At 40.0% G+C, this 288,358-nt stretch overlaps 2 protein-coding genes across 5 annotated transcripts; one reads left to right on the plus strand and one right to left on the minus strand.

Annotated features, from left to right (window-relative positions):
- Positions 1–6,568: 6,568 nt before the first annotated feature.
- LOC111155573 (ELOVL fatty acid elongase 6) lies at positions 6,569–139,471 on the plus strand. Its single transcript, XM_022515821.1, has 4 exons — positions 6,569–6,748; positions 98,938–99,069; positions 129,374–129,525; positions 137,071–139,471. Exons 1-4 carry the CDS (start codon positions 6,660–6,662, stop codon positions 137,493–137,495), a joined length of 798 nt encoding a protein of 265 aa, XP_022371529.1. The 5' UTR covers positions 6,569–6,659; the 3' UTR covers positions 137,496–139,471.
- A 47,861-nt stretch (positions 139,472–187,332) lies between these two features.
- LOC111156359 (epidermal growth factor) lies at positions 187,333–288,303 on the minus strand. 4 transcript variants are annotated; one of them, XM_022517165.1, is made up of 25 exons: positions 287,628–287,754; positions 265,378–265,577; positions 262,955–263,136; positions 262,359–262,586; positions 260,944–261,146; positions 249,145–249,270; positions 247,913–248,035; positions 230,394–230,516; positions 229,379–229,504; positions 228,154–228,290; positions 225,951–226,099; positions 221,589–221,693; positions 220,106–220,329; positions 215,990–216,157; positions 214,951–215,100; positions 211,501–211,611; positions 206,956–207,072; positions 206,146–206,271; positions 202,709–202,831; positions 201,097–201,241; positions 196,236–196,400; positions 192,981–193,098; positions 189,915–189,992; position 189,394; positions 187,333–187,574 (listed from the first exon to the last, which is right to left on the minus strand). In XM_022517165.1, exons 1-25 carry the CDS (start codon positions 287,752–287,754, stop codon positions 187,333–187,335), a joined length of 3,597 nt encoding a protein of 1,198 aa, XP_022372873.1. The 4 variants fall into 4 exon arrangements, with proteins under 4 accessions (XP_022372873.1, XP_022372865.1, XP_022372894.1 ...); XM_022517157.1 differs by lacking the exon at position 189,394 and having other exon boundaries at positions 189,887–189,992; positions 287,628–288,303; XM_022517186.1 differs by lacking the exon at positions 249,145–249,270.
- Between the last annotated feature and the right edge of the window lie 55 nt (positions 288,304–288,358).

A 288,358-nucleotide genomic window follows, 5' to 3' on the forward strand; every position in this document is an offset into this window, starting at 1 on the left:
CCCTTAGGTTATCGGCCTGGAACAGGCTGAAAAGATACGTCTTTAGGAGTTTAATTGGTATTCACTGTTAATAAGTCTTAGGCCAAGTCACAAAGGTGGTAAAAGGCCGTCCTAAAACGTACATGAGAGTGACCTCCCTGCTCTTCCAAAGGCCCAGTCACTGTCCCCTGCCCCGCCATGATGACTCCAATGGGTGAAGGTTGGATCATAGTGGGAAAGAGGCCCACTGAGACCCTCCACTTTCTTGAGGCGTCCTGTAGAGTTTGAACCGGGGCACATCAGAGAGAGAGCAGCAGAAGGTTTGGCTATTTCTTGCTAATTCAAAGAAGTTTATTCATCGTTAGATACTTTCCATGCATTTTCTCTTTTTCTATTAACACAGATAATGAGGAGTAAATGTAAATTCCTAACAGCCAGGTCATTAAGACCTCTATCCATATATAGAGAGAGAAGATGTGAATGAGAACGTAGAGGTGAGCTCTTGAGGTTTCCCCTCAGAGGTCATTGACCAATTTCCCCCCAGAGGTGCTATAATGGTCCTAATAGCTATGATGAGAAATCTGCTTTCATTATCAAATCGCATTCTTCGGGTTTTGATTTAGATCTCAAATAAGTTTTTGTGCTACGGCATAATTCCGTGAATTGACTCTATACAGGGAAAGTGTATCAGAATACATCTGAAATAAAGAAAGCAGAAGACAGGTAGAAGCCCGTCAGCCCCTTGATCTTTCCCAGAGAGACGCTGAGTCCCCAACGGCCCAAAGACAAACTCATCCCCTGAATCTTCCTTGCCCTCTGCTGTTCACTACCAAAGTGAAAGAGTCTTGGCTTGCAGACTCCAAATGGTTCAGATAGTTCCAGGCAGGAATTCTTCAGTGAGGCAGACACGTGATCACAGGGTCGTGAAAACCCCAGGGTAACACTGGACTGGTGAGCACCCGTCACATTCTCTTATTATTTCTTAAGTCAGATCCCTTCCTCTCGAACTGCTGTGCTCACTGTTCATTTAGTTAAACTTCTATAGGTATCTGTTTTGGAGTGTGACTCTATTTTTACCTAATTATTTGCACTTCTCTTATTTACATAAATTAGCTGATGTCTTTTATATTTATCTCAATCCCTCCAAGATCAATAAGGAGCATTTGTCAGTATAATAAGCTCTTTTAAGACAGGTCTATTTGGGAAAGTGTTTGACGTAACCCAGAGTCCTCCTCCCCACACCCAAATGCAGAGTCAAGAGAAGGAGACACTCAGAATTCTGATAGTGAGATTGAGGATACAACTCTGGGCATCCCAAAGCATCCCTGGAGCCCTGTGGGTAGCAGGATCAGAAGGTGGGTGCCTGGCTCAGCCTGGGAGAGTCCTACCAGAGTCTTTAAGTAAGCTCTGGGCCTCAATGTCCCTGTTTCATCCAAAAACCTTGAGAGGAGGTAGAGAGCCATCTCCATTCTCTCAGTTTTTGCTCAGGAAAGGGTTAGGGGTTGGCTAAGGGCTTCTTGGCTTCTTTGATTTATAAATAAATTATGTCTTTGAGGAAAAAAAAATTCTTCCTAGGATTTAGGATTTTCAGAGAGGTCTCTAGTGAAAATGTTCAGGAACCAAATATTGATTCTTCTTCTCTATGGCAGTTATCAGTTTACAGATGAGTTTTTAATATGCAATATTAAGAACACAAAAAAGCATTTCTCTTTTACAAAACAAGATGCTGTCCAACTTTTTGAAAATATCTCCGATAAACAGAGTATGCAACTCTGGGGCAACGTGGTGGTTTGTGGTGTTTGGTTATAGCAGTTCTAGCAAATGAATACGATAAAAAAAAATCATCCCTGCCCTTAAGGAAATTTATAATCTCCTGTATGGAAGTGGATGGCTCAAGCAGGGCCTTAAGAGCTGCACTAACAAGAGCTTCAAGAGCATAAGAGGCAAGAGTGAGAGAGGTCATCTCTGTGAACAGGAAAGGCCTCCAGTATGGAGTAGCTTGTGATTATCTGAAGAGTGGGCTGAATTCGACAGGTAGAAATGGGGAGTTTGTCATGGAATGGTATTCTGAGCAGAGGGAGTTATGGGAGAAAAAGAGCCAAAACTTAAGATGTTCAGAGGATCTCAGAGGATTCAGCTTGGTTAAATTCCACCTATGGAATAGAGTTCCAGAAAAGCAGGTTAGTATTACTAGAAAGGTCCAGAAACAATGTGTGTATTTTAACATATTTCTGTGCCAGAAAAATTTGAGCTGGTATCAGAATCATCCAGCCTAGTACTGTCATTTTATATACAGAAAGGGAAATTAAAGGCTCGGTTTACTCTCCCAAGATCAGATAGCTAGATCTGGAATAAAGTTAGTACTAAAATCCAAATCTTTTATTTAATAATTGAGTCAGCTTTGCAGTAAATTTATGACTTTCAGAAGTGCTTACTCTCTGGTCTAACTTTTAAAAATTTTACTACTAAATATCAATTAACTGTGACTTTTTGAGCCTCAGTTATTTATATTCAATAGTAATTACTTATCCGGTTATGGGTCAGAAACACACACAATAAATCTTTTCATAAAAATTCCTAGTGGTGTTTCTGGGCGCCCTCCCAACCTTCCACTCCATCTTTCCTAACCTTCTTTAGACCCTAAAATAAGTCTAGCAAAGTCACCATTTAGAAGGTTTTATTTCTAATATTATGCTACCTATGAAATCTTTCAATACAGAAAATTAAAAATAAAAAACTGATCCATTATCTCACTACTCTGCTAATTCCTGTTGACTTTTTTTAAAATGGAAAACAAATACATCATAAGAAAACTCAAATACTTCAGAAAAACAAACCGTATAAACAGGAAGTGGGAACTCCTGCTTGCTCCCAGATCTTGCTCCAAACATACATCCCCATCGAATTCTTGTTTGTCTTTCCAGGGAAAAAAAAAAAAAGTGCAATTGTAGATGTTTTTCTATACACAATGTGCTGTGCCTTGCTTTTTTATTTTCCTTAAACATATATCTGGAATCCTTCAATATTACAACCTATAGAACAATTTCTTTTAACAAAGCTTTATAACATACCATTTTAAGGATGTGTCATCATTTTGTTAACAAGCCCCCATTATTTCCAGTGTTCTGTTACTACAAACATTGCTGAACAATATCTTATACATACATCTAGAAGGTTTTTTGGTTTGTTTTGTTTTGTTCACATCTAGAATGTCTTTGCGAGTATATCTTCAGAGTAAGTTCCCAGTTGTAGAATTACTGGGAATTATCATGCAATATTCCTGAACTAAAGACCCTTTAATGCTCCCCCACCCCACTGCAGGTAGAGTCAAATCCAAACATCTTGGTTACCTGGCCTGCCTGTCTCTTTAACCTGTCAGTTACTCTTTACTTAAGACCTGGGGACACACCAGCATTTTGCCCTTACTCCTGCAAAGTCCTTTCTTTCTTTCTTTTTTAATTTTTTTTTTTTTAATTTATTTGACAGACAGAGATCACAAGTAGGCAGAGAGGCAGGCAGAGATAGAGGAAGGGAAGCAGGCTCCCTGATGAGCAGAGAGCCTGATGTGGGGGCTGGATCCCAGGACCCTGGGATCATGACCTGAGCTGAAGGCAGAGGCTTTAACCCACTGAGCCACCCAGGAGCCCCTGCAAAGTCCTTTCTTACCCCAAGACAAGACTTTTGTACTTCTTCTTGCTTCTCGTAACTTTCTGCAAGATGTGGTTGCCTCTTTGTCACTCTGGTTTCAAATCAAAGTCATCTTCTCTGTGAGGTCTAAAAGGGCATTAAAAAAAAAAAATAAAAGGGCATAAACGAGCACCTCTATTCCTTCACATCATACTGATTTTCTTTCTTTCTTTTTTTAAAAGTTCATTTATTTTTGAGAGAGAGAAACAGTGCGCACGTGCATGCTCATGGGGGGGATGTTGGCAGGCCAAGGGGGGGGCGATGGAGAGGGAGAGACAGTCTTTTTTTTTTTTTTTAAGATTTTATTATTTGAAAGAGAGTGAAAGAGAGAGCATGGGAAGGGGGGGAGGGCCAGAGGGAAAAGCAGACTCCCTGCTGAGTAGGTGGCCCTATGTGGGGCTTGATCTCAGCACCCAGAGATCATGACCTGAGGGGAAAGAGACTCAACCCACTGAGCTACCCAGGTACCCCAGGGAGAGACAGTCTTAAGCAGACTCTGCTAAGCCCAGAGTCTGCTGGAGGGCTGGATCTCATGATCCTAGGATCACTACCAGAGCTGAAACCAAGAGTCCAAGGTTTAACCGACTATGCCTTCCTGGTTAATTTTCATTTTAGTGCTTTACTCTGCATGAAATTGTCTTCCCCTCTGGAATGTGAGCTCAAAAAGAACAAGAGCCTTATCTCTTTTCTTCACCAAGACCCAAGATCTCAGATGAACACAGGCTTAAGGAATATCTGGTGAAGAAATGGGTAGAGGGTAAATGGGTTTAAAATGACCACAGAGGCAGCCAAATTGCTTTCAGGATAGTCACCTGTTTTTATTTCCACTAGCAGGGCCTCAATACCCTTGGAAGCAGTTAGTACTGCTAAGCATTTACCATTTTTTGTAAATGTCCATTTTAAAGGTCAAAAATAGAGGCCTATCTCCCGTTTCAGAGTAATTTTCTTTAGACGCTGTTAAGAACAAATCAGATATTTTAATATAACCTCATATCCATCTTCGAAAAATAAACAGACAATAACAACCATTATTTGAGTGAGAAACATAGTAAATGAGAATGTTTCATATTTGTTTCAAATTGGTGTGATGACTCCTAAGGGCACTGAATTTGAAAATCAAATCTTTTTAAGACTAAAGACTTATCCTTCCAATATACAGTAAAACGTTTGCTGGAATTTGATTCCTTTCTCACTTCCCTCACCTCTTTCATCTATTTAATCATCTTACAAATATTTATTGATTGCTCACAGGCCCAGGTACTATAGAAAATCTTTCTCTCTCATCAGACCACACCCATCTTCTAAGTCAATATCACCAAGCCTTCATGCCTGGGCTTTATTTTTAAATTCATTCTGACTTGTACTGCAGAAGTATCTAGAATGATAACCCTTAAATGGAGAGACAAGGAAAGTCTATACATGAAATCTTTGGGAGGATCGTCTCAAAAATTACTTGTTAATCATCAACCAATCTAGCCCTTTAAGTAATATTGTACTGGATTTTAAAAACACTTTCTTTAATTTCTTATTATAATTTCCTCCTTTACAGAGATATTTCTCCCAGTTCCCACTTTTCAGTGGTTTCTGGTAACCTAACTTTGAATGAAAATATCCTCTACTAGGACTACAGGTAAGGTGGGGAAAAGAGCACCCGAGGAAGGAAGGGAATTTTCTTCTTGGTCCTAATGTCCACCTAATTTTTAAAGCATAAGTTCTTGTTTCTAGTTTAAGCTTACAATTACATCCATAGATTAATTATTAGATACCTCCATGTCTCCTATAACTCATTTTTCCGAACATGTGGGTAGTGAGTGGAGGGAGGGCACCAGCAGAAAATCCTTTTCCTTCTGAGAATTAAGAGAGATGTAAACAGAAGCTGAGTTTAGGACACTGCTGAGACTGGGGGTTCAGTAGGGGTCAACATTACGTTTAGCCTTCTCCTCAACACAATTCTCTTCCACCTACCTGTGAAATATATAAAACGAAATTTCTCATGCATATAAATAAAGTTTTTGCATTGGACCAGTTGGTCCAGTTCTCCTACCTGCTAACTTCCTTACCCGCTTTGTCTCAGTTCGTTATCTCTACCTCTCCGCGTACCCAAACCCTCCACCTAGCCTCTCTCCCTCTTCAGGCTACTGGTTGCTCTCCGCTTTCCAGGTCCTCAACCCCACCATCCCCAGCTCGAGAATGGTTGAGGAGCTCTGGGGGCTGCCAGGCCCCAGGTTTGCCATCGCTCTGGGGTGGGGGACCCCGAGAGTACGGCGGGGGCAGGGGCAAGGAGGTGGAAAGCGCGTTCCTCTCACGGGTAATCTCAGCACAAATTTGCTTGGAGCTCTCCCAGCGAAAGAGTTGGCAGGCTTTACTGTTTCTTTACCGCCTACTAGCCAAGCTTGCAGGTCGCGCGCCTATGAGCCGCTCCTGACAAGCCGAAACCACATTCAAAGGCAAGGCTAGGCTGCCCACGAGGTTGGGATTGGGGATTGTGAATGACCTCGAGGTCATTTCCTCCTTCTCGGCGCCCTTCCTCCACTCCCCTAGTCACCTTCGCGTCAGCAAAACTGCCCCTCGGGGCGAGAGGTGTCGCGCTCTCTCTCTCTCTCTCTCTCTCTCTCTCTCGCAAAGGGTTAATTTTCCGATCGCACGAGGGGGAGGAGATTTCCCCGTAGACAAGTAAAAAGGGTGATGGACAAACGTGCGGGCACTAAGACCGCAAGGCATTCATTTCCTCCGACGGTGGATGCGGACGCCGGGAGGAGGAGAGCCGCGGAGCGAGGAGCGAGGAGCTGGGAGCCGTGGCACAGGCAATGCTCGACCCTGGATGTAGCTGAGAGAGGCTGGGAGAGGCCGGCCCCCGCAGATCCAGCGGAGAGGGGAAGACCTCGGGGGGTGGGGGGTGGGGAAAACAGACAGGAGAGCACTCGAAATCAAGCGCTTTACAGATTATTTTATTTTGTGTAGAGAACACGTAGCGACTCCGAAGATCAGCCCCAATGAACATGTCAGTGTTGACTTTACAAGAATATGAATTCGAAAAGCAGTTCAACGAGAATGAAGCCATCCAGTGGATGCAGGAAAACTGGTAGGTGATGCTTTCGCGTGACACTCTTCCCCGGAGCCCTGCACGTATTCCCGGTGCGCCTTAATGTCGGTGTTTTCTGTCTGGGGCGTGAATGGGGCGATGAATCGCCGGCAGCAGAGAGCTGGTCGCTGAGTTCCCGGGTCCCCCGGGTGCAGGAACCACCGGGGCTGCATGAAGCGCGTGGGTCTGTGAGTGCCCCTGTGTGAACCGTGGCTACACATACATCTTTACCATAGATTATATAACATAGAATATACATGCGTGTACAGAGTAGATGTCTGCGCGACACGGAAGGCGGGAGAGATGCCCCAGTCCAGATTCTGCACCTGAGCTACCTTCTGGTTTTCATCTAGATTTGGGTTTTCTCTCTTGGCCTCCCGCAAGCTGAGTGTGAAAGGCAGTGGAGGAAGGACCCAGGCTTCTGCTCCGTTTAACCCTCTCCCGCCGGCGCTCTCTGGTCCTCGCCCTCTCCCCATCCCTCGTGTCCTTCCTTTCTCCTTGCAGCCCTCCTACTTCACTGCCCTACTCTCTGCAGCTCCCCGGCCGGATTTCTCCTTTCCTGAACCCCTCTCTCCACGCGGATCCCTTTCCGGTTTCATTAAGAGGCGGGGGCGGTGGGGGGAGGGGACAATGAAAACAGTAATAAAAATGAATGAACCCGAGCGAGTGGAGCCACGCCATTATTAAGTTTCTGTTTTACGGGAACGCCTTTTGGACCCACTCAGTTCTAATTCAGTAGGAAGCTGTTGATTGGAGTTGAGACACGGATTAAAAACCCCTCGGTCCGCAAAGTCCTTGGGGGCTCTTCCCCAGACACACTTCTAATAGGGAAAGAGTCCTGCTTGTTTAGTGTGTTCCCTCCGCCAGTCCTTTTGAAAAATCCCTGTGTGGGAGGAGATCCTGTGTCACCTTGCAATATTTAACAGGGGAGGGTGTGCTCATCTCGCTTCTTTCTTGTAGACCAAGGTGCTGGGGCAGACATTCCGGTCCTCTCCTTGAGCCCGGGTCTGGCGATCAGTAAAGTGCACGCTCAACAACCCCGGAGCTGGGCAGCGGCCTGCAGCCTCCCGGGGGCTGGATGGGAGGGTTGGGCTGAGGGGCTCTCCGGCGCCAAGGGATCCCGCCCGCTGCCGCGTGCGCGAGTGCGCGTGCCCCGCGGCGTCACGACCTGCCTTCCCTCCCCCCTCTTATCAATGGGAAACGAAAGACGCGGGCGCGCCGCGGGCCGGGGCTGGCTGGTGCAGTAGGAGGGGGTGCCGCGGGCCGGAGCCGGTGGAGGGAGGTTCAACTTCCTTTCCTCGGTCCCCAGTTGCGACCGGCCCGGGGAGTCTGCTGCGGTGCCTGCCTCCTCCCGCTCAGCCCGCCCGGCCGAGGCCCGCTGGCCAGTTGCGGCTGCAGCCGGGCCGAGCCCGCCCCTTACGAGGGGCGCGCCGGCTGGGCCCGGCCCGTTGGGGGCGGGTGTGGAGGGCTCGGCGCACTCACACCCGCTCTGGCTGGGCTGGGGACTGCACTGGGTGCGGGGCGTGAGGGGGCCCGAAGGCCGCGTCTGGCCGGAGCCGGAAGCTGGCAGGGGGACACGATCCGCTCCGAAGCCCTGGTAGTGCGGCGAGCACTTGGGGCGCGGGGCTGAGGCCCCTCCTGGGCGGACGAGCGCCGAGGGTGGGTCGGAAAGGTGATGGTACACCTTCTCGAGGCTGGATCCCGTAGGAGTGCAGACACTGAAAGGCCTTTGGCGCTTGGGGAGGCGACCCCTCTCCGCCCATGCGGCCTGTGGACCTTCTCCGGAGGCACTTCCTCCCGCGTAGAGGGTGGTGCTGAAGGCGGGGCGGGGGCGGGGGCCTGAGGCTGCCGGCGCTCGGAGCGGCGTGGCGGGCCCACTGTGCTGCGGGGTCTTCTCTGCAGCTGTTTGTCATGTTCTCTTGCCATACCACTCGAGCCCATCGAGTCTCCCTTGTCTCCAGCTTGCTGCACCTTTACTGAGCCTGCCTTTCTGGAACCGGCGTCCCCTCGCCGTGGCTACCCCTATTCATGTTTGGCCAGCCACCCCTTGCACCACCAAGGTCCATAGGTCCATATTTATGGGTTGCCTTTTCTCTGAGGCCAGGTAACCATTTCCCGCTTCTTTTATCCATCCACTCAACAAGCACACAATGAGCCAGACAGGGCCCAGCCCTCATTGGGACTGAAAATGGCCAAAATGTGCCCCAAAGTTATTTTCTCCTGTTGAGCTCTCACCACTGGTTTCCTTCTAGCTCTTTACGAACCGTTCTTCTGGCAACATCTTTCCTGGCTTTTTACTCATATATATGAATATTTACATGTCTGCCGGTGCCTCCTTCCTACCAGACCATCAGCTCTTTAGGGCATGGTTCTTGTCTCATTCGGAGCACGTTGAAGGCGCTTTGTACGTGGCAGATGCTGGGGGAGATTCTTATCCAGTGAGTTAAAATGATTACTGGTGCCCATTTTGTTGCCAGCACTACCTGTTAATACACGAACTTTAGCATATTTAGCTTCCCCCTGCGTTTGAATACTATATCATAGTCACCTACTGGGATTTTTCCCTTTCTTTTTCTTTGTGGACCCTATTTTTTTAGCTTGCCTTTTGCAGTGAAAAAGCCTTTCAGGCTGTTACTCTTTGCATGTCTTCCTGACCTTAATTGTCTTGCTTTCTCCTTTTTATGGAGGGGGTGTGTGTGTGCATTTCTCCCAATATCCTGGGGATCCAGTTTTCTAAACCTCCCAGACCCCACCCCCAAATCCCAAAAGCACAAAGTCTTGACTAAGGTGTGTAAGAACGACTTTTTTTTTTTTTTTTTTTTTTTTTTTTTGCCCTTGTTAACAGGAGTAGGGAGCTCCATAACCCAGGCTTAGACCACCCCTGGGGGCAGGGGAAGTTTAGGAAACCAAAGCCTTACCTGTTCAAAATGGTTTGAAATAGCTTCTGGGGGAAAAACAAAATGTTGTGAAGCATCTACTCTGTCATTTGAGAATCATTTGCACTTGTCCTTAAAAATGTCTTAGATATGACTTCAAAAAAAGCTTGTTAATTTAGAAAATTAAAACTCCTCTCTCAAAGATGAGCTCATTTTGAAGAATTGTGAGAAAGGCCAGGAGTGCTGTTTTGTCAGTATGCTGTCTGCCCTACTTTGCATTATTTAAGAGGATCTTAAATAAGTGTAGTTTATTAAACATATCCTATAATCCATATTCATTACCTTATTAAATATTAATGTTAAGGCTCCCTTATTTTGGAGTGGTATTTGTATAAACACTACAGTGTTCAACTGTGGCAAGCTTATCAGGTTTATTGCTGCCTTAACAAATGATTAATCCTATACTCATTGTTCTAAACACAGGATAAGTACTAGAGACCTTTTTAATTTTCTGTCAAATAGTTCCATGTATAATAGAGCAGCAATTGAAATGCAAAGTAATAAATATATTTCCTTGGAGAATCATCCTGAGACCTCATCTTGAAACTACACGGCAAGTTAAAAAATATCTCCGGTAACGTTATCCAATACACACGACTTTGTTAGATGAGGTAGAGGTAGAGGAAAATGCATGCATGCCCAGTAGCATTTTTGACTGCCAGTTCTACACTGAAAATCTCTGTCTGCGATTTCACAACATTGAAAAGAAAGGCATTTTGTCCTTTAATGAGATGTCTCACCTTTACCTGTTATTTTCACCAATAGCTGATTTAATTTATAAGTGCTGCTAGCAAGGGAGTGAAATCACATAGTGACTGGTAAGGCCAGGCGACATGAAACTCATTGAGTGAGAAGGGCAGCTGGGCTCTGCCTTCTCTCTCAGCAGCCTGCCAGGTTTGTGCTAACAGCGGTGGATGCTAGTTAGTCGCTCCAGTTGTAATTGTCTGGCCAGTGATGATTATCTTCTGATGTCGGCTGACACGGTGTTCACCAATAGGAAAACAGGAGGCCTGTGCTGACTGCTGTAACATTATGGCTGTGAGGTGACGTCATCACAGGGCTTGCCTAGAACCTCATGAGGCCCTCCCCCGCTCCTCTCTGGCATCCTTCACATATGCAGCCTTTCAATGCTTTGTATATTTTTCTGACTTTCTCCACTCCTCCCACCGAGGTATTGGTTATAAAGGTTTAATTGTTTACATTTTGTGTTCTGTATTTTAGGGTCTACAAGCTAGTGTAGGATTTTTTAAGATTAAGTACTACCCAAGGAAATCTTGGGATCCTCAAATTTGTTTTGACTAAGAAAAAAAATGTAAGAAACACTATTTAAAAGGAAGTGTACATTGTTATATGGGAGGCTCAGAAAGTAACATGATGTATAATTTCTGTATTAAAGGAACACATATAAGAACATCATAAGCCTTAGTATTTTACTCAAAATAGAGCATCATAAGGCATGTCAAACTTTTAAAATGCAGGCAAATTATTAAGCTGTTGTTTATCCTGTAGTGACAGTTGTTCTGCATCGATCCCTAAAATCCTTGTGATCTGCTATATTCGTTTATAGAAAACATGGGTGGAGAATAGTGCAGTCTGCTCTCATGAAACAGGAAAGACCAGAGTCTCATTTAATCTGTGCCACTATAGCAAATACAAATTTGGTCAGCTATCTAGAAAAATACTGTGTCCATATAATACTCATGTTTCTTGCCACCTTGGGGAATCACAGTTCATATTAGTCTTAGGATTGAAAAGTCCTAAGTGAGGAATTCAGCATGTCATTCAATAAGCTTTAGAGAGCGCTGGGATATCGGTGTAATAGCACTAGGTTAAGAATGAGAAGACTGAGAATATGTACAGAGAAGAAAAATACAATCTATGTTATGGTGTTAGAAAATAATGAAGTGTGTGGGAGGTCTGATCTGAACTTTTATGTATCTTTTTAAAAATTATGTATTTTCACACAGTCCTTGGTATTTTAGGATTCCAGGGATGATGGAAATTATTTTATGATCATATTATCCATCCCTATATTTGCATTAGTTATAAATAATAGCATGTGATGCTAAAATTTTTACATAGGGCCTTTTGTTAAATTGAAGGTTGAGTTTTGTGAATAAGGCTTGTCGCTTGTTGCTTTTAATGTTAGGTGATGATAATTCTAAAGGTATCAGGATCACATGGTCAGATGTGATCTAAGACCTCTCCAGATCTGAGAGTTATTTTGCATACTTCTTGAAAGAAGATTCTTTCAAGTTAAACAGTGGAAATGTTGTGGGGTGGAGGTGAGGGATGGAGACTTAGAAATACTTAGGAGGGCATAAAATACCCATCTAGTCAGTCTTTAGCTGATGAAGCAAAAAGAAGGAGTGTGACACTATTCAGTTAATTCAAGAATTCATCTTTGCTTCAGTGATCTGGATATTTTAGGTCCAAGTATTTTTTTTTTTTTGAGGATATTTAAAATATGTTTCATAATAGATAACCGACATCCTCTTTCTATTTTTATTTGCATTTATTCTGTGCAGAATTTACTCCTGGGCCATGAGTTTTTGTTTCTTCAGTTTCTTCTGAGATATCTTTTTATTCTTTGTAAGCTCTTCTGGTTTAGGAACAATCAGCTCTTTTTCAGTAAGGAAATCTTGGTGTGGTAAGGAGAGCTCACATATGGATTAATTCAACCACGAGCCTTCTAAGTTCTTTGCTCTTCAATGCATCTTGGGGGCTTAGTTCACCTGGATGTGCTCAGTGACCAGAGAATCGACATCTAAACCCTTAAGTTCAGCATTACTCTCTGATATCAGCACTCTTCTGGGGCCACCAACCCTGTGTCCAGCCCCACTGTTTGGCAAACCTACCTGGGTGCCTGGGCACACCTACCAACTTCACCATGATAGCGACAGAATGGCATTTACTGCTTCTGCAAAGTGACATCTTTCAGATACTTGGTGGCTTTTTGGATATGCATACCCTCATTGGCCTGGGCAGTTACATATATGTTCCTAAAGTGAGTACACAGATCTGAACCTCTTGATTTGCATGATTTTGTAGGGTTTTTGGGATGAAGCATTTTCAGAGGTCACGTCAGGCCTCTTAGGGGAAGAAGTGGGGTAGTGCAAGTATTTTCTGAAATGAATTATCTAAAAATTGACTCAATGATCCACATAATGTTTCATGTAAGGACATAGGTGAGCTGGACTGGCCTTCATTAATAAGAGCCAGACAGCAGTCCACAAACTTTGCCTTAGTTCTTTACCTTTACCTGTTCTATCTTCTAGTCCCTACCTTCAAATCTTCCTGCTCCCATTTACTTTCCACTTACCTTTGTTAAAAGAGCACAGGCATTTAGTAGAAAAATTACCTATGTATACCACAGACACATTTCTATTGATAACCCTAGAAAACTTGAATGAAAATATAACATGGCTTTATTGGAATATTAAGGTTCATAACTTTATCTGTATTCAGACTACACAAACAGGCTAGTACAAATGTGTAACTTTCGGCCTAGTTATTTGCAGAACTTAAGTAGCATCCTTAATTATATTTAACTTACGATCATTTTATTTTAGAAATAGATTCGTTCTTTTTTAAAAAATTATTGTTCTAGAGTCAAAAATGAATTTGTACTTTTAAGCCTGTTGAGTGAAAACCATTGCACAACATTGGGTCCATGTAAGTCATCAAGGTTCAAGCTTGTGTGTTTATCATGATTCATTTAGATACTGAGCACTCAAAATTTTTAGTCTTAAGGTTCTTTACCCTAGTATGTTGGAATGACAAATACTTTTAGGAAAAACTTCTGTTTAATTGGTTACTCGCTGTGAACTTTCTGCAATTTAACTTTAATGCTTGTCTGCTCCCTCCCCTCCAAATGTACAAGTGAAAAAGATTTACACTTTCCTTTGCTGAGATGAATAAGGCATACTGATTACAAGGAATTTTGCTGGATGGATAATTTTCTAATTTTTCTAATAATTTTATTTCCTCCAGATTTTCATATTTTGGTGGTTTTCTTTCTAAAAATTTTATAACTAATTGCAATATGGTTAAGGGAATATCACTGACAGAATGTCTTTTAGGCTGGGGGATCTCAACTGTTTTTATTTAGGTTTATGATCACATATATTTTTTAAAATTTTATTTATTTATTTGATAGGCAGAGATCACAAGTAGGCAGAGGCAGGCAGAGAGAGAGAGGAAGGAAAGCAGGCTCCCTGCTGAGCAGAGAGCCCGATGTGGGACTCGATCCCAGGACCCTGGGATCATGACCTGAGCGGAAGGCAGAGACTTGAACCCACTGAGCCACCCAGGCACCCTATGATCACATATTTTAAATGAAATAGGTGTAACCCCCTTTCTTAAATCTTTAATCTTTCTTAAAGATAAATTTCTTTATCTTTAAATTTATCTTTAAAGATAAATTTCTTTTTTTTTTTTTATAAAGATTTTATTTATTTATTTGACAGAGATCACAAGTAGGCTGAGAGACAGGCAGAGAGAGAGGAGGAAGCAGGCTCCCCACTGAGCAGAGAGCCCGATGCGGGGCTTGATCCCAGGACCCCGGGATCATGACCTGAGCTGAAAGCAGAGGCTTTAACCCACTGAGCCACCCAGGCACCCCTAAAGATAAATTTCTTAAAGATAAACCCCCTTTCTTAAATCTTAAATCTTTCTTAAAGATAAATTTCAAATGTTTTAGCCCAACCTTTAACTTTATTAACACCCATCCTTGGGGCTAGTGTTTTGTTTTGTTTTGTTTTTTTAATTGATCCTTTGAGTTCTGGGGCTGAATTTTTGAATTGACTTTTGAATTCATTAACTCTTAATGGACAGTATACATTATTCTTTGAAGATTATGAAAAAAACCCATGAAATGCATGTTACATATTTTTGTTAGGAGAGGTACAGGCATTTACCTAGAAAAGTACACACATACACATAAGGACGTTAAAGTGACTTTCTTTTTTTTTTTTTTTAAAGATTTTATTTATTTATTTGTCAGAGAGAGAGAGCGCGAGAGTGAGCACAAGCAGATAGAGTGGCAGGCAGAGGCAGAGGGAGAAGCAGGCTCCCTGCTGAGCAAGGAGCGCGATGTGGGACTCGATCCCAGGATGCTGGGATCATGACCTGAGCCAAAGGCAGCAGCTTAACCCACTGAGCCACCCAGGCGTCCCAAAGTGACTTTCAAAAAATGAAAACTGATACCCTATTATAGACCATGTCTTTTCTATTTCTTGCTATTTAAAGAGCACCTTGCTGAACTGGACATACTTCTAAAATTTGCAAAACAGGTCCCAATTTACTTGCTTTTTGTCAATTTTTTTAAAAGTTGGCTCCATGCCCAGTATGGAGCCCAACACATGGCTTCAGCCCATGACGGTAAGATCAAGACCCCAATGACTGAGCCACCCAGGTGCCCCTTGACTTTTATCAATGTTTTTTAAAACTAAGTTAAATAATGATTTTAAGATTTTATTTTATTATTATTTTTTTTATTTGACAGAGAGAGAGCACAAGCAGGGGTAACGGCAGTCAAAAGGAGAGGGAGAGGGGGAAGCAGAAGCAGGCTCCCCGCTGAGCCGGGAGCTCAATGCAGAGCTCCATCTCAGGACCCTGGAATCATGACCTGAGCCGGAGGCAGATGCTTAACCAACTGAGCCACCCAGGTGCCCCAATAATTTGATTTTAATAAATATTTTAAAACCACAAAAATTGAATATTTAATTAATTTGTTCGATCCCGATCAGTACTTGGATTTTTCCCGATTATTAATAAATTTAAAAAATCTTCAAAATAGTTAATAATGGCTGAAACCTTCAAGTTTTGGGTTTTTTGTTTTGTTTTGTTTTACTTTTTGTCTCGTAGACTCAGTTATTCCTTCTGTTCAAAAGCTGGTGTTAATAAAATGTGAAAGCTTTAGGATACTAGGCCCACTCTCACTGGGGTAATTGACTCATTTGGGTGTAGTGAGTTCAGTGGAGTTGAATGTTTTGAAGTTGAGAATTTTATGATCTTGTTTTAGGAGGCACAGTGGGGAAATAGGAGCTAGTTGAAAAGGTTTACTCCCAAAACTTTTTTTTTTTTTTTATTAAATGTGTGAGATTTCTAGTAAAGTCTTTGGGTGCATTAAACATTTAAAAGCTGGACTAGTAGTGGTTATCATTACAATAAAAGGGAAGGAAGCTTAGTAAATGTACTGTAAATATCAATGTCTATAGTTTCCTCTCAATTTTATGACTTCTTGGCAGACTTAATTTAAAGATCTTTAAAAGTAGGGTAGATTTTCTTTATTTTAGAGTAATGATACTAATAGTTGGTACGTAATTGTTTACTGATGGCAGGCATTCTTTTTTATTTTTATTTTTTAAGATTTTATGTATTTATTTGAGAGAGAGCACGAGCAGGGTGAGAGGTGGAAGGAGAGGGAGAAGCAGACTCTCCGCTGAACTGGGAGCCTGTGGCAGGGCTCAATCCCAGAATCCCAGGATCATTACCTGAGTGGGATGCTTAACCCACTGAGCCACCCAGGTGCCCCGCAGGCATTCTCTTAAAATGCTTACATGTGTTAACTGTTACATCCTCCCAATCACCCTTCGATGTATTATGTTTTTTGATTTCTTAGGACAGGAAATGAGGCTCAGTGTGGTTATACAAGTTGGGATTTGCAGGTAGGGATTAAAAATGGAGGAATGGGCTCCAGGCCAGATGAAGAATTTGTCACTGAGGCCTCTATCATCCCCTCATTTGAATAGGAATAAATACTCAATAAACAGTGCACTTGGTCACTTGAAGCACTGTAAACACAGAAGGAAATTGTGGTTTTAGTCAAGAATCTCCCAAGTGCCTCTAAAAAATTTTTCCTAAGGGATCCTGAACACGGCAGGCCAGGGTCACTATGAAAAACACCTCTAAATGTTGTAGTGAACATTAAACTAGGTAGATACATAAGTATCTAAATTAAATGATTAAATGATTAAAAATGATTAAAACAATTAAAAATGATTAAATGCCTTAATCATTAAGAAGTATTTCCTGAATAGTGTGTGTTCATCTATCAACACTTTTAGGAGTGGGGAAAGCCATGTCACCTTTAATGTTGCTTCTGTCATAAACAATTCCAGTTTTGCCACAAGCAAACAACAAATTGGGAACCTTTTGTGTAAAGCATGCTTTCTGTCTGCTTCTCTTCCACGAGCCTCATATATTCAGCTTGGTTCTAGACTCCAGGAATTTGTTTCCACCTGGCGCTGACTATACCCTTCTTTCTTCCAGGCAGGTTTTAGTAGCTAGGGTAAATAGCCACCCACTGTTGCCAGAAGGAAAAAAAAAAAGATGTGTGGGTCGGGGATGTCCCTGTTCTTTGAGGTGTGTTCCTGCAGTGTGAAGAATTAAAATGTACTTTTACTTGTTTTGTTCATGAGTTTTAAGTCCTTGATCTCGTTCTATAGAAAGAAATACTGTAGGAAAAAGACATGAAAGCATTAGAAAACGTAAAGATGTGGGCAATAAAACATCTTTCTTATCCAGAGGCATCCACTGTTCTTTTGCCACATTTCCTTCAGCCTTGTTTCCAAGGTTTTGATATACTTTAGATCATTCAGTGCAAACTGTTGATAGATTGAGTTCTTTATTGCGTGCCGGGACTGCAGTGGGCACTTTACATTTAATATATCATCTCATTACAATTCTTATGTTACATATTTCCCTCTTTACATTATCAACATACCGCTAAAACCTCTCCATAAGTGTATTTTCCATATATGTTATTGTTTGGTATTGTTTGGACTCAAAATTAATTCAGGTAACCATTGCCTACTGTTGAACATGTTAAGTGCCTAAGATTTTGCTATTAGAACTAGTCCTCTGATTATCTTTGCATATTAATTTTTTAACTTATCTGGTATTTTCCTTTGTATAAATATGAACTGTAATGCAGGGGAATTACCTCTTTTTAAGGTTTATGATATCTACAGCTTGGCTGATGTGTAGAAAAGTGGAACCAGTTTGCACTCCAGCAAGGAAGGACAGTTTTCATGTCCTTCTTAGCCCTAAAGATGATCACATTTTAAAAATCTTTGATAAGTTCATGCACAATAGGATATCTCATTGCTTTAATTTATATTTATTTGTTTTGTAGTAAGATCCAGACAATTTATTTGGGTGTATTTTCCACTTGCTTTTATAAGTTCTCTCTACTGGGCCTTTCCTAGTTAGCTATTATTTGCTTACACTTGGAATATATTAAGGATATTCACTTTTGTCCAGCATGACAACTTTGTCGTGAATAATTTCTTCTCTAGAGTGACTTCTGGCAACTAGTTTAATATATGAAATAGAAATGTATTTTTCATCACCCTCTAAATTAAGGAAAGCAACTCTGCTTCTCTCTCTATAAATAACCTGTAAGGCAACAGCCCCAGGGAAGAAGGGAAAGAGGGGAGAAAGCCTGGAGACTGGGCTTCAGTGTGGAGGGAGAACGAGTGGCCCCTTGGACATCCTACACATTTTTAGACTCTCTTATTTGCATTTATTTTTCAGTTTTCCACAGGTGTGGTGATGAGTGTGCGCTGTGGTATTCTAGCGTGGTGGTTAAACCATGGTATTAAACACTTGGACTCTGGAGTCCAAGTTGGTATTAAACACTTGGACTCTGGAGACAGTGTGTCTGGGTTCAAGTCCTGGTTGAACCACATAGCAGCTGAGTGACCATCTCTCTAGCAGATGAATTAGCACCTCTGCATCAGTTCCCCCATCTTTAAATAGAGAGATGATAATAATAGTATTGGGGATGTTAATGAAGGAATCTACGTTAGCAGGTTGGGAGAATTATTAGACAATTTATTACACATTAAGTCCTTAGAACAGTGTCCAGGACCATATATAATTTTTATTATACCTTTAGTGTTGTCTGCGCATAGACTCTATGGCATCAAAAGAAAAAGGGAGGAATCATAATTAAATTCTGGTAGAACTGAGGTCACCCCAAGTGGCTATGCAGTCAGTTCTCCAAATATGACAAAAAGGCCCATTACCCAGGGGCCACTACCAAGGGATAGGCACTGAGGGAAAAAAATAAGAAAAAGAAAAAAATCTGACGACTTTGCCGTCAAGAAACCTATAATTTGAACGAGCCCAGCAAGAGAATATATTGTTAATAAAAATGTGATTTTTAAAAAAGTATGGGGGGGGCCAACTCTACCATGAACATTTGGAACATTTTCAAAAAATCTATGCTTTATCTTCCATCACAACGTAACGAACAGTGTGAAATCGAGGCAGTCCTGGGAATAGATGCTGATTACTAATTTGTTTCCTATAAAACACCTGAGTTTATCTCATTTAATAATTTATTCAACAAGAGTATGATAGTGTCTCTATTGTGTTACACACACTGAAGGTAAAATCACTATATCCATAAGTGAAATTATAATGGCTGAAAATTTTGGAGTTATAAACTCCCAAGTTTGGGCTTCAAGTAAGTCTTTGGTCACTGCTCAAAGATATCTATCTATCTATCTAATTTCAATGAAAGAAGCATGGCTGTTTGATTTCTTAGTGAAGTAAAATAAGGGAGGATTACATGTCAGTTTTCTCTTATGTTCCGGAATCTCAGTGAGCTCGTGGTGGAGAAACTGAAAGGGAGTCCTTTAAGGTTCCCAGTTTTCTCATTCTTGAGACAAGGAGGTCCATTAGGGGTTCTCAGGGTATGGGGGAGCTTTTCGTCCATGTGCTTATTCCTCTCTTAGCTCCTGTTGAAGGAGTCATCAAGGGTACATGTCCGCCTGTTGACCCTCAAGCTAGACTTGGCATTTGCAGGATCATCATTCCCTCCCTTGTTTTTGAGATGTGTGTTCCTCCCATTGTTCACATACCACAAGCCACTTCAAGGATGCAGCCTTGAGAGAGTCATGTTTAGGGAGACCATCTGGACTATATACACAACTGAACCCCGTGAAGGCCTTTGTACCAACTCTTAAGATTCCGGCAGGCAGGGGCGGAGATCTGCCTGTCTTGCAGCCTCTGAAGACCAGCCTCATATGTAAATTCCCTTGCTTTTTAAAACGGCCGCATACCAGTCTGGAGTGATCTGCCTCTTTCTTCGGGCTCCAGGCACAAGGGACCAGTTTTGAATTTCACCTGGAGGACTCCTGAGGTTACCAACCAACAGCTCCCCATCCAGGCCTGGAGTTCGCTTGGCAGTGGGCAACTTGCACCTCTGTTTGTGATGACAGCAGAGGGGAAGTGTGCTGTGCTCTTAGAGGTATCTTATAACTAATTTCTAAGATAATAAATATGTAAGTTGTAAGTGGACTGTCCCCTTGGCCCCTATCAACTGTAGAGAAATTCTTCTTTCAGACCTAATGTTGTAGATACTTGGAATTTGTAGATACTTGGAACAGTAGCAGTTAAATGTGGAAAATGACCCAAAGGTCCAGAAAATGAAGAAATTTAAAATTTTTTTTCTGAGGTCAAATTTGAGAAGCGTTTATTTGTCAGAGCGATTATACTGTGCTTTCTCTTATTGTCCTGTAGGTAGGAATTTTCATGAAGTGTAGAAATTCTGCTCTGATGAAAAATGGCCCCATGAAGGACTATAACACTTAGTATTGACATGAAATTAGGAGATGACTAAGGTCTAGGGACATTGTGATGTCCCTAGACCTTAGTCAGAAAACCCAGATAGTTTCATGGAATATTCTAGATTATAGGAGTGTGCTTCAAACTTTCTGCTCACATCCTCCTAAAAGACGTTTCAAAAGCTATGTACTGTCTGACACATTTGAAATTTTTCATTATAAGCTGAATTAACTTCTTAACAGTTAGAATAAATAAATGAGGATTAGCTAGTTAAAAGAAATACTTTATGATGTGCTACTTTATTGAAAAATACACAGTGAATCTGAAATTACATAAACATTTTTATCAATGCTTTTATTTCATCGATGGCTCCAAAAAACATGACACATTCCACAATAAAAGAATCAGTGGCATTAACCTATAGGGCTTCTGTTCTGAGAATTCAGAACATCTCAGTGTTCATGATGTAAAAGGCTCTAAACAGAAGGGAAAAAAATGAAGATTATCTTTCTGCCTCATCATTGATCATTTTTACTTTGGGGGGCTAGAAGGAAAGACCTAGGCAGGCTATCAAGTTTTGGGTTTTTTTTTTTTTTTTTTAAGATTCTATTTATTTATTTGAGAGAGGGAGAGAGAGCACAAGCAGGGGGAGGGGCAGAGGGAGAGGGAGAAGCAGACTCCCCACGAGCGGTGAACCTGATGTGGGACTCGATCCCAGGACGGTGAGATCATGACCCGAGCTGAAGGCAGATGCTTAACTGACTGAGCCACCCAGGCACCTGGCTATCAAGTATCTTAAACTATGTTTTTTTGACTGCAGAGAAGATTATAGATAGAATTTCCAAATGTTTGTTAGGACTAGTTTTCTAACAGGGTAAAGCGATTTCTTTTTAACTTGGTCACCTATTGTCAGAACCTGAGGATGTTCTAGAGAAGCCTCCTTCAGTCCATTCCACTGGGGGTGGCTCTGACTGTTGAAGGCTGTTATACATATTGACCTGAAAGTTGAGTATCCTTGTCATTCCTCCATTAGTCCTTGTGCTGACTCTACCTGTATTTAATTCCCCCTTCCAAATGACCGTTTTGTATGCATTTGAAAATTGCTATTATGCCCTCTGTAGGTTTTCTTTTTTTCTTTTCTTTCTTTCTCTCTTTCTTTCTTTCTTTCTTTCTTTTTAAAAGATTTTATTTACTTATTTATCTGAGAGAGAGCATGAGAGGTGGAGGGTCAGAGGGAGAAGCAGACTCCCTACTGAGCAGGGAGCCCTATATGGGACTTGATCCTGGGACGTTGGGATCATAACCCAAGCTGAAGGCAGTTTCTTAACCAACTGAGCCACACAGGCACCCTGTAGTCTTTCTTTTCTAAGCCATTTCTTGTGTATTATTTGCAGCCCACTGATAATCCACATGGACACTTCTGAAAAACAAAAAATTAGGACTCCCATGCTTTTGGTTTGGACAATTCAATGTGACCAACTAGGAAAGTGCTAATCAATTTTTTTAAGCTTGGTACATATATATTAAAATGAGAAAGTCTGTATTAAAGAATAGCGGTGGGGGAGGAGAGAATTATAATTTTAATCTACCGGTAGGTCGGCCATGTGGTCCTTTGGAACATTACAAAGCTCTTATTGTACATATGACATTCTGGAAATTTTAAGGACTCTCAGAGAACCTCAAGGGTTATCTTGAGTTGTAGTGATTTTCAATTACTGCTCATGCATTCACATTTGCAGAAATCCTTTTTTGAACTTGTACGTTCTGATTGCTGACACTGTTTGTGGTGACATCATTTTGATTGGTACTTAGTTTTTTGCAAGTACTGAGTTCTTTTTCTACTGATGAGGGTAGTTTGGGGTTAAGAAAAAAAATCAAGAACCATGTTGTGTCCCTGATCCTTCAACAGATATTTTGGCCAGACTCAGTTAGAGGAGATGGTTTCTCTTCAGAGTACACGAGCAAGCTTCGTGTCAGAGATTGAGAATGAGTATGTTCATATGAGTATGGAGGTGCCCAGGTACAATGAAAGGTATTCCCAGGTAATTGTTACTGGGAGTACTGCTTGATGATGCTGATTCCATCCGACATTCTTTGGGTTTGTCTTCACAGGCCATTGATTTCACAAACTAAACTTCTTCCAACTTGCTCAACTTCCTTTGTTGTCTGCTTCAGGGCAGCATACCAAGACCTTCGTGATCTGGCTCTCAGGTCATTTCTCTTGGCTCAGGGCCATTATCACTGCTCTCCTTCAGTCTCCCATTCTACCTTTTGTCTCCTCACTCACTTTCCTCCCTCTATTGTCTTCCTAGTCTTTCAGCAGAAGTCAGATGCCATCCTGTCACGCCTGCCCTACAAACCCCACTGTCTATATGACTAGTCCACATTGTTTTGGTTGTTTTGAAAGGCCATTTAAAACCTGGCTCCAAGGCCCCTTCCTAGTGTTACCTATGGCAGTAGCCCTCATCCCTGGCTATCTATTCAAATGCAAATTAAAATCCCTTTTCCTCCCCACCCATCAAAATCCACTGGGTCTTCCCTTGTGGTTTGCAGGAACTTGACTCATAACTGGGTGAGTATTTTTTTCTTCTAGCTTTGAAACCAGTGCCTGTCACTGAATTTGGCATAGTTGTATGCTGTGTGTGTTAAACAGATGAATGCGTATTTGTATGGATACTCAAGCCTGTATATTCACTTTCAAATATATCTGATTTATTATCCAGTACACTTTATATTGTCCTTAAGTGAATCATGGGACACTGTCCAGTGCCTTACTGAAACAGTAAAAAACAAAAAAAACTTCTAATTTTATTTTTAAGAGGAAAGGGTATTAATTTATCATGACTAATTTTTAGTGAAACTGTGCTAATTGTTGGGGATTATTAGATCTTTTCTAGGCACTCAAGCCATCTACTCCAATCAGAAAGAAGTTAAAAGACTTACCTACAATGAGGGATGGGTAGGACTGTATGCACAAGGAACAAAGATCAGGAAGAAAATAATACTCAAATGGTAAAAGATAGTTGTACCAAGAGGTTACTTGTCCTTTTGCTTTTCTAGTTTTCTATAGTCATTTTTATGTTATACCCTGAGTATGAATGGGTGGTATGATTATGCATGTGGTCTTACTTTTCCATTTTTTTGCATTAACTATAACATATTTACTGTTTTTATAGTAGAAGTTGCATTTTACAATGGTGTATTTAGTATCAGGTAACATACTTCTTTTTAAACTAATGCATTTTTAAATAAACATTAAAAAAGCAATATGGTTAAACAGAAACACAATTTGTGGACATTGAATTGCACAATCTTCCTTCCAGTAACTACACTTTCTCAGATTAAGGTAGACATGAGCCATACTAATGATGTCACAAAAAATTTCCTTCACTTTCTCCAATTGTAAATTACACAGTTTGCTTATTTTTTAGTAGGGAGGCGTTATCAATCTTTAAGTGGGTGCAGGGGGGGACAGAGATAAAGGACATTAATTTGACTTTAACATTACAACTTTTATGCTTTGGCTTCCAGAATATATCTAATAGGGCAAAGTTTCCCCAAGGACAATAGTCCTCTAATCTAACAGAGATATAAGATTAAACATAAACCTGTCCCTAGAAAGAAAAAAATGAATAGGATAATTGGCTCAAGGACCTTGTGGCCCCTTGGAACAGATGCTGTACACATACCTGGAATTCATCATTAATAAGTACTTCCAGAATTGCAGAATGCCTGGAAGATCGTATCTCGTTGAGAAGAGCTGGAAGGATTTTGTTTCTTTCTGGAATGAAGGCTGAGTCCAGAGGCCATGCTGTGTGGTTCCCCAGAACCTGGTGTGTCTTAATCTGGTGTGAAGTCCCTGGTAGGAGGTTAAGAAGAGTGTGACAGAGCTTTTTAATAGGAGGACTGCTTTGCAGAGATTTTATCAACCTTGGGCATTGCTTTGAACTCTTGCTTCTTCTGGACTTCATCTTAGAAAAAGATGGGGGGTTGCCATTTGAATACAGGAAAAGTAGTATTTTGTTTTGTTTTCATGTTACCAGTGTTTAGAGAGACCTGCCATTCCATATTAGTCTTTTCCTCTACATTGTCTCAGCCAGCAAACAAAAGGGCACAGGAGAAAGGAAAGGGGAGTTGGAAGAGAATGGTTCCAAATCATATGGGATACAGTTTTTAAAGGTCTCTGTAAATGATCTGATCTTTTGGTTCTACCATTTCTGTAAATTTAGAAAAAGTTCGCTCTTAAGCTATAGACAACTTAAGTATTCTTTCTGGATGCAAAAAAAACCCCAAAGGATTGGTAGAAATACCCTAGAGAAGCAAAAAAGAATATTAAGTACTAAGGAAAATATTGTATAATTACTATGTTTCAGGTTTTTTAGACTTGATTATTTTTAAGAGCGTTATTTCCTCAAAAGATATTTTTTCTGGAAGTAAATTTAAATATTTAATCTATTAAACATTTGTGACTTTCTTTTCGTCACCTAAGACAAAAATGTGTATTTATCTCCTTTCAGGTAATCTCCTTTCAGGAAACTTTGCCCTAAGGAAGTTTTCTGCTGCTATAGACATTTTTTTTTTTTAATTTTGAAAACCACCCCCAAATAAGGCATACATAGTTTCATATTCTAGAGCAATGTGCCTATATCAGCCTAATATCAAAATTACAATTAACTAACCATAAAATGTTCTCACTAGCACAATCTCTGGGGATACTGTAGATGCAGTTCCTGCCAGGAGAGAGTAAGGGCTATATGATTGTATTTGACTTTTTAAACATTAAAACAAAATTTTTCACATTATAAACTTTTTTTAAAGATTTATTTATTTATTTATTTGACACAGAGGGAGAGCTCAAGTAGGCACAGTGGCAGGCAAAGGGAGAGGGAGAAGCAGGTTCCCCAGTGAGTAGGGAGCCCGATGTGGAACTCCATCCCAAGACCCTGGGATCATGACCTGAGCCAAGGACAGACACTTAACCAACTGAGCCACCCATGAGCCCCTCACGTTATAAACTTTTGATAAACTTAAACATTCAGGGGTGCCTGGGTGGCTCAGTGGGTTAAAGCCTCTGCCTTCCGCTCAGGTCATGATCCCAGGGTCCTGGGATCAAGCCCCACACCGGGCTCTCTGCTCAGTGGGGAGCCTGCTTCCTCCTCTCTCTCTCTCTGCCTGACTCTCTGCCTACTTGTGATCTCTGTCTGTCAAATAAGAAATAAATAAATAAATAACGTAAACATTCAGACAAATTTTCACATACTATAAATGCATATAAATATTCACATTAATTTTGAAAATAAGCTTCAATTTTAATGCTGTCTAATATGAACATTGTGGTGATTTAAAAAGTAAACCTCTACTAATTACTGGGCTTTTTTTTTTTTAATCAAACGAATGTTGATGCTAATCTCTTTTTTTTTTTTTTTAAGATTTTATTTATTTATTTGACAGAGAGAGATCACAAGTAGGCAGAGAGGCAGGCAGAGAGAGAGGGAAGCAGGCTCCTCACAGAGCAGAGAGCCCAATGCGGGGCTCGATCCCAGGACCCTGAGATCACCACCTGAGCTGAAGGCAGAGGCTTTAACCCACTGAGCCACCCAGGCGCCCCTGATGCTAATCTCTTATTTAGTTCTGCTGTGACAATAAGAAGTGGTCAGTGCACTGTAACTGGTGGCTGGGCTCAGATGGTAGATGTTATTTCACGTGAGTAATTTCGGGCAAACCAGACAGTTGTTTTTCTGAACTGGCATTGCCTGGATGAAATAATACTCACAGTGGAAAACTACATGAAATAAACTAAAAAAAAAAAAAAAAAGGATTGCCATGTTTTTGAGAATTCTCTCATGGCTAAAGATGAGTATGGTTGGCCTCAGAGATCTAAGAGTTCATCATCTGACTAAACTTTTCCATGGAGAATATTTCTTCCCCACAAAGCATTTGGTGTCCAGAGCTCCCTTCTTTCTCAGAGATGCTGGAGAGATGGACGAGGTGTCGGGATTCAGAAGCTGGTAAATTGTGCTTGTCCTTTGTTCCCACAGTGGAGGACAGAAAAATGACAAAACATGGTACAACTGGATGCTCCTTCCAGGATTAAATTTCCCTTAGTGGAAAGAATACATAAGTTCTTTTTTCTGTTTATAGTTTCTCCTATGTAGATGGGCTGTAATAGATCAAAGCTGTTTTTCCTTAGGTAGCTACAGTGTAACAGTTCTTTTTTATATGCCAAGTCTAGGATATTTGGAATATAGTAGCTTTCCCAAATTTTCTATAAATTATATTTTCATTGATCCGGGGCCAGACCATCAATAGCTTGCCATTTGTCTTTAGTAGATGAAATTGTTTTTCTTCTTCTTTTATTTTTTTAAAGATCCTATTTATTTACTTGAGAGAGACCATGAGAGGGAAAGGGAGGGAGTACAAGCCGGCGGGAGGCAAGAGGCAAGAGTACAAGCAAGAGGGAGAATGAGAAGCAGGCTCCCGGCTGAGCAGGGAGCCCCATGGAGGGTTCCATCCCAAATCTCTGGGATCATGACCTGAGCTGAAGGCAGATGCTTAACCGACTGAGCCACCCAGGTGCTCCTTAAAGTGTTTTCATGTGAAAATGAGCAGTAACACTCTTGTTTTCTCATGAGTTCAGCTGAGTTTAAAGGTTTACTGTTTCTACCATCCTTCCTAAAATTGATGTATATGTTGTTCTGCTTTATCAATGAAATTGTATGCACACAGAGGCCTAGAATTATGGAGATATACTTATAATCTTTATTTTTTTTTCCTAGTGATTTTACTTATGTAGAGAGTATTAGGATTTATTTTGATAATGCAAAGAAATATTTTTAAAAGCAGTAAACTTCATTCAGTTGTAGTTTCTTCTTTCAGTGGATAGACCTGGAGTAAGTAAGTTTTAAATAACACTTAGAAAATTTAGGAAACCACAAATAAGCAAAAATAAGAAAATAAAATGTTACCTTGACATAAACACTAACATTTTGGTGCAAATCTTTTTAAAATTCTTTCTTTCCATCAGTCCATTTCTGTTTTTCTTCTTAACAAAAATAGTATCAGAGTTCATTCCATATTTTTCTATACCTGACTTTTTTCCCCCTTAATATAGGATGGACATTATTTCATATTGTCAAATACTTCCCTTACCTAATTGTATTTGAGAGAATTATGTTTCTTTATTGTGATATTCCACTTAACATGTGAAAAGTTTGAGGAGACACGTCACTCTTTTTAATCAGTATATTATTTTTTGTCATTTTTAGAAGGAAAAAGAAAGCTAGTAACTTTATTTTTTTAAAGATTTTATGTTTTTGTGTGACAGAGAGCGTGCGTACAAGGGAGATGGGAAGCAGAGGGAGAAGCAGGCTCCCTGCTAAGCAAGAAGCCCAGTGCGGGCTCGATCCTAGGACCCTGGGATCATGACCTGAGCCGAAGGCAGATGCTTAACTGACTCAGCCACCCAGGCACCCTGATTATTTCTTTTTAGTTTGTTAATTATACATTTTACTTAGAGTACAAGCAGAAATTAAAAATACCTGGAATTTACACATTCTTAGCTTATATGGTCCATAAGGTCACATTAGAAGTATGGAGAAGGGAAAGGAATGACTGGCTAATAGACAAGTATCCTAGAAGTTGATGCACTCAGAAATAATGGTGTTTTTTCACTGCATTAAATTTGGGGATTGACTTAAATGCATGGATATGCCAGCTCTAGGGTAAGAAAGTAAAAATACAGGTAAAACTCATGGCATATTATGTGATAGTTTCCTGTGCTTTAAATCTATTCTGTGGGGGCGCCTGGGTGGCTCAGTGGGTTAAGCCTCTGTCTTCGGCTCAGGTCATGATTCCGGGGTCCTGGGATCGAGCCCTGCATCGGGTTCTCTGCTCAGTGGGGAGCCTGCTTCCCTTCCTCTCTCTCTGCCTGCCTCTCTCTCTGCCTGCCTCTGTGCCTACTTGTGATCTCTCTCTGTCAAATAAATAAATAAATAATTAAAAATATGTATATATATATTCTATGCCTGTAGATTTGGCACCTGTGACTACTGCTAGGTCTAATACACGGGAAGCAAATCCAGTCTGGTGAACATGTGTTGACACTAGGAATGTCCAGCTCAGAGCAGGAGGGAACTGAAGGTCAACAGAAAAGTCTCAGTAAGTCCAATCTGATTCAGTAGGGCCACAGATGCCATCCAAACTCTTAATTTTTTCTTTTGATTCATGTTCAGGAGGAACAGTATTCTTCATTATGAAGATATGTGTTTAAAATGGCTGAATGGGGGGAGGGCGGTGCCTGGGTGGTTCAGCTGGTTAAGTCTCAGGCTCAGGTCATGATCTCAGTGTCCTGGGATCACCCTGTGTAGGGGTCCCCGCTCAGCCGGAAGTCTGCTCGTCCCTCTCTCTCTCCTCTCTCCCTCCCCCTGCTTGTGCTCTCTCACTCTCAAATAAAATCTTTAAAATAAATAAATAAAATGGCCAAACCGTTTTTGCATCCGCATATTTGGGATCTCTTTAGTTTGCATTGAAGGCAATGTCATTTTATTGGACTCTTTTTATAGTTCAGGGAGTTGTTTTGACAGAAGACAGCCATTAGCTGAGTGGCATGGCCTATTTAATAACAGGGTAAATTACATTCAGGTGGCTTGCTGCAGATCGAGAAATCAGGTGAAGAATCCATTCTCATTGTGTCTAAAGTTTTAGATGCCGGTCAGGAGTCTTTCGAAATGTGTCAGATGTGGTTGTTCCAGGTGGAGAAAATGATGAAAGGGGATGGTTGAGGGTATCATTCGGAGCATTAACACATTAATGTAACTCTCAGAGCAGTTACTGCCATCCTGGGACTGGCGCTCAGCAAACTGGGCTGCTGGGATTGTGTTCTGCCTCCTTCTCTCACTGACTGCTCCTGGCCCTGGACCGCCAGAGCTACATTTCCCTGTTCATGTGCATTCTCACGCTTGACTAAGTCACACCCAGCAATTTGTGTTGTCTCGACAGAGAAGCAGGTCAGAGGTGCTATTTGAATGCATAGATAAGCAGATAAAGTCAGTGGATGAAATAGCATAGTATTATGGGGATGCCTGGTGTGCTTTTTGTACTTCTTAAACAGACCTATAGGTTTACTCAGCGCAGGGCCGAGTGGAGAGTATTGCCTGGACATACACATTGTGTAAAGTCAGTGTAACTGCGGATTCTGCTCCATACTTGGAACCTGAACAAAAGCAGGTTTGGGAGATCCAGGAATGTTGTTGGTTTTCCTATTTGGGAGATCCAGGAATGTTGTTGGTTTTCCTATGGTTACTATATAGCAAGCATAAGGCTCAGATGCAAAAGTCCCTGTATTCTAGGGGACATATGTCCATTGTTCCACTGTAATAAGACTCAAAAGCTCTTTGCAGAGTTCACAGTATAAGAAAAGAAGAGAAAAGAAAAGAAAAGAAAAGGGAAAAGGAAAGGAAAGGAAAGGAAAAAGAAAGAAAAGAAAGGAAAAGAGAAAAGAAAGAAAAGAGGAAGGAGGGAAGAATTTTAAGTACATTGGGATAATACAATTGTTTATTTTTGCAAGCATTTATTTTAAACCAAGCAAAGATCACATTTCTTAAGAAGATAATCACTCACCTAAGCAACTAGTATCAAGTATGGATTATATTCTAGAAAGTTCTTCCTTCCCAGGGTTTGGTCTGTTGCCTAGATAGATTAGTACCGTCTCTCTCTAACCCATGTTCTTTGTCAGAGGTTCGGTCAACTCTCATTATTTGCAGTAGTCACATTTCATAAAGTGTCTGAGAACACTGAATTAGCAAATTCTGAACCATTGCTTGCAGGGGAAGTACAGGGTTAGGTTTCTGCAAGCCTTTGGTCATAACAGTTTTGCCAACTGATCAATATATGACCCTGTTTTATGCGTGCTTCTGTTTAAAGACACTTTATTTAATATGTATTGTTGAGTCATTAACATTAAACTCCCAGCCGTAACTCATGCTTCCATGAAGCTCATCTAACACACGCTTTCTCTGTAAGGCACAGCCTTCTTGCGCTTAAGAGTACTGGACAGCATTTCAGTACTGGGGGCCGTTTTAAATGGTGAAATCACCAACAAAAAAGCACAAAAATGCAAAAAATGTAGCACTAAGTAGACCAAAAAAGGGACGCTTGTTTACTGTATGAGAGTTGAAACAAGAAGGCAGAGTGTTGCCTTGTTTGACCTTAGCTGCGAACGTGGGCATCGGCAAGTCAAATTATTCACTGCTGTGTACGTGACCGTGAATGACCACGGAAGACTTCGAGTATAGAGTTTGGGGTGAGTGATGGACTTGAGTGAGTAGGCGAATTTGCAATAATGAGGATCGCCTGTATTCAGCTGCAGGAAGAAGCATCCAAAGTTCGAGCCTTCATACTGTCCTAGATGAGTCTAACTTACAATGGCAACCCTCAACCTATGTTTAGCAGTGAAAATACTTTTCACAGAATGCTGAGAAGGCAAGTGTCTCTTTATAGAGAGAACTTGTCTTTCCCAATTTACATCACAAAACATGCCTCTAAAGCTGCAGAGTTAAAAGTGTATTTTATTTTTTTAAAGATTTTATTTATTTATTTAAGAGACAGAGCACAAGGCGGGGGTGGGGGTGGTGAGGAGGGGCAGAGGGAGAAGCAGATGCCCCGCTGAGCAGGGAGCCTGCGAGGCTCCATCCCAGGACTCTGGGATCATGACCAGAACCAAAGGTAGACACTTAACCCACTGAGCCACCCAGGCACCCCCAAAATTTTATAAAAGGAGATAACAATTAGGTCAAAAAATTATTGTGGTTTCCTAAGGGAGAATCAGGAGGGAATTTCAGAGAAGAGTGGATAATTGCAAGCATGCGCGCTTACACACCACACACACACAGTGAATCCTTTGTCATTGCCTTTATGAATGTGGAAGGTGATTGAAGCATTTGCTGGAAATTGAAACATTTATTTGAGGATTTCTTTTGGGCATTTATAGGGATATTAGCTAACAGTTATTGAGAGCCTACCATGAGCCCACGGAGGGCTTTGTGAATAATTGACTCACTAACTCTCCATTTTATACAATCTGCTTTATGACTGGGCATGTTTTGCAACTGAGGAACCTCAGGCACAGAGAGGATAAGTAACTTGCAGAAGGGCACAGAGCTAGTAATCAGTAGAGATGGGCTTCAAACCCAGGCAGGCTGGGTCTTCTAGCTATGCTTTATATACTCCCTCTCTGATTTTGGCTAATGACCCCAGCACTTATTGGAAAGATCATAAAAACCATTCCAAAGACAATATTTTAAAGGGGTAGTGATGGGTGGGAGAGCGGGTTTCATTTTGTTAAGGAAGCCCAGATCATGAAAATATATCACATGAAACAGAGTCTTTGAAAAAGTTCCGATTGTATGTTTTGAATTGGACTCTTATTCTAATGGTTTATAGCAATATAATGCTCATATAACAAGCTAAAAATACAGCTGGAAAATGCTGATTCACTCTTGAAAACTTTTTTTTTTTTTTTAACTTGAGTAATCTCTTTTGTGTTTACTTATATTCCAGGCTCTATTCATAAAGTGATACGAAGGCAGGTTCCTACTAAAACATTAATCTTAATTAATAAACACTCCCTAACTAGATCTTCCAACTGGAATCAAGCATTTTGTGGCAAAATCTAGAACTTTGTGCCAAAAATACAAGAAATGACTTTTTTAATTGGCATGACACTTGTCAGCACCTAAAGACCTCAAAAAGTTTTACATACAAACAATAAGTACAGCCTTGAACTTCGATGTGAGCATTCTGTTCTGATGCCTTTAAAAAAAATAAGAACTCTACACATAGATTTTTTCAAAAGATGATGTGTGTGAGTTACTTGTATGTTCTTTTTTTTTTTTTCAGACAGAGATCACAAGTAGGCAGAGAGGCAGGCAGAGAAGAGGAAGCAGGCTCCCCGTCGACCAGAGAGCCCGACGCAGGGCTCGACCCCAGGACCCTGGGATCATGACCCGAGCTGAAGGCAGAGGCCTCAACCTGCCAAGCCACCCAGGCACCCCTTACTTGTATGTACTTGACAGAGATCAATTATAGTCAAGAATATTCTGATGGTGGGGCACCTGGGAGGCACAGTCGGTTAAGCATCCAACTCTTGGTTTTGGCTCAGGTCATGATCTCGGGGTCATGAGATTGAGCCCATCATTGGTCTCTGTGCTCCTCGTGGAGTCGGCTTAAGACTCTCTCTCCCGGGACGCCTGGGTGGCTCAGTTGGTTAAGCAGCTGCCTTAGGCTCAGGTCATGATCCCAGTGTCCTGGGATTGAGTCCCACATTGGGCTCCTAGCTTGGCGGGAAGCCTGCTTCTCCCTCTGCCTCTGCCTGCCGCTCTGTCTGCCTGTGCTCGCCCGCGCTGTCTCTCTCTCTCTCTCTCCCTCTGGCAAATAAATAAAATCTTAAAAAAAAAAAAAAAAAAGACTCTCTCTCCCTATCCCTCTGCCCCTCCCCCTCCCTTCTCAAATAAATAAATAAATCTTAAAAAAACAAAAAAGAATATTCTGTTGGGAAGGCCTTGCATCCCCCTCAGACTCTCTCTCCCTATCCCTCTGCCCCTCCTCCTCCCCCTCAAATAAATAAATAAATCTTAAAAAAACAAAAAAGAATATTCTGTTGGGAAGGCCTTGCATCCCCCTCAAAAAAAAAACACCTTTACCCTCCAAAAATCTTTGGTAGACCCTTGTGTTTTTACTAAAATTATATTACTGAAGAATAGATCTTGGCAGAAAAAGCACATCATGTATGGCCAAGGGGGAAAACTCCTGCTTACAAAACAGCATGACCAGTTTGTAAAACATACACGTTATACATATATACATATACAAATATATGCACAATTTTAACTGTGTGCATATCCGAATTCTAATGATGATCCTTTTGAAGATGGGATTAAGTTTTACTCCAGGGACCCAAAAGTGTGTCTCAGACCACGTAATACGTTTTTGCCAGTGGAGAGACCTTCAGATGACTTGGTCTTCAGCAGCTGTGTGCATCTAGGCCATTCCGTCTGTTCTTGGGTCAAGCCAGCTGGTTATAGTGTGCCCGACAGGCAGGAGACAGGCAGGCGACAGGAAGACAATGTCCTGTGTTTGGCAGAGAAACCCTTTGTAAATATCTCTGTCTGTTGGAATTGTGATCCATTCAGGAAGGCAAATCCACTTGCAAAACACAGGTAGGATGTCGTACAGCCCAGCAAATGCTCAAGTGCTACAATATCGCAGAGAGAGTTATAGTAACTCAGAAAAGAAAATCACTATGTTGTGAGATGTTTAGGATGATTTCCTGAAGCGGCAGGGGGCCTTGAGAGCTTATAGTTGGATTAACAAGAAGGAGGAGTAGTGGGAGTTTACTCTGAAGCTTGCTAGCAAGAGAATCCCGTGTGTTGTCCCCAGTGCCAACCCTAACAGAGTACAGAGTGCTGAGATGGAGAAGTGCCTTCCAGCTGTTTTCCATCAGCCAGGGCGAAAGTAGAAACACAAGAACTCAAGACAGTTGTTATCTGAAAAGAAAGGCAGGTGTCTGTTGCTCAAGAGAGCTAGTTGATCTTTCTGGCAATAAAGGACAAAGCAAGGTCCTCGACCAAAGACTTAAAGTGACCACTGCGGGAAAGTCAGTGATGTAACATCAAAAAACACAGGAGCCCAAGGGCCAGATTAACACGACTGAAGTCACTTTCCAGTGCTCTTACCTGAGAGCAGGCTGGAAGTCACAGTACCCAGGAGAATCAATAATGCTGTCTTTATCTTCCTTTGCTGATAAGCTGGACCAGTAGTGCCAGACTCTGTGTCACAGAGGGAGGAGGTAGTATGGAAAACAGGATCCCCAGTTGACAGTTGGTGAGGAATACAGAGAAGCCATTAGAACAAGTATGTCCTTCTTGCTTGAGAAAACCACCCTTTCTTCCCACACTCCCTGGTGAGCTGAAGGGGTTTAGGCAGAGAACGCAGGATTGTTCTTGGCAGTTCTCGAATTCTCTCCCATGTGTGGGTAAACAGTGGGTTTTTCCAAGGAGGTGTTAACCAGCATTGTCTACCTACCTTATTTGAAGCATCTCTGATAATCCTGACAGGAATCCTTATAATTGTTATTTTATAGTTGAAGAAACTGAATCTCAAAGAGGTGATTAATTCACCTCTACCCGCTAGCGAGTGAGTGACTGATTTGGGATTAGAACTCGAGCAACCCCAGCTCCAGAGACCAGAAGCCACTCTTATCTTTTGTACCCACTTTGCTACAATGCTAGGAAAGCACAGAATTTGATCAGCTTTAGCCATTGAGAGGGGATGCAGCCCGGCCCGAGTGAGGTTTACGTGGAGTTTGTTGGGGGGGGGATGGAGGCTGGATAGGTGAGGGTCGACCGGCAACTCGGGAACCAGACTGAGGAACTAGAGTAGCTCTGGGGCACAGGAAGGAACCACAAAAATCAAGGATGAACAAAATGGTGGAACTTCCCTCTTCTTTCAGAAACCCAAATAATATTGAAGATGAATCATATGAAACTGTCAGTGTTTCAGTATTTTGACCTGTGAAATGGAGCTATCATATGGTTCGATGGAAACAGATTCCCTGGTATAGTTTTATTCTCCTTCTTATTTCACCAATATTTTCACCTGAGAGAGTCCTGGAGACCGTTGCCGTTTTGAGTTTATTGTTTGCAGACACCAAGCAAACAGTCTGTATTTCTTGTCCAACTAGTTAGAAGCCAGTTCTCTCTCTCTCTCTTTTTTTCTGAATAAAGATGAAACCTGCTGCGCGAGCTCTTAAGTTTGCCATAATTTGGAAGGACCTCATAAAGATTGAATGTGCAGAAAGGCCATGCACTGCGTTACTTTTCAGAACTCCTTGCTTTCATCAAACACAAGCAGCCTACCAACCTGCCCTCCATCTTGTTTTCCTTCTTTCCTACAAGTCTTCTTGGCATCTCTAGAGAACACTTACAGTGATAGTTGCCTTTTGCGAATGTGTGTATCTCATGCTGGGGTCCTTGTACTCATGCTAATGAATGCAGTTTCCCTTTTTCTTTTTCTGAGCCATATGGCCTCAACTTCCCTTCCCTCCGCCGAACTTGTTCTTAGAGAAGCCGTGTATGAAAGCCTGGCACCTGTAGATTCAGACTTACCAAATTCTAGTTCCGCCCTTGCCACGTAATGGTTTGGTGAACTTGAGCACTCTCGTTAAGATCTCTGGGTCTCCATTTCTCAGTGTGAAATTGGGATAATCAGATTGAGCTGTGGTTGGGACTCCTTGGTGGTTCAGTGGGTTAAGCATCTGCCTTCAGCTCAGGTCACGATCCCAAGGTGCTGGGATCGAGTCCCGTGTCAGGCTCCTCGCTGAGTAGGGAGTCTACTTCTCCCTCTGCCTGCTCCTCCCCCTGCTTTTGCGTTCTCTCTCTCTCTCTCTCTTTCTCTCTCTCTCTGACAAATAAATAAAATCTTTAAAGCAAAACAAAAAATTTGGGCTGTGGTAAGAACTGAACTAGAGAAGGTGGGTAAATGGCTTACAAAATGCCCAGGACTTTTTCAGCCCTTCATAAAGGGGAGCTTTCGCTGCATGACCATGGGCATCTGTTTTCGCTTTGCTTTGCTTTCAACCTAACAGTGCTCCTAATTGAACGGTATTTTTTAACTTCCACGAAGCATTCAGAAACATCGTTACAACTCTGCCTAAAAACTTTTCATGGCTCCCAAACGGCCTGTTCCATTGATTCAGATTTCCCACTTTCAGGTTTCCCACTCTGATACAGAAGACTTCAAAACATGACTTCAACTCACTGTTCTGATTTTATGGTCATTTTTCCCCTTTTCCTATGAATAGCTTATACCCCAGCATATTTGAACCACTTCCTATTCCTTATGTATTTCCATCCCATCCTTTTCCTTTGTTTCTCTTAACTGGAATATCTGTCCTCTTTCCTTACCTTTTTTTTTTTTTTTTAATTTTATTTATTTATTTGACAGAGAGAGCACACAAGCAGGGGGGTAATGGCAGATGGAGAAGCAGACTCCCCACTAAGCAGGGAGTCCAATGCAGGGCTCCATCCCAGGACCCCCGGGATTGTACCTGAGCTGAAGGCAGATGTTTAATCAACTGAGGCACCCAGGCACCCCTCCTTTCCTTACTTTTAAAACTTACCCAGAAAGCTTAACTTGACCCCATCACCTTCAAAAAACCTTTGAAAGTTTTCTAAATGGTTTTGATATTTGCAACCCCTAACTCTTGTTTACCTCTGGCCGCTTTTCTTGTAATAAGTTTAGTCGTGATTTGTGTTATCACCTTTATCGCATTTTATACTCATTGATGATAAGACTTGACTTGTAATCAAACCTGCTACGATGTACAGTAAGGTCAGTAACTATTTGCAGAATTCCATTTACTCACCAGACACTGTTTCAGGGCAAAGGCTCTTGCTCTCATGGACCATACATGCCCCTGGGACAGAGAGGCATTAAACACATAAACAAATACATAAACAAAATAATGTCAAGTGTTGATGTGTGCTACAGTGAAAACAAAGGCACCTGGATGGCTCAATCATTAAGTGTCTGTCTTCAGCTCAGGTCATGATCTCAGGGTCCTGGGATCAAGTCTCACATCGGGGCTCCTTGCTCAGCGGGGAGCCGGCTTCTCCCTCTCCTTCTGCCTGCTGCTCCCCTTGCTTGTGCTCGCCCTCTCTGTCAAATAAATAAATAAAATCTTTAAAAAAAAAATAATGTTAGATGTTGATATGTGTTACAGTGAAAGTAAAATAACAGTGTGATAGGAAGTAACCAGGGGCCACATGGAGTCCCATGTTTTTAGCCAAGGCTGGGGGGCTGGTAGGGAAGACTTTTCGAAAAGCTATCATCTGAGATGTTACCAAATGAAAAGACCATGCTAGCCCTGGAAGCATCTGGAGGAAGAATGTCCCAGGCAGGACGTAATCAATACAAAGCCTTCATCAGATGAACTGTGGCTTGGCACCAGAGTTGGCTTCTGCTTTCTGTTTTGTTTCCAAACACTGCTCAGATATTGATTGCACATTTTTGTCTTGTTTGGTTGTTTGGAGTTCATTGTATTCTCAGTGTGGTTCTGTATTATTTTTACCTATATGATTGGGTTCATATTTGGTCACAGGAAGCCAGTTTTTCTCTGCACAGCCTTGGACACAGAACATTTCATTTAAATCCTAGCTCTACCATTACTTACTACCAGGATGACCTTCAGTACATTATTCACCTCTTCAAGACTTGTATTCCTTGACTTGAATGAGTATCACGGGAACTGCTTTTCAGAGATGTGAGGATCTAATTAGGAAATGTATATCAAGTGCCTGGCATGGAGTAGAACTTCAGTAAAGAGTAGAATTTACTACGTCATGCATCGCGTTTGGGGAACCTTAAAACATGTTCTTCATATGGAGTTGTAAAACCAGATTCTAAGCTTGTGTTACTTCTGTAGCACTGCAGTTAGTTCCCGTGGTTAAGCATTCATCCTTGTGAAGTTTTCATCTTAAGGCAGATTCACTCCTGCTGAGAGCAGAAGTGTTGCAAGTTTCTGGTGAAGGAGCCTGAGCCTCCCACGTGCCCCAAAAGGAGCTGCTTTGATAAAAGAACTAAGGTGTTAACAGTAGAAGTCGAAACATGTTCAGTGAGGTGGAGAGACTACCACTAGGTCTGTCTGTCTTTCTTTTTTAAAAGATTTTTATTTTTTCGACAGCCACAGCAAGAGAGGGAACACAGCAGGGGGAGTGGCAGGAAGAGGAAGAAGCAGGCTTCCCGCTGAGCAGGGAACCTGATGCAGGACTCAATCCTGGGACCCTGGGATCGTGACCTAAGCCAAAGGCAGATGCTTAACAGCTGAGCCACCCAGGCACCCATAGATGTTTCTTTAACCAAAATGTAACTCAGTTTGCCTTTAGTCCACAGTCTAGATAGAAACATTTCAAGAGCTCCTATTTTGTATTTGCAACAGGGAGATAAGAAGGAAAATGGGAAAAAAAAATTCTGGGGGAAAAATTTCTCCAAAATATCTATATTCAGAAAAACAGTTCATTACAGGTCCTTGAAATAACCATATTAAGACTTTACTGAGTTTAACTAAAAACAAGAGACAGTTGGGTAATTTGTTGTCTATTATCTTTATAATTCGGCTGTGGATAGTCCCTGAAACTATTTATTTAACATCCTACTGTTAGCATTCTTCTTCTTTATTTTTAACTTTAATTTTTATTTCTTAAAAAGTAATTAAAAATAGGCATGATATAAAAATAAACATTATACAAGGGCATGCATGGAAAAGGATATCCAGTGTAAAGGAACATATCCCCTTGCAAACCACAATGCCCTACCCTGTAGATAACCAGTGTACCCTTACAGCTTTATTCTATGCATGTACAGAACAATTACAAATACAGTTAGCTTCTCATTATTTGTGGTAGTTATGTTCTACAAAGTCACCACAAACAGCAAATTATCAAATGCAAAACCATTACACATATTAGGTTCCTGAGAGCTCCTGAGCATTTTCGACAACTGATTAATACTTAACCTTGTTTTATGGTTATATCGGTTTAAAGATATCGTATTTAATATATATTGTTCATTCATTAACATTGAACTCACAGCTAATAGCACTGCAATGCATGCCTCAATGAAGCTTATCTAACACATAAAGTTTCTCCATCAGACATATCACAGCCTTTGCTTAGAAACATCAGACAGTATTTCAGCACTGGAAGTCATTTTAAACAGTGAAATCACTAAGAAAAAGCCACCAAATTCAACAGACATGGTAGTAAATTAGGTCTTGAAAGCGCACTTCTTTCCAGTATGAGGGCGAAACAAGAGGCAGAGAGAACATTGCCTTGCTGCACCTTAGCTGGACATGTGACTGTGTCAGTTAATTCACATTTTTTTTGCCACTCTGTGCATTTCCACGAACGACCATGAAAGTGGTGTGAGTATTGATTTTGGGGTTAGAAATAAATTTCAGGAGCACCTCGGTAGCTCAGTCGATTGAGCCTCTGACTCTCGATTTCTGTTCCCGTCATGATCTCAGGGTCGTGGAATTGAGCATGTGTGTGCCCAGTGTGGAGTCTGCTTCTCCCTCTCCCTCTCCCTCTGCTCTCCCCGCCACACCCACCCTTGCTCATCCTCTCTCTCTCAAATAAATAATAAATAATAAATAAAATATTTTTAAAAAGAAATTGTAGTGAGTAGGAAAATTTGCAAATACAGAATCTGCAAAAAACAGGGATTGACTATTAGTTTTTTCTAATTGTAAAGACACAGATGGTAGTATTGATAGATAATGTGCTGTATCCCCTTTCTTCACTTAACACATCTTAAACATATGTGATACACACGTACATATATAATTCATTTCCATAAGAAGAACTTTTGAATTGTATATTGTTGTCGAAGCTGCAGTCCTCCGTGATGTGGACATTTGTGTTGTTTGCAACGCTTAATTAATGGAGAGATCGTGTATACAGATCTGGAGGAAACATGTGGACTGAATTGCATGCCTCCATGATGACTGTGCATTATACATTTCTACAGCCATTGTAAGAGGGGATGGCATTCTTTCACAAAGCAACGCGCTTTGCTGGTAGTACTGGATAATGGCTTGAATTCTATCTTAACACCGATCTACTGTGTCGGAGGTACCGTTTTACCAGTTTTCCAGTAGGCCCAAGAATCTACTGACTAGAAAACAATAGTTACAACCTTTAAAGAGTGAGTGTATGAGATACTCAGTTCCTTCCCTCTCTGTATACCAATATCCTAAACTTCTTATTTGATACGTGACTGTGCTCAGTTGTTTCACATGAAGCAACTTGTCGTTTTCCACTCTAGTTAAACTCCCTGCAGAAAGTAGTGTGTTTCAAAAGTCCACACACATTGTAACAACATATGGGCAACATGGATGTTCTCAGTATTTTATTGTTAGAACAAGCCTAGAGAGGATAATTTGAATAGATTAAAAATATCTGAAACTTTACTCCCTGAAGTTGGTATGGATCCAAACTTGTAAAATGGCAGAGCTGTACAAATTATTTAACAAGATACCATTTTTCAATCCCTGCCTTCATGAAGGTTACATTTTAGTAGCAGGAGATAGACCGTAAATAAGTTAACTATGGAGTATATGGTTATCTGCCAAAGTTTTTCAGTATACATAGGTTTTCCCCAGGACAGATCTCCCCTAATATGTGTGCCTAAAGATGCAGGTGCAAGAACGTTCTTTGAAGCACTGGTTGTAATAGCAAATAATTAAGGGCAGTCTAGGTACCTTCTAATACAGAAGTGGTTTAATAAATTACAGCACATTGAAGCCATGGAATACTATGAAACCGTAAAATGAACAATGTTAAGCCCTAAGTGCTATCCTAGAAAGACCAAGACAAGGTACACTGTTAAAGATAAAGGCAATTCAATTGTTATATGCATCTGTGTCATGTGTTGTTAAAAAACAAAACAAAACACACACACACATTAAATTTTGTTTTCCTCGAGGTGCCAATTTTTCCATTGTTAAAAGAGGTCTTGCACATTAGTAGGAAAAAGATAAATAACTCAATAATATGGTATGTAAAAGGCATAAATTGGAAGTTCATAACAAAGGAAATGTTTCTTAGCCATGTCTTTCAGGAAAAATAAAAAAATGTCTAAATGAATTCTCAACAACAAAATAAAACAGCAATGAGGTATCACTTTCACCTTTTCAGTTATGAGAGATTAAATTTTTTGAGCAATCTCAAGGCTAGAGAGTGTGGGACAATGTTGGTGGAAGTATAAATTCCTGTACTTTGGGGAGTCCTTTTGGAAGCTAATTTTGCATTCTCTATTAATTGTTAAAAAGACTAAGGTAGATTCTAGTGCTGATGTGAAGAGACCTCAAAGATACATTGTCGTAAATGAAAAACATCAAGATACACAATAGTATTTAAAATAGGACTCCTGGGCCACTTGGCTGGCTCAGTCATTGGAGAGGGTGGCTCTCCGGGTCAGGAATTTGAGCTCCACGTTGGGTGTAGAGATTGCTTAAATAAATACACTTTAAAAAATGAAATATGACTTTTTAAAAGTACATATGTATATATTATATACTAATATGTATAAAAATCTGAGGAGTGGAATTGGGAATCCATGGGAATGGGAAGGAGACTTGACTTTCACTTTGTACTTTTCCTGTATTACTTGACCTTTTTTATTTTTTACCATATGCATGTATTATTATTTTTTTTTTAAAGATCTTATTTATTCGACAGAGATCAGAAGTAGGCAGAGCAGCAGGCAGAGGGAGAAGGGGAAGCAGGCTCCCCGCTGAGCAGAGAGCCCGATGTGGGGCTCGATCCCAGGACCCTGAGATCATGACCTGAGCCAAAGGCAGAGGCTTAACTCAAATAAATAAATAAATCTTAAAAAAACAAAAAAGAATATTCTGTTGGGAAGGCCTTGCATCCCCCTCAGACTCTCTCTCCCTATCCCTCTGCCCCTCCTCCTCCCCCTCAAATAAATAAATAAATCTTAAAAAAACAAAAAAGAATATTCTGTTGGGAAGGCCTTGCATCCCCCTCAAAAAAAAAACACCTTTACCCTCCAAAAATCTTTGGTAGACCCTTGTGTTTTTACTAAAATTATATTACTGAAGAATAGATCTTGGCAGAAAAAGCACATCATGTATGGCCAAGGGGGAAAACTCCTGCTTACAAAACAGCATGACCAGTTTGTAAAACATACACGTTATACATATATACATATACAAATATATGCACAATTTTAACTGTGTGCATATCCGAATTCTAATGATGATCCTTTTGAAGATGGGATTAAGTTTTACTCCAGGGACCCAAAAGTGTGTCTCAGACCACGTAATACGTTTTTGCCAGTGGAGAGACCTTCAGATGACTTGGTCTTCAGCAGCTGTGTGCATCTAGGCCATTCCGTCTGTTCTTGGGTCAAGCCAGCTGGTTATAGTGTGCCCGACAGGCAGGAGACAGGCAGGCGACAGGAAGACAATGTCCTGTGTTTGGCAGAGAAACCCTTTGTAAATATCTCTGTCTGTTGGAATTGTGATCCATTCAGGAAGGCAAATCCACTTGCAAAACACAGGTAGGATGTCGTACAGCCCAGCAAATGCTCAAGTGCTACAATATCGCAGAGAGAGTTATAGTAACTCAGAAAAGAAAATCACTATGTTGTGAGATGTTTAGGATGATTTCCTGAAGCGGCAGGGGGCCTTGAGAGCTTATAGTTGGATTAACAAGAAGGAGGAGTAGTGGGAGTTTACTCTGAAGCTTGCTAGCAAGAGAATCCCGTGTGTTGTCCCCAGTGCCAACCCTAACAGAGTACAGAGTGCTGAGATGGAGAAGTGCCTTCCAGCTGTTTTCCATCAGCCAGGGCGAAAGTAGAAACACAAGAACTCAAGACAGTTGTTATCTGAAAAGAAAGGCAGGTGTCTGTTGCTCAAGAGAGCTAGTTGATCTTTCTGGCAATAAAGGACAAAGCAAGGTCCTCGACCAAAGACTTAAAGTGACCACTGCGGGAAAGTCAGTGATGTAACATCAAAAAACACAGGAGCCCAAGGGCCAGATTAACACGACTGAAGTCACTTTCCAGTGCTCTTACCTGAGAGCAGGCTGGAAGTCACAGTACCCAGGAGAATCAATAATGCTGTCTTTATCTTCCTTTGCTGATAAGCTGGACCAGTAGTGCCAGACTCTGTGTCACAGAGGGAGGAGGTAGTATGGAAAACAGGATCCCCAGTTGACAGTTGGTGAGGAATACAGAGAAGCCATTAGAACAAGTATGTCCTTCTTGCTTGAGAAAACCACCCTTTCTTCCCACACTCCCTGGTGAGCTGAAGGGGTTTAGGCAGAGAACGCAGGATTGTTCTTGGCAGTTCTCGAATTCTCTCCCATGTGTGGGTAAACAGTGGGTTTTTCCAAGGAGGTGTTAACCAGCATTGTCTACCTACCTTATTTGAAGCATCTCTGATAATCCTGACAGGAATCCTTATAATTGTTATTTTATAGTTGAAGAAACTGAATCTCAAAGAGGTGATTAATTCACCTCTACCCGCTAGCGAGTGAGTGACTGATTTGGGATTAGAACTCGAGCAACCCCAGCTCCAGAGACCAGAAGCCACTCTTATCTTTTGTACCCACTTTGCTACAATGCTAGGAAAGCACAGAATTTGATCAGCTTTAGCCATTGAGAGGGGATGCAGCCCGGCCCGAGTGAGGTTTACGTGGAGTTTGTTGGGGGGGGGATGGAGGCTGGATAGGTGAGGGTCGACCGGCAACTCGGGAACCAGACTGAGGAACTAGAGTAGCTCTGGGGCACAGGAAGGAACCACAAAAATCAAGGATGAACAAAATGGTGGAACTTCCCTCTTCTTTCAGAAACCCAAATAATATTGAAGATGAATCATATGAAACTGTCAGTGTTTCAGTATTTTGACCTGTGAAATGGAGCTATCATATGGTTCGATGGAAACAGATTCCCTGGTATAGTTTTATTCTCCTTCTTATTTCACCAATATTTTCACCTGAGAGAGTCCTGGAGACCGTTGCCGTTTTGAGTTTATTGTTTGCAGACACCAAGCAAACAGTCTGTATTTCTTGTCCAACTAGTTAGAAGCCAGTTCTCTCTCTCTCTCTTTTTTTCTGAATAAAGATGAAACCTGCTGCGCGAGCTCTTAAGTTTGCCATAATTTGGAAGGACCTCATAAAGATTGAATGTGCAGAAAGGCCATGCACTGCGTTACTTTTCAGAACTCCTTGCTTTCATCAAACACAAGCAGCCTACCAACCTGCCCTCCATCTTGTTTTCCTTCTTTCCTACAAGTCTTCTTGGCATCTCTAGAGAACACTTACAGTGATAGTTGCCTTTTGCGAATGTGTGTATCTCATGCTGGGGTCCTTGTACTCATGCTAATGAATGCAGTTTCCCTTTTTCTTTTTCTGAGCCATATGGCCTCAACTTCCCTTCCCTCCGCCGAACTTGTTCTTAGAGAAGCCGTGTATGAAAGCCTGGCACCTGTAGATTCAGACTTACCAAATTCTAGTTCCGCCCTTGCCACGTAATGGTTTGGTGAACTTGAGCACTCTCGTTAAGATCTCTGGGTCTCCATTTCTCAGTGTGAAATTGGGATAATCAGATTGAGCTGTGGTTGGGACTCCTTGGTGGTTCAGTGGGTTAAGCATCTGCCTTCAGCTCAGGTCACGATCCCAAGGTGCTGGGATCGAGTCCCGTGTCAGGCTCCTCGCTGAGTAGGGAGTCTACTTCTCCCTCTGCCTGCTCCTCCCCCTGCTTTTGCGTTCTCTCTCTCTCTCTCTCTTTCTCTCTCTCTCTGACAAATAAATAAAATCTTTAAAGCAAAACAAAAAATTTGGGCTGTGGTAAGAACTGAACTAGAGAAGGTGGGTAAATGGCTTACAAAATGCCCAGGACTTTTTCAGCCCTTCATAAAGGGGAGCTTTCGCTGCATGACCATGGGCATCTGTTTTCGCTTTGCTTTGCTTTCAACCTAACAGTGCTCCTAATTGAACGGTATTTTTTAACTTCCACGAAGCATTCAGAAACATCGTTACAACTCTGCCTAAAAACTTTTCATGGCTCCCAAACGGCCTGTTCCATTGATTCAGATTTCCCACTTTCAGGTTTCCCACTCTGATACAGAAGACTTCAAAACATGACTTCAACTCACTGTTCTGATTTTATGGTCATTTTTCCCCTTTTCCTATGAATAGCTTATACCCCAGCATATTTGAACCACTTCCTATTCCTTATGTATTTCCATCCCATCCTTTTCCTTTGTTTCTCTTAACTGGAATATCTGTCCTCTTTCCTTACCTTTTTTTTTTTTTTTTTAATTTTATTTATTTATTTGACAGAGAGAGCACACAAGCAGGGGGGTAATGGCAGATGGAGAAGCAGACTCCCCACTAAGCAGGGAGTCCAATGCAGGGCTCCATCCCAGGACCCCCGGGATTGTACCTGAGCTGAAGGCAGATGTTTAATCAACTGAGGCACCCAGGCACCCCTCCTTTCCTTACTTTTAAAACTTACCCAGAAAGCTTAACTTGACCCCATCACCTTCAAAAAACCTTTGAAAGTTTTCTAAATGGTTTTGATATTTGCAACCCCTAACTCTTGTTTACCTCTGGCCGCTTTTCTTGTAATAAGTTTAGTCGTGATTTGTGTTATCACCTTTATCGCATTTTATACTCATTGATGATAAGACTTGACTTGTAATCAAACCTGCTACGATGTACAGTAAGGTCAGTAACTATTTGCAGAATTCCATTTACTCACCAGACACTGTTTCAGGGCAAAGGCTCTTGCTCTCATGGACCATACATGCCCCTGGGACAGAGAGGCATTAAACACATAAACAAATACATAAACAAAATAATGTCAAGTGTTGATGTGTGCTACAGTGAAAACAAAGGCACCTGGATGGCTCAATCATTAAGTGTCTGTCTTCAGCTCAGGTCATGATCTCAGGGTCCTGGGATCAAGTCTCACATCGGGGCTCCTTGCTCAGCGGGGAGCCGGCTTCTCCCTCTCCTTCTGCCTGCTGCTCCCCTTGCTTGTGCTCGCCCTCTCTGTCAAATAAATAAATAAAATCTTTAAAAAAAAAATAATGTTAGATGTTGATATGTGTTACAGTGAAAGTAAAATAACAGTGTGATAGGAAGTAACCAGGGGCCACATGGAGTCCCATGTTTTTAGCCAAGGCTGGGGGGCTGGTAGGGAAGACTTTTCGAAAAGCTATCATCTGAGATGTTACCAAATGAAAAGACCATGCTAGCCCTGGAAGCATCTGGAGGAAGAATGTCCCAGGCAGGACGTAATCAATACAAAGCCTTCATCAGATGAACTGTGGCTTGGCACCAGAGTTGGCTTCTGCTTTCTGTTTTGTTTCCAAACACTGCTCAGATATTGATTGCACATTTTTGTCTTGTTTGGTTGTTTGGAGTTCATTGTATTCTCAGTGTGGTTCTGTATTATTTTTACCTATATGATTGGGTTCATATTTGGTCACAGGAAGCCAGTTTTTCTCTGCACAGCCTTGGACACAGAACATTTCATTTAAATCCTAGCTCTACCATTACTTACTACCAGGATGACCTTCAGTACATTATTCACCTCTTCAAGACTTGTATTCCTTGACTTGAATGAGTATCACGGGAACTGCTTTTCAGAGATGTGAGGATCTAATTAGGAAATGTATATCAAGTGCCTGGCATGGAGTAGAACTTCAGTAAAGAGTAGAATTTACTACGTCATGCATCGCGTTTGGGGAACCTTAAAACATGTTCTTCATATGGAGTTGTAAAACCAGATTCTAAGCTTGTGTTACTTCTGTAGCACTGCAGTTAGTTCCCGTGGTTAAGCATTCATCCTTGTGAAGTTTTCATCTTAAGGCAGATTCACTCCTGCTGAGAGCAGAAGTGTTGCAAGTTTCTGGTGAAGGAGCCTGAGCCTCCCACGTGCCCCAAAAGGAGCTGCTTTGATAAAAGAACTAAGGTGTTAACAGTAGAAGTCGAAACATGTTCAGTGAGGTGGAGAGACTACCACTAGGTCTGTCTGTCTTTCTTTTTTAAAAGATTTTTATTTTTTCGACAGCCACAGCAAGAGAGGGAACACAGCAGGGGGAGTGGCAGGAAGAGGAAGAAGCAGGCTTCCCGCTGAGCAGGGAACCTGATGCAGGACTCAATCCTGGGACCCTGGGATCGTGACCTAAGCCAAAGGCAGATGCTTAACAGCTGAGCCACCCAGGCACCCATAGATGTTTCTTTAACCAAAATGTAACTCAGTTTGCCTTTAGTCCACAGTCTAGATAGAAACATTTCAAGAGCTCCTATTTTGTATTTGCAACAGGGAGATAAGAAGGAAAATGGGAAAAAAAAATTCTGGGGGAAAAATTTCTCCAAAATATCTATATTCAGAAAAACAGTTCATTACAGGTCCTTGAAATAACCATATTAAGACTTTACTGAGTTTAACTAAAAACAAGAGACAGTTGGGTAATTTGTTGTCTATTATCTTTATAATTCGGCTGTGGATAGTCCCTGAAACTATTTATTTAACATCCTACTGTTAGCATTCTTCTTCTTTATTTTTAACTTTAATTTTTATTTCTTAAAAAGTAATTAAAAATAGGCATGATATAAAAATAAACATTATACAAGGGCATGCATGGAAAAGGATATCCAGTGTAAAGGAACATATCCCCTTGCAAACCACAATGCCCTACCCTGTAGATAACCAGTGTACCCTTACAGCTTTATTCTATGCATGTACAGAACAATTACAAATACAGTTAGCTTCTCATTATTTGTGGTAGTTATGTTCTACAAAGTCACCACAAACAGCAAATTATCAAATGCAAAACCATTACACATATTAGGTTCCTGAGAGCTCCTGAGCATTTTCGACAACTGATTAATACTTAACCTTGTTTTATGGTTATATCGGTTTAAAGATATCGTATTTAATATATATTGTTCATTCATTAACATTGAACTCACAGCTAATAGCACTGCAATGCATGCCTCAATGAAGCTTATCTAACACATAAAGTTTCTCCATCAGACATATCACAGCCTTTGCTTAGAAACATCAGACAGTATTTCAGCACTGGAAGTCATTTTAAACAGTGAAATCACTAAGAAAAAGCCACCAAATTCAACAGACATGGTAGTAAATTAGGTCTTGAAAGCGCACTTCTTTCCAGTATGAGGGCGAAACAAGAGGCAGAGAGAACATTGCCTTGCTGCACCTTAGCTGGACATGTGACTGTGTCAGTTAATTCACATTTTTTTTGCCACTCTGTGCATTTCCACGAACGACCATGAAAGTGGTGTGAGTATTGATTTTGGGGTTAGAAATAAATTTCAGGAGCACCTCGGTAGCTCAGTCGATTGAGCCTCTGACTCTCGATTTCTGTTCCCGTCATGATCTCAGGGTCGTGGAATTGAGCATGTGTGTGCCCAGTGTGGAGTCTGCTTCTCCCTCTCCCTCTCCCTCTGCTCTCCCCGCCACACCCACCCTTGCTCATCCTCTCTCTCTCAAATAAATAATAAATAATAAATAAAATATTTTTAAAAAGAAATTGTAGTGAGTAGGAAAATTTGCAAATACAGAATCTGCAAAAAACAGGGATTGACTATTAGTTTTTTCTAATTGTAAAGACACAGATGGTAGTATTGATAGATAATGTGCTGTATCCCCTTTCTTCACTTAACACATCTTAAACATATGTGATACACACGTACATATATAATTCATTTCCATAAGAAGAACTTTTGAATTGTATATTGTTGTCGAAGCTGCAGTCCTCCGTGATGTGGACATTTGTGTTGTTTGCAACGCTTAATTAATGGAGAGATCGTGTATACAGATCTGGAGGAAACATGTGGACTGAATTGCATGCCTCCATGATGACTGTGCATTATACATTTCTACAGCCATTGTAAGAGGGGATGGCATTCTTTCACAAAGCAACGCGCTTTGCTGGTAGTACTGGATAATGGCTTGAATTCTATCTTAACACCGATCTACTGTGTCGGAGGTACCGTTTTACCAGTTTTCCAGTAGGCCCAAGAATCTACTGACTAGAAAACAATAGTTACAACCTTTAAAGAGTGAGTGTATGAGATACTCAGTTCCTTCCCTCTCTGTATACCAATATCCTAAACTTCTTATTTGATACGTGACTGTGCTCAGTTGTTTCACATGAAGCAACTTGTCGTTTTCCACTCTAGTTAAACTCCCTGCAGAAAGTAGTGTGTTTCAAAAGTCCACACACATTGTAACAACATATGGGCAACATGGATGTTCTCAGTATTTTATTGTTAGAACAAGCCTAGAGAGGATAATTTGAATAGATTAAAAATATCTGAAACTTTACTCCCTGAAGTTGGTATGGATCCAAACTTGTAAAATGGCAGAGCTGTACAAATTATTTAACAAGATACCATTTTTCAATCCCTGCCTTCATGAAGGTTACATTTTAGTAGCAGGAGATAGACCGTAAATAAGTTAACTATGGAGTATATGGTTATCTGCCAAAGTTTTTCAGTATACATAGGTTTTCCCCAGGACAGATCTCCCCTAATATGTGTGCCTAAAGATGCAGGTGCAAGAACGTTCTTTGAAGCACTGGTTGTAATAGCAAATAATTAAGGGCAGTCTAGGTACCTTCTAATACAGAAGTGGTTTAATAAATTACAGCACATTGAAGCCATGGAATACTATGAAACCGTAAAATGAACAATGTTAAGCCCTAAGTGCTATCCTAGAAAGACCAAGACAAGGTACACTGTTAAAGATAAAGGCAATTCAATTGTTATATGCATCTGTGTCATGTGTTGTTAAAAAACAAAACAAAACACACACACACATTAAATTTTGTTTTCCTCGAGGTGCCAATTTTTCCATTGTTAAAAGAGGTCTTGCACATTAGTAGGAAAAAGATAAATAACTCAATAATATGGTATGTAAAAGGCATAAATTGGAAGTTCATAACAAAGGAAATGTTTCTTAGCCATGTCTTTCAGGAAAAATAAAAAAATGTCTAAATGAATTCTCAACAACAAAATAAAACAGCAATGAGGTATCACTTTCACCTTTTCAGTTATGAGAGATTAAATTTTTTGAGCAATCTCAAGGCTAGAGAGTGTGGGACAATGTTGGTGGAAGTATAAATTCCTGTACTTTGGGGAGTCCTTTTGGAAGCTAATTTTGCATTCTCTATTAATTGTTAAAAAGACTAAGGTAGATTCTAGTGCTGATGTGAAGAGACCTCAAAGATACATTGTCGTAAATGAAAAACATCAAGATACACAATAGTATTTAAAATAGGACTCCTGGGCCACTTGGCTGGCTCAGTCATTGGAGAGGGTGGCTCTCCGGGTCAGGAATTTGAGCTCCACGTTGGGTGTAGAGATTGCTTAAATAAATACACTTTAAAAAATGAAATATGACTTTTTAAAAGTACATATGTATATATTATATACTAATATGTATAAAAATCTGAGGAGTGGAATTGGGAATCCATGGGAATGGGAAGGAGACTTGACTTTCACTTTGTACTTTTCCTGTATTACTTGACCTTTTTTATTTTTTACCATATGCATGTATTATTATTTTTTTTTTAAAGATCTTATTTATTCGACAGAGATCAGAAGTAGGCAGAGCAGCAGGCAGAGGGAGAAGGGGAAGCAGGCTCCCCGCTGAGCAGAGAGCCCGATGTGGGGCTCGATCCCAGGACCCTGAGATCATGACCTGAGCCAAAGGCAGAGGCTTAACCCACTGAGCCACCCAGGTGCCCCTGCATGTATTATTTTTATAGTAAAAATGAAATCTCACCAATTTAAATGAGAAAACATTTATTTTTCTTCATACAATCAAGCAAAATAACTTTAGCCATCAAATCATTGTTGTTGTCCTCACCTATATTATTGACTGGTGGTCCCCTGTCTTAGAAATCCCTTGTGATTAAAAGGTTTCATCTGTATTGTTCTCCTGGGTATGCCATGGTATCTTGGCATATGGTAGGCACTTGATAAGAGTTTGTTGATTGAATAAAGGATAAAAACTTTTAAGAGATTTTATTTATTTATTGGACAGAAAGAGAGCACAAGTAGGGGGAGCAGCAAGCAGAGGGAGGGGAAGAGGCAGACTTCTTGCTTAGCACAGAGCCCACTGCGGGGATCAGTCCCAGGACCCTGGGATCATGACCTGAGCCAAAGGCAGATGCTTAACAGACTGAGCCACCCAGGTGCCCCAAGGAAAACATTTTTTAATAAAGTGTCCAATATTCCAGTACCACTATCATTCTGGCAGGTACATTATTGTCTCCGTTTTATAGGTAAAGTAGAAAAAAAAAGGTGTAAGGTCTCAAAGTCAGTCTGGAAGTGACTAGAATAGATATGCCAAGTGAGTTTAGTATTAGAGCAGAGGTTAAGATTTTGTGAGTCATAACTATTTGTTCAACTTAACGTATTATCCAACTTCCTGGTCATTAATTTGAGAGTATTTGTTAAATTTTGTCTTGGCTCTTGATAATTCTTGATAGTACCTCTGGGAAACAGAAAAATGTGAATGCATGTGAAGTTTTTCTTCATCAGAGCTGTGTTTCTGTCTCAGTAAACAAACTAGAGGGAAAGGAATGTGTAGGGTGATTCCATGAGTGGCACAAAGTGAGTTACCTCATGTTTGGTTTAAAGTTGAAAATGGGGTTAAATTATGGACCATCCATCCATACAATGGTCCATTATGCAACCTTACATTTATTTCCATGGGTGAATATGTACTGACATGGAAAGATGTACCCTATCTAATATAAAGTAAAATAGAAATGTACACTGTGATTAAATTTTTGTAAGTAATGTATGTATTAATAAATTTGTCAAATTGTCAATAAGTACAAGAAAATAATGTAAAGATTTTCTTAAACTGTACATTAAAGCATAATTAACTAGCTTGGTAAACCTAGTTTTCAGTGAATATATGCATGAACTTTGGTTTTCCTATTATCAGAAAAGTTTGTTTAATCATTCCTGTTTGCAGAAAAGGATTGGTAATTAGATGTCACAGTATGAAGCATTGACTATTAGTCCACTTCATATCTTCATGAGTATATATACTTCCTACTTCCTTTGTTTAAAAAAAATTTACTTAGCAACAGAATGAAACAAAGTGTCAGGTTAATTCAACAGGTACAACTCTGCAAGATGTTTTTATATCCTCCATAGCAGATAGGTAGCAGATAGGTAGTTCCTTGAGGTATTTGGCACTCAGGAAATGCTTATTGGATCACTGTTGGTTTTCTTCTCAAAGAAAGGTAAGATATGGGGGCACCTGGGTGGCTCAGTGGGTTAAGCATCTGCCTTTGGCCCAGGTTATGATCCCAGGGTCCTGGGATGGAACCCTGCATCGGGCTCCCTGCTCAGTGGAGAGCCTGCTTGTCCCTCGCCCTCTGCCTGCCTCTCTGCCAACTTGTGCTATCTCTCTGTCAAATAAATAAATAAAATCTTTTTAAAAAGAGAAAGGTAAAATATCTTTAAGAAATACCTTACAGATTACTCATTCATTGCCCCTGACCTGCCTCCCCAAATACTATGTAATAGTAGTTTTGGTATCTGATCTGCTCAAACCAGATATTTGTACTTTACATTGCATATGACAAATTATTTTCCCATTATGCTTCAGTTAGCCGTCACTTGGGGAGGGAAAAAGTGAAGTGAAGTTGGTGGTTATTTGATACTAGCGATGAATAAGATGTTTGAGCCTTTCTCTTACTCCCTTCTAACCTAGGCTTTGTCCTTTCCACAAGGAGCCTAAAGGGACCCTGCCTTCTCCTCTTGGACCACTCTCCTCTCCAGATCTTCCCAAAAGACAGATCGTAAGAAGGATTGGCCAGTTTGCACAGGGTGTTTACAGACCAATGAAGTGAGTGAGGAAAAGGCATCTCTTACCAGTGTTGCTATGGCTTCCTTTAGTCTCAAGTGTCCAGCCACGGACTATCATGAAAGATTTTTAGGAATAATCTTGTGCTTTCCATGTGAATGTTGTTTTTACTTTGGTGATGTATTTTATTCCAAGGCAGACACTTATTAATCAAATGTTTATTTAATTAACCAAGGAAGTATGAAACGGCTCAAAGAAACTAATTCAATCCCTCTGTCTCTTCTTTCCTGAAAAAGAAGCCCTGTGTTTCATCACACAGGGAAGCCCCTTCCTGCCTGTTCACGTAGGTCAGTAAAACTGTAGACGGAGCACAGCCGGGCGTGGACATCTTAGACAAGCCCTTCCCTTTCCTTATCCCCTCAGCCCCGGTCCTTCGGGGAGACTCACATCCTAAGTCTAGGTCACTTGTTCCTTAATCCTCTTTCCTGACGTGTCTCACACTCCAGAAAGCATCTTAACACTCCCCGATTATTTAGATTTTACCAACCATGCCGTGTTCCGTAGCAACGGCCAGTCTCTGGAATCTTCAAGGTGCCTCTTCTGGAATCTTAACTCTTCCAGCAGGTTCTAGTTTTCTTTTGTCTTCCTCTTCTTTTTCTGTCCCTGTCTTTGTCTCTTCAGTAGGTATTCACAGAAAGGAAAACAGGCGTGTTTGGAGGGATGCCCAGTAAGGCACTCTTCCTAAGAAATGTTGTTCAGTGTCTTTTTTCACCACCTGTGTGTTTCGTTATTCCCACACAGCATTGTAACAATGAGCACAGTGGTTCTTTGCATGAGTTCCCACGTAGTAATCACCTGGGAAGCTTTTACAATCACCTGAGCAATCACCTTAGCATCTCTGGAGGTGGGATCAGGAGGTTTAAATCTTCCCCAGGAGATGAAGTAATGAGAACCTGTGATTTAGGAAGATACTAGAAACAAGTGGGTCTGTTTATCTGCTCAAGTGATTCTGGTCATCTTAAACATATGGGCAATACGGATCTATTCCTTCATGGTGTACTGAGCTGTCTCTGGGTTCAGATACGAATATAGGAACTAGGACAACTTGGGTCTCTCTTATTGTCTGGAAAGAATGAAATCGTGTTAGAGAAAAAAGTTATAAGTCTTCTAATGTATGCCTTTGGCATAGTTAAATCTTGAAATTCATGATATACATTTTAAAACTTTGATTTGGTAAAATATTATCCAATGTGTGATAGAATGCTCTTAAATATTTGGGTAGATTTATAGTTTTTTTTCTATTATAAACAAAGTTTTGGTATAAATAGAACATTTCCTACACTCTTAGTCCCCCAAGCTAATAATTTTTGGTGCCAATATTTTTAGATAAGTTTTTTATGATATATCAAATACTCTGTGACTAAATGTAAACATTTCTAAAACCACAAAATCATTAATAAATATATTAGGATCACTATTTAATTTTGAGCAAGCAATTATAATAATTTGCCATTTGAAAGACATTAAGAAGTACAGGTTTTCTCATATGTAAACACGTTCCGTATGTACTTCAAAATCATATTTTCATGGAATTTTTAAAATCGTTTACCAGTTGTACTCAAAATTTGCTGAAAACATATTGGGGTTAGTAAAGTATATTACGTCCCTATCATGTATATTAAGTACCTATCATGTGTTTAGAATACATTACTCAAGTCTCAGAATAATGCTACAAGGAGGATAGTATCTCCATTCTCCTGATGAAAGAGCTATGGCCCAGTCACAGAATCAGTAACTGTCAAACATGCTGGATTTTAGCTTAGATCCCTTTTTCTGGAAAGCCCTTATCTTTTCTCCTTCAACCACATGTTTGTCTTTCCAGCTGCTAGAATAACATTTCTCCTCCAAGTTGTATCACAAAAAAGACATGGAGTTTTAGGGTTAGAGAGTGTCATGGCGCACGGTTCTCCATCTTGCTCAGTACGTTGCTGCTTCTCGTTCATGCGGCACTGAGCCATCTTGTCTACCCAGCGGTGACAGCATAAGACAGAAGTTGGCAGCTGATAAAAAGTTCAAACAGTGGGACACCTGGCTGGCTCAGTCAGTAGATCATGGGACTCTGATCTCAAGATTGTGAGTTCAAGCCCCACGTTGGATATGGAGCCCACTTAAATAAGTAAATAATGAATGAATGAATGATTTTTTTAAAAGAAATTCAGACAGACTTTGGGTTTGATGATTAAAAAAAATAACTGGGGGGGCACATCAGATGTTAAGCTGAAGAAATTAATATTGATGACAATGCCTAGCACCTTTTACATTTCTTAACTTTTCTGAGTAAAAGAGGAATTGGTAGTTTTAGTAGATAAGTCTGTGCTTTAGAATAAAATTGTGATTGGAAAAGAAAACTATTTCTGTTTCATTGCAAATGAGGTAAAGAATGCTATTAGGTCAGTGGAGATAGCTAAGCCTTGTAAAGCTGCTTACTTTGCATTAAGAAACTACAAAGTAAGAAACAGCCCATTATTCCATCTCTAGAGCTATTTCAGGAATGGCATTGGAAAATTCAGTGGATCTCATCTTAAACAAAGATTTGTTAGCTTTGTTTAAATCTGTAAAACCACTCTTAAAAACAGGAAGATTACAGTACTTCTCACTTAACTATTTACATGGGAGCATACGGTTTAAAGTTTCAAATTTTCAAAACACTAAAAAGAAAAATTACATACTTTGAGAATGAGATTCATGTGGAGGATAAAATGTATCAACAGTTTATGAATCTTAAAGGAGCATTTATTACTTTTTACTTTCTTTACTTGGTGTTTTCACCTGCCTACCATTGTGGGTTTTATGTCAAGGAATGAATAATTGTTAAGAATTCTACAGATAGTATTTCTCTTCCTGTTCCACTATCAGTTAGGTTTTACCCTACCATCTAATAAATATCTATTTAATTATCCCACTATCAGAGTGTAAGGCACTCAAGAGAGATCTGTAGGTGGTAAATGCTGTCATTCTGTTTCAAAGATAAATACTTTGTGTAGGAAATAGAGTAATATGTAAGGTCTCAGAAGTGATACCGACCACCTACTTTCTACAGAATGGTATATTTCTACTTTTACTGTAATCATAGTTACTTATTTCTATTACTATTTTTATTAACTTTGGAAAATCTTCTCCATGACACCAGGACATTTTCCTAATACACATTTTGTTTGTAATTGTTTCTTCATAACCGTCAGTGTTCTGGCTGCCTACTTACAAACCAACACGGGCTGACCGTGACTTTATAAAGTGATCAAGGGCATAACAGAGAAGTAATTCATCATCTACTATGTCCTCTTTGCTCTCTACTAGACCGGTATCCTTATTCATGGGAGGGCCACACAAGTCTGCCATCCTCATTTTGAAAGACAAAAAATCGTCTTTGCCAATTCGAAAAAGCAAATTTGGAAAGAACCAAATGTTCGTTTGAAATGAGGTTTCTAGGACAGGGTAGGAACGTGCTTCCCCCTTCATCTAAAATTTCCTTAAATATTTTTAGCAGTCTAAAACACACATACACACACACACACACACACACACACACACCTGTGACCTAATTGTCTCCACCCTCACCACTTATCAGCATGATCTCTGTGTGGACCAACAGCATCCCTGGGGGCATTTTTGGATATATAGAATCTCAGGCACTACCCCAGACCTACTGAATCAAAATCTGCATTTTAACAAGATCTCCAGGAATTTCCTATGTTCAAACATACCCAGACTTTGACAACCTGGTATTAAGAAGCACTCATTGCCTGGCAGAAAGGCCAGGCATGGCACTATCAGTATTTTCCCTGAGACAATTCTCTCTCTCTGCTCGAGACGATGCTTTACTCTTTTCTAAACAAGGGAGATCCTGATCTTGGGTAATAGGGAGGTGAGGCTCAAGCAGGTAAAGGTCTTATAACTGTAGCAGTGTGAACATAGCCAGTGTAAAATAATGCCAGGGAAATAACTGATGAGAATCCATTAGGATGGATGAATTTTTTTTCCTCAACAACTTCCTCTTTGATGGTGTCTTTAGTCAACGATCTGTGAAGAGAAGGGCCCATGATCGGGATTGGGATGAGTGAGGTAAGGTGTGACCTATCCGTAGTGCCTAAAGAAAGCTGTTTCTTATTATAGTACGATCTACCAATATTAAACTTTAAAAATATTTTGGGGGCATGTGGGAGTGCCAAGAGTCCAAATCAATAGGCATCAACTATTTAGACTCAAATACTCCTCAGATGAATATTCATTTTACTGTTACCCTGCATTAGCTAAATCTCCCTTTTCTATTTTTAAGATTTTTTTTTTTCCTTAAGTAATCTCCATGCCCAAGGTAGAGATTGAACTCACAACCCTGAGATCAAGAATCACATATGCTCTACTGACTGGGCCCATCGGGTGCCCCTGATAAGTCTCTATTTTATCACTAGGATTTCCATACAGTTTAAAATTTAAAGATGTTCATATTTTCAGGTAATGACTTTCTTGTTGACTGCTGCAATTTCTCTAATAAGATGAATATTCATTCGTGGACCACTGAATGCATTCTGCACAATCCAGTAGATGAATCCTCACTGTACTCCCAGGTGACAACTCTTATTTTCTCCTTTTTACTGATAAGGAAACTAAAAAAGGAAGACATAAGTAGGCTCCCAAAAATGATACAGCTAGTAAGCGGCAGAGGTAGGTATTAAATCCAGCGTCTCCCATTCCAAAGTCTTCTTTTTTTTTGTTTTGTTTTGTTTAATATCTTATGTATTTATTTGACAGAGAGAGCGAGCACATGCAGACACAAGCAGGGGAGCAGCAGGCACAGACAGAGGGAGGAGAAGCAGGCTTCCCACTGAGCAGGGAGCCCAACTCAGGGGCTGGATCCTAGGACCCTGGGATCATGACCTGAACTGAAGGCTGACGTTCAACCAACTGAGCCATCCAGGCGTCCCATGATGTGCTCATTTTAAAGAAAAAATAAAAATTCATCTAAGAATTTGATTAGGAAAGCATTAAGCTCTCAAATCTATAAGATTTAGTCTTCCAAATAATGAATTCGTTTATCCATTTGGGGGTGCTTAAAACATACTCTGTTGGGGGCACCTGGGTGGCTCAGTGGGTTAAGCCTCTGCCTTCGGCTCAGGTCATGATCAGGTCCTGGGATCAAGCCCCACATTGGGATCTCCACTCATCGAGGAGCCTGCTTCCCCTTCTCTCTCTCTGCCTGCCTCTCTGCCTACTTGTGATCTCTGTCAAATAAATAAATAAAATCTTAAAAAAAAAAATACTCTGCATAGTAGGTCTTTTCCCAAGTGGAAATTTTTCTATGTAGAGAGGTAAAGATCAGTGTTAGGAAGACTCTTTAACAGGAAAACATTAGAAAGTAGTCCACATAGAATTCATATATTCACATTTGTTTTATTCCAAAAAGTTTTTCTCTGTCTCTTATAATTGTGTTTCTTTCTCATCGTTGTCATTCTCATGTATGATCTTCTCGAGGTGGACAGACTGATTCATTCTCTAGAACCTAACCGGACGCCCTTATTATGGTAAACGACTCAGTTTGAGAATGGTCTTGGTGGCATTCTTCCATCCGTGTCCTGAGTAGGGTCCGCTGGCCAGGATTCCTTCTGTCTGGATATCCATTATATTTGGGTTTCTCACCTTGTGGAATGAGGGTTGGGATTGCTCAGCTGGAAAAAGATCTTGCCTTGGTCCCGGGAGGCTGGCTGGGTTTTTGTTTTTCCTCTTTACTCCTGCCAGTTCTCTGAGCTCTGTCTTCATCATAATTGCCTCATATCTCTTTTCTATACAGTTGACCTTTGAACATCACAGGTTTGAACTGCGTGAGTATACTTACATACAGTTTTTTTTCCATAAATAAAAGTACAGTACTCTAAGTGTATTTTCTCTCCCTTTCTTAGTAAACATTTTCTCTTCTCTAATTTACATTATTGTAAGAATCTGGCATCTAATTACGTATAACACAAAATATGCGTTAATTGTTTATGTTTTTTTAAGATTTTATTTATTTATTTGACAGACAGAAATCACAGGTAGGCAGAGAGAGGAGGAAGCAGGCTCCCCGCCGAGCAGAGAGCCTGATGCGGGACTTGATCCCAGGACCCCGGGATCATGACCCAAGCTGAAGGCAGAGACTCCAACCCTCTGAGCCACTGAGGCGCTCAAAGTTAATTGTTTATGTTTTAAGTAAGGCTTCCTTTCAGCTGTAGGCTATTGGTAGTTAAATCTGGGTGGGGAGAGTCAAAAGTTAACACATGGATTTCCAACTGCAACAGGGGTTGGTCTGTCTAACCCCCACATTGTTGAACTATACTGTGTCTGTTCTGTTGTCCCAGCCAGGACGTTTCTCTCTGCCAGGACGTTTCTCTCCGCCCTGAACCTCCCTGAATTCCAGCTCTACCTGGCATGAACCCTCTTGCTTTGCCAGATGCTGGACACCAGCTTCCTCAGATGAGGATTTTAACACACTTCTGGGAACTGATGCAGAGAATACAAGTCAGACCAAAAGGAGGGAGGTGACTGTCTGGTGACAAGACAAGAGAGAAAGATTTCAACCATCGATGGATTCCGGCATCTAAAATTAGATCTTTTGAGGTGCTGGAATTTCCCTCTTTAATAATGTATTTCTTGGCAGACATTCTTCATAGTGATTACAGTTGTTCCATTTGGAATTAGTTCAATTTTCAAAGCCAAGAGGCTCTGTTTAAAGAGTTAGCTACGAAATGTATTTTTATTGGCAATGATCACTCCTGTGCAATACCCAAGTAGGAAGACACTAACTGCATCCACCCCAGCTCATTATAATTAGGATCCTCTCTGCAGACTGGGTACCAGTGTAAGGTTGGAAAGAGAAGGGCCACCACTGACTACTGAGGAAGGACCTCATGAGTCTTCTGTGTTCTCCGGGGCTCATCACTTCACTGTTGGTTGACTATTCCAGTTCTATTAGGAGAATGAGGGGTATTTTGATAAAATGTTAACGTTCATCACCAAAAAATTGGAAATAGATGTAAGCAAACATGACTTTAAGGCTAGAATAATATTACATTATATGAATATACTGTAGGCATCTTGCCTAGTTTATTGATTTACAGTGAAAGATATCTTTTCCAGTATCTAAAATATTCATAACTACTCCCCATGCCTCTCCATTTCTTATAAAAGTACCTACATAAGGATTATGGATTGGGGGTAGAATCAAAATGCAGGGAACTACCTAATTTTTATCTGTAACAGAAAGTGACCGACTGTATTGTTAATATCTAGTGGGTCGTGGAGAATACCTCTATGACAGATATCAGTATTTTTGCTTTGAAATTATTATGTCACATCCTTGACTTAAAATTTTCTCAAGATCAATTTTCTTATATTATGAAAATGACTTATTTTTGTTCATGTTGTTATTGTTTTCTTGATAGAAAGCTAAACTTTCTAACATAGTATTGCTCCAATTTTACTATGCATCCAAGTCCTCTGGGGAATCCTGATAAATGTGGACTCGTTTTCAGGAAATCAGTATGTAAATGTATAGATTCTTAGATGATGCTAATGGTGCTGATTGCTACCACCCTTTAAGTAGAAAAGTTCTAGGCATCCTAAGGAATGGCTGACATTTCTTGGAATGGGGCATTCCTGTACAACCTAGCTCTTTTCTTCTGAACTTGGTATGCATTTAGTCTATAAATGCAAAACATGGAATCAGAGCATGAAATTTTTTTACCTTCTGTACAGATTCAGGAGTGCCATTAAAGAATAATTGAACTAACAGAGCACTTGGAAGACATGTATTATATATTGTGTATTATATGTGGAGAAAACTATCAATAGAAAAATTAGGTATATTTATTGACTACCTATAGAACAATATTTATTGTAAAGACAAATAAAAACCAACACTGGAGTCTAGTTCTTATGAAAATCTCACTGCCATTTATTTGAGCTGACATCAATAAGATATTCCACATCTAGCAAGGTGCAATGAGCTTGTTTGTTTTGTCTTTTAATGATGTGACCTCACCAAATCCTGGAATCAGGAGTTTGAGGTCCCTTACACAGTATTATGGTCCACTCTACAAGAACTACCCACTTGATAGGTTAGGGTTAGGGTTAGGGTTAGGGTAGGTAGAGAGGTTATCAACTTTTAATTGGTAGATTTGAGGGTCTATGGAATTTGACAAAGAGACAAGTCATTTTGTGTATGCTCGGGTGGAGGGTGTCTGATAGATAACAGGCAAGCCATTACAGTATGTTTTAGAAGATTTAGCGTTGGTATAATACTTTTTCAAAACGTAAAACCACAATTTAAGGATGAGTTACATTGAAAATAGGTATGTCGTAGGATTGATAACTGGAAAAACTGGCAACACAGCCAGCAAAGCTCCTAGCCAAGCGGAATAAGCAGGAATTAACTAAAGTCAGTAATTATGTTGTTTACTTTTCCAGTCTAAATGAAGAAATGCCATGATCTAACCAAGAGAAGAAGGCGCAGGTTGATTATCAAGAGACCAAGAGTTCATTCTTACTGTTGAAGATTTGAACTTCCTGGTTGTTACATTAATTCATTTAACTAGTTGCCCAGAAATTCTTTAGGAAGACTGAGGAGTAGACAAATGACATCAAATGGCAGAGATTCCACAGTTTAGACAGGCACAGAGGTGGGAATGTAAGAAATGTTCGTAAATGCTAGGTAGAATGGGAGCAAGAGGAACCCTGTTAAGTCCTGTTAAGCAGGTCAGGCAAATTCCTGTAACCCAGGACATTGCTACAAGGTAACAAGGGGCAGGACGTCCAGGATGCAGTCCCTGGACTGGAGAGATCCCCAGAAATGAATGACACCTGATGACCTCTGGCCAAACTGCTGCTGAAGGATTCCTAGCAGTGACATCAGACCCCTTGCCCTAATGCTCCATGCATTTTCAAGTTTCACTTCTTTAGCACCAGTCAAGTGCTGCTAAATTATCAGGAGTTCTTCTCATGCCAGAGTCACCAGTGGAATTTGCTAAGTAAGCTGCATGATGGAGGACCTCCTTAAGAAAATAAAATAAACAAAAAACAAAAAAATATATATTTTTTTGCCTGGAGTAAAAATTAGGAATGCAGTAAATCTTCTTAAAATATAAAGCTGGGAGGGGCGCCTGGCTGGCTCCATCAAGAGAGCATGCAGTGTTTGGTCTTGGCGTCATGAGTTCGAGCTCCACATGGTTGTAGAGAGTCCTTAAATAAGGAAAAACTTAAAATATATATATATATATATATATATATATATATATCAAATATATATATACAAAAAATATATATGTGTATATATATATATATCAAAATCTTTTTGATATATATATATATACACATACACACACACACACACACACACACACACACACACACACACATATATACACACACACACTAGGGAATCAAAACCTTTTTGATTTTGAAGTCTAGTCCCTAGCTATTGTAAACAGATCTAGGAAATGGTAAGAAGAGGGTAACATTAGTGGAATATGCCTCAGGTCCCAGCCCTGCCCCCTGCAATTCATACACATGTAAGTCACATACACTCTGATCATGTTTCCTCATCTGTAAAACTGGTTTATAGTATCAGGGTTGCTGCATTTTTGAAATACAATAAATTAAGTGAAATCACCTTGAATAGTGATAAGTCTTTAAAAATCCACATACAAGAAATCTGCAGATCTAACGTTCACCATTGAAACTGTTTGCATACAATAACTTGTTCTCTGGAGATGGGAGTCTCTAGAATGAGCAAGCTACTTTCCAGGTAAATGAGAGTAACCTGCTCTGCAGCGCCATATCCGGGCCCGCTGAGAAATGCATTCCCCATTTGTTATAGCAGAAATGGTGGCTCTGGGAATGTGAGAACGAACTTACTTCATGATGAAATAGAGAAAAAAAAGACCTGTTACTTTTAGGATGATAATACCCATTTGGGTAATTCAATCAGGAAATATCCCTTTGAAAATAAAAAATTTTGTTTCTATTAGAGAGAATAGCTACTCATTTCAGAATCAGGAATTTTATGATATCTGAATGAAAAAGGAAGCATTTCTATCAAATGAGGAAGAAATTGGGTAAGGACCCAAGAATTTCTCCGATCCATATCAAGTTTCTTTTTTTGTTGTCAGCCTGCCAAATGTGACAGGGATCCCAATGAGCTATGGGATATGAAGGGCACTGGTCATATTTGATAAGAGCTGAAAAGAGGCCATAATGCCACTAATAAGTGGGCAGACAAGGATGGGTGATAGTCAGCGAATAAGGTTCCCAGAGCCCCTGAGCCACTGAGAAAGAGGTGGGAAATTTGGGGGGCAAGTTGCTGGCTCCGAATTGGGCCAAGGGAAGGTGATCAGAGAAGCACGACCAATTTATGGAAAAGTTGGAAGTGAAGCCTGGCTAACTCAGGGCTAAACTATATGGTTGTCATTCTGTTTCAAAGTATATTCTCCCCCATCTGTTGAATTTCTTGTCTAAATTCACCTAAAATTCTTGTAAAAATTCACCTAAAATTCCAATGCACCAGAAGGTTCTTTTATACTAGTACAACACTAATACTGTACTCCTAAAATTCAAATACTTCTATAAGAATTACAGTGATTCTCAAGGCATCTGTAGCACTCCCTCAGATCTTCCACTTCCCCAGCCCCTGGCTTTTCTGGCATATCCTTTTCTGAGTATATGTCTCCAGTGGACCACTGTGCTGTGTTCTTCAGGAGCATTGTGAGTGTCCTTCAGGTGTTCTGGGGCTGAGTATTAAAGTTAACCTGGGCACTGTTTAAAAATACTAATGGCCCATTTTGTCATACACCTGAAACTAATGGAACTTACACCTCATTAAAAAAAAAAAATACAACGTCCCAGTCCTTCCCCCAGACAAGTCAGATGCTCTTAAAGTCAGTTCTCAGATCCTGTAGTTTTAAAAAACTTTCCAGGTGATTCTAATGTGCTGCTAGGGCTCTGACCCATGCAGCTTTAAAGATTAAAAATGACAGCTGTCGGTCATTCATTCTTCAGGGTGAATCAGTTCCTGTAGCTTGAGTTTTTCCCAAACCAAGAGTAATGAGAATGAGTTGAATGAGAAATTTTAATTCTGGTGGTGGGCCATTAAAAAAACCCATACACTTAACAGTTTGTCAATAGGGATAAGAGAACTTAGGTCAATATTTTGTTCAGACTAAATTTTAAGCTCTTTGAGCAGGTTGCAAACCACTTGTAGAAAGAGATCCTAAGGCTTTGTATTCTTCGAAGAGTCAAGAGAGGGATATTACTGCTATTATACTCTCAAAAAGTTGTCAAATGTCTCTTACGTGTTATCTATTAAAGTCATAACAAAAGAGATTGTCTAAAAAACATTAGAAAAACGAGTCATTCCAAAAGCTATACCAAATTATGGTATTTTTATGGTGCTCAAGGGGTGACTTTAATGGATAATAAAAGAATATGCACAGTATTTTTTATATTTTATTAAACTTTAGGTACATCTTGAATGAACACTTTAATATATTCATTAAAAAGTATGACCCTGGATTGCAATTAACAAGTAATTATTGAAGGCACTTGGGCAATAGGGACATGTTCTATCTCACTCCGACATTGCTAAGATTTTTGAGTATCAGTTGATAACCTTAAGAATTCATTAAAAAAAAAAATCTTTTGGTTGCAATGAAGAAGTGCTCAGAATTGAAGGCAGAAAACCATCCAAAAAATTAAAAAGAACTAGAGTCTCAGAGTCAATATCTGTTCTTCTTAGCAGAATAAATGATAGAGATTGGTTAGAATTTGCTACTGAAGTGCACAAAGTTTAGAAGTGAGGGCCAGGAAGCACTTGATCATTGCAACAGTTGCAGAAATAAAGACTGAGTCCAAGCTTCCTCTGGCTTGCGGGAGAAAAAGAAAGAATAAAAGAAAAAACTCCCCACTCTTCCAACTCCCTGGGAAACACAAAGTCAAGTTTGGGACATATAGAAAGTGCTAGTTCTGTCCATCTCCATAGTGGTAGGGGGAATAAAGGCCACATGAGCTAACGCAGCACTTCCCAAGTAAATGAGCGAGTGAGTTCACCCCATCTGTGGCAGCCGGGGAATAGGGAAGTCCCAGACCATCACCACCTGTTAGGTGGTGATACCAGGCAACCAGGGTGGCAGAGCTGTCCCGCAAAATGCCTAACGACTAAGGGGCAGGTTAGGTGGATGTTCTGCCAAGAAGGGGAAGGGACAGGACAACGCCACATCCAGCACTTAGATATCAGAAACAAGTTTATAGCCAACTGCTGTTTCTGAGTTTTCTCCATGAAAATTTAGCAATAATAGAGATTGTTTTAGTCATGTGAGAGACTGACAACGTGCTAAAATGACAGCACTGGCCAAACCTGAATTGGGAAGGGGGAAGAGTTAGTTTAGGAATGTGAAAAAATGCCGGGCACCTGGGTGACTCAGTCAGTTAAGTGTCCGACTCTTGATTTCGGCTCAGGTCATGATCTCAGGGTCCTGGGATTAAGCCCCGAGTCAGGCTCCAGGCTTAGTGAGCATCTGCTTCTCCCTCTCCCCTGCTCCTCCCGCTGCTTGCACTCACACTGTCTCGCTGCCACCCTCAAATAAATAAATAAAATCTAAAAAAAAAAAAGAAAAGAAAAGAAAAGAGAGAGAGAGGAAGGAAGGGAGGGAGGGAGGGAGTAGGGTTGACTACATAGTCATTCCCTTCTTTTCTTCCAAGTCATTTCTAAAAAGAGAAAAAGAGTAAGACATGTTAAGAGAAAAGGTCCAGGCCAGCAGGGCAAGGGCAAACATTTTTACATGCATGATTATTCTCTAAAAGTGTATTTGTAAGCCAAAAAAAAAAAAAAAAAAATCTTTAGGAGGCAAAAATAACTGGAGGGAAAATAGATTTGAATAAGGAAAAGCATATTATGGAGGTCACCGACTTTCTGCACATGTCTGCCTAGCTCTGAGAAGTAAAATATTGACAGCCCAGAGCCCCATATGAGGATAAAAATGTGTATCAAATTCTCAGTCAAATAGGGGGCCTGGGTGGCTCAGTGGGTTAAGCCTCTGCCTTTGGCTCAGGTCATGATCCCAGCGTCCTGGGATGGAGCCCCAGGATAGAGGCAGGCAGAGGGAGGTGGGTGGGGTAGGAGACTCCCTGCTGAGCAGAGAGCCCCATGCGGGGCTCAATCCCAGGACCCTGTGATCATGACCTGAGCCGAAGGCAGAGACTTAACCCACCGAGCCACCCAGGCGCCCCCAAACCAAACTAGTTTGGAGGCTTGCCAGTAAGCAGTTCCTTCTCCCCAGAATGTTCTTTCACTCTCATCAAGGCCAGCACTTTAGGGAGATGCTCTCGTCCTCCCTTTCAAGGGCTCCCTGCCCACGAGCGTTCTCTCTCGGGACTCGGCTGAGTTTTCTCTCAAAACCACATCATAGTCAGTGTTAAAAAACAAAATTCAACAGAGTAAATTTGAAGATCTAATTGGCTCTTCTCAGTGATTCAAGTACCAGGCAGCGCCCCATCTATCAAAGAGAGGGGGGCTCTGAATTGTACAAAATGGAAGGTGGATATAAGAAGGAGTTAGAAACGAAAGGAAAGGCCAAGGCCCGAGTGACAGCTTACTTCATTGGTATTTACCAGAAAATTCCTGATTGTCAGTTTAATACTTAGATCTCTAGTGGCGGTTGAAACTGCAGCCAGGTTGGTATGAAGCCCGGGTTTGGTGATTTGGCCTGGCCCTAAGAACGCCATCTGGGGCTTGTGGCTTTTCTTTTTAATGTGGGTTATTTTTATTTGTTAGTGTCTATCTCTCCCCTTTTCAACAGAACGAGCTCTGTGAGGCTCACAGTGGTGCCTCTCATTTTCAGTACTGTGCATCCTGCACCAGGCACAGAGTCTGGCAGATAATAGGTGTCCAGTAAATGTCTGTGGGATTAAGTTTATATATGTCTCATTAATGCCAATACACAAACATTATATTAGCTTGCTTTATTCTGGTGAGGCCATGAAGAAAGAGAAGTCAAGCTAGATCCTAAGACCTTGAACAAGGCTCATGCTTCAGAATGAAACTGTCCTCTTCTCCAGGTGAATTTGCTCCATTTCTGATTGACTTTGACCTCTGCTTTCCTACTTTGCCCAAAGACAGTTAATCACAATTTTGAACTTCTTAAGAGGAAGCAGCCATAAAATGGAAAATCACTAAAAGCAACTAGCCAGTCATCCAGGCTCTAAGACAAAGAAATCACTGAATTCTAGGGCTGGAGGGAACTAAAATTTACCCTTATTAACCTGTAAGTCTAACCTGAAGTTCTCTTGATTTCCAGTCTCCTAAGGAAACTGAAGAAATTAATTTTATTATATTTCTTGATTATATATAATACATATAGGGGTGTCTGGGTGGCTCAGTTATTAGGCGTCTGCCTTCAGCTCAGGTCATGATCCCAGGGTCCTGGGATCAAGCCCCATGTCAGGCTCCCTGCTCAGCAGGAAGCCTGCTTCTCCTCCCACTGCTTGTGTTTCCCTCTCTCTCTGTCAAATAAATTAAAACAAAACAAAACAAAACAAAACCTTATGTAATACATAGAATACCAAACCTTAAAATTTACAAAGGTGTCACCAGTGTTACAAAGGTAACACTGCCAAGCTTTGATGTGTGTACATATTTCCATGGCACCCTTGGCCTTCCAACCAAGAAAGGTAGGATTTATGCATTTTGGGGAGTTACACAGTTTATTTTTTATTGTTTTTATTTTTTTTAATTCATTTGAGAGAAAGAGCAAAGGAGAGAGAGAGTGTGCACAAGCAGTGGGGAGGGATAAGGGAGAAGCAAACTCCCCACCGAGCAGGGAGCCTGATGCAGGACTCCAGAATCACGACCTGAGCCCAAGGCAGTCGCTTAACTGACTGAGCCACCCAGGTACCCCCACAGCTTTTTAACTGACAATTCTGGAGATATCTGGACATGGCTGTTGTAAGACTTCATTTTCAGGCCCTATTTCTTCATTTCCACTTTTCTCCCATCTTCTCTCTGTGCTCTGTAGGGGGACATGGTGTGACTGTGATCATCGCTCATTTTGTTAATTCGGCTTCAAACAGCAGCCTTGGGGCGCCTGGGTGGCTCAGAGGGTTAAGCCGCTGCCTTCGGCTCAGGTCATGATCTCAGGGTCCTGGGATCGAGCCCCGCATCGGGCTCTCTGCTCAGCAGGGAGCCTGCTTCCTCCTCTCTCTCTACCTGCCTCTCTGCCTGCTTGTGGTCTCTCTCTGTCAAATAAAATAAAAAAAAAAAAAAAAAAATCTTCAAACAGCAGCCTTACGAGTAAATTACCAATCTGATGACCTGAAACACAAAGGTGATATGAAACTCAGAAAACCATAGCTGACCTTGAGCCAGCTTTCAGAGGATAAAATAATATTTTTGAGAGGGTAAAATAACGTTGTTCGTTGTGGGTGTTGGGTGCAGCTGGTATAATTAGAGATTGCTGGCAGATCCTACAAGAATTAGTTATTCTGGGTAAATAAGAAAATATTCATAAACTGATTCCAGGACTACGTCTCCAGTCTATAATTCAGTTTATGAGGAAGTGCTGATTGCTCCTAATTTAGGTAACTATATCTGTCGGTCAACAGAATACGTAATCTGTCCTAGCTTTGTGGATAATGGGGCAAACTGTATGACAACTTTACATTTCTAATGTCTTTAATAACGTATTCAACATACAGTGAACATTTTTTGTTAAAGAAAAACCGCGGGGTGCCTCAGTCAGTTAGGGGTCTGCCTTTCATGCCTCCTGTTGTGGTCCTGGAGTCCCGGGATCAAGTCCCGAGCAGGCTGTCCCCACCCAGTAGGCAGTCTGCTTCTCCCTCATTCATCCTGCCCTTCTGCCCTTCTGCCCTCTGCCCTTCACCCCACTCATGCTCACGCTCTCTCTCTCTCTCTCAAATGAATAAATACAATCTTAAAAAAAAAAAAAAGACAAACCCATTGTGGGAATTCTACTCAGAAGAACTGTAAGCACAGCCTTTAACTTTACAATTGAGTAAACTTACATATGAAACTTAGAAGTACTATATTGATTTTCCCTAATGCAGGACTCCCTGTGAAACAGCATTAATAGAGAGACAGGAATGTATTAGGGTCGATTCCCGTCAGTTTGTGAATGTGTAGTCAGTCTCCCTGATCAGTGCTTTGAAGAAGCCCACTACAGATATCTTTCATATTAACCAGACTTCATCATTTACATTATGCTGATTAAATTAACACCCTAACCCCCACATCCAAGTTGAGAAGAAAGACAACTTTTTCTTTCTTTTTTTTTTAAATTTTATTTTTTATAAACATATAATACATTTTTATCCCCAGGGGTACAGGTCTGTGAATTGCCAGGTTTACACACTTCACAGCACTCACCATAGCACATACCCTCCCCAATGTCCATAATCCCACCCCCCTCCCAATCCCCCTCCCCCCCATCAACCCTCAGTTTGTTTTGTGAGATTAAGAGTCACTTATGGTTTGTCTCCCTCCCAATCCCATCTTGTTTCATTTACTCTTCTCCTACCCCCTTAACCCCCCATGTTGCATCTCCTCTCCCTCATATCAGGGAGATCATATGATAGTTGTCTTTCTCCGATTGACTTATTTTGCTAAGCATGATACCCATCCAAGGACGCCTTTTTCTACTGGACTCACAGTTTTAACATCTAATCGAGGTTGTGTGATGTTAATGAAGATAGAGGTCAGTTTTTTGGAAACTTCATACCAAACTGTGGTCAGACTTCTCCCAGTTCCCTATGATATTTCTTCATAGATCTGATATTTTGACTTCTTGCTCATCTTTGAGGATCTTCTCCGAACACTAAGTTCCCTCTGGTGCCCAGTGTGGGCAGACCCCGCTGAGAACAGGATTACTTCTTTGTTCTTCCAGGAGGCCATGATTGAGGTTGATTATAGGAAGCCAGAGAGGGAGGAAAGGAGGTGGGAAGGAAGAGGGAGCCCCGCAGGGCAGTTCATCGGGTCGTAGGCTCTTTCCCGCGAGGTCCTTTACCTGCCTCTGAGCTTAACCCATTTTTAAATTTGTAGTGCCTTCCCTTCTTGCCTGGACTCCTATCCTGCGACCCAAAACTGTCTTTATGGAGCTTCATTACGTGGGACTCTGACTACTCAGATTTCCTAATTCATTTGCAATTTTCATCCTCCACGATGCTGACCTTGGCTTTGAAGTGAGGTTGGTTTGAAGCCAGGACACTACTACTTGCTAGTTCAGTAACCTTGGGCAACTTACTTAACCTCACAGCTTCCTCCTTTGTAACTGAAGATTGAAGGAGAAATCCTGGTCAGGTTCTCGGTGTAGCACCTAGGAAGTCTCAGCAACAGTCGAGTCTGCTGCAATTTCAAACATCTCCGTTAGGCATGCTCAGATGATTTTCAGTGACTTTCTGACGGCCTTAAGGTAATTCTTTCCTCTTCGTCCAGTCTTACATCTACATTTTATAAAGGAGGGTCACGGGTTCCACATTCCAGGTCTGTTAGTGAATAGAAGTAAAATGAAAGGCCACCCGTTTGTAGCCTGGAATTCAAGGCCCTGCACTGTTCTTTCCCAGGCTCCTTCTTCTGCCTTATTTCCCACATCATCACTTTCAGACATTGAACACATTATCCAATCAGAAATAATCCTCATTCTCTGGACAAACATTCTCTAGCCCTTGTTTCATACCCTTTCTTCATTCTGGAATGCTATCCTCCTGATCTCCACCATTCCCCATCCTTGTCTTTGTTCTAGTCTTACCAAAGGCCTCTCATTATAGCTTGAAATAATTCCTCCATCAGCTGATTTCACACTGTTTGCTTAATAATTTTATTATGACTGACCATGTTCTTCCATGTGTGATAGTTACGACTCATTAGAAGACTCAGAGGGCTTTAACCAAGCTTGGCCGCTGGTAGGTCTCAGTAATGGGGTACTGACAGAAGCAATACATTGCAGGGATCAGAACCAGGCAGCAGTCATGAGTCAAAAAGATTCTCCCTAATCATTTCAAACATTTTTTTCATATATTTCTATTCCGTGCATGAATGGCCTTTCCTGATCACCACGCTGATGAAGCCCTGTCATTCCTGTGCCTTGATTTTGTACATAACACACATTGTTAGCACATTGTCGTGGAGCCTTGGGTTGCTTGTTGGTTTCTATCTCCCACGGGAAGGTAGTTTTCACAAGCTCAAGGATTTTATCTATGTACGTAGGTATGTATTTTTCCCTCCTGACCCAGGACCTCATCTTTTTTTCCCCCCAAATCTTTCTTTCTTTCTTATTTATTTATTTATTTATTTATAGAAAGTAATCGGGGGAGGGGCAGAGGGAGAGAGAAAATCTCAAGCAGATTCCACACCAAGCACGGAGGCCAACATGGAGCCTATTCCATGGCCCGAGATCACCACTGGAGCTGAAATCAAGAGTTGACTGCTCAACTGACTGAGCCACTCAGATGCCCCAGGACTTCATCTTTTTGATACTTATAATCTTTAGCAGAAGCTCATGAAGTATTTTCTGAACAAGTGAATGGATAAATGAAGTAACCACAGGATTTACTCTATCATTGTTCCAGATGTTATCAGGACAGTGTCTAGAGGCCTTTAGCATGGCCCAGCCTTTGACTTATACCATTGTAGGCTATCTTCCAATACAACATCTCAAAGCTATCATTGTAGGCTCTCAAAGCTATCACTGTAGCCTATATCCAATATAGGCTGTCTCAAATCCAAGGGGATAAAATCCCTGCTCATTGTTAATCTCTATACCAAGATGTTTTGGAAGGCAGCAGAGCCCACATATGGTGTGTGCCCAGGCCAACTTTGGGACTCCATACTGTAAGACGTAAACAAAATTAAAGGTCAACAAGGCCTATGTTGGATCCATGTGTGCAAAATATGTGACCAATTCAAACATGCCTTCCTTATTGAGCAGCAGAAAATTGTGAAAGCATTGAAGGCGCATGCAGAGTCAGAAAGCTAAATGACAAAATGGAACCTTTGTTGAGTAATAAAAATGAAAAGGCTCGTTCTTTAAAAAAAAAAAGACGTTTAATCAGTGCTAATTAATTATGAGACAAGGTTTCTATGAAGTGTAGTCGGCTCAGAAATATGTTAGTTTCATTTGGAGTCTTTAACTTTTTCTTTCTTGCCTTAATTTTCTTCTTTCAATACCAAAAGAACATATTGGGAAACAATTACTTCTCTCCAGCCTAGGACTTTGCTTCCTAAGTAGATGCGGGGGGCTAAGTAAAGGGGTAAGCAGAAACTAGGGCCAGGATGAGCCGATCAAGCGACCTTGACTTTTCTTCCCTTCCTTACTTTCTCCCAGGCTCCTGGGATCTCCTCTGCATACAAATTCCATTCCTGTTCACATCTTAATGTAGCGTAACCTTTGTAAGGAAATGGAAATGATTTCACTATGCTTTCAAAGTAGGATGAGACTGTCCTTGAGGCTTGAGGTTTATCTGCACAGCACCAAGCACTCAGGAGACTTTGGTAAATATTTGTTGAAGAAATGAATGAATCATTCATAGAGGAGGCGCTGATAGGCACTCCGGGTCCCAATGGAACACTCTCTGTATCAGCACTTAATCTGACTTGATTGCTCTGTGACACTTGACCCTCTTTCTTTAATGTTTTTCCCGTAGCATTCCTTGGTTCTCTTTTTACCTTTGTCTCTTCTTATGCTTTCCTACTTGTTTCTTTTCCTCCTCCCCACTGAATGGTGGTGCCCCCCCTCCCAGTTAGGCCCCACGTTGACCTTTAGTGTATTCCCCTTGGATGACTTATTCATTTCCATGACTTCAGCCACCACCACTCAGGCCTGGATGACTTCCAAATAGGTATCTTCATTCAGCCCAGTCGTTTCTAAGTCCCATACCCTCTTTCAATCTCTACCAGTAAGTTCTACAGTCTCGTTAACTACTTAGGAATAAATACTGAACTCCCAGTTCTTTACTCACCACCCATTGAACTAACACCAGCTACCAAGACAGAAAAAACCAGAAACTCAAGATTCATCTGTTCTTCTCGTTTGCCTCTCTTCCCACATTAAGTTAGTTGCTTTCAGACCTCTGTTCTTCCACCCTGGTGAAATCATTTCAATAAACATAGGGAATGATTACTGTGAGAGGTTACTGCCTTCTGGATGGCGTTCACCTGTTTGTCTTCACCAGTGCAGGCATTTTCTCTTGAGGAGAAGGGCAGTTAGTTACCTGCCTCTCCACCTCCCTCAGGTTATGTTCCTCCCCGAGGCCCTCTGTGTTGCTGCTGCCTGGCGGCCTTTCTTAAAATTGAATCTGACTCTGCCTCTCCTGCTTCAACCCTGAGTGACCTCCTGTACCTTCAGGGTAAAAAGTTAAAATTAGGCCCATGCAGGCACAAAAGTCATTCAAGATAGTACCTCATCTTAACACCCTCATTTCCTACTCCTGACCCTGTGTTGATTAGTCCAAACTCCCCAGTGCTTGTCCCCACCAACTCCCACTCAGGCTTGTCCCCACCATGCTTCCTCCCATTCTCTAGTTCTACTGGTTAGAGAAAAAAAATCAGGGTTATTTCTGCAGGAGAATTACCCTTCTGCCCACATTTTGATGCCTTCTCCTATCTTCTCCATACTTCTCTGGATGTGTAAAATGCACCGTAAAATTGTTTACTTGTCTATCTCACTAGAGTGAGCTATATGGGGTTTGTGTCCCTGGCATCTAGAACAGTATAGACCAGTGTTTCTCAAAGTGAGGTCCACAGGAACCTCCTATATCATTTAGCTATTGCTAACATTCATATTTTTGGGTCCTCCTCACCACCATAGGACCTAGAGCATTAGAATTTCTGACTTTTTAAACAGACTCCCCAGGTAATTTTTATAACTATATGTATTTAATAGTTTTGAATAAACACATCAGCTGGAGACTTTGATCTTACCTTTTTATTCACATGCACTGCACTAACTTGGATTTGCAGCTGATAATTTTATACTCATCATGTGGTAAAAGGTAATTTGATTCTCTAGAGAAAAGATTGCCTATATGTCTTCAAATGAATTAGGGATTTGGAAATCCTCTGCCCAGTTTTAATTAGTCCAAACAAACAATTTGAACAATCCTGATTTAAAAAATAATTCACCCAAGTCTAGATTAGGCAGCCGAAACCATTCTAGTTCTTGCGGTGAATGTGTTGTCTCCCTGCTTTGGACCTGAATGTCTTTCCGGGCAAATTTGAATCAGTAAGTGCATAGCGACAGGTGGTTTGCGGGGAGTTGAAAAATCACAGTGGCAGACATGTCATAAGTGATTCATTATTTCCAGTTCAATGTCCGAGGTATAGACCCTACACATACTATACAAATTAATCATTTAGAAGGCTTTCTTAACTTTAAAAGATTCTGTTACAAAGGAAATGAAGGAAAGGGGCCCCCAGAATTTCTCCAGGTAAGTGGGAGTAAGAAGTCTCAAAGGATCCTTATACTGTGTTAAACTCACATACCATCTCCTTGAACAGAAAGATGTGCTTTGCTGTGTTTATATGCATTTAAATGACAATATAAATATACACTCATGCACAAATATAAATCTGCTGTCTTTGATATCCTAAAACGATTTCTAGTCATGTGCATAGAAACAACTCTGAAAATCTGAAGCCAGCCAAACGGGTTGTACCTTAGAATAAATATAGCTGTTGCAGCCTTCAGCCCACATAATTATGTTTGCTTAAAGTAAACCGTCCGGTCCCTGATGACTGACACTTGTGACGCGCATGTGTAGTACTTACTGTTGTGCAACTTTAGTGTGCCGAAAATTGTCCACAAAACATTTTCCCTTCTGTTTTTCTGGGAAGTCACTTTCCCTTGGATCCCTGTGTTGCTTCTGCTTCAATATCAGGGCTCCGTCATTTTTAACACTTGATCAGTCAAGCTCGACTAAAGAAGAATTGGGGCCAGAATGCCCCGCGTGTGTGCGGAGAGTTTTCTGCGTTTTGTTTTCCTGCTGTTTTTTTGTAATAACACAACTCCCATGGATCAGGTAGTTTAATATCTTCGTAGATGGTTTGAATGTCACTTTAAAAACATTTAGCTTGGGGCCCTGGGTGGGGGGCCATTAGTCATTAAGTCATTAAGTGTCTGCCTCCCGCTCGGGTCATGATCCCAGGGTCCTGGGATGGAGCCCCACATCGGGCTCCCTGCTCAACAGGGAGCCTGCTTCTCCCTCTCTCACTTCCCCTGCTCATGTTCCCTCTCGCTGTGTTTCTCTGAGACAAATAAATAAATAAAATCTTTTAAACACAAACAAACAAAATTTAGGTTTTGGAGGTAATGGCTTGCTGGTTCTCATCCATGTTATTAAATCACCACAGAATCCCACATACTGAGCAGCAACAGAATTTGGTACATGATTGTTCAAAGAAGTTTCAATAGAAGTCGAGGATGTTAAGAGTGTTGGGCTGGAAAGAACAGAAAATCAACTAATAGAACCTTCATTAAGTAGGAGGATTTTCTCATTTCATTCAACAAAAGTCTAGAATAGAGTTGGTGAGGCAGCTCAGTGATGTTATCAGGAAACCAGGCTCAGCTGGTCTCTCTACGCCACGGTCCTTTCTCATGGCTGCAAGATGGCTACTACCAGAAGTCAGGTCTGTAACTAGGTAGGAAAGAGAAGCACAAATCCGTACTTTCTAAAGGTTGCTTTTCTCCTTAAAGCATGGATATAAAATCTTGGTGACTCAGTGACATGCTTTATTTATCCTCAGCAGTACAGCCTTTCTTAGAGTTTCAAAAAATGTATTCCAGGTAAGCTGAGAACTTGCCTTTACATGTTCTGTCTTATTGACTGGAAACATGGATGACTGTTTTCTTAGTCCTGAAACTAACCTGCATACCGGTAGTTGACACGTGATGGGAGGGGGCATAATTTTATATCTAAGAACACGATAAGCAACAAACCAATGAGGAAATACTATACCTTGCTATGTGCTCAGCACAGAAATGTGTGAGTGGAGTCTTGCAGAAAACACCTGATTAATTTTGTACATTCACACACCAGACATTTGACCATATGATAGGTACTGTGAAAGGACACACCACCCCCCCACCCCACCCCCTCCCCACCCCCACCCCCTGCTGGTAGTGTGCAGACAGGAAAACTTCCTGTAACTACAGTGCTCTCACCTGCCTTTTCCTAAGTTCCAGGACCTGCCCTTCTCTTATCTAAAACCTCTGCCACTCCCTTACTCAAGACTGACTCAAGCTCCTCATTTTTTTAAATCAGTGAGGAATCTTCATAGATCACAAATAAAAGCATGTTGACTTCATTCATTTAATCTCTTCAGTGGCTCCACATTGGTTTTAGGATTAAAAAGAAACTTTTTAACATGATCTATAAGAGCTCTCATGATCTTGCTTCCACCTGCTTCTTGGACATTCAGCTCAGTGGTCTCCAACCTACTCTGGATTTCAAGGTCAAGCACACTAAATTTTGTAAAGTTGGAATGTGCTTTTCTTTCTTGCCTCTGGCACTTTGCCCAAAGCTGCTTCAACCCACCTACTCATCCTGTCTAATCTGAGTTAGAGCGCATTCCCCTCCCCCTCCTCCACCTCCTCCTCCTCCTTCCTCTTCTTCTTCTTTGAATATTTCCTTATTATTTATTCTCCACTTTTCCATGTATTTGTCTATTACCTCCAAAAGATGTTAAAGTCTCCAGGGAACAGGGGAAGACATCTGTTTTGTGAGCTCTCCTCAATACCTTGTACACAGCACTTAATGACTTGTTGAAAATATTTGTGAGTAATGGTATGAAAGAATGAATGAATTGGAATTCTCTTTTCTCTGAGCCCAGATAAACTCTCAGTAATACTAATTCAGCAAAGTTTTGTACCATAAACCATAAGGCTTTGCAAATTTTTTGTTAATTAGGAGGTAAGTAAATAACTTTGGTCTCTGTTATTAAATCATCACCCTTAAAGCAATTCCTGGAAAATTACATCTTTTACCGGAAGTAGCTCATTACTAATGAAGAAAAGTAAATACGTTGTTCCTAGGTTTCAGCTTTGTTTAAAAGGGCAAGGAATCTTTGACTGAGTCAGTGTTTTTGTTAAATTCTCACATAAGTGAGACACTTCAGAAGCTTCGTAAGACGTGGGCTGACCTTCCATTACCAAGGTACCAGGGCAATTAAAGTGCAAGGTGCTGTCTGTATTGTTGATGCAGAGCGAGAGAGATGGTACCATTTGCCCATTCCTTTTGTTTTCCTCTCTTTCAAAGTCTTTCCCAGTTGTACTACACTGATTTTTTTTTTTTTTTTTTTGTAAACAGGATATTAGCCAGAAGTTTTTTTTTCTTTGACTGTGGGATATAATAGATGTTGCTCTATATGAAAGTTGTATTATCTTTGGGATAGGAAATTGAAGAACCCAGAGGGTTAGGGATGATGGTGGCTGACCACATGAAGCTAAATAATCATGATCTTCAAGTCAGACCTCAATCTAAAAATCTCCTAAAAGTCATGTTTAACTACAGACTTTCAGAGCTACTCTTTGTTCTTCATTCAGACTGCTATCATAGACTACCACAGACTGAGTTGCTTAAATAACGGAAATTTTTCTCACAGTTCTGGAGGTTGGGAAGTCCCAGATCTAGATGCTGGCAGATTCATTGTCTGATAAGAACGTACGGCTGCCTTCTCTCTTTGACCTCACATGGAGCATTCTCGGGCCTCTTTTCTAAGGGCACAAACTCCATTCAGAAGAGCTCCGCCCTCATACTCTAATCACCTCCTAGAGGCCTTACCTCCTAACACTATCATATTGGAGGTTAGGATTTCTGCATGAGGGGTGCCTGGTGGCTCCATCGTTAAGCGTCTGCCTTTGGCTTGGGTCATGATCCCAGGGTCCTGGGACAGAGCCCCGTATCCAGCTCCATGCACACTAGGAAGCCTGCTTCTCCCTCTCCCACTCCCCCTGCTTGTGTTCTCTCTCTCACTCTCTCTCTCTGTGTCAAATAAATAAAATCTTTAAAAAGGAAGAAAGGAAGGAAAGAAGGAAGGAAGGAAGGAAGGAAGGAAGGAAGGAAGGAAGGAAGGAAGGAAGGAAAAAGAAAGAAAACGAAAGAAAGAAAGAAAGAAAGAAAGAAAAAGAAAGAGAAAGAAATAGGATTTCTACATGAATTCTGAGGGTGACACAAGCGTTCAGACATAGCACTCTTCTACATTCAGAAGGTCTGAGGTGAAATCCACAGTCTTAACAAGCACCCCAAGAGCTTCTGAGGCACGTGGTCAGTGGACCATACTGAGAAACATGTAAGGTTAACTGGTGAAAGCATTTAGTCAGAAAATGTGAACTGGCAGATGGATGTTAGAGGACCAGCACCTGCAAACCCTCTTAAACTGTCTCCATCATCATAGCACCACTGAGCAGTTAGAAAGTTGAAGAAAATGGTCATCTATCTAATTTTCCACCACCACCCACACATACACTTCCTCGGGAGGCCTCCAGAGAGCCACCAAGGGACCAACACTGAGTTACTAAATTGCCATTAATGGGAATTCCAAGCCTGGCTCCCTTTTTTGATGCCAGCCTCCCTCCCCCTCAACTCCAACTAGGATCTGACATTTTTTGTTTAAGACTGGTCACTATGTTGGGTGCAGGGGAGGGGGCACCTGGGTGATCCAGTCAGTTGTACACCATCTTCTTTATTTATTCATCTATTGATGGACACTTGATCTGCTTCCATAATGTGATGATTGTCAATAATGCTGCAGTAAACATATGGGTGCACATATCCTTTCAAATTAGTGTTTTCATATTCTTTGGCTAAATAACCAGTAGTGCAATTTCTGAATCATAAGGTAGTTCCATTTTTAACTTTTTGAGAGACCTCCATACTGTTTTCCACAGTGGCTGCACCAGTTTGCATTCCCACCAACAGTGCACAAGAGTTCATTTTTCTCCACATCCTCGCCAACACTTGGTGTTTCTTGTGTTTTTAATTTTAGCCATTCTGACAGGTGTGAGGTAACATCTCCTTGTTTTAATTTGCATTTCCCTGATGATGAGTGATGCTGAGTGTCTTTTCATGTGTCTGCTGGCTATCTGTACGTCTTCTTTGGGGAAATGTCTATTCATGTCTTGTGTCCAAAGAGAAACCTTACCTTTGAAGTGTTTAAGTTTCTGCTTTATGATGACTTCCTAAAATTGAGATTGGCCTATTGATTGAAAATATCAAACTTCACCTCAACTCACTTAAGTCCTGCAGTAAAAGACCTAATTTTTTTTTAATGGCAATAGAGAGTTGTCACAGCATATATATATGTATATACATATATATATGTATATGTATATATATATTTGTTGTTGTTGTTGTTAAGATTTTATTTATTTATTTGACAGACAGAGATCGCAAGTAGGCAGAGAGGCAGGCAGAGAGAGAGGGGAAGCAGGCTCCCTGCTGAATAGAGAGCCCGATGTGGGTGTCGATCCCAGGACCCTGAGACCGTGACCTGAGCTGAAGGCAGAGGCTTAACCCACTGAGCCACCCAGGTGCCCCAGTATAAATATTTTTTTAAGTTAGTTCCTTTTTCAGTCTGAAGCTGTATTCATTTTCATTTACCTTTTTAAAAATAAAGTTCTGATTTCCACATAACCATTAGACTTTTCTTCTTAATATGTACATTTAGAGAAATATATATTAGAAAGTCACTTGTGTCCGACACTCTCTTGCTGACTCAGGAAGAAAATGGAAAACCTATTTCCTTGTCCTTGTCAGGAATTATTATCTTTCTTTCGCAATTCGGACCTAAAACCAATTTGCAAGTGAAGCAGAATTAATGTGCTTGTAGGAAATCAAATTATGTCTCCAGTTCAGGAATAATCCTGCTAAATTCTTGAAGAACCAGCCTTTGCTTTTGTATATTCAAGTCTAGGTTTGCAAGAGGAAATCCTGAAAGAACAGCACACACCTTCTTTGTAAGAAAGATTAAATAAATTCATCTCTAGTGTCAGGCTACTTTTAGATCTGTCTTAATTCAAGACTCTACCATGGTAACCTTATAATCTTCTATCTACGGACTGCCTTAACTTCTTTCACAAGAGATCCTATCAGAAATTCAAATGTTCTGGAATGTCTTAGTAACTCAGATGTATAATTATTCCCTGAATGAGATTACTTCTACAAATTAACAAACTTCTTGAAAATCATAGTCTAGGTATTTTCATGCTCATTATTCTTGAATGACATTCATGAATATTCAAACAGTTGTACTGACTTGAAAATTTACTGGAAGAAGCAGAATTATTGCTCAGATACACGCTTATAGGCATATTCTCGAAGGATATCGTTGGATACTGAATTTTCCAAAGACAAAATTGGCCCTTTCCGGTAAACTTACACCCCGGAGATAGTTCTTGCCCTGGCGACTTCATGCCTCATACACTACACCGTTTCCCGCAGCGTTCCCCTCCCTCATTCCCTTAAAGCCTTCTGCTCCAGTTCGCCTGAGCGTGCCTACCCTGACTCTCCTATTTTAAATTCCCATCTACTCCCCACCTCATTTTCCCTTTACACTGCATAACTCTTTCCTCTTTCTGTAGTATTTATAATCTTCTAACATATCGTATTATTTATTGCCTGTCTCCAGACTTGTAACCTCCGTGAGAATAGGCTTTTTTGTCTGTTTTGTTCGCTGATGTATTCTCAGAGCCTTGAATTGCACTTGGCACACTGTAGGTGCTCAATTAATACCTCTTGAATGGATAATTAGGAGCTCCAACTGGAACTGGAAAAGAATATAGAAAATGAATGTTTCTACCTGACTCTTTGTGCTGTCAAAATGTACAACTTCTTTCATTTGTTCTGGCTACGGAGATTAGACATGAGTTTTCAATGAATATAGACCATATAAATTTCAATGAATACATGACTTAAATTGTTGGAGTCAGTCAATCTACCCCCAGAATATATCTGTTTAACAGGAAAAAAAGAATGCTCATGTTGGTGTCATTTAGGTGATGCTTTTGTTTTATCATATATGGATGAGAATAAGGGACCGTGCAGCCTATGTCAGACAAGGCCACGTCATTGACAATTTTATATACTGAAGCACTTCAAAAGGACGTAGCCACAGAGAGTTTGTAACTGGAGGAAAGACTGAACTCCAAAAACAGAGATTAGATTTTTGGCAGCACGAGGCACTCTGGGGATTAAAACTTCCCATTTGTGCTCCTTTGTAGGGAGACCTGTCACACAGATCTCTCCGCTCCATGGCTGTTTAGGTATGGGATGTTCTCGTGCCGCTGCTAAGCTGGAGTTAGCCCTCGCTGCCCTCTTCTCTGCTCCAGACAGCTTCGAGGAGCCAAACGAAGATCCTGCTGAGAAGAGGAACCTCGCAAAGCGCTTTCATAATTTCGGCCCTTTGACTTACACTCTTTTCCTGTAAAGGTCTTAGGGAAGTCGTGGGCAAAAGGCAGCACTAGAAGTTGAAAACCAGTTACCTAAGATCATCAGCTATTGTGAGCCTAGAGCGAAAGGTGCACTTCGGGTCAGAGAGCTGGTGTCTGCAGGGAGGCAGCGAGGCCGGACTCTTGGCCAATAGCTGGTCTGGAATCATCAGATAGGGCCATATCTGTATCCTGCAGATAGCCTCTGAATGTCTGCTGACATCATTGTCTGTTTGACAAATCTGGGTTAGATCAGACTTTCACCTTGCGGCCGGGTTTGCTTTTCACCTCTCCCCTCCAAGGCAGAGAGAGAGCAACGACCTCGAAGGGCAGTGTGACCTCTCCACTCACCCAGGTGCTTGGCCAGCCTGACCTCGCTCGGGCTTGCTGCAGTCAGCATTTTTTAAGTTGTGAAAAGAGGGTCCAATGTGCAACATTCACGTCATAACATTTCATGGGCCTCTTAACTGCCGCATAAATCAGCCAAATGGTTACATTTAATCCCTTTCTTTACTGCTACCCTAGTAATTAAATGACTATAAAAGGGACCATTTTTTTTTCTTCCTCTGTATATAGGTCAGAAAGAAAAGGATATCTACCCCTAACATGTTTATTTTCATTTTACTTTAGAAATATCTAATTTAGAAGACTTCTCTACAGCCATGCTTGTAACGATTCCTAAATACACTGTTTTTTGCTGCTTCAGTTAGCTTGCAGCCCAGCTCGAGTCACCTGCAGGTGTCCCCCAAGGAACTTGTGTCCTGCATCCTGTCTACATGCTCTCTCATGAGAGTAAAGTGCTTACATTATTGTTTCATACTCTTCCTTTGCTCCATATTCAAGCTGAGATATCAAAGTGACTTGTTTTCGTAAGAGCTCTTGTTTACTTGCAAACTTGGATTGTGCTGTTTTGCTTACTGATTGCTCTTTGAAGTATACACACAGGGTCGATACCAAATTCACAGGACTGCTGGGGTCAGGTGTAACCTCAAAGTGACTAAAAATAAATAAATAAATAAATAAATAAACCGACTAAACGGAACTTGAAAGGCTTTTGGCCAATAAAGGCCCAAGTAGCCTGATTTTGCATTTTATTTTTATTTATTTATTTTTTTTTCCTGATAGTGAGCAGTAACATTAGGTATCATCTACTGGATACTTACAACACATCAGAAGCTACCAAGTCCAATATTTTGATGATTTACGATAAGCCTGATGAACAACGGTTATTTTCTCGTTTTTTTTTTTCCGGTGAGAACATTGAGACAGATAAAATTTGTCAAGGAATTTATTCAAGATCAAGATCCCGGAACTGGGGGCTCCTGGGTGGCTCAGTGGGTTAAGCCTCTGCCTTCGGCTCAGGTCATGATCTCAGGGTCCTGGGATCAGGCCCCACATCTTTGCTCAGCAGGGAGCCTGCTTCCCTCTCTCTCTCTGCCTGCCTCTCTGCCTGCTTGTGATCTCTGTCTGTCAAATAAATAAATAAAATCTTTAAAAAAAAAAAAAAAGGATCCCAGAACTAATATGTGGCAGCCAGAATTGAAATTCATGTCTTTGTGACTCCAGTAGGTGTGATGGGAAGTGACAGCTGTAGCGTCTTCCAGTAAGACTGTAGAAATATGTGGAACAAAATTTGTAGGATTTTATATAACATGCAACCACCATCAAAATGCTTGGCATGTTTGTTAGCATTTTGTTTTTAGAAATAAAAACTTACTTTTTGTCAATTAGTTTTATTTATAAAAATCCTCGGGGCGCCTGGGTGGCTCAGTCGTTAAGGGTCTGCCTTCGGCTCAGGTCATGATCCCAGAGTCCTAGGATCCAGGCCCGCATCGGGTTCCCTGCTCCCCAGGAAGCCTCCTTCTCCCTCTCCCACTGCTTCCTGTGTTCCCTGTCTCGCTGTGTTTCTGTCAGATAACTAAATAAAATCTTAAAAAAAATTTTCCCAGTTTTCATTATTAAACTAGTAGAAAAAAACTTCAGTACGTAATAAATTGAAGAAAAGGAGCATGCATAACCCTGTCACCCAGTAATAACCACTATAAATTGGGGGCGGGGCGTTCTTTCAACTTGTAATTATACCATATTCTGCTTTTTTCTTCCATAGTTATTAAAATTATATGCATCTTACATAGCTCTATTGGTTATTTAATCATCTTTTGAGTGAATATACCACAGCATATCCATGACTCTTAAGAGATTTTGTCCACTTTTTCACTGCCAGGCTCCCGTGATCCTTGTGCCTTTCCCATATTTAAGATTGCTTGCGCTAGGGTGCCTGGGTGGCTCAGTTGGTTAAGCAACTGCCTTCAGCTCAGGTCATGATCCCGGAGAACCGGGACTGAGTCCCGCATGGGGCTCCCTGCTCCACGGGGAGTCTGCTTCTCTCTCTGACCTTCTCCTCTCTCATGCTCTCTCTCAGTGTCTCTCTCTCAAATAAATAAAATCTTTAAAAAAAAAAAAGATTGTTTGCGCTAGAGAGATTCCTTGAGGTGGAATTGCAGGATTAAAAGACATGAATGTTTTCAAGTTCTTGATAAGTTTTTCCAGAGACAGGTCGTTTGGCCTTCACAGCTGCCAGCAAAAGCGGCTCCCCTCAATCAGGTATTATCACTTTCTCCTTTGCCTAGCGATAGGCATCAAATGGTATCTTAGAGTTGTCTTTGATTGTGGAATGATTTTTGATCAAAACAAACATGTTTTCTTTAGAACTGTAAAGTTATATAGAGGATTTGGGGTCATCATTTTGGTTTCAGATTAAGCTTAGACCTTCCCAGAATTTGTCTTGGAATGTGTTGGCGAATCATAGATTCTCTTCATGGCAGAAGAGGGTACAGTTATCAGGTGGAAAGTGATGCTACCATGGGGATGGTCTCATTTCACCCCTGTCTATTCTGTCTTTTGCTTACTTTCTGCAAACAGTTCCACTGAGAAAGTAATACATGAGTCTCTGGCCAACAAGAACTAAAGAAGTTGGATCATGCTTTCCCAGCCTTCCTGAGCAGTGTTTGATATAGTAAGCTACTCCAGAAGGAGCATGTCTCAGTAGAAACATAATCATATTTCAAAGAAAGGTGGTTTGTTGTTGTTGTTGTTGTTTTTTAAGCCAACAGTATTGAATTCAGATTAATTTGTAGGATTCTTTCTGCTTCCAAAGGGGAAAAAAAGTATAATAAAATATAATTTTTGCTGTTTGGACTTAGAATCAAGTGGATTTAAAGCACCAATTCAAAGATGGCTTGAGCATTGGTTATCCTATTTAGTCTCTCGGTTATATATCTCTTTCTTTTCCCTTAAAGTATTTCCAAAATTTAATAATATCCACTATATCATTCATCCATTCATATGTCAGGAGCCCACTTCAGGCCAGCACTGTGGTATATAGAAGGGCTTGGGCATACAAAGTTGAGTAAGACACACTTCTTACATACTTCAGGATTATAGACCTGTAAACTTACACTTAAGAGTTATAGACGTGAAATATAAAGGGTAAGTGCTGATATTAGGTACACAAAAGGTATATAGAAAGCTCAGTGGTGATGAAGGATGTGCAATCACCTTGACCTAGAGGCAGTCAGGACATATCTTCCCAGAAAATGATGAGGGCAGGTGGGGGCATTCAACATAGTGAGAATGGCATTGCGCAAATGCAAGCCGGGGCAAAGGTGTGATGTCTTTTGAAAATCACAGTACGGCTATATACATAGAATGTTCCAGGGGAAGTTATAAGACATGATTCCAGAATAGGCAGAATAGCATCATCCAAATCATGTAAAAGCATTTGGAGATAGTCTGAGAGACAAAAATCAAATCAAATCTATTACAAATCTTAGAGAATTTCATGACTGTATGAGATTAATGACATTTCTATTCAAATAGACAAGGTCATTGGAAAATAGGAAGTACTTGTCTTTGTATGATTTAATGTTTACATTTCTTTATAGATGGTCTTGTACATGTGTTCTCAACAATTCGTCAATACTAGGTTTTAGGATCTGAATGCACAGGAACATTGCATGTCCTTTTGGACAGCCAGAACTACAGAAAAGATCAGTCTAAGTGGAAAGACTCAAAGGCAGAAAATTGTGTGATGTGCCAAATATCTTCCAGCGTGTCCAGCCATTAATTCATCAAGGGAAACTGGCTGTCAGCATACAAAACAGTAGGCAAACATGCAGACTGGGGAAGGATTAGCCAGCTTCTAGGGCACGATGACTCTGGGGGAAGCATTGCTCGAGACTTGGACCTGAGAAGCAAGGGTACTGTTTCTAGGTTATCTTCCTCAAGCTCTGTCTCCCTATTAAAATCAATCACCTATGCAGATGACTTAGAAAAAATACTTTCTTGGAGAAAAAGTGGATTTCAAGTGTGAGTGATAATTTACATTTTTGAATTTAAGAAAGAGCAATGAGATGTGAATGGAAGCTGGCAAAGGGAATGGTAAACACCGTTACTATTGAAAGGACCAAGTGAGAAGCAGCATACATTCTAGAATGTCAGTGTAATGTAGTGTTTCAGGGCACAGGCTCTGATCCTTGGCTGCCTAGGTTTAAGTTCAGCACCTTCACGTAAAAGTTCTAGGTTCTTGTTCAAGTTACTTAATCTTGTTTCCCTAGTTTTTGTCTGTCCCCAAAATGAGGACGGCGGTGGATTTTTTGGAAATTAGACAATGGATATCTAAAAAATGCTTGGAATACTAAGAACAAGGCCTGGGATATAGTAAGTGTTCCCTTTAAAAAATTCATATTACTGGGGCGCCTGGGTGGCTCAGTGGGTTGAATCCTCTGCCTTCAGCTCAGGTCATGATCCCAGAGTCCTGGGATGGAGCCCCACACAGAGTCCTGGGATCGAGCCCCATATCGGGCTCTCTGCTCAGCAGGGAGCCTGATTCCTCCTCCTCTTCCTCTCTCTCTCTCTCTCTGCCTGCCTCTCTGCCTACTTGTGATCTCTGTCAAATTAAATAAATAAATAAATAAATCTTTAAAAAATTCATATTACTTTGACTAAGTTGAAACACATTCTGTTTTACTGGTCTGGAGCAATGCACAGGCCTGCATTGCAAGCCAGCCTTCAACTTTGTGTCTATTATGGACCAGTAAGTTCCTTCGTGTAGATAGCTGCAACCTATGCATGTTCAATAAATACTTTTATTGTTTTAAATATTTTACTTATTTGACAGAGAGAGAGACACAGGGAGAGAAGGAACACAAGTGGGTGAGTGTAAGGGGGAGAACCAGGCTCCCCACTGTGCAGGGACCCTGATGCGGGGCTCAATCCCAGGACCCTGGGATCATGACCTCAGTCGAAGGCAGATGCTTAACAACTGACTCACCCAGGCACCCCCAATAAATACTTTTAAATGTTGTTATAGCTCTTAGGTATCTCGCTGTTCTTAAATTGGTTCCAAATGCTTAAGATCAAAGGACATATCTTGAGTAAAGACGTGGCAATCCTTTTTTTTTTTTTTAGCTTCTTTTTTTCTTTTGGTAGGAAACCTTTCTGTGTAAGCATAGCTAAGTAAAGACCATTCCTTCAATATTCTCAAATTTGTTGCCTAGAAAATCAGTCCTGATGAAGAAGAACAGTAGAAAAGAGAATAGTAAAAGCAAAGGCTAAGGTTTATTCTCCAGAGTGGTTGCTCTTTCTTGACATAACACAGGCATGTGGCCACGCATGGTCTGAAGGACATATTCCCTCCTATTGCACACCCCAAAGGGAATTCTCTTGGATGTACGGGAAGACACATCAACTTTCTGGCTTTCAAGGAAATCATGAGTCAGAAGCACTCTCTTCTCTCCCTAAGCATTTTCACCTTCTTGTGAAAAAAAAAGTTGCTGTGAGCATTGATACTTTGAGAATCTCTTTCATCAGATCCCATGCTTCCTCAATCCAAGCTGTACTTTAGTTGTGTCCCAAGACACATCTGATCAACGAGGAAAAAAGAAATTATTTTTGTCTCACAAGCTAGTAGTCCAAAGAAACTTGTAAAAATAAAAGGAATTTCTCTTTCACCCTCTAAAGAAATGGAAGCTATGCTCTTCATGTTGGAGTTTTCTAATGGATCTTGAGATTTTTACTATTACACATTTTTTCCCCAAAAATTTTATCATTTTTTTTCTAGCTTTGAACCCGTGAATGAAGGGGGGAAAAGGAAGCAAAGCGAAGGTCTTTGTGGGAAATGAAGTAAACAGAAAGAGAAAAGGCTCCTAAGCCAGCTTTGGACACGATCTGGCGGGTTTCACTCTGGTTCCCCCTGTAGAAACTGATGACGGGAACATTACAGAAAGCAGCTTCCTGTTCAACTCATTCAGCTTTGTACACAATCATTAGGAGAGAATCAGTGTCTCCTGATGCGGCGAAAATGTTGGAGAGCAAAGGCCTGAGAGTAGGTAATAAAAATAAAGAGTAATTTGTTCTAAGATTTAGAAAATGGCACAATTGATTTTATCACATTTGGCATATTTTATCATATGAGAGCTCCTATTTTCCTTATGAAATTCTGAGGCTTAGAAAATAGAGCTTTTCCTACTGTTAATTTTAAAAAGTTTATGCCATAGACATATCTTTATTGTTATCAACTTATCGTACTTTAATGATTTATGCCATAGACATATCTTTATTGTTATCAACTTATCGTACTTTAATGATTTAGAAGAGAGTAAAAACTTAAAGATCTACATAACAGTTGTAAATTCTGATAATCTAGTTTATTTTTATGGCATTGCCCCATCCAGAGCTAAGTTAGGATTGGCTCTCATGGAATTATCTTATATTGTAGGATTGGTTAGTAAAGAGATGATGGGAAATAGCTGGAATTCTACTTCAAGAAGAATCGGAACTCTGTGGGATAAGGGATTGTCTTGGCAACCTGTCTTGACTAATCTTCCTTTCAGATTATTCCTTTCTCTTGGAGAGATACTATAAAATCATTTCCCAGTGACCTTCACAAGGAAAGGACTGCAAAAAATGTAGAGTTGGTAAGAATTGATCATTCATATCATCACTAGGCTGTACCATGTTTCCATTTTAGGCAGAAGTGAACCTAATTCTAGAATTGTGAAGGAAAAGTTGACACGAATTGGTTGTTTTGTCTTGTCTTCAATGCTAACTTGGACTGCTGATTTGAAAAAAGAAGTTCACTCTGCACTTAAAATCAGTTTGAAGCAATTCAGCCCAAGTGTATCTGAAGCATAAATGATATCATCCCAACTAGTAAATGCATTTTTTGAAGATATATCACATTTTAATATATATTCTCTTGAGTTTTCCAATTTCTCTTCTCTTTTCTTGTTTTTTAAAGATTTTATTTATTTGAGAGAGAGAGAGAGAGTGTGTGTGTGTGTGTGTGTGTGTGTGTGTGCGCACATGCCCACAAGTGGAGGGGAAGGAGGGGAGAAAGAGGGAGAAAGAGACTCCACACTAAGCAGGGAGCCCAACATGGGACTCAGGGCTCAATCTCAGGACCCTAAGATAATGACCTGAATCAAAGGCAGACGCTTAATCGACTGAGGCACCCAGGTGCCCCGCCCCACTTCTAAAGATGGTATTTCTTAATCTCTTTCTTTATATTTCTTTTATCCAAGGTTTCTCAACCTTAGCAATACTGACATTTGGGGCTGGATAATCCTCCACAGTATCCAGGGCCTCCACACACTAGGTACCAGTAGCCAACCCCCATCCAGTTACGAAAACCAAAAATGTCTCCAAACACATTGCCAAATGTCCTCTGAGGGGCAAAGTCATCACCCCCGTTGTGAACCACATGTAGATTAAAAAAAAAAAAAAAAGATCCATAGATTGAGCCCTGGTAACCCTTCAAGGTTAAAGATAGGGGAGATAAAGAGAGAACCAGCAAAGGAGAATGAAAAAAGAGCCGACTGTGAGGTTGGGAAAGAACTAAGGGAAGATAGTATTCCAGAAACCAAGTGAAGAATGAGTTACAGAAAAGGAGTTAACATCCGCATCGAACAATGCTCCTTCTTAACCCCCTGAGAGGAAGACTCATTCTTCAAGGATTTAACAGTAAGAGTGATGAAGCATAGGACAACAGGCTTGCTGCAGATAGGAAAATGTACCAGATGTAGGCTATAATATATATTTTAAGATTTAAATGCCAGTGATAGTCCCAAGCCAAACAATCTGTGTTGTCACAAAAGCATGTTAAGATGGCAATTTAGAACTTGTGACAATGGGGATATGTTGAATACATATTATTTCTAGTAAATTGTGTGTGTGTGTGTGTTACTAGTAATTCCAAGCTTTGGCATCTAGTCAGTTCTAAGGTAAACCATATGTTACTACTAAGAGTTCCAGTACTGATTTGTGAGTTCACATGCATATGAGCCACTTCGGGACAATTGTATGACAGTGTGACTCTCAGGCCCTTGCATTTTAAAGTACTTTCTTTCTTTCTTTCTTTTTTTTTTAAGATTTTATTTATTTATTTGACAGAGATCACAAGTAGGCAGAGAGGCAGGCAGAGAGAGAGGAGGAACCAGGCTCTCCACAGAGCAGAGAGCCCAGCTCGGGGCTCGATCCCAGGACCCCGGGACCATGACCCGAGCCGAAGGCAGAGGTTTTAACCCACTGAGCCACCCAGGCGCCCCTTAAAGTGCTTTCTTAACTTGGAGGAAAGAGGCTGGCTTTGGGTCTAATAAAGCAAGAATAGAAAAGAAAGTTTTGCCCTCTGTAGGGTTGTCTGTCCCCTATCAGTTGCATCAGAAAAATGGCTTTAGACCTTATTATAATTTCAAGTTAATCCATGTGGCCAAATGAATCATAGTCCCCCAAAGACGTCCATGTTTTATTTATGAATTTGTATGTGTGTTTCTCTTCTACAGCAATAGAGAGAGACTGCAAATGCAATTAGGTTAAGGACTTGGAGATGAGGAGATTGTTGGGGAATATCAGGTGGGCCCAATCTAATCATAAGAGTCCTTAAAATTGGAGAATAGTTCTTTCCAGGGCGTGGGCCTGGATTATCTCTCGCACCCAATGAATCTCAAGAGTCCTTAGGAGGGAGGTAAGAGCAGAGTCAGAGGAGGTAATAGGATGACAAAAACAGAGTTAGAGAAGACAATGTGACCTTAGAAACAGAGGTGGGAGCAATGAATGCATTTTGAATGTGGAGAAAGCCAAGGTTGACAGGCAGCCTCCTAATGCCACAAAAGGCCAAGAAAGATTGCCCCCTAGAACCTCCAGAAGGAACACAACCTGGGTACACCTTGAGTTTAGCCCCACAAGACTCATTTCAGACTTCTGACTCTGCAACAGTACGATAATCCAATCATGTCGTTTGAAGCCGTGACATTTGTGGGACTTTGTTACAGCAGGGATGAGAAAGCAACGCAGTCCAATTCGTGAGGCCGATTGTCCTCATTACCGGAGTTCTCAAAGCTAGTGTCTTTGGGCTTTATCTTCTTCTGTCCCTGAATGAGCATTCATATCTGGAAGGAGCCATGTGAATACCCTAATCAAAATCTTGCCGCATTATTATTTTCAAGAGCCAAAGAGAGTTCTTTCTTGGGTAATTGGGTGATATCTCATGGGTGAAAAAAAAAAGTCTGTCATTTCCACTCCCTGGCTAATAATATATTTCTTCTCGTCATTGCCAGTTTTTACTCAGGCTTCGTATCTTATGTAAATTTGCTTTTGGTGACAAAAAACGTATCCGTGAGCTATTCCACGAAATCGTCTTTATCACTTCTGAGCTATTTTTTCTCTAATCCAGAAATAGCATTTGGGACATGTTTTCTCATTGCTTTTCCCACAACCCCTCTTTCAACATTTCTATCCACGGGGAAAGTCAATGCAACAGTCTATTTAATCAACCAGTAGTTACCATGAAAACATGTAGTCGTGGGGTTTTTTGTTGTTTTTTTTTTTATAGTATTTTCTAGCTTCTTTACAGTTGTCTGAAGCAACGAGTATAAACTAAAACTCTCTAAATATAAGGTGGTAGTAGACCGTAGCAGAAATGGATCACTTTTCAGTTCAAACGGTTAGCCCTTGAGTATAAAGAGCTCATAAATTTGAATATGTTTGTGCTGTTATGAGCTGGTGTCTGTGCAGCTGTCATTTTGATTTAAGTCTGGGAAAATTGTGTGTCTGAATTGGACTTAATCTTATAAACCTGAAATCCGGTTTCTGTTCCATTGTGAATAATCATAAATGCTTTTAACAGTGTTTTTTCACTTCTGGTTTTAGTCTCCACCTCTCAGAGTAACCTATTTTCTACAGAACATTTCAGGGCTTCTTTAGGATGAAGACAAGCAGGAAACAAAATTCTGTATTTGACTCTAGTTTTTATTTTTGTATATTTTTAATATCTTATAAAATTTCAAAATTTTCTATTTCTATGGTGCACAGTCCATTAGAATAGATAGCAGGATTCAAAAACTTGCGGCCTTGACCCAAGCCCATAATTAATCATGCTTTGTGTAACTTTGGTCTGAGAAAACTTTATTTTCAGGGGAAAAAAAATCCCTAATCCCTTATTTCTACTTTGTGATAGATTTCAAGACTGTAAAAGGTAAAATTTAATCTGGTAACAGGGAGTCACTCACCGCTCTTATAGCATAGAAGACGTTTCAGAATTTTTTTCTGCTCTCTGTATTCATTATTATATTCATTTTATTCATTATCATGATCTTAACGGGTGAGCATTTCTTCATTGGAAATTCGGATGAAAGCTTTCTTTTTCTTAGAACAAAGGGCATTTCTTTAAGGGAATGAGCACAATGAAAGTGAAGTGCTGATGGAACCACTTTCTGAATTCTCTTTCTGCATGCTGTCTCCTATTTAGAACTTACTGTTTTTTTACACGACCTCTAGAACGTCGTGTTTTGCCATGGCAAGCACCAGGAGCTGATATATTATACAAGACAGTTACTTGGTAACTTGGCAATTCTATTTCAGAGTGACCCTCGGTACCGGGTAATCAAGTTGAGCCATGCTCTCAGACAAACCAGAAACTCCAAATGAGTTTGTTGGTGCCGCAGCTCGTCATTAGTTTAAAGTGGGAGATTTGTCTACCAGGACCCCTGACAAAATTTTTATTCACAGGTGGTCGCAAGCTTTACTCTTTCGAAGGAGATGAGAAACTCTAACCTTTGCCAAAGCAAGAAGTTTAATTATTCCTTTGTTTTTGTGTTCTCGAAAATCTTTAATTCTAACTTTGAACTCGAATCTTTCTGATCAGTTTTCTGAAACCATGTCGTCTGACACAAAGAAAAAATATTCTTGCATCTCTGTAAGATGCAGTATTTTAGGATTAAAAGGGACATTTGCTCTGGAGGACTGTTAAGGGACACTGAACCAAGTATCAGCTTTCTGGAAACAATGCTACGGTTGGCCTCGAAATTTGCTCTTCTTTTCTCAGGACAGGAGAGTAGTCATCTTTAAGCGAATAAGCCTTCAAGTTGGTCCCATCTGATAATTCCTGGAAAGAGCAGCAGTAGTTCATCTAAGAAGTTCCTTCCGTCTGTACCACAGCACTCAGGAACCCCAGCAGCTACCGAGGCTGCCAGTGTGGGCTATGGGGAACTTGTGTGTTGATTTAGAGATCTAGAGTCAAACTTCAGCCACATCTACCCATTAGAAGAGAAGTACTCAATGCCAAGTTTCCCCGTGAACAGATCTCTTTATTCCCGTCCTGCCCCCCCTCCCCATCCCAGCTCAAAGACTTGGAGAGCTCTCCATGGCCTCAACCAGGGCATCGCCATCTATCTTTACTTCCCTCTTCCTCTCTCCCCCAGGGCATATTATGGTATACCCATGAGTGAGGCTATTCTTATTTATTTAAAAGGAAGGAAAAAAAGGAAAATTAAGCCACAGATTCCAGTACTATACTTCAACTACTAGTCATAACCCATTCCTGACCACACACCTCGCACAACCTTGAGAAGATGCCAGAACTTTAATCTGACTTTCTTTCATGTCTTCCCACCCACTGAGGAAACATCGGGTCTGACACATGCCCAGCGTAGCTTATCCCTAGAGGTGCTGCTTTCCTCCCACCCCAAATTCCCACTTACATCTTTCCATCCATCCAAAGCCTCAAAGGGTCTGCCTCAAAGCCCACCCTCCACAGAGCATTTTCTAATCACAGCAGTATCTCCTTCCTCAGAATTTTTAACAGACATTATTATCTACATTATTTACGGGGCTTTGTGTGTATGTGATTTTAACATTTTGAAAGTAGAAAGATCCTATTTCCCCCTGTAAAAAGAAAAGAGAATTCATCAAGATTTTTAAAAAGGGGACAAGGGGTAAAAATGGTATGTTGCCATATATGTACAAGCAATTTTCTGTAACAGGTCTGTTTTAGGAGTAGTGTACTTTCCTAGAAAGAGATACACAGCCACACCCTTTAATCCACAGTACTAAATACAAGTTTACTTTGAGCGTGGCCTACTTCAACAATAGAAAAACTGAATTACAAAAAAATGGTTTTCTCACTTTTTTTTTTTTTAAATAAATAAGGACAACCTGTGATCTTTCAGTTTGCATCTGAGAGGAAAGTAAAATAAGAAAGAGGTATTTGCAACTCAAAAAGACTCAGAACTATTTGGCTTCCTGGGTCACACAAAACTGGTTAGAATAACACCCTTTTCTTTAGTCACGGCTTTGTCTTACAATTATGAAGTCACTATTCATTTGTACTTATTATGGATCTATTTCCACTATTATTCTCTAAATCATTCTTTGTCAGAATTTCTGGGCAGAGTTAATTTCTAGTTATAATTTACTTGTGAATAGCAACTCCTGGAAAATTTCCATTATTTGTAATGTAGAGAAATGCCTGTATGAAGTGTTGGGGGTAATTCTCAAGAATAGGAGAGAATCCAGTCCCAGAGCACAACTTCACCCTCTCAAGAAAACCTTCCTTTATATTCTTACCAAATTATGACCACCGTTGACAATGGTCCACTGAATGTCTTGTTGGCAAAAAGCCAAGTGTTATTTCCTCCATCTCTGGGTCTGTAATTTGTTTGTGGCCTTAAAATTACTTTCAGAAACTTGAATTGCTTCCTCATTTGAATCAGGAGCTGATCTAAAGGAGAAGTCTTAAAAGAGATATGGCCTCTCCAATTAGCATTTTTTTCCCCCAGTTTTAGACTCTTTGGAAAATTTTCTCAACTAGAAAACGTTCGGTGCTTGGTAGCTATCAGCCAAAGCAGGTGAGGTGTTCAGGGGTCCTTTTCTTTTCTTCCTCGAAGTTTTGTTTGCATTTTCACAACCCTTGTACCTTACACATGCATGGTAACCACAAAAACAAGGTCACTAAGGCACAAAGGCGTTCAGGCCATCTCCCCCATAGTGTTCATTAGCAAATACCCTGTGTTGAAAGACTACCTACTTGGAAGTGTCGCCATTCTCAGATGAATTTGTCTGACACTTCAGAAGTGCACAAGTCAGCCAACAGAGATCTGGAAGTGAGTATTAAAGGGACTCAAGCTAGGTCCTGATTTCTGTAGAAGCTCAGGGGTTGGGCGGAGGGGGGAGTTTCAATGTATACACAGTCTTCGACAAGTGTTATTGGTTAGAACACTAAGTACAAATCATTAGCAGCTACTCTGGTGAGAATAGGAAAAACAACACCTAGGAATGTTTTGGATGAGGGTAACATGATAAAGAAGTCCAGCTTTTTGAGGATAAACGATAAAGCCATTATCCGTTCTTATTAGTTATGGGTAATGTCCATTCACATCGATGACAGAAGTGGAAGGGGGGAAAAGAGTGAATATCAGGGCAACAAGCTCAAAACACATCAGTATTTCATTTGGGTGTTCTTTATTTAGTTGGTTACTTTGTAATTATAGCTACAGAAGCACTGTACTGAAAGGTATTGGGCCCCTATGGTGAAGGGTTAGGCTATATGATATACATTTAAGATTCTTTAATGGTAGGAGTCCCTACCCTCTGGAAATTGCTAATGATCCAGTAACAAAACAATGTAGTGTTACCATTATACCCAGCTATGGAGGCCTGCCAGAATATGAAGTATTATTAGATTACTATATGGAAGCATTAGGGAAGTTATCTATCCCTATTAAACAGTAAGTGGGCTAGCAGGAAGTCATTATTCACTTGACAATGATTGAATCTTTACCAAAGAGATGGCAGAACCGAACGGCAGCTTGAATCCATTTAAATTGCCCAGTATGTTAATGAAAATCTTAATTTATTCTAAGTTAAATGGAAAAAAATCATAATACATTCAACTATAAGTGATACATTTGGATTTCTCAGTTGGAAGAGGTAAGAGTTCATGCCTCCTTAGATGACTCCCTCTTACAGAAGAAGTGTAAGGTTAATTCTGAATTAACCTAAAGCATTACATACTTGAATTTTACCACAATAGAAGATTTAGAAAGTATACAATAAGCAATTTATTTGTATTATAGCAGGTGACTCAGATATACCCTAGACAATTAAGTTATGTTTACCTACCTGCTTGAGCAAAATTTTGGTAGTTTTGGCCCATATACAGTGTGTAGCTATGTGATCATAAGAAAGTAATGTCATCCAGCACCACACCCTATCCCCCATTCCCTCTTCTGTTGAACGAGAAATTTGGGCTCCATCTCTCTAAGGTCTCTGGCAATTCTCAGATTCTCTGTGTCTATATTGATTGACTTGGTTGCCCTAGCTATGGAACTGAAGGTTGTTTAGTAAAGATAATCTTTAGAAAACACATGGAAAAGAGAAGGGTCTGTGCCAGGAAGTTAGTAGTGCATTAGGACTAATTCTTATTCTTAGCTGAAGAAATGCAGAGGAAAACATCCTGAGGGGAGATTTTTGTATTTTTCTTGGTTCTTCGAGGCATATTATTTTTCCCCCAGTGGCTAGAATGATAGGATCACATACAGACAGCCATTTAATTTGGTTCGTAATTGCAAGAAACACAATTAATCTAACCATAACCAAAATCCGAATTAGATGGAATGAGCAAGAGAAAGAATGATAAGCAATTTAAGAAAAAGCTTTTGGGGCGCATATATAGTTTATTTGTATTCCCCAGGAGGTAAACAGGGTCTAGATCAAAGTGTTCCAAACCCCCAAAATATGATAGTTGAAACATGAAGGCATGGAGATCACTCTTGGTGTATTCACAGTTTAGCAACGTGCCACACAGTTACACAATGACCATGCAATTCAGTAGGAGGGCTTGTGGAATTCTTCTGTGGCTATAAGATAACACATCAGGTGCACCCTTTTTTCTTGGGAAAGTTTACCACAGGAGAACAGGGAGATCTGAGGCTTAACCTCTAAGCCGGTTTGCTTATCTGTAAAATGAAGACAATGCTGTACCTACATTACGGGTGATTAGGAGGATCAAAGAGAAAGCTCGTTAGCACTGAGTGGCCCCCACAGGACACCCTTCCTGAATCATACCATGAATACTGTCACTCATCGTTACTTTTATAACTTAGAAAAGAACAACAAAATTGTTTTAAAATTTTTAGGAAAGAATACAGACTATTTCATATTACTACGGCTTACATTAACTTGATAGAATTTGGTTTTTCGCGAGTCCTTGCTTAGATGGGTGTAAATGCAGACGGTGATTAGGACTCAATTTAGTGACACACACTTGCAAAATTCATACATAACATATATATGAGTAAACCTACAAACACTCATTCACATTTGTATTCATATTTCTCGGATACACATATTTACAGCCAAAAGTACTTTCTTCTTGAAATGTTTAATAACGTTCCTATAAAACTGTCTCACGTTTCCACCTCTCTTTGAAGTATAGAAATTGCCTGTTTCTTTATGGAGGAAGAAAATGGATCATGTCTTTTCCGAATATTTCATTCTTTAGTAATTTGTATGTTACTGGGAAAGTACAACCGTTCATTCACGCAGTTAATGTTTACTGAGCACCTAAGGACATCAGTGCATAATTATTTTTCTCTATCAGAAAATTTGATATGACAAGACCATGATCATCTAACATTTAGCAAGTAGTGACTATGTGCCCAGGTCCTATATTTCCAAAAGAATCTGCAAACCTCAGTTGGAAAGTGTTTCATTCCATCTTTATGGGTTGATTTCTGGAAATCCACTTTACTGGGTGGTGTTCACCAAGTAGGTCACATGCCTACTAGGTGTGCTGCTTGTGAAAATAATTAGATCCCTCCTTAGTCAGCAACACATACAGGCAGTGTCAGGGAGAAAAATAGGAGGCATTTGCAAAAAACTAATTCATTTTGCTTTTTGTATTAGGCTTATAACTTACTTTTCAATGATTTCCCTTTTAATCTCATCAAGTGGGGGAATATCCATCTTAAGAGAAATAACTGCTTTTTTAGGAAGTTCATTCAGGTGCTTAAATCATTTACAAGGCCTCTGTTACTTTCTTTCTTTTTTTTTTTTTTAAGATTTATTCATTTATTTGACAGACAGAGATCACAAGTAGGCAGAGAGGCAGGCAGAGAGAGAGAGGGGGTAGCAGGCTCCCTGTGGAGCAGAGAGCCTGATGAGATGCGGGGCTGGATCCCAGGACTCTGGGTATCATGACCTGAGCCAAAGGCAGAGGCTTTAACTCACTGAGCCACCCAGGCGCCCCCTTCTGTTACTTTCTATTGAATCGTAGTTGTATAGAATCGTGTTGGTTTTGTTTTTGTTCTTATTGGCATTATCAATAACACTGTTTACTTCTTGGTACAGTAGTAAACCAGCAGGACCTAGAGATTCTAATTAATATTGCTTGGACATTTCTGACTAGAGTTCCACCTAAGCCTGACAAAAAGAGAAAAAGCCTGTATTCCTTCATCCTTTTGTTAATCTGGTTTTATCTCTTTACCCTGAATATTGTCTTGGTTTTATTTCTTTCCTAGAATATTTTTAAACAAATCCAAGACATGTAATTTCACCCATAAATAGTAACTAAGTACTTTTAAAATTATAACTAAAAACTTTCTCATTTTATTAAAAATGTCTTTTTCCAATTGGTTTGCTCAAATATAGAGCCTTCAAAGTCTATCTGTTACCTTTGATTATAGTTTCTCAAGCCACTCCTTAATCTAGAAGAGTCCCGTATTTAGATTCCATACTCCTGACTTATTGAAGACGAAATTTCAGTTGTCCTACAGAAGCTCCCACAGTTTATATTTCCCAAGGATAGGTAGTAAAATCCGATTTTGATTAGGTTCAAGTTCAAGCTCTAGGGCAGGTGTACTTCAGGTACAACCTACATTCTTCTTTTGTATTGTACGATGTCTACCAGTTATCCCTATTATTAATGATCATATTGAAACTTAATACTTGCTCTTTTGGTGGAGAAGATCTCAGGAATCCATACTGGGGGTGCCCTAAGTCAAGTGCTCTAAGTAACTTGATTTTAATGTTTAAATCCCTCAGTGAAAGTTTTTCTTTTTGTACCTTAATGCTATGTTGTTGAAATTTTTAAAGTCATGGAGCTCAAAAAGGACACAGATCTATTACGATATGTGTTGTTTAATCTAGATTGACATAATTTGTCAAGGGAGGTTTCCATGGAATGCCATGCCATCAGAAGGATGTTTAAACATTCTTTCTTCATGAAGGGGCACATTCCCAAGAACATGCTCTCAGCGCTTACGAAGAGAAACTGGTATAAAAAATTGCAAATAATTAGTAAATATAAATTTCTCATGAATAAAAATTAACTGCTTAGAGATTTTTATTTTCTAAGATACTGGGTTTTTGTCTGTTGCAGGAAGAAATCTTTCCTTTTTTCTGCTCTGTATGCTGCCTTCATATTTGGTGGTCGGCACCTGATGAACAAACGGGCGAAGTTTGAACTGAGGAAGCCATTAGTGCTCTGGTCTCTGACCCTTGCCGTCTTCAGGTAGGTTTTTCTTCATTTTCCCCAATGCAATCCATGCATTTCATCAGACTTGGCGGAAAGAAGCAATGCTTGAGCATTTTATAGCCCATATTTTTGATCGTTCAGTCCATTGAAGAGAAAATAAAGCCATGTCCAGAGAGTAGGCCTTCATTGCAACCAACTTGCCATATTATACTCAGTCTCTTCTTTTCAGGCTCTCTCCTTTCTTGTCCAAACTGCTCATGCAATGATCCAGTTAATCTCATAGGCCTAGAAGCGAAGTGTCAATTCCATTATTGCTGTTGCTTAAATATCGCTGAAGGGCTACATGCACAGCCACACCTGTAAACTATGACACAGTAGGGTTTAAATGTGCTGGGCTGTTACTAATATTTAATGAAAAAATGGCACTCAAACACACACGACTGGATACTGGACCCCTGTCTATGTCCAGGATTATTAGACCAGAGAATGCTGTTAGCTCTGTGTCCCCAAAAGCACCATTCACCACCATCGCCTGGAGCTGACTTGCTGACATATGTTTATGCAAACAGTTCTTACTTTGTCCTGACTAGAACGCATCATAGAGGCTGTTAGGACCTGGCCCATATCTCCAGGGGCATTTGGAGCCAACATTCAGACACATTCCTAGAAGTTGAGGGAGCATTTCCAGCTTTGTAGTATTTGGTGATCTAGGCCATCCCAAGATTAATTAGCACACAGCTGGTATCCATCTAAGTGCCAGAAAATACCTACAGCAGTAACAAAGGCACCTGCTCTCTTTGTGTTCTGCTTGTCAAGACCCACAAGTTTATAACTGGGCTTGAGGTAAGGGGAGTGGAGGAAGTAGATGTAGATATCCTACAAATAAATAACTATTTTAATATTTATGAATATTCATTCTTTCCCACTACATATTAACTGTTCCACCACCAAGCGGAAATAGATGGTATCATGAGAAGCCTCATTAGTCACTCAAGGCTTATTAAAAATGATCAGGCACTGGGCACCTCGGTGGCTCAGTGGATTAAGCCTCTGCCTTCAGCTCAGGTCATGATCTCAGAGTTCTGGGATCGAGTCCCACATCGGGCTCTCTGCTTGGCAGGGAGCCTGCTTCCTCCTCTCTCTCTCTCTCTCTGTGCCTACTCGTGATCTCTCTCTGTCAAATAAATAAAATTTAAAAAAAAAAATGATCGGGCAGGAAGAGGATTTTCATAAACTCTGACAATCTGTACATTTCCATTATGTCAGATCTGTACATTTCCGTTCAGCAGGATTCCCCGAATCTAAACACTCATTTGCTTGCTACTACTGGCTGTCCTCTAATTCAGTGCATTTTGTAAGTTCTACATATGAAGTACTCAATGATTTGGATCAAAAAATTCTTCCATTTTAATCTGAATCAGAACATGATTCTCTGTAATACAAAGAGCATTTTCATTTTTGTTCACATGTAAGTTTCACAGAGCCTGCCACTACTAAAGTGTTTTGCTATTTGAGGAAAAAGTTACCTTCTTTTTTTAAAGATTTTATTTATTTATTTTAGAGAGAGCGTGAGCTCAGGGCTGAGGGGAGAAGCAGAGGGAGAAGAATAAGCAGACTCCCTGCTGAGGGTAGAGCCTGGTGTGAGATCATGAGGCGGGAGCTAACCAACTGAGCTACCCAGGTGTCGCAAGGAAAAAGTTAATCTCTATCCTAATGATGCCTTTCAGCATTTCTATTTGGAAAAAGAAGGAAAGAGAAAGAGAACAAAATTTTGAGTTAGAAGAATTAAAAATGTGGGGAAGGGAGGACCAGCAAGATATTTTTTTAATTCATTGAAAATGTGATTTTGTGCGTGTGTGTATTTTGCCACTTAGAAATAATATCTTTCCTCCAACTTCTCAAGCTTGCCCATTAGCTTTCTGTAGGAGCCAGAGACTCAACTCTGACGAATTTGCAAATGCCACACACTGTATTTACTCATGAACTAAGACAACTGAGATGGGAATTAATTTGGATATGCCGAGTACTTAAGCAAAAATAAAAACCCTGCCTTCAGACCAATCGACTTCAGAAAGTGGTGTGGGGTTTTTTCTAGTTTGGCAAGAATTACCTATAGCATATTTTTCTTCTCACTCTCTACTTTTGGATATTGACTTAATATATGATAGTAGCCTTCATGCAAGCCATATACCATTGAATTTATTGAAAGCTGTCTTAAGTTTAGATGGAGTCAGTAGAATATGATCATGACTGAGTTTCCACCGGGACTACAATGTGTTCATTTTATTTAAGAATGATTTCTCCACGGTTTTCTTGCCAGTTTCTCCTCATCACCCAGCACCCGGCACCCTGCCCCACCCTTTCCAGATTCAAACCCCCAGCATCTGGTGTCAGTGAGTCCTTAGTAACAGGAGTGGGCTAAGGACACTGAGCCCTACCCAGATCCCACCCACCCTCAGGACAAGCATTTCCTTATTTGTTGAGCTTGTTCTATGTGGCATTTGGCCATAGATATTTGAACCTTTCCTTAGGATCAATGTTGAGAAAAATCCTGGTACTTGGAATTAGTAAGTCCTTTAGATGAGATTGTTTCTCCCGGCAAAAATCATCAGATGCTTCAAGGTGCCTCTGATCCATTTTTCTCCGACACCGCTGAGTCATTAAATGCTGTTGCTATGGTATCTTGTCTGGGTTACTATAGTTGATTTGTAAAGCATTTTCTAGGCATTTATTTAATAACTCCAAATCCTCCTAGATGGGGTAGAGATGTGTGTGTTTCTGACTCAAGCAGCCTTTATCCCAGTATCTGTCTGGCAGCGTTTTCTTCCCTCTGGTAGCATCAGGAGTTTCAAGGAGCCTTCCTGGTCTCCGACCCAGAACAGGTCAAAGCGGAGGGCCTCGTCAGTGTACATCAGAGTCAGATGTGTTGCATATTTTTAGATGCCAATGTCACACTTGCTCGAGATTTGCTTACTCATGTTTCCTGGTGATTCACTCTGGCTTCAACTGTGTTAGGCTTTATTTGCACAAAGCCAAAGTTTCCATGCTTTGCAGTCTGACTTCTCATCTTGTTATTAACTGGCCATTTGTCCTATTGAGGCTCATTTTTATCTCCTGGCTGTATTCTTACTTTGCCACTAAGTTTCAGTGTTGGCTTAAGTATAAAATATATTCAAGCTTAATTTTTAAAAAATGATTTTTTTCTTTCTTTCATGAGATTTCCAAGAACAAAGTGCTGTCTTTAAAGATAGCACCAGAAACATTTAGAAAAGTATATTGAACAGTGCAGAGCAGCAGATGAATGGTATTTAATCAAATCTACTTGTGATTTTTTTACCCACAGATCAACATTTAATATCTGGAGAATTATTAACAACCTTATTATTATTGTTAAGGCAATAAATATACAATAAAACCAACAGAAACTATTTGGATGAGAAAATAGGACAGCTAAAAAACTTGTTGAAGGGGAAATACATCACTGACCTGTATAATGATAGGACGTTGAAAGTGACAAACTTCAGAATAACTTAATCAATTTAATCAGTTTATACTCAAGCACTCTGGTCTCACATTTTGTTCTGTGGTGGCCAAAAGTGGTCCCTCCTGATCCACAAAGAACAACATTACAGAGAATGATTGCAGTGATAGTAATGATATAAAAGAAATGGGTCCATAAACTATAAATGTAACAGGAGAAAAACTCCTATTGTATTGTAACAGGTTAGAAATTTCACATTTTTAAATGGCACCAAGGAGGGCAAAAGTAACAAAGGAAAAGATAACTCTAGAAAACACATGCTGAGTAGCAAAAAAAGCAATCTGCTGAATAAATATGGGAATGTGATGCCATGTATGAAACTTTCATAACCCATAAATTAACACTACATTTTATTTATTAACATATATGCAGTAATAGCAAAAAAAAAAAAAAAAATGAAAGGTTCAGGCTAATGATTGTCTCCGCTTCTGTGGAGGTAGAGAGAATGATGGGATCAGAGAGGGTCCAAAGGAGTCTTCAACTCTTTTTTTGTAAGGTTTTTATGTCATCGCGAATAGATCGTGAGAAAAAGATAATTGCGTTTGACACAAAGTATGGATGGCAGGTTTTTTTGTGGGGTTTTTTTGTTGTTTTTAAGTTGGAAGCAAATAATGAAAAAAATCTACTTTTCAAAAGAAAAGCTGGCAACTGTACTTAATAAGATTCTGGTGAAATGCTGGTGTACATTAAGTAAAACGAGCTTATATCCAAACACAAATTTTGCCCTGTTGATCCGCACATTTCCCCTCCCTACCTAATGGCAAGTTTATAGTTAGAATTAAGAATATTTTTTGTTTACTGTTTTCTGATAACAATCCTGAGCTAAGAATGTATGTGTGGGGGCGCCTGGGTGGCTCAGTGGGTTAAAGCCTCTGCCTTCGGTTCAGGTCATGATTCCAGAGTCCTGGGATCAAGCCCTGCATCAGGCTCTCTGCTCAGCAGGGAGCCTGCTTCCCTTCTCTCTCTGCCTCCCTCTCTGTCTACTTGAGATCTCTGTCAAATAAATAAATAAAATCTTTAAAAAAAAAAAAAAGAATGTATGTATGGTTCAAGTATAATTTTAGGACCTTTCTTTTCCATCCATTTGTTGTTCGACTCTTTAAAGATTATCTGGGATTTCTATATTGTATAAAGATATATGGTCTGATAAACAACTTATAGACAGATCGAAGCCAAATAGTGCTCATTTAAACATTTGTTCATCGTATCATTTTGTCAAAATGTTTGTGTTTTGTTTTTATGTATAGTCTGTTTGAAAATGTAAAATATGACCATATATATATATATATATATGAATAAATATGGGAATGTGATGCCATGTATATATATATATATGTATATATATACATATATATGTACATACATATACATGTGTGTATATATATATATATATATATATCTCATATAGATAGATCAATACTTTGTGCCTTTCTTCCTCTCTGGGTTTTGTGCCATTTTATCAAAGAACCATAGAAATCATCGCATGCTTTGCTTCTGATGCCATATTTATAAATTACAGCTTCTGTCTCATTTTTTTAAACTGTAATTAATAGATATGTAGAAAAATCTTCCTTCCTGAAGGCAGGGTATAGAAAAGTTTTTGCAGAATCAAACAGATTTTTCTCAAAAATAAACTGTTCATTGAGACGTAAGACCACAGAGACTAGAAATAACACAATAACCAGATGACGTGGTTGTTTCAAAGGTCAGGTCAAAGAACGCCAGCAAAACACATCCTGTTTCCGTTTGCATCAAGAGAAATGTGAAGCATCTACCCGGAATAAAAAGCCCGATAAATTATTAAGGCAGGAAGCCTAATGAAGAGTAAAGGCAAAAAAGTCCACTGCCCTAGGAAAAATCACCCCTACATTTTACAGGGTACTTCCAGAGTTGACTTCCTTCCCTGAAGAAGGGCACCGTGTGAACATGTTCTTAAATGAAGATGACAATGTCGAGTCTGAAAGATAACGGCTTTCTTTACATTTTGAGTTGGATTTGAGTCCCTTCCTACCTGAGAGCTGCTGGAATGCTCGCCACAGTCAGACTCAGTTTGAATATCAATTTTGCTCTTCTGTTAAACTACTTTTTGCAGCAAAGGAACTACCAAATAAATCACCTCTACAGGATAACGAGAACACTTCCCTGCCTGTTCCTCCCCAGCACGTGTGCACATAGCACCGCGCGCGCACGTGCGCGCACACACCCTTTAGGCCTTACCCCTCCACACTTCATTAGCTGTGCCCAGAGCGTAGATAGAGAGGAGTTATAGAACATAAACTACTTCATTAGCATTGTGTTTGTTGTGTAGGTGTCTAAAACTGGGTCCTTTGCCAGAATACACGGTGGCCTCAAATGACAGTGAAGCGACGTTAATTGAATCACTTGACTCCTTTTGAGAAAACAAGAGCAGTAATAAAGATAAGGAATGGGCAGCTCCCCATCCTTGAAAAAGTAAGAGAGCGCTTATAAACTGGAATCTGTACGTCCTCACTTGCTCTGGACAGTCCTCGTTCTCTGCTCCTTATCCCACTGTAATTACTCGCAGTTCCCCTCTCATTCTCACAGTGTCCCAACTTGAATGGGAGATGAAATGGCTCTTCTGTTTATACCCATGAGAGATTGTGTTGGCTCAATGAAACAGGGAAAGGAAAAATGCCAATAATTATTTGCCAACTTTGCCCTAACAAGTTTTTATTTTTAGCATTGCCTCTTACCTGAAACTTGCCCTCCTGTCTGTAACCCTTCCAAATGTCTGGCATATCATCACTCAAATTTGAAATCTTCAAACCAGATTCCTTTTTTGTTGACCCCATAAAATATCTCAAAATTTGTCACCATTTTCTTAGTGAACATCTCTAAGTCTTTCAAAATATACAAATAGCTCTTAACCAGTCACTAGGTTGTATAATTCTTCTCAAATATCTGGTGTAGCTGTCTACACCTCTCCATGGCCACACTGGCCACTCCTGTCATGACTTTCACCACTTCTTGAGTATTTGCTGCCACTAATTGCTCTCTCCCAAATGTTTTCTCTGTCAAAGCAGCTCTACACACCATACCATTTTCCTATTAAAACCTTCATTGAAACTCCTTTACTTATTGGTTAAAACATCAATCTTTCCATAAAAAAATTCTGATCTTACCCTGACCCACCTTTCACCACTGCCCTGTACACATTTTCCACTCAAGCCAACATACGTTTCCATTCTAAACAAACACTCTTTTCCCATCCTCATTTCATGTATTTGGACACCTCACAACCCCTTCTCTTTCTCCATTCTTCCACCTTTTTTTTCCCCTTTAAATATTACCAATCGTTTGGTCTTCACTTAGACTGACAGCTCTATGAAGTCTTAGCACGTATCACTTCTTAACGTATCTCAGCTTCCACCAAACTCTTTGCTATGCCTCATTTAACCAGACCCTATGCTGCCTTCCCCATGAGCCTCCTGGGAGACCATATGAGTTTCTTGGGGCCAAACTGTGTCTGGCTGTTCCTGGAACACCTTGGCATGCGCAGAGTTTCTGAATTAACAGATTTTTTAAAAAGTCTCACCTTTGGACACTCCTCCAGTCACATGCACTCGGCATTTTCAGTCATTTCACTTGTTCACCCTTTGGATTTCTTGTGGTCAGCTGTGTCAGACATGCCCAGTCCAGTCTGCACTTGGTATCATGAGGCTCCATCAGTGAAACTACAGGCACATTGTAGGAAATCTGGAAAAGACGAGAAACACTAAGTGTTGGCAAGGATGCAGAAGAAGGGGAACCCTTGTGCGCTGTTGGTGGGAATGTATATTGGCACAGCCATTTTGGAAAACAGAAGGAAGCATTCTTAAAAATTCGAGCTAGAAATACCGAATGGATCCAGCAACTCCATTCCTAGGGATTTATCTGGAGGAAATGAAAACATTAACTTAAAAAGATACACGCACCTCTATGTTCACTGAAGTAAGATTCGGAAGCAATTTAAGTGTCCATCAGTGGATAAATGGGTAAAGAAGATGTCAGAGAGAGAAAGATATGTTAGTGGACTTAAAAAAATTGCAAACTCATAGAGAATAGATTGGTGGTTGCCACAGGCAGGGGGTAGGGAGGTAGGCAAGAGGGCAGAAAGGTACGAACTGCCAGTTATGAAATACGTACTACACGGGGATGTAAGGTACAGTGTGGTGACTATAGTTAATAGTACTGTATTGCATATTTGACAGTTGCTAAGAGAATAGATCTTAAAAACTCTCAGCACAAGAACAAAAATCGTCACTGTGTTGATGTCTATTAACTAGACTTATTGTGGTGACCATTTTGCAATATGTATAAATATTGAATTATTTGGTTGGACACCTAAAACTAATATAATGCTTTATGTCAATTATATCTCAATTAAAAAAAAAAAAGAAATTTGAGCTGGATGTTATATAATTGCAGGGGCCTTCCAAAGGCCTGCAAAGCCCTACACTATCTGGTCTTTGTTATTCTCTGACCTCTCCTCCCTTCCTCCTCCTCCCCTCCTCCTCTCCTCTTCTCCCTATCTTCCTCCCCTCCATCCTTGCTGTTCCTTAAATGTGCTAGTTAGGCTGCTCCTTCAGGGTCCTCACACTTTCCCTCCTCTGCCCAGAATGCTCCTTGTCCGGGTACGCCAATGGCTTCTCCCTCATCTCCTTCAAGTCTTGGCTCAAATTTTACTTTCTTGGTGAGAACTTCTTCAGCCTCTCTCTCCAAAATCACCAAAGTCCCCACCACACACTCCTTACCGCCCTTGCCTGATTTATTTTTCTCCTTGGCATTGCTACCTTCTAGCCCACTGTATGTTTTATAATCTTGTTCATTCTCCTCCTACTGAACTATGAATGCCACAAGGGCAGGAATTTTTGTCTGCTCTTATGCTGCATCTTTAGGGTCCAAATAGGTGCTAAATATTTATATATATAATATGTATTATATATTATTTTTTTACTATATATAATACATATTACATATATAAATTATGTAAAATATTTTTTTTCATTAAAAAGGGAAATAAATAAAGGGTAGGGCCTTGTAGACAGCTGTTAGTAACTCTCCTTTCCTTTTTTGGAAAGTGTTTCTTTCCAAAGGGGGAAACAAGAAAAATTTTCTGCTTTTCCCTTGAATCCGGGAACTACCAATTTTTATTTCCAAGAGAATAATAAGTAAGTAAATGCAGGATATTTTACTCATTTTTTTTTTTTTTTTACATAAAAATGTGCATTGTGAGGGAGAATTCCAAACTGCTGTGAAAAGGACTTACTGAAAAGAAGCCAGGGAGAGAGGCCATTCTGCTTTGCAGGTGGCACTTTGGGCTCTGCCAGTGGGCAGGCTGGCTCCTCCTGACTTTAGGATGGGCAGTGACCTGCAGGTCACTCTGTGGCTCCAGACTTGCCCAATTTATCTATTTCCTTGCAAATTAAGGGGAAAAAACATCTACTCATTACATAATGATTAAGTCCAGATAAGACATAAGCTTATGATTTATGGCAGTAAGTTATAAATGTAGAAAGTTTAGGGACGGCTGGGTGGCTCAGTTGGTTAAACATCTGACTCTTGGTTTGGGCTTAGGTTGGGAACTCACAGTTGTGAGATCAAGTCCCCTGTCAGGGTCCGAGCTCGACAAAGAGTCTGCTTGAGATTCTTTACCCAAATATCTCTCTCCCCCTCCACTGCTCCTGCTCTCTCTCTCTCAAATAAATAAATAAAATCTTTTTTTAAAAAGTTTATAGAGGGGCACCTGGGTGGCTCAGTGGGTTAAAGCCTCTGCCTTCGGCTCGCGTCATGATCCCAGGGTCCTGGGATCGAGCCCCGCATCGGGCTCTCTGCTCAGCAGGGAGCCTGCTTCCTCCTCTCTCTCTGCCTGCCTCTCTGCCTACTTGTGATCTCTGTCTGCCAAATAAATATATAAATAAATAAATAAAAATAAAAAGTTTATAGAAAACTCAGGCCATCACCATTGTAATGCAGGGAGAGAGCTGAGGTTAATGTAGGCACGGGTAAAGAATGGCCTCTCCTGCCAGAAGGGCAGTCCGCTTGACAACATTTGCCTACTTAAAATTGGAAACACTATTCAGTAGTACTTTTCTAATTAAATAATTTCTTTTTCTAGTTATAAAAGTGAAAAGTCTCTCTGTATAAGACTGAAACTACAGGAAGCACACAGGGAAAGCCTTTAATCTCACTACACACAGATATTTATTGTTAATATTTTGGCACATTCCTTTTCTATAATTTAACACTAAGCTTGAGATTCTTTCATCGTAATTTTAATTCTCTGTAATCCAGTTAATATATTTGAGTTTGGACAAAAATAGGACTTCAATAATATGTTTGTATTACTGCTGCTATAACAACTTGAAACAGCTGACACATAAGACATTTTAAATCATTTTGCCAAAATGAATTAGTATTTAAATAGCTGGAATATGATAGCTTTTCTGAAACTTGTGTGAGAAATAACATGAGCATTCTTGAAGAGATCGCTTGGTAATTTAGGATATAAGTAAAATAACCCCTGAAGCATTTGTTAAGGGTTATTTTGAGTTGAGACTCAGTTAAGAATTACCATGTTTAATCTTCATATGTTACCTCACAAATTTTTAAGCAATCCTGTCTGTTAGCAGGGTGAAAAACGAAACAAAACGAAAAACCAACCAAATAAAAACTCTAAGTTTTGAATGGGTTGATTCCTTTAAAACATGTTCAGACCTAACTCTTTTTGAAATTGCCTAATTGCAGGAGTACCTGGGTGGTTCAGTCATTAAGCATCTTCCTTTGGCTCAGGTCATGATCCCCGGGTTCTGGGATCAAGCCCCACATCGGGCTCCCTGCTCAGCAGGAGTCTGCTTCTCCCTCTCACTCTCCCTGTTTGTGTTCCCTCTCTTGCTATGTCTCTCTGCCAAATAAATAAAATCTTAAAAAAAAAAAGAAATTGCCTAATTTCATAATCTGGAATGCATCAGTTGATGCTGACATTGATAATTTTTAAAATGTTTAAATATTGTAGTTGACACATAATGTTATATTAGTTTCAGGTGTACATCATTGATGGTTCAACAATTCCATATATCAGGCAGTTATCACTATGATAAGTCTAATTACCATCTGTCACCATATAAAGTTAGTATAGTACTGTTGACTATACTCTCTATGCTGTACTTTTCATCCCAGTGACTTATTTATTTTATAACTGGAAGTTTGTACCTCTTAATCCCCTTCACTTAGTTTGCCCATTTCCTCACCGCCATTATTAAGTTGACTTAACCACAGTAGTAGAATGGCTGAAGGAATCCAAAAAAGGAATGACCTGCAAAAGGACTAGAAGTTTATTCTGGAGAGGGTCATTTAGTGAGCAGAGAATTAACTGAAAATACTGAGAGCTGAGTCTTCCTTCCCTTCGTGGTCCACATGTCCTCAAGGACAGTTGAGAAACGTAGAAAAGACATGAGATCAGGGTTCAATAAAGAAACATTGGGGGGTGCCTGGGTGGCTCCGTTGTTAAGCAGTTGCCTTCAGCTCAGGTCATGATCTCAGGGTCCTGGGATTCCAGCCCCACACTGGGCTCCCTGCTCAGTGGGAAGCCTGCATCTTGTTCTCCTACTCCCCCTGCTTGTGTTCCCTCTCTCACTGCCTCTCTCTCTCTCTCTCCCTGTCAAATAAATAAAATCTTTTGAAAAAGAAAAAGAAAGAAACATGGTCACTTAACTAGGATTACCCACTGCGGTTAGGTAACTAAAAGTCATCTTCCTAAATATAATGCTTCTCCCATAGGAAGCAACTATTTTGCAAGCCTCTTCTGACCTCAATCTTAAAAGTATTGGCAGTTCTTTCTTGAAAGCTACCAACTTTTCTCCTCTGGATTTCAACCCAGAACTCCAGACAGTAGCTGCTCGTCTGTTTCTGATGATGCTGTGAACCTGACAGGTGGCCTAGCTCTCACTTGATTTTGCCTATGAAATAGACTGCCTGGGTTCCTCCCTTAAAAACAGCAGTTCCTTTAGTCAGGGCTCCCAGTGGTTTAACTGGTAGCAAGGTCTCCTCGCAACTTTTCCCTACTATTTGTTTCAAAGCATTTGCGGGTGAAAATTAGTGGGGTTGTTTGATCCCTTCTTATCATCACTTATGCTAAATTGTCATGCTGGCAGGAGTCTGAGGTACCCAAGCGAGCCTCACTGTTTTCTCACCCATGATAGTTCTTACAGTTTGCAGAGCCCTAGGATTTGGAATCAAATCTATATAATTAAAATACTTCATCGTTCACACACAGCATTTCCCTAAAAGCATAATAAAGCAGTGGTTTACTTTTCTTCCTTTCATTTCATTACTACTGGTATAAGACAGGTGGCCTTTTTAAATTTTTTCATTCCAGGACATGGATAAGCGCCACAGACCTAGAGAGGATGTGCAGGGTAATTGAAGTGGCCAAGAGGGATTGCTCGCTATTCCTAGGTATTTGTTTTAACCCAGAGCCGGAGCAGAAATCTTCAATACAACTTTCCATAATTGTCTAGAATTGGAAATTATGAATCATTAGCTACTTAGAGTTGTCTTGTGTGGGAGGTAGTGATTTGGGATTTCTGTAAGTGTTTAGCTTTAAACTGGAGTTCTACTAGGTTTGTACTAAAAAAAAAAAAAAAAAAAAAAATCAAAAGGGTCCAGGGCGAGACTGGAGAACTTAGGAGAGAAGGGCTGAGAAGAACACCTAATTCTTGCCTTTAAAAAGAACGTATTTCAAACTCTAGAACTTCTACAGTCTTGAACATAAAGCCTGGCCCGGAAAGATTTTATCTTCACATCTTGTAATGCTTCTTGCCACCTCATATGTTTTGGCTGAGACCAAACCCATTTTTAATCACACCTAGGAGTGAAGGAAATGTACTTGAGTGTTGTCCTCTAATCTGCTGATCGACATCTGTAGGATGTGTATGTAATTTTCTGTGCTCCTAAGGACTTTGATCCTTAAGTTCACAGAGCAGAACTAGGGTAAATTTTGAAGTCATTAGAAGAAAAGGCAGATTCCAGATCAAGATCACAATAGAGGAAGATCCTGAACCCAACTCCTCCCATGGGTACACCAAATCTATAGCTACATGTGGAACAGTTTCCTCCGAAAAAAATTCTAAAACCAGCTGAGAGGGTCCCACACATCAGGCAAATGGGGAAAAAACCCACATTGAAGTTGGTTAGAGTGACTTGAGGCACAGTCTCACCATAAACCCTGCCTTAGGCACCATGACCCGTAATCGGGAAGTCAACTGAAAACCTGGAGCTTTTCCCTGAAGAGTGCAGGGTTTGTACCCCACATCAGACATCCCAACTTTTAAGACATGCACCTGGGAGGTGAGGTCCCAAAACATCTAGCTCTGAAAATGAGGTTTGAGTGCACAAGACCTGCAGGGATCGATCAACCTGACAAGTGGATCTTAAGGGCTTGTATGCTTGGACTTCCCCATCCCACAGCCCAAGGCAGAAACAGCTGATCGATAGGCTCATCTGCTGATTTTAAAGCATCATGATTAAGAGGGATGTATTCGAGGGATGCAAGGATGTTTCAACATCTTCAAGTGAACATGATACATAACATTAACTAAAAGAAGGATAAAAATCATTTGATCATTTTCAGCTGCAGGAAAAAGTATTTGACAAAATTCAACATCCACTTATGTTTAAAAATTCTTAGCAAAGTGGGCATAGTGGGAACATACCTCAACATAATATTAAGACCATATATGGCAAGCCCACAGCTCACATTATACTCAGTGATGAAAAGCTGGAAGCTTTTCCTCTAAGAGCAGGAACAAGACAAGGATGCCCACTCTTGCCACTTTTATTCAGTATAGTACTAGAAGTCCTAGACAGAGCAATTAGGCAAGAAAAAGAAAGAAAAGACATCCAGATCATAGAGGAAGAAGTAAAACAGTCATGCTTTGCAGATGACTTGATATTTGCATATAGAAAACCCTAAAGTATCTACCAAAAGCCTGTTAGAAATAATAAATGAGTACAGTAAATTTGCAAGATACAAAGTTGATATACAAACATTAATTATGTTTTTACACACTTATAATGAACTAGCAGACAGAGAAATTAGGGGAAAAATCCCATTTACAATTGCATCAAAATGAATAAACTGTTTAGGAATAAGTTTAACCAAAGAGGATAAAGACCTACACACTAAAAACTAAAGACATTGATAAAAATAAAAAAGTTAAAGATGCAAATAAATAGAAAGATAATTTGTGCTCATGGACTGAAAGACTTAATATTGTTGTAGCATCCATAGTACCCAAAGCCACCTACAGATTCAATGCAATCCCTATCAAAATACTAAGAGCATTTTTCCAGAGCTAGAACAAACAATCCTAAAATTTGTATGGAACCTAGCAGGTGTTCAAATAACGAGAGAAGTCTTGAGAAAGGAATGAAGTTGGAAGCATCATTATAGCTATATTACAAAGCTATAGTAACCAAAACAATACGATATTGGCATAAAAACAGACACATAGGTCAGTACACAGAATAGAGAGCCCAGAAAGAAACCCACACACATTTGGCCAATTAATTTGTGACGGAGGAGCTGAGAATATACAATGGGGAAAGCATAGTCTCTTCAATAAATGGTCCTGGAAAAACTAGATAGCCAAATCCAAAAGAATGAAACTGGACAGCTATCTTACACCATACATAAAAATTAACTCAAAATGGATTGAATACTTAAATGTAAGATCTGAAATCATAAAACTCGTGGAAGAGAACATAGGTAGTAAGCTCTTTGACATTGGTCTTGGCAGTGATTTTTTTGGATCTGAAACCAAAAGCAAAGACAACAAAAACAAAAAATAACCAATGGGACTACATCAAACTAAAAAACTTTTGCACAGCAAATGGACCATAAACAAAATGAAAAAAAAAAAAAAAAAAAAAAAAAAAGAAAGAAAAAATTTGAAAACAAAAAACTAAAAAAGGGTTAAAAAGAAAAAGGACCATAAAAAAAATGAAAAAAAAAAAAAAAAACTACAGAATGGAAGGAAATATTTTCAAACCATATATCTGATAAAGGGTTAAAATGCAAAATATATGAAGTTCATAAAACTCAATAGCAAAAAAAAAAAAAAAAAAAGGTAATCCAATTAAAAATGACCAGAAGCTCTGAATGGACATTTTTTAAACAAAGACATACATATGGCCAACAGACACATGAAAGGGGCTCAACATCACTGATCATCAGGGAAATGCAAAATCAAAACCACAATGACATAGCAACTCACACTTGTCAGAATGGCTATTAACAAAAGACAAAAAATAACAAGTGTTGGTGAGCATGTAGAGAAAAGGAAACATAATATACATTCTCATTTTGATTCCTATCAAATATTCAAGCCACAACACCATGATGTCAGTTTTAGCGCAAATTCCACACACGGTTCTCTGAAACCTTTGAACAGGAGTGACTGAAGGGACTGGAAGCTTCTGAACCTAGGGTCAGGGTCATGTTGGCCTGGCAATCCATTATTTCTTGTAGCCTTAAATGCTTCTAGGCAAAGGTTGTGAGATGTTTTACAAATTCTAAATAGATCTATAATTTTAAACCCTTCAAAAAAAATTAAGCCATGTATCTGGAATCTTCATTCAAAGAGGCAGAAAAAATATTAACTCCTCCTTCACCCCACTATAAATTTTAAATGATTATTTCTTAATGCAACTTAAGTAACTATACAAACAAGGGAAAGGATAAGTTTCTCTGATGTGACATTAACAGCAGGTGCACACTACAGAGTCATTCAGTAATTTTTAATAGAATGAAGACGAGTGTCAGAGACAGCTGGGTTTGCAAACCACCGGAAGTCTTTTATTGTTTCCTGAATTGGAGCAAGTCCAAAAGGGAGAATAATTACTCTTTCTAACTGCCAAGTTTTCAGGCTGTTCAGATAACCCTGGTCTTGTAGTAGGAAAGAAATAGGAGCCAAGGTACAAGAATAGCGACTGAATTTTATTTAAAAAAAATATTTCTAAGGGAGGAGTTTTCTCAGAGTGATCTGTTTGCTGTAACAGAATATGAAATGAATGACTATCTTATCAAAACCACAAAAAATAAAGGAAAGAAAAAATCAGACTTATTATCCACTCTTAGGCATTATAGTAATATAAGAGCTAAGGATTTCAACCGGACTTCTTTGGGACTTGTAAGTTATTGATCAAAACTTTTGTGGAAGGAGAGGGACAGGAAGTAGTTCTCAATATTAAATGGAAAAAGTTTATCCTTAAAACTCTTCATTTTCCAAAAAAAAAAAAAAAATTTAGATTACTCTGATTTAAAGTGAACATATTCCCTCCCTTGACAATAGAGAAGAAATCCTAGGTTCTATTCTAAATTTCCAAACCCAATAACAAATTTAGATGACAGATACTAGGTGCTTTATCTATACTATCCTCACAACAGACCTATGAAAGAAGTACTACTATAAGGGTGGCCCATTTTTTGACAGAGAAGAGTTTCTTGAAAATTTCAAAATATTCAAGTATTTCAGAACTTTCATAATTCAAAATCTGTTTTCCCGTAGGAATAATTATATTTTTTTAAGTCTTTTTAAACTGGGTGTTATATATAGATAATGAATCTTGGCCCACTACGTCAAAAACTAATGACGTACTGTATGGTGACTAACATAACATAATAAACAAATTTTTTAAAAATCATAAAATAAAATCCTTTTTAAGAAAAATAGGTAATACCCATATTTATTTATTTTTAATTAAGCTGTATGCCCGAAGTGGGGCTTGAACTCAAAACTCTGACATGAATAGTTGCGTGTTCTACTTACTGAACCAGCCAGGAGCCTTCCCCATAGGAATGATTTTAAACACAACAATAAATACATTCCTAATAGTAACTTTTTATTGTGTTGACGTTGTGTTTCTTCATTCCAAAGTTCTTGGTTGTTGACTCATGTTTCTCCATTCTACCCCCACCTTAATGATTACTTGGATGGCATTGTTATAATTCACCAGCAGTGATGGTTTAAGTTACAGCTCAGTAGTCCCCAACAATCACTCCCAGGACTTCTGAGGCACCTGAAGAACAGCATAGTTCAGAAGACGTTGACCAGCGACGGTATTTCTGTTTCCCACTAATATGCTGCTCTCACGTGGCAGTATTATAGTGTATTTCCATTTGGCCATCAGCTTTGAAATTATGTCATTCTTGAGTATATTTTAGATGTAGAGCATGCATATTTCTTCAGATTTTATATGTCACAGGTGTTCTTATTAGTATTGTATATACCAATATTTCAAATTGTCATGACCCACCTCTATGTAAAATGTGCCTGTGTCCCTACTGGCAGATGAAGGAACTAATGCTTAATGATTAAGAAATTTACCCACAGGCGCACAGTTTATAGGCAACAGGATCATAATTAGTTGGTCTGACCCATAACCCATGTTCTTTGCTCAATACACACGTGTACTTAACTAGCAAGGTCAAAATTAAAGGGACCAACTCCAGACAGTCTTTGTGACCTCCATAAAAGGGGGATATGGAAAAAAAGAGGGGGGTGGAAAATGATTTTACAAGACAGGGAAGGAGGAGAAACTTTGCTGAGTTTCTCAAACTGAAACCTGTGGGCCATTTGCATCAAAACACTTGGAATGTCTATTAAAAAATTCCATTTCTGGGTCTTCCCCCAAAGCTATTAAATTGGAGCCTGGAAATTTCATTTTTACGACCCTCCATGGTTCGCTGTAATTAAAATTCTCATGATTTCGGGCATCTTATGTGCTCCTTGAACACTACACTCTCCCCGACCCCTAAATCCAGGGACCCCCTACGCTGACAATCCCTGTTAAATAATTAGAGATTCTGGCGAGATGTTCGGTAGCTAAGAAGTTTAGTGCATGAGAAACTCTGGAGAGGCATTGGACTGTGACTCCGGTCAATTATGACATACTTAATCCTTACTCATGCATTTCTTACTTTGTCTCTGACCTTTTTATAGCCATTTTATCCACCTCCGTGGACTGTTAACTGGGTTCTTGCACCTGAAACAACATCAGTGTCCTGGTAACCTTTCCTGAGGGCATCTTTTCTCAATCATCTTCCTGTTCGACCTAACGTCATCTCCACAGAGCTGTGGATGCCACGGATGGCAGCTCATGGTTCTACTAGTATTTCCTGTTACCAAAATGTCTCCATGACTCTAGCTTCTCCCAACCCACATCCCTCCTCTCCCACACACATATGGTCTGACATATTTCTTGAGTCCCCGTTTCATATCAATCTGCAGTTTCTTCTTTGGATGTCCCATCATGCCTCAAATTCAACATGCTCTGACCCAGAATTTGACGAAAAACGTTCTTAGCCAGCCCTTTAACTCAGCAATTCTACTGCTGAGAATCTATCCCAAGGAAATAACTCAAAACAATGATTTTTTTTTTTTTTTTAAACAAAGTTAACTCACTTGTATAGGCCCCTCCTGGATGAAAATCTTGATCAGCACCACAAACTTCTCTCTGTGTCCCTTCGCAATTATTATTTCCCCAAAAGTAACTGCTAGTCTGACTTCTATCAGATCAATTTTACCTATATTTGAACTTCATATGAACAGTGTACAGTTTGTACTCTGTGTTTCTGGATCCTTTAATTCACTATATTGTGAGAATTATCTATGTGTTTTTACATGTAGCAATAGTTCCTTTGTTCTCCACAGAAAAAATTGGATTAATAGGAAAAATGGAAATGGGAAGCAAGCAAAGATCTGTAGAAAAATTAAGGAACAAAGTGAAATTTTCTTCTCTGTTTAGACCTGGTATACACAAATGTATAAAAATGTGCTTATCTGTGCTATGCTTTTTGTTTCTAAAATTATTTTGTGATTAAATTGGGGCCATGAGTTCCTATTACCTTGTTGTGGAGACTTTGGTTTGGCTGTTGAAGTGTAGGAGAGGGGACATTCTCAGATTCCCAGGCTTCTTTTTTTTTTTTTTTAAGATTTTATTTATTTTTTTTTAAGATTTTTAATTTATTTATTTGACAGAGAGAGAGAGAGAGAGAGAGATCACAAGTAGGCAGAGAGGCAGGCAGAGAGAGAGGGGGAAGCAGGCTCCCCGCCGAGCAGAGAGCCAGATGCGGGGCTTGATTCTAGGACCCTGAGATCATGACCCGAGCCGAAGGCAGAGGCTTAACCCACTGAGCCACCCAGGTGCCCCCAGAGTTTCATTTTTAAAAACATCATTCAAGGGGTGCCTGGGTGGTTCATTCACACTTCAGCTCAGGTCATGATCTCAGAGTCCTGGGATAGAACCCTGTATGGCTCCCTGCTGAGTGGGGAGTCTGCTTCTTTCTCTGCCTCTCCCCCTGCTTTGTGCTCGCACCCACTCTCTCCCTCTACTTCTCTCAAATAAATAAAATCCTAAAAAAATAAATAAATAAAGAGATCACTCAGATACCACCACTGAACAGAGATCATATGAAAAGAAAAGATATTCCTTTCTAAATTATCTTTTGTTAATATTTTCTTTTAAAGACAGGGTTATACAGACCTCCACGGGAATGTCTGGGGAATTTCCCAGAGAATTAGAGGGCCTGAAACAGCTGGCTAGCTCATTGTCAGGTGAACTCTATGTGATAAGGGCTCTGAGAGTCAGTCTCCCCACCACCTGAATTCTTTGCATCAGAAATACGGAAGTTCTGGGGCGCCTGGGTGGCTCAGTGGGTTAAAGCCTCTGCCTTCGGCTCAGGTCGTGATCCCAGAGTCCTGGGATTGAGTCCCGCATTGGGCTCTCTGCTCAGCGGGGAGCCTGCTTCCTCCTCTCTCTCTGCCTGCCTCTCTGCCTACTTGTGATCTCTGTCTGTCAAATGGATAAATGGAATCTTTAAAAAAAAAAAAAAGAAAAGAAAAGAAAAGAAATATGGAAGTTCTCCAATGAGATCAATTCACCACCAGCATTATGAAGTTAGAGGGATTGGACAGACAGACAGATGCGGACTGAAGATCTTCGAACAGATTGCTGGAACACCTAGAACACCTAGTTCTTAGGAGCTAGCTAGTGAGCTCAGAACATTAACTCTGCCACTAAAAAGTGACAGCTGTAAAAATCCTTTGTACTATTGTTCCTGGAAATTGTTGGGCATTTGTGTTGCAGGTGAAACTCAATATTAAACTCTTCTGCTGAAAAGTTGGTGCCCAGATGGGTCACCCTTGAGCTCTGTTGTGTTGGCAGAGTCTACGTAGCAGAGGTCATCTTCTCCCTCAGAAGAAACCCTCAGCAGCACTTAACAGTCCCGAAACTTGTGGCCAATTCAGAATCTCCCATCCTAGAATCGCCAAGATGCTGACATGGCTTTCCTGACATTTATGAACATCCAAACAGTCTGTTCTGAGAGTCTCCCACCTCTAGTTCATGAATTTCTTTTTACTCAATGAAGCCTGAGAATTGGGGCGCCTGGGTGGCTTAGTCAGTTAAGCATCTGCCTTCGCTCAGATCATGATCTCAGGGTCATGGGATAGAGCCCTGCATCCAGCTTCCTGCTCAGAGGGGTCGGTGTCTGCTTCTCCCTCTGCTCCTGCCCATGCTCATGCTTTCTCTTTCTCACACTCTCAAATAAATAAATAAAATCTTTGGGGGCGCCTGGGTGGCTCAGTGGTTTAGGCCTCTGCCTTTGGCTCAGGTCATGATCTCAGGGTCCTGAGATCCTCTGCCTGCCTCTCTGCCTACTTGTGATTTCTCTCTATCAAATAAATAAATAAAATCTTAAAAAAAAAAAAAAAAAGAAACTGATAGGAGTGAAATTTGGCTCAGGGCCTTCCACCTGATTCATACTAAGCATTCATACTTAGTAAATACTTGTAAAATGAATATTGTTTAAATTAACTTTCTTTGGTATGTCTTGTGATTAGAGTAATTCAATTACCGTAAACAACTATGAAAATTAACAGTCAATGTGCTGCTTAGAAAGTTGTAAAAATTTATCTAATGGATTTTTAGATCAATAAGTCCAAAGGAATGAACTGGGCATGTACAGAGCAGCAAATTTTATGACTTATATTTCCTCCCTTTCTTGGAGTTCTTCCATGAATGAGCCCACAGAAGTTTAGGGTTGAAATCCTAAAGGACATTTCCAGTCCCTAAATTTAAGGATGTGGAAAACTGAGAGTTGTGATAATTTTTTCTCTTTTCCTTTCTTCCCCCTTTCCCCTTTCTTTCTTACCTCCCTTCCTACCTCTCTTTTCATTTTATTTGTTTTGGGGTTGGGTTATTTTTTTTACAGTGTTTACAGTTTTGACCTTAGAAAGATAAAAGAGCCAGCTATTTTATCAGCAAGATGAGTTTATTCAGGAATAACAGAATTGCAGTTCAGGACACCCAAACCATTGGCAAGTCCAGAGAGTGGAGGGGGGCTTACTTTCACAGGGGAAAAGAAGAAGCTGGGAGGGGCTGTTATGGCCTCTAATTGACTGAGTGTGGCGGTTTCCCATTGTCTGGGCTGTTGCTAGACCCAGAGAAATTCTTCCTTCCTCCTGCTTGAATATGTAAAGTAAACTTCTTCCTGTTGGGGTTGGAGAATGCCAGATATGCTTCTTATCACAGGGAGTGGTGTGTGGGAGCGCCCCTCTACAGGGCCTCTGGACCTTGTTTTTAAAGAAGTTTCCTTTATTTTACTACAGATAATGTTATATTTCTATTCAAGTGCTCTCCCAATGAAATTTTCATTTATCGTCCCTCAGGAAAAAAGTTTGGTTTCCTCATGTGCCTGTGTGTGCCTATGAAACCTAGTTAAGACTGCAGTGGAGTTAGTGGGGCAATGCTATTAATCTTAGCACTGGAATTATCAGAGTCCTAATAAGTTTGTAATTCCAAAAGGGATTAAGAGTCTTTTCAAAGGAAGAACATTTTTTATAGAAACAAGATGACTAACCACTTCTGTGATCTTGGTGAGATTTTGGCTTCAATATTAATCTTTGCTACTGCCCACATTTATTTTTAGGTTTCCTTTAGTTCATACAACTAACTCACCTATTTTAATTTTCTGCAGTACTTAATTGGGTTCACTACTGGTAGTACTTTATGTCTTTGTTCCCACTGTAAAAGTCTGGAAACCAGCACATTTTTCTTTCCAATGTAGCTGAAAGTTGTGGGCTGGTCTCCACTTGTCCTGGAATGCATTAGATGACACCCCCATCAGCAGTTGAATAAAAAAGATAAGGCAAAGGCAGAAAACGGACCCATCAAAAGACATTAATTTTATGGAATTTAGCAGAACAAAAGGCTTAAAATTCAAGTACAAGGATTCTCACCTAGCACAGCACCAATGCATAGATAAGTAACTTTCTTCATCAGCTACCTCAACAGCTTCTTCCAAAGGTTCATGAAGTAGGAATGATGGGTGAGGGAGGGGAACAGTCCGGAAGGCGTCTTGGAAGGTGAAATCTCCAGAAAGTCCCTAACTCAGACCCATTCATGCCTCCATATCCAAGGTTCTGAACCAGTTCATTGGAGATAGATCCTAGACATTAGAATTGTTTTAACTGTTTTTGGGGATTGTTATATCCAGTCAGGCTGAGAACCATTATGCTAAATGAAAGCCTGGTAGGGAGTCCGGTATCAGCACAGGGGCTGTAGTCAGAAGATTCTGGTACTTAGTAATTGGGTGACCTTGGGCCAGTCCCTTGCCCTTCCTGTGCCTACATCTTTTGCTCTATAACCAGGATAGGGGTGCTCCATGAAGTTATAAAACTCACATTTCATGATGGAGGAGCTCAGTAAAGTTCTTCAAATGTGCAATACTATGCCAGCCTCTAGCACAATGTTTTCACAGGGTCAAGTACTTGTCAGCAAGAATCGAAACTAGTATTGTGTGGCCGCCTTCCACTCTGGCCCTGATGGGGCTAAGGTTACTAGAAATTCCTCTATCTCAGATCAAAACATAATAATAGTAGCTCAAATAATAGTGAAAGAAAATCCTATATTATGAGACACAGTGCAATCTTAAAATTTCAGATTCAAATTAAAATGTTATGAGTTCTATAGCCAGGTATTATGTTTCTCTGGGGAAATTCTAATGAGATCTATTATGGTACCAATTGTCCTTACTATTATTATTTTTTAATCTCCGCTCCCCCCTTTGCCTCCCCACTCTGCCAGGCTGCTTTTTATCAGGTTATTTTTTTTTTTAAACGTGAGCCAGCATTTCTTTGCCTTGTCAGATGTCTGGACTGCAAACTCCAGATTGCAAGGATAGCCAAGTTGCAAACTCCAGATGCGAAGACTGTACCCCAGTGTATTATCTAAGCAATATTTAGACCCACTGGGCTTTTCCTTTTTTTTTTTTTTTTTTTTTTTAATGCTTAGATTCACAAGTTAAGAAAGTAAACTGATACATCAGAAAGTGAATTGAAGTCAACCCATCCCCTCAAACATTAAATAAGGACATCTGTTTGAGATTGATGCTTTCTGACTGAGCGGGGAGATTTCTGGTGAATGGAGAGAGCAGTCCTGGAGGGCTTGCCCGCCTTCTGTTTGTCAGGGAACCATGTTACCCACTAAGATACCTTCTCTGTCGTCTCCACAAGACTTTCCTCACCTACAGCTGCTTCGGTGAAGCCTTCAGCTCTGATGGATTCCACACTGCCACATGTAACATTTTAATTAGGAGCTAGTGAATAGTATTAGCTGTGATACTATTTAACAATTAGGTACCATCACCAGAAACGCGGTGAAACTACTCCGTGCTTCAAAACGTAATAGTTCTCCACCAAGGCCATGTGTATCCTCCCCCTCCTTTTCTAAACTAGGCTCAGCTTTTCTACTCAGTACTTCTACTCAGTTTTAAATTATTTTTTTTAAGATTTTATTTATTTATTTGACAGAGATCACAAGTAGGCAAAGAGGCAGGCAGAGATAGAGAAAAGAGGAAGCAGGCTCCCTGCCGTGCAGAGAGCCTGATGCGGGACTCGATCCCAGGACCCTGAGATCATGACTTGAGTCAAAGGCAGAGGCTTAACCCACTGAGTACCCAGGCGCCCAGTTTTAAATGATTTATTGCTGGTCTTCTTCATGATTGTTATTGGCTCTATGAGTCCCCTCTTGCCCAAAAACTCCATTGAATATGTCTGGCCTCTCAGAAGCAAAGCAGTCATTATCTAAGCAACATTTAGACTTTAACATATCCTTTTTTATTCAGAAAAAAAAAAGGTTTATTTAGCATTAGATTATAAATATTAGAAATGGGCACTAAAGATTAGGTTTCTAATAGCTTCTGAGAAAGAGCAAGACCTGACTATTGGAAAACAAAATTTGAGGAGGAATCATTGTTAACAGTTTGAAGGGTTTTTCCCATAAGTATTTTTATAGCCATCATATATATTTTATAGCCATAAAAGCTTTTCAAAACGTACACTGGTTGGGTTATTCCATACAGAATTTTTTTTTTTAAAGATTTTATCCATCTACCTGAGAGAGAGTGAGAGAGAGAGAGCATGAGAGGGGAGAAAGTCAGAGGGAGAAGCAGACTCCCCATGGAGCTGGGAGCCCAAACTCCAGGATCATGACCTGAGCCGAAGGCAGTCGCCCAACCAACTGAGCCACCCAAGGCGCCCCATACAGAATATTTTTCTCCTTATATTTCTTACTTAACTATCTTGTATCTTGGAGCTTTTCCATGTCAGCATTTAGGGCAGATGTACCTGGCACACTTAGTAGTTGTATTGTGTTCGTTGTCATTTATTTAACCCTTCCCATATCAGTGGGCTTTTAGATTTTGTTCTAGCCATCTTATCTGTATTACAGAACATACAGTATGGTATATTTTTGCAAGTATGCCTAAAGGATACATTGTGTTTCCAACAATGGAAGTACTATGTCATAAGATGTGAGTATTCTCAATTTTGATATACAATATGCAATTTTAGCCTCACCTGCCTCGGTCCACAAATTGTTTGAGAGACTTTCTAATGTAGTTGTCTGATTAAATATTCCAATCAAGACAAAGGAGTCAAACCTAGAAAGGATCACTCATCGAGAGATGAAATTGTACACTGTACTTGTTACTGAAAGAGTAGGGCAAGTAAATTATTAAACACTACTATGTCTATTCCCATGTAACTGCTGATTTATTGGGCAAAAAATGCACACCTTGATGGTTTGTTATATTATTATTATTACTGAAAAATGAATTTTTAACACAGGCTAAATGCTAGACCTGACTTAAGTAGACATTCTCTATTAACCATGCCTGTCATCAGGTGTGGAAAGGTTTTAGAAGCAGGATTGCACTTTGTCAAAGAAACATGATATGACATAGGGATGTCATTACTCCATATCACAAACACTGCATTCCTGTTTCACCTCTGGAGTCTAAGGGCATGACAGTGGATTGGGGGTTGTTGTTAATTTGCTTTAACCTCTTCGGGGATCATTGCATATTCTTCCTACTCTGGATACTGTTAGCATCTATGGCAAATGATAATTCAAGTTTTGTTATCAGGAAAATCAGGGACCTCTCCTAAGTTTGTAGAGTTGCTGCTGTTGGATCAGCTGTTGCCATGTTTTGAGAACTGACAAAATCTCACCCATTTTTTTTCTTTTTCTAATTGTAGAATACCCGTATAATAAAGAGCTTTATTGCCCAGTCCTAAAAGTAATTGCCCCTTTGGTTATTGAGTTAGCGGGCTGAGGGGTTCTGCTGGCTGGCACTTCAGAATACAAACCTTTCAGAAACCCTTGTTTTGATTCCAGAACACCTTGCATTTAAGTTGAGAGCCCATAAGGGAAAAATGTAAAGCTGAGTTTATCTACCGTTGACATTCAAGTTGAAACAATTAAAAGGTTTATTGATGATCTACACCTAAGAGTCTTTCTATCCAGAGCAGAATTCTGGAATTCTGTAGCTGGTATTGCAATTATTCCACTTTGACTTTCAGATGGCAGTAAAATTGGAAGGCTGGAACACAGAGTTATTCAAACTTTTCTCGAGTTGAACAATGATGAGGCCTCATGGTCAGAGCCTGGGTTTGAAAGAAGATTCACCATGTCTCTCACACTTGTTTAGAAAGGACGCCAATACTTGTGAAAGGAAAAAACTGACACAACCTGAAAATGAGAACTTGTTTTCCAAACTTTTGCTCTAAATGTTTCAACATCTGTGTAATGGAGTACATGATATATCCAAAGAAGAATCCCATCCAGATATACATGCATTGTCTCCCAGTCTTTTCTACTAGTCTCAGTGTCCCAGTGTCCTCAAGGGCTGGCTGATCGGGGATTAGGGTTGTATCTCAGTGTCACATTAAAAAGTTTCTGTAAAGCCTTGCAAGCTAGTACCATTGTGATTGGTTAGTTATTATATCAATTGTAGGTAAGCACCCATTTAAAAAAAATTTAATTGTCAATCTGATATATCCTTGCTTTAAAATAAGCAATGCAGAAATGTGTATATAGTATAAAAGAGAAGGTTCTCTCTCCCACCCCCAAAATACTCCCATTAACAGTCCAATAGGCATTCTTGGTACCTCCTTGAGTCCATGTGATGGCAAATGGCTAAAGATGAAGAAACAGACCTCTTCTGGACTAGGACTCCAGAACATTTGTTTGCAGAGAAACACCTTAGCTAATCAAATCCCCTTGCCCTATTGTGCCTAATGTAGCTGACAGAGAGCAGAAACATCCAATTCTCCCTTCACTGAGCTCTCTCCTATTCCACTAACTGTTACAGTCAAAACTGGACTTTGACAAGAAAAATTATATATTCCCTTAAAAAAGATGCCAGTATGACCTTACAACTGGGAAAAGACCTATGATATAGCACTTATCTGCCCTCATTAAACACAATGGCCCAGACTCTCAGCTGGTTTGAGACTATAGATTTAGGATAATCTTTATCCTCTGATCGAAAGATAAATTTTACATGAACCAGATGTTTTTCTATACCAGTCTCCTTGAAGATGTTCTATGGAAAATGCATATTTCACATCCTTTGTGAACTTACTGGTTGTCACTTGTTTGTGAAAATTGGCTCATGAAAAGAAGAGTGGTTGAGAATGTTGAAGCCATGTCCAGGCATGGCCGGGAAGAATGTCAAGATTGATTAGAAATGTCCACCATGAGAATAAGCAAGGACTGGGGGGAGCAGAACATAAGCTCCATATCTATCTTTTACATCACGGTGTCTCTCAAGATGATATGACTTTAGGTGCCTGGCTCATTCAGTGGAGCATGCGACTCGATCTCAGGGTCATGAGTTCGAACCCCACATTGGGTGTAGGGTTCGCTTAAATAAATGAATTTTAAAAAGAGAGAGATGGTGTAACTTAAGAAGGAAAAATGTCTTCTGACCTAAAGTATTTTTTGGTCAAGTATCATAGCCTCAGGGCCTGAGCCTAGATATAAGAAAAGGCCATATGGTTCCAAAGTGTACCATGGCTGAGATGTACCAGGGGCAGAGCTCCTGGCTTCTCACACATAACAATCATCCCATTGGCTAAGCAGCTCCCTCATGCTGCCCCCCCAGCAGGAGCATTGTCACATCACAACAAAGCGCCTTTGCTCACAGACACATAAGCCTGATGGCTGGCACTGACAATTTCCCTGAAAAAATGCATTGCCCTCTGTTCTGAGTCAGCCTTATTGTTGAGAGCTTAGGGAGTGAGGCTGAGGTCCAGATATGGGACGATCATATGTGCTATACACTGATTCCCAGCAATACTGTGGCCACATCATCTCCACACTTATCATGCTGCAGTGCTCTGAAATGACCTCCTTGTACACTGACCCTCAAATTCTGAATCCCTATTTATCCCAACATCAAATCCCACTTCTTCTGATGTCTTCCAGTACCGCCCCCTACCCTAGTCAGAGTTAGCATATGGCTTCTTGTTAGCCCCGCATCTGGGACATTGCCAGTCCATATTTAGCAACTGAAAGAATAAATTAAAGCATGCCAATGCTTAAGAAATGGGCTATGAACTACAATGGTTTTTGAGACCCAAGAAGAGGAAAGGACGGTGACTATTCCAGAGGTGCTTTCTTTGTCTCTGCTCTGATCTTGTATGAAGCACAGAGTCTGGCAGCAGAACAGGAGAGGAGGGTCTCTGTGGCTGTCACTGAGCTGGCATTTAGCTCTGGACAATATGCTGATGGTTCAGAAATGTCCCAGACCAGGGGTTGATGAACAGAGACAGATACATATCAAAAGTGTGTCACTTTTCTGTTTATCTGCTTTGGGCTTGTACCAAAGTCATTGACTTCTCTCCCACTGGCTTATGGAAAGCCGATAACTGATGTAGTCAGGAGCTGACTTAGGAGCTGATGTAGTCAGTATTTTGACTTAGACATACCGTGTAGCCACAAAATATTAACTAGTGTTCCAAGGTCTACCGAAAATCCGATCTTGTGTGTTGTGTCTGCTGGAACACAAGTAAGAGCAGAATTCCAAAGGGCTTAGACAATAAGAAAGCTTTCTCAAAAATGAGAAGCCTTGCAAGAAGGTCACTGAAAGATTGGCTGAGTCCCTCACTTGGTCACATTTTGCAGGAATAACTTCTGTCCTCATGGTAGCTCCCGCCCTCTGGTAAGATGGCTGCCACACCCCCAGGCCATACATAGTAAAAAGCAAGGAAGCCTTCCCACATGCCACAGGGCCCCTAGCAGCCCAGTGCTCACACCACATTGGCTAGAAGTGGGTCAATGCCCACCCCTAACCAATCACCGGTAAGGGAAATGGGATTACTAAAACTTGCTGAAGAAATTAGGATATACTCCTAAATCGAAGATGGTGTCACCTTCCTTGGGCGAATCATGAGTTAACAGAAACTGGACAAAATCAGGCTTCTTCTCAAACGGAGCAAGAGGAAGGACTTGGCTCTTGAATAGGTAACCAACAGCATCTGCTGTGTATGCCTAGCAGAGACAGCACGTCCAGACTTTCGTAGTACCTTCACAGCAGCAAAGTCCAAGGGCTCAATGTGTGAATTACCTTAACTTGGCGATGGTGGCCACTCTTCACATTACCATTTTGCCATCATCCAGTGAGGTAAAGACACACAAAAAATCAATTCAGATAACACAGAAAAATCACCATGACCTGACTTTACCAATGAGTTCCAATTCTCCACTCTCCAATTAGGACAGTTTATTGCCTGTAAAGACACGGGTCGTTCCACTTGGGAGGGGACATTTCTTTGAGATAAGAAACTGGAAAAGGGCAGCCTTGGAGTGAACAGGGAGAAAAGCTCCTTAGGAGAACAAATATGCAAAGTCCCTAAGGCAGAAAACGGAAAGTATAAGAAAGTGGTGGAATGATTGGCTCACAGTGAGCAGGAAGAAAATGGCGGTTGGAAGGGTGGAGACGGGGGACAAAGGGGCCATTCAGAGCCTCGGAGGTCCTATTAAGGAGCTGGGGGTTTTATTCTGTATGCAGTGGGAAGCCACTAAAGGATTAAATAGGATCTCCAACTGTAAAGTGATACCAAAACTCCTATGCAGGATCATTTTATATGTTGGAAAGAGTAATTCCATTTAATGCAGGCTGTATATCATTAGAGAAGCTACTTACGAAGTCCCAACTTAATAAACTAACAGTTGCCAGGAATTCAACTTTATTACCTTGCCTTTAGGCAAAGTGACTTTTAGTTCTAGTTGGCAGACACAAGCTGACGGCCTAGTGGAATGGCTTATTTTGAAGCAACTCTTAAGAACTCTTAAAGAAACAATAATGCCTCTGAGGAGAAATGAAAGCTCCTGTTCCCAATTTGGTGAGGCTGCTACTCGTCTCAGCAGCTGTTCACTGGCTAACCTCCTAACCGACTTGGCCCCTTGAAGGGGATGCTGCCAGAAGAAGGATGGCCGAGTATGGCCCCACATGGTCAGCTGGCTTTGCTTTCAGTCATGCGTGTGGTCCACGTGCTCTGGTACACATGCCTGAGGGATCCCTCCTTAATGGAGACTGCCTGTTCCAGCTGCAAAGTTCTTTCACACTTAAGGTTGCATTACTGAGCTCAACACATTCCAGAGCTCTCCTCTTTCCTTGGCAGTTCCTTGATAAAAGTGCCCGAAGCTAGTTTATTTTTCAATCATCGTTGAGTACCTGCACCTGTGGGGAGGCCAACACGTGACAGGGCTTTGAAGAATGGGGTTCCAACAGGGTTAGCCTGTGGTTATGGGGAGCTCAAGGGAATGAGCCTGACTGGAGAGCTAAGCCTGCTGGCTTCCATGAGAAAGATGGATTAGAGAGTGGAAGGGGGGTAAGCGATGACAGTGGTGGTTTGGAGGCCGCTGCAGGGGTCCAAAAAGATGCCAAGGAGGAGGTCTACATTGATAAGGCTAGTCTAAAGATAAAGGAAGAGTTGGCTGAGAGAAACAAACCGATACCCAGGCAATCAAGCCGGTGCGGGGGTGGGGGAACTTTGAAAATGACTGGACATAGGACAGACCTGAGCTCATTCCAAGAGTTTTCAGCCAACCCCATCTCATCCCCAAGGGAGAGTTTTCAAACTGAAACATAACAGTCACCAGCTTCTTCATGAGATCCTGTCCTGGCTCCATTCCGTTTGGCTGTGACCTTCTTGGTACAGTGATGACATACATGATGGCATCATGTATGATCTTCAGAATAAAGCACTGAGAAGTTGTGTTGCTCTTGTTTACAAAACATTTTAAGATGCTTCTGGGTCAATGCAAATGATTGCAAGGCATCTATATACCTCTTTCCCCAATGGCAGACAGTCTTCTAAGTATGGGTAATGTCAGAAATGAAATGATTTGCCTGAATGTTGTTTTTTTTCTCTTTTCATTATAAAGTATATTCGGTGCTCTTCGAACTGGTGCTTGTATGGTGTACATTTTGATGACCAAAGGCCTGAAGCAGTCAGTTTGTGACCAGAGTTTTTACAATGGACCTGTCAGCAAATTCTGGGCTTATGCATTTGTGCTAAGCAAAGCACCCGAACTAGGTGAGTGTCTTCTCTCCTTCCATTTCCACCCCCACCCTTCTGGGTAGCTACACACCCACAAGATATATTTATTTGAAAACGGACAAAGAAACCATTCGAAGGTCCTATTTTATTGGTTGCAATGAATTTGAGTTCTTGACTAACTTTTCCACTATCTCTTTCTCTCCCCTCCTTCCTTCTGTTTCAACAATTATACGTTTCAACAATTATACGTCCACCAGGACGTCCAGGTGGCTCAGTGGGTTAAGCCTCTGCCTTCGGCTCAGGTCATGATCTCAGAGTCCTGGGATCGAGCCCCACATCAGGCTCTCTGAGCCTGCTTCCCGCCCCCCTCTCTCTGCCTGCTGCTCTGCCTACTTGTGATCTCTGTCTGTCAAATAAATAAAATCTTAAAAAAAAAAAAAAATTATATGTAGTGTATGTGAAGAGCGAAATAGCTTACAGAAACATGCAGACTTCCAGACACTACTGGAAATACACTCCCAGGGGCATATAAAATCCACACACAGTCCCTTCTGTCCAGCACATTAACAACTGTGCTAAGTTGAGAATATGGAAGAATATTCGCAGTGCAGCTCTCTCCCGGTCCCACATGGAAGCAGACTCTCATCCTGGAGTTAGGATTCAGATGAGGAGACTAGGCTTTCTGTTTGGGTGTCCTCCTGTTCTAATTAACAAATGGAAAGCATTGGTTTCTGGTGTTGTTTGATTTGAATCATCTAAGAGATGGGCCTTGGAGAAGAGAAATGTGGCTCCCCTTCTAGAACTGAATCCAAAATACTGGTTATGTACATAGAAGGTTTTTCCGTCAACTCTTTAATGGTCTTGAATATAAGTGTGGTGCAGATTCATAGAAACAGTGGGAAATTCATGGCAAGGTTGTGACATGGATATAGTTCACCAGGAAAATACCTTTACTGCCAGAGAAAGGGATCTGCTGGTGATCACAAACTCTGGACTCATCCATGAGCAGTACTGGCCATCAACTCACAATCTCATATATATCCTTAAGGAACACCTATTCATTCTCTGGGTTTTTTTTTGTTTTTTTTTTTTTCATTTTTTATCAGGAATTAAGAATTGTATTATTTAGTTCAAAAAATTTATTTATAGTTGGGTCCCCTCTCCTGTTTCTCCTAAAAGGGGGTTAGAGGTTGTACTTTGCTTATAAACCACATATAATCAAGCTATCCACAGTCTTTCTTTAAGATGTCTTTCATATATATCCTGGGTCTGCTCACAAAGGATAGGAGGTGTCTTGGATGTGTGTGTTAGAAGCCTATCTATCTACTTTTCTTTTTTAAGATTTTATTTATCTGAGAGAGAGAGAGAGCATGAGAGGGGAGAAAGTCAGAGGGAGAAGCAGACTCCCCATGGAGCTGGGAGCCCAATGCAGGACTCGATCCCAGGACTCCAGGATCATGACCTGAGCTGAAGGCAGTTGCTTAACCAGCTTAACCAACTGAGCCACCCAGTGCCCTCTATTCACTTTCTACCAGCAGCTATACCCCTGCTGTCTATAAAGAGTGGTCAATTGATTTGAACTGTGGGTGTTTTCCCAAGTCAAAGGCAAGGGAAGAGCAGCAGAGGGAAATTGAAAACCTTTGCTAAGAGGAGCAGGGGTATGGAGATGAATGCTCTACAGTCCAAAATAACTAGAGCACTGTTGTTCATGCACACACACGTGCAAGAGCCCATGGAGGCAGACTTAGGTTGAAATGCATTGGTATGGATGTATTCATTCATTCACTTAACATATTTATATTAAGCGCCAACAAGGGATATTTAATAGGGGCTTGAATGGAATGTCTAACTCCTCCAAAAAGAAATTTAGAATATGAATTTTACGAACCAGGCCCCAGGAAGTGATTTTTCATATTTGAATTGAGACCACAAGCTGCCAAATCGTAGGCTACAAAAATGTTTTTCCAACTTGGAGCTACACACAGTGCCTAAGACAGATGTGTTTTGAGGAATTTCAAGATTCTATGCTAACATTTTAATTTTGTGTTTTCACTTAGAGATAAAATAAAAGACTGTCTTGACAGATCTATTTCTTTCACAGTGATTCTTTAGATTCATAGAACATCTGAGCCAGATTACTTTTTCTCAAACCAGTGTTGGTCTGAGAATGTGAGCCTGTATCCTCATGTATCCCCTTGGGGTTCGGTGACATTTTCTTTTAAATGCATACATTATTAATATTTGAGAATTTTTCACTTTGAGAACTATCGATCTCTCCGACTTTTAATTTATGCAGTATAATGAGCATCCTTATGAATCTCCCCATCTTTTTTGATAGAGCTGACTACTACAGCTGTATGAAAACAGTAAATGCATGAACCCCCTGGCTCCCTCTACATGTCAGCACTAAACACTTCACACAATTCACAACCCTCAACATTTTCAAAAACCAGCAACAATGGTGCCTCTATGCTTCTGGCCCTTAAGTCTTAAATCACAAAGTAGCAACCTCAGTCTTTGCTTCTAGAAATCCTTTCCCTTGCAAGGGCTGCTTGTCTGCACTCTGAGTTTTAGCCAGGTGTATTTGAGGGACTTGAAACTAAAAATAGTCCCTTCCATCTTTAGAATAATTTCTTGAAGAGCCACCTCAACCTATTCATAATGGTCATTTTTCTTCAGAGACATGAGTAGCCCTATATTGTCTTGTCCAGCCATCTTCTGTTCCAGACTGACATCAAAGTTTTAGGAGGGTGGACAGAGTTAGAATTTCCACACAAGAGCTATTAGTGAAGCACTTAGAGGCATTTGTGCTGTGTCCTCTGTCTTGTTAGCATGTTAGTGTGGATGATGCTGATTAATCATCTGTCTTAATTTAATGTCAACCCAGCCATGCCACTCCCTACCTCCCCCACGTTGACGTAAAATTAAACACAATTCTATTCCCTCTTGAGCCCAGAAGGAACTGTACTATATTCCGTTGTGCCGCAGTTTCAATAATCCCTTTCCCTAAGAAGCTTTATTCACCATAATGGTTTGTAGGTTGGATATCAAACAATCCATTTCTTGACAGTTAAAACAGGATTGAAGTGCAGACATTGGGCTAAAGGGTTGGAAAAAAAAATAAAACCTTAAACTTGATCTGGTTCTTTAATGAGGCTTCTTCATGTCATTTCAGTTCATTATACAGGTAATTTCATGGTCAGAGTCCCCTTTTTTCAATTTTAAGATATGCCTTATTTTCCCTCAAATGTTCTGGAGCTCATTGACAAATGGCCTTCCCCAACTAAACTGTGAATCAAAATAGGTCCAAAAACCAGATAGCCAGTCCCTAGCCCTAATTAGCACATGTATTTTTTTGCTCTTAGAAGACATTGCTGCTACTGTTTAATTAAGAAAGATCTATCGACTTGGATTATTGAGAACTTTTCTTATTTTTAGGTCCTAAGCTCAGCTTCTCAGTACACTAAGGTCCTGGACTCCCTTATGTGCAGCAGAAAGGGAAGGTTCCCGTGAGAAGAAATTGTTCTGTGTTCAATACCAAAACTCTATTTTCCCACCAAAACCCACATGCCCGCAGTTTTCACTATACTTCTTTGGTGGGGGGGCAGGCAAAATACACATGACATCCGATTTACCATTTATAAGTGTACAAGGCTGTGGCACTAAGAACACTTGCATCATTGCACGGTCCTCACCACCATGCTTCTCTAGCACGGTTTCATTTTCCCCAGCTGACACTACCCATTAACCCCTATCCTTCGCTGAACTCTTAATAGCAAGAAGGGCTTTCTGTTTTTGCAGAAAACAATGAGCTCATTTCAGTGAATTATAGAGTTATGACCCATTAGAACAAATGAGGAGAAGAGAACCACCAGCCCGCTCTGCGTGCCAAAATCTTGTGCGCCTACTGTTTGAGTTATATTAAAACCTGCTGAGATTTGCTTTTGTTAAAACTTGGAAACATCTGCTCCGAGTCTCAGTCCTTGCTCAGTTGAGCTTGTCATTGTTTCTGAAACTCTGACTCAGCAGAGCTCCGGCTAACTGTGAAGAGGGGCATGGCCATCTGGGACAAACCACACAGAGTGGCCTCTTGGTGACTGCGAGCACCCTGGTAGTTTCCAACTGCCAACTGACTGCTCCCCAGTGACACAGACATCTGTACTTAACAGGCACACAGGCTGGAGGCAGATCGTTTGGAAGGGACACTTGGGAATGAGAATACCATGTCCTGCCTGGCTCTTGGCTGAAAACAGCTGAATCAAAAGTTAGAAAGACTGTGGTAGAGAAAACATGAGCCAGTGGCCACTCGAATGGGTGACGTGGCTGAATCATTCAAGAGTCAAAAGTCCCACTGCTTACTGTTGGCCAACATTCTTTCCATAAGGCACCAGATCTTTGACCAAGAAAGATGGGTTGGCCAACATCAAATACACAGTCTTTATCTTTGGTTTGCATTTTCAGGTCACTCGGTAGCTTTTGGCAGGGCTGAAAATACCCTATCTTGGTACAACTGGCTCATGGCAAATCAAGCGTGATATTATGCAGTTTCCATGGAAGAAAAGTAATTTATAACTGCCAGGGTGTTGTGACTGATGCATCTTAGCCGCAGTATCAAAAAAACCCAAACAAACAAAAGAAAAAAAAACATAGGAGCTCTCAGGAAGCCCTTCTGGAACCCCACCAGTTTCCCCTTCTGTTTCCCCATGGGAAACTACCATTCCCTAGGTCAACAGCCTACTTGGGGATAGTAACCTTGATGCAGCCTTGGAGTGGTGGTCCTGAGAGGCTCCAGGGCTAGTATTGGAAAATAGTCATCTTCATTACTCCACCTGCCATCCTGTATGTCTGTTCCAGAAAAAATTCTTAAAGGAATTCAAATTAATTTTGTTTTAAAGATCTCTTGAAATCGGGGCCCCTGGGTGGCTCCGTTAAGCGTTAAGTGGTTAAGTCGCTTAAGCGTCCAACTCAAGGTTTCAGCTGAGGTCATGACCGCAGGATCGTGAGATCAAGCCCCATTTGGGATCCATGCTCAGCACGAGTCTGCTTGGGTTTCTATCTCCTTCTCCTTCTGCCCCTCCCCCCCTGCACTCACCCTCTCTCTCTCTCTCTCTCTCAAAATAATCAATAAATCTTTAAAAAAATAATAAAGATCTCATAACATGTGCTTCATCTCCGGCTCCCCCCTATTAAATGGAAACACGTAATGTGTCTTAATCATGCCGTCTACTCATGAGATCTGAGACCCCTACTCAGACAGGAAAAACACAAAGCTAGTTTCAGTACCAGAACTGTAGGTTCCACTTTTCTTTCCAGGTTAGCCCATTCTAATATGGTCTGTCTTTTGTCCCCTATTACTCTTCTCATACTAAAATTGTTCTTCAGAAAACAATAAAGTTTTAATATAAAAGTGATGATAGAGTCAAAACTAAATCTAAAGAAATAAAATGGTTGAGCTACTTATTGCTCTACAGCAAATAACCTTATACAGTGTGTTTGGATATTGCATGGCTTGTACATTTCTGTCATGCTTAGAGGCTCATAAAAGAACATATTTTCAATTATGAATGGATTTGTTTTTACCATGTAATTCCTTGGACTTCTACCTTCTTTCCACCGCGAACAAAAGTAGGCTGGAATTATTGTGTCTACATTATAGTTTACTGAGTGAAGGGAGGCACAGAGTAGTGATTACAGAAATAGTGGATCTTTGACAGGCACACAAAAATAGCACAGTTTAACACTAAGAAGTAGACCCCAGGTCTCCTGATACCCGTTTTGTCTCTGAAGTACACAAATCAGAGTTACCATCACCATCAATCATTATCAGTCTAACATTTATAGGCATAATTTGTCAGGCATCTCACAAGAGAGAAAAGGACTTCAAAGAAAATTTTATAATATGTCTGGAAATACAGCTCTCCTTTTCTGTCCTAAACAAATATGAAGTACTACTGTTTAACACTTCAGTAGGGAAACAAATGAATAGCTCCTGCTGAAGGGAATGGGGTACCACCTGGTTTATTCTAGCCCTGGCCATTAGAACCTTAAAAATCTTCCCAAGGCCTCGCATTCCTTGACCTTTCCTAGTGCCAAATGGTTAGGACATCGGTGAAGTCTGAGGGATAAGACAAGGATAAGCACTAATTCCCTTTGTGCTTAATTAGATTTCAGAACAAGAAGGACCTTCTAGTTCTCCTTGTTGTACAGAAAGGAGTCAAGTTTGAGTTCAGTAAAGGTCATGAAGGAGGTTGGGTTTTCCCATCCTTGAGAAGAACACAGAGATAGGAAAGAGAATGGATCATGAATCCTGTTTTTGTCCCACATCCCCGTATCCCTTCCCCTTTTTTCATACTTGTTAATGAAATCGTGTGCATTTTTTACTGTGTTTCTCTTTATCCATTTTGTTGTAAGTGTCCTATGGTATATTTTTTGGAATCCCTAAGGCTTTTGAGAGAATCATTACATATAAATAACATCTACCTATCTGAGTACGATTCTAGCTTCTATAACATAAATTTTCCTACCTTAGGGACAGAGGTCTTTTTCTTCAAAAGGATATTGTTAATAATAGATTTTGAAAAGCTTTCTCAAAGTTAACTCTGTAAAAATGTGTGTTGTTCTCCGTTCTTATTATTCAATTCATTGGTATAAAATATTCAGGTTACCATGTTCAGCAAATATGGTAGAGGGTGACTTTTTCTCTCTTTCTCTGTTTTTGCCTTGTTTCAGTTTTACTCCTCTGATTGCCAAATGTCTGCTGAGGCTTCACCTTTTACAGGGAGCTCACAAAGATGGGTTTTTTAGGAATGGCTTTTGCCATATACCAAAGACAAATGGTCTTCCTGCTCTAGTGAGGCCTATGAACGTTTGCTGGGCCCTCGAATTCTTTTTTTTTTTTTTTTTTTAAGATTTTATTTATTTATTTGACAGACAGAGATTACAAGTAGGCAGAGAGGCAGGCAGAGAGAGAGGAGGAAGCAGGCTCCCTGCTGAGCAGAGAGCCAGATGTGGGGCTCGATCCCAGGTCTCTGAGATCATGACCTGAGCCGAAGGCAGAAGCTTTCACCCACTGAGCCACCCAGGCGCCCCTGGGCCCTCGAATTCTAATCTGTCTCTCTCCATTGACAAATGATCTAAGAGAAGTCACTTGACTCTTCCAGATAATATTCCCTAAAATGTACGGTCGAGTTAGAAATTGGGTCACTTGATTGCTCATGTCCCTTCTAGGTCAGAAATTGATAAGATTTTGTGTAAAACAGCCTTCTAAAAGTAACATTTATTGCGTGTTCTCCATGTGCCGGGAGGACACACTGGTTATCATACTTAGCCCTCAGGCAATTCCAATCTACGACTGTTATCCCCGTTACTATCTCCATTTTACAGAAACTGGAAAATAGTGAGGATAAGTAGCTTACCCAAGCTCACAGAGCTAGTAAATACCTATCCAGGATTCTAACCCAGTCCATCTCACACTGAAGTACGAGTTCAAGCTATGTCCTTTCTTGGGAAAAAGATGAATTATCGTTACGTCATGGTCAAGGGGCTCACGTAGGGTTTTTTTTGTCCTTCTCTGTCTTTCAGGAGATACAATATTCATTATTCTGAGGAAGCAAAAGCTGATCTTCCTGCACTGGTACCACCACATCACTGTGCTGCTGTACTCGTGGTACTCCTACAAGGACATGGTAGCAGGGGGCGGTTGGTTCATGACCATGAACTATAGCGTGCACGCCGTGATGTACTCTTACTATGCCTTGCGAGCGGCGGGTTTCCGAGTTTCCCGGAAGTTTGCCATGTTCATCACCTTGTCCCAGATCACTCAGATGCTGATGGGCTGTGTCATTAACTACCTGGTCTTCTACTGGATGCAGCATGACCAGTGTCATTCTCACTTTCAGAACATCTTCTGGTCCTCACTCATGTACCTCAGCTACCTAGTGCTCTTCTGCCACTTCTTCTTTGAGGCCTACATCGGCAAGATGAGGAAAACAACGAAAGCTGAATAGTGTTGGAACTGAGGAGGAAACCATAGCTCAGGGTCATCAAGAAAAACAATAGACAAAAGAAAAATGGCACAAGGAATCACATATGGTGCAGCTAAAACAAAACAAAACACATGAGCAAACATAAAACCCAAGGCAGCTTAGGGATAATAAGGTTGACTCAACCCAGTAAGTTTATGATCCTTTTTGGGTGAGGACTCGCTGAGTGAACCTCCGTCTCAAAGGACTGCTGCTGGAAAACCCCATTCCCTCCTTAACTGTCAGCTCTAGGACAAATGAGAACAAAAGTGAGCCAGTGGCACAGAGAGAGAGAAATAGAAGGTCAAGAAAGGCTATTAACACTATATGAAAAAAAAGTATTGACTAAGTGTTATATTTCTCTAAGAATGAAAGAAGTTTACTTAAACTGTGCGAGCACATACACACACAATCTCTTTGGACACTAAACTGGAGCCAATAGAATAGATACAAAATGGAAGAGACATAGGGTGGATATCTAGAACAATAACGCTTGTGCAAAAATTAAAGCCTTTTTAAGAAAGGCCGTAGCTGTAGCCCCCCCATGAGAAAAGATGTCTTAATCACCTCTCGTGAAGACGGATGTAAACAATTTTATTTCCACTAAGAGAAGGACTGGTGTTTTTCCCTTCCTAGCACAGTCTCGGGCTAGTGAGTTTGCCAGAACCAAATGGAGCACAGTGTTTTTCCGAGGTTCTTCCTGGGAGAATGGGAACGGTGCAGGCCAGTTCCTAAAGGGGCAGCTCTAACTCTGAGCATTTCTGATGGTTTCACTGAAATTTCCACTCTGAAATGAGCTCTGAAGGATTATCTTTGGTTCAGCAGCCCCAGGCTTTTGAGCAGAAGAGTAAATACCGAATAGCAAAGTTAAAACCCGACCAAATGATTTGAAAGTGGATTCTGGATCACCTCTAAGAAGGGTCAGCCCCATACCATTCTTGAGCTGGGAAAAGGACAGTTGGGAAAAAGATGGGAGCCGAGGATCAACCCAACAGATACATTCTGTATTCCCCACTCTATTTGACTTCACACACACACACATGGCTTTCCAAGTGAAGCCCTGTTGTACAGTCCATATTTTCTATATTTTTGTGACTTTAAAAAGAAATCTGCAGGGCTCTTCCTGATATTGGGTGAACACTGTGTTTCCGCATCATCTGCGTCTGCTCCCTGAGCGTCGCAGAGGTGTGTAAAGTGCCCTCTGCTGGTCAAGTGGAGATACTTCAACAAACCCTTCATGGCAAGTTTGGCTGAACAGCTGACAACAAAGCCCCCCTCCCATAGACTTAACCCTTCAAATTTTCAATGATATAAAATACTCGTCATATTTTTGGCCAAATCAGAAGACCTTCTTCCTGCTTCAAGTCAGCTTCAGAAATTTTTTTAAAAGGGACTTCTGCTCTGGAACTCAGAAAACCAGTTTATTAAGAGCCATATTCTTTAAAAAAAAGAAAGAGAGAAAGAAATGAAAGCTAGATAATATAATATTATCTGTCATACTTCAGTCCTTTACAAGCCAAATAAATGTGTAAACATTCCTAGTATTTCAAAGAAGCAATTATGTAAAATTGTTCAATGTGATACGCTAGTATTCTAATTGGTTAAGTAGCTTCATGACTAGACAAACTAGATGACACGATTAGCAGCTACACTGCATAGATGACACGCATCACCACACATACGTGCACACAGATGTGGGGTACACTCAACTTCAAAGCCCAAATGAACAGGAACACATTTTCTGGCTAGCAGAAAAAGAAAATCGTTGTTTATCTTTCTTGCTTTATTTGAAAGTGTACAGTAAAAGGGATTTTTTTCAGATTATTTTTATATTATTTGAACTTTAACCGTGCTGTCATTCATGAAACAGAGCTGCTCTGCTTCTCTGTCAGAGATGACACGGTCTTTCTCAGCATCTTGTTTATGTGTGGAATTTGAAAGAATAAAGTTTTATCCCATTCTGTGTGAATGGTTTGAACAATGAACAAAGAATCCATGCAAACCAAGTCAGGACCACTAGACCGCGGGGTGGGGGCGGGGCCAGGCAGGGGAGGGAAGCTGTGACAGCTGTGTGACATTATTGGGGACGCTTTATGATGTCTTGACATTGGTTCATAGGTGAGAAGCAACTGGTGGATGGGTTGGGATTCCTAGGGTGCAAACTGAGGCGAGCTAAAAGGAGAGGTCCTGCTATCACACCTAGGAGGTTCTTAGGCTGCAAATAATGTTCTTTTGAGCTCTGAAAAGACTGTGCAATAAGCTTTTTTTCTTGTGAAAGAAAATGAGCAGAATAATTCATATGAGGAAAAGGCCAAATAACAACTGACTTGTGTTTAATCGAAGGACCAATTGGAACTTATCTGGCTGATTTAATTTAATGGTTGAATCCATTGATTAATCATTGATCCTTCAATGCAGGTTAGAATAAGGAAATGAGCATAGACCTTAAATAGACTCTAAATGATGCTTCCAAAGCACTTTGATCTTGCTACAAGTTCATACTTGTGTTCACTTGTGAGTTAACTTAGAATTTTTGTTTACAGGTTGAATGTCTAATAAGTAGTTTGTAAATTGGCTAAATAAATCTAAAGGCTTTCCCAACGTTTCTCATAGAAAGAAAAACATTTTTTAAAAAATTCTGGTATTATAGGTTCAGTACAGTGTTTTTAACATCTCAGCTTAACTGCTTAATTATATCAAGATAAGAGGCTGGACCACTAGCCCATGGCAAATCTGAATCCTACCAGAGAACTGACTGCCACATAGAAAATCCTACTGTCAGTTAACATTCCAGAAAAACTTGGGCAGGCAAGTTTTTAAAACTGCCCCACTATGCTGCAATAGATTATCTTTCTACTGGAGATTTTCTACTGCACTCCAGTCCCATTATGGTGAAAACGTTTCTGGATTAAAAAAACAAACAACCTTCATTTCATATCTAAGTGCATGTAATTTGATGCCCTCGGTGTGAGTATCAACCCAAGTCTATGAGTTTGCAATGAAAAAACATTCTAATGAAAAATGCTCTATTCATAGAACAGGAAGTTTTACTGGGTAAAATGAGAGAAGAGTAAGCACTGTGTTATTTACATCCATGCCAGGCCAAAATACCCAATTAAAATCATGTATTGAGGGTATTATTCCAGATAATTTACTCTCACCGTTCTACTCACACTCTACTATATATGGGGGGGAGGGGCGGGAGAGATAATACATACATATATGTTGCTTAAGGGGAAAGAAAACATTAATTAGATCCCTCTCGCTTCCCCACCTCTCTACTAATGTAGCTCAGGCCTGAGTCAGAAACTTCCTGTGAGGAGGGGCTTTGCAGAACTGAATGCAAGAACACTTCCAGGAAAGAGAGCTACAGAATTTTTTTTTTTTTAATCAGTTATTGTGTCTTTAAAATAAAACCTGTCACATCAAAGAAACAATGCACCTGGAGTCAACTACACTGAATAGAATGCTCCAGAAGTCTGGCCTCATTCCTAAACTGCTGAATTACCTGGGAGACACAGCATGTTCAGGTTACAATCTTTTCTTTATCCTGATAAAACAGCCTCCCCTCGGAGACTACGGAGACTACGTGTCGTCCAACTGTCAGCTCCAGCACATTCCGAGGCCTTTTTTTTTTCCCTCAGAGTTGTTGGATGCCCTGTGCTGATTCAATAGAGCTGTTAATAGAGTCGAGAAGATCCAGTAGATTTTTGCCTCCCAGAGCTCAGCACTCGGTTGTATGTGGATGCCCCAAGTGTGTCTCTCTTAGACACTTATTTCCCCGAAAAAGTTTCCATCCCCAAGAGTGTAACTGCATGAAAAATTTCATAATGAAAGCCCAGAACTTTCTGGCATTCCAGTCTCTGTTTCCAGTATTATTTTGCCCTCAGTTCAGGACAACAGAGTCTGTGTTTGTGTTGTGAGTCCCTGTCTTCTTAGCTTTCTTAGGTTGTGCTCTGTCTCATATACAAGGTCTGATTCCTTGTGCCTCAGACCCATTACCATCAAGAGATTTTGCAAAGGATGCCCCACAGGCCTGTCATATACACACCGAAGTGAGAGCTAATAAAACAACCTTACACTTTTATGCCAACAATCAGTACAAAGTGTTAGGTCCCAGTTTTCCAATGAGCCAGTAGCCTCTGTCTGCTGGTACCAATACTTAAGTAAAACAAGTGTGAGTGCAGTTAGAGCTTTTTTTTTTTTTTTTTTTTTTTTTTTGAGTGCCAGTTGTGACAGACTCCCATTATAAACCTCCTCCAGCCACGTGGCAGAACCCATAGCTACATAGCTAAAGAAACCGGCTAAGAACACCTGCGCAGAGTATCAAAGAATCTTTGCGAACCTGTTGAATCATCCCATTACTTTCCTCATCCTCAGATACTTTGAAAATTCAGGGCTCACAGGAGGAGGAAAGATAATTCCCTTCCTCCTGAATTACACTTAGAAGTGGAAGAGAAGTTGTCCTCACACTGAAAGAGAGACTGTGGGAGCACCTCCCCCATGTATGGGTTTGGGAAGGTCTTAATAAAGGCATGTTGACGTTACGTTGGGCAGGCAAAAGTCTTGCAGTCAAATACACTTCAGTGGACATCCAAACCCAAAATGACATTGTACTAAACTTTTCCTGAAGCAACTGGACTTGAAGAAACTGGTCCCATAGGTCAGGGTCAAGCCATTACTACAATCCATTTAGGCCAGCATTGCGGGGTCCTGACTCCTGTCAGTATTCAAACACTGTTACTTTCCCAACACTTGGTGGCACTTGAAAGGTCTCTCAGGGGGCCGAAATCAAGAACTCTCCAGAAGTAGCCTAGTAGTGCTCCCCAGGCATGTCGGTTTCAGACAGGTCTGACTGACTGGGCATGTTCAGGTAGGAGGTTGCTTGCTGCTAACTTGAAAACCACTGGGAGCTTCAGCCTTTTCGGGGCCCCAGAGCCTGTATTCAGATAGACGTTCACCCATATAAGCCTCACAGAGCAAATCACAGCAATGTTGGAATTGTTATTTTCAAGTGCTTATTTCACGACATTCAAAGAAATATTTTTTCTTGGTATATTAAAATTAAAAATAAAATCATAACTTTTGATGTAAAACCAAACAGTGTGTGCGGTTTGTTTGATCTCTTGTTCTGGGCAGTTCGAAAGGGGGCATCCTGGACACTCAAAATCTCAGAAAGGTCATTCCGTACTTGACACCAACATGCTCAGGGAGATGCAGTGAGTCACCCCAATTCTCGAGTAGAGCTCAACAATGATGTAGTCCCCAAATACCACAGGTCTAAATCCCACAAGATGCCTACCCTTCTGTGGTGTTTGACGGATATAACACTTAAGAATTTACGTGCTTTCCAGACCTATTAGCTCACCACAGCCATCCTCACAGGGCAGACAGTCCCAGTCGGATCCCCATTTTACTGATGAGGAAAATTTTCCTGTTAGATCAAATGTCACAGAAGTAGAAGGAATGGAAAGTTCACATAATCTTAACTTCAATTTCATTGTTGCCATTCAAATCTTTTGAAAGAAGTAGGGTATGAATGAATTAAATTCTAATACTCAGCCCTGAACTAGGAAGCAATTTGCCATGTCATTGAACAAAGGATTTCAGGGCAGAATGTATGTTGGGGAAAATATTTCGAAAGCACAGCACCTCCTTCCTAGGAAGGCACATTGCCTACACACACCTGTGGGATATTAGCGAGCGCAGTCCCCCGCACTTCAACTCCCAGATCCTAAAATTTGACCTTCAACTGCTGGTGTTCTCGTATGTTCTAGCAGGTCCTCTTTAGGTTAAATGTCTTATGGTGTTCTTTGTGGTTTGCGGGGACCTAAACAGTGTGTACAACAGAAATGCTCCTGCAGGATCGATATTCAAAACCAAGAACCTGCCATTTGGGGATGTTTTCCAGCGCCAAATTACAATGAACGTGCCTCTTTTCACAGCATCTCAGAATAAACTTTTGATTTCTTTCATAACCTGTTTAAGGTGTGTTCTTAACTCTGGACAAAATGGGAGGGGCCCTCTGCTACACACAGTATTTTTATTAACTTCACTAAAAAGAGAAAAAGGAAGGAAGGAAGGGATTGATGTAGGAAGGGAGAGAGGAAGGGAGATAGAAGGAAGGGAGGGTGGGAAAGAGAGGGATGGAGGAAGGGAGGAAGGAAGGGAGGAAGGGGCAAACCTAGGAGGTGTTTCTGGTTTCGCGAGCGCTCTCAGAAACACACTACAAATGACTACACCATCATGTAACTTCTGATAAAAACACAATCTGATACAATGCGAGCTCCAGAAATTAATAAAGCATTAAAACATGCAAGCATTTTACATCACTGTCTAACTAATAAAAAGACTGTACTTAGGTAATTTCAAAACCAAGAAATTTACTACAGCAGTCTTCTTAGAAATGAAAACCTAAGAATGGGATCAGAGTACCCATATTTCCACAACATGAGCACTCTTGGCTGCTTTTTGTTTTTCAAAATGAATGAAATTAATTCGAGCCTGTGAATGCCTTAAATCAATGATCAGGACAGTTAAAATAACTAGAAGAGCTCCCCACTGGTCAGTCTCTAGCTGGTTACTTTCCAGCCCTCGTAGATGTGGAGCAGGAACTCAGTTACTGCCAAACATTTCTCCTGGGGCTACAGGGAGGCATGCCGAGAAGCAGTGGCCATCCGGTAGTGGGGAGGGATAGGATGTGCCACATGACCGCCCCCCAACCCAGACACACACAGCTAGATACTCACACACAGACAGAATTGCTTGTCCTAGCTGTCCTAAAACATCATGTCACTCACTAATAAAGGACCCCCGGCAAGATGAGAAGCTCTGGGTCAGGGAAAGATCTGATCTTACTGATGTAAAGAGACTGTTTCCTAATTCACTATCTCATTTTATGTGGTAATCTTTTACATTTCCTTCTGCTTTTCGTCATTCATGCCTATGTAATAATTGAAGGGGGTAAGCTTTGGTATTTCACCTTATTTATATATGCGTGATAGGATATGTAGTTATAAGGAAAAGATCACACACCTTCATGCAGGGAAACAATATTGCAGCCTAAGAGTTAAACACATGTGACAGCCCCTTCTTGACACCAGCGCTCCCCCTCCCCCACCACCAGCACTGTGATCTCACTACTGGATTCGGCAATCTTGGGTATTTTCAGGCCCCCAGGGTGAAAACCCTATGCTAGGGTTTTCTGGGCTTTCATACACAGCCCCGTTTTCTATGGACTACACTAATTCCTTTCATACTAGAGGGGAAAAGTGCCCCCATGGGGTTTCTCTGCTATGTTTTATTTATAAAACTCTGATGGGTGTTTCTTAAGGCAGCCAATATCTCTCTACAAAGAGAAGGCAAACAGTGTTCTCCCTGTATCCTCCATGGCTCATAGTTATATGGGAATTACTGTAAAATTCCAGAGCATTTTTGCAAAGTGAAAACTTTGTCTCCACACGAGAAACCATTCTAATTTCAGCTTAGTCTTAGAAGACTCAAATCAGTAAAACACAAATAAAGGTTCTGAGTTTCCAAGCGGACTTAGGCAGCCACGCCAATGCATTTGTTCATTCACATGTAACTTGAATTTCCCTGGGACCCACCAGCCAGTAGAGACAAATTGTACAGTCCAGACTGCTCTGTAGCTCCCACTGATGCAGGACCTCTGACTGCTTGCCAAGTCCCTGGCTTCTAGCTCTGGAAACCGCCAAGAGGAGTCTCACAGCCTCTGTCAGGCGATTCTGTTATGCCCCCAACTCACCTCCTCTCCTCCCTCCCATTTCCACCAGGCCCACCCGCTGCTGCATCTCCGCACCGGCCCGAAAATCTTGGTTTCTGCGCAGCCAGCCTCGGGTCCTCAGCAGGCCACCCCATCCATCAGGAGGGCAGAGGCCCTCAGCTCTCCTATGGGGCGAAACGCCTTTTCTCTTCGGTCACATGTTCTGTGTGAGAAAGCTGGCCTCCTCTGCTCAGGGGTCAGATGTGCCTCCAGGTGACAAATCTGGGGAACAGCCATCAGAATGTCTCTTTCCTCCACCACATGGGCAAAGCCTCTCTCTGGCTTGGGCTGAATGAACCTAGTTCCTTTCTCCACTTGGGTAAGTGCCATCCCTGCAAAGTTCGTAGCCCCATTGTAAATGGGCTCTGGGACTACCACAGACTTGCCCAGGCATATCCAAAGCTTAGCGGAGGACACAGGTAGAGTTCCTTTTCCAGAAGCAGACTCGCTATTATCTGTCTCCACCATAGGTAAAGACATTTCTGTGACTCACTTAAATTCAACCCAGGCACCTTGGCCATCCACACAAATAAGTAATGAAATGCAAACATATCTAAAACAAGTCTTTTTCTTCCCATTAAAAACTGACTTTTGAATTAAACAGGCAAACTGCGGAAAGTCGTGATAATTTCTTTGAATTGCTATGTTAAATCCTGACTCACAGCCTTCCCATGAGCCCGTTTCCTCTGCCTCAGAGTACAGGTTAGTTAGGGTGCTTGCATTTTCCTCTCGCATTTCCGTGCGTTTCGACTTGTTGGAGCTTATCATCACAGTAATGAAACGATTAGTTATCTGTGGACTGTTTAAAGTCAGTCTTCTTCAACAGTCGTGAGCTCTGTAGGACAGGAATCAAGTTTGCCTGTTCCCCCTAGCAACACCAGGGCCTGGCAGAGGGCTGACTCCTTGTTGAAAGGATGAATAAATGTTAGTATGTAGTTGTGGACGTAACCCGTGCCATTTTAGAACTCATATGGTCTGTGTGTTTAGTGTGTATGCATGTAAATGTGTGTGTTCACATCTATTGGGAAAGTCCTCAGACTTCTTCGTTCTGTACTTATGGATAGGATGAACTGTATTTTCAACTCTTGGATTATTTGATTATTTACTTCCTATTTGCCCAATCTACTGGAAATTTTAAAGTCTCGTGTAATAGAGCATTTGTGATTCACAAAAATTCTTATCTAGGACTTCAGAACATAGGCTCTGGAATCCAACTGCCTTGTTCTGCCGTCTGCTTGGGAGTAGTTATTTGGCAATTCCTCATTTCCTCATCTGGGCGAAGGGTATAAAATGACACCAACCACACAGAGTTATCAGGAGGATAAAATGAGATAAACCTTATAAAGTGCAAGCATAGTCCTTGGTACAAAGTAATTGCTCAGTAATTATTAGTTAATACTCCCACTCTTGTTAATGTTATTTTTACCTTCTCTTTTCTGGATGATCTATACATGAGCCTCTCTTTGTTCTTCACCATGAGCCTTGAGACATTCGCCTATAGAACTTCTCCTGAGGCCACAGGAGACCTGCTGAGAAGCAGTGGCGATCTCAGGGATGGCCACCATCCCTTAGAGGGAGGGGATGGTATGTGCCACGTGACTGCCCCCCCTACCCAGACCCACACAGCTGGATACTCACACGCAGACAGAATTGCTTGTCCTCGCTGTCATTGCCTTATTATTTTTTTTAAGTTGTTTATTTATTTACTTTAAGTAATCTCTACATCCAACGTGGGACTTGAACTTACAAAACCAAGATCAAGAGTTGTACCCTCCTCCAACTGAGCCAGCCAGGCACCACACTTATTGTCTTATTATTAAAAAATGTTCTATAAACAAAGAAAGTACCTTTTTCAGACTAAGAGAGAATGAGATGCAAGGCAAACAATTTATTTCCATTACAGCAAATGTAAACTTCTTCCTAACATTTTTGTTTGTTTCTTTTGGTATTTATTCATGATTAGCAAAAACCCTTGAGAAGAAAATATCTTTCGCCTAAGCACCCACTGTTTGTGTCCAAATATTACTGTAACCTGTCCTAAGAGATCATTTTTCACCAAAGACCTACTTTTTGCATGAATATTGCAATAAAAAAGAAATTCTTGGGGAGGAGTCAAGATGGCGGAGAAGTAGCAGGCTGAGACTACTTCAGGTAGCGGGAGATCAGCTAGATAGCTTATCTAAAGATTGCAAACACCTACAAATCCAACGGGAGATCGAAGAGAAGAAGAACAGCAACTCTAGAAACAGAAAATCAACCACTTTCGGAAAGGTAGGACGGGCGGAGAAGTGAATCCAAAGCGACGGGAAGATAGACCGCGGGGGGAGGGGCCGGCTCCCGGCAAGCGGCGGAGCAACGGAGCACAAAATCGGGACTTTTAAAAGTCTGTTCCGCTGAGGGACATCGCTCCAGAGGCTTAACCGGGGTGAAGCCCACGCAGGGTCAGCGTGGCCTCAGGTCCCGCAGGGTCACAGAAGGATCGGGGGTGTCTGAGTGTCGCAGAGCTTACAGGTATTAGAACAGGGAAGCCGGCTACAGAGACAGAGCCGAGGAGTAAGCTCTAAGCTCGGGGTTACCTTGAACCGGTTGCAGGCTCGGTCAGCTCGGAGCGCGGCCGGAGGCAGGGTGACGGGAGTAAATCGGCGCTGTTCTCTGAGGGCGCACTGAGGAGTGGGGCCCCGGGCTCTCGGCTCCTCCGGGCCGGAGACCGGGAGGCCGCCATCTTCATTCCCGCCGTCCGGAACTCTACGGAAAGCGCTCAGGGAACAAAAGCTCCCGAAAGCAAACCCGAGCGGATTACTCAGCCCGGCCCCTGGTAAGGGCGGTGCAACTCCGCCCGGGGCAAAGACACTTGAGAATCACTACAACAGGCCCCTCCCCCAGAAGATCAACAAGAAGCCCAGCCAGGATCAAGTTCACCTACCAAGGAGGACAGTTTCAATACCAAGGAGAGCAGCGTAATTCCAAAGGAGGAGAAAGCAAAGCACGGAACTCATGGCTTTCTCCCCATGATTCTTTAGCCTTGCAGTTAATTTAATTTTTTTTCTTTTTTAATTTATTTTTCTTCTTCTGCTAAATTTTTTTTTAACTTTTACCCTTTTCTTTTTTAACGTTTTTTAACTAGTTTATCTAATATATATATATTTTTTCCTTTTTATATATTTTTCTTTATTGGTTTTCTTTTTTTAATTGTTTCTTCCTTTTTTTTTTCTTCTTCTTTTTTTTTTTTTCTTTTTCTTCTTTCTGAACCTCTTTTTATCCCCTTTCTCCCCCTCATGATTTGGGATCTCTTCTGATTTGGCTAAAGCATATTTTCCTGGGATTGTTGCCACCCTTTTAGTATTTCACTTGCTCCTTCATCTACTCTTATCTGGACAAAATGACAAGGCGGAAAAATTCACCACAAAAAAAAGAACAAGAGGCAGTACCAAAGGCTAGGGACCTAATCAATACAGACGTTGGTAATATGTCAGATCTAGAGTTCAGAATGACGATTCTCAAGGTTCTAGCCGGGCTCGAAAAAGGCATGGAAGATATTAGAGAAACCCTCTCCGGAGAGATAAAAGCCCTTTCTGGAGAAATAAAAGAACTAAAATCTAACCAAGTTGAAATCAAAAAAGCTATTAATGAGGTGCAATCAAAAATGGAGGCTCTCACTGCTAGGATAAATGAGGCAGAAGAAAGAATTAGCGATATAGAAGACCAAATGACAGAGAATAAAGAAGCTGAGCAAAAGAGGGACAAACAGCTACTGGACCATGAGGGGAGAATTCGAGAGATAAGTGACACCATAAGACGAAACAACATTCGAATAATTGGGATTCCAGAAGAAGAGGAAACAGAGAGGGGAGCAGAAGGTATATTGGAGAGAATTATTGGAGAGAATTTCCCCAATATGGCAAAGGGAACAAGCATCAAAATCCAGGAGATTCAGAGAACCCCCCTCAAAATCAATAAGAATAGGTCCACACCCCGTCACCTAATAGTAAAATTTACAAGTCTTAGTGACAAAGAGAAGATCCTGAAAGCAGCCCGGGAAAAGAAGTCTGTAACATACAATGGTAAAAATATTAGATTGGCAGCAGACTTATCCACAGAGACCTGGCAGGCCAGAAAGAGCTGGCATGATATATTCAGAGTACTAAACGAGAAAAACATGCAGCCAAGAATACTATATCCAGCTAGGCTATCATTGAAAATAGAAGGAGAGATTAAAAGCTTCCAGGACAAACAAAAACTGAAAGAATTTGCAAATACCAAACCAGCTCTACAGGAAATATTGAAAGGGGTCCTCTAAGCAAAAAGAGACCCTAAAAGTAGTAGATCAGAAAGGAACAGAGACAATATACAATAACAGTCACCTTACAGGCAATACAATGGCACTAAATTCATATCTCTCAATACTTACCCTGAATGTGAATGGGCTAAATGCCCCAATCAAAAGACACAGGGTATCAGAATGGATAAAAAAACAAAACCCATCTATATGTTGCCTACAAGAAACTCATCTTAAACCCGAAGACACCTCCAGGTTTAAAGTGAGGGGGTGGAAAACAATTTACCATGCTAATGGACATCAGAAAAAAGCAGGAATGGCAATCCTTATATCAGATCAATTAGATTTTAAGCCAAAGACTATAATAAGAGATGAGGAAGGACACTATATCATACTCAAAGGAACTGTCCAACAAGAAGATCTAACAATTTTAAATATCTATGCCCCTAACATGGGAGCAGCCAACTATATAAACCAATTAATAACAAAATCAAAGAAACACATCGACAATAATACAATAATAGTAGGGGATTTTAACACTCCCCTCACTGAAATGGACAGATCATCCAAGCAAAAGATCAACAAGGAAATAAAGGCCTTAAATGACACACTGGACCAGATGGACATCACAGATATATTCAGAACATTTCATCCCAAAGCAACAGAATACACATTCTTCTCTAGTGCACATGGAACATTCTCCAGAATAGATCATATTCTTGGTCCTAAATCAGGTCTCAACTGTTATCAAAAGATTGGGATCATTCCCTGCATATTTTCAGACCACAATGCTCTGAAGCTAGAACTCAATCACAAGAGGAAATTTGGAAAGAACCCAAATACATGGAGACTAAACAGCATCCTTCTAAAGAATGAATGGGTCAACCAGGAAATTAAAGAAGAGTTGAAAAAATTCATGGAAACAAATGATAATGAAAACACAACGGTTCAAAATCTGTGGGACACAACAAAGGCAGTCCTGAGAGGAAAATATATAGCGGTACAAGCCTTTCTCAAGAAACAAGAAAGGTCTCAGGTACACAACCTAACCCTACACCTAAAGGAGCTGGAGAAAGAACAAGAAAGAAACCCTAAACCCAGCAGGAGAAGAGAAATCATAAAGATCAGAGCAGAAATCAATGAAATAGAAACCAAAAAAACAATAGAACAAATTAATGAAACTAGGAGCTGGTTCTTTGAAAGAATTAATAAGATCGATAAACCCCTGGCCAGACTTATCAAAAAGAAAAGAGAAAGGACCCAAATAAATAAAATCATGAATGAAAGAGGAGAGATCACAACTAACACCAAAGAAATACAGACAATTATAAGAACATACTATGAGCAACTCTATGCCAACAAATTTGACAATCTGGAAGAAATGGATGCATTCCTAGAGACATATAAACTACCACAACTGAACCAGGAAGAAATAGAAAACCTGAACAGACCCATAACCAGTAAGGAGATTGAAACAGTCATCAAAAATCTCCAAACAAACAAAAGCCCAGGGCCAGACGGCTTCCCGGGGGAATTCTACCAAACATTTAAAGAAGAACTAATTCCTATTCTCCTGAAACTGTTCCAAAAAATAGAAATGGAAGGAAAACTTCCAAACTCATTTTATGAGGCCAGCATCACCTTGATCCCAAAACCAGACAAGGATCCCATCAAAAAAGAGAACTACAGGCCAATATCCTTGATGAACACAGATGCAAAAATTCTCGCCAAAATACTAGCCAATAGGATTCAACAGTACATTAAAAGGATTATTCACCACGACCAAGTGGGATTTATTCCAGGGCTGCAAGGTTGGTTCAACATCCGCAAATCAATCAATGTGATACAACACATTAATAAAAGAAAGAACAAGAACCATATGATACTCTCCATAGATGCTGAAAAAGCATTTGACAAAGTACAGCATCCCTTCCTGATCAAAACTCTTCAAAGTGTAGGGATAGAGGGCACATACCTCAATATTATCAAAGCCATCTATGAAAAACCCACCGCAAATATCATTCTCAATGGAGAAAAACTGAAAGCTTTTCCGCTAAGGTTGGGAACACGGCAGGGATGTCCGTTATCACCACTGCTATTCAACATAGTACTAGAAGTCCTAGCTTCAGCAATCAGACAACAAAAGGAAATTAAAGGCATCCAAATCGGCAAAGAAGAAGTCAAACTATCACTCTTCGCAGATGATATGATACTATATGTGGAAAACCCAAAAGACTCCACTCCAAAACTGCTAGAACTTGTACAGGAATTCAGTAAAGTGTCAGGATATAAAATCAATGCCCAGAAATCAGTTGCATTTCTCTACACCAACAACAAGACAGAATTCTGAAAGAGAAATTAAGGAGTCCATCCCATTTACAATTGCACCCAAAACTATAAGATACCTAGGAATAAATCTAACCAAAGAGATTAAGAATCTATACACAGAAAACTATAAAGTACTCATGAAAGAAATTGAGGAAGACACAAAGAAATGGAAAAATGTTCCATGCTCCTGGATTGGAAGAATAAATATTGTGAAAATGTCTATGCTACCTAAAGCAATCTACACATTTAATGCAATTCCTATCAAAGTACCATCCATTTTTTTCAAAGAAATGGAACAAATAATCCTAAAATTTATATGGAACCAGAAAAGACCTCGAATAGCCAAAGCAATATTGAAAAAGAAAGCCAAAGTTGGTGGCATCACAATTCCGGACTTCAAGCTCTATTACAAAGCTGTCATCATCAAGACAGCATGGTACTGGCACAAAAACAGACACATAGATCAATGGAACAGAATAGAGAGCCCAGAAATAGACCCTCAACTCTATGGTCAACTCATCTTCGACAAAGCAGGAAAGAATATCCAATGGAAAAAAGACAGCCTCTTCAACAAATGGTGTTGGGAAAATTGGACAGCCACATGCAGAAAAATGAAATTGGATCATTTCCTTACACCACACACGAAAATAGACTCAAAATGGATGAAGGATCTCAATGTGAGAAAGGAATCCATCAAAATCCTTGAGGAGAACACAGGCAGCAACCTCTTCGACCTCAGCCGCAGCAACATCTTCCTAGGAACATCGCCAAAGGCAAGGGAAGCAAGGGCAAAAATGAACTATTGGGATTTCATCAAGATCAAAAGCTTTTGCACAGCAAAGGAAACAGTTAACAAAACCAAAAGACAACTGACAGAATGGGAGAAGATATTTGCAAATGACATATCAGATAAAGGGCTAGTGTCCAAAATCTATAAAGAACTTAGCAAACTCAACACCCAAAGAACAAATAATCCAATCAAGAAATGGGCAGAGGACATGAACAGACATTTCTGCAAAGAAGACATCCAGATGGCCAACAGACACATGAAAAAGTGCTCCATATCACTCGGCATCAGGGAAATACAAATCAAAACCACAATGAGATACCACCTCACACCAGTCAGAATGGCTAAAATTAACAAGTCAGGAAATGACAGATGCTGGCGAGGATGCGGAGAAAGGGGAACCCTCCTACACTGTTGGTGGGAATGCAAGCTGGTGCAACCACTCTGGAAAACAGCATGGAGGTTCCTCAAAATGTTGAAAATAGAACTACCCTATGACTCAGCAATTGCACTGCTGGGTATTTACCCTAAAGATACAAACGTTGTGATCCGAAGGGGCACGTGCACCCGAATGTTTATAGCAGCAATGTCTACAATAGCCAAACTATGGAAAGAACCTAGATGTCCATCAACAGACGAATGGATAAAGAAGATGTGGTATATATACACAATGGAATACTATGCAGCCATCAAAAGAAATGAAATCTTGCCATTTGCGACGACATGGATGGAACTAGAGGGTATCATGCTTAGCGAAATAAGTCAATCGGAGAAAGACAACTATCATATGATCTCCCTGATATGAGGGAGAGGAGATGCAACATGGGGGGTTAAGGGTGTAGGAGAAGAATAAATGAAACAAGATGGGATTGGGAGGGAGACAAACCATAAGTGACTCTTAATCTCACAAAACAAACTGAGGGTTAATGGGGGGAGGGGGGTTGGGGGGGTGGGATTATGGACATTGGGGAGGGTATGTGCTATGGTGAGTGCTGTGAAGTGTGTAAACCTGGCGATTCACAGACCTGTACCCCTGGGGATAAAAAGATATTATATGTTTTTAAAAAATAAAACTTAAATTAAAAAAAAAAAATCCTCACCTTAGATATGTAAAATTAAGAATTATGAAGGTTTAGTTTGATGGAGTATCTTCATTCAGATATTTTTGCCTGTAAAGTAAATCTCCAGTATAACCTATTGAATGTATATAAATGTGTTATTTTTTGTTTCATTTGGAAAGGATAATGGGTTTTCATGGGTTTTCAATGTGAAGATCAGATCACTTTGTATAGTTTTCGTGCATCTTCTGAGCATCACTTTTAGTTAGAAGTGAAGACAATTTCCACTTTCGCAAACATGTGAGAAAAATTCACCCTCTTGAATAAGCTGCAAAGTGATTAAGTAGATTCACTCAAGTCTCGTAGAAAATAAGTAAGGCAGTGAGAAAGAGAAATTAGAATATCTCTTGTCTTATAGGCATTTCTACTATATCAAGCTTTAATTTGTATTAATATATTAATGTTTTTGTCTAATTTATGGCCATAAATAGAAAAATAGTTTTGGATTTTTTTTTGTTGACTTGATTGTAAACCAAAATATTTTCTTAATAAAAGTGCCTGTCAAAAAAAAAAAAAAAAAAAAAGAAATTCTTACAGAGATAGAGGTGAGAGTTCCTGCATTTCATAATTTAAATAACATTTTTTGGCATAATACATTTTGAAATTGCCAGGACTATTAATCCAACACAAACATCTAAATTTAAATATCTGGGGGGCGCCTGGGTGGCTCAGCGGGTTAAGCCTCTGCCTTCGGCTCAGGTCATGATCTCAGGGTCCTGGGATCGAGCCTCGCATCGGGCTCTCTGCTCAGCAGGGAGCCTGCTTCCTCCTCTCTCTCTGCCTGCCTCTCTGCCTACTTGTGATCTCTGTCTCTGTCAAATAAATAAAAAAAAAAATCTTAAAAAAAAAAAAAAGAACATGTGTCTTGTTAGGAGGTTTTCTAGTGAAAGAAACTTGACTGCAGGAACATAGGCAACTACCAAATGACTATTTTATTCAAAATACCCGAAAACATATGAAATGCTAAATTGATTAAGTATGTACTTGTCATTCAAAAGTAGTAAATGCACTATTAATCACTAAGTATCCTTCAATGTAGATCCATTCGCTTACCTTTAAGCTTACAAATAAACCTTTTATTTGGAAACGTCTTCAGTGAGATGTGAGGAAAGCTGTATGAATCGTCCCAAGCTGCTCTTGTGCTGAGGAAGAAAACCCATTTGCTTGTCTGTCCATTCCAAAGAGATTAACTGAACTTTGAAGTGTAGGTCATAGATTTTGCTTTAACTCTGGGAATTCTATAAACCTCATTTAATTAAAGTATAACGCCACTAAAAAGGTTCTTCTCGTCTAGAATTTTGGTGTACTTTCTGTATTGCTTTGCAATTATGTTATAGTGACTGCATTTTCATTAAAGCGGCATGTTTCTTTCAAAATTGCCATTCTCCTCCATGGATTTATCATGTGTCCAGCTCTGAAACTAGAACTAACCCAGTATCCTCAACAAATAGAGTCTTACAGACTGTTTCTTTCTCTCCTTTTTTTCTTTTATTACGTATAGGTTGTTTATCAATAAAAATCCTTATTATATCCAAAAAACTATTTTAGTTCTTCCTAAAATGTCCCACATTTACATATGTATGTGGATTTAAAAAAACAATTTGAAGTTTTTTTATATTTTGAACTGCTCCTCGGAGCTTAATTCATAGGCAACTTTATTGCCTCTAATCACTGATTAAACCTTTTATCATGAGAACTTTCAAACATACATCAAAGTAAAGAGAAGATTAAAATAAGCCCTATATTCCTACTATCTAGACTTAACATTTATTAACATTTTGCTATATTTACCATATTTGTTTTATTTTTTTAAAAGATTTTATTTATTTATTTGACAGAGAGAACAAGCAGGAGGAGCACAGGCAGAGGGAGAAGCAGGCTTCCCACTGAGCAAGGAGCCCAATGCGGGACTTGATTCCGGAACCCCGGGATCACGACCTGAGCTGAAGGCAGATGCTTAACCCACTCAGTCACCCAGGTGCCCTGCCATGTTTGTTTTAAAGCAAATCCCAGGCATTATGATATTTTATTCTTACATACTTCAAGAAGCATTGCCTTAAAAAAAAAATTCTCACATAACCCCAGTATTTATATTATGACTCCTAGCAAAATTAACCATTTATTACCATCTAATGGCCATTTTTCAAATTCCCCTGGTTATCTCCAAAATGTCTTTTTACAGACATCTCCTCCTACTTTTTTTTTTTTTCATGCCAAGTGTTTTCTTAGAGAAACAGGGTCAATAGGTCCTACGAAATGTCCCACACTCTGGATTCTCTGATTGTTAGCTTGTTAGCTATCATTTAACTTGTTTCTCTGTCCTTAGTATCGCCTATAAATGAGAATTCAAACCTTCAAGTTTCATTATATTCCAGCCTAAGATTTTTAACAACATCTTAGGAGGCACTGCGTATTTCTGAGGAAGGCAATTAAGGCCTGGAAGCCCCACTTCTAGAGACTCTCAGATTGCCCAGGTGGCTCAAATGGCAATCTGCCCCCACTCTGTAATGTCAGCTCTCCACTCCCACCCCTGTAGGCTAGGACTTCGACATCTTCCAAATGTCCAGTTCCCTATAAACCTCTCATCTAATCCTTTTGCCAGCCATTCTGATAATAGTTGTCTGAATCCTTTATTTTACTGAGGGATGAAAAAATTGAGATTTTATCATTTTATTTTTGTGTCCACCTTAACTAAAATATTTTTGCTTAATTAGAAAGCATTCCTCATCAACTCGGACCATTTGGGCATCCTGAAATAAAATTTATGTAAGGAACTATATAGGTAGGCAGGATGAATCCTTTGTTTTTGTTTTCTTTTTTTTAAGATTTTATTTATTTATTTGGCAGACAGATCACAAGTAGGCAGAGAGGCAGGCAGAGAGAGAGGGGGAAGCAGGTTCTGAGCAGAGAGCCCGATGTGGGGCTCGATCCCAGGACCCTGAGATCATGACCTGAGCTGAAGGCAGAGGCTTAACCCACCAAGCCACCCAGGCGCCCCTCTTTTTTTAATTCTTTCCTTAAATGGCAATTTTCGGAGTACTGATCTGGTGCACCAGGCATCTCCAATAGTGATAAATGAGTTTCGAGATTTTTTTTCCTTTCATTCCTTCTTTTTCTCATTATCTTTATGAACTCACAGATTTTTTTTATATATTCAATATGTTTCAACAAACCATAGTCAAGGGGCACCTGGTAGCTCAGTCGGTTGAGCATCTGCCTTCAGCTCAGGTCATGATCCAGGAGTCCTGGGATCGAGCCCCACATCCTTTGCTTCTCCCTCTGCCTGTTGCTCCCTGTGCTTGTGCTCTTTCTCTCTCTCTTTCTTATTCTAATAAGTAAATAAGAATCTTAAAGAAAGAAAGAAAGAAGAAAACCAAAGTCATTATTCTCTTTTGGCTGCTCAAGTTATCTCATTTTGGGTCAGTGGGAGCCTTTTCAAATGGCTGCTCTTTCTGTCATGACCTCAGAAGTCTGATTGCTTCCTTTCCTTTTAGCAAAACAGGATGTTTCTTTGAGCAGGAAAAATTACCAATTTTTTCTCCTCTCAAGTATTTATATTTCACAACAAATCTGAATTTAACTACATCGTAAGGTTGAAAACCAACTTATTTCAAAGACTAAAAACCCGTTCATGTGCTGCTCACAAAAGACGTTTTAATTAATATAATCACCAGGCACACACAAGTAAGATTATCAAAGCACTTTGGGCATTTTCTCACTGGTTTTGCAATATTCCTATTAAGTTGGAACAAGACAATTTTATCCCCATCTAACAAGGTGAGCTGAATAGGAAAGGAGAAATTTAATTGTACAGAATATGAGATGCATGTAAACTAAGGCATCAGTCATGTTCTCTCAGTATTAACAGAAAGCTAAGCAAGGCTTTAAAGAAATTGTACAAAGCAGTCCAAAAAGTATTATGCAAATGAGACTAGCTGGCAGTTATTTAATTAAATTCTAGTGAAGTTGTTTAAAAGAAGTGTTTTGATCATAATTTTAAATATGTATTCCACAGAAAAATAGGTAAAGATTGATCAGGGATGTAATGTCTTGACTAGAACATTCATTTATTTATGTAGTCAGTAAATATTTTTTGTGCCCAGAAATATGAGACACTAACATTTAGTCCATAGAGCTGTGATGTTTTAAATTAATTTCTAGAGATAGGAAGATTTTTCTGCAACTTTAAACCAATCTCCATCATACTATTCCACAGCTGTCAAAGGTAGGATTAGAGTATCGTGATGTATTTTAAGGACAAACATATGAAGAAGAAATTGGCCTAATTTCCCAAGATACCTACTCTCCTGAGGTTCTCAGCACTTGGCAGTTGATAAGCCTTTGTTTTCCACTGTGGCTGGGTTAGGGTTTCAAGCCATAAATCTGCTTTCTTCTCATTTTGGTTGCCAACTTGTCATTATCACCACCCCGACCAGCCCCAGCCACCTCATTGTCAGGCATACTCTGCATCAAAGAGCAGGCTTGAGCCAAATGGATTCTTCCTCAGAGGACTGTCCATGGCCGAAAGGCCTAGGTGACTTCCAATAGGGGGCTTTTCCGTTCAATTGTATGTCTTTGTCAGCGAACGCCTTGTCACCAGGGCTGTTCCTTTTCAGTATGATTTTTCAAATGTTGCCTGACAGCTTGCTTCAGTTCAGAGGGCGCTGCTGTGGAAAGAGCTCTATTTGAGGAAGTGAACATTCTAGGCTGCCTGTAAGCGGCTCTCTGAACTGTCGCTGTCCTCTTGCGCAAGTCACCGACCTTTGACCTTTGGTGACACCAGTGTCCTCAACTCCAGATGATCTATGAGGGTTGTGATGACCCCAACATTTTTCCCCAATTAAAATTAGATATCCCTCTCCACAGTCCTCCTAGAAATCCACAGCGGCAAAGGGAGACAGGCTCAAGGTCTACTTCGTTTGCATCACTGCGCTTTGGTGTTTTCAGCTGGTACAACCTGTCAATAAAATGAAGTCAAGAATTCAGGAGAACTGACTAAACAACAGTAATCGAGGACTTGGAAACATCACCAGCAACTTGAGTTTTTCAGAAAATGAGCTGCCAAATAGAATTGACTAAATTTTCAGAAAACAACCCAATTCCTCACTTAACTTTCTTGCAGGGATGCGGCCTTGTTTCAAAGTAACTTGAACGCTGTAAGCCTACAGGTACTTCTTTAAGTTGTGGCTATGCCCTTGGAGGCTGTGTAGCAAAATAATGAAGAACATGTGCTCTAGAGTCAAACTACCTAGGTTTAAATTTTACTCTATCCACTAACCAGATGTATAACCAGGGCCAAGTTATCTAACCTCTGTTTACCTCAATTTCCTTATCTATGAAATGTGGGTAGGAATAGTATCTCCCTCATAAATAAATACATTAAAGTTCTTAGATAGTGCCTGGTCCATCCTGAGTCATCAGTAAATGTTAGGTAGCCTGCAGCAAGCCAAGCCACCATTCCTGACCGAAAAGAGAATTTTGATTTCTTTCAATAGACCACTGTCATCCTTCATCACCTACCTTCAAAAGCTTACAAATCACTACATTGTTTTACAGATCACACAACACCTGCAGGGACAGTTAAATTTTCAAGGCAGTTCAACAGAGAAAACATAACTTCCAAATATTTCTAGAACAGTTTCTTCAAGTTAGTACCTATCCAGTTGCAAATCAATCAAACCCATGTTGGGCCATTATTGCTCTCCAGAGAGCTACTCAAAAACTCTGTCTCCTGGCAAGGGAAGCAGTCCACCTCTTTGGCACTTTTTTCCTGAAAGGTCTACTATCTACTTGTCTTAAAAATGGTCTGCAAATACTGAAATGTGTAAGGTTTTCCCTTTTAATAGGATACTTCAGCCCACCAATCCCATACCACAGACCTCAACAGCTTTCGCTTCCAATATTCAGAGCCAATAACCTGCACCAAGATCGATCAAGCACTTCCTCTCCCTATGATTGCTATGGTGGTTATAATATTTTCATAAGAAAAATTTATAAATAGGTTTCACAAAGTATAAAATTTCCCACAAATTCCTTCACGTATGCTGAATGTGGGAAGAAAATTAGAGTTACTTTCAGAAAAGTACATTTTTTTTTTTCCCTTTTCTGCTATGAGGACCAGCCAGAGTGGTTTGAAACTAGACGAACATGCCTGAGGATTATTTGCTTGTAAGTTAAAAAGAGATTCATGTTGAAAGTTCACTATTTGACTCTGGGAGTTTCCCAGCAGCTTTCCGAAAAATAATTTCTCAGGTGCTTACGTGAGATCATTGAGGCAAAATGGATTTTTTACACAAATGGTTAATTAATTCATAGTCACATATTAAAGTATGTATTTTTGTGAATAAATAATGTGATATTGTATTCTTTTTAGCCAGTCATAAGCAGGAGACAGTAGATTAATTTGCCAACTTGAAAATCTTCGCTTGGCTTACAGCTGACCAAAACAGAAAAAAAAAAAAAAGAAAGAAAGAAAGAAGAAAGGACAAGGGTGCTTTTACCTCAGAAACCAATAGTCAGATATTCTTAGGAAAATAGTGTATGGGGGATGTCTAAGAAGGCCTTGTGGGAAATTACTCCAATGAGCCTTCTTTTTTCAAGATTTTATTTATTTATTTATTTGTTTGTTTGTTTGTTTGTTTGGGAGAAGGAGCAGAGGGAGAGCGACAAGCAGACTCCATGCTGAGCCCCACATGGGGCTCGATCCTGTAACTCCGAGATCATGACCTGAGTCGAAGTCAAGAGCTGGACGCTTACTTGACTGCGCGACCCAGGTGCCCCTGGCAGTTTTATTTTTTTTTTTTTTTTTTTTTTAAATATGGAACGCTTCACGAATTTGCGTGTCATCCTTGCGCAGGGGCCATGCTAATCTTCTCTGTATCGTTCCAATTTTAGTATATGTGCTGCCGAAGCGAGCACTGGCAGTTTTATTTTTAAGGTTACCTTAATAGGTGAACTGTACAGGGCTCTAGAGAAGCCCCCCAAATGAGTGTCCAGCTGGTGAGCAAACACAGGTGCCAGTGCTCACAGAGCTGATTGGGCTGACTGCTTTCTCACCAGCCCTAGGGTTTGGGGATAAGTCTTCTCCTGCAATTCAACCTCCACACTTTGTGTCTGAGCAGTCCGGGCATTATTCAGGATCTGTTTTAAGGCCCGGGTTTTTGTTTTTATCTCTCAAAGTGCCGTTTGGTCTTTGGTTTGAGTCTTGTTTGGAACTGGGCTAGCTTTAGTCTGACTCCTTTTTGGACTCAGACTGTTTCTGTTTGAACTGTGCCAGTTTCAGCTGTGTTGACCTTTAGTCTGATTCCCTTTTGGGGATCAGACTGTTCTAGTAAGAACTGTGCCTGTTGGAACCCCATCAGCGTTTGGTCCGAGTCCAGCTAGGATGGAAATAGTTCCTACTGGAACTGTGCTAGCCTCCAGTCTAATTCCTCCGGTCTAATTCCTTCTAAATTCCTTCTAATTTCAGGCTGTTCCTGAAAAACCTCTAAGAAATAGGATCCCAGTCATCATAGTGCTTTGAGTGTCCCCCCTACTGAGACTCCGGTCAGTTTTATGTTTAAAAACTATGGCCTGGGGCGCCTAGGTGACTCAGTTGATTAAGCAACTGCCTTCAGCTCAGATCCTGGAGTCCCACAATCAAGTCCCGCGTTGCTCGGCAGGAAGTCTGCTTCTCCCTCTGACCTCTCCCCTCTCATGAGCTCTCTCTCTCTCTCACATAAATAAATGGAATCTTCAAATAAATAAATAAAAAATAAAAAACTATGGCCCCGCCGCAGGCCCCTTTATAACTAAGTGGAGTGATTTAACCAAAAGTAATAATGTTTCAATGGCCATTATGAAGAACTTTTGACCTCCCAAACTTGTTTTACTCAAAATTAAATCAGAAAGCCATGGCTCGGGCTGCCTGGGTGGCTCAGTGGGTTAAAGCTTCTGCCTTCGGCTCAGGTCATGATCCCTGGGATCGAGCCCCGCATCAGGCTCTCTGCTCAGCGGGGAATCTGCTTCTCCCTCTCTCTGCCTGCCTCTCTGCCTACTTGTGACCTCTATCAAATAAATAAATAAAATCTTTTAAAAAAAAAGAAAGAAAGAAAGAAAGCCATGGCTCATAAAAGACTCTTAATCTCACAAAACAAACTGAGGGTTGCTGGGGGGGATGGGGGTAGGGAGAGGGTGGTTGGATTATGGATATTGAGGAGGGTATGTGCTATGGTGAGTGCTATGAAATGTGTAAACCTGGTGATTCACAGACCTGTACCCCTGGGGCTTATAATACATTATATGTTAATCAAAAAATTAAAAATTAAAAAAAAAAAAGAAAGAAAGCCCTGGCTCCTTAAGAGAAAAAGAAGGTGGGGAGGAAAAACTGAATGGGATGCCTATTTTAAATAGTACCCTGAGGCTCCTGGATGTTTTCAGGATTCAGGTTTGCCTCTTTGCAAAATACTATTTCTAAATTCACTAAGGCAAACACTTGAAAGAAGTCAAAATGGCTAGGGGTGGGAGGCCTTGGGGGGGGCATCTGCTGATGGCTGCCTTGAGCACAGGCCCCACCTCTCTACCAGTTTCCTCTGTTCTCTCTGCTGAACTTGCCTTTTTCTCTGAATCTTTCCCCACTCCCTCCTCTCTTGAACCTGTTAAAATCTACCTCTTTAAAGTTAAGTCTTCTGAGGATCTAAATAAACCTCAAGTTTCTTATGTTCCCTAGACTCAGGCTGAATGGAGAGTCATAGCTAAAGAGTTTCTTCAAATGGCTGAGGCCCCACAGGTTTGCTGAAGAATTCAAATTTTTCAAACTTACCAACCTGGTATCTCAGATTTATAGCAATTAACCCAACCACATGCTGGTTGGTGAGAGCCAGGCCAAACATTGGATGAAACTAGCCAGTGGGACCATCTTGAAGGAGGCTTTGAAGAAACAAACCCCTATTAACTAATTTTGTATTCTTTTCCAAATTTGTGGTTTCTGAATTTGCAATCTTAGGGGTTATATTATCAATAAGACATTGGGTCCTAAACGTTCTTCTGTGGTAACAGTACTGTTTTAAAATATCTTTGAGGTTTTGCTATTTTGCAAATAGTTGATTAGCTATTGCTTCCTGCTTATGCCTGCGCTGAATCTTTCCAGGTACACTTGGTTAATTCTTTTAGTGTGTCCTTGCAGCATTCATAATTCTGCTTCCATGGCTGCTTTAAACAGAGACTTCCCGGAGGCATGCATGATTCTGGTTTGCCTTCATAGACAGAACTTTTCTCCCCTAAGTTGGAATGAGTGCCAATAAATATTTAAGTTGGTTACTTTCAGACCTTGAGTCCTGGTTTAGAACTGTCACACAATGTGGAATTGTTATGTTTCTTCCGTTTTGTATAATTAAGTTTTGTATTTTGTTGGCTATTGAACTTTTTAAAAAACATTGTACCCAATAAGGTGATGGTGGCTCATTGTTGAGAAGATGCAGGCTTTTGATGGGAAGTACCTGAGAATTTCTCCCTCCTAAGCTTTCTTGTTATATGAATGTGGCGGTTTCCAACTGCTATGCACTTTCCATCCTACAGAGGACTAGACAACCACAAAAGGTCCTTCCTGGCACTGAGGGACAGAACTACTAATATAAAGAGCGTGACTATGGATCAGCCATGCTTTCAAAGAAATATCTGGATCAAAAGGGGAAATGTGAAAATTTATATAGGCAAACCTCACTATGAGGGAGTCAGTCAAAAAGTTTGGCATGGGGAACTCTCCTGCCCTACTACTTTGTCATCAATCTGCAGACTCAACCTTGCTTATGAATACTGACCAGGTATACTGTGTTTCTGGTCAAGCGGACCATTCAAGGACAAGTCAGGGTTTCCTGATGAGGTAGCTGGACAGGAGCAGCTTGATCTTGGGCCTAGAAATGTGTTTCAGCAGCTGATAACAACTCAATGGAGAATATCATTCTTTCCGTGTGTGTCTTGGGGGTGGGGGGTGGGGCGGTGCAAATAATACAGACTGTGATCTGGGGCAGGAACTGCACTGTGGAATTGGTCCCACCGAGGGTAAGGAGCCTGTCTTTTGTATCCGCTGATGGGGCCGATTCTGCCGTGCATTTCCTGCCCCAGATCTTCCATGGGGGAAATCTAGTCTCTAGCTTCCATCACATCCTTATTTAGTTTTTCCTTCTTGCCCTTATTGCTGCTTCTTCCCCTGCTCCAGAGAGCACTTTCCCAATGAATAACCTGAATGAGAAACCCCACATCCTAAGAGAGCTGGTATTGGCACTATCTGGCCCTAGGAAGCAAAACAGAGGATGGGACTCTGCATCACTAACCTACTAGTTGGAAAGGAGACCGCATCCCAGGTGGGAGGGGGTGTGCTACTAATTCCTGGCATGGTGATTGCGAAGACCTTTAGTGGGAGGACTGAGATAGACTATAGGTGGAAAGAGGTGCATTAGCTGGTGCAAGAGATAGGCATTTAGAAGGTATGTGGGAAATAGTAACTGTAGGGGCTGGGAGGGTTCATAAAGAGAGAAAATGACCGGCAGACCTGTTAATCAAGAAGTTAAAGCACAGTGTGAGAATGAAAAAAGAAAACTCCTTGGCAGCTTTTAAAGTAACCTGGGTCTCCTACAGCTGGAAGACTTAATTGTAGGAATGGCAGAAGGTGAGAGAGATTGGATTCCCAGCACAAGCCAAGGTCAGGGCCTTGATGGGAAAAGAGTGACCCTGAGAATGGAGATGGGGATAAGTGAGTAGGTGCCCTTGAGAACCTTGGCACTCCTACCCCACTTGAACCCACTGGTTCCTAAGCACCGCTTCTCCTCCCTTTCCTAAGTGGTTCGGGCTCCATAGTCGAGGCCCGTGTGGGGTTGGCAATGATTGCTCACCAGAGAAGGGCCCCTGCCACTTCGCCTTCAGCTGTGCACGAGCAGGTGGTCCAGGCCCCGGTGAGTCACTCCTAGGACACCATTCAAGGGCCCTCCATTCGCTGATTTGTCATAAGCACCGTCCCTGAACATCCGCTTCCTTGCTATCTGCAATCACTCTTTGAGGCCAGTGAGATAGCATCAATAGAAGTGCAATTACCCAGCCTCGCAAGAGGTAGCCGCATTAACGGATACCGTAATTAGTACGCCGCTGAGTGTAAACGTAATGTCAAGCTTCCTTCCAGTGCCACCAAATGACTGAACATCACCCTTTCCAGACGGCTGAGCCAACTGAAATCGCATGATTACATCATGTTACAGGAGTCTTCGTCCGCAGACAAAGGTAGGATTACTCTCAGAGGTGTTATCAGATAGCGCTGAGCTCCGGGAGCAGAGGTTCTGGTAGTTTCAGCAGCAACGCTCCGAAGAGGTGGATGGAGAAAGGCAAAGGGAAGTTGAGTAGCAGATCGCTTGTCTCATGTGCAGCACCAGGGAAACACCTACGGGGCACGGATTTGCCCAAGAATCGTAGCCTCTCCCTCCCCCTCCCCCACCCCACCCCACCTCACACAGACTGTGGAACCCCAATGGCCAGGGCGACAAACCAGTCTCTTCCTGGTTCTCATGGTGGCTCCCCGGTAAATTGATTGGCATCACTTCTCTTCCAGCCTGCCTCCTGACTGTTGAGGAGTTTCCTAAACCTGGCTTTGCGGGAATCTGCACCTAATCTCTACAAACTGCCCAGAGAAGTTTCTGTAGACAGATGTTTACATAAACAATCAGAGCCCCCCTAATCCAGGAAAATGATCTTGCAAAGATATGCCCTTGATAATATAAGAGGCACTCATCAGGATTCTCACTTACAAATAATAGCAAACACCAGTTGGCACCTCCCCTCTGTATTTAAGAGTCTGTTTTTGGGTGGTGCCTTGGTGGCTCAGTGGGTTAAGCCTCTGCCTTCAGCTCAGATCATGATCCCAGGGTCCTGGGATTGAGCCCCACGTCCCGCTCTCTGCTCAGCAGAGAGCCTGCTTCCCCCTCTCTCTGCCTGCTTCTCTGCCTACTTGTGATCTCTCTCTCTGTCAAATAAATAAATAAAATATTTTTAAAAAAATCATTAAAAGAGTCTGTTTTTTGGTTTCCTTTCCCCACCCCCATCTTTCTGGTAATAACCGTGCTAGCAGGTGTGAGGTGGTATCTCATCGTGGCTTTGATATCTGCTTCCCTGATTATTTGTGACACCAAGCAACTTTTTGTGTACTTGTTGGTCATCTGTACATCTTCTTTGAAAAAAAAGTCTGAATTTCTTAAAGATTTTTACATGTTGATATTTTAATTCAATCCAAAAAAGCCATGGAAATAGAGAAAGTCTGAAAAAGAGTCCCCTCAGTAACAGCATTTCCCAAACTTCACATATTCACCAACCACTTCACAGATTTTGCCATATCCATATACCACCTCAACTCTTATTTATCTGGAATTTTAATTTAACTTCATCTTGAATTGTCACAATTTTTATTTGGCCCTGGCTCCAGTCTGATATACTTGAAATCATAGACTCGATGTTCTAATTGTCTTTTTCCTAAAACATTAAATATAAGCAACCTGGGAAATCAAATTACAAATACAATGAGAACCACTCACATTGAAAGAAAGAGTAAAAATAAAAACACTGTTGATAGGACAGGCAACCCACTCACTGCTGGTGATGTAAACTGGTCCAATTGCTTTGGAAAAAAATTCCCTACATTTTCTATAAAAGTAAAAAATATATATCTATCCTATAACTTGACAACTCCAGCTTCACCCAAGGAAACTGATAATCTCTTTACACAAAAAGAACAGAATATTATTCAGCAATACAAAGGAGTGAACTACTGATATGCAGAACAAAAAGGTTGAAGAAAAAGATTAGGCTGAGTGAAAGAAGCCTAATGCAAAATTTCCATTTATTTGTGGTTTCCAAAATAGGTACAATTACCCGTGGTTATAAAAATACATATCTCAGAATAGTGGTTGCCTGGGGATAAGAAACAGGGATGGGGATTAAGCCTCAGGGAGCTTTCTGAGGTGATGGCCATATTGTATATTTTTATAGGAGTTTGGTTTACACAGATATTTGTATGTATTTTGTCAGACAGTACATTTTACTCCCACAAAAACATAAACTATAAACAAATATTGAACTCTCAATGATCTGTCTGCATACTAAAGGGTTTTAGGAGAAACGTACTAGTGTCTGAAATGCATTAAAAATAAGATGCGTAAAATGCATTAAAAATAAGAGGAATTGATGGCTAGAGCAAGGGCTGGATAGACAGTTATGCATGTGATAAAGCAAGGAGAGTAAAATGTTAATTGCAGAATTCCGGCAGTAGGTTTATGGGTGTTCGTTGTAAAATTCTTTCCACGTGGCTGTATTTTGAAATTTTCCATCATAAAATGTTGGGCTAATAAAAGTAAACACCTAACCATTATAATAAACTGTTCACATAGGTACCTTTTGAAAGCACGCCACCTCCCACAGATAGTACCTGTTCGTAGTCCGCAAACACTGCCGTAGCAGAAATTCCCTTGCCTTGATGCCTGGCGTTGCAAAAGAAGATTATTCCAGCTCTGTTTAAGCCAGCTGAATGAAAAATGTATGGTTTAGAGTCATATCCATCTCACTACTTTTTGTGTCAAAAATTACACATTTCTTCAAATTCGTCTCAATTCCAAGCTTTTCTGAAACAAAGGAACAACTGACTAAAATTGGTAAATGATCTCCATTCTCCTTTAGGAAAAAGTAATTCTTCAGGAAAAATGAGGAATTTGGTTTCAGGAAGTCTTGGTCACTGCACAAATATGTCTCTAATTTAGGGCATGGTGGAAAAAAAATCAAAGTTGACAATTACAGAACTTGGTAAGTTTCACAGTGTCGCCACTTAAACCATTGCCTGAGACACCGTTGCCCGTCAGCAGGAAAGGCTCAATTGTGGTATGCCATTATCAAGTATATAAATCTAATGACAACTCGCATCAATAGTGGTTTGGATTAATTTATTTTTTTCTGACAAACTAATGACAATCATTCACAAGATTTAAATAATAGTCCCCAATCAGAAGAAAGTGAGAAAGCTAGAACAGCAGAGCAAGCGATATAAAACAAATTGGAATAAGGGATTTGGAGCATTGGCAGAATAAACAAAATGATTTTTTTAAAGATTTTCTTTATTTATTTGAGAGAGAGAGTGAGAGAGAGCATGAAGGGAGAAGGTCGGAGGGAGAAGCAAACTCCCTATGGAGCTGAAAGCCCATTGTGGGACTCGATCCCAGGACTCAAGGATCATGACCTAAGCCGAAGGCAGTCGCTTAACCAACTGAGCCATCCAGGGACACAATTTTTTTTTTTTTTTTTTTTTTTTTTTTAGCAAAGGCAATTACTATCTTGGTTAAGGGAGAAAAAGCAATAAAGACAAGTATTCAGCAGTCTAAATAGAGTTTGAGATGGCAAGAGTTTAAATAGCTATTTGCTTAGATTACATCTGTGAAAGAAAAAATGGCACATGGGCTTTCTACTTACTATTGGATATCCAAAAATTCAATGCTTATAAAACATAAGAGTCATCCCAATAGGCAATTATAGTGATTCTGTTTATTGAAACTGTAATTCAAATGCAAACTTCCATTTTACATACTCTCGTATTAAAATGAAAACATTATTTGCTGTTACTGAAAAAAAATAACCCCAAACAATGCTGTTTGCTTTGTAGCTATGAATATGTGTGTCAACTAATAGGAGAGGAATCAGATCTATTTTTCTCTTCTTATGACATTGACATGAAAGTCATACTTATTAACTCCCTAGATGAGACTTACTTTAGACAGACTAACATAATGAGTTTCATATTCATATGAAGATTATTAGGGCAATGTCTTTAAGCCTTCAAAACTGCCCCCGAGGGGCTGCCTGGGTGGCTCAGTGGGTTAAGCCTCTGCCTTCAGCTCAGGTCCTGATCTCAGGGTTCTGGGATCGAGTCCCACATCGGGCTCTCTGCTAGGCAGGGAGCCTGCTTCCTCCTCTCTCTCTCTCTCTCTCTCTCTCTCTCTGCTTGTGATCTCTGTCAAATAAATAAAATCTTTAAAAAAAAAAAAAACTGCCCCCGAAGGGAAGAGGCCAAACGTCTGTGGCTCTACCAAAGAAAACTTACACACAGCTTAAAAGGACAAAAGTGACTCTTGCCAAGAAACCAGAGTGAGGAAGTTATGGATTTGGTCTTGATGTCTACCATTTGGCAAAAAAAGGGAAGACTTGTGTTGAATTAGTGTGATGAATAGACACACCATAAACACGGCCAAGATCAGGCACCCTGCAGTGTTATGGAGGCTAACAGACTCAAAAAGGACACTTCCATTTATTTTTTTAGAGGCTTTGAAAATTGATCTCTAAAGTGGTCCCAGGTGAATGTCTCTTGGCCCAACAAATCTCTGAGAGTACTTTGATTTTCTTTGCATCCCAAATAAATTTATCCATTGTGGCTTTGCCTCTTAATTGACGAAATGAAAAGACGGAAAAGAAGCCAAGTTTCTGATTAAACTAATGTGCCAGTCCTCTGAATTATGGAAGACCTCTTGCAAACCCCAAATGGGTCATACAGTTTTTCTGGGACTAGATTTTAAAAAAGTGAACAAATAGCAAGACCAATTCTGACAATCCAGGGCGGAGATGAATTGCTACAGGATTTCTTACTAAGCTCCCCAAACTGGAATAATTTCTTTGCCCTCCCCAGCCTCATGCCAGAGAACTTTCTCATTATCCTGTCGCATCCATCCCCATCATCGCTCTCCACTGCACACTCCTTCAAGTACTTCAATTGCTAGAAATGACCTATGTGCTTGCAGCTAAGGGAAAAAAAAAGCCAACACTGGAGCCCATTGGAAGGGGAACATACCAGAGTGTCTCTACCAAGGAGTAAACATCTAGATTAGGGAGTAAAAGTAAAATGCTGCCATCATTTTCAGATCCTCAATGTAGTGGAAGAGAGAGCATTCGGCACAGTATGTGGGAGGGGTGGGGGGGAGGGGGTAGGGTGTAGGTTTCAGTTCCAAACTATAATGTTTCCCTTTAGACATCATTTGTAGTTTGGAAATCACGCTCAAGAGATTCCCTGAAAGGCCATACACGCCTTCCTGGATAAGCTCTTGAAAAGGGACATTTGACTATTATAACTGCAAAGTTGCACTGGGTTCAGGGATGGCAGAAAGAGAAATAATACCGTGTAAAGGGGCTCCTTCTCTAGGATGGCTGGCGGAAAGCAAGTCTTTCATTTCTTCCAAAATCTCATTGAAATGACAGAAGAATAAAATCTAAACTACAAAAACTAGTTCAAGTGGACAATTCATAATTTTTTCTTTTCTAGAATATTTTAATTTGACAGGTATATTCCTTATGCAAACATTAGAAACAAGTTTAACTTAACTGTATGAACAGGGTTTAAAGGAAATTAGAACCATACCAATTATGTTGGAAAATGGCAGTCTCTCCCATTCTATATAAGAAAAGGGCACAATGCAATATAGGCAAAATTTGCTTTCATGATGAGGTGCCTGGGTGGCTCAGTCAGTTAAGCATCCGGCTCTTGGTTTCAGCTCAGGTCATGATCTCAGGATCGTGGGATCGAGCCCCACATTGCATAGGGATCTCCACTCAGCAGGGAGTTGGCTTGGAATACTCTCCCTCTGCCCCTCCCCCCTCAAATACGTAAGTAAAGCCTTTAAAAATTTTTGGTTTGGTGAGCCATTTACATAAACATGACCTTGGGGTGTTAGCTGACTCACGCTATAGATGTATTTTAACATTTTGAACTACTCAAGTCTACCCAGTCTCCTGCTGTAGAGGCTGAGCAAAGTGCATGTCCCTCTTCTGTCCATCTGTTATCCCGCCAATAGCTAATGAGAGCAGTGTAATCCAGGGTAAGCAAACCCAAAAATTGGACTAGGATAATCAGATTCCCTCTTCCACGAATTTGGAATTGGGAAACTGGATCAGCTGTCTCTTGATTCACTTGCTCCTCAAAGTGGAATCTGTGGGCCAGCAGCATCCAGGTCAGCTGAGAACTTGTTAAAAAGGTACACTCCTTCCCTGAGACTTAATGAGCCATTATTTGCATTTGTGACAAGATTTCTGCGTGATTTTGAGGACATTCAAGTTTAAGGGACACCGAGCTAGACGCTGGGGAGGGGGCACTTGGAATGAAAGATGGTATAGAATTTGGAGTATATGTGTGGTATATATATCTGGAGTATGGTGTTCAGTTTGGACATCTCACTTCTAAAAGGACACTGATGTTCTGGATCCCTGCCTCCAAGGAGAGGCACCAGCTCTTCTGAAAGGTCTAAAAATATAATCGGTAGAGGAATGCACAAAAAGGCAGGGAGATTTGGCTTCTGGGGGAGGAAAAAAAAAGATTTTCAGGAGACATGTCTTGAAAAAGGAGATACTACTTTTTAGTATTTAAAGGATTAAATGGAAGAATTGGTCATCTAGCCATCAGAGCCGGTCCAGTGGATGGCTGTTACAGGCAGAATGTTCTTGAAACTCCCATGGCATAACAGCTGCCCTCTGAAGCACCAAGCTGCCCACAATTACAGGCAGTAAGTTGAAAGTAGAGTGAAAGAACCCTCTTCAGAGACTTGGGACAGGAAATCCTACTTTGAGCATGGAACTAAACCTTTAGGATATGTTGTATGACTAAACTGTCCAGTTGCAAGGCTAAGACTACAAAGGCTCTTTTCTTCCTTCCCTTCGTGAGTATACTGAATGATCACTGAAGTCCAGATTTTTCTTTTTTTTCCTTTTCTTTTAAGATATATTTATTATAGAGAGCAAGCATGAGTTGGGGGAGGGGCAGAGGAGAGAATGGCAAGCAGATTCCTGGCCATCCCACCACCCATGAGATCTTGACCTGAGCGGAAACCAAGAGTCCCATGCTCAACCAACTGAGCCACCCAGGCGCCCCCAGATTTTTTCTTTTTTTTTCTTTTCTTTTCTTTTTTTTTTTTTTTAGAATTCCTCTATTCTCTTATTTTTTAATAAACATATAATGTATTTTTATCCCCAGGGGTACAGGTCTGTGAATTGCCAGGTTTACACACTTCACAGCACTCACCATAGCACATACCCCCCCCCAATGTCCATACCCAGATTTTTTTATTTGCCTTATTTTCTGAGAATTTGCAGAGTTTCACGGCAGATTTTGAATAAGAAGATGGTAACAACTGTGGGAGAATACAAAGTCATTTGGAGTCCAAGAGAAAAACTGAGAGAAAGCTGTGAGTTTGGAATGAGAAAGGGACGAACCTGGTGCCAAGAGTTCCAATGAGGCGGAGGACTAAAAATGGTGATGGAAGCAGAAGTCTTTAGCTTCTACTTTCTTCCATTTTGTGATCTTGACTGCCTTTCTGCTTTAATTACTTAAAAAAATTATCCCTACCTATTATCTCATGAATACAAGAAGGACAGACAGTTTCATTATCATTTCCATCTTGGGACAAACATACACATTGCTATATCAATCTGTTGAATAATTTAGCAAACACAGAAGGCTGCACAAGGATTTGAAAAGCAGAATTCAAAAATGAAAGTTAAGAAGAAAAACTGAACAACGGATTGCTAAAGGTCAGCTTTAGTAAAAGAAGGTCAAAGCAAATCAAATCACCAACATTTGAATGCCCTTTTTCCTCATAATTGCAAACATCATTTTATTTTTACCATACCCAACCAGGTAATTCCAAATGCCAATTTTTATTTTTTCTATGTATTTCCTCCTTTGTTATACACAGCCTTTCTTTGCCCATAACCTCCATGATCTCATTCCTCATTTTGATCCATTTGCCAAATGTGTTCAAAACGGGTGGTGAAAAATAAATAAATAAATAAATAAATAAATGTGTGGGGGGGGGACCCACAAAATGTGCGGTGAAAAGCATTTCTGCCCTTCTTCAGGCTGGTGCAACTGTGGAGGAAAATTCCCAGATCAGAACATGGTGACCCAGCCTGTATGCTCCGTGGCTTCAGAGAGCCAGACTTCAGAAAGCCCAGCTCGGATAAACGCAAGGAATGTTAGTAATTCTGCTTTGGAATCCATAAAGTGCTTAGTAGAATTTAGGGACAATTTCTATTGTGTTCTTTTCACCATTTTGGAACTGTGAAATATGCATTCCCCCCCCGCTTTTTGTCTTACATGTAGGCAGTTTACAGAGAAATAATTAACAATAACAAAAACAACAATAATAAAGACCTATGTAGCCACCACCAAGACTTAGCAATAGAACATTATTTCATACCTATTTTTCAGATTAACCTATTTTCAAGTGTGTAGCTACAATTCACTTATTTTTAGCTACTATACAGTATTCCATATCATAATAATATATATTATATATAATATATATAATAATGATTCTATATGAGACTCTATAATAATTTCTTTTTAAGATTTTATTTATTTATTTATTTGAGAGAGAGAGAATGCACGAGCAGGGCAGAGAGGCAGAGGGAGAGAGAGAAGCAGACGCCTCACTGAACATAACCTGATCATGACCTGAGCCGAAGGCAGACCCTTAACCGACTGAAGTACCCAGGCACCCCAAGATCATACGATAATTTCTTGTTCACATTACTGTTGATGGATATTTTGCATAAAAGATTAACTATTTTATATGTGCCTTAAGAAATACAAGTGTAAGGCTTCACCTAGGATATACGCCTCAGATTAAACTTGATAAGTCGTGAAATATGAACATGTCCAGCTTCACTTGGTAGTGCCAACATAATTATGCCAATCAACAGCCTACCAGCTGTATAAGAGGACTGTTTGTTCCACGCTCTTGCTAAAACTTGGACTTGTCTGAGTGAAATGTCTGACAGAGGCTTGGTGTGAAATGGCTTCCCATTGTGCTTTATTCCCTGAATAATAATGTAATGGTACTTCGTGTGGTTATTAGGTCACATTTGTGTTTCATCTTCTGCCTCATTTTCTAGTGCATTGTTTTCTCTTGCTTATTGCCTTTAGAACATTTATATATTCCAGGTTTATAGCAAACTTTGTCAGTTACATCTGTTGCAAACTTCTTCTTAAAGGTACATCTTGTATTTTGACCTCCTTATGGTGTATTTCGAGAAAGAGAAGTTCTTAATTTTCATGATAATTTACTGCTATTTTCATTTTGGGGGCCTTGATTGAGAAATTCTTCTTTAACCCAAGGCTATTAAATATGCACTTTTATAAATGTTTCTAAAAGAATAACAGTTTTGCCTTCTACATTAAAATTTATATTCTACCTTGGGTTGATTTTTGTGTAAATGTGTAAGATAGGGATCTGTTTCGTTATATTCTGTATGGAAAACCAATTTCCTCGGCTGTCCTTACCGACAGTCCATTCCTTTCCCATCAATGTGCACCACCCATGCTATCATCTTTCAAGTTACTATGTGTGGTTCATTTACATTCCATGTTTCTGTATATTCTTGCAACAATACTACACTTCTTAGTTGCTATTGCTTTATAATAATTTCTGCTATTTGATAGATCAAGTCCTCCTATTTAATTCTTCGTGGGTAACTTTTGATTTTTCATACACAGTCTTTATTCATTTAAATCTACCCACATATTTGCCCTTTCAATTATTCCTCATTTCTTGTATTTTCATGATTTGATCTGGGGTCATTTTACTTCTGTCTGAAAATTCTCCTTTAGTATTTCTATCGGTGCATGTCTCCTGGTATCCAGTTTTTTAGATTTGTGTTATCTAAAGTTCTTATTTTGCCTTCATTTTTGTAAAAAAATATTTTTGCTAGATGTTGAAATCTAGTTATCTTCTTTCAATACTTTAAACATATTATTCTATTTTCTTCTGGCTTTCATCATTTCTGTCATCTGTCTTATTTTTGTTCATTTGAAACTATGCTTCTTATTTCTAAATGCTTTTTAAATGTTCTCATTTTCTTTGTATTAAAGGTTTTCTTTGTATTTCTCTTATTTGATTTTGTGGCATTTCTTCAACCTGGTTTATTATTTTTCATCTATTTTAAAATATTCTTAGACATTATCTCTTCAAATGCTGCTTTTACCATCTCTCTCTTCTAGCCTTCTAAAATTAAATATATATTTATTTTCTATTGACCTATTCCCTAGCTTATTGTCTATTCAGCTGTGTCTAATCTTTAAACCCATTTACTGAGTTATGAATAAAGCTGCTTCAAAATTTATATGTAGGTTTTTGTGTGGACATATTTAAATCCTTTGGGTAAATACCCAGAATTTGATTGCTGGATCATACCATCACAGTGCATTTAGTTTTGTTTTGTTTTTTAAGATTTTTAAAATTTACTTATTTTTAAGATAGAGAGACAGAGAGCACAAGCATGAGCAGGGGGAGGGGCAAAGGGAGCAGCAGACTCAATGGGAGCCTGACATGGGACTCGATCCCAGGACCCTGGGATCATGAACTGAGCCTAAGGCAGACACTTAACCAACTGAGCCACCCAGGTGCCCCAATGTATGTTTAGTTCTATAAGAAATGCCAAACTGTCTTACAAAGTGGAAGTACCATTTTGCATTTCCACTAACAACAAATGATTTCCTGTTGCTTCACATCCTTGCTAGAATTTGGTGTTTTCAGTGTCCCTGATTTTGACCATTCTATAGGTATGTAGCAGTAACTCACTATTGTTTTAAAAATGCAAATTTAAGATGAAGTGGAGTACATTTTCTTATGCTTATAATTTGACATTTGTATATTTTCCTTTTTTTATTTTATGGAAAAATTTGTGTAATACAAAAATTAGGTATACCTTAAATATTTGGCTGAACTTGCTTGTTAGATCAGTTAGGATTCAATCAAGGAAGCACATCACTGAATATTATAAAATAAAAATTTTATTAAAAATTAGATCTTGCATAATTTCAGAGGAGCTGGGAAAGTGAGGTCCAGACTGATAATTTAGAGGATCAGAGGAAAATCACTGATCAGCCCTCCTGATGCAATGAGATGAATGGATAAGGTAAAGTTTGCAGAAAAATCTGCAAAGCCAGGTGCTCTTACCTTCTCAAGTGGAAGCATAAAGCAGAGCTGGTGGGGAGGTTAATGGAAGATTTTTGCATCTGTAGCAATTGGTCCCTTGGGATCAAGGATATGCATTAGACCCAGTAGTCAGGAAAAAGAGATGACACCAAGTAGGGGAGAGGGAGAACAATCTGCAGCCAGACAGCACTCACCATGGGGAAGAGTGAGAACAAGGGGCACCAACCAACTGTATCACAAAAACACACAGGAATAAAATTCTGGGAAACAGTTCCAGTTGACCAAGTTGACACAATGCAAAGACACAAAATATTTAAAGCTTATATTTTCCCTGTGGAAAGATTTTTAAATGTTTTAATTTCTTTAATGGGTTTAGGACTATTCAGATTTTCTGTTTCTTTCTCTGTCAGTTTCAGTAAGCTAATTTTTTTTTCCTAAATGATTGTCCATTGGCTTAAATTTGAAATTTTATTGTTACAAAGTCATTCATACTATTCTCTTACTTTTTAAATTGTTACCACACCTGTATTTGTATGCCCTTTTTGTCCATAATATTAGTTGTTCATTCTCTCTCTTTCTTTTAATATTGCTGTATATTTGTTAAACTTCTCAAACAACTAACTTTTGGCTTTTTTGATCCTTATAATTTTTTATTTTTTCCTTTTTAAAGATTTTTTTAAAAATTTATTTATTTGACAGAAAGAGACCACAAGTAGGCAGAGAGGCAGGCAGAGAGAGGAAGGGAAACAGGCTCCCTGCTGAGCAAAGAGCCCTATGTGGGGCTCCATCCCAGGACCCTGGGATCATGACCTGAGCTGAAGGCAGAGGCTTTAACCCACTGAGCCACCCAGGTGCCTCAATTTTTTCTTTTTTCAATAATTTCTCCTTTTATCTTTATGAAGTCTTCGCTTACACTTCCTTTGGATTTATTCTACTTTCCTTTTTTAACTTCTTCAGTTGGGTACTTCTTAGCTCATTAATTTTTTTTTTTTTTCTGTATAAGGATATATCCTATATCCTTTATATGATTCCTATATAATTCCCTCTCAATGCCAATTTAGTTATATACCATTCATTGTGGCATATAGAATTTTCACAATTGTTCGGTTCTATGTGTTTTCTAATTTCCATTATGATTTCTTCCTTGGCCCATAAGTTATTAGGAAATGTTTATGTAATTTACAAACATTTTGTTTATCACTTTATTATTAACGCTAACTGAATTTCATTACAATCAGAGAATATGGTCTATATCACCACATTCATGTGGTCCCCAGAAAATTATTGAAGCTACATTATGGACTAGCACATACATATTAATTTTCATGAAGTTATATGTGCCCCATATATATCCAATTCTAATTACTGTACTTTAAAGTCTTCTATGTCCTCACTAATTTTTTTGTCTCCCAAGTTTATTAATTACCAAGAGCAGTATGGCAAAATCTACTGTGATGTTATTTTCTTCAATACTTCTGATAAAATGTCAATTTTTTGCTTTATATATTTGAAGATGGGTATCATATGTATATGATTTTAGAACTGTAATATATTTCTGGAAAAAATAAACATTTTATTATTATGAAGTAATTTCTTATCTCTAGTAATATATTTTATTATTCATCTTTAATTTCCTTCAACTTTGGATACAATCTTTAAGAACAAGTAAAATGGAAAGAATATCTGCTCCACTAAATTTTTTAGATTGGATGTGAGAACCAATGAGATCAAATAAGATAAGGAATACAATAATCAGAAGCCACAATGCAAATGTAAGATATAATTCTGGAGAAAAATATTTTAATTCCACAGATTCAAAATCTTTTTAATAGTGCAAACTGCCATACATATCCACATCTGTAAGACTAGGTAGGATCAAATGGGATTTGGGTATAAATGGTTTAAAAGCTCAATCATAGCCCAGTCATTGTCATACTGCTTTTTAGGTGGTATTTCCTTACCATTAAGGCAACAGGTGGAAATACTAATAAAAGCTGGTGATGATAGTGAAAAATTTTGGAAAGTGGCTGTTGACAGAGATCAAGTGGTTCTAGAACTCTAATTATATATTTGCTTACCTATCATTAGAAGCCACCACCTGTGTCTTTTGTGCTGCTGTCTCCAGCTCTAACAAATTAATACGTATTTAAAACTAATGTCCACATTTGACAGTGTATTTCTACTTGTTTAACAGCTGCCAACAAGTGTTAGAGAACTATCTCCCTAGAATATATAGACAAAGGGGTTATTCTCATAACACATAATTTGCGTTATGGAAAGTCAATTGATATTTTCAGAAGCTTTAAGAGGTTTCTCAAAAACCTCTTTAGCTTATAAGCAGCTTGCCTTTAAAACAATAGATAAAAACAAAAAAAAATTATTTTCCCAGATCTACCTGGACATAGATAAACTGTATAATGTTGTCTCATAAAACAAATATAGTCAAAATTAATGCTCTTTATCCAATGCACAAAACTTGATGAATAAATGACCAACATATCCCAAACATATATGACTAAGATGGTCATTTTAATGTAGAAGTGAAATTGAATGTTTAACCTGCCTTGATATTTGTGTACAACACCTTGTGAAATTCTGACCCAGGGGTTTAGGGCTCTGCTCTTAGCCCCATCTTCATATGCCACCTGCCTGGAAAAGAAGCAGTACAAACAAGTTTACCATACTGGAAGCTAATACGATTGAAACAGTGGTCTCAAAAAGGGGTAAAATAGTAACAATAATCATATGGTTTAATTCTGCGGCAAGCATTAATAGTAAGCACCATGCATGCATTATTTCACTTGAAAGCACAACAACCCTATGGCAACGGTGATGCTATTCTCCCCATTGTGAATATGAGGAAGTTGAAATTTAGAGAGATTAAGTAGTTTGAAGAAGGTTACAAAGCTAGTAGGTGATACATGGTATTTAAAATCTAGTCCTGTGGAATTCAGAGACCATCTTTTTAACCACTACATCGTGTATCATCATTATATACATAATGACATCACCTCATCTATTTGGAACTAATGTATCAGCAAGCTAAGAATACAGCTGAAAACAGTAAGGAAAAAATAAAGGTTGCAACATACCAAAAGTTTAAGGGCTAAAATTTATGTACTGTACTCAGGAAATATTCACAAACTTGCCTTCAATATACATTTATTCTTACTTTATATACGATGCTGACTTGCTTGGTTATCTGAATACCACGTTTACAAAACAGAAGCAGCAAGAAAGGTGAGATGAGGAGCTTGCATGGGAGGTAATTGATGGAGCCATGAGGGCTGACAGCGGGAAAGTCCACAGGAAAAGTAATGTAAATAATAGGTTAAAACGTTCAGACTCAAGATTTAAGAACCTTTAATATGCAGTAAAGGAGCTCTGATCATCACAAAATGATAGCACTTTATTATGGCTTATATGTAATAAAGTCCTTATTTTATTAAGAAAACGTATACTTGTGCTCAACATGTTTTTGTTTTAAGATTTTATTTATTTATTTATTTGTCAGACAGAGAGAGAGAGAGAGCACAATCAACAGGAGCAGCAGGCAGAGGGAAAAGCAAGGGAGCCTGATGAGGAACTTGATCCCAGGACCCTGGGATCATGACCTGATCCCAAGGCAGATGCTTAACTGACTGAGCCACCCAGGCATCACTTATGCTCAACATGTTTTATACGATGATAGATACATTTATGCTCAATGTGTTTTATACGATGATAAATACACTTATGCTTAATATGTTTTATATAATGATAGAGAAGGAGTTATCCTAGACTGATAAAAGAGCATTGGTATTTAAAGCAGTAAGGCCTACAGCATCTCAATACCTTGGAAATAGTAATAACACCTTAGTTTGTATTGATACTTGCTGGGACTTATGTTGTTTTCACACAAAGAATGCTTCATTTTAAGCTAAAGAAACCAAGGTGTGAACATTTGACTCACTGTCCAAAATAACTCCCTAAAAGTTCTGAATGATAACAGTTTTACTATCCTTTCATTATTTTGGCAGATGAATGGTATAAATTTAAAAATAAGAACCCAGGGGCACCTGGGTGGCTCAGTGGGTTAAAGCCTCTGCCTTCGGCTCAGGTCATGATCCCAGTGTCCTGGGATTGAGCCCCGCATCGGGATCTCTGCTCTGCAGGGAGCCTGCTTTCCTCTCTCTCTCTCTGCCTGCCTCTCTGCCTACTTGTGATCTCTGTCTGTCAAATAAATAAATAAAATCTTAAAAAAAAAATAAGAACCCAAATAACTCAGGCATTAATTTGGGATTTATAACTCTTCATTTAGAACATATCCTGGCAACTGGTTGTAAGACAGCAGAGCACACACAGCACACATTGGAGACAATCCTGGAAGCACCAGGCCCTAGAAAGCAGGGAGCACTACATTGCAGGGCACTACAAGGTCTCTTCTTCATAAGGCCATTACCCTCAAGAACAGGAGAGGTAGTTGACTTTCCTAACACACAGCAACAGGCACAGAGACTTAGACTAAATCAGAAGACAGAGAAATCTGTCTCCAGTGAAAGAATAGGACAAGGCCATGGCCAGAGATCTAAGTGAAACAGATATAAGTAACATGCCTGATAGAGAGTTTAAAGTAATGATCGTTAGAATAGCCACTGGACTTCCAAAAAGAGTGGAAGACAGGAGTGAGACCCTTATCACAGAAATAAGGAATAACATAGCAGAGATAAAGGGCTCAAAAAGCAAAATGAGAAACACACCTGATGGGATGAACAGCAGGCTGGAATAGGCAGGGGAATGTAGAAACATCTAACATGCAAATCGATGTCAAAAAAAAGTGGGAGTAGCAATACTTACATCGCACGAAGTAGACTTTAAAACAAAGACTATAACAAGAGACAAAGAAGGATACTATTAATAATAAGGGGACCAATCTAAGAAGATGTAACGATTGCAAATATTTATGTACCTAACATGTGAGCACCCAAATACACAAAACAATTAATAACAAACATAAAGGAAGTAATCAGTAATGATACAACAATACTAGGGGAACCTTAACACCCCACTCACATCAACGGACAGATCATCGGAGCAGAAAATCAACCAGGAGACAGTGGCTTTGAATGACACGCTGAACAGATGGACTTAACAAATATATTCAGAGCATTCCATCCTAAAACAGCAGAATACACATTCTTCTCAAGGGCACATGGAACATTCTCCAGAAGAGATCACATATCATCAGCCCACAAAACAAGCCTCAACAAATTCAGAAGATGAAAGTCATTCCATGCATATTTTCTGACCACAAGGCTATGAAACTAGAAGTCAACCACAAGAAAAAAATCTGGAAAGACCACAAATACAAGGAAGTTAAATAACATGCTACTAAACAACAAATAGGTCAACCAGGAAATAAAACAAGAAAAAAAAAAAGCACACGGAAACAAAGGAAAATGAAATCACAATGATCAAAAATCTCTGGGATGCAGAAAAAGCAGCTCTAAGAGGAAAGTTTATAGCAAGACAGGCCTACCTCAAAAAGCATGAAAAATCTCAAACAACTTCACCTTACATCTAAAGAATCTAGGAAAAGAACACAAATGAAACCTAAAACAAGCAGAGGAAGGAAATAATAACTATTAGAGCAGAAATAAATAATATAGAACTTAAAAAAACAATAAAACAAATCAATGAAACCAGGAGCTGGTTCTTTGAAAACATCAATAAGATTGATAAACCTCTAGACAGACTTATCAAGAAAAAAGAAAAAGGACTCAAATAAATAAAATCACAAATGAGAGAAGAGAAATAATAATCAACATCACAGAAACACAATTATAAGAGAATATTAGGAGAAACTACATACCAACAAATTGGACAAGCTAGAAGAAATGGATAAAATCCTAGAAACATATAAACTACCAAAACAGAAACAAGAAGAAAATTTGGGTAGACCAACTGCCAACAATGAAATTGAAGCAATAATTTAAAAAAACAAAAAACAAAAACCTCCCAGCAAACAAAAGTCCAGTACCAGATGGCTTCACAGGCATACCCTACCAGACATTTAAAGAAGAGTTAATAGCTATTCTTCTCAAACTTCTCCAAAAAATAGAAAAGGAAACATCCAAATTCACTCTATGAGGTCAGAATTACCCTGATACCAAAACCAAATAAAGACACCACTAATAAAGAGAACTACAGGCCAATATCTCTGACAAATATAGATGCAAAAATTCTCAACAACATACTAGTAAACTGAATCCAACAATACATTTTAAAAATCATTCACCACAATCATGTGGGATTTATTCCTGGGTGCAAGGGCGGTTCAACATTCACAAATCAACCAATATGACCCATCAAATCAATAAGAGAAAGGATAAGAACCATATGATCATTTCAATAGATGCAAAAAAAGCATTTGACGAAGTATAACATCCATATAAAAGCCCTCAATGAGTAGGTTCAGAGAGAACATACCTCAAGGTAATAAAGGCCATATATGAAAAGCTCACAAACATCATCCTTAATGGAGAAAGAACTGAGAGCCTCTCCCCTAAGGTCAGGAACAAGAGAAGGCTGTTCCCTTTCACTACTTTCATTCAACATAGTACTGGATGTCCTAGACATGGAAATAAGAAAACAAAAAGAAACAAAAGGCATCCAAATCCATAAGGAAGAAGTAAACCTTCCACTGTTTGTAGATGACATGATACTATATATAAAAATATATATAGAAAACCTGAAAGACTCCACCAAAAACCTGCTAGACCTGATAAATACAGTAAAGTTGCAGGATACAAAATCAATGTACAGAAATGTGTTGCATTTCTATACACTAATAATGAAGTAGCAGAAAGAGAAATTAAGAAAAGAGTCCCATTTTCAATTGCACCAAAAATAAAGATACTTCAGAGTAAACCTAACCAAAGAGGTGAAAGACCTGTACTCTTAAAACTATAAAACTGATGAAAGAAACTGAAGACGGCACAAAGAAATGGAAAGATATTATATGCTCATAGACTGGAAGAAAAGTATTGTTAAAATGTCTATACCACGCAAAGCAACCTATACATTTAATGCAATCCCCATCAAAACACCACTTAGTGTTTTTCACAGAGCCAGAACAAGCCATCCTAAAATTTGTATGGACCACAAAAGATATTGTATAGCCAAAGCAATCTTGAAAAAGTAAAGCAAAGCTGAAGGCATCACAATTCCAGACTTCAATCTATATTACAAAGCTGTCATAATCAAAACAGTGTAGAACTGGCACAAAAATAGTTGCAGAGATCAGTAGAACAGCCCAGAAATAAACCTCCAACTATTTGATTAATTAATCTTTGATAAGGCAAGAAAAAATATCCAGTGGGAAAAGACAGTTTCTTCAACAAATGGTGTTGGGAAAACTGGACAGCAACATGGAAAAGAATAAAATCGGACCACTTTCTTTCACCACACACAAAAATAAATTCAAAATGGATTAAAGAACTAAATGTGAGACCTAAAACCATTAAAATCTTATAAAAGACACAGGCAGTAAGATCTCTGACGTTGGCTAAGCAACTTCTTTCTAGATATGTCTCCTGGGACAAAGAAACAACATCAAAATAAACTACTGGGACTTCATTGAAATAAAAAGCTTCTGTGTAGCAAAAGAAACAATCAACAAAATTAAAAGGCCACCCGTGGAATGGAAGAAGATTTTTGAAAATGACATAACTGATAAGGGGTTAGTATCCAAAATACATAAAGAACTTATAAAACTCAATACCCCCAAAACAAATAATCCATTTTAAAAACTGGGCAGAAGACATGAACAGACATTTCTCCAAAAAGATGTACAGATGGCCAACACACACATGAAAAGATAGTCATTATCATTTACCATCAGGGAAATGCAAATCAAAACTACCAGGGGGTGAGATACCACCTCAAGTCTGTCAGAATGGCTACAATCAATAACATAAGAAACAACAGGTGTTGGTGAGGAACGTGGAAAAAAAGGAACACTCTTGCGCTATTTGTGGGAATGCAAACTGTTGGTGCAGCCACTGTGGAAAATAGTATGGAGATTCCTCAAAGAGTTAAAAATAGAACTACCCTACAATCCAGCAATTTCACTACTAGGGATTTACCCGAAGAATACAAAAACATGTACCCCAAGGTTTATTGCAGCATTAGTTCTAATGGCCAAACCATGAAGGCAGTCCAACTGTCCATCAACTGATGAATGGATAAAGAAAATATTTTGTGTATACACACACGTGCACGCGCGCGCGCACGCACACACACACACACACACACACACACACACACACACACACACACAATGGAATATTATGCAGTCCATAAAAAGAATGAAACCTTGCCATTTGCAATGACACGGATGGAGCTAGAAAGTATAATGCTAAGTGAAATAAATCAGAGAAAGACAAAGACTATATTTCTTTCATATGTGGAATTTAAGAAACAAAACAAATGAGCACAGGGGAAAAAAGAAAGTGAGGCAGACTAAGAGACAGACTCAACTCTAGAGAACAAACTGCTGGTTACCAGAGGGAAGGTGGGTGGGGAGGACAGGTGAAATAGGTGATGGGGATTAAGGAGGGCACTTGTGATGAGCCCTGGGTGTTGTATGGAAGCTTTGAACCACTATACCTGTACTAATGAGGTTGTACAGGTTATACACCTGAAACTAATATAACATTGTATGTTAACTAACTGAAATTAAAACATAAACTTAAAAAAGAAGAAGAATGCATCCTGAAGTCTTAATTGTTGAGTGCAGCGCATCTTAATTTTCTTCTGGCCTTTCAGAAACTGAATCGTGGCAAAAGAGCCAAATATTGCTGTAGAGGAAAAAAATATGACCACCAGCTAGGAAATTTTCCCACTTTATAATTTAAATGCTTCTGTTTCAGATGTGTCCACGACTAACATGATACTAAATGTCTGCCACATACTTTCCTAGGGAGCTATGCTGTGGCTGGCATATGCTCACTTGCTACAGATGTCCTATGAAGTTCTAAATGGCAGAATTGCCTCAGGCATGTCTAACTTTGAAGAGCTGAGGTTGAAACAATGCATAGAACTAGGGTTTCTTATTTAAAGACTTAAAAAAAGAAAGAAAAGGAAAACATAACAAGAAGATGACTAGGTATTTTCTTTTTCTCCCAAAATTATTTTTAAGGATTATTATTTAGTGCTTTTAACACATTTTTTATTATCACACAATAATCATTTATTCACATGACAAGGATGTGAGCTGGAAATCAAGGCTAATATGTGGAACAGGTTTTGAAAGAATACAGTGTCCTAAGCCTTCATTAGATGCTAGAAGGGGGTTGAATGCTCATTTTGTACGTAGTAGGTGACAAGCAGTCAAATAGAATCACAATCAGGAACTATGCCCAATGAGACCATGAGAGTTAGGAAATAAAAATATTCAGTCTGGAAAAAATGCAAATCAAATATCTCAGATGAAAATGCTCTTTCCTAAAAATTAATTTTTAAAGGAGGATATTTCTTGTAGAAACATGGAACCACAAGAAAGGAAGCCATCTCTTCGTGGCAATTTATTGATTGCAAAATGCGAAGTACGTTTTCTGTTTAATTTGATGGGGGAGCCAGTGTTCCAGCCTGGTTTGGGATTTAACATGGTCCCAATTTATGAGGTATCATATTCGTTGAAAGGCTTGAAGGAAACGGAGTATCTGGTCCAAAGATAATGTTATGCTATGAGCTACTGTGGTCTCATGTCGTCTCTTTGGTTATCATTGAAATTCTAAAAGAAAGAGGTTAGTAAATTTTTTTAAAATTGTAAGATCTACACCCAGAAAACTTCAGAAATGCTCACTTTGGGAAGGAGAAAAAAGATTCACACCTCGGAATATAATTTCCCCATAGCTGGGAATATTCTGAGTATTGTTTTCTGAGGTCATTTCACTCATTAGGGAAAAAAAATAGGTCTTCTGATCCTTTAGGGTATCAACTGTCAAAGCAAAACTTTATACAGAATACAGAAAAATGTGTATTTGTATAAATCTAGGAAAGGGATCATACTGAATAATTATCTAGGTTATCCTCCTCACCACTAAATCTTTTCCAAAGTTCCTAAGTTTCTACTTGAAGAGATGTGCTTCAACTCCTTTTTATGCTGACTTCTGGTCTGACCACAGTCTAAGGAGTTGAAGAAAAATGCAAGAAAAAGTAAGCAAAGGGACTAGCCGATGCTTAAGCTGAAAAATCCAAAGGCCCAGTCTACACTTACTGTATTAGGTAGTATAATGTGTAATAACAATGTCTTAGCTACAAGAACAAGGTTTAATTAGAAGACCTTAGGAAGGGGGCACCTGGGTGGCTCAGTGGGTTAAAGTCTCTGCCTTCAGCTCAGGTCATGATCCCAGGGTCCTGGGATAGAGCCCCGCATTGAGCTGTCTGCTCAGCAGGGAGCCTGCTTCCCTTCCTCTCTCTCTGCCTGCCTCTCTGCCTACATGTGATCTCTGTCTGTCGAATAAACAAATAAAAATCTTAAAAAAAAAAAAAAAAGAAGAAGACCTTAGGAAGTTTTACTTTATAAAGTTCCAATAGATTTCAAAATTATTTTTAAAAGTATAGCAATAGGAAGCTTCAACAATCACTCTGGCAAATCACTTTAGTTCAACTCGAATATCCCCTAAACTATAATTTATTATTTAACCAGGAATACAAGAAAATGTTTGTTTCATGGTGATTTTATTGAAATAATTAGAAGAGATCGATTGTTCAAAATGAAAATAAATCCGGAAATTTGCTTGCAATCTCATATTTGAAAATAAGTACAGATTTACCATTTTCATTTAAAATTTGCCATTTTCATTTAAAAAAATTTACCATTTTCATTTTAAAAAAAATATTCTGTGGGGAAAGGATAGTAATGCTTGGGAAACGTGATGTCTCCGGGTAATTTTTCAAAATAAAATGTTTTTGTTCAAAGATTTTAAGATAGAAAAAATAAGCCAACTAATTCTGAAGAAATCAGGTTTAAGTTAAAAACAGTTTTTAATTAATTTATCAAAATTCATTCTGTGAAATCAGCAGCATAGATCAAACCAGTGATAGGTTAAATGCCCACAATGATTCAGACCAGCAATTTTAATATTCTAACGATTTTATGAGACTTAGATAAATGTTCTGTTCAGATAAAAGGAATTATAACTGACCAAACCACTGTGGTTGCCTACTTTTAGCCCAATTTCTTGTGGGGTTGCAGAGGAAAAAGTACCTAGCTATCTTAACTATTGAAGACAACACAGTTTACAAAGTAACATCGTGCTTTGGTTTCCAGTGAGTTCCCTAGTGATTCTCTCCATTCCTCTTACTTGAAAAATCTGCAACAGGACTGCTTGAAGGAAGAAACAAAAGCATGACTACCTGTTTGTCTCCAGGACCCTGAGTGGGTGATGAATGGTAGAGATTGTGTCACCAAAATCCATATTTTCCCTCTACCTTTTGAGATGAAGTATTACCATCTATCAACACAGTTAATCCTTTTTGATCTTCCTTTTAATTCTAGTTTTCACTGAGTCAGCTTCTTTTGGTGTGGTGGATCTGGGGCCCTTTGTTGTCATATGGGTTAGCCGATAGGAGAGAATGTGGCTTCTCAATCCCCAAAGCAATGGGCTGTGCCCCACAGGAGGGGAGAGGAAAGCTCTGCTCTGTTGTCTGGGGACCAGAGCCTCTATCACTGGACAGTGGAGTGCGGCAGCCTTGCTCTGTGCCCACATACATCTGAGGTTCATTTCTCCATGATGTCCGTTGCACTGAGCCTATATGAAAGGAAAAAGAAACCTGAGGATTCACATCATTCAAAACGTCCGGCAAGAGACACCCAAATAACAGTGACTGGAGGGTAGGCCCAAAAGACGAGAGAGACACAGAATCAACCCATTCTCAGACTATGTGGACCCAATTTCTAAAAAATTCGTCTTGGTTGTATGAGATGATTCAAAGGCAATGCTACCTGACATTCCTCTTTGACTTTCTCTGTGTACTTCTCTCCCCTTCTGGGAGCCTTGGGAACAGAGCTCAGGTTTCCAATGCATTTGCCTGCCTAGCCCCTAGCGTGATACTCTGCCCGCAACATGATGCTAACTTAACCTGCACCAGCTCCTGTTGGCTGAAGTCAATGAATATGGTTCCATGGATCCACCACTAGCACAGCCTGTGTTTTAATGGGTTTTCCAGGAGCAGGGAAGGACTCGGCTCAGAGCCAATCTCGATCTTTTATCTCATTTTCCTTTCTCTTTCCCTACTTTGGATCTCTCACCTCATGCATTTTATGAGACAGCTGGCCATGATTGGGCTGTGATCACTCAAATTGGGAGACAGTTTTATGAATGGCTCAGAGAGTGAGTCAAACTGTAGTAGAGTGAGCAAAAAGGGAGATATTCTAATCTTTTCCTGTGTACTCAGCTAACCAAGTCCTTAGTTATTTTCTGAGTTTATTTTCTGGTCCAATCATTGTGCTGCTGGTTAAATGGAAAAATTATATGTACCTCTATACTGAATTACTTTTGTAATAAAGAATTATGTGCTTTTAGCTCTTCAAGAAAAATACGTAACTATAAGATATACATTCTATTACTTTCTAATAATGTTAGTATTAACAACAAATCCCAAGCAACTTTTGAAAATGCCAAATGTTTTTGTTATGCAGGTAACAACACTGGTAACAGTTTACATATAAAATTTTATCAATTCTTAAGTGTACCCTAATATCCAAGGCCTTCATCAAGGAAAAAAAGTTCTACTGAATTTGGGTTACATGGCAATATACATAGGAGACAGATGTGAATGAGTTTTTCAAAACTAGAATCCTACATTCTCTCTGTAAGGAAATCTGAAGAGGAGAGTAGGGTAACAAGCATATTTTTTTAAAAGATTTTATTTATTTATTTGACAGAGACACAGCGAGAGAGGGAACACAAGCAGGGGGAGTGGAATGGGGAGAAGCAGGCTTCCTGCAGAGCTGGGAGCCCAATGTGGGGCTTAATCCCAGGACCCCAGGATCATGACCTGAGCCGAAGGCAGATGCTTAACAGTCTGAGCCACCCAGGTGCCCCAGTAACAAGCATATTCACAAAAGTCAAACATCAGAAAATATAAGCAGAGCTGAAGCCCATCTCAGCAGAGAAACTGGTATTTTGTTTTGCTTTGTTTTGTTTTTAAGATTTTATTTATTTGTCACAGAGAGAGGGAGATAGAGGGGGAACATAAGCAGGGGGAGAGGCAGGTTCCTTGCTCAGCCAGGAGCCCAATGCAGGACTTGATCCCAGGACCCTGGGACCATGACCTGAGCCAAAGGCAGATGCTTAATCGACAGAGCCAGCCAGGCATCCAGAGAAACCGTGTTTTGTGGGTTCAATGTTTCTTCAAAACTTTCTAACAGCTTATAATTCAAAACGTGTTCAACTTTGTCCTCTGAGTTATGAAATAAAACTGACATTTGAGCCCCATGCCCAAGATGTTTATCATCATTGTGCAACTCTTGGCAAAAGCATTATGTTGAAAAGTATCTAATTCCAATTCCACCTGAGGCAGATTGAGTCCCAGAGCAGCCTGAGAACCCGGAATGATTTTATGGACCCTCTCCCAGTAGCCTGCATGGACTTCACAGATGACTCAGGCATCTGACTGAGGGGCTGGCCCCTGATAAGATGTGAAAACTCCCAAATCCCCAGGAGGACCCCTAGATCAACTTAAATTCACAGGAACCTTCCTACTAGAACATGGAACACATTTTCTTAGAGCCATTTACAATTTCACCAGAACTATACCTACAGCTACCAATACAGATCCCAAAGACTGACCACAAAACCCCACTGAATTCAAAAGAAAGAGTCACTCATTGTGTGCTTGCCCAAAGTGATCTAGCAGACTGCTGTGCAACCAGAGTTTTGAGGAAACAAGGTCACTTCGTGCACAGTAAGAATTCAATCCAAATGCATCTCTCCAAGGCTCTGAGGCATTTCAATACAGCACAGCCACTCGCATAGCTCATACATAGTTTAACTATTGTGTCTGCACTTCCGTGAGACTCGGAAAAACATTCAGGATCCAGATAAAGACAGCCACTCACCTGGCTCCAGAGAGGAGAACTGGCTAACATCTGCTGCCTCACCGTCCTTGAGGGTCACGGGTTGACTTCCATTCCTGAGATTTTGGTGTTCCTTTATCACCACAAACTGCAGAGAACACAAGGGAGGGAAGGAGAGAGAGGACATTGCTATAATTCATCAATGATCTCAACATACATGGAAACAAAGTTTATAGCTTCATTATGTTCATTGTATGGAAGGTGAAAGCTGAAAGGAAGGCCCTGTCAAATTTCTCTCTCTTCCTAATGAAAGATTCTGTTTTCAATTAGGAGCCTTATGTCGATAAAGGCAAATGGGCACTATCAATACTTAACTGGAGAATCTATTCTAATTCTAGAATCCCAACTTTTGGGTCATGGATCCCAACAATAACACCATTTTACTTTAAGCATTCCAAGAATCCCTTAGATTCCCTAATTCTAAGCATTGCCCCAAGGCCAGACAAATAAGATCTCATATATGTATATGCTCCAACTTTTCAAATATGTGTGTGTGTTTAGTTAATGAAGTTCATTTAAACATGCTACCAAGTTCTTGGTAATTTGGGGTTCTTAATGGGTAATAATAACTAATAGTAGAACTACTATTTGCAGGGATCCTCAAAATGCTTTTTCATAGTTAAACACCTTGGAAACAAGAATTCTAAAAGGCAGGCCCAGAAAGATTCAGCAATTCTCTTTGGTCAAAAAATTAATTATTTTTGTCCTTATTGTACTACCTGCGATTGTTTGGGCACTTGCAATGCAGGCTGACCAGAGTTCACTGGCTCTCACTCACACTAGATAGATTTGATATTAAAATAGACCAATAAAAAAAATAGATCAATGCTATAAGTTAACTCATGCCCTTGGACAAAGAGTGCAATTTGCAAAGTCCTTCCTCACCAATCAGTAACCCAGCAGAGGGGCTGCCCCAAGATTTTGCTGATCATGCTCTCTGTTGGTTCAGAGATGGCCCCTCCCCAGGAGGAGCCCATAACTCAGAAGTACAATAAGAAAAATGGAATAGAAAAAGAAAAAGAAAAAAAAAACCTCCCTGCTCATATTTCTCTTTGAGAAAAGTATAGGAAGAATAACGACTGGAGTCAATTAGGAAGAGAAATGTTGGCGAATCCCACGAACATGTGTTTTCATTTTCTTATTTTCCACAATGCTAATTATCCTTCACTGCTTTCTCTCCCTTAGTGGTCTCCCTGCAGCAACATATTGCCAAATCAATACACAACCCACTGTTTCAGGGCACATACCCATTATTTCTGACTAAAGTCAAAATCCAGCCCTCTGCACTGCAAATTTTCCAGCCACATGTTTTTCTGCCAGAAGAACCGAGGTCCTAGAACCCTAGGCTGAGATGGGGAAGGCAGCTGATGGAACCAGATTTGGTTCTGCTGCTTCTCCTGCTGGTTCAGATGCTTGGCTGTCTCCCACCCCCACTGGTATCTGCAGCAGCAGCTTATGTGGATGACAGTTACGGTGGACCGTTATGACGGCAAGGGGTCTGAGCTCAGCAGCCCGAGGCCTTCTGCCACAGCTCCGAGCCAACAAGCTGCTAATGACGGTGGCAACTGTTTTTGGTTTTTTAAAAACTAGATACAGATTGTTTCTCCCTCCTTTCCATCATTTCAATACCATGAATCAAACTTGCTACTCAAAACCTGAATGAAACACTCTATCGGCCGATAGGTGCAGTATAGGTCATGTAGAAGTCCACAGTCATGAAGGCTCAAAGAACTGAGGACATTCTTTAGGTAAGTCCATCCAGGAGCACACATTTAGGGACTCCAAAGATACAGAAGGGATCTCAGATGTCCTGTAATCCAAACCCCTCGGTGTCCTGAAGAAGAAACAGTGACTTGCTGAAGATTAAGATGGCCAACTAAGAGGAGGGTCAGGCTAGACTTCACATTTCTTATTTGATTTTTGTATTTTAAGTTTTTGTAGTTTAAGTTTCAGCCAGAAAACAAGTATATGCTGATGCCTACAAGAGGTGGGATCAGGGATGACCTGCTAGGCAGAAGCATGGCCCTGGGGCAGCTACTCTCTGGGAAAGCACAGTGAGTGCAGGCGGGGGTGGGGGAGGGGAAGTGGTGTGGGAAGGAGACAAACACTGCCTCTGTCCCTCCAAAACAGCTCCCTAAGAACCTTTTTCCCTATTAGCCCACAGGTTTCAATCCCCATGGATCTGCCATATATTCCAGCCTCTTGTGCAATACATGCCGCACATAACACCAGCGGCATGCACTGAACCACTCAAGTTGTCCCTGACAGGTGTCTGGAAATGGAAATCCCAACAGTTTCAAGGGAGCTTAGCCTAGCTCGAGCTAGCCCTATTCGGTTTCAAGATCAGTTACTGAAGTGGGTAATTTATGAAGCATTTTGAACTTCCCAATCACTGTGCTTTTTGGCAAACGTATAGGTTTGCCAGATAAAATACAAGACACCCAGTTAAATTTGAATTTAAATTTCAGCCTTCACTGAAAGTATGAATTTAACTAGGCATCCTGTATTTTTTTTTTAATTTTGTTTATTTATTTGACAGAGATCACAAGTAGGCAGAGAGGCAGGCAGAGAGAGAGAGGAGGAAGCAGGCTCCCCGCTGAGCAGGGAGCCCGATGCGGGGCTCGATCCCAGGACCCTGGGATCATGACCTGAGCCAAAGGCAGAGGCTTTAACCCACTGAGCCACCCAGGGGCCCTGGCATCCTGTATTTTTATTTGCTACATCTGGCAACTATTTGCTGCTGAAATTTAGACATTTAAAATGTATGTGAAGAAAAGAAATCTTAAGAAAATTAGAGCATCTACTGTATTTCAATAAAGCAAATTAATGAACAAACAAACAGCTATAGGAGAAATCACAAGGGGAAGAAAAAGGAAAGAAAGGTAGAGCATAATCTTGGGCTTTTAAGTCATCCATTTGAAAGAGACTACCTAAAAATTGGGAAAGACTTTTCACATAACCCATAAAAATGGAAATTATAAGAAGAAACTACAGGATGGAAAAAAAACAATGAGAAAAAATGAACTGGTGTCCATATGAAGTCAATTTTTTGCTTCATGTACTTTGGTCACATTACCCAAGGCTGGGGACAGGAGGCCATCCTAGCCTGGCTGTCTGTAGGCCTGCTACTGCTACCTTCTCTGCTCGACTCTTCATAAGGATTCTTTAAATTTTTTGATGGCAGCTTCTTAGTCCTGCAATAAAGCCAAAATGTGAGACAATTTCAAAACAAAACACAACCAGTAGCCCACTCAGTGATGGTCAAGGACAACTGCTTTTGCTACTGAAATGTAGGTACTTAAAATGCTTGAGAGAGAAATATCAAGAAAACTAGGAGCACAACTTTGGGTTTTCTAAGCATTCTTTTCTGCAGAACTTTCCAGATACTTCACTTTTTCTAAGGTTCTGTGAGATGCCTGGGCTCCTCCCACTAATTTGGTGCCCTCTCCTACTCAAAGGCATCAGACACAAGAACACACAGAGAGAGGAGGACCCAAGAGAATACTATCTCATGTTGCCAAGCTAGGAAGTAGAATAGGTCTCTTGCCTCCAAATATAGCTTTATAAATACTTATTTGTTTGACAAACACGAAGCACAAAGTCTATAGAGGTTATGGTGTCATGCATTGAGGGAAAGGGGAGTAAAGGGAGGGAGATGTAATATGAAGCCGGGGTCCCTGTCCCCAGAGCTATAGTCTCTAGAGGGAGAGGTGGGTACATAATGTATTGAGCAGCCAATTAACGGAAGGCAATGAAGTAAGTATGGTGGTGAAGACCACTAGCCAGCCTCAAGATTCCTAAAACAGTGCGGCTGTCTTGGGCAGGTAGCAGCTAAGTCAGTGCTGCTATGTTGGACAGGTGACAGCTAAGGGAATGTGACTCTCTGACATATAGGCCTGCCAGGACATCTGACCAACAGTAGTAAGGAAGGTAAGCACTGCTATGAAAACCATTCTAAGGAACTGTGATTTCTTTGCCAGTGGATGCTGAGAGAGTATGTGTTGTTACTGTTCTTAATCAAAGGCATCGGGGAAAATATTCAATCAAGTGGCTAATAAAAACAGTTCCAAGTTGCAAAATAACAAAGCTATAGTTTGTGACAGAACACTTCTTGTGGATTTTCTTACAAGTGGGTCCTTCCGAGAAATCAAACTCTTTGAAGTAATATTATAACATTTTAAAAATTACTTCATTACACAATCTTGAAAGATACACAAGACAAAGAGTGTCAAATGCTCAGTCTGGCCAAGACAGGCAAGGAGTGCTACAAAAGGAGGAAATAACCGATTCGAACTTTTTAAAGAAAATCGTTCAACACACCTAACAACACTCAAGGCTAGAGCTATATTTATTGGTATACTTTAGTGACATGGCAATATTTAAACTAGCTATTTTAATTTGATCTTCTCAGAATGAACACATAAAAGTGCTTGAATGCAGTCAAACACATAGCTGAAAATTTGCAGGGGGATAAGCAGGAAAGAGTGCTGATGAGTTTTTTGTTTGTTTTTTGTTTTTTTTGTTTTTTTTTTGAAGAAATAGTTCTTATCACTTTTGATTTTAGACATACAGGGATCAGAAGCTAAACTTGTTCTGATTTGTATATAAAGTCTACACTAACCCACTAAGCTGGTCTTTGAATTCCAAGTCCAAAAAGACAGCAAACTGACAAGAGCTTTCAATCCAGAGCTCTGAAGAACAACAACAGAACATAAAACTTATTTACTATGTAATAACCCACAAAATAAGAAAAAGTACTTAATAATTATGGTATACATGAACTTGACTTTCTGGCTTCCATTTTTTCTACACTATTTGCCAAGTATCTACTTTTCTTTTGGCATTTTGTTCAATGGGATAAATCTTGGTTACTTAATATTCTTCCTACAAATCCAATACCGGGCTAAAAAGTGAAATGGTTACTGTTGGACCTCTGAATTTAAAATCTCAACTTTGTGCTTGAGAACCTTGTCTCTCAAGGTGTAAAATGGTTCAGAACATGTCAGTCTTGGAGGGAAACATGACCGCTCATAGAAAGTCATCATCATGATAACACAGTGTTCATTAAGTCCCATTTGCCAGTTCTACGCTGAACTCTTTACTTAAATTAACTCAATTAGTTTTACAGTAAGTCGAGGTAAGTACAGTTTTTTGTTCCCGTTTTATAGCAAAGGAAATTAATGAATACAAAGGTTAAATAACACACCTGGTGTTACTTAAGCATGATTGGGACTTGTCCCTGTGTGGTCTGATTCTAGAGCTCATGCTCTTAACCACAATGCTAGGATATAGCAGGATCTCAGAGAAGCACATCTTGGATCAAATGCTGAAATTCTCCATAATACATGCCATTTGCCACCTGAGTGGTTGGGTAGCCCTGGCAAATGTGGTTGATTTTCATCTGCAGATGGTGGTGTAGGTCTTCCCTACAATTCCAGAGAATTAGTGCCATAGGTTAAGTGGGTCATAGGTTCTTCAATATTAAAATGATGAGACTGAATTAGGTAATTCTACAAAGTTCCCCTCTGCCCAAACGTGTTATGACTCAATAATTTTGTACAGCACAAACTCTAACAGCACGTACAACGATAGGAAAAGATGAAGATGAAGTTCTTTGCAAGAAAATGGAAAATGATCCCTTCACCTTCATGTAGTATTATCTTTTAATTAAATGTATAATTATTTTTGCTCCACAGTTTTTAACTTTTACCTTGAAATTACTGAAAACACAAACCCCAAGTGAAAGAAAGTAATGATTCTTTGAACAGGAGTTAATACTTTGTGGTAAATCAACTGAGTGGAAGGCAGCCACGCAAAATTACTTACCCAGCCTATGGGGGGAAGCAGGTGATGCATATGAGAAAAAAAGGTAGAATACAAAAATGCATTATGCTCAGTAACAACCCCATAGGAGTGCCTGAGTGGCTCAGTCAGTGTCTGCCTTCCGCTCGGGTCATGATCCCTGGGTTCTGGGATGGAGCCCTGCATCTGGCTCCCTGCTCAGCAGGAAGCCTGTTTCTCCCTCTCCCACCCCCTGCTTGTGTTCCCTCTCTCTCTGTCAAAAAAATAAATAAATAAAATCACTTAAAAAAGAAATAAAAAAAAATAAACGATGTAGATATACTGACAAAGACTGGACCCAAACAAGGAAAAGCAAAACCACTGAGGCTTCAGAGCAGTGAAATCCTTAGCCATTGCTTGTTTTCCTTCACTGTTATTCCCCTCTTTAAACAAATGTAGCAAGTGTGTAGAAGTTCATCTCAAGGAAGCAGGCGTTCCCTTGGGAGGTGGTAGAGAGAGGTTGAAAATGCCAAGGGAAAGACAAAGTCACCTGTAGCAGTGAGCCCCCCAGAACCCCAGCAGCAGCAGCAGGATGAGCCCCACCACACAGACGGCCACCACGGTGACTTGCCGCTGCCTCCCCTGGCCAGCGTGGCGCAGTTCCCATCTCAAGTCTCGGTGCTGACAGCGCTCCCCGACGTAGCCGAAGACACAGCTGTAACAACACACAAACAGAGGTCAGCGCTAAAAACGCTTATGTATTTTCAGATTCCATATCCTGCTGTCTTTCAACCTCTGCATTTCCAGACTCAGCTCTTTGGAAGCATATGGAAAATCCATCAGAGGTCAGCTGAAAGCACTCTGATTTACAAGTTAATGCAGCATGGACTTCCCCCTTTGGTCTGTTTGCCCTGGGATTGATGAGGAATTATTTGCATCCCGCCTTTATAAGGCATTGCAGAACATTGATTAAAGATCAGCTTCTGTTAGGCTAAAATCCTGAGGAGCTACCTTTAAGACCAACACAAAGCAACTCTGCCCTAAGAGCCAAGAGAGTTTTTGAACAAATGTTTGGCCAGACTGCAGAGAGTATAGGTCAAAGGAAGGAAGAATTTGAAGGCAGAGTCCCTCACTTGAGACCAGGCTTGTAAAGGAACATGCAGTCTCTGAACAGGAAGGACAGCCACGTCAGCCAAGGAAACCCTTTTCTTTAAAAAAAAAAAAAAAAAAAAAAATCACCACTGGCCCAAGGGAAAAGGTCTCAGTGGCGACCCATGAATGTTTGAATACTTCCTTCAAAGGAGAAAAAACTAAATGGAAGAAAAGGGGCTTTCATGGTGTTTCATGAGTGAAACCGTAACTAGCATCACCAGCCACCACCATGCGCTGTGACCGCATAGATAAAAGTAAATGAAACAATGCTGCCATCTACTGGGAACATATGCTTCCAGAAATTATGGGAGCTCGGGTACAATTGCATTCTATTACTCTTCACAGGAGCATAAACTTCAAAAATACCCTCTTAAGTATTTTGAGCTGCTCACTTGTTAGGAATTTCCTCCCAGTTCAGCCCTGGCTCGACCTCTATCCGCACCTCATTGCAAAAGGTCCCGGAGGAATGAATGCCCAGGGAATGGATACAGGTCCCCACAGTGGGAAGAGACAGCAAGGGAAAAAGCATGAGATAAAGCTGCAGAAGATCTCAGTCCTAGTCCCAGTTCTACCTTGAGTAGGTCATAAGAGCACTGGAAAGTCACTTTAGGAGAGAAGAAGAAACTAGCGTTTGTTAAGTACTCTTTGTATCCAACTCTGTGTTAGGCATTTTTACCCATTTTCCTTTCAGTAGCAGATTCCCATTTTACAGATGAGAAAAGTAAGGCTCAAAGGAGTTAAGTAATTTGTACCAGGTCATACAGCTGATGAATGGCAACGATTTGGTTGGTTGGTTGGTTCGTTGGTTGGTTGAATATAGCTGACACACAATGTTATATCAGTTTCAGGAGTACAATATAACAGTGTGACAAGTTTATGCATTCTGCTCTGCTCACAACAAGTGTAGCTGCCATCTGTCCCCACATATCACTATTACAGTATCACTGACGCTACCCCTTATGCTATGCCTTTTATTCCTGTGACTTATTCATTCCATAACTAAAAGACTGTATCCCCTACTCCCATTCACCCATTCCACCTGCCCCCCTTCCCACCCATCAGTTTGTTTTCTGTATTTACAGGTCTGATTCTGCCTCTTTTTTGTTTATTTATTTTTTAAGATTCCATATAGGAGTGAAATTATATGGTATTTGTCTGTCTCAGTCTGACTTATTTCACTTAGCATAATACATTCTAGGTCCATCCATGTTGTCTCAAATGGCACATCTCATCCTTTTTTTGTAGCAGCACAATATTCCAACACACACACACACATCTTCCTTATCAATTCACGTATCAATGGACACTTCAGTTATTTCTATACTGAGGCTATTGTAAATAATTCTGCAATAAACACAGAGGTGTACCTATCTTTTTGAATTAGTGTTTTCCTTTTCTTTGGGTAAATACCCAATAGAATTACTGGATCATATGGTATTTATATTTTTAACTTTTTGAGGAAATTCCATACAGTTTTCCACGGTGGCTATACCAATTTATCTTTCCACCAACAGTGTGTGAGGGCTCCTTTTTCTCCACATCCTTTCCAATACTTGCTATTTTTTGTCTTTTTGCTTTTAGCCAGTGAATGGCAGGTTTGATCCAAATGGTTTTCTGATTTCAAAGCCTGTGTTCTTTCTACTACATCGGGCTACTTCCAAAAAGGGTTTTAAGCTCTAAGCACCTCTGAAAAGCTATTCTTCTAGAACACATCATGAAAGAGATGACAGGATCTGAGTGTAGGAAGTATAAAAGGACCATCAAGTTATTCCAGGCTTTCCTGGATACTGTTTTAATTCTAGCTATCTTTGGTTATAGTCATTTATTATCAATGCCTAGCAGCCACTTGTAACCTGTTGGATATTAATCTCAGAGACTTTAGGGTCTCGAGGAATATGTCAGTCACATGTGCAAGAGTCCTGGGGAACAAAAGCGAGCTGTAGTATCAGGGTCTCTCTGAGCCATACATGGCCCAAACCAGTCGGCCAGCATTTCACATAGATGGGTCCTCCCTGCTAGTTTTTTGGGTTATCAACTACTTCGGTTAAACCAAGCAAAAGATTTCTGGGTTTATTTATTCCAATAAATTATTCAAATCTGAGTTTAGTTGGTCAAATAATTTCAAGAAATTCTGAAGGAAGGTCAACAAGACTTCACATTGCGGTGTGCTGTGATCAAGAACTGAGGGCTAGAGTATATAACATTTCTCAGACTGATTTGGCCACACAACTCTTTTCTCATGCAACCTTTCACAGCACTGGTGTTGGGGCCGCTTGGTCTCAAGAAGACCTGGCCAGAAGTGTGTGGGCTAGTTCAAAGCCAAACCAGAATGAATAAGGATCTCCTGCTAGCTCAGGAGGTTTGGTCTTCTGAGAATGTCAGGACCAGGGAACCTTTGAGGAAGATGTGGGGCATGGGGACTTCAGTTCTCACATTCTCTGCACCCCAGACAGCCAGGGGATCTCTGTATTGGGGGGGGGGCTTCCAATGCCTTCAAGCAAAGAAAGAAGAGCAGCCCTTTATAAACCTTCTCACAGTATTGAGAGCACTCTGCAGAATGATACCGATCAAGTGTTTCTAATAAAAGTTAGAGCTGGTGAATATTCCTAGAGATGCGTCACGATAGAATTTTAAAAATACAAGGTGAAGTCATTGAGGCAAAAGGAGGAAAGCGTTGGATGTCTGATTAAACCACATTTTTATTAAATGTAAAATTAAAAAACAAAGTTACGACCTAGACTAATGGGACCTCTGGTGATATTTTAAATATTGCTTTTTATTAAAGATCCTTAAATATGAGTGTTATCTCTAGTTTAATTGTCATTTTGTAGCAACTCATGTTTAAAACATTATCAGGGAATAAGATATTTTCATCAGGATTTAATGACAGAAAGAAAAGCAGTGTACTAAAGAGTTCATAAATCATTTAATGAATCGATGTTATCAGGTCAAGTGAAAATAATCTACTAAATGCAATTCATAATAATTGTGAAGTACCCTTCACACTATTGTAATGTCTCTTATAATCTAAAGTTTAAGTATCATAGAGAAAAACAAACCACAATCTAATAAAGTAGGACATTTATCTTCATAATTTCATTATTTTGGATAATAAGGAACCATGAACATGAAAAAAACTGATTCTTATCAAAATCAAGGACAACTATTGTGAAGATTGGATTTATCTTAGGGTGGGAAATTACAGCATGCAAATATGAACATGAGGGTAGAATTCTATGAGATTTAAGTCAGTTTCACTAACAGTCATGAGCATTTTTCATCACTTTTGTCTGGCTGACATGATTTATAATGCAAGGCCATTCACTTTGTCACAGAATACAACTTGTTCTTCTAACAATTTAGACTATGTTTCTGCTGATTATTATTCATAAAATAATAAAAGCCTTTAAGCTTATAGCTTCTATTCATGAGGATCAGAATATTTTATCACTTCTTCCTCAGGCAGAAGAAATTATCAGTGAGTCAGTAGTCTAGCCACAGGGGACGCATTTATTCTTCAGGACCTACCAGTTCCCTCTGATTGACATGAAAACATGAAATCCACTAAAAGTAAAATTTGATGCAGAACTAGATATTGCTTCCAGGGAAGTGTTTTCTGAGTAAGGATGGTGGGAGGACCTACAATTTCAGGTCACCCTCAAATCTACTTTTCAGTTGACGGTGCCCACTGTGAAACTGTCATGGGGACAAAAAAGGAACAAACAGAAGCAGGGGCCACTTCCAGCAATTGTTACTAAGCAACAGAAGTGTAAACAGCAACTATTAGAAACTGAAGAAAAATAATTTTTTTCCAGTTTCAAAAGTTGAGGGTAAGAAGTCCAACGTGTATTTATAACCTTTTTGTAAATTCAGAAACATATTGTGGGTGTTGTCCACACATGCGGCAGGAAATAAATCCAAGTTTCAAGGAATTCTTTCACAAACCTAAGTTTTCAGCCATAACGAGAGGTTTCAGCCCCAGACTGTACCAGTAGCAACACCAAGTTAAGTAAGAGGGAAAATCACCAATTCTTTAAATGTTTATTTATACATACAAGGAGGGTGCAGTATGTACACACACACACACACACACACACACACACACACACACACAATTTATATACGTGTGTTTATATGTTTTTCCCTAGCAAAAACCCAATTATAGAAAAAATCTCCTTGATATGAATTTTATAAATTACCTAAAAGTTATGGACTTCAGTCCCATATCTCTGTGCTGTCACAAAGACAGCTTGACTTACTTGCATGCGTATCTGTCAACTGCTTCAATGTACATACACACACCATTATGGAGGCAGTAGCCGTCATAGGATGGGGGGCATTCCCGGAAACCATTTCTCACAGAATGGTGGCCGTCCTCCATGAGATGAGAAGGGGGAGTAGAGTCTACAAGAATCAAAGACATTACTTTCACTTTCTGAAGCGATTAGGTCTTCCAGGGATCAATATTCAGAACTAGTCTCTGTGAACAATTTGTGATCTAGTGTCTTTTAGTGACAAGAACTCAGAAGCAACTCCAGTTTTTATTTTCCTAACCAGACTTCACGTCATTCACCATGAAGCCAACCATTCTTTCTTCAGCTTCAGTATTATCTGACAGAAAGCATATTGGAGGCAAGGGAGGAAACAGTCAATTCTAAATGACTGCATGAATCCCAAGTCACTGGTCTTTTACCAGTGACCAGTCACTTACCCCCAGTATCCTGGAAGCCTCAAAAATTTCTCCCACACAATGCTTTCTTCTAAAAATGATGTAAATATCAGAGGAGCCCTCAAAGACCAGACTGGTAAGTCTGACAGAATAGAAACTTTACCGTAACAGAGGGAATGTCAAAATGGCGAAGTCCCTTTTATTTTATTTTATTTTTTTTTAAGATTTTATTTATTTATTTGACAGACAGAGATCACAAATAGGCAGAGCATCTGGCAGAGAGAGAGGGGGAAGCAGGCTCCCCACTTAGCAGGGAGCCCGATGTGGGACTCGATCCCAGTATCCTGAGACCATGACCCAAGCTGAAAGCAGAGGCTTAACCCACTGAGCCACCCAGGCATCCCGCGAAGTCCCTTTTATTGAATGGTTGTCTGCTCTTTAAAAGGAAATCATTAGGGTGTGTAGCTGACTATATAAATATTAGCAGTCTCTCAATACCTTTAAGAAGAGCAAATTATCTGAGAAAAATAATGTGTTAAAAAAAAGAGACCCAAGTAAGTCCTGAAATTTCCTTTCTTAAGATGTTTTGTGCTTGCAGAGCAGAGACAAGTAAATTGCTGGGAGTGGTGGTGAAAGAGACCCCGATCCTGGTTTCTAGGGTTGAGGTGAAGCCAGCTCCCCTTCTAGGGTACAGGTTGTGAGAAGATACTGCCATTTGGGGAGAGCCTCAAGAAAGCAGAAGTTGACCATTAACATTTAAATTAAAAAAAAGAGCTGAAGTTCTAATTCAGATCAAGAAATACTAATGTTTTAAGGTAATATTTGAAAAGCTTCAAAAGTGATTCAAAATGCTAAGGGTCCAGACATCTTTCCTGACCTGACTTGACCTGCAAAGTTTTTCCAGCAGCCCCAGAAATCAATATCACAAATTAAGACATTGGTCTCATAGTTAAAGAGAAACACCTGCATTTCCACCTTTTGAATTGTAAGTAATAAGAAAGGAATTTCTTCCAGATGTTATTAAATTAAGAAAACTTGGACTACTTCACATTCCCAGGCTCAGCATCCCCCTAATCAGGAACGTAAACTCACCAGCCTGGTTGAATCGAATAATTTCTAGACTCTTCAGAGCAAATACATTGGGGTATAGAATTTTTCAGAATTAAGTCCCTTCCTTGGCCCTGGACCACCCACCAACCTACCAGTGCATATCCGCCCAGGTTCAGACAGGCTGCTGGCACACATGCAGGTGTAGTTTCCCTCCGTATTTGTACAGGTGGCATTTTCCCCACAGGTGTGCCTGCCCAGTTGGCATTCGTTAATATCTGCCAGAAACAAGGAAGTAGGGAAGAGAAAAGTGAGGTTCAGAGGAGGACAAAGGGTTATATTACTGGAAAAGCCAACATAGTGGGAAGGGAGCAGCTTCAACCTCTCCCTTGCTGCACACTCTCAGACCTCTGTATTTTTTTATTAAAAAATTATATTATGAATGCTGGACACAAGGATGAAGTGGGTCCCTCAGCTGTCTGCCCATTCAGGTGTTCTAAACTCCTGAAATAAGGCTGAATGTTTTCTCAGTGCTCGGGAGGAAAGGAGACATCCCAACATGCAGTTCAGTAGGAAGGTTGGAGATTGGTAAACCAGCTCTAGGCAAACATTTAGAAAATAAGATCCTGAAGATTCATTCTTAACTTTTGCCAATAGACATCCAGTCATTGATAGACATTTAGAGCATTTCTGCTTTTTTTCTGCACAAACATAAATTAAGTCAACCCTTTCTTTCCCAACTACTACTATTTTCTTTCTCAATTACCACCAGCCTAACATTTAAATCTTTCTTCTCCTCAATTTTACATTACTATAAGACAGCCTCCCCACATTCCCTGCATACCATCTCTCCCCCACTCCACTCCTAAACACGGGTGCCAGATTAACATCCTAAAGCACATCTCCCATCACTGCACCCCTTGACTCAAATGCTCTCTTGCCCAGAGCTGAGCTGCCCAATATGGTAGCCATCATCGTCTGTATGTGCGTATGTGTGGGTGTATGAGCACCTGAACTGCAACTGGTCTACAATGACATATGCTGTAAGTGTAAAACACTTAGCAGATTTTGAAGACTTAGTACTAAAATAAGAAAGAATGTAAAATATGGTATAGTGCAAAAAAAGTAAATTTTGGATCACTGAAAAAAAATAAAATATAAGAAAAATCTCAATGATTTTTATATTGGTTACATATTAAAATGTTAATATCTTGGATATGTTGGGTTTAATAAAATAAAAATTAATTTCACCTATTTCTTTGTACTTTTTGTAATGGAGCTATTTGAAAATTTAAAATTATATAGGTAACATATATTATAGTTCTATTAGATAGGGTTGGTCTAGAGAAATAAAACCCTAATGACCCTCAACTTCTAGTCTTCCACACATGTAATCCAACCCACCTGTTATGAACTGAATTGTATCTCCCCCCAAATCTCTACCCCCCAGCGTGACTATATTTAGAGATGGGGCCTTCAAGGAAGTAATTAAAGTTAAATGAGGTCATAAGAGTGAGGCCCTAATCCAATAGGATTGAAGTTCTTATAAGGAAAGGAAGAGACACCAGGTCCCCCATCCCCAAACCACAGCAGAAAGGCCATCTAGTTCACATACACTATACTTAGTGCTCATGTAGGCTATTCTCTACATCCCAAATAGACCTGTCATATGTTTATACCTGGAATGCTCCCCATTCCTTCTCATTTCTGCCTAATGAAAATTTCCTCATGCTCCAACATCCATCCACAGTGATCCTTCCTTCATGAAGTTTTCTTAATATCTCAAACAGATATTCTTCCAGTTGGGAACTTTCACTGTAGTTTTTACTTCTCTCATAATGCATACCCCCCTTCACCACTTATCACAGCTCCCTGTCTTTCAGGTCCTGCTCTTCTCGAAAGCAAGCACTACCTTCATCATTCTGCTCTTCCTCACACTTCCGGGCACTATGTCTCTGCACTGATAGTTGCCAAATAAATATTTGTCACATTGGACTGCTATCCCAAATGACTCAAATTGAGTCTTTTTTTTTCCATTTACTTCCTACTATAATTTCTATGAAATCTCTATAATCTCTTTATTTCTGTAATCTCTCTTTCTCTATAATTTCTATAATCTCTGTGAACCTTGAGAGACAGAGCTTTTCCAAGAACTAAGAACAAAGGTATACTCTTGGTCAAGAAACTGCTAAGAATAAGAATAACTTGTTATTTTTATGTGGCATTTATTATGTTCCAAGCACAATGTAAAGCACTATATCTACATATATCTGGAAGGAGGAAGGAAAGAAGGAGGGAGGGAGAGTGAGGCAGAGATAGCAGGGGAGGAAGAGGGGAAGGAACACAGAGAGGGAGAAAGAGAGAGAGAGAGAGAGAACAGGAATCAGCCCATTCTTCCCTGCGGCCTGAGGACTCCTTGCCCCCAAGCAGGCTGCGCGATGATACCCTGTTGTGCATTCACTGCTGGAAGGAAATAGGTTAGTAATACAGAATCTGGAGTTTATGAGTTTAAACATCCAAAAGGCATACCTTCTTTCCTCTTCAAAGTAAATTAAATATAAAGCCTGTTTGTCTAAATTATCTATGAGCCTGATTAATTAGAGCAGTGGCATTTTCTTGATTGACAGCCAACTATGTGCTTAAAAGACTATTTACAAATGACTGTGGACTCCCCAAAACTAATCTGATAAAGGTCTGATTTAAACCAGCTAGCTCCAAAAAAACTTGGTAGTCGTGACTGATGGTTCATATTTAACCTCAGCATGTGGGAGAAAGCAGTATCATTTCAGTTTCTTATCAGGTCATCTGCCCCTCACCGTGAAAAGATCTGTGTGTTTTCAGAAGGCAAAGAAAATACTGTTAGAGACATGTGAAAGCCCTGTTAAACTCCAGGTAAGCACTTCACGGGTTTAGGGTGGCTTCAGACAGGTCCCTACCTGTGGGGTGCTGCTATGTTCCTGACACCTGGCATGGTATGAGACAGCCATTAAGTGAGCTCCCAACCGAGAAGCTACACCCAGACCTTGGCAGAGGATGGTGATTATGAAAGACATCTTAATCACTCCTTCCTTGTATCAGAATGTCAGTGGCTTGCATCTCCCATCTACTGAAACTCATCCAGAGCTGTCCCGTGAGCCCTTTCACAGAACCACTCCCCCCTTTCCTTTATGCCCAGAGCAGGGACTTCCAACAAGCCTCCCTCAGCTCTGCAGTTCACCGCGGCTCACCTGCAAAATCCAGGGATAACGAAAATGCTGTACGACTTCCCGCCATGACGGCTCGAGGTGTGGAGTATTAATGGGCACTGGCGTCACTCAACTCCAGAGAAAGAATGAGAAAGGCAGAGGGACCCACAACCTCTGCAGCGTCTTGAAGCTGACTAGTCCCATCCTAGCACAAGCGCACAAACTTGACTGTTCATCCAGAATAGACCTATGTCTGTTTGAACAGTTCATGTAACTTCTCTTTGAGCGTTAACATGGGTGGCACTTATATTATACCTTGTCTTTTCTCAACCCACCACACCCACAACATTTCCCCATCCTCTGAGGCCTGCCTCTGGCCTCCTCCCTTGGCACACATGCTCTCTTACCAAGACAGTGAATCCCATCGCCTTGGTAGCCTTCTGAGCACCGGCAGACATAGCCACCTTCAGTATTGACGCACTGAGAGGAGGTGGGAGGGCAAACAGTAATGCCCGTCTCACATTCATCTATATCTGCGGGTAAAACGATTGACTAGTGAAATATGTAGACAATCCTGGCATTAAATGAGAATCATGGGAAAAACAAAAGTATAAGCATTCACACAACCAATCACTCAGCCACTTTCAGATACTGTTTGCAAATGTAATGCAAACTCTGTAGCTTGGTCTTAAAGTTCACGTCCAAACCAATTTTTACAGATTGTTTAGGTGTCTGCTTAGCTAAGTGTATGTAAATAAATCACATTGGGCCAGGGTTGCAGATGATAAAAACCGAGATTCTTAGTAATCACTAACTTAAAATTTCAAGGCACTCAATATAATATAGAAACCTATCCAGCACAACCAATTTATTCAACTTAAACTTAAGACCTCAGCTTTTAGGGGGGGAAATTTGTGTTCTTATTGTAACTGGTGAATTTATAAATTTGACTCAAGCTCAAATTCATGCTTCTAAAACTAATTATGAAATTTTTTTCCTTAATATCAACTGCATATATCATGTAATTATAATATAACAACATACTATATGTTTCATATTTTCTAGATATGCTGTTCATTATCATTTTAGCTAATATCAACTAATTTATTCAATCCTGATGATTACGTAAATCCTCTGGAGATTTTGAATCAGTATTATCTGAAAGAATGTTTCTGGTTCCCTATTTTCCAGATACATGTATTGGCCTTTGCTCTTACCAAAACATACTTTTCCATCCCCAGTAAATCCTGTCAAGCATTGACATGTAGCATTTTCTCCCTCGGAAACACACTGAGCCTGTGAACTGCATCCCACAGGACCACAGTCATCAGCGTCTGCAAAGAGCAAGAATCCCATCAGATTATTTGCAGGCCTTAGAGGAAAAATGGGCTTGAATGTTTTGGGTTCTACAGAACATTCTAGCACTTCCTTCCTGAGTTCTGGGACAGGTTAACCTCTAAAGAGAAACAATTAATTAACCTCTAAACTATATCTATATTAAAGGGTCCATAAGCTATATGCTCCCATTTATATGCTTTCAGTAAATCTTTAGTCTTAAAGATCTATTGGTATTCAAAGAGCCTTGTGTGAACTTGTTTATAATTTTTTAAAAAGCATTTGCAAACTTGAACTATAAAATTTCTAGGAGTAAATAGGCTCAAATATCAAAAGTTTTATTGTTTGAGAATTCTCAACCATTAGGACATACAATAGGGGTCAATATATTCTTATGCCCCCAGAAGACACAGACTAATATTTAACAAGTAGATCTGGGTACCAAAATGGCAGAGATACAATAAATAAGAACTTATTACAATCATACAAGATGCAATAAAAAGATTTATTGTCAATTTACTAAAATTATGTCTCATATATGAGAATATGTATGACACAACGTATGGTTATTGTCAAGATTTATGCAGTGACTTGCAAACCTCAAGGCACTTTTACAAAGTCATGAACCATATAAACTAAACGCTGTAAATGGATCATTTCATTTCATACTCCATTGAAATGCAAATGCCCCAGGGGACAGAGCTGCATGTTGAGCCATAAACACGAGCAAGTTTTTTTTTTTTCTTTTGACTGCTTATGTATATAATCATTCTCCAAATGCCGCAGTTGGAGTTGGGGGGATCTGACCTACCACAGCAGGATATAAACTATCATCTCTCTATTCACTGGTAAGTTTGCTTACCTGAATACAGAAGAGGTAAAAAAAAGTCCTCTAAACTTGCCCATAAATTAAAGAAAGATGATCACAGGAGGATTCAGGTCCCATGTAAATGCACACATTAGTCATTGTATTTTATTTGCTTGGCTATTTGAGTGAGATTTCTCATGAGGAAACACATGCCCTTCATTCTTGCTTGGTCATCTCCTGTCACTCATGACTCTTTAAGATGGATAAGTTCAGACTAAATCAATTATCCATTTGATTTGGCATTTATTTGGAAGACTAGCTCTCAAGTCACTAGGCTGCTCAGTATATGGTGGACAAGATCCAATTACCCAAGACATTTTAAATCACTTGCAGAATTGCCTTAAATTAGAATATAATTCAGGATTTATTTGGTAACTTGCAAACCCCAAGGCAGCTTTTGCATAATGAAAAGCACTGGATATGATGTTGGGGGTTAGGGGATGGGCTAGAGCCAAAGTTCTTTTTGACACAAGCTGGCTCTGGAAGGAATAAGTGCCTGGGCTTCACATCCCTCTTCTGCAAAATACAGGTGACATTTTTTGTCCAGTCTACTTCAAATGATAATTGTAAGGACTGAGGAAAAATGATTTAAAAAAAACTGAGAATAATAAATTTTATACATATGTAAATAAGGATGATAAAGAAGAAGAGTATTATGACAGTCTGAATTAGAATTAGCCTTATGACATTAGAAAAAGAATCCAGGGCCTATTAGTTAAACTACTAAAATTAATTTTTTAAAAAGTACCTATCACACACCAGATCCTAATATGAGCCAAAAATACAGTGATGGAGAATACAGACAGGGCCTCTGCTGTCTTGTACGATTAGTTATTGAAGTACAAGTGTGATACACACTATCAACAAACACCACCAGGTTCTCATTTTTTGTTTTTTGTTTTTTAAAGATTTTATTTATTTATTTGACAGGCAGAGATCACAAGTAGGCAGAGAGGCAGGCAGAGAGAGAGGAGGAAGCAGGCTCCCCGCTGAGCAGAGAGCCCGATGTGGGGCTCGATCCTAGGACCCTGGGATCATGACCTGAGCCGAAGGCAGAGGCCTTAAACCACTGAGCCACCCAAGCGCCCCACAACACCAGGTTCTAAGGGAGATGAAATAACTCTCATCTCACCCACTTAGGAGACTAGGAAAAGCTTTCTAAGTGGGATCTGAAGCTGAGATCTCAGGGATACATAGGACTTGGATGGGTGAAGAAAGAGTGCTGTGGGCTAGGAACACAGCATCTGTCTGTTATAGGCAAGGCCTGTGTGACTGAAGCCGGCCAGAGAAAGTCGAGGACAAAAAGGCCCACACAGAGGCTGGTGAAGTGTGTAAGGACTAGTTCAGCTAGCACCCAACAGGCCATGTTCAGAATTTTACATTTTATTCATGAACTTAGAAAAACTCATTATTTTAGTAAACTTGACAAGGAAATCTTTTTATGATTGAATTTCTTTGCCTTGTTGTAGACAGATCTACTTGCTATATAGCAGTCTGTATGTCTTTGGGGAATAAGAATATATTGATCCTAACCTAAAATCTATTCTAGAGTTTTCAAACTCGTTTTTAGCATAGATACTTTGTTTAAATCAAGTCTCACTACAAAATACAAATATGACCCCTTAGCCTACCACCACTAGAACTAAAACTTTATAGACTAAGACAAAATAGAACACAATTCAGATATGGAAAGAGGAGGCAGTTCTCACAAAGGCAGTCATTTCCATCTATTTTGCGCAAGGTATAGTCTAGTCTCAGGTATGAAGCCAAATACAGCCTTTAATACAGTATGTGTTTTCCATACTCATCACTCCACTATCCCACCCATGTGCCTAATTAACTATCTCTCATTACCTTGGTCTTTGAGTCTCCCAAACATTAGTCTTTCAAAACACGCTCTGTGAACATTTAGGGATTCTTAGCAACTTTGAAATGGTTCTCAATACTGTTAATATTTATTTATATTGTTTTATCCCATCATTTATTTTTCTCAACTTCAGACCATGACCTTGGAGAACAGGTCTGTATTTAGCTCATCATCGTATCCCTAGGGCTTAGCACAGCATGTAGCAAATAAATAATCACTAAATGAGTAATATTCCTAATGTGCTAGTGTTTTCTAGGCTTTTTCTTGATATGAACTAATTATTTGGTCATAATTTTCAAAGCTTTGGTAAAGTCATTATCTTAATATATCTTAGTCTCAGTTTTCAGATCTGTAAAGTGATGGGTTGTGGTCAGAATCAAATTAGAGGGGTGCCTGTGTGGTTCAGTCAGTTAAGCTTCCGACTCTTGATTTTGGCTCAAGTCATGATCTTGGGGTTGTGAGATCGGGCTCTGTGCTCAGCAGGGAGTCTGCTTGAGGTTCTCTCTCCTCTCCCTCTCCCTCTGCCACTCCCCAACCCCCTCTCAAATATATAAAGAAATCTTTTTTTAAAAAATTAATTTAGAGGGAAAGTACTTAGTAAACTCCAAAGCTCCATACAAATTGTAATTACCAAAAATATCCACCTCTGTGTATCTGTGTATTTTATCTTATTGATAAGTTCTTTTTTTTTTTTTTTTTTTTTGAGACAGAAGGTAGAGGGACCAAGAGAGAGGGAGAGAGAATCTTAAGCAGGCTCCACACCCAGTGGGAAGCCTGATGCAGGGCTCAACCTCACAACCCTGAGATCATGACCTTAGCTGAAATCAAGAGTTGGATACTTAACTGACTGAGCCACACAGGCACCCCTGTACTGATAAGTTCTTAAAATAGGGAAAGGGAAGAGGTCTCCACGTCTCCTACACAGGCAAAGTAGTCTGTAGACCACAAAAGTTGAATGAGCACTTTAAGTGTATCTAAGGTCTTAATGTGGAGCTTTCAAACTTATTTTTAGCCATAGATACTTTGTTAAGATAAAATCTTAGAAATATAAATCAATACAGTGTTTCAAAAGAGATCTGTGCTGATTGCAGGTAGAGAGCTGTGAAGAAGGGGTGAGGCTTGCAGAGGTTCTAGGGCTGAGTGAAGCCCAGTTTGAAAACCACTGACCTCGTGAGTAAATATAGAGTATAAAAGAATTAGGCTCCCTGAAGTTGTTACATACTGAACAAATTATTTAGCATTCTGGTGATAAATGTGCAATATAGAACACGATTCTACTATTTGCTCTTTGTAAACTCTGGAGCAGCTGAAGCAACCAACCCATATTTGCTTATCAGTTACTATCTACTTTTCACACTAAGGGAAGTCTAGCTAGATGGGCTAAATTACTAGGTATGGATGGGGACACACTTCAGTCTGTTCCATCTTATTTTTCACCTTGTTTCCAAGTTAGATTTCTTCAAAGAAGTTTCAGCTCAAAGACTCTCAATGAGTAAATTCATGTCCAGTCTAACATAGTTCCATCTTCCTCAGGTACATGGTTCAGAAAAAAAGATCAAAGTTTGAGTCCAAAGTCTCGCTTGACTTGTTTTGTGTACGCTTAGCCAAAGTTAGAGAGCTAATTCAGGATTCTAACTAGTAGGCTGGAAATTGTTGGAACCAAAGCTATGTTGGAGAATTCCTCATTCATACCTGATACCATGATCTCAGCCACTAGCAAACTCTGAGATTCTGTAATGCTCTCTTCAGATCCTCTATTCCTGGATGAGACATCCAATGGCATTCCTCGATCTGCTTCACTACCTAGTGAAGATCAAAAGATACAGTTAATGTACCTTTTATGATCAAGAAACTTGGACTTAATTTGTATCTACGGCTGTGTGCTGGTTGTTTGAGTTTAGACTTACTTGTACAGTAAGAGCATTCAGGGAAACTAGCAGTGTTTTGGTGACTTAGAAAACTTTGCCCGCTACACCATACCCTCCCAGTTTCTCCTAGAGCACTTGATGGTTGAGGGTTGGGGGAGCCAGAGAGCAAAGAGACAGGACTCTTTTAGGTACCAGCAAATACAATAAGAGTAGAATACTAAAATCCTAACGGACATTATCAACTCACAATCACAACCCACCATCACTAAGGACAAATTAATAAGATGATCTCCCCAACCTGCCTTCCATGTATACTCCTCCTTTAGGCTACTTTCAATACTTATTTTACCCATATTTAGAAATGTGTAAGGGTATAAACAAGTCATAATTTAACATAGGCATGGGACCTATGCAATTCCGTAGTACATAGGAAAAATGGATCTCCTAAAACACTAACTTCTCAAAGTGTGGTCCTTGGACCCCAGGTTCCCATTGCATGCACAGAGTCCATAAGGTCAAAACTATTTTCACAAAATGCAAATACATGTGGCATTGGACATCAGGTAAGACTGCTGGCATCCTATCATGAATTAAGTCTATGGCACCAAACTCAACTAAAAGTCATGTTCTTCACTGTACACATTCACATACACACATACACAAACAAATCCTGTCTCACTTATATGATCTCCCTGATATGAGGGAGAGGAGATGCAACATGGGGGGTTAAGGGGGTAGGAGAAGAGTAAATGAAACAAGATGGGATTGGGAGGGAGACAAACCATAAGTGACTCTTAATCTCACAAAACAAACTGAGGGTTAATGGGGGGAGGGGGGTTGGGGGGGTGGGATTATGGACATTGGGGAGGGTATGTGCTATGATGAGTGCTGTGAAGTGTGTAAACCTGGCGATTCACAGACCTGTACCCCTGGGGATAAAAATATATTATATGTTTATAAAAAATAAAATTTAAAAAAAAATCCTGTCTCACTTAAGAAGAGCCATGATGAAGCAGTTAAGTATTATTCATTTTTTAAAATCTCAACCATGGAATACTTGGCTCTTTAAAATTCTATATAACAAAATGGGAAGTATATATAAAACATTCTGGGTACATTATGAAGTGACGATGGTTGTCTGGTCATCTGGAGGAAAAGCACTGTGTACTCTTCGAGCTGCAAGCTGAAACTAGCCTCTTTTTACATTGAATATAATTTTCACTTGGAAGGATGACTGACAGAGTTTATTATGAACACTTAGAAATTTGGCAAGCATTTTCTCAAAAATGAGGTGAATCTGTCATTTCAAGAAAAACAACTGACAGTACTTATTGCTAATGATAAAATATCAGCTTCCAAGTGAAAAGTAGAATTTGGAAATTTTTCTTCTCTACCCTGAGCTTGACCGAAAATACCAAAACTCAAAGACCTGTCTAATGAGTTTGATGGTAATAATTAATGAATGTGATTTACATGTGTGTGTGACACTTGGAAGATATGCACAACTCAGGCAATCCGTATTTTCATACAACCAACATGACGCCACAAAATCATGCATTAGTAAAAGAGTCACTCAACGTACAAAATAGACCACTGGATTTTAACATAGCTGGTGACAAAAAGTTTTTGGTGTGGCTTCAGATTCACACTGCAACTATGGTTTAAGAAACTACGACCTGTCCAGTTCTGCCACAGTATTGAAAGAAGATACACAAAAAAGTCATCTGAAAAAGCTATTAAATGGTCAATCCTCTCTTTTCCAAATCCATGTGTGAGGTCAGATTTTCTTCATAGGCTTCAAGCAAAACAACAAAGCAACAGATTTCACATAGAAGCAGATATGAGAATCCATCTGTCCTATATTAAGCCAGACATTAGGATATATATGCAAAACAGTGCCTTATGCTCACTGTATATTTTAGTTTTAGAAAATAGTTATTTATTTCCCTAAAAATATGTGATGCTCATACATATTGGAAAATTATTATAAGCATAATGGACATATTTTTTAAACTTTAAGTTTTAATTTCTAATATTATACATATTGATAGATATAACCCACATTAACAAAAGCTCTTTGGGGTTTTCAGTCATGTTTAGGAGTGAAAAAGGGTCCTGGGGTGACACCTGGTGTCCGACTCTTGATTTTGGCTCAGGTCATGAAATCAGGGTGGTGGCCCCGAGCCCCAGTGTCAGGCTCCCTGCTCAGTGGAAAGTCTGTTCACACACACACTTGAGCACATGCGCATTCTCTCTCTCTCTAAGAGAAATAAATAAACCTTTTTTTAAAAAGAGTGTAAAGGAGTCCTAAAACAAAAAATATTGACCACTGTTTTTCTAAAGCAACAATCCATGGAAAATTCTGAAAATCCAAAATCTCCAATTCCGGTCCATGGATAATCAATCCTTGTGTTTGCTGCTTATCTATCACCAAACTTATACCACGCCTACTAGATAAACCAATTTAAAAAAAATCTTTAATACTGCTTAAATCCCCATTCAAGGGAAGCAGATCAGCACTACTCGCTACACATCACATTTGATATCTTCTTCCTTTCCTCTGCCTCAAAGTCATACTTAGTTTTTTAAACATGGATCCAAACCTTCTCAGGCTACATTCCCTACACTTATTTACTATCCTAAAGTTATTTACTATAAAGGACTTTGCTTTTCATATTAAGACCAGTTATGTGGTAGGATTGTATATAACTACCTCTAAAATTGAGGCCATAAAATGTCTAAACAAAATGTCTCTGAACATTATCTGAGGTGGTAAAATGCTGGCATTTTTCCCCCCAAGTTTGGGCCACTCCACTGTAAATGCCAGGGAGGGGTGGAGACTGGCACTCAATGTTTTGGATAGTATCTTTTGTTTGTTAGTTTTACAACTAGAAGGGGTCGACTGAATTTAGTCTTTAATAAGAAGCCCAAACTCAAGAGAGCAGAAAAACAAAACAAAAAGACTGGGCATCCCTAAAAGCAGGAAAGTATTTTTGGGGGTGGTGTGGGGGGTGCAGAGGGAGAGAGAGAATCTTTAAGCAGGCTCCACGTCCAGCATGGAGCCCAATGCAGGGCTCGATCTCAGCACCCTGTGATCATGACCTGAGCTGAAACCAAGAGTCCGACACTTAACTGACTGAGCTACCCAGACACCCTGAAGCAGGGAAGCTTTTAATAACAAAATATTAAACATCAGCAGAAGCATGAGGATTGATGTAGAACTATATCCCTGAGCCAAAATAAAATAATTTAACCATACAATTTATCATCTTACCTGCCGGTATCTGATGGCCATTCAGAGCCAGACACATTTTGCCATCTGGGGCTTTCACAAAACCTTCACGACACAAACACTGAGCAGTTCCAAACCTCTCTTTGCAAATATGTTCACAGCCTCCATTTTGATGTAAGCAGGGCGTTGCTCCTTGTGGGGAAAAGAGGTACATTCACAGACGGGCTTGGAGATCAAAAAAAGTGCCATTGATACAGATCAGAGTACAGCTTTTGGGGGGAAAATTTCAGTGTATCTAAATGGAACCTACATCAAGATCTATTTCAGAAGATTTCCTAATGGAGCCAGTTCTAAGATCAGCTTGGAATGCTATTACCTTGTGCATATTTATTGAGTATAGTCAGTACTTTTTTTGTGTATTATGTAGTACTATTTTTTTGTATTTATTTGACAGACAGAGAAAGAGATCACAAACAGGCAGAGAGACAGGCAGAGAGAAAGGGGGAAGCAGGCTCCCTACTGAGCAGAGAGCCCGATGCGATCCCAGGACCCTGGGATCATGACCTGAGCCGAAGGCAGAGGCTTAACCCATTGAGCCACCCAGGCGCCCCAGTATAGTCAGTACTTCTGTTCAAGAAGCTCGATAGGTGGATATGATCCCTATTTGCTGACTCATAATCTAGTCAAACCAACAAGGGGCAATCCAAAAGGAAGTCAGTACAGGACATTGATGATGTTCAGGCCCTGGCGCTCTCAGCGGGGGGTAGGGAAATGCCCCAGTCGAGATAGAAGCTTCTACTGCAGGTCTAAATCACTCCCCATCCCTCATTCCCACCCTCAGTGCCCTTAACCCAAGACTCCTTGGAAAGGAGCAACTTAAGTAGAAGCTGGTCAGGAGAAGCAAACATGAGAATGGAAAGATGAAGCCCAAATTTACTACCAGATTAAACCCAATCCAAATCTCAGGAAATCTTAACATCCACCCAGATTAGTGGGAATTGCCATATCCTCCTCCTCTCCTATCAGTTAAAATAGTTACAGATGCCAGCCAAAGAAACACTGTGTGACATGGCCAGTGTACCTGGTTTTGCCAATGGATGGACTACAACCAGTGATGAGGGCTTCAGCATGCTGCCTCGGAGACGTACCCAGTTTTTGCCCGTCCTCTTGTTCACCCTCGTTACCGATGGCATAGTCCAATCCGAGAGCCACACATGGTCCTCAAACACAGCCACAGCAAAAGGGTGCCCTGAAAGCAGTTTAAATCCAAGTCTGAATCCAAGACAAGTACATCTTGCCTTTGCCATGAATATTTTTTTAAAAGCACAAGGCTTACAACATGCTCACGTGATTCCCACACTAAAGCATTCCTTTACTATAGCTGCTAAGCAAGACACACACCACTACCTATGCCTGAACCAGGGAAAACCCACATGGTGAGGGAACCTTGTTCTAGAAGGGGAGCCCGGTGGTATGAGGTGCTCACATTGTCACACAGCATTTGGGGCATGGGAGAATGTGGGCTGATTGACAGAATATCAAGAAGGAAGAGGCTAGGGCAGCAATGCTGTGTTTGGTGATTCTGCCACTATAGACTAAACTTCAGTAAGTTATTTTACCTGTTTTTGCACTAGGTTCCTTGTATTTTAAGTGGCAACAATAAGGAGTAGGCTAAATTTGCAAGTTGTTGTAAGGACCTTTAACAATTCGAAGTAACTCAGTAACAGTCTCTTTAAATTCCCACCTCCAGCAACACATTTCCCTGCATTGGACCCCCACCTCCTTTCCTGCCTCTCCTGTTATCTAGTTTTAGTGCATTGGCCTGTGCTCCTGGTCTCATTCTTCCTGCCTTCTCTCACACCTTGTTCTGTTAATTATCCTTTTCTTTTACATCTTCACTCTCTCCCTTCTACTAGCTGCCTTCCCTTAGCTCATTAATATCCCCATCTCCCTGACCCCTCTAGCTTCCTTTTGTCTTTTTCCTTCCCATCTTGGCCAAGCTGATTAAAAGTCATTTATTATCTACTGCCTCCATTTTCACGGCTCCTATCACCCCTAAGTGGGCTCTTCTGACCCTACCTCAACTAACCCACCTCTCCATGCCCCTGGAACTGCCCTGATAAGATATTCAAGTATTTATAGTAAGCAGGGAAATGCTGTAATACACTGTCTCAAGTGCTTAGAGGCTAAAGCTAGGGAGCCCCAAATTTGGAACCTTTAATCAAGTTCAGTCACATTTCCCAGGCCAGTTTTTTTGCAAATGAGCCGTGGTTTTGGTGGGTTAGAATGAATGTCTCCCTCTTCTGGCAGCAAACTCAAATGACTTGTGCTGGTGACAATGAGTCTCCATCCATCATTACTGACCAGAGCCATTATGAACATCTTAGTAGTCTCTAGCCTTTTGTTCCCAATTAAAGCCATAAATGCAGCACAGACATTTTTATATAGCTATGAGGGTTTTTTGTTATGGCAAAATACCTCTAACATAAGATATATCATCTTAACCTAGGCATACGTTTTAGTAGCGTTAAGTACATTCACTTTGTTATACAGCCAACTTCCAGAACTTTATCTTGCAAAACTGAAACTCTAATATCCATTAAACCACAACTTCCCATTTCCCACCCCACTCATTCTACTTTTCTATGAATGTGACTATTCTAGATACGTCAAGTAGATAGAATCATATGGTATTTGTCTTTTATGCCTGGCTTATTTCACTCACCATAATGTCTCCAGGGTTCACGCATTTGTAGCACATGTCAGAATTAGCTATTTTTTAAAATCTTTTTAAAAATTTTTATTTTTCTTATTTTTAATACTGAAATATAGTTGATGAGAATTAGCTATAGTTTTTCAACAAATACCTCACAGTAGAAACAATCTTCGTTAGTTTTTTAAATAGAAGAGCCACGGTTGAATGTTAAGTGAAGAATGAATTTCTTCGGGGGCACCTGGGTGGCTCAGTCAGTTATGTATCCAACTCTCGATTTCGGCTCAGGCCATGATCTCAGAGTTGTGAGATGGAGCCCTGTGTCAGGCTCCACACTGAGCCTGAAGTCTGCTTAAGATTCTCTCTCTTCCTCTGCCTTCTGCCCCTCCCCAGTCCCTACCATGCACGTTCTCTCTCATTAAAAAAAAAAAAAAAGAATGAATGAATGAATTCTTCAATCTTTACATTAAAAATCCTGAGTGAGCAGCCGAGAAGCCACCACTTACTTATATGCCAGTAGATGGCACTGTAATGATGGAAATGGTCACTTAGATCTTTTCATAGCAGATATCTGATAATGGCTTTTTTTCTAATTTAAATTCAATTAACATATAATGTATTATTTGTTTCCGGGGTACAGGTCTGTGATTCATGAGTCTTATAGAATATCCAGTGCTCACTACAACATATTCCCTCCCCAAAGTCCATCAATAATGGCTTTTAACAGGAAATTGTATTAGTCACAGATTACAAAAGCATAGAAATTATTTACAAAGTATCTGTTATGCTTTTTGGGTTAACATATGGTATCTTTACATTCTGGTTAGGAATCTTCAAATACTTTTATGCCTTCATGTATCAAAGCTATAATTTCCCATTTATTTGGGTGATGTATTTTTTAAATAATATATGCCCCCCCCATGACCTCACAGGAAACATTTTTGTTTTACTCTCTACTGTATCTCCACTTCCCAAAATGATTCCATAAAGTGCCTGGATGAGTAAAGTCTATGATCTTACATAAGCTTATGATTTATTGTAAAGTATGCCTTTAATTTTTTTTTTTTTTTATTTTGACAGACAGAGATCACAGGTAGACAGAGGCAGGCAAAGAGAAAGGGAGAAGCAGACTCCCTGCTGAGCAGAGAGCCCAATGTAGGGCTTGATCCCAGAACCCTGAGATCATGACCTGAGCTGAAGGCAGAGGCTTAACCCACTGAGCCACCCAGGCGCCCCTTATACCCTTAATTTTTAAGGAATCTTGGAAGTATATACAATTTTAAATTTACTTATCATGATCAATTTAGTGTATAGTATATATCTAGAAATTCATCTCCTCTAACCCAAAAAGAATAGACAAAATAAATATGGAATTATTAATCAGCTTCTTCATAAAAGAGATAGACCATATTTTTTGCATCTACTCAACCAACCAGCTTCTGAATCTTTGAAGCATCTTCAGCATCTCCCTGACTCTCATTTTGATATTCAATCTATTACCAAATTCTTGAAGTTTTTCATTCACAGTGACTTTTTTTTAATACTCTAGTCCTCCATTTTACTTTGAAATGGCAATGTTCTATCTCAGGCCTGCACCGACTGTTGACTAGACAACAGTTGTAGCCTCCTGACTAATTTCCTTCTCTCCAGATTTCAATCCAACCCTAATACTGCTACCTAAGTGCTTACAGGGAGGTGCCAGTCTTATCATATGTATTTCCTGCTCAAGAAAATGCAGTGGCTCCTGGTATACTCAGTATTTCTCTCTCCCTCTTTAAGATTTATTTATTTCTGAGAGAGAGAGAGTTCAGGCTCACGGGAATGGGGTAAGGACAGAGGGGAAGCAGACTTCCCACTGAGCAGGGAGCCCAACCCAGGGCTCAATCTCTTTACCTGTGGATCATGACCAGAGCTGAAACCAAGAGTTTCACGCTTAACCAACTGAGCCTCAGACATCACCAGTATTTCTTTTTTAACATTCAGCATAGACTACAGCATTTTAATATGTTTATGAACATACATGTCACCCCATGAAAATATAATAGGAAAGAAAACTATGTTAATCTTTGGTTATGAATGTATATTCATTAATACCTAAAGGTGATACTATGACAGTTATACAAACGACATTGTCTAAAACCTAACAAATGACGACTTAATAAAGTTCTTATCCCCAAAGAGGTCTTAAAATTTTTAATATTTTCCTTCTGATTTTGGGAAACTTGGCAAAAAGAAATGCTTATAAATCATCATGTTTTTATCCAGTATTCCAATGTGAAGGTAATCTTTGTAGCTCAGAAGTCCCCAAAGAAATCTGTCAGTGTGTTTGTCTCCATACTTCTCTCGCCATATATGGCTGAGGGAAGGGTGTGTCTGGGGGGTGAGTGTGTGTGTGCGTCTGTGGGTATGTGTAAACACATTTTGTATCTAACAATTGTCAACACTCAGGACAAAAGGAAGAGATCACCCATCCCAAAGCCTCACCTACATCGTTCTGGACAAGTCTTTGGCGTTTTGAACCATCCAGATTGGCCATTTCGATCACAGACAGCTTGGCATCACACCAATACAATTTGTCAGTTAAGTAATCAATTGTTATTCCACTGGGCCAGACCAGATCAGAACTAGCTATAACCAGTCGGCCAACGCCTTGAAGGGAAGAACTTTCAATTCGTGGCTTAATCCCCATATCAGTCCAGAATAATTTCCTTTAATCAAGAAAGCATACAACAAATAAAATTTGCATGAAAAAAAATTCTTCCATTCTTTCATCACTGAAAACGTCAATGTAAATCACTTTAGAATAAACTGAAGTGGTACACCAAGGAATATAGAAAGTATAGCAGTGTACTCCAGACATGTAATGTTCTCAATAGCAAAAATTATCTTGTCTACATAGAGCATCTTGGACAGGAAATGCTGAATTAAGTCTCAGATCATTGGATAAAGAAGAAATAAAGAAATTAGTTTGAAAAATTGAACTATATTACTAATTGAAAGTGTGTTCAAGAACATATTCTTAAATTAGCATTTCATGCTGCAAAAGGCAACACAATCTTATTAGCCAGTCCCTCTGCTACACATTTAAAAACTCACTATACATGTAAAATTGCAACATAAAAAGAAATAGCATATTTATCAGTTATCTAGTTTTATACAGTGTACTCAGTTAACTTGGCCAATTTTAAGTTACATGAATTGGATGCTGAGGCACATTTTTTTAGGTCAATATGATTCATTATCTTTCATATTGGTTTGTTTAGAGATGGTTATATTCTCACTTTTTAAATCACATGGCTGGCTCCAAATCAATTATCAATTAATGACAGTATATTATTTCCCATAGACCATAATAAAATTCCCATTAGAAATAAAATAGGGCTAGTTTTTAATCCTTGTTTTTTAACAACTAGGAAGGAATCCATTATTTTCCTTAATTCTCTAAACTTAAACCAACATTTTTCGCCAATATGTCAAATTCACGATTACCAACATAGTCCTCTCATCTTTCATGGTTTCTATTTCCAGTTATCTAAATCTAGGAATGACCTATCATTCAAACTCATCTTATGTTTCCTCTAAATAGAATTCATAAGGCATGAAATACGAATACCATCCTTTGTTCAGGAGAGCAATAATGTAGATTTTTAAAGAAAGTAGTTTCGTGGGCTTGCATCTAATTGGTTAATGAATTATAGCCCACTTCTTTTTAAAAAAATTGGCTTAAAAGGAAGGTTATGGGAATAACAAAACTTTTATGTAAGAATAGAAAGTTGAAAGACATAAAAGGATGAGGAAGTCATGCTAGCTATATCATTTCTGAAAGTTTGAACCAATCTCATGGATTTTCTTGATTTCTGACTCCCCTGAACACCTGAGGTCTTACGACAAATTTTGGACACTAGTACATCAAACATGAACTCTCATGACCCCTATGGGAAAGTGCATTATTTTCACAAATACTTACTTGGCCATTGGATGAACAGCAATTCCTCGTGGCTGAGAGAGGTCCTCCTTGATGATTATTTCACGGTGTTTTCCATTTAAATCACTCCCTTCAATGAGAGATTTCCTAAGATGCATGTAATAAAAAGGAGCTTGTTACATGAACTTTACTTTTTAAACAAACATACTCCTTCTCCCTGTTACTTACTGAAATGCAAAGATAGGCATTCTAAACTACCTCCATCACATGTGTTTACCCACATAGCCACATACTCTCAACACAAGTCAAGGTCATCACACATACATACACACATGTCAGGATATACACCCATGAATTCTATTTTTTTTTAAACAGCCTTTTAATCAGCACCCCAGTATTTATCCCACACAATTAAAATACACAGTGCAAGGATAAGGTAAGAGGGGACTGTGTCAGGGGCCTGGCAGGGCCAAAGTCAGGAGTATAAATACCACTGACCCCCTTTTCTTCACAACCTCCCAGCTCCTGCTAAACCCACTGAAAGCCAGAGAGGAGCAGTTCTCTTCTTCATGGTCACAGGTCACAGGGAGGAGAGAGAGTAGGCCTCGAAGGGTGACAGAAGCAGCTAACACAAGGACAGCAGAGGCGAGATTTCTGTTGACTTTGTTTTCTCCCATATGATTCTAAGACAAATAAGAGTACTGAAATATTATTGCTGATCTTTACATTAAAAAAAATAGGGGTGCCTGGGTGGCTCAGTTGGTTAAGTGTCTGCCTTAAGCTCAGGTCACCCTCCCAGGGTCCTGGGATCAAATCCTGCCTTGGGCTTCTTGCTCAGTGGGGAGCCTCCTTCTCCCTCTGCCTGTTGCTCCCCCTGCTTGTGTGGTCTCCCCTGACAAATAAATAAATTTTAAAAATTTAAAAAAAAAACCCTCTGAAATCTGGCAGAGGAGAAAATCCTCATTTCCTGATTTTTCTATTTGTTAAACTGATCTTTATTACAAGTAAGTATTTACTGAGCACCTACAGTGTGTCAAAGATTTGCTGAAGCATTAGAGACAACAGTAAACAAAATCCTGCCTCTGTCCTTATAGAGCTCAGAGTACCACAGGAGAGGTTGAGGGAAGTATAGTCTAGGGAACGTAAAGAATGCAAGTGGCAGACTCAAGACAACGATGCCTTATTCCAGCATGCCTCACCCTGTTTACTAACCTGGGCTTCCAAGCAGCAACCAGGAGCAGGCAGGACCACAGGCTGAGAGGATAAGAACCTTCCCTCCCACCCGTGTCATCTGCTCAGCCTGTTTCCCTACCTGTACACTGGAAAGTATAATTATCTTTAATTCATTCAACCAACATCTGGGAAGGCCTATCCCTTGCTCTTGTGGGCAATGTCCACATAAAACAGGCCTGACCAGAAACACAGGGCAGAACTATTCTCTCCTCCCTGTTCTACTAAACACTAAGGAGGTCTCTGCGTGGTTTACGTGAGTGTACTTTCTAGCCACTCGGTGGGGAAGGGGTTTCATATAGTCCTCCTCATAGTTTCTGTGTGGGAGCGAGGCAAAGGCAAAAATGGCTCAGAGCCTGTGCTGGTCAAGTACATGGTACAAACCACCAACTCAGGGCACTGGATAACTGGAAGCCATTTGCACAACAGAGCCACTCTTAAAAGATAATTCTATTTCCAGATGAAGTGATCCATCGCCAAGGTACTGCCAGCTGGAAGGTATTTTTGAACTCGATGTGTCAACTGTCACTGAGCCTTTCCCTGAGTGGGAGGGAAGGAATTCTGAGGCCACTTGCTTGTGACCAGGGGAGAGAAAACTGTTAGTTCTGATCTCACAGCTACATCATCTCTAAATTCTTACTGTTTTGAGCAGGAGTGAACTGATGAGAATCAAGACGGATGTAAGCTCCTGACGCTGGAGCTGTCTTAGGCAGGATTTCTGGAATTTACTTTCACAGCTCCCCAGGGGCTCACCCAGTAATACACTTCTTTTCATTCAGCCAGAAAGCAAACCTCTAACTCCAGTGTAAGTGATGAGAAAGCAAAGACAAGCATGGACATCTGGGTACACACGAGTTCAAGCAAGACCGTTGATCTAATGCAGCATCTTTCTCTTTTTTTCCATGATCTAATTGGTCTCAATGCCTCTGGGATGCCCCAAAACCCACCCTGTGGACAGGCCAAGATTTGTCCACCCAGAGCCCTGGAAGAGTGATTTATACCTCCCAGGAGGTATAAATCATGAGCAAACATATATTTTTGCCCTCCTAATTCATTTTTGCTGGGCATTTGACTTTAAGAATCAGGATTCCTTAATGCTAAATGATAGCACTGCCAGTAGAATGATCAATTAGCTTCCTTCCTACAGTGAGATGTTAATGTGAGTAGGTCTTTTCCTCAGCCAATATAAACTGTAAGCATCTGCTCTGGTTCTTTCAATTGGCTAAGAGTTACCATATAATCTAATATCATGAGCTTGGAATCTCAATTATTTCAATCCAATTTCTAGCTAATATCGAGGTTTTCAAGCTATAAACCTCTCATTTCCAGACAAATTAAAGGTTTCCTTTTAACAGCTGCCATTAGAGGGAAGAGGACTTAGAAGGGCTTGTTATTACTGAAGTCCGTGAACTAGGGAAGTTGAGGTCTGATTCTCCAGCCCACAGAGGTGCCTGACTATCTCCTGAAGGCATTGTCTTGCAATAGGTACCATGGGGCCATTAATCAAACACTGAAAATTAAAGGTGCCATGCAAATGCAGGAAATATGAGGAGACCTGGCATCCTTGGAGAGGCCAAGAGCGGCTGACATCTGCTGTCAGGATCAATGTTTACCTTTCTGGGAACAGCCGCAGACAAACTCTGTTATTATACACAATTGACATTTTAAAACATCCTTTTAAGTAGGTTCCACACAGAGGAGGCTGTTATTATGATTTTTATCATTACTACAACTAAAACTCCAGATCTACTTCTTGCTGGCTGCTTGCCATTGGGGAAGCTACCTTACCTCTTTAATTCCCAGGTTTTTTCATCTTTAAATTGGGGATAAGAAAACTTACCTTGTTGGGATTCACAGTGTCATGACTATAAAGCTCTTAGGATAACATATGATGCATTTCAGATATTCAATAAATAAATATGCAAAGAATAAAGGAATAAAGATGTGTTTAAGTAAACGAACAAAAATGAATGAATGAATGAAAATGGACTACTGTGAATATAAAAGTACCATGTTATTGATAACTGTACACCATGCCATACATCTGGCTCATTTTTAAAACACCATTTGTCTCCCATGGATTATCCAGACCAAAAAAAATTTCTGGGACATAGGAAAACTACCCCCAGGTCTATAAATCTGTTCCCTGGGACTTCTCCTTCTGGATTGGGACCACTGACTTCCTAGAGGTGAAATCCTAATTAATTCTACCTTCTTTCACTTTAACATAGTTGCATAGGTTGACTACCATTACACTCTGTGGCTTTAAGTGCTCTGATCAAACATCCTAAAGCACAGAGAATTTCTCATACCATCTTGTGACAGCTGCCTGTTCTCTGCGGTTAGCGGCCACTCTCAGAAGCAAGGAGTGGCCCTCAATAGCACAGAGAAAAGACGCAGCCACTTCCTTTCCCTACCCTCCTCCCACCACCACCATTCCTTGGGTTCACACAAGCCACATACACACCAAGCACACCTGCCCCTCTACAGCCAGGGGAGCAGTACGCCCAGAGGACAGGAACAGCCTAGCTTCTCTCTAGTTCTGGGAAAGCCAGCATCAGGGCAAGTAGACCATCTCTCTACTCTCATGAAGACTTGGCTCATAACTCCCACGTTCAGCCTTGCTCCCTCCTTTCATGCTTATTCACGAGGAGACAACATGTGCCTTCTGGTCTGTACAGTGAGGGGGTGGGGCTAGCTGATTCCTGGAGCCTCTTCCAAGCCCTTCCAGGTGTGCACACCCTTCATTTGGCAATTATTTATGCACCACCTTCTTTCTACATCTCTTATACTGATACGTGGAACAAGCATTTGCCCACGTTACTGAGGATATGGGGTATCCAGAGCAGATGCTCAGAGGATGCTCAGTGATTGTATTCAGACAGGCTTTGCCTTTCTCTGATCACAGCCTGAAGATCAAAAGCCTAGGTTCCTTGCTTGGTCCTCACAATTGTCCCTTGGATACAGATCCAGTCTTGATGAAACGAGGACCACCCTGCCTGGTAGTGTGGGGGGAGTGGAGGGAATGTGGACAGCATCAGAGGCATCTTTCCTCCAGTACCACCCAAGTGCCCAGCAATATTCTCTCGGGTTCAAAGCGGAGGCTGAGACTAGCGCTATCACTTATGCCTCATTCCCATCCCACGTGGCTTACAAGTGAAGGAGGAAGCATACCCCCTGTCCGTCCAGTAGAATTTACGCTCAATCCAATCTATGGCAAGACCTTCTGGCACATCTATAGTTTCCTCAATAAGCCTTTCTCGCTGGGAACCATCCATATTAGCTCTCTCTATCCACTTCAGGGCTGTATGGGCGAAATAGATCTACGAAAAAGAACACAGGCATTTCTATCTGATTTGTTTTTAAAAATTAATGTGGAATACATATACAGACATGGTTAGTAAATCTTAAGATCATATAGTGCGACCACTAAGAACTTGGCTTTGGAGATAGACACACTTGCAATGGAATTCCACATTTCACCTCTGCTGCTTCCCAGATGTGAGTAAACATAAGCAGCTTCCTCCAGGTCTCAGACCCTCAGTGTCCTCATTGGTTAAGTGGGGATAATAATATGAATCCAAAAAGGAGATATACCTATATCTGTGTACATTTATATACATATAGATATAGATCTATCCCTATGCCTGGCACATATTTCTATTACTACTGGGTAATTTGTTAAACTTTGATAATTGGTCAATAACCAAGCCATTGTACTTGAACTCTAATGGCTTCTACAGCCTGAAAGGGAGCAACGATGAACAGTTTAGTGGAGGATACAAGCTGGGCTATGTCTTCCACTGCTCAACCCACAGCCCTACACTTCCCTACAAGTCTGGAGACACAGGTTTGTCTCCCAGTTCAGACCCTTCTTTGTTTTAATTGAGTTGGCCAAGTCATTAAAATCTATCTTCTCAACTGGAAAAACGACAAAGTTAAACTAGATATTTGTTAACATTTCTTTCATCTCTAACCATATTTAATTGCATTTTAATTAATCCATCTTCAACAGAACATTAACTTGCAAGTGCAAAGCTCTTTTTCACTCTCCTATGCAGACTAGCCAACGGGTACAAGAATTTTTGTGAGAGTGTTAAAAACTGCCGTGGGTCAGCTGACCATTTAATGATAGCATTTGTGGACTTTAGCTGAGTAGATATATGTACGTAAACTTATAATCAATGATGAGAATGTTCATGAAGTGGTAATTCATTAACCAAAGGGGTATCATCTTTCACTATAGATGAAACAGAAAAGGTTCTATTCCATAAGACAAAAATGGGTACTTCTATTAAAAAACACTAAGCTAGAGCTCTTCTCAAACTCAGGTGTACACCCGAATCACCTGGAAATCTTGTTAAAATGCAGACTCTGCTTCAGAGGTCAGAGGTGGAGCCTGGAAGTCCGCAGTACTAACAAGCCCCAGGCGATAACAATGCCGCCGGTCCAAGGACCCCAGTTTGAAGAGCAGGGACAGGAGAACTTGACAAGGGAAATGAAAAGCAGCCACATGACTGCAAGTTCTTCTAGGTCTCTTTAGTCACCTTATAAATGCTGACTATGTCAGTAAAAAAAAAAAAAAAAAAAAAAACTAGTTCGGTAACAAATGAATCTTGAACTGATTTTGTTCCTATTAGTTATTTTCTTTCTATTAATATAATTCTTCCAGGAAGTCATATAGATTCAGTTCAAGGAAAAGAAAGATTTTTTTTTTGTTAGTGTTTAAGTATAAAGCTTCTCTTTGCAAAAAGAGTCATATTTGGCTACCAAACCATAGCAATTAAACACAACCAATCTGTTTCACTGTCTCCTTTGACCGTTTACCAGACTGCTTCAAATCAGGAAGACACCGAAATACAAAGTTTAAAACTCTAGGAATGAATGCACTATCTAGTCATAACTAAATAATTAATTAATAGCTATGTAAATGTATAACTACCATAGGATTAAACTCCAGAAGACACCATATCATTTCAAGCACATTCTAACCTAGCACAAATATAACCCACCCCAGCCTCCCACCGCTTCCGCTATTGGCAAATAACGGAGAACTTATTTATGGTAGTCCCCCCTGGGTACAGCACTGTGCTAGCCTCCCAACCTCATCTCCAAAGAGGAGACTAAATTTAAGAGCCTACTCAATCATTTCCAATAAAATAGCTGAGTCACAGTAAGAGCCAGGGTAGGGTTATGAGAATAGGAGAGCCCTTAACAGTTCCCAAATTACGCTCCAGTGTCTGTATCTACATTTCTCTGCACCTAATCATTCTGAACTTAGCAGAGGATTTTCAAGTAGCTCAGGTCATCTGCTGGGATAAAATCCTCTACTCTGTCCGTAAGGCATAGCCACCTCTGTTCAACGACAAAGCCATACCTTATTTTCCACGGGGTCGTGATCAAGGGCAAAAACCGTTCCCATCTGCTGGCTGAGCAGGGTTCCATACTCTGTTCCATCAAAATGCAAGCGTCGAATATCTTGAGAATTGGCAAACAGTAAAAATGGCTGTGGTCCTGTTAACCAAATTCAAGTATGCCTCCATTTAAAATATGCCTTGGAACTCAATAAGCACTTCTGACTTCTCCTTTTCATCGTGCCCTCTTTCTGCAGTTCTTACCTACTTAATATCCCACCAGTGTGGTGTAGGTTAAGACCGGGAAGAAGTTTTCTCCTATGAGGAGACATTTTACCAGAATTCCATTTTACTGGATTCCCCTCTGTCTAGGTACCTGCTTTTAAAATGCAAATTACTTATAAAAAGAGCCGGCATTAAATAGCCAGCACCGTAGCTAGATGATGCAAGTCTTAGTGCCATAATCTTCTTGATTCACACATATGGAAACATATTAATGTTAGCAGATATTATTAATTCATGTCGGGATAAATACACTTCTCTGACCCGGGCACTTCTGAAAGGGGGGCATTATTATTCGAGTTATTAACAAGACCCCTGATAATTTTCGAGTTCAGATTATGCTATATTCACGAAGGCCCTGAGAACTTAAGAGTATTGGGGTCTAAGGCAAACTTTGCAGGCTCCTCATTATGTTACCCCAGATTATAAGCATAATGAACCTCAGGAGAGATAACATCAATTTGATATAAATCTAGGAATCCAAGGTTGTTGAAGGACACAGGAGATAGAATGTCAGCAGATGAAAAAATTATTCAAGCATTCAACTGCATATTAAATCTTGACATAAAAAGGACAGAATTTGTCAAAGTATTATGACTGTTACATTCTCTGAAGAGATGGAAGTCAAATCAATCAACAAATATTTATTAAACTCCTCTAAACTATGAAGTCTTTTAAAACAGTTCTGGTCATGATTTTCGCATATACTGGAATGCCATACTTGATGTAATGGCAAATCTTTGCTGAGTGCTGATAAACTAGAAACATTCCTCAAAAATATAATTATTTATTTATGTGATTCTTATTTATATTGACAATGTGATTCATTTTCTGTTTCCAGAAAAATAAAAAAATCAGACGCTCCACTCAGAAGCCAAACACAATTTAATTCCCCATCTTTCTCAATAAAGTGTTCTCATATAATCTTTTTGCAGAGATACACTTTCAAACATCCACAACACTAACCTGATGCCACACAGCTTTTTTTGTCCAGTTGTAGGTCATACCCAGGAAAGCAACCACATTCCCAGGAGACTGGGCTGAGAGGGAGGCAGAGCTGGCTACACCCACCATTATCAGGTGATGAACAGCCTATGAGAACAAGCACTTGCTGATGACACCATGTCATTCAAAAATATAACAATTTTTCATCAAAACATTGAGGGAGCCCAATATGTGAGGGTTTTTAAAACCATTTCCACAATATTTTATACTGCTGCAATCAAGGTCATTTTTCAGAGACTAGGAGGAAATTTGTCACCATATTCTATTTTCCTTTAACCTTATAGCTTGAATGTTAACCCTTCACATGGCAACAGCCCCTGTCCTCCGTTCTACCACTGAGTTTGAAGACCAGTGCGCTGACAGCGGCTGGAATAAGGAATATATTTTGATGAGTTTGACAACTGGTTCAACTCTTGCTAGTGAGTAATATATTTTCTTCTCACATATATTTTTGGACTCGTGAATTTTTTTGCTTTCTTTGTTTTTTAAAAAAGCCACATATAGCTCTTATGCTAACTCTAAGTTACATCTAGCCTGCTATATGCTTAAGTCTCTATGAAGATGAAGTAGAGAGGTATTTGTTAGTTGCAAGGAATAGGCTAAAAACTCTGCACCCATCATCTTGTTCGATGCTGGCCACAAATCCAGGAAGCAGGGCTGACTAACTTCTACAGATGAAAAAAATGAGACTAAAGAAGGGCAAGTAACTAGTCCAAAATAACACTGCTACCAACAGGTAGTACTACCTCAGAGCTGTCTGATTTCAAAGCCCTTGCCCTTAACTACTACACCATGCTGTCTAAAACAGAAAATATGTCAACAAAAACCTGATATAAATGTATATGTTACTCTGTTGCACAAATATCTTTTAATGTGTAATGTTGGAAAGTCTCTTCTCCTTTACAAATAAGATCAATCTTTAGGTGTCACTCCAAAAACTAATGTTTGCAAACAAACAAAAGGTCAATAAACTTACCACTACATGTTTTTCCATCTGTCTCAAGCACTGAGCCTTCAGGACAGAAACATACGGGACCATCTGATGTCAGAACACAGTCATAGCTACACTTGGATATATTGCTTGGACAGGAAATTAATTCTAATTAATGAAGAAGCATAAGGTCAAGATTAGTGTTAAATCAGATTTGTGAAAATTTAGCAAAATCAACTGCTAACAAAAATGCTATGCTAAAAAGAGTAAGTTAAATCAAGGATCAGACATTTATGAAATGCTATGGTAAGAGAGATGTAAAAATAAAGAAGGATCTCAAATCTAAAAAAATTAAAGAAAGACCTTATTTTGGAAAGTGCTTCTAGCTTCCTCTAAGTTTCTTTTATGTCCAATATTTTCAAAGTTACTAGTCATCAAAATATTTTTTTGAAAGATTTTATTTATCTATTTGACAGAGAGAGAGCACAAGTAGGCAGAGAGGCAGGCAAAGAGAGAGGAGGAAGAAGGCTCCCCGCCGAGCAGAGATCCCGATGCAGGGCTCGATCCCAGGACTCTGGGATCATGACCCGAGCCGAAGGCAGAGGCTTTAACCCACTGAGCCACCCAGGTGCCCCAGTCATCAAAATATTTTAAATGGAACTTAAATGGTTTACAAGTTCATCTGGAAAACTACTTGTATATGTAAAAAAAAAAAATGAAGAACATTGTATGAGTGTGGTTAGGTGTAGGAAGAGAATGAGAGGCTCTGAACAAACATCAAAATGTATCATAAAGGAGCATTAACTAAATGAGTGCAGGATTAGACAGAGAGGATAGAAACAGATAGAAACAGAACCAGATAGAAAACTCAATTTAGAAAAGACTCAAGTATGTATAAGAATGTAGTATGTAATAGAGGGTTTTTTTTTTAAAGATTTATTTATTTATTTGAGAGAGAGCGAGCATGAGCGCATGCATGCATGAGTTGCAGGAGTGGGAGGGGACAGAATCTTCAAGTGGACTCCCTGCTGAGCACAGAGCCTCATGCAATCCCAGGACCCATGAGATCATGACCTGAGCCAAAACCAAGAGTCCAGATGCTTAACTGATTGAGCCACCTAAGGGCCCCTGTGGTAATGTTATTTTAAACCATGGAGCATGTGAAAGATCATCTGATATGGCACAGAAATAACCGAGAAACGATTTGAGGCAAAAGTTAAACCCCTACCTTACACCATACATCAAAATAAATTCCAAGTAAATCAAAGATTAAAATATAAAATATGTGTACCATAGAGGTCTTAGAAGTTTTGACAATCAAGTGAGATTATGCATGACATGCTTGGCACGCAGTGGATTCCATAACAGATTAACATCATGCACTTATGTATATTTGCAACAGGTAAATCACATGGTATGAGAAGAAGGGCAAATTCCACAGACAAGCACAAATGTGCTTGATTTCCAAAAAACTCATTACCATCTATCTATTTTTAAAAGCCTCAAATGCCATAAGCACTTTGACACTCAGACTGACCTATTCACTATCATCTCTGAAACAGGACTAGACAATATACATGGTTTTAAACATTAATTTCTACTTAGCTATGTTAGTAGATTCAATAAGAAATCTATAGGAGGGACCTGAGTATGTGATCCTAAATTGAAAATGGGTGTGTCTGTATACATTCATAGCATATTTCTCTTTTTATTTATTTTATTTTTTTATTTTTTAAGATTTTATTTATTTTTTTGACAGAGATAGAGCACAAGTAGGGGGAGCAGCAAGCAGAGGAAGAGGGAGAAGTAGGCTCCCTGCTGAGCAGGGAGCCCAATGTGGGGCTCGATCCCAGAATCCTGGGATCATGACCTGAGCTGAAGGCAGCCGCTTAACTAACTGAGCCACCCAGGTGTCCCCATATTTCTCTTTTTAAAAAGTGTATTCCTAGCTCTGATGCCCCAAAAGGATAGACACAATGACTAACTTAATAGCAGGTATGTTCTCTAAATATAATTTTCTCATTAAAAAGGAGCACTGCTCTTTAAGAAATTGCAAATACCACGTCTAGAACAGAGAATATACAAGATAAGCCTGGAAAGTATGTCCTATGAGATAACAAGGCAACTTTTGAAGACTACTGGGGTCTTTGAAGAGGCTCCCACTGGCCAAGGAGAAAACAATTTGCTCATCGGTAAGGACAACAACTGTGATAGGTTGAACCATATTAAAAATGTTAAACACCCATGACTTCATAATAATTAATTTTTAAAAAACACTCACCATTCATCTTTGGAAAATGTTAAGGAACCATATCATTTACTTATATAAATAAAGGAAGAAAAAAAAATTCAACATTTATCTTGATTTTAATGTAAGAATTCTATCTTGAGAGGGGAGGAGTCAAGATGGCGGAGAAGTAGCAGGCTGAGATTACTTCAGGTAGTGGGAGATCAGCTAGATAGCTTATCTAAAGATTGCAAACACCTACAAATCCAGTGGGAGATCCAAGAGAAGAAGAACAGCAATTCTAGAAGCAGAAAATCAACCACTTTCTGAAAGGTAGGACTGGCGGAGAAGTGAATCCAAAGCGACGGGAAGATAGACCGCGGGGGGAGGGGCCGGCTCCCGGCAAGCAGCGGAGCAATGGAGCACAGAATCAGGACTTTTAAAAGTCTGTTCCGCTGAGGGACATCACTCCAGAGGCTTAACCGGGGTGAAGCCCACGCAGGGTCAGAGTGGCCTCAGGTCCCGCAGGGTCACAGAAGGATCGGGGGTGTCTGAGTGTCGCAGAGCTTACAGGTATTAGAACAGGGAAGCCGGCTACAGAGACAGAGCCGAGGAGTGAGCTCTAAGCTCGGGGTTACCTTGAACTGGTCGCAGGCTCGGTCAGCTCGGAGCGCGGCCAGAGGCCAGGGTGATGGGAGTAATTGGGCGCTGTTCTCTGAGGGCGCACTGAGGAGTGGGGCCCCGGGCTCTCGGCTCCTCTGAGCCAGAGACTGGGAGGCCGCCATCTTCATTCCCGTCCTCCGGAACTCTATGGAAAGAGCTCAGGGAACAAAAGCTCCCGAAAGCAAACCCGAGGGGATTACTCAGCCCGGCCCCTGGTAAGGGCGGTGCAACTCCACTAAGGGCAAAGACACTTGAGAATCACTACAACAGGCCCCTCCCCCAGAAGATCAACAAGAAACCCAGCCAGGACCAAGTTCACCTACCAAGGAGTGCAGTTTCAATACCAAGGAGAGCAGCGGAATTCCAGAGGAGGAGAAAGCAAAGCACGGAACTCATGGCTTTCTCCCCATGATTCTTCAGGCTTGCAGTTAATTTAATTTTTTTTTCTTTTTCAATTTTTTTTCTCTTCTTCTGCTAAATTTTTTTAACTTTTACCCTTTTCTTTTTTAACGTTTTTTAACTAGTTTATCTAATATATATATATTTTTTTTTCCTTTTTATATTTTTTCTTTATTCGTTTTCTTCTTTTAATTGTTTCATTTTTTTCTTCTTTCTGAACCTCTTTTTATCCCCTTTCTCCCCCCTCACGATTTGGGATCTCTTCTGATTTGGTTAAAGCATATTTTCCTGGGGTTGTTGCCACCCTTTTAGTATTTTACTTCCTCCTTCATATACTCTTATCTGGACAAAATGACAAGGTGGAAAAATTCACCACAAAAAAAAGAACAAGAGGCAGTACCGAAGGCTAGGGATCTTATCAATACAGACATTGGTAATATGTCAGATCTAGAGTTCAGAATGACGATTCTCAAGGTTCTAGCCAGGCTAGAAAAACGCATGGAAGATATTAGAGAAACCCTCTCTGGAGAGATAAAAGCCCTTTCTGGAGAAATAAAAGAACTAAAATCTAACCAAGTTGAAATCAAAAAAGCTATTAATGAGGTGCAATCAAAAATGGAGGCTCTCACTGCTAGGATAAATGAGGCAGAAGAAAGAATTAGCGATATAGAAGACCAAATGACAGAGAATAAAGAAGCTGAGCGAAAGAGGGACAAACAGCTACTGGACCACGAGGGGAGAATTCGAGAGATAAGTGACACCATAAGATGAAACAACATTAGAATAATTGGGATTCCAGAAGAAGAAGAAAGAGAGAGGGGAGCAGAAGGTATATTGGAGAGAATTATTGGAGAGAATTTCCCCAATATGGCAAAGGGAACAAGCATCAAAATCCAGGAGGTTCAGAGAACCCCCCTCAAAATCAATAAGAATAGGTCCACACCCCGTCACCTAATAGTAAAATTTACAAGTCTTAGTGACAAAGAGAAAATCCTGAAAGCAGCCCGGGAAAAGAAGTCTGTAACATATAATGGTAAAAATATTAGATTGGCAGCAGACTTATCCACAGAGACCTGGCAGGCCAGAAAGAGCTGGCATGATATATTCAGAGCACTAAACGAGAAAACCATGCAGCCAAGAATACTATATCCAGCTAGGCTATCATTGAAAATAGAAGGAGAGATTAAAAGCTTCCAGGACAAACAAAAACTGAAAGAATTTGCAAACACCAAACCAGCTCTACAGGAAATATTGAAAGGGGTCCTCTAAGCAAAGAGAGACCCTAACAGTAGTAGATCAGAAAGGAACAGAGACAATATACAATAACAGTCACCTTACAGGCAATATAATGGCACTAAATTCATATCTCTCAATACTTACCCTGAATGTGAATGGGCTAAATGCCCCAATCAAAAGACACAGGGTATCAGAATGGATAAAAAAACAAAACCCATCTATATGTTGCCTACAAGAAACTCATCTGAAACCCGAAGACACCTCCAGATTTAAAGTGAGGGGGTGGAAAACAATTTACCATGCTAATGGACATCAGAAAAAAGCAGGAGTGGCAATCCTTATATCAGATCAATTAGATTTTAAGCCAAAGACTATAATAAGAGATGAGGAAGGACACTATATTATACTCAAAGGATCTGTCCAACAAGAAGATCTAACAATTTTAAATATCTATGCCCCTAACGTGGGAGCAGCCAACTGTATAAACCAATTAATAACAAAATCAAAGAAACACATCGACAATAATACAATAATCGTAGGGGACTTTAACACTCCCCTCACTGAAATGGACAGATCATCCAAGCAAAAGATCAACAAGGAAATCAAGGCCTTAAATGACACACTGGACCAGATGGACATCACAGATATATTCAGAACATTTCATCCCAAAGCAACAGAATACACATTCTTCTCTAGTGCACATGGAACATTCTCCAGAATAGATCACATCCTCGGTCCTAAATCAGGTCTCAACCGGTATGAAAAGATTGGGATCATTCCCTGCATATTTTCAGACCACAATGCTCTGAAGCTAGAACTCAATCACAAGAGGAAATTTGGAAAGAACCCAAATACATGGAGACTAAACAGCATCCTTCTAAAGAATGAATGGGTCAACCAGGAAATTAAAGAAGAGTTGAAAAAATTCATGGAAACAAATGATAATGAAAACACAACGGTTCAAAATCTGTGGGACACAACAAAGGCAGTCCTGACAGGAAAATATATAGCGGTACAAGCCTTTCTCAAGAAACAAGAAAGGTCCCAGGTACACAACCTAACCCTACACCTAAAGGAGCTGGAGAAAGAACAAGAAAGAAACCCTAAACCCAGCAGGAGAAGAGAAATCATAAAGATCAAAGCAGAAATCAATGAAATAGAAACCAAAAAAACAATAGAACAAATCAACGAAACTAGGAGCTGGTTCTTTGAAAGAATTAATAAGATCGATAAACCCCTGGCCAGACTTATCAAAAAGAAAAGAGAAAGGACCCAAATAAATAAAATCATGAATGAAAGAGGAGAGATCACAACGAACACCAAAGAAATACAGACAATTATAAGAACATACTATGAGCAACTCTACGCCAACAAATTTGACAATCTGGAAGAAATGGATGCATTCCTAGAGACATATAAACTACCACAACTGAACCAGGAAGAAACAGAAAGCCTGAACAGACCCATAACCAGTAAGGAGATTGAAACAGTCATCGAAAATCTCCAAACAAACAAAAGCCCAGGGCCAGGCGGCTTCCCGGGGGAATTCTACCAAACATTTAAAGAAGAACTAATTCCTATTCTCCTGAAACTGTTCCAAAAAATAGAAATGGAAGGAGAACTTCCAAACTCATTTTATGAGGCCAGCATCACCTTGATCCCCAAACCAGACAAGGATCCCATCAAAAAAGAGAACTACAGACCAATATCCTTGATGAACACAGATGCAAAAATTCTCACCAAAATACTAGCCAATAGGATTCAACAGTACATTAAAAGGATTATTCACCACGACCAAGTGGGATTTATTCCAGGGCTGCAAGGTTGGTTCAACATCCATAAATCAATCAATGTGGTACAACACATTAATAAAAGAAAGAACAAGAACCATACGATACTCTCAATAGATGCTGAAAAAGCATTTGACAAAGTACAGCATCCCTTCCTGATCAAAACTCTTCAAAGTGTAGGGATAGACGGCACATACCTCAATATTATCAAAGCCATCTATGAAAAACCCACCGCAAATATCATTCTCAATGGAGAAAAACTGAAAGCTTTTCCGCTAAGGTCAGGAACACGGCAGGGATGTCCATTATCACCACTGCTATTCAACATAGTACTAGAAGTCCTAGCCTCAGCAATGAGACAACAAAAGGAAATTAAAGGCATCCATATCGGCAAAGAAGAAGTCAAACTATCACTCTTTGCAGATGATATGATACTATATGTGGAAAACTCAAAAGACTCCATTCCAAAACTGCTAGAACTTGTACAGGAATTCAGTAAAGTGTCAGGATATAAAATCAATGCACAGAAATCAGTTGCATCTCTATACACCAACAACAAGACAGAAGAAAGAGAAATTAAGGAGTCAATCCCATTTACAATTGCACCCAAAACTATAAAAGATACTTAGGAATAAACCTAACCAAAGAGGCTAAGAATCTATACTCAGAAAACTATAAAGTACTCATGAAAGAAATTGAGGAAGACACAAAGAAATGGAAAAATGTTCCATGCTCCTGGATTGGAAGAATAAATATTGTGAAAATGTCTATGCTACCTAAAGCAATCTACACATTTAATGCAATTCCTATCAAAGTACCATCCATTTTTTTCAAAGAAATGGAACAAATAATCCTAAAATTTATATGGAACCAGAAAAGACCTCGAATAGCCAAAGCAATATTGAAAAAGAAAGCCAAAGTTGGTGGCATCACAATTCCGGACTTCAAGCTCTATTACAAAGCTGTCATCATCAAGACAGCATGGTACTGGCACAAAAACAGACACATAGATCAATGGAACAGAATAGAGAGCCCAGAAATAGACCCTCAACTCTATGGTCAACTAATCTTCGACAAAGCAGGAAAGAATGCCAATGGAAAAAAGAGAGCCTCTTCAATGTTGGGAAAATTGGACAGCCACATGCAGAAAAATGAAATTGGATCATCTCCTTACTCCACACATGAAAATAGACTCAAAATGGATGAAGGACCTCAATGTGAGAAAGGAATCCATCAAAATCCTTGAGGAGAAAACAGGCAGCAACCTCTTCGACCTCAGCCGCAGCAACATCTTCCTAGGAACATCGCCAAAGACAAGGGAAGCAAGGGCAAAAATGAACTATTGGGATTTTATCAAGATCAAAAGCTTTTGCACAGCAAAGGAAACAGTTAACAAAACCAAAAGACAACTGACAGAATGGGAGAAGATATTTGCAAACGACATATCAGATGATAAAGGGCTAGTGTCCAAAATCTATAAAGAACTTAGCAAACTCAACACCCAAAGAACAAATAATCCAATCAAGAAATGGGCAGAGGACATGAACAGACATTTCTGCAAAGAAGAAATCCAGATGGCAAACAGACACATGAAAAAGTGCTCCACATCACTCGGCATCAGGGAAATACAAATCAAAACCACTATGAGATATCACCTCACACCAGTCAGCATGGCTAAAATTAACAAGTCAGGAAATGACAGATGCTGGCAAGGATGCAGAGAAAGGGGAACCCTCCTACATTGTTCATGGGAATGTAAGCTGGTGCAACCACTCTGGAAAACAGCATGGAGGTTCCTCAAAATGTTGAAAATAGAACTACCCTATGACCCAGCAATTGCACTACTAGGTATTTATCCTAAAGATACAAACGTAGTGATCCGAAGGGGCACGTGCACCCGAATATTTATAGCAGCAATGTCTACAATAGCCAAACTATGGAAAGAACCTAGATGTCCATCAACAGACGAATGGATAAAGAAGAAGTGGTATATATACACAATGGAATACTACGCAGCCATCAAAAGAAATGAAATCTTGCCATTTGCGATGATGTGGATGGAACTAGAGGGTATCATGCTTAGCGAAATAAGTCAATCGGAGAAAGACAACTATCATACGATCTCCCTGATATGAGGGAGAGGAGATGCAACATGGGGGGTTAAGGGGGTAGGAGAAGAGTAAATGAAACAAGATGGGATTGGGAGGGAGACAAACCATAAGTGACTCTTAATCTCACAAAACAAACTGAGGGTTGATGGGGGGAGGGGGGTTGGGAGAGGGGAGTGCGGTTATGAACATTGGGGAGGGTATGTGCTATGGTGAGTGCTGTGAAATGTGTAAACCTGGCAATTCACAGACCTGTACCCCTGGGGATAAAATTATATTATATGTTTAAAAAAAATAAAATTAATTTAAAAAAAAGAATTCTATCTTGAGGTAACAAAAAAGCTAATGAGAGAAAGTGCTCTTTATGTAGCACAACTAAGACTAAATAATATAACTAGATCTCACCATTTGAAACCCTTGGTGAAGTCACGGACCTATATATTATTGTTAATGGCCACCACAACCATTCATTGAAAGACCATTGGACTCTGGTCACTCCCAACCATCTTAGTGTCTTCTCTTGTTTGAAAACTGTCCTCTACCTAAGGCAGGAAGATGGTGTCCTCATAGGACAAGAAAAAGTTGCGGGAATAGATCAACTCTAGGCTCCAGCCCATTATGAAGAGTGGAAAGTGCATACTGCAGTACAAGAAAACTCTGAAAATGATTAGACAAGGCAAACAAAACCGGTCATCCTCACCAACAACTGTTGCCCAGCCTTGCAGAAATCTAAAATAGAGTACTGTGCCATGTTGGCCAAAACTAGTATCCATCACTACAGTGACAATAACATTAAATTAGGCACAGCATGTGGAAACTCTCAGAGAGGTCATAACACACTAGCTGTAAATGACCCAAGTGATTTTGATATCTTCAGAATTATGTCCAAATAGCTTTCATGGAAGGCATCAGAGTAAGAAGATACGAAGCTCACCTCATCCTATGGATACACCTAGATAACACCCATATCAGGGTAAATAACCCAGAAAACAACCTGAAGACTGTGGGAGACAACCTCTCCACAGCTAGTTGTAGAGACATGGCTGGGAACAAACTGACATGGCAAGACATCCCTTGGGAGGGAGTGTCACTCCAAGCATGAAGAATGAGGAAGAGCAGACCCCATCACAGCCACCCTAGGCACAGGGGGACCCACCCTGGGAAGATGAAGCCCCATAACATTTAGCTATGAAAACCAGAGGGTCTTGGCTCAACACCAGGACCTTTCGATACCAGTAGGCTCAGCTCTGGGAGAGCTGGAAGGCAAGGGGAAACTGAATCCCTACCTTTAAAGAGATAACATGACACAGAGCCTCAGGGAGATACAGCATAGAAGCAGCAGTGAGAAAAACACCTGGAGTGTACAAGAAGGAGATTTATTTACTAATCTCAGAATGTTCACAGGAGGGGCAAGGATCTTCAGGTGACTTCTTCAAGAATAAAAGAGCTGGCTAGTGCTATTTCTCTCCCCTACCCCCTGGCCCAGATACACAGACACCTATGCAAGCCAGTAGTGCCAACACTCTCCATCTAGCTTACTAACAACACACCTTGCCCCCCTCTCTCCTGTGGAACCTCTACTGCATCTAACCTGCCCTAGGCAAGCGTTCCAAGTGGCTCCACAACATTGCCTTTATGCAAGCAGCCCAGTCAGGGGTCAGCCCCACTCCAAAGTGACTCCTGTTCTGAGGAGAGGGGAAGATAACCACACACACCAGTTTGACTGCAACTCCAGCAGCAGGCTGGGGACAGAAATCGAGTCTGACTGCAAGCTCCAGCCACCACTGAAAGCCTCTCAGGAGACAACACAGGGAGAGTACCCTGCAGTATGGTGCAGCCACAGCTCTGGCAAACATCTGTTGTGACCCAACTCAATCACAAAGTGGCCCCAGACTGGCCCATTAATAACACAGGGGTCAAGGATGTACACAGTCATGATTATATTTATTCAATACTGGAAATCCTAGCCACAGCAATTAGACAACAAATTGGTAGGGAAGAAGAAAAACTCTCACCACTTGTAGATGACATGATACTATATAGGGAAAACCCCAAAGACTCCATCAATAAACTATTCAAACTAATAAATGAATTCAGTAAAGTCACAGGACACAAAATCAATGTACAGAAATCTCTTGCATTCCTACATACTAATAATGAAGCTACAGAAAGTGAAATTAAGAAAAACAAATCACATTCACAATTGCACCAAAACCAATAAAATGTCTAGGAATAAATTTAACCAAAGAGGTGAGAAACCTGTACTCTAAAAACTATAAAACATGGATAAAAACAAATTCAAGATGACACAAAGAAATAGAAAGACATTCCATGCTCATGGATTGGAAGAATGACTATTGTTAAAATGACTATACTACCCAAAACAATCTACAGATTTAATGTAACCCCTGTCAAAATACCAATAGCATTTTTCACAGAATGAAACTAAAACAAATAATCCTGACATTTGTGTGGATCACGAAAAGACTGAATAGCCAAAGCAACCTTGAAAACAAAAAACAAAACTGGAGATCACAATCCCAGATTTCAAGATATACTAAAATACTGTAGTGATCAAAATAGTGTGGTGCTGGCATACATATAGACACATAGATCTATAGAACAGAATAGAGAACCCAGAAATAAACCCACAACTATATTGTCAACAATCTTCAACAAAGGAGTCAGGAATATACAATGGGAAAAAAGACAGTCTTTTCAACAAATGGTGTTGGGACACCATGGTGTTGGACAGCTATATGTAAAAGAATGAAATTGGACCACTCTTTTCCACTATCTACAAAAATAAATTCAAATGGACTAAAGACCTAAACGTGAGACCTGAATCCATAAATATCCTTAAAGAGAGCAGAGGCAGTAATTTTTCTGACATTGGCCACAATGACATTTTTTAATAGATATGTCTCCTAAGGCAAGGAAAACAAAAGCAAAAATAAACTATTGGGACTATACTAAAGAAAAAGTTTCTGCACAGCAAAGGAAACAATCAACAAAACAAAAAAAAAAAACGACTGAATGGGAAATATATTTGTAAGTGACATATCTAATAACGGGTTAGTATCTAAAATATATAAAGAACTGATACAACTCAATACCCAAAAACCAAATAATCCAGTTTAAAAACAGTCATAAGACATAAGCAGATAATTCTCCAAAGAAGACACACAGCTGGCCAACAGACACATGAAAAGATGCTGAATATCACTCATCATCAGGGAAATACAAATAAAAACAATGAGATATCACCTCACACCTGTCAGAATAGCACTACAGGATATTTACTCAAAAAAATACAAAAACACTAATTTAAAGGGATACATGTACCCCTATGTTTATTGCAGCATTAGTTACAATAGCCAAATTATGGAAGCAGCCTAGGTACCCATCAATAGGTAAATGGATAAAGAACTGTGTGTGTGTGTGTGTGTGTGTGTGTGTGTGTGTGTGTGTGTAATGGAATATTACTCAGCCATAAAAAAGAATGAAATCTTGCCATTTGCAATGACACGGATGGAGCTAGAGAGAACAATGCTAAGCAAAATAGGTCAGAGAAAGATGAACACCAAATGATTTCACTCTTATGTAGAATATAAGAATCAAAACAAATGAACAAAGGAAAAAAAGAGAGAAAGACAAACCAGGAAACAGACTATTAACTACAGAGAACAAACTGATGGTTACCAGAGGGGAGTTGGGTTGAGATTTGGGTCAAATAGGTGATAGGGATTAAAGAGTACACTTATCATGACCAACAAAAACAAACAAACAAACAAAAACACAGAAACAAAATCCTTTCCACAACAGGTGAAGAGGTGAAAAGAGCCATTGCTGATAATTGAGCAAAAGGCAAACAAGTCTCAGTCACAACAACAGGGCACACCTGACACACATAGAAGACACCCCTAAAGTGCCAGTTTCTGGTGAACAAGGGACACTGCAGAGCACTACAGGACCTCTTCTTCATAAGACCACTACTTTTGAGAGCAGGAGACATAGATGACTTTCCTAACACACAGAAATAGAAATGGGGCATCTGTGTGTTGCAGTTGGTTGAGCATCCAGCTCTTAGTTTTGGCTCAGGTCATGATCTCAGGATTGTGGGATCAAGTTCCACATGGAGCTCTACACTCAGCATGCAGTCTGCTTCAATGCTTTCTTCCTCTGTCCCTCCCACTCACGCTCTCTCCCTTTTCAAAATAAATAAATAAAAAGCTTAATTAAAAAAAAAAAGAAATAGATGCAGAGAGTTAGACAAAGTGAGGAGCTGGAGGAATATATCTCAATTGAAAAAAAAAACAGGACAAAATCACAGCAAGAGAAATAAACAAAAATAGAGATAAGCAATATGTCTAATAAAGCATTAAATGTAGTGGTCATAAAGATAGTCACTGGACTCAAGAAAAAGAGTGGATTATCTCAGTGAGATCCTCAACAAAGATAAAGAAAATATAAAAAAGAATCAATCAGAGATCAAGAACTCAATAACTGAAATAATAATACACTAGAGGGAATAAATAATAGACTAGAGGAAGTAAAAAAAAAATGGATCAGTGAGCTGGAGAACAAGGTAATGGAAAGCAGTAAACCTGTAAAGGAGAAAGAAAAAAGAATAATAAAAAATGAGAACAGGTTAAGGGAACTCAGTGATACCATCAAGCCTAATAACATTTACATTATGGGAATCTCAGAAGGAGAAGAGAGAGAAAGGGGGCAAAAAATTTATTTGAAGAAATAATTGCTATAAACTTCCCAAATCTGGGGAAGTAAACAGATATCCATATTCAAGAGATAGAGAAGGCCCCTAGCAACATCAACCCAAGGAAGTCCAAATAAAAACCAGTAATAATTAAAATGGCAAAAAGTACTGATAAAGAGAGAATTTTAAAAGGAACAAGAGAAAAAAAAAAAACAAAACAGTTACATACAGGGGAAACCCCATAAAGCTATCAGCTGATTTTTTAGCAGAAACTCTGCAGGACAGAAGAAAGTTGCATAATATATTCAAACTGCTGAAAGACTATAAAAAGAGACAAACAAGGACTCTACATAATCATTAAGGGACTAATCCAACAAAAAGATTAATAATTGTAAATATTTATGCACCCAACAAATACATAAAGCGGCTAATAACAAACATAAGGGAAATACTCAATTGTAATACAATAATAGTGGGGAATTTTAACAACCCATTTATGTCAATGGCTAGATCATCCAAACAGAAAATCAATAAGGAAACAGTGGCATTGTTAACACATCAGATCGCATGGATCTGACAGATATGTGCAGAAGGTTCCATCCTAAAACAGCAGAATACAATTCCTTTCAAGTGTACATGGATGATTCTCAGAAGAGACCACATGTTAGAACACAAAATAAGTCTCAACAAGTTCAAAAAGTCTGAAGTCTTACCATACATCTTTTCTGACCACAACACTATGAAACTAGAAATCAACCACAAGAAAAAATCTGGAAAAAACACAAATACATAAAGGTTAAATAATACGGTATTAAACCATGGATGGGTAAACCAAAAAATCAAAAAGGAAATAAAAATACATAGAAACAAATGAAAAGGAAAACATGCAGTTCAAAATCTTTGGGATTCAAAAAAAGCTGTTTTAAAAGGGAACATTTTGATTAGCCTCTAGCCATCCTCATAAAAGAGAAAGCGAGAGACAGGACTCAAACAAACTCAGAAATGAAAAGAGGAGAAATAAAAACCAACACCACAGAAATAAAGGAGTTATAAGAGAACATTATGAAAAATTATATGTCAAAATATTGGTGAAAATTGGGAAAACTTGACAGTTATATGTAAGAGAATGAAACTGGACCACTCTCTTTTGCCATACACAAATATAACTCAAAATGGATTAAAGATCTAAACATGAGACCTGAAACCATAAAAACACTGGGAAAGAGAACAGGCAGTAATTTCTGTTACATAGAAAATTTTTTCAAGATACCTCACCTAAGGCATCTGAATCAAAAGCAAAAATAAACTACTAGACTACATAAAAAAAGCTTTTGCATAACAAAGGAGATAATTAACAAAACAAAAAAAATCTACTGAACAGAAGAGATTTGTAAATGACATATCTGATAAGGGGTTAGTATCTAAAACATAAATACAACTGGTACAACTCAATGCCCCAGAAGAGATTTGTAAATGACATATCTGATAAGGGGTTAGTATCTAAAACATAAATACAACTGGTACAACTCAATGCCCCAAAAACAAATAATTCAATTTAAAAATCGACAGAAGGGGGCGCCTGGGTGGCTCAGTGGGTTAAAGCCTCTGCCTTCAGCTCGGGTCATGATCCCAGGGTCCTGGGATCGAGCCCCGCATCGGGCTCTCTGCTCGGCGGGGAGCCTTCTTCCTCCTCTCTCTCTGCCTGCCTCTCTGCCTACTGGTGATCTCTTTCTGTCAAATAAATAATGAAAAATAAAATCTTTAAAAATCGACAGAAGACCTGAACAGGTAGTTTTCCAAAGAAGACCTACAGATGGCCAACAGAGACGTGAAAAGATGTTCAACATCACTCATCACCAGGGAAATGCAAATCAAAACCACAAGGAGGTATCACCTCACACCTGTCAGAATGGCTAAAACCAAAAATATAAGAAACAACAAGTTCTGGCTGTAAGGACCTATTTAGCCAGAGCGACTCCATCTTGGGTAAATAGCTGTTTTGTTGTTTGTGCAGTAAACTTAAATTGACTCTCCCCCCACAAGAGAAACTTACTTAGAAACAAGTCCGGGAAACCAGTGAAATGCAGTCGGCTAGTTCCTGATAACAGAGCCCAGACTACAAGGATGAGTCAGGCCAGATGGAGACATCTAATCAGTACGAAGTACTGTTTGTAACAGTGAGGTCTTGCCCAAACCTAAATGACTCCATCTTGGGAAGGACGACTATCTTATTATTCACACTGAATATGTTAACTGACTAAGCCTTCCCAAAAAGTACTGTTTGTAACGGTTCCTGGTATGGGGAATCTTAAATAACAAGTCACCAGACCAGATGGAACTAGCCAATCAGCAAGAGACACACAAACCCAGTGGGTTGAGATACCAAGATATGGGTTGCAGTTTCACCCAATAAAAGGTAGCCTGTAAGATTGGGAGGGGTCGCTCTCTTCAGAGATAGCCCTGGCCGGTCAGTCTGACTTCTAATGCTTAGCATAGAATAGAGCTTTGCGTAACTTTCACCTTGTCTCAGTCTCGTTCCCCTGACCAATCAGTCTAACTTCTAATACTTATCATAAAATAAAGCTTTAAATAACTTTCACTTTGTCTCAGTCTTGTTTCATTTAATAACAGACCTAACATGGCAATACTGTAGAGAAAAAGGAACCCTTGTGCACTGCTGGTATGGATGCAAACTGGTGCAGCCACTGTGGAAAACAGTATGGAGGTTCCTCAAAAAATTAAAAATAGAATTACTATATGGTCCAGTAATTCCACTAGTGGGTATTTACCCAAAGAATACAAAACACTAATTCAAAAAGATATATGCACCCCTATGTTTATTGCAACATTACTTGCAATAGCCAAATTATGGAAGCAACTCAAGTGTCCATCAACAGATGAATGGATAAAGAAGTGGTGTACATACCCGATAGAATGTTACTCAGCCATACAAAAGAATGAAATCTTGCCATTTGCAACAACATGAATGGATCTAGATGATATAACGCTAAGTGAAATAAGTCACTCAGAGAAAGACAAATATCATCTGACTTCATCATATGTAATATTTAGGAAACAAAAGAAATGAAAAAAGAAAAAGAGAAACCAAGAAACAGACTCTTAACTATAGTGAACAAATTGATGGTTACCAGAGGGGAGATTGGTGGAAGCATGGGGCAAACAGGAGAAGGGGATTAAGAGTATGCTTATCTTGATGAACACTGAGTAATGTACAGAATTGTTGAATCACTATATTGTACAGAAACTAATATAAAACTGTATGTTAATTACACCAGAAATTTTTTAAAAGAATAAAAATAAAACAAAATACATATTTTTTAAAAAGAAAGAAATATGTCAGAACAGACTGGTGAAAAGTAAATCATGTAAAATTTTTCTTTATTAAAACTGGTGAGGGGTGCCTGGGTGGCTCAGTTGGTTAAGTGTCTGCTTTCGGCTCAGGTCATGTTCTCAGGGTTCTAGGATTGAGCCCCACATCGGGCTCCCTGCTCACCGGGGACCCTATGTTTTCCTCTCCCTCTACCCATGCTCATGCTCTATCTCTCTCTCTCAAATAAATAAATACAATCTTAAAAAAATTTGGCCAGAACTTGTTGAAAAAAGAGAAAAAAAAAAAAAAGACCATTAAGGAACTTTATAATGGATGACAGAAAGAGAAATGACCAGATACTATGCATCTTCTGATGGAAGTATAAACACACCTAGGAAGTATTCCTGCCAAAAATGTCAAAGCTGAATCTGCTCAAGCCTTGTATCTAACCACAAGTTTGCAGAAAGACAGGGACATCACAGAAGTGTGATCAGGAAAATCCAAAATGTGAGAAACCACAGGAAAAAAACAGTTTCTTCAACAGATACTTGCAAGGAGAAAAAAAACAGAGGTGAGAGAATCTGTAGAACAAAAGAGAAGTATTAAGCTAATACAACACATAGCTCTTGTCTAGATGGTTATTCACACAAACCAACTGTTTAAAAAAACTTTCTAAGGTAAGTTGAGCACTGTCTAGACATTTGGTGTTATTAGGGAATTATTGCTCATTTTTTCAGGTGTGACAATGGTATTGTGACTGGATAATAGATGATAGCAGGGAATTAGAGCGAGTGTTTCAGATATAATAATGTATCATGATTATGTTTTTACATGCTTATCTTTCAGAGATATACAAGAAAATATGGATAAATAAACAAGAAATGTATGTATAGAGAGATTTATATACTTATTTCCCCAGCCTTAGGGGTTTTGATTTAATAGGTCTTTGGTCATGTCATTCATGTAGATAATAAAACATCAAGGTAATTCTGATGCATACCACTGATCAAGGCTATAGCTATCTGCAACCCAGATCATAGACACCTGAGAAACATCACTGAAAGTGAAAGAAAATAGTGCAATAAATACTTACGATGACACCGTTTCCCATCAGGAAGCAGAATAAATCCTACAGGGCATGTGCAATAATAAGATCCAGGGATGTTTTCACACCCAAGAGTACAGCCGTGATTCCAAAAGGCACATTCATTGACATCTATGCAATGAAAACAATAAAACATAGATGGTTATTTTCTTAAATAAATTGTAATATTGCTAATAAGTCAGCACAAAGTAGAATATCACACTCTCGGATGTGCTGTAACTGTCCATGTTTTTGCTACCCTCACAAAGAATGAAAGAAGTCAGTTCGACTGTCATGAAAGCCATTTTTACTGTCTCAGTTTATACTTTCAAATAAATCTGTATTTTCACACCAGAACTGCCTTCAGGAAAAAGTAACACAATTTCCCATGAAAAGATGTAGCCTTTGAAGGCGGGGACTCTTGAAAGTTCGAGATAGGGATATGACATCCCCTGCTCTGCTCTTCAGCCTTCTCAGAGCTGACAGGAGCCCTTCACCTGAATGTAGAACATTCCCCAGCAGCTTCACTGTGGTTGAAACCCAGCTTCCAGGCTGCTATGCTATGTCTCTCTCCCACTGGCCCCAGGTGAGCAGGATATAGTAACTTACACTTCAGTGTCAGGTTTACCTGACATCACATCCCAACTAACTCTACTGAATGTGTGCTATAACCATTGAATGATTTTCATTAGTAACTCACTGGACTGACCTCCCAGGACAGAGAATACAGTATTTCTCCCCGGTTCACTGAATTGGGCCTGAATTCTCAAAATAGGAGGAGCCCCAGATAAACAGTCTTGGTTACGTAGCTTCTCAAAATTCCTACCAGACTTTTATGAGATGTGGTGTGGGAATCACTTACTCTTTGAGGATCTAATGATAGCTATGGAACTGTACTCCCTTTAAAAATTTGAAAATGCTAACATTTTGCCACTGTGAAACCCTCAGAGGTCCCTGGAGTCCACTCAGAGAATCCCTGCCTCATATCAAGCTCTGAGTAGCTTCTAAGAGTTCTGGATCTAGGAACACAACACATAGAGAAGATCTGAAAGTTATTACGAAGGTTTTCACAAAAGAAGAAAAAGAAAATTATTTTTCTGGGGCAAAAGGGGAAGAAAGCTCAAGTTGGTTTTACTTCAAAGCTCTGAATGACCCACTGAAGACCAGCTACTGGCTCAGGTGGGCTGTCCTTGCTTTAGGGAGCTACCCGCCCCCACCCCACCCCCCCACCCGCACATTACCTTCACAGTACTTTCCATCTTGGCTTAAAGTATATCCCTCCGCACACGTGCACAAATGGGACTTAGAGCCTTGACCACACATGCTGCCTCTGCAGCTACCTTTCCTCCATTTGCAGAGATTCTGATCTAAAAGAGAAGATGGTTTATTTGGAGTAGAGATGTATTTTGACAGGGAAACTGCTTGATCCCTTTATGGTTCTTGGAAGTCTAATACCTCCCGTGACAAGAGTAGGGGTGCTGTCTTTCCCGGAGTGGCTCTGCTCTGGAGCCAAGCAGTATTAGCTTGGATTCTGAAGCATTCAGAGAGGCAGCCCACTTCTCTAATTTATTATTCCTACCAAAGCGCTCAGGATTGGACATCCTAATTAGTTGGCAATTTCATTCCTTGAGCTATAAACACTAAATGCAACTTAGTGTTTCATTCTGCTTTACTTATTTTTTTTTTAAGATTTATTTTTTTGAGAGAGAGCAAGCAGTGGGAAGAGGTAGAGGGAGAGAGTCTTAAGCACACTCTGGATTGAACATGAGCCTGATGCCCAGCTGGTTCTCAGCACCCTGAGATCATGACCTGAGCCTACCCCCCAAGCCGAAACCAAAAGTCAGGCAATTAAAAAACTATACCACCCAGGTGCCCCTCTGCTTACTTATTTTATATACATTTATCTTTATACAAATACAATTCTATACATTTCTCAGTGCTCATCAAGAGAACTGTATTCTTAATCCCCTTTATTTCATTCATTCTGGTTTATTATTAAAAAAATGATAAAGCACATAAACAAAAATTCTGAAAATGAAAGATCTGTTTAAGAAACAAAAAAGCTTTAATCTTAAGAACATCTTTTTTTAAGTATAATAGTTATAGGTCCGATCTATATATATATATATATATTTAGCTGTTTTTAGGATCCTTATTTAAAGAACAACATCTTTCAGACTTAAAATACACCACAGCCTTATGTCTTATCCCCAAATTTCTGAGTCCATTGCTGCCAGTATTCCATGTTTTACAAAACAACCCAGAGTAGATAGTCAAATCTGCTTAGTGAGGTAGGTTCTTGGACTGGATTAGCCAAATACATGGAACAACAAATGGACAATATTGCACCTTTGATTTTCAGAGCCAGAGTCAAGAGACAAACTAGTAATGCAAATATCCCTGTTCAAATTTTGTTCCTTCCTACTTTTGCCCATTGTAACAATGATGGGACCTTTGTAAAATGTTCTGGGAAATACAGAGTTAATCCTGAGTCTGAGGGCAGATTTCAAGACCCAAGTAGATATAGAGGTCAGAACTCTGGCAAGAGGTGACAGACGGCAGGGGAAAGCTGGGGTCATGGCAGGGTTGAGATCAGTGAGAGCCTCTGAAAAATGAGAAGAGCCAAGGGTCCAACGAAAGGACTGCTAAAAACATGCTGTGAATGGCACAGGCAACAAACCAGTAAGAGCCTTTGCTCAGCAGTGCAAGAAGCTGAGACCATTCTCCATGTAAGGTTGCTCCTCTAGTCTCTGTTTATCTACTTATAAAGATGTCTCCTCACTCTGACTCTACCAATTTCCTTCTATTTTAAGTCTCTAAACATTCTTCTTGACCAATAACACCATGACACAGTAAAAACATATTCTTGCCCTCTTTTTATAAAAAAGATTTTTACTTATTATTTATTTGACAGAGAGAGAGATCACAAATAGGCAGAGAGACTGGAAGAGAGAGAGGGGAAGCAGGCTCCCTGCTGAGCAGAGAGCCCAATGAGGGGCTAGATCCCAGGACCCTGGGATCATGGCCTGAGCCAAAGGCAGAGGCTTTAACCCACTGAGCCACCCAGGCACCCCAAGGCGCTAAACACTTTAAAAGGTCATTTTAGGAAGTGGCAAAACGTAGAGGATTGAGGGCTATATTTTTGTTTAATCTTCTGCTGTTCTTTAGCTTCAAATTAGGCCAAAGGTAGCACTCATCCCGCTGCTGCTGACCTCAGATAACACCCCCTCCCACAGCTCAGCAGGGCAGCTTAATTACCTCTGAGATCAAATTAAAGCTCCTAATCATGGCGTTAATGTCCACCACCAATTGCGCCTTGGATACCTGCCTGCCTAACACACAGGCTCTCTGAGCTCTTCTACCGCTGAGTTAATCTGTAGATTTCACCCTGGCCCAATTCTGAAATAATGTAGGTGGGATCTCCCCCATCGACTTTTCTCCACCTCAAATTCAGTGTAAGACTCGCTTCATCAAGAAAGCCTTTCTAGGGGCACCTGGGTGGTTCAGTGGGTTAAGCCTCTGCCTTCAGCTCAGGTCATGATCTCAGGGTCCTGGGATCGAGCCCTGCATCGGGCTCTCTGCTCAGCGGGGAGCCTGCTCCCCATCCCTCGCCTGCTGCTCTGCTTGCTTGTGATCTCTCTCTCCCTCTGTCAAAGAAATAAAATCTTAAAAAAAAAAAAAAAAGAACTCAGTCATATTTAAAAAAAAAAAAGCCTTTCTAGTATATTCAGTTTGAACACATTCCCTTTAACCATTCTTATACCTCAATATCAGCACCCCTAGTATTTAGCACATACAATAAAAAATTCAAAGAACATTTTATAAAGCATTTACATTATCTCATTTCATTTTCATAACAAGCCCTTGAGCTATGCAGCGCACATGTATCTTTCATGTTACAGATTAGGAAACCGTGTCTTAAGGATCAATAAGGGGTAAACCTGGGACGCAAGCTCAAGCCTTCTGGCTGTAAACCCATCTCTTGACTGATAAATAGATACACACACACTTGTGTGTATGTTTATGTGTATACTCATCTGTATGTGCATATATATAACTATGGGTTTTTATAGAATAAATATATATTACATATACAATATTATAGTTTTTCTTTTTTTAAAAGATTTTATTCACTTATTTGAGAGAGAGAGAATGAAAGAGAGAGAAAGCACGTGAGGGTGGAGGGTCAGAGGAAGAAGCAGACTCCCCACTGAGCAGGGAAACCAATGTGGGACTCCATCCTGGAACTCCAGGATCATGACCTGAGCCAAAGGCAGTCGCTTAACCAACTGAGCCACCCATGTGCCCCAGAACCTAGTTATGTTTTGTTTCATTTATTTATTGTCTTCCTCAGTAATGAGTTTCCTGAATAAATGACTTCTTCAATTTCCTCAAAAACCTTCCCAGACTGTATAATATAGGTTTATTCTTCTTTGTTGATAGAAAATAATGAGGAAGAAAATACAAGAATAGTCTCTTGGAATTCTTAACTACAGTAAAAACAAAGACCACTTAGCCAGAATTCATCTACTTGGTATCCTCATTCATCTAAACCCCTCTAAGAATCAATAACCTCTGAAGCATTTAAAAAAATATAGACTTTTTACTCCAGATGAGCCCCTTGGACCCACTCAGTCATTTCTTGTTTTGTACCCACTTCTGACAAGTGTGACCATGGCCAGCCCCTAGCATAAAGATGGAAATGCAAGGTGTCCCTGCCTCTCCCATGTCACCACCCCACTCCCACTGCACTCCCCAGAATGGACTGCATGATTCCAAAGAGCCCAGACAGAGCCTCAGCTCAGCTTTCCAGACTGCCAGGGCCAGTTACTAGGAGAAGGCAGCTGAGGTGCCTTTTGGTCATCTCTCCCACAAAGGCTAGAAGCCTCAGTTTGGGGCTCCTCCTGGAGAAAGATGGTACAATGTGAGTGTCAAAATATTAACAGCAATGAATAGAAACATGTCAAATATTTTTTAAATCTCTGAGTTTATCAAGATGCTTTAAAAAAAAAAAAAGACCCTTTATTCTGAAAACAAATAAAGGAAAGAATCAAACATTTAATTTACTTTTCCTATAAAAGATCCTCCCCAGGGAAATTATAGCTGATGTAGAAAAGTTTGTCAGCTAACAAATGCATAAGCAGTGATACAATGTCATCTCTTTGAAACTCTAACGACAGAAGGCTCTAGGCAATGATAATCAATAGTTTCTAAAGCTATTATGTGAAAGGCTGATGGGAAACTTTACAATGGATGGACCACTTTACAACACCTAAACTGCTGATAAATTTTGAACATCACAATAAGAACCACAACTAGGCATCACATGGCCCCTGGTGTGATTGATTAGTAGGAAGCATACAGTACTATCTCCAGTGCCACCATTCATACAAAAAGTATGAATCTGATCAGGCTTCTAGGCCCAAACTAGCTGTGTATAGGAAATACGGAATCATGTTAAATGACACCATAGGGTTATACTCTGCAAAATCCAAAATGTGGAAAATTCTACAGGACAAATGATCTGGTTTCCTCAACAAATAAATGGCAAAGAAATGCCTTAGATTAGAAAATAAACAGAGTCCACAGTCAGGTATGTGGAAACCAGCAAAAAGTGAGAGTGGAGGGCAAGAAAGAAGACAGAAAAGTGATAGAGAACCATTCCAAGTTTTTAAAAGGCATTTCAAGGGGTGGCAATTTCGTATCAGAGCAAATTCGCATTTAAAACCCAGCTTTGGGGGTGCCTGGGTGGATCAGTCGTTAAGCATCTGCCTTCCACTCAGGTCATCAGCCCGGGTTGGTCCCCCTCCCTGCTCAGTGGGGAGTCTTCTTCTCCCTCTCCCCCTGCTTGTGTTCCCTCTCTAACTGTCCCTCTCTCTGTCAAATAAATAAATACAATCTTTAAAAATAAAATAAAATAAAAATAAAATCCAGCTTTGCCTCAAACCAGTCTGATGATTGCCCCAGCAGCATATATCTTTGTATGACCCTACTCATTAACAAAATGTCAATAACTATCTAAAAATAATCTTAGGAAGATATAGCCATCCATATTTTACCAAGATTTCCATGAGAAATAACAGAGATTTGGATGTTTGAACTGATCATTTAAAATCATTTGAAAACAGAAAATAAGTGTTGGTGGAAATGTAATATGGCATAGCCACTGCCTGGAATGTAGTATGGTGGGTCCTCAGAAAATTAAAAAGGAGATACTGTATGATCTAGCAATTCACTTCTGGGTATATATCTGAAAGAATTGAAAACAGAGTCTTGAAGAGATATTCGTATGCCCATGTTCATTGCAGCATTATTCACAATAGCTAACACATGGAAGTAACCCACATAGCCATCAACAGAAGAATGGGTAAACAAAATGTGGTAATATACACATCCAATGGAATATTATTCAGCCTTTAAAAGGAAGAAAGTTCCGACACGTTACAACATGGATGAAACAAGAACATTATGCTAAGTGAAATAAGCTAGTCACAAAAAGACAACTGTACAATTCTACTTCTAGGAGGCACTGAGAGCTGTCAAAATCGTAAAGACAGAAGGTAGAATAGTGATTGCCAGAGGCTGGGAGATGGTACAGTGAACGTGTATGGAATTTTGATTTTATTAGATAAGAAGAGTTATGGATAGTATGATGTTGCACGACAGTATGGATGATTTAATGGCACTAAACTGTACACTGCAAAATACTTTCTCTTTAAAGGTTTTATTTACTTATTTGTAGAGAGAGAATGAGAGAGAGAGAAAAGGGAGGAAAGGCAGAGGGAGAGGGAGTAGCAGACTCCCCATTGAGCAGGGAGACTGATGTGGGACTTGATCCCAGAACCCTAAGATCATGATTTAAGCTGAAGCAGATGCCCAACAGACTGAGCCACCCAGATGCTCCATGTACACTTAAAAATACTTAGGATAGTAAACTTTATGGTATGTGTAGTTAACCACCATAAAAAAATTCGGAAAACAATTGTAAGAAAAAAATACTCAAATTTCTAGCATGATTCTTTTCTAGAGGTTTCCAAATAACCAAGGTTTTACAGTAGACATTCTAGCAATGACATAATCAAAATGAATAGGAGTCCCACCTGAGCAGTTTTAACTCTACTAATCACTTCCATAAGCAGGTAGATCTCCAGGTGGAAGCAATTCTCCTTCATGAAATCTAGAACCAAAGAAATTCGGTAATATTCTTGTTCATGAAATGAATCTGAAGTATTTCACACAGTCTTGATGGTAGACACCCTTCATTTTCCAAAGAATATGTCTTGGAAAATCTCTTATGAACATAAAACTGGAGTCTACATCTCAAGAGTAGAGAAGAAAGCAAAAATATATTGACCTTTTATAGCAGTATATATGAGCAGTAAAACTCGTTGCAAAAATCCCCTGAAGTTGAGCTTGAAATAATAGGAGATCAATTCTGTGACAGCCAGGAGAGAGGGTGTGTGTATGTGTCTGTGTGTGTGAGAAAGAGAGAGAGAGAGAGATTTTGACCCCATGATCTATGCACACCAAAGCATTTAACCACCAGGAGGCTATGGATAGATAAGAATATGCCAAATTATAAGTTTCCCCCAAACAAATAAGGCAAAATCCAAGATACGAAATGAGGAAGAATAGTAATGTCATTGCCATTATATAAAATATTGCTGAATTTCTTTACTGTGGTCGGGCAAGAAGTATGGTGTCACTCTGCCTAGGTTCAAATCCCAATTCCTCCACAGTGTGACCTTGAACACGCTATTATGACACTTCTGCAACTCAGCTTTTTAATCAAACAGTGGTAATAATCACACCTAGTTCATAGGATTGTTGTGAAAATTAAATGAGATGATATGGGTAACGCCAGCACAGATAAGTCCTTACACACTTGATAATTATGATGATTTCTATTATTTCTAAGGATGATACAGTCTGTGGCATTTTCCTATTTTATTTCCTATGCAGCAGCCCATGTGGCTCCTAAATCTATTATTTTTGGCTCAGACCTCTTTCTTGAGATCCAGACCAATTCAAGGAAAAAAGAAAAATATACTGAGGAACACTGAGAGTTAAGCGAGAAAACGGATTTAAAACATTGGGGATTGGGGGCGCCTGGGTGGCTCAGTGGGTTAAGCCGCTGCCTTTGGCTCAGGTCGTGGTCTCAGGGTCCTGGGATCGAGCCCCGCATCGGGCTCTCTGCTCAGCAGGGAGCCTGCTTCCTCCTCTCTCTCTGCCTGCCTCTCTGCCTGCTTGTGATCTCTCTCTGTCAAATAAATAAATAAAAATCTTTAAAAAAAAAAACCAAAAAACATTGGGGATTGAGTCATAAAACACCAAAGGGAGCAGATGTCTGTCAGACCAAGGGAAGGCAGGTGCTTACAACACCTAAGGAAGACAACATGCACTAAGACATGATACCTCTTTAAAATTTGTTTGTCAGGATATTATTTAGAGGAGAGACTGACAAAGGGTGTTTATCCATTTTTCTTTTTTCAACTATTGTTTATTTTTTTATTCGTTCTATACAATAGAACAAATCTTTTATTTTTCTGTTATGGAATAGGCTACACAAAACACTTGGAACATATCTCTGAGCTTCTTGCAATTTTTTTTTAAACTATTATTTGTAAAATGTCTTCTAGGCACTGGGAGTACAATGAAGAGGTATCCTCCTGTCCTCATAGGAGTAAGGAAGACTAACAGGAAGTGCCAAGTGAGGGAAATGTGTTATTCTGAGAAAAGCTAACAGAGGCTCACCATGAGTGGGGCAGGGAAAGTGTTTCTGAAAGATGTAACATTTGAGCTACTTCTCAGAGGACAAAGAGAGAGTGAGTCTGTGCAGAGAAGGAGAAAACATGTTTCTGAACATGCCGCAAAGGCCTGGGGGAAAGAGTGAGCATGCTTTGTGGGAGGAAATTAAATCTTTGAGCAGGGTAGCCACAGGGAATGTAATGCAGACAATGGTGAGAGATGCAGTGGAGAACCTTCTGCGAACCGCAGTGAACAGGGTAAATAGAGAGACTGGATTTTCATTACGGGCAACAGAATTGTTGATTGGTTTTAACCAAAGAATGGCATGATTGGGCTCTCATCTCTGAAGGGTTATGCTCCCTGCAGCATGGAGAAGGGAGGCAGGGATACGGATTAAGTAGAATGTAGGGATGGATTGCTGCCGAATAGGGCACTAGTGGTTAGACTGCAGGCAGGGGAATTGTGGGAGGCTGGAGGTTAATTTCATGGAGACGGAGTGGGAAAAGGGTGAGGAAAGGCTCACGCCCGGATTTCTGTCTTGGGAGACGGAGGTGAGTCCCCACTCATTGAGATGGGGACACTGGAGCTGGGGAGATAAGGTGTGAAAGTTAGTAGGTCAATTATTTTCTTTGTGCCTAAAGCATTTGCAAAATATTCAAGCAGAAAGGCTCAGAAGGCAGATAAATATACGGGCCTTGATAAGGAAATTTTCCAACTGCCACTGCAGGACCCTGAGCCTGCAGGGTGCACACAGCAAGCAGGTGTGGCCCAGATGAGGGACCTGGGTGACCACATCAGGAAACCACCCTGATGGTGAAACAGTGGCTCTGCTGTGTGGACTTGGGGCTCAGCCTCCCATGGCAGCCAGTTCCTCTGTAACCAGCCCAACCAAATGGACAAGCCAAGGATTATTTAAACCAACAAATTACTGTAGTCTTCCTTGCAAAGTTTTGTGGCTTTGCTCATTTGTAAATGGGTGCCCTTGGGTGGACAGTGTTCATTGGGGCTGCTCACGTTCGTATGCTATGAATAAATCCCCAATGTTTTAAATCAGTTTTCTCTGCAGCTCAACTGTTATTGTGCCTCAGTCTCTCTTTTTTTAATTGGTCTAGATCTCAAGAAAAAGGTCTGGGCTAGAAACAATAGATTCAGGAGTCAAGTGGGCTGCTGCATAGAAAATAAAATAGGAAAATGCCATAGGTCGTATGGCCCTTAGAGACTAACAATGCATTTGACCATATGAATGGTTCTGAGAAGTCACTTGGGGAAAAGACTCCCTGTTGAATTTTAATTAACCCAGTCTGTCTAAATCATTTGACCCTGAAACTTTTTTGCCCCCAAATGACCCCATTAAATCCCAGAGAACCAGTGTTTTGTAGAACATGCTTTGATAAATGATAGGTTAGGCATTTGCATGAAGGAAGTCTATTGATACTCACATGCCTATACTTAAATTTTATGTAAAAAATAATGCCAACTAGGTTACATGATTTTTCTCAGTCATCTGCCTGTTGAAGTAATCTCACTACTAAATGCCTTGCAAACCAAAGTACAACCACCATCCACCTCTCCAGAGGACCTGAAGTCATAAGCCCACTATCCAGAAGGAACTAGCCAGCCTCTAGAAGTAGCAGGTCTTTAAATGTGAAGGCACTTGGAGAAACTGAGAGCAGCTTTACATCACCTGCATAGGGAGTGACGATTGCACATTTTCATCTTCACCCATACAATCAAGAGATTCACAGTCCCTAAATCGCACGTGAAGAATTCCGGCTCTACCAGGCACTAACATAATTTAAACCTATTTAATGATGGCTACTGTAACAGTACTTTTGGAAATCAAAAGTCCTTTGCCCTTGGCATATACGTGAAGCAGGGTCTTTGGTCACCAGCTGGAGCCAATATCTCCAATGCCACCTGCCTTCTACATTTCAGGTCTGCCAGCAGCTCTGCAGCTGGCCATGGCCTCCCAACCAAAGTCCATGTTTTGCCAGATGGGTTGAAGCTGTTCTTTAATGAATCACTGTAGATTTTCTACTAAACTTCATGCTTTTAATGATCATATTTGACCTCCCTTTCAAAAAAGCTGAGTAATAGCAGAGGGTTCTGAAGAGCTCAAGTGTTTATGGTAGAAAGAACAATAAACTGACAGACTCATCACCAGGATTGTTTTCTCTCCCAAAACCCTCATTAACAAACTGTGTAATCTTGGATAACACACTCTACTTCTCTAGGTTTCAGATTTCTCAGTTATGAAATGAGTACAATAGTTGCCAACCTTTCTGTGTCACAGTGTTACCATGGCAAGCCAATAAGATAACGGTCACGAAAACACTTTGGAAAGCATGCACTTATACAGAAATGTAAGAGACCGTGATGGACGTATCTATAATGATTACAAGTAAGGCTCAATAATTACTTATTCATAGTACTGTTGGTTCTAATTTGGTGGTGAGTCATCACCACTTGGACAATGAGTCATATGTGAAGAAAGCTTGAGTCAAAATTTCCCATGGAAGGTATCTGGCGGAATATCAGATTCGCCACCTTGCTGCGTGGAATACGGCCACCATCTCATTTATAACGCTGTCACTAGGTAGTTACTTAATGTTATGCTCCAAACCCACAGCTGAATTGTTTCCCACAACTTCCGCTTTGTAAATTAAAGTAAATCAGTTTTTTTTTTATAAATAATTTATCTGAATAAACACTTCATCTCTTGGAATTTATTTCATCCTTGGAAGTTCCTCATCACTTGCATTGAAAGCAGAGTCGTTACCCAAGTTAAATTATGGTTTCTACCTAAGTTTTTAAAGAAATCAGTTAAAAAGTCCTCACAGGGGGCGCCTGGATGGCTCAGTGGGTTAAAGTCTCTGCCTTCGGCTCAGATCATGATCCCAGGGTCCTAGGATCGAGCCCCGCGTTGGGCTCTCTGCTCCGAGGGGAGCCTACTTCCTCCCCTCTCTCTCTCTGCCTGCCTCTCTGCCTACTTGTGATCTCCGTCTGTCGAATAAATAAATAAAATCTTAAAAAAAAAAAAAAGTCCTCACACTATTAGTTAGCTCTTTGAGGATATAAGAAATAGTAACATCAGTTCCCCTAGATTCCAGTCTCCCTTCAGCAATCTCATGCCTGTCCTTCTGTTCAGTCTCCACAGCTCTCTTCAGGACCTGTGTCTAGGGTGGGAAAAGACACATTCATCTACGAACTGCAGCAGGGACCCGCAGTCCCTACCATTTCCCACACTACTGCCAAGCCCCAGTGGTACCCAACAGATAGAAGGAAAACAAAGAATTCCATCTCAGAACCTCTCCTGGCTAATTGAGGATAAGAGTAAATATATGTCAAAGCCTGCTTGAAATTAAGTTTTTACGTATAGAAAATGTTAGTACGTCATTTGTGTGGTATAGGAACCACATTGAGGAGCCGACTTTAAAAAAAGTGTATGCTAAAGAATTCAGAGACTGCATTTGGAAGTAGAAATTTGGGACTGCGACTAGATTCAGTCAAACCATCCATTTTACTAATGTTATCTAAAATTCTTCATTTATAAAGACATCAGTAACCACTGAATGTAGGGAGGTTTAAATAATAAACAAACAAACAAATGAATAATAGGCATGGTCCCTGCCTGCACAATATTTATAATCAAGTGGGAGATAAAATCAAAAAGAAAGCAAAATAATATGTAATTACATCTTGGGATAAGTTCAGAGAAGAGTATACTGAAGAGGTTCCTCTTGACTGGATGACCAGAGAAGGCTAATCTGAGGACATGATACTTAAGCTAGAACTGAAGACAAAGTCTAGACTGAGAAAGGAGCGACAGCAAAAGCCTGAAGTCATGAAAGGGACAGCATATTTGAGCAACTATGGAAAGACTTGAGTCAGATTCTAGCGAGGGGAGGAGGAGTGTTAGATCAGTTTCATCAAATATTGATAGGCCTGGTAAAATGTTACATTTCAATCTAAGTGCAAAGGAAAGCTTTTGAAGGATTTTTAGCAGGGGAGTTAATGGATCAGATTAACTATTTAAAGGCAAGAGGGAAAAACAGAAAGATTAGTTGAGGGGCTACTACAACAGGCCAGGCAAGAAATGCTGGTTGTTGGACTGTAGAGGAAAGAAGTGGATATTAGAGATGTATTTAGAAGGTAGAATGGAAAGGATTTGGCAGTAGATTGAAAATTGGGGCAGTGGAAGACACCAAGGATGGCCCCTAACTGTCTGGCTTCTGCAGGTAGATGGGTGGGGACAAAATACCAGACTCCGTTCAAGGTCAAAGATGACTCACCAGGTGCCCAAGCATCACTCTCTGCCTTGGGCTGTAAGAGTGGATGAACTACTTTGATTCTAACAGGTGGTACAAATGATGGGTCGAGGTTGATTCTAACCATATCTTTCCCGGTGTGTTTGTTAGCTATCCAAATTGTCTTCTTTTTCCATGTTGAATAGAAGATCCGATCACCAAAAAGGGACATTGCAAACAAATTGTGCCTAAAAAACAAAACAAACAAACAAAAAAAAACAGAAAAAATATAAAGAATGGCAGAACATTTGTTCCCAGGCTTATTGACATTTCACTTCATTTCAATTTATTGACTGAATTTTAATTACCTACCTTTTCAATTATATCCCATTTAGGTTTAGAAGCAGATATTAAGTTTAAAATTTTATTTATTCATAATCTGAATTAATGGGGTATAATTTCTAGCTTCAGATTCATTGTCCCATTCTTTTGCTAATCAACATTTAAGTGTGATTAAAGTAGAAATAGGGGGGGCACCTGGGTGGCTCAGTGGGTTAAAGCCTCTGCCTTCGGCTCAGGTCATGATCCCAGTGTCCTGGGATCGAGCCCTGCATCGGGCTCTCTGCTCTGCAGGGAGCCTGCTTCCTCCTCTTTCTCTCTCTGCCTGCCTCTCTGCCTACTTGTGATCTCTGTCAAATAAATAAATAAAATCTTAAAAAATAATAATAAAGTAGAAATAGGGAAGAAAATAGAAATACTCCAAGAGTGGATTCTGGTTGCATCCATTTCACACTTCACTAGTTTCTGCCTCTTACCACAAGCTGGTGAGTCAGTTACAGGCAAGATAGCATATCAAATGAAACATAATTGCTTCACAAATATAGGACATAGTAATTCCAAAAAGAGCAACTATAACCTATAACCAACATGTGAGAATTTATTAGATGCCAAAACTCTGTTAAATGTTTTTATTTGCATTTCTTTACTTAATTTTCACAATAACCCTGAGAAATAGTTACTGCTATTATCCCCACATTAAAGGAAACTGAGGAGGGGCGTCTGGATGACTCAGATGGTTAAGCGTCTGCCTTCAGGTCAGGTCAGGATCTTAGGGTCCTGGGATTGAGCCCCGCATCAGGCACCCCGCTCGGTTAAGAAGTCTGTTTCTCCCTTTCCCACTTCCCTCCGGCCCCAATTTGTGTTTTCTCTCTCAAATAAATAAATAAAATCTTTAAACACACACACACACACACACACACACACACACACACACCAAAAAAGGAAACTGAGGAAAAGTCATGTAATCTTCCCAAAGTCACTTGTCCAATAAATGATAAATCTACGACTTGTACTCATTCAAGCCTTTTGGACTTCCAGATCTGCGCTAAGCCATTCTACCAGTTCAGCTGGACAAACTTTAAGTGGCAATTGCTTTAATTTATACTAAAACCCAAACTTACCGTGTAAGGTGTTTGCTAAAATGGACAGAACCTCCGTCATAATTACAGGAACAAATATAAGAATTGCTTCCTTCTCTGTTGTACTGAATCCAAAAAAGCCGTTTATCAAGCACATCCACTGACATAGCTGTTACTCTTCCTGACGTCTCTAAAAGAATTTTCTCTTCCAGGCCATTCAGGTCTGCTCTGTGAAGGCTGCCAGCCACCTCTGAAGACCAAAATATAACCCTGAGAGCAAACACATTATATAGGCATGTAATTGAAGGTAAAGTCACTTAAATGGCCAACTCTCAGTGTTACAGCGGTCCCTGGATAGCCACTCAGGATGAGTTGGACTATTTTGAAGGAAATTCCAATTCAACCAATATTTATTGCCCTGCTATGGAAATTCCATGTAATTTCAAGTTAAAAAAGGAATTAGGCTTCTCTAGTAGGAAATCATGGTAGTCAAGAGCCCCACTTGTAGAGGGAAGCCTGCCTTAGTTCAAATCCAGGCAACCTTCTCAGGGAGGAGGTCCTTCTGAGTTCAAAATATTGATTCTATGAATTATCATCCGATTTTGATATATATTTCAATGTCTGAAAACAGCAGTTACCTTTCTACTGGATCAATTGCTACATTTGCAGGATAGTTTAAGGCGCTTAAGAGAACTCGAGAATTGTTTCCTTTCATATCTGTTATTGTAATCATTCCTTCCTGTTGATTTGACCAAATAAGTTCTTCATTTATCCAATTTATTGCCATTCCTGAAACATTTTTCTCTATATTGCACACTCTCTGTAAAATCAAATTTCAAAATATTACTATTTTCTCATTCACACCAACATCGTTTTTATTTTTATGTATAAAAGTCTATTCTTTTAAGTACTTGTCATTTTTTGGTGCATTCATAAAACTATTTAAATCATGAAATAGTCAGAGATACGGTGCCATTGTTTTGATGGAGCAATGTTAACCCTCCCTCATGAATATTTCTGGGCTTTAAAGTGAAAAATTATCCTAGGCTTATTGAAATTAGGCAATCAACCATAATGCATTAACAAGTTCAACTATAATCAGAGAGATTTCCATGCTATCTTAAAGACAGTTTATCCATTTACTAATGGAATTTTCCACATTCTCAGCTGAACCCAATTCTAAGCTTTGCCAAAATCTGGCAAGATGCCCTTGACCTTTGTGCACAGACTTCTAAAATAAATCAATTTCTCATTAGAGCCCCACTTTCCTGGCCCCTTCTCTTCCATCAGGCCCCACTTTTTCTACAAGTCTTCAGTGCCCTCACATTGTGACCCTATGGCCCAAAGACCAGAGCCTCTCCTTATGCTCCTTGGGTACAGTTTCCTGCTCTGTAGTGATAAAAAGACCAAACAAAAACCTCTTTTACCTCCTAATTCCAGCATGTGCAGGTAAACCGGTCAGTCTTCTTGAGGGGTGCAGAGTGGGAGGTAGGGAGAAACCCTGATTTGTGTGGTTGCAGATTTCCTTGGTTTGTTAATATTCCCACCATAGCTGATTTCTAGCCACTGACACGACATCACTGAACTCAGATTTTGCAGATTAGTCTCACAAGCTTCCACTATTCCTACACCTTATGCAAAGTAATCTAGCCAAGCCATTGAACCAGCTGCCAACATATTAATATATTAGCTCACCCAGGTGAATTGTATTTTAACAGGTGTTTTTTGTAACAGTGTTTTAACCCAAAGGAGGGGGATACAATGGTGGATTTTCGGCACCAGGTCAATCCTTTCCTAATGATTTGACACAAATTCACAAGTATTTAACTTTTTTCCCTAGTCTGTGACAGGAAACTCTCCAGATTTTGAGACTCGAGACTTTTGGAACTATTTTACAGATGGCTGGAGAATAATGAGTAGCCATTCTTGTTAAAGGTGACATTAGTAAGTCCCAGAATGTGATAAAAGAAATTAGCACTTAAGTGAAGCTTTTAAGAATAACTGAAGGGAGAAAGAGTTGAAGAAAAACAAAAGAAACAGTGGGCACTTTGTCCTGGGAATAAATGCTTAAGGTTTCTCCAGTCACGCGTCTCTGTAATCCATCTCTCAGGAATCTAGAGAACATTCCTCCTGGGACTCATTTAATGGTTCCACCAGTCACAGAGAAAGATCAAAGATCTTTTGTACGTACTTGAAGCAAAATACTTTATATCTGACACCTGCTTTATTATTTTTTCCCCCCAGAGTGCAAACACCTTAAGAATCAAAAAAGGTGGAGCGCCTGGGTGGGGCTCAGATGGTTGGGTGTCTGCCTTTGGCTCAGGTCATGACCCCAGAGTCCTGGGATTGAGCCCCGAGTCGGGCTCCCCGATCAGAGGGGAGTCTGCTTCTCCCTCTCCCTGTGCCTCTCCCCTCCACTTGTGCTCTCTCTCAAATGGATAATGAATACATAAGATCTTAAAAAAAAAAAAAAGAATCAAAAATGTTTTCTTCCTAAATATCAGTGCTAAAACCCATGACATTCAACAAATCAGGTTCCCAAACTCAGCACAACTGACATTTGAGGCCAGATAATTCTTTGTTGTGGGGGCCATCCTCTCTATTTTAGGATGGTTAGTAGCATCCCTGGGCTCCGCCCACTAGATGCTAATAGCACATTCTCTCTCCTTGCCAGCACAGGTGTGATAACCAACAATCTTTCCAGACTTTCCCAAATGTCCCTGGAGGAGCAAAATTGTCCTCAGCTGAGAACCACCGGAGCCAAAAGTAATCATGTAAGTAATCTCTTTTAACCATGAAGTGGTGACCTGACTTAATAAATTTATATAGTTTCAAAATTCCATTGACATCCTGACTCCTTTTGGGGTCTTCTGAGAATCAGTACCACATTGATGAGTTTGTTCAGTAACATGCGACAGATACAAATGAAACAAATATCTACAAATGTCAGAAATATTTCAATTGAAATGTAATTTTCATTCATCTGTTCTTTACAAATTAATGATACCATGTTTGTCAACCTATACAAAAATCCCTTAAATGCTTTAGGGTTGTTCTTTACCTCTTGCCTTGTCCCATTCAGAAAAACTCTTTGCAGAAGTTTTCTTTCTAGATCTACCCAATAGATTCTTCCCGTATTGTAGTGAAAATCCATGATCACTGATACACCAGCATCTGCCACCAATTGCTCATGATTAGTTCCTTCCAGGTCAATCCTAAAGATACTGTTTCCATGGGAGAAAATTAAGAAGGGTGCAGGACCTGGGTGGGAAGAGAAAAACCAAACTGTATATTTTCAATATTTCATCTGATTTAGACTAAATATTTCCCCATGGCAACCAATACAAGTAGGTTTAATTTTTTTTTAAAGATTTTATTTTTATTTATTTGACAGAGAGAGACCACAAGTAGACAGAGAGGCAGGCAGGCAGAGAGAGAGAGAGAGAGGGAAGCAGGCTCCCCGCCGAGCAGAGAGCCCGACGTGGGACTCGATCCCAGGACCCCGGGATCATGACCCGAGCCGAAGGCAGTGGCCCAACCCACTGAACCACCTAGGTGCCCCCGAAGTAGGTTTAATTTTTAATTCCTGGTTTTGTATTTTCAATAAAGAAGATTATATGAAGAACATGTTTCTGTGGATGTTCTCCATTAATTTCACAAATCATCTTCTTCACAAATGGATTGTAAGAAATGAACATTGTCAAGGAAATGTTCAGGAAAAAAGAACTTTTTGAAGAGAAAACCACATTCTACTCTCACCTATAAAACGCCATTTTATATGAAAAAAGAAGCCACCTCCTAAACTCTGTTTTGGATAAGCTCTGGATGAATGTAAATTTTAATTATGCAAAATGGAAATAATATTACAGATATTATCATTTTGGAAATGGAACCCACCTCCTCTTCTTACCTTATGAACAGAACTTCAGGGTAATGACAGAGAAGATAGGGGAAACAAGGGGCCCTTTTTTTTTTTTAAGGATTTTATTTATTTATTTGAGAGAGAGTGAGATCATGAGCAGGAGGGAAGGGTAGAGGGAGCAGGGAGCTGAGCAGGGAGCTCAATGCAGGACTCGATCCCAGGACCCAGAGATCATGACCCAACCTGAAGGCAGACATCCAACCGACTAGGCCACCCAGGTGCCCGAAAACAAGAGGTCTTAGGCGGAAGCAAGGAACACACCCTGTGAATGCTCTGAAGTGTGTTGTCCCTCTTGGCATTGCCATATAAAACACAGGCTGCCCAGTCAAGTTTGAGTTGCATATATATTGCACGGGACATACTTATGCCAAAAAATCATTTCACTATTTACCTGAAATTCAAATTTAACTAGTTGCTCTATATTTTTATTTCTAAATTGGGGTGGTGTATCTCCCTGGATTTTTTAATCCTGCAGGACTGAGCCCTGAACCCTAACCCTATTGTCTCCTGTTCCAGGCGATGGCCACCTTCCCACTTGGACTCCCAAGTAGTCAACACCTGCTGGGGAATGCGATACTTCTCTTTGGAAACCTCGGCACCAGTGATTAGCTGACTCTGCACAGAGCTTGCCTTTGATGCTTCAGGAGAACGCCAGAGAAGAGCTTTGTCTCCTGCAGCCCGGTTAATTGCCTTGGTCTCTTCTGCCTGAGCTCCTTCCACTGTGCCTTTAGAAAATCTGGAACCTCTGGGATGAGTGGGGCACTGGAGATGAATGCTATCATAGTCTACCTTCCCCACTAGGTTTACATTATTCTGTTTTCACATTAGCTTTTAATACCTTAATGTGACAAAGTAAATGTGTTTATTGTTCTAAGCATTAAATGAAATGATGGATTAACCTCCTCTTACTCAGGGATTATGTTCTATAGTCATTACATATAGACATTATATATAGTCATATATAATATAGACATTAACTCCACTTTAGAGGATATAAGAATAGATATAAGAGGAAGGAAGAAGTGCAAGATCGTGAGAGTTTGAAACAGATGCCAGCATGAGTGTCCAAGCGAATTAGCTCCATCATTCTTCCTGTATCTTTCCCGTGATAGAAGATCCCTGTGCAGATATGGAGGACAGCCCATTTTCTTTTTTCTTTTTTTTAAAGATTTTATTTGTTTATTTGACAGAGAGAGGCAGAGAGGCAGGCAGAGAGAGGGGGAAGCAGGCTCCCTGCTGAGCAGAGAGCCCGACGCAGGGCTCGATCCCAGGACCCTGAGATCATGACCTGAGCTGAAGGCAGAGGCTTAACCCACTGAGCCACCCAGGCACCCCAAGGAGAGCCCATTTTCTATTGCCACTCCAGCTGTGGAACCAGAGGTACCATAGAAGAAATGGGGAGGGCACTGAACTGAGAGCTGAGAGGCCTTGTTTCTAGTACTGGCACCACAGCTTCCCTACACATCTCACAAGACCTGCCTGCCCATGCCAGAGGATTACTGGGGAAGAAATAAAATTTATTATCATTTTTTAAAGATTTTATTTATTTGACAGACAGAGATCACAAGTAGGCAGAGAGGCAGGTAGAGAAAGAGGAGGAAGCAGGCTCCCTGCTGAGCAGAGAGCCCGATGCGGGGCTCAATCTCAGGACCCTGGGATCACGATCTGAGCCAAAGGCAGAGGCTTTAACCCACTGAGCCACCCAGGCACCCCTAAAATTTTGTTTTTTTTAAGAATTTATTTATTTTGAGAGAGAGAGAGAGCATGAATGAGAGGGAGGAACTGAGCAAGGACCCCAAAGTGAGGCTTGATCCCAGGATCCTGGGATCATGACCTGAACCAAAGGCAGACGCCTAACTGACTGAGCCACCCAGAGATCCCAGAAATAAAATTTTAGATGAGAAAGTATTTTATTAATTGTGGAGCACTACATAAGTATAATTTGTCATTGTTGATTCCTAAAACCGAGGTCTCACTACATAGTCTTGTGCCACTGTTCAGGTTTGAACCCTGGGATGAAAACGTTGGTGTAACTCATTTCTTCCAAAGCAATGTGTCCTAGAGGAGAAGAAGGCATACAAAAGACACCCTAAACTGAGAGCTACTGATCTGTCAGACTGTAGATTTAGCACTAGGAATCATTTCTTTGAAATGCATGTCATACATTCTCTATAAACTGAATAAATGTGCCCATATTATTAATTTTATAGTGCACTGATACATTGATAAGACCAATAAAACTTTTTATTCATTGAAAGTATTTTAAAAATTGGTGGGGGAGCACCTGGGTGGCTTGGTCATTAAACGTCTGTCTTCAACTTGGATCATGATCCAGGGTCCTGGGATCGAGCCCCACATCAGGCTCCCTGCTCAGTGGGAAGCCTGCTTCTCCCTCTCCCACTCCCCCTGCTTATATTCCCTCTCTCCCTGTCTCTCTCTCTGTGTCAAATAAATAAATAAAATCTTAAAAAAAAAATAAAAGTATTACAAAATGGGGACACCTGGCTGACTTCATCAGAAGATCATGTGACACTTCATCTCAGAGTCATGAGTTTGAGCCCCACTTGGGTATAGAAGTTACAAAAGAATTAAATACAACTTTTAAAAAAATAAATAAAAGTATTACTAAATGGGAGGTTTCCGGCTTTAAAAAAAAAAAGGAGAGAAAGAAAAGGCACTCTAAACATTTTAGACAGACTGTAACATAATGCTTTGTACATAATCAATACTCAAAATTTTTTAATAAATAAAGAAATAATTGTGTTTTGCTCATTTGTCTGGCTTCAACCATAAGAACAAAGCTGAAGACACCAGCAGATACTACAGATTCATAAAATCAGAGTCAATCCTACAGTTATTATACTAATAGCAGTAATAATAATAATAATGATAGCAACAAATTTTCACATCCTGATCTCATTTATGCTTAACAGAACACCATGGACTAGATAGGCCAGATATTACAATGAATAAACCAAAGAGAAAAGAAAAATCTGGGGCGCCTGGGTGGCTCAGTGGGTTAGGCTTCTGCCTTCAGCTCAGGTCATGATCTCAGGGTCTTGGGATCAAGCCCCATGTCCGGCTCTCTGCTCAGGGGGAGCCTGCTTCCTCCACTCTCTCTGCCTGCTTCTCTGCCTGCTTCTCTGTCTACGTGCGATCTCTCTCTGTCAAATAAATAGACAAAATCTTTAAAAAAAAAAATGAAAAGAAAAATCTGAAGAATACCTAGATCCCTAAAACACAAACCATAACATTAACTTTAGTAACTTTTCAAAAAATAAATAGAAAATATTAAATTACTAAGTATGAATTAACTAATGAATATTCTCTTCAGATTTTTCCCATTCACTGGTGAATCATGGCATCCAGGGTTTATCATAGTCTCTTAGAACTGAAATATTACGTAATTCAGTGTTCCCCAAAATTGTTCAAAGGAATCACACAGGGTGCTGTGAGTGTGTGTGTCTTTTTGCAGATCCCCTCCCTTGAGATTCCAATTCAGTAGGGCTAGGCTGAGGGCTAGCAATCTGTGTTTTTAATAGACACTCCAGATGATTCTTACACTTGGTAAATTGGAAATCATAGGTCTAGTTCAGATGAGGAAATTCAGTGATGTTTCCCAAGGACCCACCACTGGTTGGTGTTTGAGTTGGAATTAGCAGCCGAATATTGTCCTTTCTCCTGCCTTGGTCTGAGTTACAATCTTCATTTTACTTATGTAACTGATTTTAGATTATTTTTATTTTTTAAAAGACTTTATTTATTTATTTATTTATTTATTTATTTATTTGAGAGGGAGAGTGATTGAGAGAACACAAGCAGAGGGGCGGGGGAGGGGTGGAAGAACAGAGGGAGAAAGAGAAGCAGACTCCCCGCTGAGTAGGGAGCTCCATGCGGGACTCTATCCCAGGACCCAGGATCATGATCAGAGCCAAAGGCAGATGCTTAACTGACTGAGCCACCCAGGCACCCCATGTAACTGATTTTAATTCCACTTCCCTCAAAACACTGTTCATTTCTTTTCCTACACTGTTGGCATCATTTTGTCAGCCCAGGGCCTGGGTAAGTATCTGTAGACCTGAAATGTAATACAGTTTTTTTAAAGAATGAAAGACTTTGAGAATCAGGGTTGGTGGAATAGTCATTCTATACTACCACTGGAAATGATAAATCAGTTAAGGTTTTTCAGACCTGTCAGTGACTCTGTGCACATTGGTATGTGGTACAATCCATGGATTTGAATGTCAGCAGGGTATGCATATTTGAACAGCTAAACTTGCCCCTGTCAAAATCTGTGCTGTTTATTTTGGGTGCCATTCAGCAAAAGGGAAGTGCATAGAAAACCAAACATCATTTCTAAGGAATACAAACCCAAAGACAGCAAACAGATCACAGCAAACCAATCAGAACCTCTGACTACCCAAACTTGGGGATTCGTAAGGGATCTGCAGAAATTAGGAAGGAGGACAGAATGTTTGGAGCACACTGATGACTTTTATTAATGACTCCAAGAACTGGTTCAGAGGTCAGTTAGGACAAGCAGGTTTTGATTGAAGTAGGCAGCAGAAACAGTATTTCAAAGAAGCACCTCATCAGAGGCTCTGAACTGGTGGGAGTGGCCTCACAGAGGTCAATGAAAGGAGAAAGTGAAGGTCCCATCCTGGGGGCAAAGACTCACAGGACCTAGATAACACAGAAACATCCTGCAACCCGATTAACAGCAAATCCTTGTCGTCTCTCAAGCCAACATGGTACCCTGATCTCCCCACCTCTGGTACCCAGCTCTAAATCCGGAGATAGACTGAAGGTTCACAGGACAGACAGTGAAAAGGGAGCTCTGGACCTGCAGGATTCAACACCATCATGGAAAAAGAATATAGATTTAAACTGACAGACCTGGGGCACCTGGGTGGCTCAGTCAGTTAAGTGTCTGCCTTTAGCTGAGGTCATAATCCCAGGGTCCTAGGATCAAGTGCCATCGGGCTCCCTGCTGAGCAGGGAGCTTCTCCTGTTTCTCCTGCTCCCTCTGCTCTTCGCCCAACTTGTGCTCTTTCTGTCAAATAAATAAAATCTTAAAAAAATAAATAAATAAACTGATAGACCTGATGGAAGAAAGCTTCACACTTCCTCTCACTGCTCCCCTCATAAACTCCTGATAAAAGTCATTTATTACTGCCTCTCAAGGGGCTGACTTGAGCGGTAACTTGGGTTTTAAGAAGGTAGGAGGTTTTATTTCATTCTAAAAGTCCATCTCCATCTCTTGGCTTTTTGTTTTTGTTTTTTTTTTTTTAATTACTGTACGTGAAAGGGCACATATTTAATTTGAGAGTAATCATAGCTTTCTTCTCAGCATATTCATTACTGTCAACATTCAAGGCAGGTGAGAGAGACACCAAGTGACCCAGAAATAATACATCCAGAAAGGGGAGCCAGAGAGGTGAATTTAAATCTTAATTCTGTAAGACAAGCTCTGGGGCTCAATTTTGCTTCCTGGAATACGTGAGTGAAGTTTGCCACCTAGTCCCACAGCGGTGGTGGACATGTGTCATCTAAAGCAGAAAGTAGCCCCTACCTAACCCTCAGCCCGATTCGCGTCATCAAGCTTAAGAGGTCCACTTCCAGGTTCTCAGGATACTGAGACTAGAAGGTTCTAAAAAATTGTTTTGTTTCTTTTCAATAGGACTTCTCAGTTTTTAATGTGCCATGACACTTTCTGATGCTCCAAGAAGGTAGGTGGTGAATATCACCAGAATAATAATAGCCGACATGTTGGGTGTTATCACTAAGGTAGCTCATTGGATGCATTATTTCATTTAATTGGGAGGTAGGGGCTCTCGGCATTTTCACCGTATAGAAGAAGAAACTGAAGTTTAGAGCAGTTAATTTGCCATAGTCACGTGGCCAATAAATAACAGATTTATATTATTTATAAGTAATAAAGTCATATCTTTCTGGTCACAGAGTCTAGCTTTTAAATATCATGCTGTACTGTTTATTTCCAATTGAATTTAACAGGAACTCTTACCGGGCACTGTCTCATAGTTCAACTGTGTTAAGAAACCCATTCTAGGAAACACTGCTCTAGGCATGTTCACCCTAAGACCAGATTCTCTGCATTCACGTTCCAGGAACTGATTAGAAAGTGGATCCCTTTAACAAAGGAGCCAAGAACCTACAGTGAGAAAGGACAGTCTCTTTAATAAATGATGTTGGGAAAACTCATACAGCCACATGCAAAAGAGTGAAACTATGCTACTGTTTATACCATACACAAAAATTAATTCCAAATAGATTAAAGACTTGGATGCAAGACCTGAAACCATAAAATTCCTAGAAGAAAACATAAGAGCTAAGCTTCTTAATGTTGGTCTAAGTGCCATCTTTATGGATCAGACTCCAAAGGCAAGAGTAACAAAAGCAAAAATAAACAAATGGGACTACATCAAATAAAAGCTCTGCACACCACAGGAAAGCACCATCGACTGATAAGGGACCTACTGAATGGGAGAAGATATTTGCAAACCAGGTATCTGATAAGATGTAAATATGCAAAATGTACAGAGAACTACAATTCAACAACCAAAAACCAACCCTATTTAAAAGTAGGGAGAGAATCTGAGTCAACATTTCTCCAAAGGAGACCTAAAGATGGCCAAAAGACACATGAAAATATACTCAACATCACTAATTATACTAGGGAAATGCAAATGGAAACCATGAGATAACACCTCACACCAGTCAGAATAGCTATGAGAGTCAATTATCATATGGTTTCACTTATTTGTGGAGCATAACAAATAGCATGGAGGACATGGGGAGTTAGGAGAAGGGAGGTGGGGGAAATTGGAAGGGGAGGTGAACAATGAGAGACTGTGGACTCTGAAACACAATCTGAAGGGTTTGAAGAGGTGGGGGGGTAGGAGGTTGGGGGAACCAGGTGGTGGGTATTAGGGCACAGATTGCATGGAGCACTGGGTGTGGTACAAAAACAATGAATACTGTTATGTTGAAAATAAATTAAAAAAAAAAGATTAAAAAAATAATAATTCAGCCAAAAAAAAAGTAAAAAAAAAAAAAAGAATAGCTATTATCAAAAAGACAATGAATAGCAAGTGTAACAAATGTTGGTGAGGAGGTGAAGAAAAAGGAAACTTCATACACTGTTGGGACTATAAATTGGTGTAGTCACTACAAAAACCAGTAGGCAGATTCCTCAAAAAATTAAAAGTAGAACTACCATAGGAGCCAGCTATTCCATTTCTGGATATTTATTAAAATAACACAAAAATGTTAGTTCAAAAGATATATGCACCCCTATGTTTACTATAGCATTATTTACAATCACCACTGTAAGAAAACAAATGGAGTGTCCATCAATACATGAATGAATAAAGATATGGTACATAGATGTACAGAACAGAATAGCACTCAGCCACAAAAAGTAAAATCTTGCTATTTGTGACAGCATAAATGGACCTAGAGGGTATTATGGTAAGCAAAAAGTCAGACAGAGAAATTCTATTCCTATCTGGAATGAGGAAGGAAGGAAAGGGAAGGGAAGGGAAGGGAAGGGAAGGGAAGGAAGAAGGGAAGAGAAAAGAAGGAAAAAGAAAGGAAAGAAAAGAAGGGAAGAGAAGAGAAGGAAAAACAAAAGGAAAGAAAAGAAGAGAAGAAAAGAAAAGAAAAGGAGGAAAGAAAAAAGGAAGGCGGGCAGGAGGGAGGCATAAAATAAAACAAACATAAATGCAGAGAAAAGACTAGTGGTTACTAGAGGGGAAGGGGGTGAACCATTTGGGATGGATGGTAACTAGACTTGTGGTGGTGATGACTTCATTATATGCAGATGTCATATTATAAAGCTATACACCTGAAACTTACATAATAATAATAATAATGAGTTTTTAAAGTGGGTCCCTTTAAATGGATTCCTACAATTACATCATCTCGATAACTGCATCTCTAATTTTATAATATATTGCACCCCATATATATGTATTCCCTATATCTAGTGTATTCCTTCCCCATTTTTAAAGCCAGTGGTGCAGACTCTTCAAATTTCTCTCCACTTACACTGTCTTCTTCCCCCTTGCATGTTCTTGCCTCCCTCTTATAAGGACACTGATGATTACCTTTAGGATCCACTTAAATAGTCCAGGATAACCACCCCATCACAAGATCACATTTGCAGAGTCCCTTTTGCCATATAAGGTAACATCTACAAGTTCCAGAAATTAAAACATAAACATAAGCTGCATTCAGTCTATAACAATTAATAATGTTGAGCATCTTTACATGGACTTAATTAGCATCCTTATATTCTCTTTGGTGAAGAAACTGCTTAAATCCTTTGCCTAGTTTTAGCTATGTTATTTGTTTTCTTACTGTCTCATTTGAAAGATTTTTTAAAAATACACTTTGGATACAAGTGCTTTGTCAGATACGTGAATTGCAAATGTTTTCTTCCAGCAGGCAGCATGTCTTTTCATCCTCTTGACACTGCCTTTGGCAGAGCAAAAGTTTTCATTTTGGTGAGGTACAATTTATCAACTTTTTTTTCTCTTCTGTTTATCATGCTTTTGGTGTCATTTCTAAGAACTGTTAACCCCAAGACAAAGATTTCTCCCTTTTTTTCCCCTAAAAATTTTGTAGTTTTACATCTTAAATTTAGATCTATGATCTATTTTGAGTTCATCTTTGCAAAGGTAGGTGGTTCAGGTTGAGGTTCATTATTTTGCTCATAGGTACCTACTTGGTCCTACATCATTTGTTGAAAAGACTATCCTTTCTCCACTGAATTGCTTTTGCACTTTTGTTAAAGATCAAATGACCATATTACCTCAAGTTCATTTCTGGACATTCTAGTCCATTCCATTAATATATGTATCTATCTCCTGATTAATACCACAGCTCAGTGTAACTTTTTAAAAATTCATAAAAATGCAGTTTTATAGAACAGTGAATCCTGTTATAAGGTTCTTGTGCTGTAGGTAATCCCTCGTCTCAAATAAGCATGTTTGAATATCTCTCATCCTGTCGGCATAAAATATGCTCAATTTCTTTTAAAGACTGCTGCTACCAGACTAAACTGCTTTCACCAACATTAAAGCATTAGAAAAGTTTTTCCAGATGTTCACACATACCCACAAACACACACATGATAAGACTTAGAAATGCCTATTTTGATCTGTCTTCTGTGTTTTTCTACTATATTTCCTACTCTGCTGAACATTTCCAGCTGGTGATACCCACAGCCCTAAAAGTCCCTGTGCATGTGAAAAATTGAGATTATGCAATACCTTCTGATTAGTCTATGTTTACTAAAAAGACTGAATGTAACATAAGAATTAAAAAATTTGGCTTAAAGTTCAATGTTTTGATACTTTGATAGCTGTCAGAGACAAACACATTTCACAATTATATTTATGTCAAATGGAAGAACTGCCTTCACTGGCTGTATACACAAAATCACAAAATACATCATTCACAGATTTTATTGAATTAGGCTAGCAAATCTCTATCTTCCTAGATTTCAACCAGTAAATGAAAACTAACCAGAAAGTGTCATATTTTCTATTTTTACCAATTAAAAAGAACAAAAATTATTTAGAAGTTTTTTTAAAGTTCCAAAAACTCTGCTCACAAGGTTGTTGTTGTTTTATAAGAGTGCAGACGTAAGAATTTTTAATAGGTGGCATACTGACATTAGGTTGTTCAACAACCTAATCACATAGCAATGGAGAATTTCTAAACACCTGTTTTCAAGTGCTCTCTTCATACACAAGTTTCTTAAAATCAGCAGTTACTTCCTCATTGTTAGAACATCACCTTCAGTTTGAAGGGGAAAAATGTCTGATTTTATTTTTTTGAGTGGCATACTAGTAACATCTATTTGTCATCACAGAAAAGGTAAGACAACAACAACAACAAAAACACACTGAAACACTTATTCTTTTTTAAAAAGAAAACTATGGGGTCCTGGGTGGCTCAGTTGGTTAAGCGTCTGCCTTGGCCTCAAGTCATGATCCCGGAGTCCTGGGATCAAGCTCCACATCAGGCTCCCTGCTTGGCAGGAACCCTGTTTCTTCCTCTCCCACTCCTTCTCTTGCTGTCTGTCAAATAAATAAACAAAATCTTTAAAAAAAAAAAAAAAAGAAAAGAAAAGAAATAAAAAAGGAAAAGAAATAAAAAGGAAAAGAAAACTATGTAACACTAGCTCTCTTGTGTGCTTTCCTTGAGGATGCTCTATGGCAAGCCTATGGAAAGAATAGTTTCATGGTTACCATCCCCCCATCCAATACAAAGTATCACAAAGAATCCAGTTTAGTCTTGTTTTAGAGAAGTCAAGTCATCAGTGATATCCCACTGCACTTTGTGCAGTTCTAGTTTAAATTTCTTGACAACACTGCTGCCCTGGGAGACTGCCAAGGACTGTGGTATAGGGCCGGCTGTGATCTTACCTAAGAATCTTTTTTGCTAATATGCCAGTAAATTCAATGGTTTCATTGGCACTGCGTACACTTCTACTACTTTTTTTCATAACACATTTGTCAATAGATAAAGAAGTCATTGACTCTTGGGGAAATTTCTTCTCTGATGCATTTTTCCTTTATTGGTTAATGAAAAAGTATTCATTCCTTATGCATTTCATTGTTGAAACAAAGACGAATGCAAGAGTGGCTAAGATCACTAGCACTGGAGACAGAAAGCCCCTGTTGATTGTTTCCCAGCACCACTAATTATTAGCTGTCTGAAGTTTAGCTCATTACTTAACCTCTCTGCGTATCGGTTTCGTCATCTTTAAATGGAGATGGTAATAGTACTTACCTCATAGAATTATTATGAAAACTAAACAAATTATTTCATGCCACATGCTTAGAATTTTTCCTCACATATAATGAGTAGTCATTTAAGTGTTGACTATTACTTTCTGGAAAATGCCATAAGCCAAGCTATATTTAGAAACATCCTTATTTTTACTCAACTCCATAATTTTTATAATACTTTCTCTTCAAAATTTCAGTAATGCTTTCTGTGAAGTTTTCAACAATGTTTGCTGACAAAAGAACACATTTTAATCTGTTGTTATGCGGTTTTCCATGTATTATTTTAGCTGTGTTCTACCACAGCAGGAAGTAGGAGAAATACGAATTTCACTAATACTAAGAGGCTTTTCTATTTTTGCTGTAAGGTCAGAAATCTTGAGGGCCTTCTAAATTTTTGTCATTAAGCTTAGTAAATAGAGTCCTATATATCCAAACTTTGAACACAGCTGTAAAAATCAGAAAAAGTCATTTTGCATTCCTGGATACTCATTTTAAAATATCTTGCTTGTCCTGAAGGCTTCATGTTACCGTTAGCTAACATTTCAAGGCAAATTTTACACTTGTGTGGTTCATCACTAATATTAATAAACATTAATCCAGTTTTCAGACTATCTTCTTATTAAGTTTTTTTCTTATTTTTTGTCAAGTCTAAAGAGACTTGCATTGTTTTTGTCTCTTATGCAACCAAGAAAGAGCTTATTCTAGGAAAAAGAAAAGTGTCCTTCTGTTCTTCCCTCATTATTCTCTTGAGCTTGAATTAGTAGCATTGTCTGCAATCTTTAGTTCCTTTGCAGGAAGGTTTTTAAGCCACTTGTCGGATTTTGTCAAAGTTGGTTTTGGTAAATCCAACTAATATGGTCCATAAGTCATCGGGTAAACACTCCACATCCGGCTCTCTGAGCTGGGAACCCCACTGTCCCCTCAGGAGACCCTGGACATTTGGATCAGTGATATTAACACTGTCATTCTAAACACATAATTGATGTTGAGTAGACATTTGTTGAATTGATTTGAATTAACTTATTGGTATAATTTATATAAAAGGAAACCTTAGTCCTACTTTCAAGGTGCTTTAAATATAAACAACTAGACATATTAAGAGACTTAACCTAAACCAACCTAATATTATTAATACTTTTAGGTAAGGGAGAACTAATCATTACACTAGTGGGCTTTCAACTATCAGTCATGGGAGGTGGCACATACATGGTAAATTTTATGAGTCCAGGGTCCTGAGTTCCAAGTATTACAGAATCCTAGTGAATTACTTTGCCCCTCTGGATCTCAGCTTCTCAGCAGTAACAGGAGGCTGCTGGATACATGATCTTCTAGGTCTTTCTAATCTAACGTTAACAATTCAATTCCTATCCTGCTGGTCTTACAGAATTCAATAGTTTCCTTGTCTGGAACATTTTGTGAAGAAGCCTAAGCTTGTGGTAAATTCATAAATAGATGCTATTCACCTTAACTCCTATTTTCTGTGAAATGTTTTCTTCTTTCTGCTTCTCTCAACTTCAAACACCAAGTTAATAATGTGTCACTATGAGCTCTACAAAAGGAAATAAAACCTTAACCTGAAAAAAACAATGCCCACCCTTGCCGTGACATATGCTCGGCCCTCTGGAGGAAGTCTAGAAAATTCATCAACTGATTACATCTGGAAAAAAATTATTAGAGGTACAAAATGTGGTGTGAGTCTCATCTATAACTAACACAATTATCTTCTTTAACTGACTTTAAAAGAATGTTTCCCAAATTGCAAAGTGAAACAAATAAATATTTGCCTATGGATACTACATTCTGAGCATCCCTAAACAAATAGATAAAAACAAAAGAAAATCAAGAAGTGTTGGTCTCTAGATGTTTTCTGAGTCCAATTTCATTGTTCTTATTAATTCCACCCTGGCCAGTACTTAGTCCTAGGCCCCAGCTGCATGCATAGCTATAGAAATAGAGGGGAAAAAATGCTTCATATAATTTCTTCAGAATGTTGAAGGCAAATATGACAAATAGAATAATTACTTGGGAAAAAATAATGAATTGGGGATTTTGTGCCATACTTTACCATCAAGGATAATGACAAATAACAGAGAAGAGTGGGTAAGATGATGGTGAGGCCTTGTTCATCCCAAGACACTAACTTCAGATTTCTTTAAGCATCATTACAAATTTGAAGAAATGGCATTAGAAAAATTTCACAAAGCGAAGATGTTCCTAATGTCGCAGCTTATGGTCTTTGGTAGAAAGTAACAGCTAGTATCCAGTGGAAACTCACTAAATCAGGCAAAATTGTAAGCACCTTACATGAATTAATTAACTGAGTCTTCATAAAATCCTATGAGGTAAGCAGGGGCAGCTCATATCAGCTACATAACGGAAACTTACCCATTTAAAAAACTGAGACCTAACACAACCTGCCAGGCACAGCACATCGACAGAGGGTAGGGGACGCTTTCATGCAAAATAAGACAACAAGCAAAGTGACACCAGAATCACCTGTCTGCAACTGCCCCCCATTTTTGGTGACAAGTTCAATTCACTTGGGCAATGCACCAACCACAACTCACTCTGCTTAAAATGTGTCCTTTGCTTCAAAAATGACATTTCATCCTCTCTGTCGGAAGTGATAAAATCTGGTCATTTCATGTGCACCGACCTGGTTTACGTTAAAGAGGGATATTCACGCTCAGTGTGCTTCTTTTTGGCTTTCTTTTCCAGAAGACAATATATCAATACTGAAAGACAGTATAGGCATCTGGGTGGCTCAGTCGGTTAAGCATGTGCCTTCAGCTCCAGTCATGATCCCAAGGTCCTGGGATTGAGCCCCACATTAGGCTCCCTGCTCAGTGGGGAGCCTGCTTCTCCCTCTTCCTCTGCCCCTCCCCCGCTTGTGCATGTGCTTTCTCTCTCTCTCATTCTCTCTCTCTTTCTCAAATAAATAAATAAAATCTGAAAGAAAGAAAGAACGAACAAAAGAAAAAAAGAAAGAAAGAAAAAGGAAGGAAGGAAGGAAGGAAGGAAGGAAGGAAGGAAGGAAGGAAGGAAAGAAGGAAAGAAGGATGGAAGGAAGGAAGGGAGAAAGAGGGTGCCTGGGTGGCTCAGTTGGTTAAGCGTCTGCCTTTGGCTCAGATCATGATCCCAGGGTCCTGGGATAGAGCCGCATGTTGGGCTCTCCTCAGAGAGGGAGCCTGCTTCTCCCTCTCCCTCTGCCTATAGCTCCCCCTGCTTGTGCTCTCTCTCTCTGTCAAATAAATAGATAAAACCTTTAAAAAGTAAAAAAAGGTTAAAAAATTTTTAAAAAGAAAGACAGTCACCTACATCATCTTTTCTTGGGCATTATTGGGTGCTTTTTAAATAAGTTTTTTTTTTTAGATTTTTTAAAAATTTATTTATTTGACAGACAGAGATCACAAGTAGGCAGAGAGGCAGGCAGAGAGAGAGGGGGAAGCAGGCTCCCCGCTGAGCAGAGAGCCCAATGCGGGGCTGATCCCAGGACCCTGCGACCATGACCTGAGCCGAAGGCAGAGGCTTTAACCCACTGAGCCACCCAGGTTCCCTATTGGGTGCTTTTAAATGCATTGAAATTTTAGATGAAAATTTTTCTTCATATACCTTTTTTTTCTTCTTAGATGAAATTGCTGCCATGATTCATTAGGATAACCAGGACACATCAAAGTTTCAGTTTTTTTCAAATTTGCTTTCCAAAATACAATAAACTTTTGGATCCACTTAGAGCTCTTAAAATTCTCAACGATGTTGCTTGAATCTAAAAGATGTACATTTCTACATACTGGACAAATTAATGTTAAAGACAATAGCCTTTGCAGTCTCCCTGCAGACCACGGAGAGGTTAAATTCCTTTCCGTTGCAAATTCTACAGTAAACAGAATAACTATATACTTCAGAGGGAGGGAGAAAAACACCAGAATATTCCTGGTAGCTCTTGCCTCTGTGCCTGTTGTTAACCCTCTTAAGGGAAGGGCCTGTAATACATAGGATTGGTATCAGCAACTACATAGTATCAACTTTGATCCTCTATCATTGATCTGTTTATACAAGGATGGAATCTACAGGAGAAGAAAGATCCTTCTTCAAGCTTTTGAAATTTTAACCAAAAAAGTATTGAAATAAATAAAATATAATATTTCTCAACTGCCACACCATGTGCGGAAGAACTAGGCAGCTGCCATGATGTTGTTGGGCCTCTCTGTATCCTAGCAACCATCTATCCACAGAAAGAACCACCTCGTGAATGAAATCCACTTACATATACAAAGCTGATCAAAGGCACACTGATAGGCTGTTCCAAAGGGAGGAAAGAACGTAGTGCTTTTCTCTGAGCCCGCTATTCTCTCCTGTCACTGGGAGGGGGCTTGCAAATAAATCAACAATTACCATGAGTCATTGTCACAGGGGTCTGCTGGCTCTCAAATGCCTTCACACTCACACAGATTCCAGGGGACTAAGTATCCTGGGAAATCCTTGGGAAACCCAGACACTGAGAGACATTAGCATGGTTAAGCCAGGCCTGGGAGAATCAGAAAACCAAGGTCATAAAGTGAAAACAGGCACACACACCAATTCAAACTTCAGGCTTAGGAGGAAGGTCAAGAGGTGATGAGAGCACAAGTTTCTGCCTAGTATTTGGCTGAAACAACTGAAGTTTTCATACATTAACTAAATTCTTGCATCAAAGTGAGAGAGGAAAACTAAAGGGCTCCATAAAAATCTGCTTTCTGCTCCTCTTCCTGCTTCTATTCTTGCTCGGACCTGTACCCTGATTTTACACATACCTCATAGTATAAATAATGTATGTCTTCCTTGTAAAGGGCAAGGAGTTAATGATTTCTTTAGAGTCTTCCAGCACAATAGATAACATCCAAGGAAGGACTGGGCAAGGACTGGGTGAGGCCATCTTGTCCATATTCCAGACCACTGGGGTTAGACATCTAGGCGCCGAGACCCGCTAGCTCCAAGTAACTTATGGAGGACACCCAGGCCTTTGTCCTTGATCTGACCAGTTCCTGGATGCCTGGGAGGTAACGTATACCAGACCACAATCCTCAGTAAAAACCCCAGACCCCAAACCAATATGAGATTCTTCTTTTCCTTTTTGAGTCTCACAGCCTCTGCCAGTACCTGTACTTTCTCTATCTCTTCAATAATTCTGCTCTCACTCCCTCAAAGCTTGTGTTTGATTTTTGCTTTGCATATACCCAAGGACCCTCTTGGCTGGTCCTGTGGGACCCCTGCTGGGTTCTTGGATCCAGCCTGCCTACACCAAAAGAAAGCAATCAAAAAATACATGGAACAAATAAAAATAAAAACACAATGGTCCAAAATCTTTGGGATCAGGAGCACCTGGATGGCTTAGTCGGCTAAATGTCTGACTCGATTCAGGTTCAGGTCATGATCTCAGGGCTGTGAGACCAAGCCCCACATTCCGCTCTGTACTCAGTAGGGAGTCTGCTTGAGATTCTCTCCCTCTCGCTCTCCCTCTGCCCCTCCCCCTCCTCATGTGCTCTCACGTGTACATGCTCTATCTCTCTTTCAAAATAATTAAATAAATCTTTAAAAAAATCTTTGGAATGCAGTAAAAGCTGCTACAAGAGAGAAGATTATGGCAATACAGGCCTACCTCAAGAAGCAAGAAAAATTTTAAACAAACAACCTAACCTTATACCTAAAGGAGTTAGAAAAAGAGCAAACAAAACTCAAAACCAGAAAGAAGGAGATAATGAAGATTAGAACAAAAATAAATAAAACAGACTTAAAAAAAATAATAGATCAAAAAAAAAATAATAGATCAATGAAACCAGGAGCTAGCTCTTTGAAAAGAGCAATAAAATTGATAAGCCTCTAGCCAGACTCATTAAAGAGAGAGAGAGAGAGAGGGAGAGAGGGGACGCAAATAAAATTAGAAATGAAAGAGGAGAAATAATAACCAACACCACAGAATTAGAGGAGTTATAAGAAAATATTATGAAAAATTATATGTTAAAAAATTGGGCAACCTGGAAGAAATCTAGAAACATATAACCCTCAAAAGTGAATCAGGAAAAAATGGAAAATTTGAATGGATGGATTACCAGCAATAACATTGAAGCAGTAATTAAAAAACTCCCAACAAACAAAAGTCCAGAACCAGATAGCTTCATGGCTGAATTCTACCAAACATTTAAAGAGTTAATATCTATTCTTCTTAAACTAGTCCAAAACATAGAAGATTCTGAATTTATGTTAGCCAAATTACTAGTCCATTTACTTTTAATGGAAAATAATTAGCTGTTCAATTCTGAACAAAAGCAAAGAATTCCCACCTTCCAACTTCTAAACTGAAATGTCAAATATTTGGACAACCACAACTTGTTCAAAATTCATTTAAAGAATTATTTTATTATTTCTTTATAAGCCCACAACAACTTTAAACATCTTAGAGAAACTGGTTCTAAATACAAGAAAAAAATATGCAAGAAATTTAAATAATCATTTTCAAGTGGCTTGTTTTTGTTATTGTTATTAAAATAAAATTATTACAGGGGCACCTGGGTGGCTCAGTGGGTTAAAGCCTCTGCCTTCAGCTTGGGTCATGGATCTCAGGGTCCTGGGATCGAACCCCATGTCGGGCTCTCTGCTCGGGAGCCTGCTTCCTCCTCTCTCTCTCTCTCTCTGTCTGTCTGCCTGCCTCTCTGCCTAATTGTGATCTTTGTCAAATAAATAAATAAAATCTTAAAAAAAATTAAAAAAAATAAAATAAAATAAAATTATTACTGGTAAGAAATCTAGCAAGCAGATCTAATTGGTGCTTAGCGCAATTTTTATCAGTTGATATCACGCAGAAAGACAAAGACATTGGAATTGCAGTTCCACATGGACACTGACTAAAGTCAGTTTGATGTGTTTTTGTATTTTTAATAAACATTTCTTCTGATTACAAAAATACAAGTTATAAATGTTGAAATTATTTTGACTACTTTTTTAATGTGGTAAAACTATCATCAAGTTTTTCAATGTGTCATTTTTTTCTGTGTGTAAAAAAAAAAGAAAATTTAATTATTGTAGAAGAAACCAAGCCACATTTAGAAAATATTACTACTATTGCCACCAATAAAAACAATGTTAACAATGATAAAAATACTGATAGCAGCTAAGACTTACTGAGAGCTAATTATATGCCAGGCTCTGTTTTATGCACTTTTTTTTTTAAGCACTTCTTATGTATTAATTTAGTGGTCCTGGACCGAAGCTGTTCATTATGCCTGTTGAAATTGCCAAAGGAGAATAAAAAAGAAAATGGGGCCTGGATTTCACCCCCAGAAGAGACTCTGACCCAGATGGCCCCAGGTGGTAACCTAGACACTGGTGATTGTAATGTGTGGTCCGCATTGAAAATGAATACATTAACATAATCCTGACAACAACAATTTTGAGGGTGTTTTGCCCTAAGGAAAAAATCTCTGTTTTGCACTAAGAAAAATGAGACTCCATTCACAAGCAGCAGAACTGGTGTCTGAACCCCGAAAACTTAAGCTTTTTTACCACTAAGCTTGATGGCCCCTCAAAAGCCCCAAACCACTGAGTACTTGAGGGGGTGGTTTCATTCACATGGTATGTGTAGAAGATCATTTCTATAATTTCTTTGCAGTTAGATTAAAAAAAAACAAAAAACTTTTGCATAACCTTGGCTGAAAAAACAAACAAGATTCTGATCTTGGAATTACTCTGCTTTGCACAGGACTGGGAAACTGACCAAGCCTTAGCCAGTGCTGAAATCAAGGCTCTCACTGTTTACGGCTAAGAGCGATCTTCCCAGTTGGCTAACTTAGTACCCCCGGATCCCTCCTGCAGCCAGCTATCTCACGGTTGGCCTGTGTTTCTTCCTCACCCTTTATTTACTAAGAAAGTTCAGATAAATAATACAGGTACACATGGCAAACAGGAAAAGTTCCTTTTTTCAACTGATTTTTCTCCTCCAGGGCAAACAGGCTTGAAAGTTCAGAAGCCACTTGCCAGCAGTTTTCCTTATTGCTCTTCTCACCTAACTCTAGCTCAAATACGGCTAATAAAATACTCATTCAATTAAAAAAAAAAAAAAAAAAGGCAGGAAGGATGGTGGAGGGTAGAATGAAAAAACCCAATTCCGTGTTATCAAGTGGCTTACCCGGCTAGCAAGTCACATGAATGACAACCTTGCATAAAGTAACCTGAACTTTGTCAAACCACAAAGCGTTCTTCCTGCTGGCCAGAGGTGGTCTGGCTCAATGCCAAAGGCAAGTAAAAAGGCCAGTAGAACTTAATTGGCCGAAAAATAGATAGCACTGTATCTATTTAGAGGGGAGGAATACTATCCTCTGAAATGCAGGGGGCACAGGGTGTGACCCAGGCAGTTATCGGCTAACATGAGATGTGGAGTGTAAAGCAGAGGGGTTTAAACCAGTGACTTGCAAGGGAGCAGAGGCAGAATCACCAAGTGGCATCCAGACATTCTACACTCTCTGGGGTCTGTGCCATGTCACAGGACTGTTTAAATATGACACCTCCTGGTATGACTTGATCAAAGGGTTTTAGTCAAGCCGTGGAAGGGCCAAGGGACATTATTGAGCACCACCTGCAACCTCCATGCTGGGTGCATTTTATATGTGTCATCTCATGCCATCCCCGTAACAATCCCGAAACGGGGGTATACTTAGTTCCCAGCAACAATCTAGTCTTGCTCAAGTATTCAATAGGTAGAATGGATTTGAAAGGACGTATGTTTGCTTCTAAAGCCTTCCACTCTGACACAGTCCCGCTTGACTCACTGTCTCTAGCCTGGCCTTTAGGTTTACTTGGTGCAACCAGCCTTAGTGATGGCAGCTCTGAGCCACCGGCAGGGGCAGCGAGGAGCTCAAGGCAGAGGCTCGTTTGCAAGCAGGAATCAATCAGTTTGTTCCCTGGGCCTCTAAAGGTATGTGCAGCAGTTCATTTCTCTAAATTTTTTTGCTCTCTCAGATTCTGCTTCTTGACTGGCTCCTACCATCTCCCCTCACATCCCATGCAGAAGGCAGAGCCTGTCTTGGGACACTGGCCAACTAGTCTCAGAAAATTCTCCTGCCCCAGAGAGTCTCCAATCCACTTGACATAACTGTCCAAAAGTTTTTACTTCTGCTCCAACAGCTGAGGAACTGGTTCGTGGGGGCCCTTTTGCCTTTTGTCACCCCCTTTTCGTAGCTATTCTCTAGGACGATGTGATTAGCAGCTCAGGAAGAGACTTCTCATTCATTTGGGAAGAACTTATAGAGAACATATTATGAAAGCAGAAATATTCTACGTGCCAGTTGACACAGAGATCACTAGAACTCAGTCCTTCCTTCCAGTACCCTTCCAGTAGGGTTCTGCTCATTTGTTACCATGAGCACTACCTAGAGACAGAGTCTTAAGATTTGGAGCAAGAACACCTGATTTCCTCATTTGTAACTTCCTTCATGGGAGAGCCAGGGCACAAGCCCAAAGTCAGCAGCTTGACTCAGAATTGTTCTCTTATTCCCATTAATTTGCGCTGTCTTCCAAAGGCTTCTCTTCTGGAAACTTTACTGTGTTTTTCTCCCTCTACCTCTTTTTCGGAGCCATACCACTTTTTAGGTCAGGGCGACAGAAAAGGTATGTCAGGGGAGTTTATGCCCTCTAGTGATTGGAAATGGCTGCCTTGTTTCAGCAGCAGGTTGGAGACCCACCCAAGGAATAAATAAACCAAATCAACAGTAAGACAGGGAGAGAGAGAAAGAAGAAGGTGGAGAGAAGGGGAGAGGGGAAGGGGAGAAGGGGAAGGAGGAGTGGGGAGAGAGAGAGATGTTTTTCAGGCAAAGTTCTCAAGCATGATGATTCTTTGCGTCTGGTAAAAGTTCCATTTCTCCTTGATGAAAAACCCATTTAATAAAAGTTCCATTTCTCCTTGATGAAAAACTCATTTCTTAGCAGTGCTCAAAGTTTCAATGCACCTGTTAGTCAAAAACTGAAGTTGCCCTCAGAGTTCAGAAACAGCAGGAGAGGGGAGAGAGGAGAGGAGGTTGAACTTGAAACTTGGCTTTCAAAATGACAGAATCACATTAGTTCCCTAGTCCTTTCCCATTTTTCATGAGTGTTTTAGCAACTTCTGAGTTCTTATACAAAGTTATCAGAAAGAAGGATTTTGTTTTAACTTTATGGCTTATATAGAAACAGTTTCCCATAAAAATCCATCTGTTTCCCCAGCTTCCAATATAAAGCTGACTAGCCAAGTGAGTAGATACTCCTCATGTCAGGATAAATACAGCAGTTTACATGAAAAGAAATGTTCAGTTACTTACAAATGAGACATATTCACTCAAACACACAAAACAGTTTGAGAGCCGTGAATTTTTATAGCTGGTAGCAGATTACCTCTAACAACCAGAAAGAAATGTACTTGCATTAGAGAACAAAAATTACCCAAATATACCCACCCAAAGACAAATTAGAAAAAAACACCCAAGTATACAAAACAGAATGGACAGGTATATGAAGGCAGTTTCTGGGAGGATGTGAATTCCTTTTAATGAGATGACTTACCCACACAAGTAGAATTTCCCTTTCCTGGGGGAGAGGCTTCAGGGCAGTTCCAGTGTTCCAGGACTGAGAGACTAGCAGAACTACATTTAAAAACTACCGGCAACAGAATGACTAGGACGAGCAGCATAATCTTGATGGGCTTGAACTTTCAACAGAAAATCACTTGACTTTGCTTGAGCATAGCCCGGGCAGAGTGAGTACGTCTGACCCCAAGTGTGTCCCCCTGGGTTGGCCTGCAGCCCTGGGGCATCTTTCGCTCTGCTCCTTTGCGGTAGTCCTCCAGCTCTTCCTTCTTCAACTCAAGACGGTGGCCTGCAGCCTGTCAGGGACCCCCAGGAAAGATTTCTTTATCAAAGTTCTTGGGAAGTCAGTAAGAAATACCTGACACCCGTATGACAAATTTCACAGTTTCACGGCCGCTGACTTCTAAAGGCCTGCTGCTGACTTCGCTGTGTCAGGCAGAGCAGTGTAGGCCACAGTGAGAGAGAGAGGAAAAAAAGGAAAGTGATGGAAAGTTCCGACGGACCCTTGCTGAAGCTGAAAAAGAAGTACAGAGATAGGATTCCTCCCCAAACATAGTTTCTCTTTTTGCAAAGTAGAATGACTCCCTTTCCTTTTTAAAGCCCTTTTGGCTCCACCTCCTGTCTCCTTTAGTGACACTTGAGTGAGCCTCTGTTTGCAAATGTGCGTGTGGGCAATTGCTAGCTGCAGGAAAGCAGGGATGGCTGCCA

The sequence above is a fragment of the Enhydra lutris genome, unplaced genomic scaffold (assembly GCF_002288905.1).
Source record: "Enhydra lutris kenyoni isolate GAN:26980312 unplaced genomic scaffold, ASM228890v2 scaffoldscaffold3, whole genome shotgun sequence".
Taxonomy (NCBI): domain Eukaryota; kingdom Metazoa; phylum Chordata; class Mammalia; order Carnivora; family Mustelidae; genus Enhydra; species Enhydra lutris.

Coding starts and splice junctions, on each gene's coding strand:
- LOC111155573 (XM_022515821.1), top strand. CDS start 6,660: ATGAACATGTCAGTGTTGACTTTACAAGAATATGAATTCGAAAAGCAG. Junction 99,070..129,373: donor CTGACCCTTGCCGTCTTCAG/GTAGGTTTTTCT, acceptor TTCATTATAAAG/TATATTCGGTGCTCTTCGAA. Junction 129,526..137,070: donor AAGCAAAGCACCCGAACTAG/GTGAGTGTCTTC, acceptor TCTGTCTTTCAG/GAGATACAATATTCATTATT.
- LOC111156359 (XM_022517157.1), bottom strand. CDS start 287,754: ATGCTGCTCGTCCTAGTCATTCTGTTGCCGGTAGTTTTTAAATGTAGT. Junction 206,272..206,955: donor GGATGGAAAAGTATGTTTTG/GTAAGAGCAAAG, acceptor TTTTACCCGCAG/ATATAGATGAATGTGAGACG. Junction 189,993..192,980: donor CCTCCTGTCCCCAGCCTTGG/GTAATGTGACCA, acceptor TGTTCTCTGCAG/TTTGTGGTGATAAAGGAACA.